This window comes from Dermacentor variabilis, unplaced genomic scaffold, assembly GCF_050947875.1.
Source record: "Dermacentor variabilis isolate Ectoservices unplaced genomic scaffold, ASM5094787v1 scaffold_15, whole genome shotgun sequence".
In the NCBI taxonomy this organism is placed as follows: Eukaryota; Metazoa; Arthropoda; class Arachnida; order Ixodida; family Ixodidae; genus Dermacentor; species Dermacentor variabilis.
Genome location: NW_027460313.1, coordinates 7,831,427 through 8,075,219, shown reverse-complemented (window position 1 = coordinate 8,075,219; position 243,793 = coordinate 7,831,427). Strand labels below are relative to the sequence as shown.

At 45.5% G+C, this 243,793-nt stretch overlaps 2 protein-coding genes and 1 long non-coding RNA gene across 7 annotated transcripts; 2 read left to right on the top strand and 1 right to left on the bottom strand.

The window, feature by feature from the left end:
- Positions 1–15,018: 15,018 nt before the first annotated feature.
- On the bottom strand, positions 15,019–55,326 carry LOC142568002 (ankyrin repeat and SOCS box protein 8-like). Of its 2 annotated transcripts, none has more exons than XM_075678094.1 (3): positions 54,266–55,319; positions 46,634–46,882; positions 15,019–18,023 (listed from the first exon to the last, which is right to left on the bottom strand). In XM_075678094.1, exons 1-3 carry the CDS (start codon positions 54,503–54,505, stop codon positions 17,637–17,639), a joined length of 876 nt encoding a protein of 291 aa, XP_075534209.1. In that variant the 5' UTR covers positions 54,506–55,319; the 3' UTR covers positions 15,019–17,636. The 2 variants fall into 2 exon arrangements, with proteins under 2 accessions (XP_075534209.1, XP_075534210.1); XM_075678095.1 differs by lacking the exon at positions 15,019–18,023 and adding an exon at positions 32,855–39,422 and having other exon boundaries at positions 54,266–55,326.
- A 53-nt stretch (positions 55,327–55,379) lies between these two features.
- Sply (Sphingosine-1-phosphate lyase) lies at positions 55,380–169,517 on the top strand. 4 transcript variants are annotated; one of them, XR_012825333.1, is made up of 14 exons: positions 55,380–55,949; positions 59,966–60,134; positions 80,763–80,938; positions 111,124–111,375; positions 113,835–113,926; positions 117,598–117,634; positions 121,724–121,831; positions 126,552–126,614; positions 130,991–131,137; positions 138,224–138,344; positions 141,261–141,378; positions 159,458–159,725; positions 164,659–167,141; positions 168,900–169,517. XR_012825333.1 is itself a non-coding variant. In XM_075678092.1 (14 exons), the coding sequence occupies exons 1-14, from the start codon at positions 55,932–55,934 to the stop codon at positions 164,767–164,769; spliced, it is 1,587 nt and encodes a 528-aa protein (XP_075534207.1). In that variant the 5' UTR covers positions 55,380–55,931; the 3' UTR covers positions 164,770–169,517. The 4 variants fall into 4 exon arrangements, 3 of the variants coding, with proteins under 3 accessions (XP_075534207.1, XP_075534208.1, XP_075534206.1); XM_075678092.1 differs by having other exon boundaries at positions 159,458–159,500; positions 159,594–159,725; positions 164,659–169,517; XM_075678093.1 differs by lacking the exon at positions 141,261–141,378 and having other exon boundaries at positions 159,458–159,500; positions 159,594–159,725; positions 164,659–169,517.
- A 50,961-nt stretch (positions 169,518–220,478) lies between these two features.
- LOC142567965 (uncharacterized) lies at positions 220,479–223,777 on the top strand. The gene is made up of 2 exons (XR_012825328.1): positions 220,479–221,403; positions 223,161–223,777. It is a non-coding gene; the product is annotated as an uncharacterized LOC142567965 (long non-coding RNA).
- The last annotated feature ends 20,016 nt before the right edge of the window (positions 223,778–243,793 follow it).

The following is a 243,793-nucleotide window of genomic DNA, read 5'->3' as shown; positions in this document are numbered from 1 at the left end:
CAATGTTCTGCACGCATAGATGAGCATCTTTACAGCAGAGGCTTATGTGTTACTCTCGGCTGTAAAACCTATAAAGACATAAAAACTATAAAAGGATGTTATATTTACAGACTTTCTATAGCGTAGTAAGAGCTCTAGTGTTTCTACACAGACATAACAATCCAGCAGGCAATGACCTCTGCTCATCTCTATGTACTATGCATGTGTCTAACTAACATATCTAACCAACATAGGCTTGGACAAAGGTTTTGTGCACCAACATATGTGAAACATACCGTAATATGTTGGGTGCCAGGGCACAGAGGCATAGTGGGCAATTTGCTTGCAGGCAAATTTGCTACATCCATAACAACAGGAGCCTGTAACTTTACCATAACTAGCGCTCCCGCAGACTTGAAGCCTTTCTTGCACAAAAAGCTGAGGAACTTTTGGCAATCTATCTTGGACACTGAAAGCTCGAATAAACTTCATTTAATGAAGCCATACCTACGAAATTGTCCTCCAGTATTAGAAGCGCAACAAACTGATGCCATGTTCTACCGAATGAGAATAGGCATACAGTACCTATTCTTACTTGCTGACTGGCGGTGACTGTAGTAGATGTGGCAAGAGGCTGACTGTTCTCCATGCCTTGGTGGAGTGTCGGCAACACACTCAATTCAAGGTATGTTGACAGCTGAGTGTGTTGAATTCAAGGCGACACACTCAGCTGTCTTCAGATCAATGGGCAATCACCGACACTGCTGCCAGCCAGACTGCACAAGCTCTCACATCTCTTCTCTGGAGGAGTAGGCCTGGCCAAAGGTTTTGTGCATCAAAACAAGATTGGTCCATTGAGCAAACCTGTCATTGCAAAACTACGTAGGCTGCTGTTTGCATTATGAAACAAGCTGTCGGAGGAGCTCAAGCACCTGGAACAGAGCAGCATCCTTGAACGCATGGACACTGCTGAGTAGATATCTCCCATCACGCTTGTGCAAAAAAAAAAAAAAAAAAGAAATGTTACAATATGTCTATATGTTGATTTATGAGAAGTCAACAAAGCAATTGTTGTAGATGGTTTTCCACTCCTGCACTCTAAACTTTTGCACCAGTTGGCAGGGGCAACAAGATTTTAGAAGCTGGATTTGAAAGCGGCATAACACCAGCTGGAGCTGACAATTGAAAGTCGTCAATTCACCACGTTCATCACACACGATGGTCTCATCAGATTCAAGCGCATTTGTTTTGGGCTCGCTTCAGTGCCAGCAGCCTTCCAGAAGATGATGTGTGCTATTCTGCAGGGATGCAGAGTTTTGTTACACTGATGATATCATCGTGTGGAGAAGAACGATCAGTGAGCATGACAAGAATTTAAAGAAGGTTCGGCGGCACATCTCTAATGCTGGGCTAAAGCTAAATGACAAGTGTGTGTGTTTGGCGTCGACCAGTTGACTTTCCTAGGGCATGTAGGGAGCAAGGAAGGCCTTACTCTTATTCATTCGAAGGTGAAAGCTATTGAATGCACACCCATGCCAAAGGACGTGATAGCACTTCGCTCATTCCTGGGACTTGCAGGGTATTACTCTCGTTTTGTGCCACATTATGCTGGGGTGGTGGAACCCATTGGGAGACCGCTACGTCAAGGGCAAGCATTCAACTGGAATGATGATGCACAAAGGAGCTTTGAGCAGGTCAAGCGCTCGTCGTTGTCGTGCGAAGTGATCCATCTGTTTGATCCACAGATTGCAGTGGTGGTAACAACAGGTGCTTCTGACGCAGGCCTAGGCACTGTCTTACAGCGGCCAGCTGGAGAACAGCTGCAGAAGATTGCTTTCGTGCCCAGATCACTTACAGCTGCAGAAAGGAAGTACTCTACCGGGGAGGAAGAGGCACTGGTGTGTTTCTTTGCCTGCAAACGCTAGCATGTGTACCTCTGGGAAAGACGATTTATTCTCAGGACTGACCACCAAGCACTTGTGACCCTGTTTTCATCAAGAGGCAGTGGGAGGAAGCCATTGTGTACCGCAAGATGGTCAGCCAGGTTGCTGTACTATAACTTCGACATTGTCTATCAAAGGGTGTGGCAATCAGAGTGTGGCAATGTCATGGCCAGACACATTGTTTAGGTTATCTACAATATCAGCCACATCACCTGATATAGAAGAGGATGTGATTTCATTTGTTTCATCTTGCATCACCAAAGAGCAGGTGCAAGTGGCAACAGTTGTAGATGAGACGCTACAGTTGATGGCCAAGTACATCAAAACAGGATGGCCACTCAAAAGGATGCCACCACAGAAGTTGATGCCATATTTCATCAGTTACAAGAACAACTTCACATTGTCGATGGCATGGTTTCGAGGGAGGACAGAGTAGTTGTGCCACGAGTGCTGATGGCTGATATATAGTTTCCTTGGCCCCTGAAGCGCGCACCCTGGCATCACAAGAATGAAACAAAGATTGCGAGACAAGTACTGGCGGCCAAATATGGACAGGTAGGTGGAAGACTCAGTATGAAGCTGCTATGTGCGTCCGTCTGCAGGTAAGTCAGCAAAGAGAGCCCTGGAAAAAGTTGGCTATGAACATTGTTGGACCACTGAACATGCCTGAAGAGAGTCCAAAGTTTATCATCACGTTGGTGGACTATTACACGAAATGGCCGGAAGTTTGCTTTTCAAACACACTTGCATCACAAGTCGTGGTTCTAGAAGAACAGTTTTTAGCCGAGAGGGCTACCCAGAAGAGCTTGTGGCTGAAAACGGACCACAGTTCAAGTCCAAGCTGTTTGAGAATGCTTTGGAAGAAAGGGGCATTAAGCACTGTGTTCCTTCAGTGTATTACCCCCAGGCTAATGGGTTAGTCAAACATTCTAACCGCAGCCTAAAAGATTTTATTCAGCGGTCAGTTTTGGAGCAACGACCTCTGAAGCTGGCTATCCTGGATTACTTGGCAGTTTATAGAGCTACACCACACACCACCACAAGTGTTTCCCCTGCAAAGCTCTTACATGGGCACCAGCCTAGAACCCGACTTGTTGGTATGCCATCAAGAGATGTCACGATGCAGCCTTCTGCAGAGATGCAACAGCTACATGAGCATGTACATGCGAAGCAGCGGTGCATGAAGGAGTACACAAACGTCAAGAGGAATGCGAAGGTGCCCAAAATTAAGGAGGGAGATGTTCGTGTTCGAAAACCAGGAGAGTGCACAGGGAGAATTGACATGTTCTCATCCACTGGAAGTCGTAAAGGTGAGCATTCAGGCTTCTAGATGGATGTTGCTGGAATATGTCTAAGCTGGCCATGGTACCAAAAGAGTGCCTTGTTAAAGACGGGCAGATATGCGAATCGCCAGCACGAGTTGGTCAAGTACCTTCTCTGGGGCGAACTCAAGTGGACGTACCTTCAGCCCAAGTGACACCCCAGCCCACTCCACGACTGCAGTGCATCAGAATCCGCAGCAGAAGCCGCCAGCCAAAGGGAATGTGATGCATCCTTACTGCCATCAGCTACCGATCCTGAGGATGCCCTTCGTGAAGGCCAAACTGGGGATGTTACAACTGGGCGAGAACTTAGCGTCACGAGCCTGAAGAAGGCCAGAACGTTTCTGAGACTATGACATATTGACCGTGTTGTGTACTAAGTGTAGATCAACTACCTTTGTTCTTTCTTTTAGAAGGGGATGATGTTGTGTTCTGTAAGCTGGAAGCAGCTCATTCTTGTGGCAACCTCTTTTAGTGCTCTTTTATGTTGGCAACTGTGTACTTATTCCATTGGATGATTAAAAAAGAGGGCAGTTCTATCATGCTCGTTGACAGGAGCAGTTCACCGTCCGTGTCTTCCTTTTCGCACCTTTTCCAGACGGCCCATTCTTCATGATACAACACACACAGACTTAATAAATGACTGGTCTTGAATATTCAGCAGACTTATACACCATTACAATTAAGTAACATAATATGCTTTTTAGTTGCCTCCAGCACCCTGCAATATTTATGGTAATGACCATGCTGACGGAGCCCCCCAACCTGTACATGAGAGGGCACAAAGTGTTGAATCCAAATTCGCAGGCTGCAGCTCTGCTCTACAGTAGATGTTCCTTGAATGTGTATTGCCTCTATGGGACTTTATGACATTTTTATCATGCCTGGTTTCAATTCGTTGTACCCAGATCTACAGCTACACCTACCACCTAGTTTACCCGCTCGCGAACATATCATGTGGCTCGGCATTGCATTCACTAAATCCTTCGAATAGAATCAATGACAGGCCAACCTGTGAATGCAGCTGAGACGAGATATCCACACGTTTATGCCGCCTTCTCACCCAGCAGTGCTGAGAGGCAAGTGATGTGCACTGGACAATTGTCCAGTATCCTACCACAAAGTTCTACGCCAGTGATTCTAAGGGAACTCCTCGCAAGACTATATTTGCGCTGCTCAAGTTCCTCTGTCTGCATTCAAGCTGTCGAGCAGGAGTGCAGGTAGACACATAAGCAAAGGGAAGTGCTCCGTATGGGTGCCGAGACAGCGTGGAAGGTAGCCTGTCAGTTTCCGTCTGTAAGCAAGATTTTGTCAAATATATTCAAACCTTAACTGAAGATTACCATGTCTGTAATTGGTGAGTTCACTGTTTTGCATTTACAATAAGGGAACTTTGAGACTTTTTATGGTGCATACACTTTCATGACACCACAGGCAAATACCAATGGGAAAAGGAGGGCACTCAGGAAGCTCAAGTTGACTACTAGCTAGCTTGATACAGCTTGAGCAGGCTAGAAGCAGCTTGAGCTACGTCAAGCTATAGTTTAGACATGTTCAAGATCCAGGGAAGCCTCAACGAAATGGGGGGGGGGGGGCAGGGGGGGCAACACGGTTAATTTTGTGAGCGGATGTTGCCAGCATGCTTCGGGAAAGGTGAAGGTATAGTGGCGTTGATAGGCTCTCTGGATAGTTGCGTTGATAATGCATATGAAACCTCTTGTAGCATAATCAGCACCACAAATGGAGCATGCTGAAACCGATTCTTCACAGATTTCCTACGCACGTTCTTAAGTGCACACCTTCGCCGGTTCAAATCTGGCACTACATTGATAGCATGCTGCGACTTGCAGCCCGCAAAGTGGGCGTGCAATTTTAAACGACCACACAGAGCAAATAAAAAATAACACGTATTTGGTTCAAAAAACATAGTTGTGCATTAAAGTTGTTTTAAAGTGAAAATATGTAAGCAATAGAAAAGATGAGACAACTTTACTTAAGTGCAGCCCCAGCAGTGAAGGTGGCGCCACATGCAACGGTGCCGCTTCGCGCTCTTTTTTGCAAATTTTGAAACTTTTGGCAGCGATGGCGGCGGTTCGTTCATTTTAAAGTGGAGCACTTCGGACCATGTTTGCAAGAGCGGCAGCAAGAACACCGCTTTATTTCTGTTCGGTAAGTGATTTTATTACATGATTAAAGGTTCCTACTTTGCTGGGAATCATGTTGCACGATTTGAACGGCATGAACGATGAACGGCATTAATGGCATAAACGTTCTGGATTGTCGCGTTCATGCAGTTATTGACGGAGGCTGTTTCAGATTGCAAGTTTTTTTAGGCTTGTTAGCAGCATTTTTTTTTCTTTTGCCTCTTTGCAACCTTGATATACTGGCTTTGAGGCTACGACGGGAGCTGTGTAATTCCGTTATCGACTCAATATGCGGTTGTGATTCTATATTCATCACAATGCATACACTGCATTAAAACATGATCGTATAAATAACACTCGCAGGCTGCTATTACAGACGAAAAATAAGCGAAAACACAAAAATATCGCATGAAATTTGCCTTAACCCCATTTACTGACCCCCCAAATCGGGAAAAAACTGCTAATGGCCCCAGATTTAGTTCATGGAAGTGTGTCCACTCCCCTATTGGGCACGAAGGCAATGCAAAAAATACCAACAGCAGGCAGTAAACAAGTGTGGTTGCCGAAGGCAATGGCTGCCTGCAGTTGAGGCCTCTTGTGCACAACGCTGACAGTAAAGAGCAGAAGTTTATGATACTGTTTCAAGGGATGCCACAATGGAGGAAAACAAAATTATCAGCAACTCGTAAACATACATATACAACATTTCATGAAAACTGAACTTTTAAAGTGGTTCAAAGATCTGACGGGCACTGCATGCCATTTTGAGTACAAAAGATATATCACCTTCACACATTAGCTAAATGAAACTTGCAATTTCAAGGTTAAGAAATTTAGTACTGAGTGGGTCATTTTAATGTTCCTCTGTAAAATGTGAAAAGCATATCCACAAATCATGGTGAACTTTAAATTACTTTTGCGTGTGATGTTTTTGTTGAATGAATATAACTTATTTAAAAAAAAATTTCTTTAAGTAAGATACCCTAACCGTCATTTGGCCTTTATTCTGTTTTTACTGAATGGTTTCTGTGCTAGGCTATCCCATGTGACTGTCAAGACAGCTACGGAAAACATGAGCAAGGTGGGAGATGGAAGTTCACGACGATGAGCAAAACGAGAACAAGGTGAAAGCCGGAGCCAACGTTTCAACAAGTGGACTTGAAAAAGACAAGTCAACTTGTCGGAATGTTGGCTCCGGCTTTTACCTTGCTTGCGTTGTGCTCATCATCAAGACAGCTGTGTTGTTTGCAGTGCTGTCACATGGTAGTGTGTAGTCAATATAGTCTGCACTTTTTTCCATTTTTGTCATTCTGAGCATATGAATCTTTTTTTCTTTCGGAGCACCTGTCATCACTCAGAGGTCGCACTTGAAATTCTGTGTAAGCTATCACTGTTCATATGACATTCTACCTTTCTGTCATATGACATTCTACCTTTCTAACTGCAAGAGGAAAACCTTGGATGAAGCGATTCATAGCTGTCATGGAATGTGAGCTTGAATTAAAGTGAAGTTAATTTGACTGCAGAGAGAAAGCAATGACAATAAATTTGAGACAAAAAACAAGGCTAAAGCATCCATTTTGTTTGTTAAATAGCGAGCTATTACATTTAAACTGTTTACTTTACATAAGCCAGTGCAGCTTAAGGCTATTTATAGCTAATGTGCTATTATTTTGCTATTCCAATTTAAGCAGTCGTTTGTGTTATCTGCATAAGCTGACCAATGTCTTCTAAATTTCAGAGGCGACTGGGAACGACCTAATGTGAGCTAATATACTGCCACACTCTCAAAACAATGACAGACTGGCTGACAACGGGGAACTCTGGAAATTTGGACCACTTGTGTTTAACATACACCTAAATCCAAGTACACGGGTGTTTTTGCATTTCGCCCCCATCAAAATGCGGCCACCGTGGCTGGGATGCTGTGATGCATTTTATAACCTTGACTACATCGAATTCTTAGTGTGTTTTGTGGCACACATGAAAGTGAGCTACGCTTGCATTTACTGGCGGGGAACCTCTAGCTTTGCAATTTAGTTATACATACAAGCCTGAACTCTAGCTTGCCAGATAGCAACGTTTAAATGCTGTCAGCATCAGGAAAGGGAATTTTAAGTTTTTTTTTTTCAGTAAGCAAATCGCCTTTCCCTTTTGAAATTTACCATATCCCATGTGAACTTGACATCAAAACAATAATGATAAGGTTGTTTGTCATTGTTTGTGCTGACGAGAGATTACTTAGTTATTTTTTAGAAGTATACTACAATATTTTTGTCTCGTTTTTGTACCAAGAATGGATAGCTATCAACTCAGTAATTATGCTATGGAGCCTGAATTACTTGTTTAATAATACAGAAATATTAGTTAATACATTACCTTTTAGTGTTACAGCTCAAAAGATGCGCAAAGTGTAGTGTGGCTTTGGATGTGAAACAGAAGTCTATTCATGTCACCTGTACTCGATGTGGTGGTCTCATGGTACCAGACACAACTGACGTATACACATACACTATGACTGCTGTGAAAATAGAGGTCATTCAACACTCGACAGGTTAACAGGTGGGAGAGTCCTTCTGCCTTAAAAAAAAAGTGTGCAGTTGGATGGGTCAATTTGACGGCTTTCAGTGACAAGGTCATTATATCACCCACAACTACTGCGTTGAGCCAACTGTCACGTGCTTGAGCTGCTTGTGACACCGCATGAATTCCAACTATGGTTTTGGTGATGTGAATAGTCTCTTGCTTAATGTATAAAATAGTGCTGCACTTGGAATACATCTTAAGCTAGCTGCATAAAATGAGATGTAATAATTATTTGTGCTACTCAAGGAATTGAGACTCCATGCCATAATCCGCCTTTTCCATGGCGCAACAGCGCATGCGCCCTGCCCTAACGGATTAGTCTCGAAACGCTTTGAGAGGGTCACTTGCGCGGCCGAGTGCTGGTAAGTCCCCCGGAAAAAAAAAAGTGCTGGGACGCGTGCTGCTGCAAACACTCGTGCCGTGTACCGCGTTGAAACTGTACTGGTAGCTTGACGTCGGTGCAGAAAACATGCATAGCGTAAGACTGCAACTCCACTTTAAAACAGAGAGCGGCCAGGGATTCTCCTGAGTTGTTCGGACTGCACTGTGAGCCAGGTAGTTGCCGCCTTTCGTTGATGGCTAGTAAATTTAACGAAAAACCCATGCATTAAACTTGGGCGACATTTAAATACATTGTGTTGCTGATGAAGCCTTCTTGCAGCATCAATCCTCACTTACAGGTGGTGGCAGCATGTGCCACCACCTGTACTTGTAACACTGGGCCGATACAGTCAAGGCGCCCATGCCAACCCGACTATTGTGAGTCACTGGAACAATTTTATCATACCAGGTTGACAACAACTGACGAGCACGAGTTGTACTGCGACGGGCTTTGTTGTTGACGGCACTGGCAAAATCAGTGTGCCGACCATCATTTGACCGAACCCCGTGCGATTAGCCGTCAAGCAGACAACACAATACAGACAGCGTCTTTGCCTGTATATATAATTAATCATGCTCAAAATGAGTCAGACATGCCTACCAAGTTGAAATGCACAAGGTTCAACCCTCTCAAGCCGTGCCCATGAAGGTTGAGCCAATGTTGATCCTGTTCAGCGAAGATTATGCCTGGTGCTGTCGAGTTCGTGCATCCGCTACCGGCGCACCTGAACTGGAATATAAGCAGTTAGGTCAAATGAAACTGCTTTTATAGTTCACTTCTGGCCTTCCCCACCACCCTCCCATCTTTTGTTCAAGACACGCTGCACTTCCTTCGAATTATTGACGGCATCAACGCCAACCAAATTCTTTCCGACCGCGCTATTCTAGTCACTTTGCATGTTTCTACCCTTTACACCAACATACCCATGAGTGAAGGAATTGAAGCCGTTTCTAAATCCCTCGTAATCAATCCCCAAGCTCACGCTCCTGAAGTTTATCTGTTGCTCCTTAAGTTAGTTCTCACGCTCAACTGTTTCGAATTCGAGTCTATTCACTACCTGCAAACTTTCAGCACTAGCATGGGTACACCATTCGCTTCCATGTATGTGAACATTTTCATGGGACAGCTTGAAGCAGACCTGTTGAAATTCTACCCTTTAAAACCCCACACCTATCTTCGTTACACTGACAACATATTTATAATATGGGAACATGGCACAAGCGTCCTAACCGACTTAATTAGCCATTTCAATCGCTTTCACCCGAGTATTAAATTTACTGCTCACCACTCTCCTAGTCAGATCAACTTCCTGGACACGACGGTCTACATAGAAAACGGAAAACTGAGAGCGACACTTTACTGGAAGCCTATGGATAGCCAGCAATATTTAGACTACAACAGTCATCACCCGCAACACTGCAAGCAAGGAATTTTTTTCGGACAAGCGAAACGAATAAGGAGAATCTGCAGTGAAGACCACGATTATATCCACCACCTAAATGACCTTAAAACAACGCTAGAAGAAAGAAACTATCCCCAAGTTGCTCTCAATGGAGCTTATAATGCCGTGTCAAGATTGGAGAGACAGTCAGAATTGGCAAAGAAACAGCCCACCCCAAAATCTGACAGACTACCAGCCTTCATAACAAAACATTCTAATGCACTCCCAAACATAAACAACGTCCTATGAAAATACCACACAATATTATCAAGTAACGTGTGTCTTAGAAAAGCGGTCCCAGATGTACCTAGGGTTACCTATCGCCGCAACAGGGACATTAAAGACATGTTAGTGCACGCAAAAGTCAGCCAACAGCATTCCCCCGTAATAAAAGCATGTTGTCGCCCCAGGTGCAAAACCTGCAGGCACCTCCAAAGTGACATCAAAATTAAAAGCACCGCAAATTGTTATACACATGAAGTCAAATCTAGCTTCACTTGTACAAATTCGGATGTGATTTATATGCTTGAGTGTTCCTTCTGTAAGAAACAATATATCGGTGAAACAGGACAATCAATGAATGTCAGATTAAACGGACATCGCGTGGACACAGCTAAAAAGCTTCCCAAAGCCGTTGCCGAGCATTTTAACCAACCAGGTCATAACTTTGATGAACTTAAAATCTACGTCTTACAGTCAAATTTCCATTCTGAATGAGAAAGAGAATACAGAGAACCATACCTTATCCATAAGTTCAAGACATTGCAACCAATAGGCATAAATCTTTCAAAGGGAGCTTTAGAATCTATTCGCTATGCTAAATTTCAAGCTCTAGACAACAACACTTAGTTTGGTTTCTTAGCATTGCTTTTTTAAAATTTTTTTCTTTCTTTTATTTTTTTCCAGCCGGCGTGTCAGATGCCGTTGACACGCCGGTTAACATGTGGGCGCTGACACGTGCTTTACAGACGGCCGGGTCACTGTCCTCGTGTACAATGCTCCTTTATTCTGAATTCGACACGCTGACACACCTTCGCTCATTGCCGCATCCACCCACCTTACACCCTCTCCCCTTTAGAAGAACCCCACCTAAATAGACTGTGGCGAGGAAAGCATGTCGCCTTGAAGAAGACAAGTCCACTTGTCGAAACGTTAGCTCCTGCTTTCACCTTGTTCTCGTTTTGCTCACTTCTGGCCTTAGCGATTTGAACTCAACTACACTTCAATTTGCACGTCGCATACACAATAAGCGGCACGCGGTGACACATCGCTGTGCCAACGTCTGCACGTCACCGTACCTGTAGGCTGTCGGTCGCATTCGCTACGTATATGGGTGGGTCTGCACGAGTTGCTTTGCCGACACATTTCTCAATTTCAGAGATGCACTCTTTGCCTCTGAGTCAAACGGAAAACAAGAGATGGTGCATTCGGTATACAGCAGCATAAATAACCGTCCTGTGAGCAATAGCATCCCTGCATTTTCGCGAGAAAACAACACGCCCTATAACTGAGCACTTATGCGAGCACAGTTTTCTCTAATAATCTTCTAAGGCACACATAAACTGTAAGCACGATGGAGTTAAAGAAAAGCAAAAATCAGTAATAAATTACTGGCCCTTAATATATGTATCTAGATCACAGTTGCCATTGTGTAAGTGGTTCGGTTGCTCATACTGACTCGTCTCAGGGTGGAACGACATGGCACATATGCGCAAATATGCTTTCCTACGTTTTCACAATATTTCTTATCAGCGATGCACCATTTCCACAATATTTGACGATAACAATGATCTGCGGCTGTAGATGTCAATGTAAACAAATGCACCGCTTTGATAAATCCGACGCAGAAGGCTGCGCTGGAAGACTTCTTGAATATACGAAATATATAAATACTGTGTAAAAGGAATACAAAAAGCGAGCTCCAAGTGCACAAATCAGCGACAAATTCCAAGGCAGCCATGAATTGGCATGCCTTTATCAGCCACACTGTTTGCAGAACAGCACCCTCAGGCCTGCTGACCCAGTAGTCGGTGAGTGCTACATGGCTTCCAGGAATGATTCGCTATCCACAAAATGCAAAATGCACGAAATGCAAAATGCACTTAACGTGGGCGCAGGTATACAAAAATCAACCAGCGAAAGCCCCGGGACCTTTCCAAAACGTTTTCAGCGGTGTGCGGCAGACAGCAGCACAGGAAAACGAAAAAGGTAGATTGTGGGGCCAGCAACTACTTAAGAAAGCACAAAAGTAGGAAACAAAGTTTTTATGTCAGTATTAATGAATTTCTCCTGGGTGCATTTATTGATTTTAAAAGAAAGTAATAATCTTGATACACACTTTGTTTTACACTATTTCTGTCTTGTTTTAACTCATGCAGAATACCAGAAACCTTTGTGCCCGCCAATCCCTGTGTAAGCAGCTGCATCTTTCCCTGAGGTAGCACAAAGAAGGAAGTTCCGTAGCTGTAATCTCATCGACTAACTTTCTGCATGGCAGTTCCAGTTGTCCATAGAAGATTGCAACAAATTATTCCAGGGTGAAAAGCAAGCCTTTCCGGTTTGCAGAACTGATGGGCTTCCTAATCAAGGCCTCTAATCTGGACTTCCGCCATTTTCTTGGAGGCGTGATGTAGGTACAACGCACACAAAATGGTGCTAATGACCCCATTTTGCTTTCATAACGTGATCAAAACTTGAAGTTTTGCCTAAGAAACTGAAATCAAGGTACTGAACCTAACATTCTTGCTAAAGCAAAACAGTTTTCCTCCTCAGTGAAAATAAAGCAGCTAGCTCAAAACGTACGATTATTCCATTTAAAACACTTCTTGCTTCTGTCGTCTGCTGCTTACAAGATGTTGTCTGCTTCACTATCTAGGATGCATGTCCCCGGGAAACGGAATGATGTTGTCATTTATTGGTGCCGAGATGCTTGTTTTCTACCTTGAGCCAACATACGCGACCTACAAGTGGTGATGAGCCCATGTTCTAGGCCGCGCTATCACTGTCTCGTGAAATGAAAGTTACTCAGCTGGACTTGGCTGGCTGAAAAATGGCCAAATATCACCGATAGCGTTGCGCGAGCCCGAGGTATCCACTTGCGCGATGCAAGAGCCGGCGCTGCCACCTCTTGTTCACTTCGCTGCTTACCCGCACTGCATGAGAAAACTTCAAGGCGCTGCCTTGCGTGAATTTTTTTTTATAAATTAAAAAGCCGCCTTTGTCACAACCTCTGATGTGAAGTCATTAATCTTGATTACAATACAAACACAGCAGTGAAAAGTGAAAAAAGTCGCAGAAGGTTTGTAATGTTGAGCCAATATTATTACAAATGAACGCGTTCTTTAAAAAAGTGATTGCCCAAAACACAAATGCCCCCCCCCCCCTCCCAAAAGCGATGCAGATACTATGAGCATGCATTATGAACAAAAGATTTTCATCGCCAGAAACTACGGGAAAAATGCGTCGATACTCATGCTTTGAACGCCATTGCATATGGATGCTCATTAGCATAATTGGCGCGGCTCGTTGCATCACAAATTATGGCAGAAAATATCTGCAATGGGGACCCAGTGCAACATCATGCAACGTCAAACTGACATTTACGAAACGGCCCTTACTGTGACGCTCCTCACGGGATATACCTTCAGCCAATCAGCAAGCTGACATGGCGGCTATCATGGACCACCACCACATTTTCGCAAAACTACAGATGCATTTCACGGGCTTCTACACGCTACCGCTCACTTTTTAAAGTGCTAAAGTAAGCAGCTGCCAAGGACCAGAAAAAAGTATTAGTCTGTAAGATTTGCAGATCCACATCATGTTTCATCATGTTGACGAAAACGAAAAATTGCATTTTGCAAAAGTTCCGTTTCCGGGTACAAACTTAAGACACATGACCTCTTCACAGCCAATCAGAGAGTCAAAAGTTCCGTTTCCGGGTACAAACTTAAGACACATGACCTCTTCACAGCCAATCAGAGAGTCAACATGTCGGATAAAGGTGGCCATGCAGCCGCCATGCGTGTTGAGAATAAATCCCCAGACTGCATAATTGAAGAGGCCCAGTGTTGCTGCCATTCATGCACAGTTTTAGGAAGCGACTATGCAGATAGAAAAATTATGCTTTAACAATTTCTACTCTCTTTTCAGGAAAACCACTGCACGTTTACACACTACGAATAGTAGGCTTTCTATTGCACTACAACATAGAAGGTCCTTGAAGAACGGTAGACTGCCCCTTTAAAAACTACTGCTGCCCTGTTTCCTAGAAGACCGAAAAGGGTGGGCATGCATGGTGGGCTTTCTTTTAGCAATTGATTCATGGTCATGATCAATTGCCCAATGGCTGGTGTATATATATGTTGCACATGATGCAACGTCTTTGCTGTTGTGGCAAAAGGTGGCAAAAAAATTGAGTCACTCAATTACCTGGTTACGTCCATGATACGTGATGTCATACATTGTCATGTGTCCTTTACAACCCTATCTTAATCCACCTTGCTCTTATTTGTACCAACCTTAAGCCACTTTAATTCACTTTACTTCTTTAATTGTCTTTACTCGACCTTAAGACACCTCACTCTAACTTGTTCTAACTTTAATTCTGTATTACTACTGACGGAATAGAAGATGCCGATGACATCAATGATGATGATGTTCTTTGTCACCACTCGTTGTGGACAATGCCGGCTTTTCTGCCTCATGGGACATATATTACTTTTGTATTAAGAGAGTGAGGGGCTTCGAAAGCCTCAGAACAGAGAGCAAGCAATCTACTGTGCAACACTGCAGGCTCCCTGATGCATGCAGCTGAATAATATTCGGCTCACATGTTCATGGCAGCATTGCCTTTGGATCGGGAATGTTTTCTTACGATGTCCAAAAATTGTTTCAGTGCCACCTAAACTGTTGATTATATAATCTCAACCTATCACCACAGGGACCAGAGAGAAAGGCCCATTCTGGCACAGGACATTAACCAGTAATGCTGGCTGGTTTCAACTGCACCTTGCACAATCTGGGAAATGCTGCAATGGGACTGGCCAGTATATCGGCAATCACTGGAGAAACGACATTTTGGCACAACCTGAACCAATACCATACTGTTGGCACTAAAAGTGCATAGGCTGAAGATTTTACAACAAAGCTGTACCTCTGCAAAGCCTAGACTTGTATAATAAGTCTGGAACCAGTCCACAGTACTAGTATGTGCAACCAATGCAGTGTTTTATTGATTTATTGATTTAGTTGAAATTCAGCTTTTTCCCACAGCCTCGTAGGAACTTTTGATGCAGATAATGCATGACATGCTCCATATTGCACGAGAGAGAAAGAGCCCTCAGAACAAACTGCACATGAAAACTGATTTGGTAAGTCTGTCGCCGAAGGAGAGTTAGAAAACAAGTTCTGTGCTCGGTGTTGCCATTACACCACAGTTTACAGTTACATACACAGACTTACTGCCACCACTAGCAAAAAAGGCAGTCCTTAAAAAAACATGGGTTAATGACCCTGCGCTCCATGCTAACAGGGGACTTTCAATGCCTTTAGTGAAAAATGACAAAGAGACACACATCCTTTCTTTGGACTGGGAGGCACAGCCCCCTCGCACAATTCAGTGACACCAGAATCAGACGAGGACTGCTATCACAGACATAATCTCGCAATTTGGTAAGAGCCTCAATACTTCTGTCGCCTTCAATGATGCCATAACTCTAGGAAAGCATGGCTAACATAAGAACTGGAACTGCTTCACTTTGCTAAAAAAGAAATACACCCATAAAAACGTTTCAGATGAACAGAAGTTAGAGCTGGTCACTGATTTATTTAAGTGGGATGTATGCTAGACTGAAACTTTTGGTGCACAACCAGCCACAGTGTATATCATAATCAGGTGAATAGTATGTCTTTTTGAATTGGCTACACTTAAAGCACTTGTTCAGGGACTGCACCACTATAACTGGAGTACCGTGAACAAGATAACAGCTGGAGAATAGTGTTTTGAATTACTGCCAAGGAAGTATAAATACAAGTAGCTCTTACGTGCCTGGGAGTTAAACAATGGTTATAAAAGAAGGCCTACTCAATTTTATTTAGGCGAGTTTTCTTCCAAATAAACTTATTGTGCATTGCCACATTCCTGAATAAACTGTATACCTAACGAACTTCATGCAGGGGCTTAATGCAATTGTTCAAGTTCCTTTTTAACATTTCTCAGTACAGCAAATGAAGGGGCAACTTTCATGAAACTACTTTCACTACAAAGAGTCTTTGTAGCTCTCTCTAAATGAAACATTACTGACACCAAACAAATATGCCTGATTAAAACTGCACTGCTGATGTCTAGTACAGGTAAAGCTAAAAGTAAGTGGAGCATGCGCTCAGTGGCCAAATTTTCATGCTGCACAACTCTGCAGAGCCCTAGCACAACTTGTCACAAAAAAATATGCCTGCGCTTGACTGTGATCACAGTTGGCACATCCTGTGCATTATTATATGCCCTTGTCACAGGCAACCTGAGTAATATCGTGCTACCTGTGCAACTTCACAGGTGCTCTGTCGATATTGACATGAAAGTCTCGGCAATTTAATGTGCTGTACACATGAAAAAGCCCTGGCTCTCCATAAGGCCATCAGACGATGGCAGACTACCGATTGTAGAAGCGAACTTCGCGGCTTCAGAATATAGTAGGCAACTGTGTACAACTCAGTGCTAGTCTTATGCCAGAGGTGTGACCAGCTGAGTCATTCTGAGCGTGGCACAACACTTTTGCCCCCTGTGCTGGTGATGTAGCTGCCAGTACGCAGTTGTAGATGCCATGCAGTGTCACTCAAGCCATCATTGATTACAAGATAGAAAACTTGCAACAAAGATAGCAGGGATCATGGCTGCCCAACACTGGCCATACATATCAGATACAGCTAACGCTGCAATGGTGTACAGAACATGCTGGCAATTTCCCATGCGTTCCAATAATTCCTTACTGCACACTTGCAGAGCTGTGACGGGTGATACCGTATAAAATGGTGTGAGGTTCACACTTTTTTTTTCATAATTCTGACAAGGTGCAGCCCTTATGTGGAACTGAACTTTTTAGCCAAAATTGTAACGGTCAAGGTGGGGGTGCAGCCTTTACATGGGTCTATACGGTATGTTTGATTTCTCATGTGAAGCACATTCACAATTTAAAACAAAACTTTACTGAATCAGCAATCCACTAGTGAAATCCCATTGGGTAAGAAACATAACACTGAGGATGCAACCTGTGCACAGGCTGATTCACCTAACCCTCACTCACCAGGAACAGTAAGAGGGAGCTGCAAGTGCATTCTTCAATCCTGTTGCAAGCACAAACAGCATGGGAATTGCAGTATGCGCTTGATATTGCTTACAGTGGTGTACACATTAGCCACTTCACTATAATTCAAGTACCATTCAACAAAGTGTCATTTGGTCCACCTCACCTGTGACAGAAAAGTCAGCGAGTTGGTTAGACTGACTAATTGGACAACCAGGTAGAAACTGAGTTCTGGACATGCAACTAATGCAAAAACACAAAATAGATTTCATTAAAACATGGTGGTGCAGTGTATCTCAAGACTGTTTCCTCTGGCCTAGGCTGTTGTGATGAGGTGATGCCAAGCTTTTGTGCTGGTTATGTCGGGCCAATTGCTTCCCTTGCCCAACAAAGTGCACATATACTTGGCGTTCTTACACCCTGCGTGAGAACTTTTGGCACCTGCTGCTACAAACCAAACTTCTGTGTGGGAGTTGCGGCTAAACACTTGTTCGTTGGCAGGCACAAGCACCCGACAGACACGCAACACGAGGGCTAATTAGAATTCCAGCAGAAGGAACCTTTGTAGTCGCACTGGTATTGGCAGCAGAGGCACGACGGTTGGCAAGTGCTGCGCGCCAAGGTAGCATCGCACAGCACGTCGCCCAAGCTGCATCAATGACCGTGGTGAGCAACAGACAGCGAGAAGCCGTGTCCGCAGCTTGTTGTCTCGTGCCAGCACGGCTGGCAGCTCCCCGTCACGGTCTCTCAACTCGACATGTCCCATTCCACGCAGCAGAAGTTCGAAAGCGCTCTCATCATCGGAAGACTCAAGCCCTGCAGCAAGGAGCACGGCGATACGGGCCAGCGGCACCATGCCGCTGTAGTTACGCAGATCTGGCGATGCATTGTGCTCGAGGAGGACACGCACCGATGGGTAGTTGCCCTGGACCCAAGTGAAAATTAACAGAGGCTGTTAGGTTTACAGATCTCAGCACGCTACCTCTAAAACATGTGCTTTGTGAGCACTTAAAGTGTGCCTTCTCTTTCACTCTCTTCAATTATGCTTCAAATATGTAGGTTTTGCTGCATTATATACCAGCGTGATGACAACTGTTAGGACCACTTCCTGGTTTCTCTTAATGCCAAATATGCCCTTGCATGCCTGAAAAATTTTAAAAATAATTCCTCATGGTTGATAGCACTGGCAATATTTTCACATCCCAAAGGTTCTGAACTTGCTATTAATAGTACTACATCTCTGGTTATTCAGAATGCTGAGAAACTAAGGGCAGTAATGTCACTGGAAACTGTCCCAATGATCTGACCCAGTGTAACTGATTTTCTCGCACGCAATCAGCGAAGGCTTACGTATGGGTCATCAAGAGAAGTGTCAGCAGCTAAGCTGATGCCACAATGAACTTGTACATTATCAGTGAGATGTGCAACAACTGTATGCTAAAAGTATGCCGTGATTATGCAACAACTCAAGTTAGTACACAGACAAAAATAATGGCAGCTCACAACAGAAGAAAATTGGCTTAAGCATAATTTTTCTTATTTTTTTCGTCAGCTGTAATCTACATATTTAACTTTTCCTTCTGCATCATGTCCACAGGCACATGGCAAATGTTGCAACACAGCTGTGGTTTTGTGGGAATCGCTGAGCGCACTATTTGAATGTGTCCCACAGGCTTCGGTTGCTTTCCAGATGGCAACAATGGCAGCTGCACGTGGGTCTCAGGTTGCAACTTAGAATCAACAACTCTCTGCCGTTTGAGCAAGCCTACAGCCTGATCATGAATGACAGCAGTGTTTACGTAATGCCCTATTCGTTTATTGTAAAGTTCCACAGCTCACTTGCTCCCATCAGTGCTGTCTTTCTTCTCAATGCAATATGCTTTTTTCCTGCCATCAATGCCCTTGTTTACGACTTATAGAAAGTTCACTTCCCCCTCCTTTGGCCACCCAAATTTTTAACCTTCTCTACACCCTAAATAAAAGAAATTCGAACCTTTTGAGGCTTGTATTGTCTCCCAACAATAATCGTTATCTATCTTGCATGCATCTTATTTGATGCTGAGCTCTCAGTACTTTGAGATCATGAACAGCAAATAGCAAATTTGTTTGGGAACAAGATAAACCCCAGAGGGTGCAAAATACTTTTAGTGTGTACACCTACAGAAATTGATAAGGAATTAATTGTAAGCTCGCAGTTTCACATACTACATTCTCTTTGTCATCAAGACACTTGTACAATTCAATCAATACCCTAATCTTTGAATCTCTAGTGATAATGGATGCATGGTAAATAGATTGTATCTAGGACTTGCGACATCATCCAGAAAGTGCAAACTCCTGTATCATGTGCTCCGTGTTCTGCTGACAACAAAAGATCCTCTGATTGCATGCTGTTGCTGATAAGCATAAAGCTCAGTTGGCAGAGTGCCCAAGTCAAGAAGTTAAAGGTGTTCACTTTCTTACTCAGCCAGTGTTCTTATGGATAACCAAAGGCAGTCTGTTTTAAGGTGAAGTTCTGCAAAAACTGCAATATTAAGTAATGCCCCAAGAAAATTTGCCTGGAACACGATTCATGCCACACATAAACATTTCATGCCTAATATGCTTGAAACAGACACTGTTGTAACTTCAGGGGCACCATTGGTGGCCATTCATTCGCATTATTACTGTGCCACCACAGTGCTTCACACAACCACTGAAAGTGACTGCCACAATCCACAAGCTCCGTTTGTTCCTTGAAAGGCCTATCTCAATGTGGCCACTGGAGCTTGCAGACAGGCAACAGTTCAGTTCTTGGTTTGAATGGCCACTGAGAGTTCACATTTTACACTGCCATTATGGGTACCTTCAGGATTCCAAGGCTGGCGCACACATGCACTCCGCCCGGTGTGAACGAGTGAAGATGAAAAGCATCCTCTGATAAAATCTTTACCCGTTTGCATTTACTTGTAATCACGATAGCATGAAGAAGCACATCAGTGACCATTTTTGGAATAATGATTTGGCATCCACGTGAAAATGTTGGGCACTTCAGTTTGTGCACTTCTTGCTATGAAAGTGAGCGTTCTGAGAACCAAGTGAAAGCAGAAGAACTAAGCAAAGGCAAAGGAGTTAATCACAAGAAATCCAGATGGCTACCTGGCACGAGAAGAAAGGCAGCTGCCACTTGTGTAGCCTCGCCCTCATGCAGGGTTGCCGACCGGAGTCAACATCATACGGGGTATAAGCCGGTTACCCTGCACAAGAGAAGTGGTTGCCAAGTGGCTACCCTCTCTCTTGTGCAGGGTATGTCACGTGCCCTTCACAACTAAAAATTGGATGATGGAGGAGCACAGAAAAAGAGGAAAGGTGGGGAGTGCAACAAATGGTGCAAAAGAGACGTGCAGCACGATCACAGTCTTTCAGACAACCTGTCCTTTAAGGGCAGGAAGAAGTTTTTTAGTAAAAACGTGCAGGCCAAGAGAAAATCCAAAGCTTGCACACTAAAGTAGTGATGCACCAACCCACTGATGATTTCACCATTAGAATCGAACAGTAGGTGACACTGCTGACCCCTCCATCACTCGGAGGACTTCACACTGGACAGAAGTACCGTCAAAATTTTCTTCTTGTAGTTTATTTATTTTTGCATTAAATGAAGGTGCAAACCCTTTAAACCAAAAGAAAAAAGCAAATTCTATTAAGTGCCAGATCAACCTAAATAGTTTACTGGAATACTTTATTTCTAAGAACCACTTTCAGTTTGGGTATCCAGAAAGTAGAAGCATCACGTATGCTCATTTTGGTATGTATTTTAATTAAATTCTGGGACTTTACGTGCCAAACCACAATATGATTATGAGGCACACCGTAGTGGGGGGCTCTAAATTAATTTTCACTAGCTGGTCTTCATTAACGTGCACCTAATGCAGGGTGCCCGAGTGTTTTTAGATTTTGTCCCTGTCGAAATGCAGCTGGGGCCTGGATTTGATGTCGTGTCCTCTGGCTTAGCAGCGCAGTGCCGCAGCCACTATGCCACCACGGCGGGTGTTGTGCAGCTTCCACTTGCTGGACTGCATGCGGATGAGAAGCCTCTGCCAGGCTCACAGTCACTGGCTTTTCTGTCACATTTTCTGTACTCAGACCTTGCCAGTAAGTGAACACAAAATAAAGTGAAAGGAAATGACGTCGTGATACGCTGGCTCTTTGCCACAAGTGATTGCTGTGGCTGCCAAATGCGAGTGCAGCCAGAAAAAAATGAACTCGGCACTCTTGTTTATTTATTTTTTGTTTTTGTTTTGGGCAATGCAATTGTATCTAGCCTGATTGCAACACACTGATGGCAAATTTTGTTCTATCCCAGGATGCCATTGTAATGTTGATGAAACCATGTCTTGTATTTTGAGACCATCTTTAGTATCAACTTACAATAATTTCCCAACTTTCATACCAGCTAAGTGCAATGCTTTCAGGTACAAGAAGAATGTCTCAGAGCACTGATATTTGGCCTTGTTGGTAAGGCATACTGAGGATTGTTTAAGCACGTTGACAAACAAGGACTAGCACGCGGATATGCACAAGCGTCACAAGTGGGCATGCACAAGTGTCGTAGAGTTTTTACAACTTAGAAATGTGTTAGTAATCCTTCAAATTGTGCCCCGTGCTGATTTGTAGTTTTTTCTGTTTCTAGCAAAAATTTCAAAACGGCAATTTCTTAAAATAAGATGAATTAATTGAAATTCGTGCATTAGTGACAAGTGCATCGTTAGATGTCTTATCGCCGACCATACTCCATGTAGCCCTACATTTAAGGTACAGGTTTGAGAGTTGGGCCAGTTGGTACATAACAGAAAGGTAAAAAGTGACAAAAAGAACAATGAACACAAGCAAAAAGACAATGGTACGAGGCTGCTGGTCAATCCAGCCTTGACTCGTCTTGTGAACATTGTGTTTCTGACTACTTTTGATGCGACGGCGTCAAACGGCCCAATGAGCGAAAAAGTCTGTTGTCTGTAGCAGCGAAATGGCACCTAGTGTCCCATTGGACGTGCTCGGCAAGGTGCGCTGCAGTAACCATAGGATGGTAAGAACTCGAATTAGCCTAGACTTGAGGAGGGAACGGAAGAAACTCGTACATAAGAAGCCGATCAATGAGTTAGCGGTAAGAGGGAAAATAGAGGAATTCCGGATCAAGCTACAAAACAGGTATTCAGCTTTAACTCAAGAAGAGGACCTTAGTGTTGAAGATATGAACGGTAATCTTATGGGCATCATTAAGGAGTGTGCAATAGAAGTCGGTGGTAACTCCGTTAGACAGGATGCCAGCAAGCTATCGCAGGAGACGAAAGATCTGATCAAGAAACGCCTATGTATGAAAGCATCTAACCCTACAGCTAGAATAGAACTGGTAGAACTTTTCAAGTTAATCAACAAGCGTAATACAGCTGACATAAGGAAGTATATTATGGATAAAAATGAACATGCTCTCAGGAACGGAGGAAGCCTAAAAGCAGTGTAGAAGAAACTAGGAATAGGCAAGAATCAGATGTATGCATTAAGAGACAAAGCCGGCAATATCGTTACTAATATGGATGAGATAGTTCAAGTGGCTGAAGATTTCTATAGAGATTTATACAGTACGAGTAGCACCCACGACGATAATGGAAGAGAGAAAAGTCTAGAGCAATTTGAAATCCCACAAGTAACGCCGGAAGAAGTAAAGAACGCCTTGGTAGCTATGTAAAAGGAGAAAGCAGCTGGGGAGGATCAGGTAACAGCAGATTTGTTGAAGGATGGTGGGCAGATTGTTCTAGAAAAACTGACCACCCTGTATATGCAATGCCTCATGACTTCGAGCATACCGGAATCTTGGAAGAATGCTAACATAATCCTAATACATAAGAAAGGGGAGGCCACAGACTTGAAAAATTATAGACTGATCAGCTTACTGTCCGTAGCCTAAAAAGTATTTACTAAGGCAATCGAAAATAGAATCAGGAACACCTTAGACTTCTGTCAACCAAAGGACCAGGCAGGATTCCGTAAAGGCTACTCAACAATAGACCATATTCACGCTATCAATCAGGTGATAGAGAAATGTGCAGAATATAACCAACCCTTATATATAGCTTTCACTGATTACGAGAAAGCGTTTGATTCAGTCAAAACCTCGGCAGTCATGGAGGCATTAAAGAATCAGGGTGTAGACGAGCCGTATGTAAAAATAATGAAAGAGATATATAGCAGCTCCACAACCACCGTAGTCCTCCATAAAGAAAGCAACAACATCCTAATAAAGAAAGGTGTCAGGCAGGGAGATACGATCTCTCCTATGCTATTCACAGCATCCTTACAGGAGGTATTGAAACCTGGATTGGGAAGAATTGGGGATAAGAGTTAATGGAGAATACCTCAGTAACCTGCGATTCGCTGATGATATTGCCTTGCTTAGTAACTCAAGGGACCAATTTCAATGCATGCTCACTGACCTGGATATGCAAAGCAGAAGGGTGGGCCTAAAAATTATTCTGCAGAAAACTTAAGTAATGTTTAACAGTTTCGGAAGAGAACAGCAGTTTACGATAGGTAGCGAGGCACTAGAAGTGGTAAGGAAATACATCTACTTAGAACAGGTAGTGTCTGCGGATCCGGATCATGAGACTGACATAATCAGAAGAATAAGAATGGGCTGGGGTGCGTTTGGCAGGCATTCCCAGCTCATGAACAGCAGGTTGCCATTATCCGTCAAGAGAAAAGTGTATAACAGCTGTGTTTTACCAGTACCCACGTACAGGGCGGAAACCTGGAGGCTTACGAAAAGGGTTCTACTCAAATTGAGGACGACGCAACAAGCTACGGAAAGAAGAATGATGGGTGTAACGTTAAGAGATAAGGAAAAAGCAGATTGGGTGAGGGAACAAATGCGAGTTAATGACATCTTAGTTGAAATCAAGAAAAAGAAATGGGCATGGGCAGGATATGTAATGAGGAGGGAAGATAACCGATGGTCATTAAGGGTTACGGACTGGATTCCAAGGGAAGGGAAGTGTAGCAGGGGGCGGCAGAAAGTTAGGTGGGCGGATGAGATTAAGAAGTTTGCAGGGACAACATGGCCCCAATTGGCACATGACCCGGGTAGTTGGAGAATTGTAGAAGAGGCCTTTGCCCTGCAGTGGGTGTAACCAGGCTGATGATGATGATGATGTCCCATTGTCTGTGACGCCACATCATAAGTGTGCCTCAACGGAGCAAAGCTGGCGAAAGGGAACACATGCTGCCGCAGTAGTGCGCGAGGTTTTGCGTGAGGGGATAAGGCATTGCCACAATGCCACATCAACCTCGCTCTCGGAAGTCTGTGTCATCCGTGTGTTCCTTGTCTGCACAAGCTCTCGCCTGTGTTTAAAGTGTGCCTTGATAAAAGCCAAATCAAAATGCACTAAACGTCTCAACGTACTTGCTTGCCCATGAGGAGTTCATAACTCGAAGAACTGCTCAGCGGCATTCAAATGGACATTAATGCTTTTGCATTCACAACTCATAAGAAGTGCTTAGGTATCCTCGAATTTTTTCCACCTTAAATTTCTACAATTAAGTGCACATGGTGGAATCACTTTGCGCAGATGCTCATTATAAATATTTCCTATGGCTAAAACTACTTATATCATCATTCATGTTGCATGGCTATGGCTATGAACTAAGGGTGGTGAAATGCAGGAAATCTTCCTGGCAGGCAGAGAGGAGGGCATGGCAGTGTGGTTGCATTTAAAAAAAAAAGAGTGCCAACATATTTTAGGAATAGTAGAAACTGTATTATGCACTTTTTGCACATAAACATATGATACTTAGCAGGTACGAAAGCCAGGAAACGCTTATAAATTATTTTAAGTTTGCATTAAGGGTAGACTCAATGTCGAATCTCATGGCATTTACATTAGCATGAGAGTGCTGCACGCATTCTTCTTTTGCCCATGCTCGTGTGTGGCAGCCGTAGCGATCACAGGAATAAAGTGAGCCAGTGTGTCATGACAGATTCACCTCCTGGGTACCAAAAGTGAAAATGGTTCATAGAAAAAAAGGCTATTACAGAAAACTATTTAGGGCCCCCTGATGCTAGCCATTACATTCTTTTTAGGGTTTAAAAAGTTTGGATCTTCTTTTAACACACACAGACACAGACACACACACACACGCACACACACACACACACACACACACACACACACACACACACACACACACACACACACAAAAAATTGGAGGACGCTTAAGCTTCGCCTTCAAGAGTGGAACGCGACAGCGTTCCCGTCGACCCGCCAAGGGGTGTAAGACAATGGGCTACGGCGCAGCGACTACGCGCCCCGCATCGGACGCGGTGAGCGTCGAGCAACGCAGCGTTCGGCGCGACAACAAAATGTGCGCCTGAGCAAGCGACGCATGCCTGAGCCTTAGAAACAGCTCGTTTCTAAGGCAACACCGCGTTCACTAGAGGCGCTTTTGTACCGCTTTGAAGCATCGAACTCGTGGCTCAGTGGTAACGTCTCCGTCTCACACTCCGGAGACCCTGGTTCGATTCCCACCCAGCCCATCTTGGAAGTTGCTTTTTATTTATGAAGTGCCTGCCATGATTTATCGCTCACGGCCAACGCCGCGGACGCCGACACCGACGCCGACGACACCGGCTTTTCTGCGACACGAGCTCCTTAACGCTATCGCGTTAAAAAAAAGAAAAGTCTAAAATGTCATGACAGTGCTCCTTTAAAGGGCCCTTGACCAGGCCCCATAGAAAATTTTGGTTATATGCTGGAAGTTGTTACGTGCCCTCAAAGAGCGTTCAGCTGCAATAATTTTTAAAATTGGTTCATTAATAGCCGAGATAGAAATATTTCAGTGCTGCAAACCCATGATTTCAGGTGGAGAGCGCCACTGCAAAGAGAGACACTCTCTCTACTTGTCCTCTCTAACCTTCGCAAGTGAAATTCCTTCCATGCGTTCTCCCATACCGGACTTTGAGGATCGCGTCACGCATACGTCACGAGCACTGCCTTCATTTTTTTTTTGTGCTCCTCGCTTTTGTGATGCACGGCGCACTTCCACTGACGGTGTTGCACATGAGCTGTTGTGATTGTGTCGTTTCACGCACCGCATGATTGTGTGCTGTGCACGAGGACACCTGACTAGCGGTACAAGTCAGTGCTACACAAACATTGAGGCAGACACAAACGGATCACAGAGCATGATTGTGCACTGGAACATGGTAGAAAATGGCATAGTTTCGGTGTCAGCGCATGCGACTGCACCACGTGGGAATATGCAACCAAAACGGAAGTACATCTCTCTTGCTGCGGTGTGAAGTAAAACAAAAACGTGCAGATGTTTGGTTTGTACATTCATTATTTCTGTAAGCTTTAATTCATCTGTTGAAGCAACACAGATAACAGATGTTGCCTTGAATAATTCTCGAAGTCACATGTCACCATGAGCAATGTCACAGTGTAAACACGTGTACGTAGGCGCACTAGCACGTGTACATCACCCCTCCGGCATGGAGCGCGGCGCCCGTGAGGAGAAGGGCGAACGGCATTCAGTTTGAAATTCCAGCTCTTCTTGTGGCGCGTGTAGCAATGTAATACTTGGCAGACATGATCATTAGTGCGCACTGCATGCACGACGCTTGTCAGCTCAAAATGGCCAGACCTGGTGAGGGGCCCTTTAAGTGTGGCAAGAAACTGGCTAGCATTAGAAGGAGAAGAAGAAGAAAAAAGAGAAAGTGGCTTGATCACAGTCAGAATTACTACTTCTAAAACTCATGATTCACATAATAGGTTTTTGACAAGTCGCATGAAGGTATGCATCCCTTTACTAAAAGAAAAGTGATGATGATTATATCGGGTTTTCTGGAGAAAGGGACAATAATGCAAAAAATGTCCATGATATACTGAAACAGGCTCTGAATTACAGATATTAGCTGGGAAGTTAAAAATAAACTCCGATAGCAACAAAATTGCTTTATAGCAATTTTGTTGCTATCGGAGTTTATTTTTAACTTGCTAAATGCTTGCTAAAACGCATCAAACATCACCAAAACGATACACTAAATTGCAGAATGGCAAATGTAATGCTTACAAGCTTCAATGGGAAACAATCCAAATATCAACATATCCATTTGTACTGTGATTTGGTGTTTGCCACAATTTCTACAGGATGCTCGGCACAATCAGAAGTGCACATTGGGCTAGCTGCTCTAAATGTAAAATCTGAGGTCATAGCAAGAAAAGATTTACTGATGTAAAACAAAGTAAATTACTGAGAAATATGTCCATTCAGGGAGCTTTATTGCCAAATGTAAGATGCTGAGTCTTGTGGACTGCAAAAGTTAACAGAACATGAGAGCCAAAAAAAAAAAAAAAACCCACACACATCTTAACCTAATGAGCAACATTAAATACTGTTTGCAGGTAGAACTTACATAAAGAGAATAATAACATGGATATGAACCACAAAAAGAAGTGCAAGTGTTTTATTGTCTTTGCATAAATCTTAGCAGTGTACCATTCATTTATGACACATTTTGTAACTGAAAGGTGAAGCCTGCAATTGTGTACAGTTTCAGTCCGCAAGAAGATCTAGTTCCTTACCATGCCAACCTTTGTGGCCACCGGCATGAGTGCAAGTGGCAGAAGGCAGCTGTCTGAAGGAGCTTTCCCAAAATTTAAAGGTGTCCTCCAACACCAGTTGACTTTATTACAACTAACTGGGAGAGGTGGTGTGAACATCACCTTGTGTGCCTGCAGTTATTGGTTAAGCATGCAGTGTGTTTACCATATTCCGAATCATTTTTAATACACCTTTTATGTTCCCTTCTTTACTTTTAGCATCTTGAAATTCTTGCATGTTCAATTTGTACTTATTACTAAAACATTTGTTTAACCACCCTGTGAATCTTACAAACAGCATGCGCTGTTCAATGTCAGCATGAGCATAACACGCTACAATCCACATGCACCATACTCGTGGACAACTTCCTGCGGCAATGAAGACAAAGCTACCGGGGGCAGAGCTTCTGCACGTGGGTTACGGCACCAAGCACTTTGACAGCATTTGACAGTGCTTTTGGTTTCTTGGAACACTGAATCAACATAGATTCCACGTGCGACAGTTATGCGTTTGCTCAGAGGCAGAAGGGAAAAGCCGCAAAATAAGTCAACTTTAACACTCTGTGGTTTGTTTTGCAACATTTAGCTGTTGAAGATAAGGTCGTTATGTTTTCTCTTCCCCAGCTTAAACTAACGTGTATAAAAATGAGGCACTTTCTTCAGAAGCGCTTTTGCTTATGCATGCTTTGCCCTTTATTGACACAAAAATTTGTCTGCGAGTACAAGGCAACAGGTATTCTTCAATCAAGAATGGTGTGGTATTGTGAACAAGAATTTATGAGTAAGCAGTAGGGTTGGCTGCCCAATCGCATACTAGCGAAAAAAGTCGCAGTTTTGCCCGAAGAGCCAAGCACTGACAGAGATAGCAAGGCAGGCATTACACGAAGTAAGACTGGTGGTTTCACAGGCAGTACAAATTAGAGTAGACACTTGCTTACTAACAAAATGAAACTAGGAAGAAGCACACTGTCATGCAGGCCCATTTTGCAGGCAAACATTCTGTGCTGCAGCTCCCTTTAACATTTCCCTGCGCTATGCCTCCAAAACTCGGAAGATCACATGACATCCGACACTTGGCATGAGGAGAGAAAATGCGCATCAAGGCATTAGCCTTCTCGCCCTAAGAGGAAGCTTTAACTTGGGACGATCTCCGATTTCCCTTGAAATTGAGTGAAATTTGTTGCATTTGGGAGAGACAATTGAATTTTAGTCACTCTAGCAAATAGAACCTTCACTTGGGGCTTGTAATATTCAATAACTCCCAAAAACTGGCAAAAAAAAAAGCAGTAAGTTTACAAATACGTAACTGTGCACAAAACATGATATCACAGTTCTGTAAACTGCATCTGTTATAGAGCAGCTAAAGTGGACAAATTTGATATATGAATTTACGGATTATGTGGAATTGTTGTGATGTTTACAAGGGCTTTGGAAGAGGCCTACTCATAAGCTAAACTACTAGTGGTGTATTATAGAGCAGTGCATAACGCATCAATTTTGTCCACTTTGGATGTATTATTACGCGCAGTTTACAGAAGTGGGATATAGTTCTTTATTACCGAGTTACAGAGTTGTAAATGTTATACTTGGGCTTTAAAAAATGTTTGAATTTTCAACAATTGTTGCAAATAAATCGACAGCCTGAATGGTAAATCTGCTTGCTACAGTCACTAGACTTCCTTTTTTTTTTTCAAATGCAACAAACCTCATCAAAATCGGTGCAGCGGTTGATGAGAAAAACAATTCCTTTGTTCCTATGTATATTTAGATAGGAGCCCCTGAACTAAAGCATCCTCTTAACTGCTTTCCCCTAAACAATTGGCCTGGCACGTGTCGCTCCCTGTTTCCTAGCCTTCCATTGCTTCAAATGACCTGTGGGAGGGGGGGGGGGGGGGTTGTTGTGCTAGAATCTATGTTCAAGGATGCCGTAACCTGAGACAGACTTTCGGTCGTGAGAAATGGGGGGGGTCTCATTGCATGGTGCAATCACTATTATCATAGTTCTCTTTCTCAAGCTGCCTGAAGCTGGCTGCAGGTAGCGAGGAGAACATAAACACATGGAACATGATGCCGACACTGCAGTTGTGGCTGGAGTGTCTATGCAATTGCTATCGTAATATAGGAAACCAAGACAAGCAGATGCAGGACACCTCACAGGACGAGGGTTGTGTTTACTTGTCCTGGCTTCCTTGCGCTACCACTTTTTTTCATAACGTATGAACCAACTTGCCCATATCAAGATGTTTGCCAAAGGGCATCTTTTTTTCTTCCTTTTTTCATTTTTTTTGGCCCGGTGCTTTCTGAATACAGGTGCTGAATATATTTTGTGTGTGCACTTTTGTGCTCATTCAAGCTGTTACAAATGGTCAGTGCTTTTAATACTCTTTCTCAGCATGTGCTACATGACATTGCTTTAACCGTGGCACTGACTATATCAACACTGGCTACACAGTCTGTCAACAAACAAATAGCTATGGGATGAAAATTTCCTCTGCATGTGCACACCAAATTTCTGGCATTGGCTGCAGAAGTCAAGTGCCATCAAATGGGCAAAAGTCAGCGGGCAGCATTTTATTTATGCTTTGAAATGTTTTGCTAGAATTTGGGTCGGCCTGGTTGAACATTATTCTCGCTTGAACGGTGTCACACAGGATGGGCACAGAAAGAACAAGACACACATATGTGTCTTCATCCCTGTTTGCTGCAGTTCGAATCGGAAATCTCTCAGGTGAAAAATATCCAACTTTTAATCAGCAATCTTTTTTTCTGCAAAAGTTTCCATGCGACATAAAATGTGTTTTCTCATATATGCGAGTCTACTGTACGTGTTTTGTGACGTTGTATATGACTGTAAATGTTCTGTTCACACTTGCCGCTGTCTACACAGCATTCGCAAACTATAGTAATATTTATAATAATAGTTCTTTGTGGCAGCCTCTGTACTTGTGTTTTTCAAAAAAAGTTATAGGCTGATTGGATTTGAATGTTTAAGGGTACATTGATAGAACATTTATCTGTTGTGTTTTTTTAACAAAATTTTTATGAAATTTTGTTGTCAGAATAACCAAGTAAACATATTCATAACATTTCCCTTCACATTTTCATACTGCCATTCTTCACCTCACCTTTTAATTGCCACGATTCCTAACTTTGCATGTTTCCTTCTCAAATTCCAAGTTTGGCCTGTTAATCAACATGTTCAAGGACTTCTTTGGGAGAAAGTTGTAGTGAAGAGTAAGAATACATTATATATATCAGAGTACTGCCACCTTCCTTGAACATGATAACATAAAACACTTCTGTGCTATAAAACAAAGTTGGCGAAGCAGTAAGGCAATGAGCAGAATGCCACACTGTAAAAAGAGGAAGACAACAAAAGAAAACATGGAGGCACACGGTAATTCTGTCCGACCATCTCAAAGGGCAACTTGTTCCCAAGGTCAAAAGAGAAAGTGTACCTGTAGCACTCCAGAGCTACAGTCAGTCAGAGTGGTAATCTTCATGCATGCAAGCACACCGAGAAGAAGATTCCCTTGAACCCTTGAACCACAGAGGGGGTGTCAAACAACTGTGGAAAAGACTTGTATAAACCTCAAGCCAACAGATGGCATGCTTCCAACATGGTACAGTCAAACTTTGATATAACAAAACTTGTTATACTGAAGATTTCATGATGTCGAGGTTTCTATGTTCCAGCAGGCAGAAAGATTTTACAGCCTGCGCAGCACTTGCGGTGGGCTATGGCACTGTTAGTGGGCACGTGCGAATAAGTCTTGCAGGAAACACCAGCATGATAACTTTGAGGCTAAGCCCAGAGGTTGTCATTCTGTATGTCATGAGTGTGACGCGCAACAGGGCACGAAGTGTGCAGCAGAGCTATGTTTTCAGGTAAATTAAAAATTAAATTTTAGGGTTCAACATTCTGAAACTGCATAGTGGGTTATAAGGCACGCCGTAGTGGAAGGCTTCGGATGGTTTTTGGCCACCTGGTGTTCTTTAATGTGCATGTAAACCGAAGTGCATGAGTGTTATTGCATTCTCTTGCTACGGGAACGCAGCTGCCATGATGGCCAGCAATTACACTCGTGACCTGGCACTCAGCATCAGCATGTCACAGCCACTGAGATGCTGCGGTGGACTCTGGCTCAAGTTACAATCTCAAATATTTAATGAAGAATAAACTGAAAAGAGAGAAACATTCACTGTAGTGAAAATTTCATCAAGGTGAGTTTTCACTGCAACCTAACAATTACTTTTGCAAGATTTGCTGCACATTTCTTACATTGCACTTTCCAAGCAATGGAATGTTTGAGTGCACAGAATCTCTGCAGGGCATCAACCTTGCCTTCCAATGCAATGTTAAGGCGACAAACATAGAATTGTATCTTATCGAAAGACAAATCAGTCTTCAAACCTGGCAGGGAAAACAACATGTAAACAAGCAGTTTCGATAAAATTAAGACATAAGTAATGCCCCTGCTTCCTACAACTACTAAGTGACAACCTTAAAAAGCATTATTCACACAAGCAAACAAGCATGTGCTAGCTTTGTACTCGCTATTGCGAAAAAGTATAGGCCAATTTCCCATTGCAGGCAATGGCTGGCTGGCCTTTACTGATTTGCGATAGGCTGTACATGTGACAAACACCGAGAAACAAAGACAGAACCAAAGCGGGTATACAAGCAGCACGCACATTTAGCCTCCATTTTTCTAAGGTTTGTAACAGACATTCTTTATGTGCTGAATGTTTGAACTACAATAATTCCTAGAAGCTCTTGTGCAGTAAACTGCCAACTGCCCAGCCCAACAATTTGCAAGACCTTGCAAAAGAGGTAGTCATCAGAGTGGTGCAGCAAGGTTATTTTTGCTTCAGATTAGTAACAGTGGATTTCACTACAGCTCTGCAGTGCTGTGCAGAGGCCGCAGATTTGAAAGTTCTGAGAAATTGAAATGAACAATTCACATCAATGGCAGCTCCACAACATTCCTCCTTCAAGGCACCAACAATGCACTCAGAAGCATTTTTCTTTTTTCTTCTTGCAGCAATCGCCATCAATTTAATGAAAGTGTTCTGATAACACAAGGGATGAAGACAAAAAGGCACACACAAAGCAGACAGATGCTTCACTCGAAAACTACCGTTTATTTGAAACGACCGGGTATTTTATACACACTGTGCATCAGACACATAAAACACAAAACAAAATAAGCACACAAAACATTGCATAATTCAATCACATTCACATGTACAAAGATACCTCGTTAAGTGGCATCTCTTTATTACACAGTACAAAAGATAGACAGCCGACACTTGCTTGGTTTCTCTTGGTTTTATCTCTTGCTTGGTTTATGTAACATGATTGTAGTATTTTGCATTGTTCCCTAGTTTTTTTTTTCTTTGGCCAGAAACATCGTCTTAGCAAACATAGGCATACATGCACACTTCTGGAATTGTTCAGCAAACACGTGAATGTGACTGAATTGTGCAATCCTTTGTGTGCTGATGTGTGCTTTGTATATCTGAAGCGCAGTGTGCATAAAATAACCGGTCATTTGAAATCTAGCTTAGTTGGAAGTTCAACGCCAGCATGTCGCATGTGTTCCTTTACATTTTCATCCTTTGCTCTTTCACAATGCTGTTAATAAGATGAACCAACTTGCTGAGGTCAAGGTATTGTTGCAGTTAATTTATTTTCAGCACAGTGAAAGCAATGTGTGACGTTCAGTATAGTCCATGCAGCAGGGAGGTCATGTGGTCTGAGATGGTTAATGGAAGAATAAGGTCTAGCATTGGATGATGTGACTGTCATAGTTTTCTGTGTGGAGAAAATCTTGTCTGCCATTTGTGCTTTTTTTGATGTAAAGTGGCTTGCGTGTTTATTCAAATAAACATGAACACAGCAATCCCTTTTCTTCGGTTATAACAAACACTTAAGTTACAGCTGCAAACTGTGCAAAGTGCTCACTTTTCCTTTATTTCACATTAAACCAAAGTTCTGATATGTACAGCATTAAAAACATTGGCTTGTAGTTTTTCTTTTTCTTTCGTCTCTTTGCTCTTGGCCACAAAAAAGTCTGTTGGAGTCAAAAGTTAACGGACTGCAAGATCTTAGAAAAAGCCGAATACTTCCGCCTGGTATTCAAATTTCTAGCCTGTATTGGTATAGCTTACAAAAAACATTGTGTAGTACATTATGGCTTTATGGGCTACTGTCCCAAAGTGCTTCAAAATTCAGTGTTTCCTCAGATCCTGTGGTCTATAAACTTTTGATGTCAACTGTACAAATACTAGACAATAAACATGAAACCTAAGCTGAGACTTAAGCCAGTGTTTCCTACCACAGGGGACAAAAAGTGTGAGTGTTACACCAAAGGCACAAAGCTAAGTTCAACTACACTGCCCTGTTCTTGAAGAAATGCTGACCCATTAGGCACAATTTTTTCTTAAACTGTGGGGATGCGAGACTCTTACGCGTCCCCTGATATGTTGTTTTCCTGCATAGCTCCAGTCTCCTGTAATCCGGCTTCGCCGTGTGGCTTGCTGCCAGCGGCAGTCTGACTGGTTGAAGCGCAGTACGAGAGATGGCGCGAGTCTTGCTCTGCTAACGCCATCTAACGGCGGGGTTACTTGGGTGCCAAAAGGAGAAGGCTCTTCCTCTTTGGCTCGGGATCAGCAAGCGGCGCGGACGTTCTGCGAATGCGCCGATCCATGCTTCTGCGAGACCGTCTCGTGAAGCCTACCCCGGAATGGACGAACACAATCGTTAGAATGCGCCACCGTTTGAGTGACCGTACGCGCGAATGACCAGGCGCTGGTGTCCAGCATGGGGCGAACATATTCGCTCATTATCCGGTCGCGGTGAGTCGGACTTCGGCGATTTATTGTGCATCGGCATGTTTTGTAGATAGCAACTCGGCTAGCAGGCATTAGTCTATGAAAGGTGCAATAAATGCCCTTGTGATTGTTTGCACTACTGTGTTGTCGTTGCTTTGGCCCAAGAGCATGGGTGAGAACCCCACAAAACAAAGCCTCAATTTCTTGAAAGCAGAACAAATGACAGCGTCACCTTTTAATGTGATAGTTAGTTCAAAACAACTGCCAAGGGCAGTGTGGCTTCGTACATAAAAAATAGGCAGTACACATCCCTGAAAGCTTGTATACCTACACTGCAATTATGTAACAGAAAGACAAGTCCATTCATTGAGTACTTGATGGGCTAACAGGGGAGAGCTGGTAAGAAGGACCCCTGCACTCTCAGAAAAGTGACAGCAAAGAATAAGGCTTACCCCAATTTGAATGCAGAAAATAGCCGAATAAACGGAGGAAAAGCCGGTATGGTGCCGTGCAGCCAGATTTTGGCAACGTATGGCACGGAATAGAGAGCAAATATGAGTGACTGTTCTCATAGTGGAGATTAGGAGAAATTAGTGCAGTTAGGCAGGCCAAGTAACGAGTTCGACAGATAACCAGCTGTCTATTCGAGTGACAGAATGGGTCTCAGGGGAAGGAAGAAGACTGTTGAGGTTGCCACAGTACAAGGTGGTTTGATGAAATTAAAAAATTCGAAGGCTTAGGGCAGAGGCAGCTGGCACGAGACAGCAGAGACTTGAGATAACTGGGAGAGGCCTATGTCCTCAGTGGACATGAAACGGGCCAATGATGATGATGCTCATGCAAGGCTTATGGATGAGGCTTAACATTCCAAAGCAATTCACAGGCTATGAGAGAGAGAGAGAGAGAGAGAGAATTTAATGACATATGGAGAGTCTGAGAACTATGAGAGATGCCACAGTGGAGGACCCTGGATTAATTCTTGCCAACTGGGGTACTTTGAAGTGTACCAAAAGCACGGTAAATGAGTGTTTTGCATTCCGCTTCCATCCTATTGGGATTCAAACCAGTGACCTCGTGCTCAGCAGCATTTGTGCAAGAAGCTTTCTAAATATTTTTGTCAAAAAATATTTGTGAAGTGATGTGCACTAATATGAGACTCATTCCAAATCATTTCTTCAAATTGCCACAGGGCTCCCTAAGTTGGCTGAATAGGTTTTACCTAGTACAATCTGTATTGCTCAGAACAGAACCACTGAGATATATGCTCCCTATGGTGACTGATCTAGCCCAAACATCACTACTCCTACAATATTTGAATGATTACTTTGGCATGCACTTTAACTTGCCTAAACATTACCTCAGGCCCATGGCACTGAAAATTTGATCAAGATTGTTATTAACACAATCAAGCTTCACTTCCTGACAATCTAATTATGTGGGACATGAGTCCCATACACTAACTAAAGGACAGATGTGCTGAAATGAATGAAAACACTTGATGGTAGTCGGTATCATAAAAAAGAAACTTGCACACATCCAACACTTGTGTTGGAACTGTGAAAGTGAAAAGCTTTCGAGGCATTTGCACAGATGTTTGCTGCATAACGCTGATGCTCTTCTTTCAGCTTTTCCACTTCTTCGCTTTTTTGGAGGTCTTCCTAGGCATCTCTGGTGGTCTCACTACCACTCAGATTTATATAATGAGATTGCCCATAAACATTTCTATGTGAGCATGTTGTTTGGAGTGATTGATGCATTGCTGCTCGAGTCTATTGTCTTTGACTAGCATTTTGAGCGATGTGCATGTTTGTGTGCACTGTGCTCAAGAGATGCCAGATTTCCATGCCTTGTGCTGTGCTCGAGAGATGCGACATAACTACCACCAAGCAAACCGAGTGGAGTGTCTAAGAGAAAGCTTCGCTTTAAAAACTGGCATCACTGGTACAAAAAGCCAGGAAGGGTTTTCAGCTTGTTTGCACATTCTAATTTCTGTTCATAGGGATTTTTGCTTAGGCTTGAGTCTGAAAAAAGGGCCTATGAAAAACAGTAAAGAGCAACCCACCCTAGTTAAATATAGTTAAACATCGACATAACGAACTTCAATAACGAAATTATTGATTAATGAAGTATTTACTTTTTTATATCTTCTTTTCCACAGAACATCCAGTATTTTGAACCTCAATATAATGAAGTATGTTTATACACATTTCGGTATAATGAAATTTCCCTGCCGCTGTGAAGGAATACCGAGGCAATGCATGGAAACTATTGCTTGCACAGATGGTCAAATGGTTGAATTACATGCGGCTGCTTATGAATGCACCTCTCAAATGAATGATAAGAAATGATAATGAATGCAGAGAATAAGTGTGTAAGGTTCTACTGAACACAGTTGAAGCCTCAAGTCTGGTTGAGCATCAACCCTACTAATGATTTTAATTTTATCTGAATCGATGCGAAGTAAGTGGCTTCAAAACATCACCTCACCAGACCATCTCATTCACCTTTTTTACAGATGAGGCTTGTCAATGGCCTGTCTCTAAAGCAGCTTGTTGTACCATATTTCATGAAACATTTTTCTAGACCGGCAAGTTTACGTGCTTGCAGGGTCACCCAGATTCAAAGGAATTCCTTTGACATGGCCCCACAGTAAGGGCAATGTATAATCCTTCCACGCAGAGTCTGTGTCTGCACACATATTGCCTTACTGTTCATCTCCTCCTTCGTTGCATTTTGTCTAGTGCCAAGACATCAATAAAAAGTTATACAAATCAATTAATTGAATTTGTGCATCTGTGCTAAAAAATCACAACTGGTGATTTATGTACATAAACTTGGAAAAAAAACTGCTTTTGAGAGTTTTTTGTATCATGCCTGTGACACTTTGCCTGAGTGGACATATCGTAAGTTCAACTGCAATGGCAAAGAAGCTTGTCAACATTGTCTGGCAGTCCTATCCCTGATCATGCAAACCTTCTTAATGCATCATTGGCCCTTTGTTCTATGTCCAGGCAAAAGCAGGTGCTGTGGAGACTGTTTTCCATTTGTCAGCTTGATGCGTAGTGTGCTTAGGTGTAGTGCAATCCTGATCTGTCTTTTAATGGCTGCTGAGCTGTTAAAGCGGCAACGTTGGTGACGAAACTTGCCAGATTTTGCGCATGTGACGACAACTGATTATCCACAAAATAAAATTATTAAAGCATTAACTGATTAATCAAAAGTTAAATCGGTCAATTACCCAGCCGTAGTTCTGTCTGCACTACCCACCGTGAATGTCAACCAAGTGGTCGAATTTTCTACCCAACACACTGCAACTAAAAGCTTCGTATCAAGAAGGCTACAGCACCTTTTAGAACCACGTGTGTAGCGTTACCTTTTGGTTACATTCTCTTGCTTTCCTTTCTCTTCTTATGCTGCAATTTATTGAGACCTAACAGCTCTGAATACAATTTTTGAAGGTGCCCATTGACATGTACTTTTGAAGTGGTAATACTACATCATGATGCCAACAAAATTACTTTGGAATCTTCATGTAATGGGAAAAAATAGTCAAACATATTGTGGCAGACCAGCGCACAACACAGGAATGGTGAAACTGACACAGATGAAGTGCTGCCAGTAAGCATTTATTTCAAACAATGATGCAAACATGTTGAAACAAGAATCACTGCTCGTGCAAGGGCACTAGTATGGGCACTTTACCGCCTGTCCTTGTGTTGTGAGCTGGTCTGCTACAATGAAATATTACTGTTACCACCATTGCCAAGGTAAAGAGCAGAAACAGGTCAGCATTCTATATATGTCAAAGCAGTTGTCCAAGATCCCTGTGGAACATGGGGTTGCCATAGTGACATTAATGTTAAAGGGATCCTAAAATTTTTGTTGAACATAATAAGAAAGTGTTGATAATCTGTAGACGAGACTTCTGTGATCACGTCAGCCAAATATTATTCTAGTGCATTCAGCAGATAATTTACAATCTCGTGTCACAAACAATCTAAAATCGCTTGCTCTGTCCTTTGCAATGTCGTGAGCAGCTAAGTCGCAAGTGGGCTCGACAGGTACTGGTAGATTTCATGACCACGAGAATCTTCTCAGAAATACTATTATTGCTAATTTTAAGTTAAATAAATGAAAAAATATACTTGTCTGTGATCTCAAAAAGACCAAAAAGGTATTTCATCTTTGCTCTTCCAGTGTCGATTGACGGTCATCTGCTTAAGCATCTTCTTTTCTCCACCAGTTATGTGAGGCGGCACTTGGCGTACGACATCTGTGCTCTTTCAAACATTACGTGCCTAAGTCAGTCACTTGCCTTGTATTGAGTCCACTGCGACAGTGCTACTCAGCAATGCATACCGTCACCTCCCAGACCACATGTATGCTTGCCTGTGCATGCTAGGTCGCTTCTACGCACCTTGCGCCTGCTGTGTCTCGCAAGTGGCAGCACGAACTCACTCCTGGTTAGACCCCTTGACAGACATTGCTTCATATTAGGCTAGTGATATCGCTAGGAAATACGCAATCTAGATTTGGCTACTATCCGTTGGTCAAGCTGGTGCAGGACAAAGCCAGTCCGCACCACGCAGCATGGCCAGACTGGAACATACGAGTGTGAGTACGCACTTCAACCCTGCCATGAACATAGCAATTGTTTTGCCATACGCATGACAGTTGCGCATAGTGCAGATACTGCGACTACTACGGGGTGCCATGACCAGCCCGCTCGCTGGCGAGACACTTTGACAACCGCATGCTCTGATTGGTTTTTGTGGGTGACGTAACTCCAGGCGCGCAGTGGTGCAAGGCAGTCCAAGCGCCCGTCTCGTGTCGAGAGAGGGCCGCGCACACCTGAACTGGAAGTAGCATTGTAAAAAAAAAAAAACATCAGGAATTGCCCAACTTTCGGGCGGGGCCTTGTTCCCTTGCCATCCCCCCTATGTGAAGCTTCCAGCACAGTAGTGGAGACTAAAGGAGGTAGAGATGGCATGCGCTAGTGTGATAGCTACCTTTCTTCATCATCATCCTATTTTATGTCCACTGCAGGATGAAGGCCTCTCTGTCCTGCGCCAACCAATTCCAACTTGTGCCTGCGAATTTCTTAACTTCATCACCCCATCTAGTCTTCTGCCGTCTTTGACTGTGCTTCCCTTCTCTTGGCGCCCATTCTGTAACCCTAATGGACCACCGGATATCTAACCTATGCATTACATGACCTGCCCAGCTCCATTTCTTTCTCTTAATGTCAATTAGAATATTGGCTATACCCGTTTGCTCACTGATCTAAACCACTCTCTTTCTGTCTCTTAACGTTATGCCTAGCAATCTTCATTCCAACACTCTTTGCGCAGTCCTTAACTTGTTCTCAAGCTTCTTTGTCAGTCTCCAAGTCTCTGCCACATATGTCAACACAGGTAAAATGCACTGATTGTACACCTTCCTTTTCAATGATAATGGTAAGCTTCCAGTCAGGATCTGATAATGTCTGCTGTATGCGCTCCAACCAATTTTTATTCCTCTGTAAATTTCCTTCTCATGATCACGGCTCCTGTGAGTAATTGACCTAGGTAAACATACTCCTTCACAGACTCTAGATGCTGACTGGCGATCCTGAATGCTTGTTCCCTTGCCAGGCTATTGATCATTATCTTTGTTTTCTGCATATTAATCTTCAACCCCACTCTTACACTCTCTGTGTTGAGGCCCTCAATCATTTGTTGTAATTCGTCCCCAGTGTTGCTGAACAGGACAATGTCATCTGAAAACCGAAGGTTGTTGAGATATTCAGCATTGATCCTCAGTCCTAAGCTTTCCCAGTTTAATAGCTTGAATGCTTCCAAGCACGCAGTGAATAGCATTGGAGAGATTGTGTCTCCTTGTCTGATCACTTTCTTTACAGGTATCATTCTACTTTTCTTGTGGAGAATTAAGAAAGCTGTGGAATCACTGCAGATATTTTCCAAGATATTTACGCAAGCCTCCTATACTACTTTGATTACGTATTGCCTCTATGACTGCTGGTATCTCTACTGAATCAAATGCCTTTTCGTAATCTATGAAAGCCATGTAGAGAGGCTGATCATACTCTACAGATTTCTTGATTAGCTGATTGATTACATGGATGTGATCCATTGTATACAGTATCCCTTCCTGAAGCCAGCCTGTTCTTTTGGTTGACTGAAGTGTTGCCCTTATTCTATTAGAAGTTATGTTGGTGAATATTTTATACAATAGTGGAAGTAAGCTAATGGGCCTATAGTTTTTCAATTCTTTAACATCTCCTTTATTGTGGATTAGTATAATGTTGGCATTCTTCCAGTCCCCTGGAACCCTTGAAGTTGTGTGACATTTTCTATAAAGGGCCACAAGCTTTTCAAGCATGACACCTACTTCATCTTTGATTAAATAGACTGTTATTCCATATTCTCATGCCACTTTTCCTTGTTTCATGTCTTGTAAGGCCCTTCTAACTTTATTGCTAGTTATACAAGGAGCCTCTGTAACCTATTCATTACTACTTCAAAAGGAGGTGTCGTGGCTGCTCTGGGTATTGTACAGGACAGTATAGGGTTCCTCTGCTGCTTTTACTATATCTTCGAAATTGCTGATCATATTACCTTGCTTATCTTTCAGTGCCTTTCATCTTGCCTTGTCCTATGCCAAGTTTTCTTCTCACTGATATCATGCTGCATCTATTTTCTACTACTTCCTCAGTCTTTCTTACGTTGTAATTTCGAATATCCTTTATTTTCTCCCTGTTGATCACTTTTGACAATTCTGTGATTTCTATCTGATCTTTTGAGTTGGACACTTTCATTCTTTGTCATTTCTTTATTAGGTCCTTCATTGCTTGGGAGTGCTTACCTACTGGTTGCCTTGGTGCCTTACCTCCCACTGCGACTGCTGCTTCTGAAGCCAGCCTAGTTACAGTTTCATTCAATACCTCCTATGTCATCTTCATCTCGCTATTCTAAGGCTGCATATTTGTTTGCAAGTACCAGCCTGAATTGGCCTGCTTTTAGGTTGGCCTGTTTCTTCTTGACCAATTTTGCTCTTTCTGTCCTCAAATTGAGGTGAATCTTAGACCTCACTAACCTGTGATCAATGCACCTTTAGCCTACCTAACACTTCTACATCCTGCACTATGCTGGGATCGGCAGAAAGTATGAAATCAATTTCTTTTCTTATTTCACCATTAGGGCTTTTCCAGGTCCACTTTTTGTTACTACGCTTTCTGAAGAAGGTTTTCATTATTTGCAGCTTGTTCCTTTGTGCAAATTCTAGCAACATCTCTCCTCTAGTGTTTCTAAAATTGACGCCGTAGTTGCCCATTGCTTGTTCACCAGCCTGCTTTTCCTCCACTTTTGCATTGAAGTTGCCCATTACTACAGTATACTGAGTTTGCACTTTTCTCATAGCTAACTTCACATCTTCATAAAACCGATCTACTTCATCATCATCATGACTGGAGGTTGGAGCATAGGCTTGTACTACCTTTACTCTATACCTCTTATTAGGTTTTATTATGACTACTGCTACCCTCTCATTAATGCTGTATAATCCGTCAATGTAGTCGGCTATGTCCTCATGGATTAGGAATCCTATTCCGCACTGCTTCTTATCTGGAAGTTCTCTATAGCAGAGGATGTGGCCATTAGTCAGCACTGTATAAGCCTCAACAGTTCTTCTAACATCACTAAGGCCAATGATATCCCAAACAATGCCTGATAGTTCCTCAAAGAGGCCTACTAAGCTAGCTTCCCTCGAAGGAGTTTGGGTGTTAAATGTTGCCAGGGTCAGTTTCCATTGGCGGCCTATCCGAGTTTAGAGATTCTTAGCATCCTCTGCTGCGTTACAGGTCTGACTGCTGCCTTTGTCAGGCGCTCTGCAACTGCTGGGGACTGAGGGCCATTGGCTGATCGAATGAGTCATGTGGGAGGGAGTGGCTGAATATTGCACCAGGGAGACCAATTCCTGTTAAATTCACTTGTAATAGAGGCTTTCAAAAAATTTTTGCAGCAGGAGATTTATGAAGTAATGTAGTCATATAGTGAGGTCATTCTATGATTACTTAGAAAGGTCTTTCAGAGCCCCTTTTACGAAGGCATTTTATTGAAGGCCTCAGTAGTGCAGAGGTGTCTTATTAATCTCCAGTTGTCCTTGTGAAATTATAGTTTATGTGCACATTATGTGCACTGTACAGGTTGTCTACTGAGCAGGATGTATCATGCACTGCTCAATTTATATAAGCACCTCTGTGATATGATAGCAGTTATTGTACGTGATAGCACCTGTATCTGATGCCATACTATTTACTGCATTCCTGATTACATTGCTAGGTATGATTCAATGCTGCAGTGTAGGCGTGATGAAAGGAAAAATTGCATCTATTCGACAGCAGCCACGAAGCTTGAAAGCAAATCCATATAGGTTTCTCGGAAAGAAAGCTTTGCAGTCGGAGAAAAATTTGTCATGATCTGGGGATCGAACTTGAGACTAACACTATTCTGGAGCGGTTGTTATACCATCTGAGCTAACCAAGAGGCAAGCAGATCGCAGAGCGAGCCTGAATTAACCAACAACCCAAAGCGCTGAAACACTGACGCTCTGCAGATTTCACATTCCACATCAAATGAGTTCTGCAAATTTCCACAGAACTGATTTGCCATATCTGGTGTTGGTATGTTTTGAGATGTTAATTCAGCCTCGCTCTACGATCTGCAAGGCTCCAGGTTAGCTAAGATGGTGGAGTGACCACTCCGGAAAGATGCTGCTCCCACGTTTGAACCCTGAACTTTTTCTTCATCTACGAAGCAACTGCTCCTGTGTATTTCCCTGCTTAGCCTCTTAATTTATTTTGTGCATGTCACAGGAGAGAGGTTTGTTACATTTACACTAGCTTTAGAGTGCACTGACACACAATGATGGTCATCGAGACAGTGAGCTTGATAAATGTATGCACATTTTAAAGAAAAGAAAGAACATGTTTAGAATAATGGTGCTTTGTCCTGTCAATGCAGAACTCGGAGGTCCAGAACGTGATGCAACATGTGGTGTCTTGCTGTTGTGAGGCAGAAAGAGAAGCTGTTTTCTTCCTAGTCCTTTCATACAGTACATACAATTCAAAATAAAGTTACGATCTTAATTTTTGTTTGTACTGCTGCTCAATTGATTTGTGCCAAATAATAATTTTGAAAATGTCATTGACAGTGAGCAAGCATGCTATATGAATTTTGAGATCAAATAAAAGAGAGCCTGCAACTTGTACCTATTAAGTATAGTACTACATATGACCAGTAGAAGTAGTACAAGAGGAATGAAATCTGTTGTCCAAAACTATCTACGTACTGCCACCCAAGTGGAGTATCCAAAGCAGACAGGGTGGTCACAGGAAGATGGAGGCTTGAAGTGACAAAATGGTGGTTGGACAAATGAAGCTTCTGACTGGTGCCAACATTTTGACAAGGGTCTTTGCCAGTCCCTCGTTGAAGCACTGGCTCCAGCCCGTGACTTCATTTGTTCAACCACTGCTAGTCACATGAGAATATTATGAAACACACACAGTGCACACTATTATGCAGGCTACTATCACATATATAATTGCAGTGCACTTGATGCATGCAGCTATAAGTAGCCGGTTTGCCAATTACCCCAATGCAGAATGTGTTTGTGCTACAAAGCAGATGAACAAAAGCAAATGCAATGATTAATCACATCTTTTTTTTTCTTTGGAACAAGTGACATACAAACACCTGCATGCAAGAATATTATGCTCACCTTGACTTGACAGGCATTGCCAGAAGTTCATTGCCCTGAGAGGACAGCGAACTTCTGTTGATGCCTGATGACTGCAGCTTGTATTCATGCTCAACATGTGCTCACATTTCAAGCATACTACCCTCATGTATCAGCAAGCAATGAAGCTCTATGCTGCTGCTGCTCACAGAACACATCAAACTGAAAAATTGCCATGCTGATTTCTGTAGCATAAGATGTGATGTGCCTGTGCAGCATGAACTAATGGGATGCATTGCACAAATTCATGAACTGCTTAAGTTGCTTTGGAGATAGCCCTTTGATATCACCAGTGCTCGTGACTTGGCCTAGGAGAGCCCTATTCTCACAACAATTTCAGAGGGACTACAAGTGACATACAAGAGGTCTTGCGAACATACATCTTCCACAGAGCATAAAACTGCCAAATGTTGAGGATACTATGCAAAGCATTGAAGAACAAGCTGCTTCTCAGAAGCGCCAGGTAAAAGTGCGCATAGCGACTTCAGGGTATGCTTGTACAGCATGCAAATATAAAAAAGGCAAAATATTAATTTTCTGATAATTATGTTTCTTCGATCAGTTTTTTAATGCGATAGAAATTATAGAGACACTATAGGCGAATCTACACTGTCGCCATGATGTTCCATACAAAGATCAAGTGCGATAAGATCCTATGACGCTCTGCGGCGCCGTTTGCCGTAGGCGCAAGGGAAAGCATGAGCCGAGAAGGATGGCGGCTCGATGGGCGCTGTCTTCCCACTCGCTCAGCGTTGTGTGCTCTAAGGGGGAGGAAGGTGAGCACGCTAGCCCAGCTGTGCTGCATACGGTGCATCTCAGCACGGCCGTGCAAGCCCTATCTTGGAGGTAACCTGTGGCAGGTACAAAGACTACAAGAGCCGAGATGGCTTATGGCTTCGTGTGCTCTGTGTTCTCGCGCACCTAGTGTTGGAGGTCACGTAATCTCAAGTTTCAAAGATGTATTGAAACTAAAGGTGGCATGAAGCGTTTAATTTGCGAACGTGACCGCTCTTTATCCCACCAGCATTCTGACAGCGAGTGTCCGCAACCACTGAGTGAGATCTGTTCATGTTTGCCTATGCGTGCATGACACCAAGCTTGTTAATGTAGTCAGTAAGCGAACAATTACTGCAATTTATACAACTGACAAAATTACTAACCTTACTTCGTACAGCTGTCTAATGATTTACTATCGCAATTGATACTTCGCCTTTTGGGTGAATCTGCAACTTCTTTAAATGCACAAAACAAAAATGTGATGGGCAATTATGTGAAGAATGCCACAGCCATTTAACTACACAATTTCATAGCTCGCATATTTTTTAAAACTTGCAGCGAAACATAAATAAGGTGACGGTATCATTTTGTAACAATGTGACCCAAAGGTACAACTGAGAAGTTGCTTTTCTTTGTCTGCCCTTATGAAGATTCCATATGAAGCAGTTTCTTAGCAAATTTAACATAGTGATTAAACACTGTGCCTTCAGGAGCAAAGTATTTGGTACTAGAATTACAAACCACTATGTGAGGTGAGAAACTGCTGCAGTTTCAAACAAGTAAACACAATTGCATTGATTTACACAATTTTTTTAGGATCCTGTGTACATATCCACCAGTACGACTCACATTTCATCACATGCTAGTGGATAGCTGGGTGATGTCTACTTTATACTTTCTCAAGGTATGAAAAGCACAACTGCTGCTGGTATCAGCATAAAATGTCAAATGTAGGTTACTATTCATCTACACTAAATACAAACATATATGTTAAAAAAAAAGTAGAGAAAAACTCCTCTACCAGTTCAATGTACCGAAATAAACTTGTCTTCCTATCCATCAGTGGCAATCACAGTGGCTTATTGGCTTATCACACCAGTCACCATCGTGAGTGGCAGGCACATAAACACTGGCCAATGTGGGAAAAGTTTGGGGAACTTCAACCCTGACATGTTTGCAGCTACACAAGGACCAAAATCCAGCATCACACCATGCCTTCTGACATCACTAAATCGAGCAATGAACGCCCTGCTTTTTTCGGCCCAATTGTGACTGACCATTCCACAGAAGCAATCACTCTAAACAACAGGCAGTAGTTCCGTTCTTCTTGAGAGTCACTTGGCATTTATCAATCCTCGCTGCACCTCCGCAAGCATGACATTGGGTGGTACTGTCTGGTTTGGTGCAGCAGTGATAGCAGATTCCATTAGAAGCAATGCAGCCTTTTCACCTCAACATTGTTAGGCCATCTTGGAGTCCCTTGCAGCTATCTCACCTTCATAGCAGCCCAGCTGAGTGGAGTGTCGTGATTGAAGTCGAGGCTGTCCACGTGTGCCTGGTGCTCCAGCAGCAGCCGGCAGCAGTCGGCCCGGTTGCGAAAGGCGGCCCAGTGTAGCGGGGTGTCCCTGTTCACATCGACAGACTCCGTGTCAGCACCCGCTGCTAGGAGCAGCGATGTGCACTGAGGACTGCGTTCCACTGCGTGGTGGAGAGCCGTGCGGTGGTAGCCATCATAACGGTTTACCTGCACCATACACATTCGCTTAGCTTGCTTACTAATACCTGCATGTCAAGTTGAGACAAGACAAAAGGCATGCTTCCATAAAGATTTTCACAGATGCTTGTAATCCGCACACGTGGCTTACGTTTCAATTCTTTCATAGCCCAGCTTTGCTTCACAGCTACCAGAGAACACATGGTACAAGTGTCACAGATGACGTCAAGGCTTATGTACAACACTTTGGCTGCTTGCAAGAAATAATGAAAGATTCCAAATGCCCATGCTATAAACCCATAACCATCTCTAGATCAAACTTTGCCCAAATTTAGGCATTATTGTTCCATATTTTGCAAAGTACCAGAAAAATGTTTACTGATGGTTGACAGATAGAATGTTAAGCAGCACTGACACAAAAAATTTGTCCCTTTATTTTTCTTTCTTTTTGCTTTTTAAGGTAGCTGCCAACTGCATAATTATGGCACAAAGCCTCAATTCCTTGAGGGCACCACAAATAATAAATTATAGCACCTTTTGTGCAATATATTCAAAATGTTCGCCAAGTGCAGCATGGCTTCAGACGCATAAGAGGAGGCTCATAATGGTACTGACAGCTGAGGTGGGGGTCACATAGTATCATAAACAACTTAAGAGCATGCTCATAGTGTGTGTGTAAACATCAGCGGTGTCTGGTATCTCAAGACCACATCAGGTTTCAGTGTCAGTGACATGAACAGTTTCCTTTTCACACCTGAAACCATGTTGCACTTGGCGCGCACATTGGACTGGTCGTATTAAAAGGCAACAATTTAGAAAATTTCGCTCCATTGCGGGGTCGACAGCGATCCAATAAAGAAACAAAAACATGATAAAATTTTTTTTGTCAGCAACCAACTTTAACGTGCCAAAGCAACACCTGGGATATAACAGACACCAAACATTGGAGGGCTCTGCATCAATTTGGACAACATAGGGATCTTTATATGCACCTAATTTACATTACACTTATGTTCCAATCTCACAGGAATGCAGCCATGGTGGCAGGGAATCTAATCCATGATCTTGTGTTCAGCAGCGAAATGCCATGGGTGCTCAGCCACTGCAGCAGGTGCCAGGCAAATGTTTCCACTATACAATGGTACAAGGCAAAACAGACTGTGAAATGCCTTCTTCACACAAGATGCATGAGCAAATGAAAATTAAATTTGACGAAGGCAATCACTATACCAGGGATGATGATGAGAATGATTGAATTTTATTGCGAGCATACGAAGTTGTTCGGTCTCCTTCCTTGTGGCTGGCCTCCTCAGTCCAGGAAGCCCCATGACCAGGCCAACTGCCTTTCCCTGTTCACCAGCTGACGCTGGTTATCAGGGTTGAGGCTGGTGAGGTGGGTCTCTCATTGCTCCAGTGTTGGGTATGGGGGATGTTGGTGTTTTGATTGCATTCCCATACCATGTGGTACAGGGTGTTTACAGTACAGTAGAATTTGCAGTCGTATTCCTAAAGTGTGGGGTAAATGAGATGATTCCTAAAGTGTGGGATAAATTATATGATATTTCGTACCATGTGGGAAAGTGTTGGTTTGTAGTTGTCTGCAAGTTATAGTGTCCTCTTCCGAGAGCTTCAGGTGTGGCCGGGTATAGATTATTCTCCCCCGTCTGTGGCATGCGAGTACGTCTGTGGCATGCGAGTACGTCTGTGTATCTGCGCAGTACGGGCTTGTCTGGAGGGACCGTTACTGTGTCTCCTAGCGAGGCTGCATGGAGAATATGTTTCCAAGCTGGAGCCTGGGCTGGCTCGCCACCACTATGTGCAGTTCGGGTAAGTGGTTGGTGCATTCAAGGATGCGTAAGGCGGCTGTCGATATTTTGCCTATTGTGTAATTGTGGCACACTGTTTGCAAGTCTGTCAGGATATTGACGTAGTCAGTTGAGTTAGTCTTGGTGGTTGCTAGGGCTATTGCTACCTCTTCTGCAGTGTCTATGTCTGTTGCGTGTACTGTGGCTGCTGCAAGTTCTTCCTTTTGGTTGTTTATCACACTAAGGGCGCATGCCTGCCCGACTCTGCACTCGGCTACGTCGGTGTGCCTGGCCATTTCTTCCCCAAAGGAGCACTGCAATGTGTGCACTCTTGCCTCCCATCTTGCTGCATGGTGTTACAGGTGCATATTTCGTGGGATAGGAGAAACTTCTATGCGGTTCCTGATTTGCAGCGGGATTCACTGCTTATGGCTTGGTTTGTCTTCTCCATCGTATGCCAGCCGCCGTAAGGTAGCCTGGCCTGTTGTTGTGAGTTGCAGGCAATCTAACTGGCTGGTGTGTTGCGCTTCGGCAAGTTTCTCCCACATGTTGTGTACACCCAATCGGAGGAGTTTCTCCATGGACACAGTGGGGAAAAGGTCTAAGGTAAGATGGTATGTTTTGCGTAAGAGTATGTTCAGCTTCCCTCTTTGGCTGTTATTTAAGCCGAGGAAAGGTGTGCCGTATTTGACACTGCAGACAATGAGTGCCTGCGTGAGGAGGAGCATGTCTTGTTCTTTGAGGCTGTGTTTTCGGTGGGCCACTCTCTTCACCAAGTGCATGAGTTGGGTGATGGTCTCTTGAAGTTTCTGGATTGTTGATAGGCTGGCTCCGACACTCTGTAGGAGGAGACCGAAAATGTGGGGAGTGGGCATGTTCTCGAATGTCACTCCGTTCAGCATGAATTTGGGATCGGGCGTTGCTTGAGGCAGTCTTCCCCGTGTTCATCGTCCTCTGATTAATACCAGCAACCTGAGGTTCCTTAACGTACACCCAAGCCTATGTAGACAAGCATTTTTGCATTACATGCCCATCAGAATATGGCTGTTATGTTGACTGGGAATCAAACCCACGACCTTGTGTTCAGCAGAACCGCATAGCCACTAGAAAGGACCAGTGGAATGTATATACAGGGTGCTTCAGTGAACACCTTAAAAAATGCTTGCAGGTTGCCTGTGGCAGATAGCACAATTCTAGTTCATGAGGTGGACAACTCAAAGTGGCAGACACTACTTGCACAAGAAATTGAAATGCATAATCAACTAATTAAAAAAATCCTAATTAAGTTTTTAAGTAATTACATTATGGCCTATATTGCAATTTAGAAACTCTAGCCATGGAGTTTGCAAGGCGGATCCACTCGGAACGAATTCTCAGGATGACACGAGTTTCGAGAAATTAATTCCCAAACTTTGCGGAGAAATGCAATGGCGCTCCAGTTACTTTTGTGCTTTAATGCATAAAACAATGTTTTGTTGAGAAATGATGGTTTGTTCAGCCAGGATGGGAATGATGGTTAGTACATGGATTTGCCTGAACTTCGTCCTGGTGTCTTCAAACGGCTTCGTGACTATGTAAACTCATCATTTTCCCCAAAGTCCTATGTTATAATTAAATAAACATTAAAATTGTCCGACAGCAGGATTCGAACAGAGGACCTCTTGCACAAAATCCCGATATTGAAACCATTAGGCCACGGACACATGCATTGACAAGCGGCATAGAAGGCACTTATGAATTTCTTGTGGGCAAGCTATGTATTGAGACGCTTGGCGCGTTTTCAATTTGGTCACCTCGACAGGCTGAACTGTTACAATTAGAAGCGATTGCGCGTGTTCGCAGAGTATTCTGCATTTGGAAATGTATAGCTCGCTTTGAAATTTAGGACAATGAAGACAGATAAAGTGTAATAAACAAATTCACACGAACGTCTGAATCCACAAGTATGAAGATCAGGCAAATCTATGTAAGAACCATCATTCTCATGGTGGCTGAACAATCACAGCACCAGAGTTTCCTCTAGTAATTATTGTACGGGGACTCTATGCAAAAGAGCAAACTATTATCATTTTCTTGAAGCGTGACCGGTGCACTTGATATCGGGGGACAAGACGCAGCGCTTACAGAGGCGCAGTTAGAACGCAAGCGAGGGCATGTGTAGAAAATGCAGGCAGTGAGACAATTGCGTCTGCAACAACAGAGAGAAGCTTCTCATGAGGACATGTTGGAATGCAATTGAGTGTGTCAGCAGGCCAATTATGCGAGAAATAAAACACTACAACAACCGGGATCCCTTACGAAGGGGAGGAGATCGTCATAGTATGTGGTATATTTTGGAGTTTCTTATCACTTCAAGCACAGTAGTCTTGGATTCAAGCATACACTATCAGTTTAATAAGTAATGATTCCACAGAATGTTATGCACTATATGACAATTCCCCAGTGGGGAATTTATGCCCCAATCTTTTTTTTTTGTGATGTGATGAGCTTCCTGCTTGGAGCTGCGGTGCACTTGGAGTGTGTTTTAGTGATGTTGCATTAAAGGATAATCACTTGCTGCTCTCCCAATGAATTGGGGCTCCACGCCATAATTATGGAGCTGGTAGCTGCATAATAAAACACACAAAACTAAGATAATATTTTTTAGGTCAGTGCTCCTTTAAATGATTCGTTCTTTGATGCACTGTAATCAAAAAGTACTCAAGTATTGTTGCATCCTGCCTCTCTTTAAAAATGTGATTACTGGAGGCAGAAATTGAACTTGCCTAAGTTGTAGTGTTCCACTGCTTCAGCAATAAAACAACAGCTATTGGCTGCTACCACAGGTGCATTGTTGAATAGATGGATGCGTCTTGTAAGCAATGGCTGGTTGCACTGTGGTCGGCACTGTGTGACATTTGCACTAGCTTTCCTGAAGATGAAAAGCATTGCACCTGGCAAGTTTCTTCTGTGCTACCAAGAAGGAAGGTGTTGGCATTAACAAGGCTGCTCCAAAGCCCAGCTGAGTCATGAGAAATGGCAGCTGAAGTACTTTCACAAGATTTATGTCAGTAATGATGATGATGATGAAAAACTTTATTTATCCCTCTTTAAAGGGAAGGGGGAAATGGAATAGAGGGTGGGAGGAGGAACTACTTGAAGTAGGCCTCCTTTATCCTCTCAGCCCACTCCAGGATGGCCTCCTGAAGGTCGGGCCTGGAGCTGCGCAAGGCAGCCTCCCACTGCTCCTCACTAGATATTAATTTCTTGAGGAAAGGGGGAAGGGGGTGCTTAGGGCACCCCCACATGATGTGGTTTAAGTCTGCTCTGGGAGAGATACAGAATTTACAAGAGGGAGAAAGGTAAATGGCGGGATGAATGCGGTGGAGGAGGTAAGGGGACGGAAAGGTGCGAGTCTGCAGCTGTCGCCACAGAACTTCACACCTACGCGGGGATTTGCCCATGAGTGGCGGAAAGGTTAAGCGGTCTAATCGGTAGTGTGTGCAGATGTCGTGGTAAGTAATAAGTCGATCCCGCGCTGTAAACGGCGCCTCCTCCGTGGCGAGGTCCGACACATCTGATGCCTGAGCCCGGACTGTAAATCCTCGGGCACTGGCATGAGCCGCCTCGTTTCTGGCAAGGCCCGCATGCGCGGGAGTCCAGATTAATGCCACAGTTTGTTGGAAAGGATGGGCCAAGAGGAGAGAAAGGGCTAGCTTAGAGACCCTACCCGCTCCGAAGTTATGTATGGCTGCTTTGGAGTCTCTAACGATAACTGATGAATTTGGAATTGTGAGGGCCAGGGCTATGGCCGCTTCCTCCGCCTCCTTCGAGGAAGAGCCAGGAATGGAGGCGGCCGCAGCGACCTGGCCGTGAGAGTTAATGACTGATATTGCGTAATGATTTCTGTTCCCATATTCGGCGGCATCAACATAGAGCACGTCTTTAGAGGTGGAGAATTGTTTTTGGAGAGCCTTTGCTCGCTGCCTCCTGCGCTGTTTGTGATGCACAGGGTGCATGTTTTTAGGAAGTGGGGGGATGCAGAGGTTCTCGTGTATGTGATGTGGAATGGTGTATTTAGTCTTGATGATGGGTGCCGGAGTGATAGAAAGAGTATGTAGAATGTGTCGACCTGTTGCAGTGTTAGACAGTCTGCTATATTGGGATGTGAGGTGGGCTTCTGTGAGTTCTGTAAGTGTGTTGAAAGTTCCAGTAAGCATTAGCCTTTCAGTGGAGGTACGTATGGGGACCCCCAGAGCGAATTTATATACTTTGCGTAAAAGAGTGTCAATCTTATCTGATTCTGATTTAAGGAAATGTAGATATGGTGTTGCGAATGTAATCTTACTGATAACGAAGGCCTGAATCAAGCGGAGAAGTTCGGCCTCCTTTAGTCCGCCATGTTTATTGGAGACTTGCCCTAGAAGACGCAGGGTGTGATCGACTGTGGTGTGGAGTGTATGTAGGGTATATGTGTTGAGCCGGTTGCTTTGAATGTGTAAACCGAGCACCCGGAGCCTGTCCACTCTAGTAACGGGGATGTGGTTTAGGATTACCTCTATACTAGACATGTGTTTTCCGGCCCCCCGGTGGGATGGCAGAAGTAGCAGCTCGGATTTTTGAGGGGAGCATATGAGATTCATAGCCCAGGCATGAGCTACGACGGCGTCTGCTGCGGCCTGTAGAGTGTCTTGAATCTCTCCATCGGAGCCGCCAGTCGTCCAAAGAGTGATGTCATCGGCGTAGAGTGAAAACTTGAGATCGGGGATAGACCGCAATGCTTGCGCCATCGGCATCATAGAAAGATTAAAAAGAAAAGGGGACAGCACTGAGCCTTGGGGCGTGCCGTAGCTACCTAAAGCGTATGAAATGGATTGCTCTGCGCCTATGTGTATCGTTGCGGTACGGTTGGATAAGAAGGTACATAAGAAGGTAAGAAGAAGAAGAAGAAGAAGAAGAAGAAGGTACTGACAGGCACATGGCTGCGTGTTTATGTCAGTAAACACGCAGCCATGTGCCTGTCAGTACAACCACAATACTTAGGCGATTGGCTAGTGCACACTCGTAGTTTGTAGGTTTAGCAGATGCACTCCCTCACAGCACTCATGTGTTGTCTACTAGTCTGCCGGCAGACCACAAGTCTATGCACATGAGATTGCGTGTTTTGTCACATCCAGATGACGTGCGATAGTGACAGTAGCAGACGACGTACAAGCGCAATTAGGGAGTGCACCAGCCACTCACCAGAGCACTCTGTCTGTATGAAGTGGCTTGTGCACCCGTGTTTAGCGTAAAAAAAGCTTGCCACTGCAATCACAGTTTTTGTTTAGATTGCCAGATGCGTGAAGCATACTTAGCGCACATGAGCCATGTCAGATGTTAGAGGTGCCACCAATGCAGGTCACTATAGGACTGGGCACAATTCATGCCGATGACATGTTTCGCTGGCCGGAACATTGTCAAACACATTATATTATGAAATAAGCACGTGCATTCTAACAATAAGCAAAATAATACGAGAAGAGCTAAACTTAGCCGGGCCAGACAGCATCTGGAGAGCACTACTACTCCTGGATGAGACTACAAGTCCGGTGCTCGCGCCGACGGTGAGAGAGGGGGCTGTGCTCACATCTGCGCCCCATTTGAGGAGCACGGCGACGCTCGTGGCGTCTCCCACCATGCAGGCACAGTGGAGCGGCAGGAAGGTGCCGTGCGACTGGTTCACGTCAGCGCCCTGACGTATTAACTCCTCGATGTCCTCCTGCTCGCTCCTCGTGCCGGGAGCCGTGTGGTGGCCCACGCCAATGGCGCGCAGCAGCCTCTCGGAAAGGGTGTACGACCGCTGAGCGTTCTCCATCAGGTACCACATGTCACCGCGCCCGCAGCGACTGAAGAAGCCACGGCGAAGACGACCTCCTGAGGGCAGTCGCTTCGGCGCGGCGGGCGGCCATGCAGTGGCAGCAAATGACGGTTACGCCAGAGGACAGCCGCCACCACCGTCGTCCTCGCTGCTTCGATGCCCGCTGGCACACCTCTGGCCGAGGTCCGGCAGCCGCTGCAAAGGTCGTCGCAAGGCGCAAACGGCGAAAGCCACGGAAACTACGTTGCTGCACACGAAGGCGATGGCGGACGCATCAAAACAGCAGTTGGGCGGCCGTAACACAGGCTTCAGAGCGCTATACAAAACGATGTCGTCTTCCGACGAGCAGTCACTTATAAATACGGCGCGGCGGAGTTTATCTTCGCAACGAAACATATCCGTCACACAGGCTTCCGCGGCGCGAAACCCGCTGCCTTCCTGTCGTCTTCACGAGATGACATATTGCTTATTTCGCTGTCTTCTGGAAACAAAACGCGCGTGAATTTGAGGCGTCTTCGTGAGCTGACGCATCCGCCTCGCGGCTCTTGGCAGAGGAACGATGAGTTCTGCAATGTGTCCGGCCTTCTTTCAACCCGCTGTCGAAAACGTAAGCGCCCTGTCTTCCGTGGACGGGCAGGTGCCCGTGCCGCTAAACGTCTTTCGCGTATCACCTACTGTCGCGGGCGTGATGGGTCCTTCGGGGTGTCATTGTCACTCGAGCTTGGGTTATTAGGGCTTTGCGATCCTAGTAATTTTGTTCACTCGCGCCTCGGACACGAGGCGCTCAGCTTGCTCAGTGCCCACAGCAGTCTACAGCAGAGCGCGCGCTTGGATTGGCTTGTCTTGGAGAGCTTTATTTTGACCCTATGAACAGCTGATCGCAAGTCATGAGGAATCTCAACCAAGCCAAGCGACCGGCGCCGACATGCTTGTTCGCTGGAGAGGATGCCGTGTTCGCTGTTGCTCCGCCCATCTCGGTCGTCGTAGGGTGCAACTGTGCATATACGTAACACACTGCCACTTGACGGGATCGGACGTTTCTAACCGGTGATGCAAAGCAATACAAAATTCTGAGTATTGTCATGCTGTAGACGACAGTTTAATATCCCGTGCACCTGAACGCAATGTCATCCACTTTCGCGACGGCTCAGGTGCACTCGTGTGGCTACCGAAAGCTCGTAACTGGAGATCGCTTCCTCCCTGCTATCGTGGTATCGGCGGCATGATAGTAGTGGGTTGGGACGCCGATAAACAGAGCGCGTACTACAGGAACAGGCGGTGTACGGTCACCTACGAACAGCGACGTGAGACTTTCCGTTGCTGGGTGCTCGACGCATTCTTCGACCGGTGCGCACTACGACTGGTCGCCCGTTGCATGTGAAGCGAAAGCGACGAGACTCGTTCTGCTTCATTTCCCCGACTGTGGGACGCCGAGATGCCGGACTCTTCGCTGGTAAGCGCGTTTGCCTTCAAACCGTTCTCTGCGGGAAGCATATGCTTCCAGCAATCGAACCCCGGGTATCGAACGCGCTAAAGACTCTGCACTGAACTCTTACTAGTAAAACGCAGGCGTATTAAGTAATGCATTTTCGAAAAAAAAAAAAAAGAAAATACATTTCGTGACATTGTGGAATTTACTCCAAGTGCCGCTTCCACCCTGTATCTTTTTTTAATAGAATGCGGGATAAAATTAGTAGAGCATTAATCTTTATAACGACCTCTAAAGCTGCTCCCGCTTGACATATTATGCACTAGAGCACAACGGGACGGCGTTACCCTATAACCACCGGGCGCTTAAAGAAAGACCGGCAGTTATTGCGTCAAAAATTACATATATATATATATATATAAAACGTGCTGCAAGCTGGGATCGGACAGCTATTCTAGTGATCAATTCTCGTCCGTATGTATTCTGATCATAGTTGCTTTATTTTTCTCAAAGTTTGTCTAAGCTAGGTATAACAGAAATCATAAAGATTTTTGTTATACAAATTTTGTCAAAGAGAATTAAAGCAACAGAATACGTATGGGTGAGAACTGACCACAGCAGCAGTTTTTTTTTTACACTTCCATTGTTATTTATGTTACACTACATCGCATTAGAGCACTGTTTGTTGGGTTTTCTTTCTTTATTAACATTAGTTTTTCTTGTATCTAATATACTGTTATGTCATCCACTGTTATGCGGCCCAAAATTGTACAATTCTGTTGCAGTTTGTAACCGAGGGTCCTGTTTTCAGTATTAATGCATTGGCAACCTCATCTGTATACTAGATTTATGTCTTGTGTATGAATCAACTCAAACTTTATGCATGTTAAAGAACTCCAGGTGGTTCAAATTTTCGGAGTCCCCCACTATGGCTTGCCTCATAATCAGATCATGGTTTTGGCACGTAAAACCCCATAATTAAAAACAAAACTCAAACTTTAGGAACTGCTTACTAAAAGAAATTTGAGACAGTAATCCAGCTTCTAGTTCTACATCCAGACTTGTATGTGTGTTCACTGCTATATATAGTATATGTGTGTGTGGGAGAGCATGGTATACTCAATGTCAAACATTGCTTCCTGCACTACAGCCAACCAATTGTACATTTAAACATCTCCAGTCTTAGTATGAAGCAGGTTTAGATCTACATATGGGGTATGAGAATCGAGAATAGCGAAAGTAAAGCTGTGCAGTTTCATGGGTCTGTGCAGTTTTCTTTGTCCCTCATAAGCTGTCAATCAAACTCTGCGTGCCCTCGGGCCTGGACAGAAGTAGAGCAGCAGCTGTGAGGAGCAAGAGCTCTGTCACATGTGCTCCTTTAGAGCTGTCGGAAAGTGAAACCACGGACACTCAATCAAATTGTTAGTGTACTATGGATGCTTTGAATGAGTAGCTGTGCTATTATTCTGCTCGATTGAGTGGCCATTGTTCGATGCCAAGCTGATGATGCAGCTTGGCATCGTGCAAAACCGATATTGTATCGTGCCACTTGAGATATGCTGTTGCACACGTACGTATTTGCAGTCAGTTGTCACTTTGCGAACTGCTTGCATGCTGCCTATAGGTATTTATGAGTACTTTCTTCATTCATGTGATTGTGAATGCTGGCATTTTAAAAGTAATGCAAGCATGCTTAAGTGCTACCATTTCTTATCCCTGTAGTTAAACACAGTTCCAGCAATGACTGTTCACATTTATAAAAAAAAATAGTTAGCTTTTGCTAGCTAAATTTTATGGCATTAACATATATATATGCAGCCTGGTTTTAGGACACCATAACGAATTATTTATTGTCAGTTGCTCAAGATACTGAAACTCTATAAATACAATGGTCCGTTCTGAGAATTCTTGCTGAAGAATGTCTACAAGACAGTGCCTTTGATTAGAAAATCCTTATGATCCAAGCGGCTTAGAGCATGCCTCTTTGGCCATGTGACATGATTTTATCTGCATGTACCTGTCTTGATGTTAAAAATGCAGTCAAGGTAGCACTGAAAATGAAGTGGTATTTGTGTTGTATGTGAGACTGATTTGTCATTTGACCAATAAATTGATGGCAAAGTTGCCAAGCGTGGACAAGCCTGTTGAGTAAGTCACAGAATGAGTAAAAGATTACAGAACAGAGTGGAACTGGCTTCTAAATTATTTTTAAAAGAACACTAAAGTTTAGACTGATGAAGTATTCTGTTAGAACTGTATGTTCGTTAATTTCAAGATAGGAGGTTGATTACGAGAAGAGATAATGGAGGCCAAACATTTTTTAAAATTTTGTGCAGAAGCCAGTATTCTTATTACTACTTACAGCGCGCACTAATAACAAGGACGAAGAGAGACGAAATACAAGCCTGCTGCGAGGGATAGAAAAATCCTCTTGAATCTTGCTATGATCATTCTCTGGCTCCTTTAGAATACGATGTAATTGGTTAAATTTTTGCCGATAAACAGCTAACTAGGCCCGAGCAAGGCACCGTTGAAATTCATCCCATCACTGTGAGTTGGTGTGGGAACTTCAAGGCAGTATTGCCATCTGTCTCTTGCTTTTGCATTTTTTCTGGTTTACCATGCTTTCTTTGACTTTTTTGGGTTATTGAAGGGTAATTTACTAGTATGTACTGCTCGATTTATTTTTCTCTTTTGATGTCTCTATATTGGTGCATGCAAAACAAAGGTACTGTTTATTAAATAACACAGTGCAAATGCCAACTTGGGGGCTGCCGGTTTACCAATATAATTGTCAGTTCATAGAGGAGAAACAAAGAACAAGCAGTACACACACATACTGTTTACTGTTTTTTTCTTGTTTTGACTTTATGTTTATTGCTGCATTAGTGCTATATGTATATGTGGTAGTGTTATACAGAAAGAGGTCTCATAGTTTAAAACTGCAATGGGATCTCTCATTATTGTTACATTAGACATCAATACAAAGGTTTCACTAGTGAATAGAAGGGTTAGAAAAATACACAAATTATGCAACAGATTTGCATAAAAAACTTTACGCAGTGAGTAACTACAGGACACAGATAAAATACACCATAGTATGAACTCTCTTTATGAAGTGTTAGTATATAATCTAAGTATGTGCATAAATGATGATAAAGTTTGTGCATTTTTTTATATGAGCTGGTATGCTATTCCACATTTTTAAAGTGGCAAAATCAACTGTTTGTTTATGTAATCCTGTGTGACTATGTTTCTTTGCGTAAAATGACTTTCTCTTTTTTTCTAATATACTGGCAGCTGTGTGTCAGTACTTGGCTTGTTTACTGAATTGTCTTTCTGTATTGCATTTGTGCTGTTACTCACAAATGAGTTCTAATGAGGAGCTCTAAAAGAGTGCATGTAATCATTAATCCTTGGTGCTTGTTTAGTTTAAAGGTACACTCAGTGGAAATATTAAGCCAGATAGGCAGATTGTACACCTGGCAGTACCAAGTACGTCACTCTTACCATGAATGGAGGCTTCATAAGCCATAGACATTGCTAGAAATGTAAGATGGGTGGCAAGGCCACCTTTACATTCCTGCACTAGTTCCTTGTGACATTATTAATTCTGAAAGTGGCTGCTTGAGACAAATGAATCATTTATTATTAAAGTGAAAAAATAATAGATAACCCTGCATTCTAAAGGAAGTAATGATTCTGCCAGAGAGACTGTAGAAGCTTTTTCAGTACGAGGAACAATATAAGTGAAATTACTGCTAAGTTGTTATTGTCACACTCATGTGAAATTAAAAAGAAAAGAAAGCTTGTCCTTACTTTTCGTGACTGATAATCCACCCTTTTCTGCCATGAAAATGCAGAAATAGCGGTGCAAGAATGCTCTGCCATTCCGAAGTGATTTAGTATCCCTATAATTCTTGCACGGTAGGCCACTGTAGAGAAGGGTATCACATATGGACAAGGGTACTGTTCGTGGAAATTGGGCCCAGAAGATCGCATGGTTAATTGCACATTGACTGCTCCTGTGCACTGTGCAGAAGGAGAGCCTGCTGTATGCCTTCTGGAGGGTGTGTGGGCTCGTCAACTTCCACCGAGACATGCTCAATGCCAAGTACCAAAACACGGAACCAGCCGTCCTCATTGTCACCACAGCCTTGGTAACTTATGTGGGGCACCGTGTACTGTGCCGGCTCATTTATGGGGAAGGTGAGTGCTGCTTTGTGCCACTCCTTGTATTTACTGAGTTTTAATAGCCACAATATTCATAACCCGCCACAGTAGGTATGGTGTTCAGCCGCTCAGCATGAAATTGTGGGTGCAGTATGCAGCTGTGGCAGCTTTATTCTGATATAGGTGCAAGACTCCTGTGCATAGTGCTCTGAGTAGTGGTGTAGCCAGGGGGTGGGGGACACTGGGCACGTGCCCACCCCCCCCAATTCTTATGTTAGTATATTCAACCTTCGCAGCCCCCTTTCTCCCCATCCCTGGTCAAGTGGGTGGCCCTCCCTCCACCACCCTCCAAAAAAATTTATGGCTGTGCCACTGGCTCTAAGTACACATTAAGGAACCCTGAGTGGTATAAATTAATCCACATCCCTCCGCCACAGTGTCTTACTTAGCGCTTGTGTTGCTCTGTAATGTTAAACCCCATCAGCACATCAAAATATTTGTACAAAAGGAGCTTCCTGCAGGGTAAAGGAGCATTACCATTTCAACAATGCTCCCATGCTCCACTTCTCGTGTGTTCACCAGCTCATGTTGCCTCCATACTGGCTATAATATGCAAAGTTGTCAAGAACCTCAAATGGAGCCATTTGAGAATGTTTGACCGGAAGTGCAGGAATAGAAGACTCACATTCATTTATCTCCGCCTTTAGCTTTACCAGTGTATATGACACCCTTCTGTATCTGCTGGCTTTCATAATCTATGAAGACCAGACACTAGAGACAAGTGTGTGCCTACTTCAGTGGGATCAAAAGGACCATTGAACGCTTGTCTGCCCCCTCGACAAAGCACACATCTATGATGAGCATGTTTCAGAGCAAGAATAAGCAACCACTCTAGCTCGCTTGACTCTTGAGGATAAGAGCAGTATGAATTTTTCAATTTCAGCATTTGGAGGAAACTCCTCTCTGACATGGGAATTAAACTTTTGCTGTGGTCAATTGGATTCAAAGTTTTGTGTCACTTGTGAATATACAGCAAATGAAAGGATTACTTGCATTCTAGACAAGGTGTGAGGCTAATGGATGTCCAGAAAGTAAGGTGCAGGCCGTTATGACTCTGGTTAATTTGGTTTCCTAGAAAATTATTCAAAAAATTGTCATTGTGGATGACAGCAGTGTGGATTAGCAATCAAATGGGTGTAGCTAAAATTCTTATTCTAATTAAGAAGCAGAAGTGGAGTTTGTCATGTCATATAATGCATAGAGCAGATAGCACCACTACTAGAGCAACAGAATGGATGCCAAGTGAAGGGAAAGTCAGTTGAGGATAGCATAGGATTCGGTAGTGCGATGAGATGAGTAAATATGTAGGTATAGAATGGAGTCAGCTGACAAAGGACAGGGCTACAGTTGATCCCGGATGTGTTGATCTCAAAGGGGATCACAAATAGTTGGATATGCAGCTAATTCGAAATGTAATATACGCCTGTCTGAAGCATAGCTGAAATATCTGCACATATCGGACAGTTTATCGAGATCGTGAAAAGCAGGAATTTACCGATTTGCTTCTCTAAGGCCATGTCGAATGCAGAAAAATTTACTTATTATTGCGATAGCAAGTTTATGTACACTCCAGGCGAATTTTCGCCGGCGTTGGCATCGTCGTCGCCGTGATGTTCTGTATAAAGTCGAAGTGCTATAGGACTGTCGCTGAGAGTCGTATGTGGTAGGCGCGAGGGTAGGCCAAGAAGGATGGTGGCTTGGTTTATGGCGTCTTCTCGTGCACGCAAAGGAGGAAGGTGCACTTGTGGCTGAGCGGGGCCGTGGGATCTTGGAGGTAATCTGCAGTAGGTTCAAAGGCTAGCCGACCAGAGATAGCTGCACGATGGCTTCGTGTGCGCTGTGTTCTCGCGAAAAAGAAGCCTATGAATGCATGCAAAATTGCCTTGTGACTGGCCACCTGAGGCACTTTGCATGTATTTGCTGGCTTCTTCCACGATCACAAAAACTTTTATGTAGCACGTGTTGAGCAATATAAAGCTGTATTGGGAGCTTTTCATTTTGCTCTACAATTTTCTCATTGACACTTTTTCACTAATTGTAATATTTGAGATGTTGATTAATAATTAACCATTTCAGCTAGATGCCACTTTATCCTGTTGATTGAAAACTTCCTTTCACCACATCTCTTGCATCTTCAGAATCATAGAAAGTGTACAGCTGCAGAAAAGATGAAGAATTTTCAATCGTTAAGCGAGTTTTGTCAAGTTTACAAGATTTCGACTCCATGCGAAAACTTGCTACAGGAACATCAAATATGAGACCATGCACTATTTTGTGTTTTGAAAAGCTTGAAAAGCACTTATCCAGCCACTTGAAAATTATGCCTGGTGCATGACATTGTAAAAAACAATAAAAGAAGTGAACCCACTAAATACAACATACTGATGCAGATTAAAACACTTAGCCATCTACCCTCCCACATTCTGCACATTATTCAAGATTGCAGCATAGTTCCAATAATAAGTGTTTCAAGATGTATGAAACACATTTTAAATACCATTACTTTCATCAGTGCTTTTGCTATTGATGCACTCTCCTGCTGTGCACAATTGTTTAAACAGCGTCTCAAAAGGTTAAGACTAATCATGCAGTTAGGCAGAATGCAAAAAATCATCTGAGCATCTCCAAGCGACGGCAAACAGCATTACCTTGGTTCTGTCCAGCTACGTGACATTTGCATATTTTTAAGTCTTGGAGCTTGATAGTTGGGACACCCTGTATATATGACCACTTAAAGCCAACAGACAATGCAGTAAAGGAAATCATCTAGGAAATTCGTTCTGGTTGAAATTGAAATGTAGAAAGTAAATTGAATCACTTTAGCATACACTAAAGAAGATGAAGGCAAAAGCCTGCTCGCTTACAAGACATTCATTACATAACTTGACATTTTCATTCAAATGTGTTGTTACCAGTTTGTCGGAATTAAATGTTTTTCGTTATTCTTTTAGTTTCGTTCAACTGAAAAAAGTTCCGTTTTGGTTCTGCTCCAGAAAAAAAAAAATAATAAAGAAGACTCTTAATGGTTCATAATGGTTTTGGTTCACATACTAAAATTTTCGCTTATCCCTGCCTGAGATACGTGCTTATGTGTGCCCCTGAGATATGTGCTAATTTTGACGTTGCCTCTTTCACCCGTCGCTACGCACACCTCATCGGCCAATTGAACAGCCCTGATTGTGAACATTGCCAGATGCCCGAAACACTGCAACATGTACTGTGCGACTGCCCAGCATATATGCTGGAGCGAAGGACATTAGACAGTTTCCTAGGCAGCGTTGGCAGGCGACCACTGTCGGAGGAAACTATCCTCGGCCCATGGCCTGACACTGCAATTTCAATGCGTGCAACAAAAGTATTGTTGAAGTTTCTGCAGGACACCAAGCTCGACGAGTGGCTCTAGCGAGACAACTGTCTCATGTACATAAGCACTCACCACTTCTCTTATCATCATCATCCATCCCAGTACTTTCACTCCCCTTCCCTCTTCCCCAGTGCAGAGTAGCAGACTAGAGCGCACTAGCTCAGGTCGACCTCTCTGTCTTTCCTATCAATAAATTCTATTCATTCATTATTGACGTTGCCTGATGTCAGTTGTTTTGGATTGCCGACTTTCCCCTTGAACTGAAAACCGATGATTTCGGTTTCACTCTGAAACAAAATAAAAAATGAAGTTTCAGTTATGTTTTCATTGCGGTCAAAAATATCTTTTTTTTTCGTTTGTTGTTTTTGTTTTCGTTCCATTCCATCACAGTGGTTGTTACTTCCTCTTACTTGTTTTCTCCAACCAAAGGTCATGGGTTTGAGTATTTTAATTAACTCTACCTTAATTAACTACACCTTAATTCACTTTGCCCTAATTAACACCAAAGGTCGTGGGTTCGACTCCTCCCGAAGGTCGTGGGTTTGAGTGCTATAATTAACTCTCTCTTAAGTAACTGCACCTTAACTAACATTAGTGGCCGAGGGTTTGACTCCCACCAAAAGTTGTGGGTTTGACTCTTGACCTTCATGATGTCAGCTGGAGTCCAACATGGAGGTATGGCTGGTTTGCTCATATCTGTAAGTGGGTTCGACTGCTACGAAAGGTTGTGGGTTCGAATGCCTTTACTTTATCTTAATTAACTGTCTTAACTTCGTCTTAACACGAAAGGTCACGCGTTCGACTCCCACCAAAGGTCGAGGGTTCGACCCTCAATGTCGGTGCCATAATGCCGGATGGTAAAATTTTCGACCCATGAGCCGTCAAGGCTTTCACCTTAATAAAGAAAAGGGAAACAAAAGGGGACGAGAAGATAAATTTTCGCCCGTGGGAGCTGAACCCACAACCTCTGCATTACGTGTGCGTTGCACTACCAATTGTGCTACGGCCATGGCCATCACTCCATCCACTAAATAAGGTACTATTTAGTAGATCTAGCCCTGGGAGTGTTAGCCAGAACCACTCAGAGCCATGGTGGGTAGATGTTTGACATCCTATTTTGCCCGATGGCATCACATAACATGTGAACTTAGGAGAGCAGGCATGTGGCTAAAGAGCCCTCCTATGCTACCCAATCAGTCAAGTCTGCCAGATTCGAGATCCTTACTATGAATGAACGAGAGAAACCTAGGGGCTAGATTTTGTTTTTTTTCTTCACCACCACCACCGCCGCCGCCGCTGCTGCTGCTGCTGCAGCAGCAGGACGAAGGCCATGCCCTGTGATCTCGAATTGTTATCTATAGATACATTGCACTATTACCTCATTTGTTGGATGAGGTTTCCACCCACGAATAATATAGTTTTGGTTGGTAATAACAGCATACCGTACAGTATGAATCCCACTTGTAGAGTGGGTGAGCAACTGTCTGCGGACTGTACCAGCGTCCGAAGCAGTGCTAGATGGTGGATTATAGAACTGTTTGTTCTATATAGAGCATGATCCAAGCATGTGGTATGACTATGCATGTCTTACTGTGGCATTAGCAGCTTTTTTTTGCCAAAGAAGAGGATGAGAACCAGTAGTTTTTTTTTTCAGTCTTATTTGTCCCGTTGTCAAAGACACTCACCTGTTTTACGGAAATTGTGTTCTCGCAAAGAACCATTGGGTTGTTCTTATGTGATCACCTTCGGGTATTACTTCTTTACAAGGCAAAAAGGCAATGACAAAGCATAAGGCTTATATGTATATTGCTTGTTTACCAACCTCTTTGATCAATGTGTTGAGCAATGCCATCGACCTCATAGAGGAGGCTAGTGTAGACATAGCATTGGTGTCAAGTTTACTAGACTTGAAATGCCTGAGAATGATGCTGGTACAGTGGTTGACGGAAATATTTGTTAACGATTGGCACTTAGATGTTTTGGGGTTGCATCGTGTTGGCTGTACGCGAACATGTACTCTTTTATGTTTTAGTTCCCCCACTAAAATCAAAGAAGATTTCCCAATTCAAGCTGGTGATTCACAGACGCCAGTTCTCTTCATCGAGTGAAAACTGATGCAGCCAAAGTATTTCACAAGCCATACATGCTCCGCAGCTGATGATGCGCAGCCAAGAGAAATTTCCGCAGACTAGCTACTGCTGGACCCAAACGCTATAGAGTGGTTTCCCAATGACCTTGTATGAGCTGACATCACGTAAATTTCATGGAGGACGAGCTAAAACATCTCAAAATCATCCTGCAGCACACAACGGCAACACATTCAAGCAGGGCCGCACCGACTTGCACAAGCCAGAGAGGCGGAATAGCTAGCCGTGCACCGTTTCCTACTCGTTCAATGACTAGGTCTGTTGGCGACTCCAACGAAATGCTCGCCTCCCTAGCGGCTGCGCCGAGAAACAGCTCATGCAGGTTCAAGCCTGAAGCGAAAGAGGGCCTCCTATCATGGCATGCGCTGAATGCATCATAGTTCTCAAATCATTGTGATGCTGCCGTGCACAAGCCTGAAAATTAAAAGAACTACAGATGTCTAAAGACTTGTGAACCATTATGCCTGCCATTGCGCTGGAAAGACAGCAATTTATGAGTTCATCTTTTCACAAAAGAAGCAGATGACGCGAATGAGAGATTGATTTGGATAAGAAATTTGGCATTGGGAAAAGGTGACGACTGATACTATACTGGTTTGTTCAAAACACTTCACTCACGACTTCTTTCTTCACGGTGGGCAGAACATTGCTTTCAATATCTTGCTGGCGTTTAAAATCACGGAGTGTGTTTAGGCAGGCACTTTGATAAATTATAGTGATGCGCAGCATTTGGTTTTGTTTGTTTATAATTTTCTGCCCCAGCATTAGTGTTACTAATGCTTTAAGCAGCAGGGCTATCCTCGCTAATGTGCTTTTGTCTGCCGGCACGGTAGCAGGAATGATAACTGCCTCGGAAGGTCTGAAGTTGATCTTCACACATGTTATGCTGCGAGGCGACATACTGTTTTCATAGCATGCTTTATAGTGTAGCGGTGAAAACAGAAAATACTGTTTTCTCATTCAATGCATTGAAATTTCAGTTTATTTGCTTGAAAGAAATATAGAAGCAACAGGAAACAATGCTAATTCCAGCTTTGGAGCATTCGACCTGCGCAAAGTGCCTGGTTTAGTTCATTTCCAAATCATGCATTTCCACTAATACAAGTGACTTTGTCCAAAAGAAAACCTTTGCTAAATTTTGGAAACCTGTTGGAAGAAACCCAACTTGGTCCGATTGGTTGTTCTTCACTTCTCGCATTTCACTTTGGTTTGAGAATTTCTATGGGTGGCAGGTGTCTGCTGTGGTTGCAAGCCTGAGTGGCTTTTAGGCAGCCATTAGTTAGATGAGGAATAAATATTCTTAATTGAATAAATTACACAATTATGTGCTAATTAATTTTAATTAGTTATTTGATGGCACATATCTACAAATTGCAGCTAGTGGGTTCTCAAGGCATATCCACTTAGAACAAATTGTCTGGACTTTGCCGGTTTCGAGATAACGATTTTCAAGGTGTCTGACGAACTGCATTGGCATTCCAGTTACTTTTTCTAAGAAAACGCAATTTTACTTATTGATGCACAAAAGTAACCGTAACGCCAATGCAACTCGTCAGGCACCTTGAACATTGTTATCTTGAAACCGGTGCAGCCCCGAGAATTCGTTCCAAGTGGATACGGCTTGCGAATTCACTAGCTACAATTTGTAGGTTAAAATATGTGCCATAAAACAATCAATCAAAAGTTAATTGGCATATAATTATGTTAACCATTCAATTAAGCATCTTGATTTTTCTCAGAAGTAATGGCCGCCTCATCGAGTAACTTAGATCAACGGTTAGAATTGTGCTATCTGCCACAGGCAAGCTTTAAAAATTTGGTGCAACATTAAAAAAAATCCTTTTATATCAGGCAAATGATATAAGGAAACGTTTGCTTTCCCTGCTAAGGAAGGGATTTTACTTACGACACTGCTTCGAAAGCTCTTGTTCTGCAGTGCTGCATGCATGGAACCCGAGGACGACTTTACAATTGCTAGTAAGTACAGTGGGGCATGGCATTTCCAGAGGCACTGGACGTTTGTGCACATGCGCGAGTAAGAGCGGTTGCGAGAGAGAAAATGTGGGGGCTTTTGCTCCTTGAATATCTGACTCTGCCTAGGCACTATAGAGAAGTTTCCTTGCACGTGTAGTATGCGTTTGTCCCTAGGCGTGCCGGCTTTGCGGAGTGGGGTCGAGTTTGTTTATGCTGGGGCGCTGGCTGGCGGCACGGTGAGACAGGTGAAGCAGCGGGCACTGACGCCCCATTTGGCGATCGCTGTGTCGGGCACTCTCTCTCGCACCTGCAGCGCTTGTGCTAAGTCAATCGTGCCGGATCATATCTTTCTCTTGCCTTACGCCGGTGCACCTTGAATGTAACATGGCAGATGTTTCCATGAAAGCAGTAGGGACCATGGAAGAGGCCGGTCGGTGTATATTGCAAATGGAGAAGGCAGGGCGCCTTAGCGACCGCGGTTGAACGCGAGTGGCTGAAAGGCTGCCGGTGACTCTCCACGCCCCTGCAACTGCTATGAGAATACGCCGCGCCCCCTAACGCCTTTCACGCTAACCTAACGTTAACCTAGCCTAACAAGGCTGAGGCGCAAAGCAATCCTCACGACATAACCATTGTGAGAATACGCCGCGCCACCATAAAGCCTTTTATAGTAACCTGGCTTAATCTAACGTTAACCTAACGTGGCCGAGATGCAAAGACAATGATTCGTACGGCATAACCACTGTGAGAATACGCCACGCCACCCATTTTATGCTAACCTAACCTAATGTGCACGAGCCGCAAAGCCTGGCAATAATCCTCACGGCGTGACATTAGGCGATCGCGTTCAATCATGGTTGCTAAGGCGCTGTGCATTTATTTCACTCAAAGGGGACCACTCAAAAATGCTCCTGAAAAGTCTTGGACACCAGCATACGAAAAGCCTGCCAAGAGCGAAGATACTTCTCCAGGAGAGCAGGCCTGGCCTTTACTATGGCCCCTATTGCTCCCCCTGGAAAATCAGTGATGTTATTATTATTTTGAAGGTAGAGTACCGTACAAGGCGCGACAAAGTTAGAATACGGCATAACTGACTCAGCACCAATGCCGCACATGAGAGAGTCTGTCCGACATACCTTTAGACACAGCGATCACCAAATGGAGCGCCATTGCCCGTTGCTTCTACCGCTCCGGCAGCCAGCGTCTGAGCGTAAACAAACTCAACCCCACTCCGCAATGCTGGCACGCCTAGGGACAAATGCGTACGACACGCGCTAAGAAACTTATCCCCTGTAGTGCCTAGGCAGAGTCACATATTCAAGGAGTGAAAGCCCCCAGATTTTCTCTCTCACATCCGCTCTTACTCGCGCTTGCGCAGAGACGTCGAGCGCCTTGATAAATGCCACGCCCCGCTATACTTACTAGCAATTGTAGAAATGCAACCCCGTGCCACGCTTATGACCACCTATCGCCGCGTGCAGCATATTCCGCTGCAAACTTCTGTTCCGTGGTGCTCGCTCGTGTTGATCCCCATTATTCTAGTACACTGTACCATTGTTGTGCATGCGTGTATGACGCCATCCATCGTCGCAGCAGGCGGTGCCCCGTCTCACTGTGTCAGGCCTTCCTTTATTTATAATGGAAGGCCTGACACAGTGAAGCTTTATAATGGTTTCTCCGGAGCAGCATGTCGTTCACCCATCGATTGTACTGGGTGCATTGGCCCGAGTGCGCTGCTGTGGTAACAGTGCGGCCTTTAAGGGCATGCTGAGTACCGTCTGCCGACGCGGCTGCCTTGGAGTTCGCTGTTGCTGATGTCTGTGCTTGCAAATCACTTTTTGTATACCTTTTAGACATTCACTAAACATTTTGCATATTCAAGACGCCTTCGAGCACAGCCTTCCACGTCAGATTAGCGAAAGCGGTGCATTTGTTTACATCTACATCTACAGCTTCAGATCGCTGTTAGCTTCGGATATTATAGAAACGACGCATCGTTGATGTGAAGTAATCTCAAAACGTAGTGAAACACAAATCTGCACACATGAGCCGCCAGGCACGTACCCAGGGGGGGGGCGGGGGGGCCGGGGGGAGCCGGGGGGGGGTGGACCCCCCGGGTACGTGCCTGGGCCTGGGTATGTGCCCGGGCCCCCCCCCCCCCCCTTCCCCGGAAGTTAGTGTATGACTACGGAAGTTAGTGTATGACTAACTTCCGTAGTCTTTTTCGGCGTCCGTTAACAGAAAAAGCATCATATGGGCCAATCCTGGTGATAGTGCAAAAAGGGTCCTAGATCAATGACACATACCCCTGTGGACTCGGGAACCTATAACATGCCATTCGGAATCTCCTGGATGAGCCCACGTATGGGGAGTGCTTAACGCGCCTGCTTCACCTCCACCGTGGGTCGGCATGACATTGCACTACCTTCGGGATGGACCCACGTATGGCAGCGCTTAATGTCTGCTTCACCACCACAGCGGGTCGGCCCGGCATTGCACTACCTTCGGGATGGACCCACATATGGGGAGCGCTTAACGCCTGCTTCACCTCCGCTGCGGGTGGGCCCGGTATTGCGATATCTTCGGGTTCAGCCTACGTATGGGGAGTCCTTAATGCCTGCTTCACCTCCACCGCGGGGCGGTCCGGCATTGCACTACCTTCGGGATGGACCCACATATGGGGAGCGCTTAACGCCTGCTTCACCTTTGCCGCGGATTGGCCCGGCGTTACAGTATCTTGAGGCCGACCCGTAGCGGAGGTGAAACACTTTGCTTTTCGTTTGAGAGCTTTGACTGTCGTCAGCTTTCGCTGCCATTCCATCTTCACAGTGGAATGGTTGTCAACTCGTTCACTCCTTTTGGATGGCGGTAGTTATCGGCATCTCCAGGGGTGTGGAGGTCAGTTTTCTCATCGATTCAGTGCCCACACGATTAACTCAAGATGAATTCAGTTGTCACCATCTATTGCAGCAGGCAGGGTGTAGGTTATTGTTTTAATTATAATATTTTATTCTATTTATCATGCTCAAATTTTTATGTCACCATCTATTCAACGATCACGCGCATCGCTGCTGCTTATTCGATCGCTAGTTCAACCTTCTTTGTTCAGACTGATGCAGGGATCAGGAAAGGGACTCAGTTCATAGTCAGCTGGTCTGTATGCTCGTGGAACGAGTTGTGGCGGGAGAAAATGCCAGTGGCATTTAACTTTTACTTTTGCTTCATTATTTCCTCGAGTGATGGCTTGCCGCGACGCTGGCAGATCCCCGGAACCATATATCCGCGATATCCATTTATTTATTTATTTATTTATTTATTTATTTACAGTACCCTCAGGGCCCGCAAGGGGGTGGTTACAATTATAAAAAAATACAACACGTTCAAACAATTATTAGTATTTAGGTGATAAACTCAAAACACAATCAGTTATTGCAACCTTGAAAGATGATGCCTCCTCGATGCAGGCGATGGAAGGGGAAGGCGGTGCCACTCGGCATTCGTTTTTGGCAGAAATGAACCAGAGAAAACATTTGTGCAACAGATAGGAATGAACACTTTAAACCGATGGCCAAGACGCGACTACGTGTATGAAGGCTCTGAAATGGAGTCTTGTTTAAGTGAGTTATTTTGGTAAAAGATTTTTTGAAAAAGGCTGAGACAGGAAATTTTTCTTCGAAGCTGCAAAATTAATAAGGCCAAGATTTGACTTCATTAAAGAAACGCTAGCTGTGCGGGAATAATTTGAAAGGATGAAACGTGCCGACCTATTCTCAACTGACCCAACGGTATCTGCTAATGTTTTTTAACCAGCACTCCAGACAGATGACGCATACTCTAGCTTCGGTCTAATTAGTGTTTTGTAGAGCAGTAACTTCATCTGGGATGGGGCTTTAGAAAAATTCCTGCGAATGTAGCCAAGAGATTGGTTTGCTTGTTTTCTGTTTGTTTAGATAAAATGGAAAATAAAATATTGTGAAACAGCGTCATCATCAGACCCTGCAATAACCGTTCAACCCATAAGCAATATGACTGTCGCCCCTTACCTCGTCTGGTTTTTCCCTAATTGTACAGCACTTTTCGTCCAAAATTGGCAACTGGAAACAAGAGTCGCAAGGGGATGAGAAATTAAGCGATCTGCCAAGGGAGAAAGCCAAGGCAACAGCCAAACAGGGAGGAAACGCGAGAATTGTTTGTAAAAATATTTGTAGATCAACATCTTTTGATTTAAAAAAGGAAGTAGAGAAAACGCCGCTGGAAGTGGACAATAATTCTGCGTGTTTTGAATGACTCTTCTACAGTTGTCGATCGAGCCGCCTGACGTAGCCACTTCCCTGCTGTGCTAATGGGGTGTTTTTCTAATGTTGCGCGGTGGGCGCAGTACATCTAGAACCGCAGCGTCCTGCGCTTTACGAGGTTGTACGGGACTGGTGAACACGCATCGTTACGCAACTTCCCAAATAACAACACGAGTCTGTTTTGGCACTTGGCAGAGCAGTAAAGAAGGGATCCAAAAGAACTGTGATTGTTCCGCAAATATGCATTTCTCTGTAATTCTTCCAGAGCTAATTAATAAAATGCTACTAGAAATCTTTATTATGCACTTTCACTGGTTAACTTGTTCTTGGCAAGGTTCTTCCTGCGAATCTTTCATGCGCAAGTCCATGTGATGTGGTTCTTAGATTGCCAAGCAAAGAAGAGGTGTATCTCACAGGCGTACCTGTGAGATACACATTATTTCAATTCTCTTTTGCAGGTTTACGCGTTTTTATGGCAAATGGTGGGCGTTATTCTCATTTGTACTAGTAAAAGTACCCTCCCCCTCATTTACATAAAGTTACCTTGGTTTGGGCCCCCCCGAAAAAAAAATCCTGCGTACGTGCCTGCGAGCCATGTTGTTCCTCCCTGAGACGAGTCAATATGAGCAGCCGAGCCACTTAAACAACTACAACTGTGATCCAGACACATATATATTACAGGCTGTTACTACTGATTCTCGCTTTTCTTTAACTTCATCATACTTACAGTTTGCGCGTGCCATAAAATATTATTAGAGAAAACTGTGCCGTGTAGTTCTCTCGCGAAAACGCGGATGCCATTGCTGACACCGTTGGTAATGAGCGAGTTTATGCTGCTGTACCGAATGATCATTCTCTTCTTTCCCATTTGACGCAGAGGTAAACAGTGCTTCTCTGGAATTAAGCAATGTGTCAGCATAACAACACACACAGACCCACTATCTACGGGAATGCGACCAGCAGCGTTCGGGAACGGTGACCAAAGTACGAGATGTTGGCACAGCGCTATGTCGCCGCTTGCCACTTGTTGTGTATGTGCCGTGTGAAGTGAATAGTAGTTATCAAATCGCTATATGGCCACAACTGAACTACAAGAGTGGTTTCCTTCGTCCTGATTGCTTATTCTTTAATGTTCAAGTCCATCGGTAGCGGGTGCATGAGCTCGATCGACGGGGTCAGGCCTAACCAAACCTTCGCTAAACAGGATCAACATTAGTTCACACTTCACGTGCACGGCTTGAAAGCACTGAAGCTTGTGCATTTCAACTTTGAAGGCACGTCGACTCATTTTGAGCGCGAATAATTATATTTACAAGTGAATAAGCTGCAGCCATCACATTGTCGGTTCAACGGCTGATCACGTAGGGTTCGGTCGAGCGATTAATTACAGTCGGCATGCTGATTTTGTCGGTGTCGTCGTTGACAAGAAAGCCCATCGCGCTATATGACAACTCGCACCCATCGGTTGCGTCATTGTCGCACTATTATGATCAAATGGTCTCAGTGGCACAGTGCTGAATAGTCGGCCAATCATCGGCGTCAGCGTCTTGTCGGTCTCATATCGACCCAGTGTTACATGCCGTAAACGAGTACGTGAAGTCAGGCACGTGCTGCCACCACCAGCAAGAGTGGGCCGACGCTGCAAGAAGACTGCGTCAGCAGCGTGTTTATGGTGTCGCCCAAGTGTAACGTAGGGGCTTATCGATAAATTTGACAGCCGTCAATGTAAGGCGGCAACTACGTGGTGCTGTCTGGACGAAGCCCTAGCCCTTTTCTATCTTGAAGTGGAGTTGCAGTCTTACGCTACGCACGTTTTCGGCACTGCACCGGCGTCGAGCTACCAGTAGAGCTTCAACGCGGTACACGGCACAAGTGTTCGCTGCAGTGAGCGTCCGTGTGCTTTTTTTTTTCGGGTACTTTCCCCCGATATCTGGCTGCGTGGACACGCGCACGTCCCTTCCAAAACGTTGTGCGACTAATTCGCTAGGGCAGGGCACATGCGCCGTCGCGCCGTGAGAAAGGCAGATTACCCCTGTCCTGCGCCAGTCGATTCCAACTAGCGCCTGCGAATTTACGAGCTAGCACCAATATGTTTAATAAGTGTACTGGCAGGGCAGGCCTTCAGAACTTTGTCGGACGTGCTGTGGCTATTTTAGCTCTTAAGGGCAGTAAAATACATGTATTTATTTTTTTTGAGCTGCCTGATTTTTCGGACGTTTTTGCGGCCCCTAAGGAGTCAGTAAAATCGGACGTTGACTGTACAGCTGACCAAGAAGATGCTTCAAACGGACCGTGGGGCGAACACGCGGCGGAACGAGGACGAGAACAGAAAGGACTGTCGCATTGAGGAATGTTCGGAAAAGTAACTGTGCCGCCTCTTCTTTGAAGGAGCTTAAGCTCAAAAATTGGAGGGCGCTTAAGCTTCGCCTTCAAGAATGGAACGCGATAGCGTTATCGCACCCCGTTCGCACCGCCCACTCAAAACGATCTACGCGAGCCAAACGTCGTGATCGGCATGGACAGCCGGGCCGCGACTCGCCACGAAGGCGGACGCGATCATGGGGCGAGTGGCGCGCCACTTCTCGGGGCAGCGCCGTGCATTGCGAGGAGGGGGTCTTCTTTGCCGCAAGATGGCTCTGCGTGTGCACAGAAGAAATGTAGTGGAAACGTACTTCGCTACTCGTGTAACTGCGACTTCTGTAATTTACATGCTCATAATTACCGATATACACCGCAGTATAACTTTCTACGGCGCGTTTCTAAGGCAACACCGCATTCACTAGAGGCGCCTTTGTCGCGCTTTGAACTATCGAACTCGCGACCGAGTGGTAGCATCTCTGTCTCACACTCCGGAGACCCTGGTTCGATTCTCACCCAGCCCATCTTGCAAGTTGTTTTTTATGTATGAATTGCCTACCGGGATTTTTCGCTCACGGCCAACGCCGCCGACGACACCGGCTTTTCTGCGTCACGAGCTCCTTAATGCTGTCGCGTTAAAAAGCACGGTTGGCTGATGCTAAGATGCAGGTGGCCCTTATCCAAACCAACAGAAACTCTTTAAGGCAGGGAAACGCAACATTCGGGTATTGTGGGCGTTTTGAGAGTGTCAGTACAGTTGAGGTTGACTTTCCAGCTGCTGTGGGAATCTCACTTGTGACAAAGTTCGGGCCTAATACCAATGTGTTTGCTATCGATTGATAGAAATAGTTCATTTTTGAAAATATTTTATTCTTTATGCATCTCTTTTTAGTCGTACTTGAAGATGTTGAACTTGATTTGCAATGGACTTTACTATTCTTTTCGAAGATATCTTATTCGCTGTGTATTTTACTAACCGCACCCTTGAGATTTCTATATTGAATAAAATAAACACTACTCCTTACTATTCATACTGGATTAAGTCTTCTTTTAACATGCTTACTAGAGAGTGACAACATTGGGTGACATGGTGTAAGCCCGTGTTGACATAAAACACATTTCTGTATCACTCAGGGAATTTTGCAGAGGCACTCAGGGAAAACCTGGAAAACGCAGGGAACTTGAAAATGTGAACTTGGTAGACACCCTGTCACAGCTCTCAAATGAAATGTGCTTCACCTCTGCCATGGGTCGGCCCAATATTGCACTATCTTTGGGACCACCCGCGGCGGAAAAGAAGCAGGCGTTAAGCTCTCCCCATACGTGAGCCGATCCCATAGATAGTGCAGTGCCGCGCCGACCCCGGCGGAAGTGAAGCACGCGTAAAGCACTCCCCATACATGGGCCCATCCCGTAGATAGTGCAGTGTGGCGCCGACCACGCCGTAGGTCAAGCAGGCGTTAAGCTCTCCCCATACGTGAGCCGATGCCGTAGATAGTGCAGTGCTGCGCCGACCCCGGCAGAAGTGAAGGAGGTGTAAAGCACTCCCCATACATGGGCCCATCCCGTAGATAGTGCAGTGCCGCGCCGACCCTGGCGGAAGTGAAGCAGGCGTTAAGCACTCCCCATACATGGGCCCATACCGTAGATAGTGTAGTGCCGCGCCGACCCCGGCGGAGGTCATGCAGGCGTTAAGCACTCCCCATACGTGGGCCGATCCCGTAGACAGTACAGTGCCGAGGCGACACCGGCGGAGGTGAAGCAGGTGTTAAGCACTCCCCATACATGGGCCTATCCCGTAGATAGTGCAGTGCCGCGCCGACCCTGGCGGAGGTGAAGCAGGCGTTAAGCTCTCCCCATACGTGGGCCGATCCCGAAGATAGTACAACACCGCGCCGACCCCCGGCGGAGGTGAAGCAGGCGTTAAGCTCTCCCCATACGTGGGCCGATCCCAAAAATAGTGCACTGCCGCGCTGACCCCCGGCAAAGGTGAAGCAGGTGTTAAGCTCTCCCCATACGTGGGTCGATCCCAAAGAAAGTTCAACACTGCGCCCACTCTCGGCAGAGGTCAACCAGGCATTAAGCTCTCCCCATACGTGGGCTGATCCCGAAGGTAGTGCAATGCTGGGCCGACTGCCGGCGGGGGCGAAGTAGGTGTTAAGCTCTCCCCATACATGGGCCGATCCCGAAGATAGTGCAACACCAGGGCCACCCACGGCGGAGGTGAAGCAGGCGTGAAGCTCTCCCCATATGTCGTCCGATCCCGAAGATAGTACAACACCGCACCAACCCCCGGCGGAGGTGAAGCAAGCGTTAAGCTCTCCCCATACATGGGCCGATCCCGAAAATAGTGCAGTGCCGCGCCGACCCCCGGTGAAGGTGAAGCAGTTGTTAAGCTCTCCCCATATGTGGGTCGATCCCGAAGAAAGTTCAACACCTGGCCCACCCGCGGCGGAGATGAAGCAGGCGTTAAGCTCTCCCCGTATGTGGGCCGATCCCGAAGATAGTACAACACCGCGGCGGAGGTGAAGCAGGCGTAAAGCACTCCCCATACATGGGCCCATCCCGTAGATAGTGCAGTGTGGCGCCGACCGCGCCGTAGGTCAAGCAGGCGTTAAGCTCTCCCCATACGTGAGCCGATGCCGTAGATAGTGCAGTGCTGCGCCGACCCCGGCAGAAGTGAAGGAGGTGTAAAGCACTCCCCATACATGGGCCCATCCCGTAGATAGTGCAGTGCCGTGCCGACCCTGGCGGAAGTGAAGCAGGCGTTAAGCACTCCCCATACATGGGCCTATCCCGTAGATAGTGCAGTGCCGCGCCGACCCTGGCGGAGGTGAAGCAGGCGTTAAGCTCTCCCCATACGTGGGCCGATCCCGAAGATAGTACAACACCGCGCCGACCCCCGGCGGAGGTGAAGCAGGCGTTAAGCTCTCCCCATACGTGGGCCGATCCCGAAAATAGTGCAGTGCCGCGCTGACCCCGGCGAAGGTGAAGCAGGTGTTAAGCTCTCCCCATACGTGGGTCGATCCCAAAGAAAGTTCAACACTGCGCCCACTCTCGGCAGAGGTCAACCAGGCATTAAGCTCTCCCCATACGTGGGCTGATCCCGAAGGTAGTGCAATGCTGGGCCGACTGCCGGCGGGGGCGAAGTAGGTGTTAAGCTCTCCCCATACATGGGCCGATCCCGAAGATAGTGCAACACCAGGGCCACCCACGGCGGAGTGAAGCAGGCGTGAAGCTCTCCCCATATGTCGTCCGATCCCGAAGATAGTACAACACCGCACCAACCCCCGGTGGAGGTGAAGCAAGCGTTAAGCTCTCCCCATACATGGGCCGATCCCGAAAATAGTGCAGTGCCGCGCCGACCCCCGGCGAAGGTGAAGCAGTTGTTAAGCTCTCCCCATATGTGGGTCGATCCCGAAGAAAGTTCAACACCTGGCCCACCCGCGGCGGAGATGAAGCAGGCGTTAAGCTCTCCCCGTATGTGGGCCGATCCCGAAGATAGTACAACACCGCGGCGGAGGTGAAGCAGGCGTTAAACTCTCTTCATACGTGGGCCGATCCCGAAGGTAGTGCAATGTCGGGCCAACTCCCGGCGGAGTTGAGGCAGGCGTTAAGCACTCCCCATACTTGGGCCGATCCGAAGATAGTGCAACACTGCGCCGACCCCTGGTGGAGGTGAAGCAGGTGTTAAGCTCTCCCCTTACATGGTCAGATCCCGAAGGTAGTCCAATGCCGCGCTGACTCCTGGCGGAGCTGAAGCAGGCGTTAAGTGCTCCCCGTACGTGTGCCGATCCTGAAGATAGTGCAATACCAGGCCCACCCGCGGCGGAGGTACTCGGCTCACCCGCGGCGGAGATGCGTAGTACTGAGTCCGCTTTATCACTTCTTCAATGGCTTTTTTGATGACTGACGCTTGAATTCTACAGCATACATCCGTTATCCTTGTCTTGAGGCAATCTGATGTTCGTCTCGATCATGTAAGCATGATCTTTCACATAACCCCAGAGAAAGAAATCGAATGGAGAGAGGTCAGGCCAATTTACAGGCCCATGCCTGCCAATCTATCACGCATGAAAAGTCGCAGCCAGCCAGTTTCGTGCTTGGCTGCTGCTATGTGTTGGTGCTTTATCTTGCTGATACCACAGAAGTGGAAGATGTGACAGCAGGACTTCGCTGAGAATTGCATCCACCAGTCCTTCAAAAAATTTTGTCCACGTAACGCTGTCCAGTCGGTGTGTGATCGAAGATGAGACTGATTGTAGCACCGGCATAAATTCCGCACCCCACATTGAACGACCACTGGTACTGGTGCCGATTGCACTTTATTACCCAGTGTACATTGTAGTCATTCCAATAGTGTGCATTATGCAAACTTACCTGGGCATTTCCATGAAAATTGGCTTCATCTGTGCACATGACATTGCTTAAAAAAGTCCGGTGACTCATCAGCTTTTGTGAGGACCCAATTCGAGAAATCTAGACGATTCTACAGGTCTCTATCTTCCAAGCATTTGTGCTGGTTAAGGTGGTACCGGTGAAAGGCCGTCATTTAGAATGCTCCAAACTGATGACTTGAAAATTGGTACCTGGGCGGCCACGTCCTCCACGCTAGCATGAGGGTTTTAGGCCATAAATGCTAGAGCAACCGTGCATGAACAACCATTCCAACTATACGATCCTACTCACGTCATGCCCTCGTCGGTGCGCCTTTTACCCCGACTCTGTATTCCTAGTTGTCTAATAGCAGGCAGTCGCTATTATCCATCCATCCATCCTCTTACGCTAGCCCAGTGACCTTTGTCTGCTTGTTTGGACCACTAGGTATGTGCTCCTGGTCGTGATGCCGTCATGGTCATTTCATTGTCATCATTTCAACTACACGATTTTTACTCACGTCGTGCCCTCGTCGTTGCGCCTTTTACCCTGACTTTGTGTTGCTAGTTGTCTAATAGCAGGCAGTCGCTACCATCCATCAATCCATCCATCCTCTTACGCCAGCCCAGTGACCCTCGTCTGCTTGTTTGGACCACTATGTATGTGCTCCTGGTTGTGATGCCATCATGGTCATTTCATTGTTGTCATTCCAACTACGTGGTCCTACTCATGTCGTGGGTTTGAGGCCATAAATGCTAGAACAACCGTGCATAGGCTAGGACTCAAAGATGGAGTTCTATGCCCCTGTTTCATGAAGCTGCCGGTTTGTCTCAGGCTTTCATCATTTCTGATGATAGTCCACACGTTTGGTCTACCGCCACACTTCCATGACTGATATATATTTGCAGCCTTCTTCTTGTCATTTGCAGCTCCCAAGGCAAGGATCATTTTTTACCTTCTGCTCATTAGAGAAAGACATGGTGACTGGGACGGAACAAAAATGCATCTTTAAACATTTGCACTGACGTCAATTCGCTTTTGTGGTGATAGGTTTTGAGGCAAAAAAAAACAGAGAACATCCATGTGTTTTATCTACGCTAAGACAACAGCTGTCACAGCTTGTTTCCAACTAACACCAAACACGACGTGTTACTTCGGCTGAGGCGAGGCACATAAGGCACTAGCTCGATCACGATGTTTTACAGTGAAGCTGTATATGGCTAGCCGATTCGTCTGTCCGTCCGTCTGTTGCCTGTACGCTGAAAACAGCTCCGGCGCAACCCCATGCGAATGCACGAAAAAAAAAAAAAAGCGACAGAGAGGTTCGCGATTGGCTGTGAGTGGGCCTCTCTGTAATAATTGAATTAACGAAATGATAAATTAATGGCAATGAAAGTGGATGAATAAACAACTTGCCGCAGCTGGCTAACACTCCCAAGGTTAGTTGTAGTAGTAAAACATAAATACCCCAAAATGTGGATGGGGAAACAGCGCCGCAGTATACCTCAATTGGTTAGAGCATCGCACGCGTAATGCGAAGACGTGGGATCTTCTCCCACCTGCGGCAAGTTGTTTTTTCATCCACTTTCATTGCCATTAATTTATAATTTATTTAATTCAATTAGTAAGTACAAGCACTTTCCCCTATGTTGTCCTTGATGTCTTTGTTTGTTGGCTTCTCACGATATAATAAATAAACATTGGGCCCGTTGGTTAACCCCCTTTCTTCTCGTTCATAACCTTATCTTTGTCTTTTTTTGAATGCTCATTAATATTTTCCTATGGATATGAACGCACTATACCAAAGCATGTAGCAGCATTACGTTAAATAAGATCTTGGTAGCTGGCAAGTGGTCACAATATTTCCGTTTCGTGCTTGTCATCTTGTTACAGTGACCTGATTTGTGCCATGCAGGCAGAAGCTGCATGCGCAGCAAGAAGCCTAGACAGGGTTTATACGGCACCTTGTATAAGCTGGCATGCTTGGATTTCCCTGTGGAGGTCCAACGTGACATTAGGACAGTCTCAACATGACGTCACCTTGGCAGGATTTGCGCTCTGAGCGGCGCGTCTCTCTGCATGTACGCAGGCTTTGTGCCGAATGTTCGGCGCGGGCTGCTGACCACCCTGCGGAACCTGCCTGTTGTTCGCGACTACGTTCAAGAGAAGATGGGCAAGATCGCGGTTGACGTGGAGCAGTCGCTGAACAAGTGCTATGCCGACTGCCAGTTCATCCTCGAGCTGCCCGAGAAAGGATGGACGCCGGTGAGTGGTGCACGAGGGGTAGCACGCGGCCCTTTTTTATATCTACACTCGGGGATGCAAGGGATTTGCATTGTTTGAGCAGTGCCCAAGCAGACTGGGTTTTTGGGAAAGCAAGCGCTTGCGTCCACCTAAAGCTGCCTATATTTACTCATGCAGCTCACAAATGTCTACCTATTTCGCCCGCTTGAGCAGTCCGCTAAATATAACGGGTAGGGATAGTGCAGTGTACTGAGCTGCAGTTGCCTGTAAACTTACCGGACTCGCGTGCAGCTGCAGATATTGCTTCGTAGTCAGATCGTAGCTACATACGGGCAAATTTTATTCTGAAATATGCAAGAAAGCTGCGTATATGCAGGAGCTCACGGTACGAGCTGTGCTTCTTATACGAGGGTCGTATCTTGAAGTAGTGACCAATTATATTTTGTATGCAAATCTGAAAGCACACAAGAATGGGCGCTTTAGTGGTACTTGCAATTGTGGATGGCCGGTACGTTGCATAATCTAGCCACCAGTGCACTAGCAACATGGTGTGGCACACAGTGTCTCGTTTCGTCAACATGGGGTGATAGAATACCTGGTGAAAGAGTCAATTTTAGTCGTAATTCGTAAGGGGCTTCCACTCACGTATGGCGCCGTGTGAATGAGCTCGAGCAGTGTGCAAGATCTGCCGGGCATTTCACAGGTGGCCAGACGGGCATCGAAGATCAGCCTCGGCGGGGTCACCCTCGAACAGTTGTGGTTCATGCCAACAAGGAGACCATCGATGCACTCATCAAATGATACAAGCGAGTAACAATAGACGAAATAGCGAGAATGCTTGAAATGGGGTACAATGCAGTTCAGGAGGTGGCAGTGAAAGCTATAATGTTACCAAAAATTGAATGTTGCTTGATACGTTGAAAGGCTACAGAAGCTCTTCATTGTGCGATAAGGGGCCTGCAAGAAAAGCGAACTTGCAGCAATGCAGTGAGCGCCCTCACACTTAGCATCGATGGAACGCGCACAGACATGCTTCTGCGCCCCTCTCAAATGCATTCGAATGTGAGGCAAACCATGCGGGACATCAGAGGCAATAGGTGAAACAGGGCATCATTAGAGAGCTTTAGAAAAGGGGGACGCAACCGTCACAGCTCCAAGCGCCAGGGGGCCCCAATGTTTGCATCCCCCTAATCTAAAAGTCTATATTTTTGCTACGAGCCTGGAACGGAGTTTTTCCCGATTGGCAGGAAATATGTATGTAGAGAAATGGAGACATTGCTTGAACTTGCACCGCTCAAAAGTGACAAAGTTCTGCTTTCAGTTATGCAGCAGAATCATTTTGCAAAAAGCCGTTGCTCATTACTATCAGTATGACCGTCATTTTTTAACCTTACGGAACGTAAACCCCATTGTCGACTGTAGGACAAAGCGCAGTGTCTTTTTCATGGCATACACGGATGCCAAACGCATATGCACCGCAAGTTTTCAAGGCGCACACCCAGAACATCATTTTTCGTGTTCTAGTTGTGTGTCTATTATACCACTGCAGGTGCTGTATCTCAACCATGCAGATCGGCTGGATGTACTGCCCAAATGGCGGCACTCTTCCTTAATAACGCGGCACTTTTGGCGCATTCACACCGATAAATGTTCTATTGTGCGAGGTGACAGTCGGCGACAAAATGAGTGCATTCAGACCGGAGCTCTCATTGCGCGAGACTTGTTGCCGCCCGCCAACTCTCACAAGATGCGCCGAAACTCTCCAGGCCACTTTTCGCAGGTTTGTTCCAAATTCACGGGTAGTGCAACACTCTCAGTGTAGTTACAGCGACGGCATGCTAGCCATCAACACGGCGTTGGCCGCGCTTGCAGCTACAGCGCCTGCATGCCTGCACTCAGCGTCGTGCAGGCAGTGCACGATGTCGTTCACATTCACGAGCAGCATCGCATCATACATAGATATACACAGCACAGGGTGAGCCGCGTTCTTGTTCACAGACCAATTAAATTTACAATGGACTGGAATGATTACGATAGTAACTGGTGTGAAATAGACGCGCAACAACCACGGAAGGAAGACGAGAAAGAAAAGGGCATCTTTCTCTCCAACACAACATTCAGAGAAAAAAAAAAAGAATGCTACTCATGGTGAAAGCCCGATTCGGCTCGCATCAACGTCAACCTAAGCACTTATTTTAATGCGCATAACTTCCATGTACTACCCGATGAACTTGTCCTGCAGGCTACTCTTCACACGAACCACAGCATGAATTTGCAATACAGTAAATGTGCTTGCAAACAGTAATGTGACTGGCCATGCCAGCACTATTTGCAAAATAGGTAACCGGTTGTTTATAACCGAGAGCAGCTTTTCCGCCCCTGTCCCCTCCTCTCTCTCATAATCCCGCATTCTAATTGGCTTGTGGTAAGCTATGCTTTTTTACCGGCGATGGAAACCAGTTTCGGGGACTGATCGCCGTGACGAGGACTTTTTTCTGTCATGCGATGTAGATTTTTCGGTTGCTGGTGCTTTCGCCAGAAATTTGTGAACGGGGCATCAGAGGTCGCGCATCTGCTGAACCTATCAGTCGCACACGTGTACAGGGCTGGTTGATTGCATTGATGACGTGGTAGCACTGTGCATTTCGTGAGCCACAGCGATATGGATGTTCATTTGAGTATACCCCTCTGGTGTAAAATGGGGTGTTGTCGACATGCTTGTACCTGCACTGTACTCAAACCTATAATTCGCTCGAAAGTGCATCGGGGTGCACTCATTGCGTCGGCCGAGAAGTTGCTATGGTGTAAATACCTGTCTGACATAAAGAAAGGACAGCTTCTCGGCTAACGTGAATTCGCGTGGCATGGGACGAGGGGCTCCTTCACCTGTGGTGGCCAACCATGCACATTTATCGTGTGGGGCACTGGAATGAAGGTGAGAGGGACACTTGGAATCTGGACATCTTGGTGGCTGGTCATGTCAGAGCCTTGAACTAATGCGACTGAAGGATAGGAAGAAATGGACAACTCGCGAGTCACATCTACCGCATCATTCTGCTTTGTCTTTGACCTTTTGTACGGCTGCTCCGATGGGCACATGTATGGCTTTCTGTTGCCTAGCACGATTTTGCAGGGTCAGTTTTCTGCCTTCGGCAAACGCATTCCGATGGGGTTGGAGCATATTAGAAAAAAAAGTCACAGTTTCGCTCGAAAGGCGAAGCATTGATTGTGATAGCAAGTTATTAGACCCTTATTAGAATCACTAAGAGTAGTAGTTTTATAGGCCGTATAAACTGCTGTAAACATTCGCTTACACTGGTTCCATGCGCACACATACAAACGTCAACACAGCTGACTCTTTGACCCCGGGCACTCATTGCCAGGATGTTGACGCGATGAAGAGTGGTGGCAGCAGTGAGAGAATCCCCCCTCCCTCTGCCCTCGCGCGAAGACTGTACTGCGCATACTCCACGCGCTCCTCCCTTGTGCATGCATGATCAAGATACCATCCTTGGCTCATCCTAGTGCCCTAGCATGCTTTTCCTTTCCTCTACAACACATGGCCTGCGGTCGCAACCTTATCGCACTTGTACTTTATAGGGAACATCATGGCGAAGGTGATGGAGGAAATTCACCTAGAGTGCCTATATGATTGCTATAGCAAAAAAAAAAAAAAAAAAGGAAGAAAGAAAGAAAACTCTGCTCGTGCACTTGATTTAGGTGTACATTAAAGAACTCCTGATGGATATGCTCTGGAGCCCTCCACTACAGCTTCCTTCATAGCTCCACAGTGGCATTATGACCTTAAACCTCATGAATCACAATATATTTTTTTCTATACCTGCTTTCAAACCTATCTCTTCGAGTTGACTAATGGCACAGTTTATTATTTTTTTTTATTTATCAATACTGTAAGCCTTGAGAGGCTCATACAGGAGTGGACATACAAACAGTACAGGTGCTTTGTTATACAGGGGGTTTGCAGCAAACTTAAACAAAAAAGCAATGGTTACAATCGACGCACCATGTCAGCAATAAGTAAATACAAGGAAACAAAAACAACTTATACAGTGCATACACCATGTAAAGTGTAAGAAGCACTTAATACAGGAAAAAATGCATTTGGGTGTGCCGTGTAATGTACAAACAGTATCAAGTGTAATGTATATTATCAGACGTGCACAAGCACCAAGTGCAGAGAAGTACGAAAGAACGTATGGACACCGGTGTGTGGAAGAAGTTGGGGCATGGCAATACGTCATTGATAACTTTTGAGGAACGCTCAGCCAAGACGACCACAATGCGGTCAACATTCCGATAATGACTCGAAGTGCAATTCGAGTGTCGACACGAATGAATGCACAGATCGTGAGCAAACAATGTCACTTGACAGGGAATTCCACAGATGTATTGTTGAAGGAAAAAATTAGTATTTTAGTGTGCCGCAACGCGAAAAGAATGGTCTGATACATTTATCATGGTTAGTTCGACTGAAGTGACATCCAGGGGTCACCAAGTAGTCAAATTTTGTTAAGCTTATCAGGTCATGGTAAAGAAGGTAAAGGAACTTCAAACAGGCCAACCTCCACCGACCAGCAAGTGTCAGTATGCCTGCTTGTGTGCGAAGCGCAGTTACGCTGTCGTAACTTGAATACTTTGTGTATATGAACCGGAGCGCCCTGCTTTGGATCTTTTCTAATGGCAAGTTTAAATACTTTTGATGAGGGTTCCATACTATGCTGCCGTATTCTAATATCGGCCTAACCAGAGTTTTTTAAGCAGTTAATTTCACCGAGGGGGGGGGGGGCTGTTGCTAGCTTTCTTCGTAAAAATCCGAGTTGTTTGAACGCGCGTGCGCAAACAGCATCGATATGTACGTCCCATTTCAGCGATCTTGTTATTGTGACACCTAGATATTTGACTGAGTCTACTCATTCCAATGAAGTATTACTTAGTTTATATGTGAAATTTAAGGGCTCTTTCTTACATGTTACAGTCATACACCTGGTTTTCTGTGTGGTAATTTGCATGACCAATTTTTCGCACCAGGCAACAATGTTTCGTAGAGACTTATTAAGTTTTGTCTGTTCATCGGCTGTTTTAACAGTTGTGTATATGACGCAGTCGTCCGCAAAAAGCCTTATTGTAACCCCTGGTTCCATACATGTATACAAGTCGTTAATATATAAAAGAAAAAGAGTTGGCCCCAGAACTGATCCCTGTGGCACACCAGAAAGAACATCAAGATAGTCCGATTCAGTATTTTTTACGCAAACAAATTGGGACCGATTCGAGAGGTAGGCTTCGATCCATGAAACAGTCTTGGGATTAATACCAATTGATTTGAGTTTGAAGATTAGTAAACTGTGTGGAACGCGGTTGAATGCCTTCGAAAAATCGACAAAAATTGCGTCAGCTTGCAGTCTTCAATCGATTGTTACAGCAAAGTCGTGTATAATTTCTAAAAGTTGAGTTACAGTTGAAAGCCCTTGCCTGAAGCCGTGTTGTCTGAAGTATAATAGGTTATTTTCTTCCAGATAAGTTACGATAGCTTTATTTATTATATGTTCCATTAGTTTGCAACATGTGCTGGTTAGGGATATTGGCCTGTATGTGTCAAGAAGCTGCTTGTTCCCACCTTTATGAATTGGCACGACCTTTGCGCACAGCCAGTGTGCGGGAAGCACTGCTGTTTCAAGTGATGCACTGAAAATTTTATGCAGGAAGGGGGACAACTGACCCGTGTATTGCTTGAGGAAAGTGCTTGATAAATTGTCAGGGCCAGGTGATTTTTAAACGTCTATCTGTAGTAGCAAATTCGAAATGCTGGACTCCGTTATCAGGATTTCAGGCATTGCAGAGTCATACTCTGACAAGGGCATATTAGGGCCGTGGGCACGGGAGAATACCGACATAAAATATGTATTAAATGGGTTAGTGATGGTACGCGCATCCTCAACCACTATACCGGCAATTTCCAATTTGATTGGAGGACTTTCCGCTTTTGACAGATACCGCCAGAATTTCCGAGGCTGATTTGTCATGAATTCAAGTAAAGTATTAGAAAAAAAGTTCTCTCGCGCTTCTTAACATTTCTTTCAGTTCTCGGGAAAGCTGACGAACCATAGTGGGATTATGTTTTTTCTTGCGCATCCTTTGAACTCTTCTTTTGAGGTGTATGATAGTTCTTGTAATCCACGGCGACCTCCGCTTTATCTTTTTAAGCTTGGTAGGAATAAAATTACTTTCACAGTGCGAAATCCCATTTTTTAGTTTTAACCATAGGTCGTTGGCGTCCAACGTACCATCGTCAAAATTATCTTCCATAATTCCTAAAAAATCAATGATGCTTTCATTATTAGCCCTTGTGTAATCTTTAACCAAAATTCTGGTGTCAGTACTAGAGGGCCTTGCACCCGTGCCAAGATCGTCAACCGTCAATAAAATCATTTTATGGTCGGATATACCTGGTTCTATGCTAACTTCAGGGGTTAAAGATGTGGACACAAAGACAAGGTCTAGCACTGAGCACACTTGCCCTTGAATGCGTGTTGGTTCATGCACAAGTTGAGCTAGCGAGAAAGTCTGCATGATATCAAAAAGACCACAACTTTTGACTTCTTTATTGCCGATTAACAAGGTATCCCAATCAATGCCCCCTAAGTTAAAGTCTCCAGCTAGAATTAATTTCGTTCTTTGGTTGGTGTGGTTATATAAGAAGTCGTACAGTTCTACAAGGTAACTGTCCGGAGCGCCTGGTCACCTGTAAACACCACCTATTAGTAAATTGACATCATTGACCTTTATTGTACACCAGACGCTCTCATGATCAGTAATGCCGGTTTCTCGGTGGACAAACAAATGCCGCTTAACAGCAATAGCAACGCCTCCACCACGACCGTCCCGATCTGTGCGCAGAAATGCATAGGAGGGAGGAACCACCTCAGAATCATGGATATCTGAGTTCAACCATGTCTCTGTAATTATGATTACATCTGGGCCATACAACTGCAGCATTTCCTCAAATTTTTCAAGTTTATTGACAATGCTTCTCGCATTAAAGCAAAGTAACGTCAGCCGGGCAGTACTTTCTGGTTGTCATTCATTGGAAGTGCTAGCGTTCGCTGTCACGTGGGGCTTCGAGCGGTGCAATGGCTCCATTTTTTTCTGATCATTATTCCAGACGTACGGGTCTTCATTAATCTTTAATTTGTCAAAATGTAGGCTGACTTTATCGCCGTTATCCCGACTACCTGCCGCGGCTTGCCATAGCTTTTTGCGTATTTCATGAATGTCAGCGGAAAAGTCTTCAGAAATTGAAATTTTCTTTCCTTTCAATTTAAAACAGTTGCGAAGAACTGTCATTTTTTCGGTAAAGTCATAAAAGCGTAGTATGATTGGTCGATCTCGACCAGGCTTTTTTAAGCCAATTCGGTGTACACGTTACACAGTTTTGACCTGAACGTCTAGAATATTATGTAGTATATCTTTTGTTACAAACGATTCCAAGGTTGCAGGATTTTCCTTATCGTGCTCTTTCACGCCATATATGACGAGGTTATTGCGGCGGCTCGTATTTTCCAGCTCATCAATTTTTCTAGTCATTTGGGCAACTTCACTGCGCATAGCATGCACAGTTGCCTCACACTTATCAACTTTCTCGTGATATTGCCAGAGTGACGAGAGGGTCGCTTCAATTTGTGAAAGCCTCTGCTGCACATTTGCTAGACCAGTTTCTAAGGCCGAGTGCGAAGTTCGGATTTCAGTTACAGCCCGCAATATTTCATCTAGTTTATTGGGGCCCGATAATTTCATTCCATCATTTGGCCCACATCTGTTAGTGTTCGAGGTGTTGGAATGAATGGCTTGTGTGTGTGTCTCGGCACGGGGGTAAGGGAATTTTTCAATCGCTACTGCTGTGCCATTATGCTATGCCGACCAAACCCCAGCTATGCGTGCGCTAATTAATAAGTGTTTTGCTTGTTCAAGTGGCATAGGCGTGCATGAGGTTACCCTCTAGAAGGTAGGGGGGAAGGGCCATTTCAGCTCACCCCATCACGACGCAGCGACTTTCGTCAAACTATAGTGTACTAGCACACTTCAGTCAAACAAACCCGCCCAATTCCCATGCAATCGCCGCTGCCTCGGAGAGCACAAAGTTGCTGCGCATTAAAAAAAAAATAGCGCAGTTTCACCCGAAAAGTGAAGCATTGATTGTGATAGCAAATTATTAGACAGCTATACGAAGTAAGGATAGTAGTTGTAGCAGCCGTGTAATGTTGCAAAGATTCAGCTGAGGAGTACTTCAATTTGGGCCAGTTGGTGGCGACAACCTGCTCAAATAAACAAGGATGCAGGAGACACAGACAGGATCAGCGCTTTACTAGCAACTGAAATTTTTTTCGGAAGGCCATGCTTTAAGGTTTCTTATCGCAATTTTCATGGCAGTCTTTATTTTGAAGGTAACAACACCCATGCTCCCGGGCAGAAGAAATCATTGCATGGCTCAGTCCAGAGTGAACATGCCAAAGCAGACAATGTCTTATCACTAGCAGGAAGCAGGCACTCGATCATAATTTGGTATGATGTGACAATGTATAAAACGTTTTAGTATCTTTAGTATAAAGATACTAAAATCACTAAAAGGAAAACGACCCTATCTTTGAAGGCACTGTAATAAGGGTGACTACGCATAAAAGATTTGACATGAAAAGTGGCGTCGTGCCAAGACTACATGCGGTGATGAGCAAACAAAACAAACAAATCAGCAAATTGGCAGACCTGCATTTGGACGCTCGAAGGAAATAAGTTCAAAAAGCAAACACAGGTACATTGGGAATCTCTTTTACGCCGAGAACCCACAAACCTGCCTGCCCTTTTTGAGCTATTGTTTCAGAACAACGTGCATGGCAAGACATTGTAAGGCGTTTCCTGTTTGATCTTTACCCTGCGATGACCCCTTCTGTGTTGGCAGTTCGCTGGAGGTAGTAGAAGTCCTGGAGGGCATGAGAGAATATCCTGGTCTTACGACCTTTTTGATCGGCATAGAACTTTATTGCTCAGTGCCCCATCCGGAACTTTTTCATGCTGTTAGAAACATGATCAAGGAGTTGGGGGAAGTAGACTTTCAAAATGGGTCCGTCATCAGCAGTGAAAACTTCATGACCTTAATGAAACTTTACCTTTGGTCCACTGTTCTCAACATGACATGCAAAAAGCTGTCATTTGGTTTTCCTGTCGCCCCAATTTTGTGTGATATGTTTCATCATGTGTAGATCAGGACATCCACGCTTGTCTGAAAGATTCCCGAGTGGTTGAACTTTTTAGATATGCTGACAATTTCTTAGCATTGATGAAAGGTGTTCCTGACTCTGGCCTTGAAAGCGTTATTGATTGTGTGATAAAGCACGTCTAACAAGTATGACAGTAGTCTGAGGCTTACGCTTGAGAAGCCTGCCGACAACTCTATCCAGTTTTTAGATTTATGCCTACGTTTTAGTGAGGAAAGTGTTTGCTGGATGTACAACCCTAGATCCGCAAAAGGCTAAGTACCTTTTGACTGCAGTGTACTTTCGACAGTCCGCACTCGAAAACTATCAAGAGAGGGATTGCCAGGACTTGCCTCAACGCCTCGTTATATAAATACTGCTGGTATCTACTACAATTAAGCTTCTCCTCCGAGGTTAACCGATTGACGTGCTCCGGCTACCCACCCTGTGAAGGAGAATGTTCTTCAGGAAGTAAAACACCCCAAACGGGAAAGGAATAGAATTGACAAGAAGTGAGTGCAGGTAATTCCTTACCTTCACAGAATATTGCATACATAAAAAAAGTAGCCACAAGGTATCGTGTTAACATAGTATTTTCTGCCCCAATGAAGCTGTCTAGATTTGTTCCATAAGCAACAGAAAGCTGAAAAAGAAAGAAAGCAGAAATAAACACACGTACAAAACTTTGTCGATTGTAAATGAAGGGTTGTATATGAAATCCCACTCAGTTGCAGACGGAAGTACATCGGCCAAACAGGCCAGTGTTTTAATGACTGGGCACACAAGCACAAGTTAAATATAAGCAACAAATCCGGCCACTTGGGTGATAATTTTCTAATACGTGGGCGCGCACCTGTGTTTCAGAGAAGTAGGTTTTTGAAAACAGCAATTGACAGATTGAAAAGAGCAATAATTGAGGCATTTTTAATCAGCAAAGCTGGAGGCACATGTGTAAGCGAGCCATCAATACTTCTCTCCAAAGACGAGCTGGCTTTTCTCGATGGTCACCCATGAGTTGATGTTCTTTATATAGTTATGTTTATGGGTGTTTTTTGTGGTTTGATTATTGTTTGAGTAATTCAACAAAAGATGGTTTTCACTCTCTGTTTGAGAACATTTCTTCTTTTTTGTCCACCTTTCCGAGTATGGAAATGATGAATTGTACTCCATTTTTTTTGTTCTTTGTTTTATTTTGCCACCCTTAAAGTGTGTAACTGCTTCAGCTAGGTGCTTGCTGCCGATATCCGTTTTCATCCCACTGAACACTTTGTTTTTCTTTTGTTTGCTCGTTGTCCCCACATGTAATCTTGTGAATGTTGTCACTTTTCATGTCGAATCCTTTCAGCATGGTCATCCTTGCAGTGCCTTCGTAGATCGTGCGGTTTTCCTTCTAGTGATTTTAGTATCTTTTCATTCCCATCTGGCAAGTGACTTTATACATTATCAAACCATACCAAATTGTGATGGAGTGCCTGCTTCCTGCTAGTGATAAGACTTTATCTGCTCTGGCATGTTTTCTCTGGACTGTGCCATGCGATTATTTCTTTTGCCCAGGAGTCATGTATGTTTTTACCTTCAAGATAAAGAGTGTGACATTTTAAAGGGGTGTTTTTAAAAAATAATATTTCATTTGCGAGTAAAGTGCTGGTCCAGTGTTTGTGTTTCTTGCAGCCTCCTTTATTTGCAGTTTTTAAACATTTGCTTACTAACTAAATTAACAAGTATGGTGTCATGCACGCACAAGCAAATATGAACACATCGTACGTGATGACTGGAGACACTCGTTCTCAAAACGCTGGCATGAGGAAGAGCGGCAGCAGGAGAAAGCGCATTGCCCTTAGTGTTGCCTCTCACTTTAATGCGAACTAAGTGGTGATAACACAGCACACACAAAACCGTCAGCCATCTGCGAGCCTAGACTAGAGTGTACTAGAATGGGGGAGTGGGTCCAGCGGATGCCGTAGCAAGTGCCGAGAGTGATGCAAAAAACGCTAAAATTGTGGTGGCGCTGCCATTGCCTTATCCTGTTGTTCCGGCTGTTTTGGCTGAGGCTATCTCGTGGGCCAGGTCACTGTCGTCTGCTTGATGCTCCACCGTTCTTGCATCGCTTTGGTTGTTTCCGTCACTGTTTCTCCATTTTCTTTATAACATGTCGGTGGGAAATACAATAACTGTTTTTGCCACTGAGTAGCAAAACTGCATACAGGGGCGCGATCAGAGATTGTTTAGACCAATCGTATGAGGTGAAACTGAATGAAAACTGAATGTTCGTTTCGAAGAACAATCTCCAGTCGCGCCCCAGGAGAGTGAAACTCCTGTCAAAGCTCCATGCAGCTGTGGTAGGGTATCCGACACGCAAGCATCCGGCTGGCGTGCAGGGCTGCTCATTCAGGTGAAGGTGATGATGGCTCCACAAAGTTTTCAATAAAAAACGTCTCAGCGGGGAGCCAGCGCTGGACCACTCCCCCTACACTCTGCTTAGGCTCTGCACCCACCACAGATTGCTTTCAAGATAGGGCCAGCAGCTGCTCTCAGCCACTCCATATGAATCCGCCACCAGAATAGACCCCCTCCCCTCCTGCCTTGCGCACTATGGACGATGGCACGCTTCCTGCCCGCCTTCCTCCGTTGCGCACGCGAGATCGAGCCGTCATCCTTCTTGGCGCACCCTTGCACGCTTTCATTCGTACCCACAGCACAGGGCGCGTGGCCGCGAGGCACTTATTGCACTTGGGCTGCTTGGACTTATACGGAATATCACTGTGATGATGATGGAAATGCGCCTGGAATGCCTGTATAATGGCTATTGCAATAAAACGAGACGTTGCGACAGTGACAAAAGTAATAATAATAATAATAATAATAATAATAATAATAATAATAATAATAATAATAATAATAATAATAATAATACAAAGGCGCATTAAAGTTGATTGAAGCTACATGCACATACTCTCGGCACTTTCTACCAGACGCAGTGCACCTGTAGCGGAAAGGTAGGCAGGTAGTTTCTCTTGCAGGGCAGTCTTTAACGAATTTTACCAGTGGTCCATTTGCGCCCTTCCTCACTGACCTATGGGAAGGGGTGCAATTTCTCTCCCACCTTGTGCGCACATATGGCAAGCGGAGCCCTGGCATGGGGGGGATGATGGTATGAAGGTGAAGTTTTCGTTCTGTGATGTCAGCTAGTAGTCTGACCTAAAGTGTTGGAATCACTGGACGAGGGCTGATGTGGGGCACTGTTGGTGTGGCGTGGTCTCAGCTTTTGCGTAACCGAACCAGGACGGGCAGGGAGGACACCAGATGAGCATTTAACAACAACCACAAGAACAGCGAGCTGCAATGGAACCATGGCTTCACTCTGTTGTGATTGATTCATGGGGTGTAATATCCTAAAGAAACACTGAGCCTATGAAATATGCCGCAGCTGATGTCTCAGTGTTCAATTCAACCATGCATCTTAGATTCCATATTGTGCTCTTAAATCTAAATACACGGGCGTTTTGGCAAGTTTATTGTAAATGACCTGCACTATTAATAACATTAGAATTTTCGAGAAGACTTTTTTTTCCTTTTTTGCGTTTGAGATAGAGCTGCATGTGTTTAATAGAGTGTGTGCACGGTCAGAAATTATCTGGAGTTCAGTAATCACTGCTCAGTGCGGCTGGAGTGTGTTCAACAGCAGCCATTTCAGGGAGCAGAGGGGCTAGCCGTACACCCCCTTCCTCCCTGAGCAGTTGCGTTGTCTGGTATATACTGTTGTGCTGAATGGTAATGTAGAAAGCCTATGCAACTAGCGTTCATTGTTTAGGGAGCGAATCGAACAGCATCTGCACTATATATGATGGTCCTTGGGCCTCATTAGGTGGCTGTTTTACCAAAAGCCGCCTCGTTTTTTGCCCGATATTGGTTCCTGTAAAGCACCACACCGATTGATATGAAACGAAATGCTTTGTGTATGTTTGTTTTCTAACACTTGTCTCGGCCACAACGGTCATCGCATCTCAACATACGCGTGTACAGTCTCAAGGAGCGGCTGTTCCATGCACCTGACCTGCAGTAGCAGTGTCTCCTGACCTTGTATGCGTGAGCTTTTGGTGTAGATCATTTGTTGAATTGTCTTTAGCTATACTGCGCATCATACCAAAAGTGCTTGAGTGCTGTTTCTCGGTAACGTAGGTATACTAGCTGTGTGTTGCATACATAAAAGCACCAGGTATATCCCTTACAAAAATCGTTACAGTTCTGTCACGTTTCCAATTACATTTTGTTGCATTTTACAGACTTTATATTGGAATGCAGTTGATTGCCATATATGCTTTTTGCCAGATGTGTGTGACCTAGCTATACCGCTGTTTGATTTCAGCTCAAATTTCGCATGGAGATAGCATTTTGCAGTCATCATCATGATCATCACAGTCAATTTTTAAAGCACGTTGGTGGGTTAGTTGGTTGGGATTCATGATAACATAGAGCAGCGCGACTGGATTGGACAGAGAAGCATTTTGACACACACACACAACGTCAAAATTATCTGTCCGTGTCCAGTTGCACTGCACTGTGTTGTCATCAATCTATGTCCACTGCAGGATGAAGGCCTCTACCAGAGATCTCCAATTATTTCTGTCTTGTGCCAGCAAAGCCCACCTTTTGTCAGCAAACTTCCTAATTTTCATAGTACCACCTAAAATTTTCGATTCTGCTACAACGGGACCGTCACAGATGGCTTGAAAAGTCTTGAAGGGACGTGCACCGTAACGTCCCATTATGGTGCTTGCATTTAACGTACACAAGGCGACAAACGCTATTCTAAAACTGTCTAGTGTCTCTATTGGCAGTTGCGCTTGCTTCCTGGCGGTATGGTAACAGGGCTTTCGATTTCCTCTATCTCCTCCAATAATAAAGCATTGGAAAGATTCTTTTGGTAAAACGACTCCTTGACGGCATTTTAGAACTTCCAGTGTATAACTAAAATTTCAGTGGGGCTTGGTGAGGGACCCTTTAATTACTCGTGGAGTCGTCTGCTAGCTTTCAGTGTGTGTATACATGCTTTTGGTGTACGTTTATACGGTGTGGGTGTATCTTACAAGTGAAGACTGTTTCATGTATTCAGCACATTCATAATAGCTTATAATGGCTGATCTGATAACTGCCACGCGTTATACGAGTGGCCGACTAGTCGATTGTGAATCAGCAGCTATGCTGTAGTTGATAAACATGCAGAGGCTCAGTCGTGCTTCGAGAAAGCGGACGCAGAATCTCGAAAAAGCGGCCTGCACCTCCCCCACCCCCCTTCGAATGTTCAAAAACGCTATATCAAAATTATTCCATACACTCAACTATGGCATTCCCCATTGCCCCCTGTTGAGATTCTGGTTGTTAAAATTAGTCGGCAAAAACTACTGATATTTTATGCTGAGCAATATAAGTAAACCAATTGTTTCTTGTGGTGTCTGTGTTTTTAGCCGTCTCACAGCCTATAGGAAATCCACAGCAAGATTGGGTACTTGATAGGGGTGTGGCTAATGTCATTTGCCATGTTGCACCGGGGCTAAAATGTTCAACCAGCTTAAATGGAAATATTGAGTTTTAATTTTTTTTTCAATAAAGTGCATAATAAACCATTTGAATACGAGCTGCATGCATTCACAATTACTCAATAAACTGTTGAAGTGGTGTGGCAAATTTCACCTGAGCTTACGGCCTGACAGTCTTGGCTACGTCACATCCAAATAAAGGGTTATTCATTCAGCTAAGACATGCCATTCATCCCTTTGTACTTCGCCCTATTTCCAGGAGTCGAAGAGATGCCTCTGTTAACGTCAGAAATAACGTCAGAAAACAGCCTAGCGCAGCTCAGCTAAAACTTCAGATACAAAAGCCAGATGACTTTCTTTCTCACCGTCATTGTGTTTTGTTTTGTTTATGTAAAGTTATCAGACACATTCTTTTTGTTTGCTGTGAGCTACCTATCCGCAATAGTACATAATTTCTAGAGATGCTCAGCAGTGCCATATATCCACTAGCATTTCACGGTGATTTGCAGCATATCGACATATCTGTGGCATTCTTCATCTTTGTTAAAATGTCTGTGGAAGTTCTATGACCAAGGCAACAGCTCCTTGCATTTTCGGAAACATGATAGATACGAATAAATTCACTAATCTGCGTGCTAAACGTGATGGTGAATTTACTTTTCTAGTTTATAAAATGCATTTGATAATCTTAACGTAGGGAGTAAGCGGTTGTTGGCACGCTTGTTGAGCGTAATGTCTATGTGACTTCTACAGCCTGCGCTGCGCCTCCCTCTGATTTCGTGTTTCATCTACTGAAAATGGGGGCAGCATAAAAATTTGTAATGCCAAAACGTTGCACTCCCAGAACTTCATTACTTTTGTGCCAGTCATCTGTAACAGAAGCTATGGGAGCCCCTAAAATAATGAAGAGTGAAATTATCTTCATTGATTTAGAAGCTCCAGTGTCTGCATCTCAAAGTAGCATCCGTTTTGTTTGTGCTAGTTCATGTCAACTCTGGTCTGTCGTTTTTGCTGACCAATAACCATTGACTGTTTCCACGACCGTGTAAAAATGAAGGTAACAACGATACTACTACTACCACTACTAATTATGATGATGGTGATGATGATGATTATTATTATATAGGAAGAAGAACAATAACGGAAACTTTACGCCGGATCCAACATACTGTTTGAGTCTATGCGAATGTTGCTTTGTGTTTATAGAGAAGTTTTCATAACCCGCTGCAGTGGCTTAGCAGCTATTGTGTTGCGCTGCTAAGCACAAGGTTGCAGGATCAAATCTCGGCCGTGGTGGTTGCATATCAATGGGGTCAAAATGCAAAAACACCCATGTCCCGTGCATGGGGGTCATGTTAAAGACCCCTTGTGGCCAAAATTAATCTGGCGCCCCCACTATGGTGTGCCTCATAATCAAATCGTGGTTTTGGCATGCAAAGCCCCAGAATTCAATTCAAATTCAACAGTTTTCATACTTTAAATATGTGGCATGGCTGTCGATTTTATGCAGATTGATGGTGGAATCCACATTCTGTGGCTTACTGATCGTAATTAAAAAAAATTTTACCATAAATGAAATCTCCAACCTCCTAGGCGAACTTGAGTGGACTCTGGGCTCGGGCTTAAGTATACTGAGGTGTAGTGCCCCATATATGCTATTGCAGGGTCTTTCTTTTCCTTGTGCCACCTGCATTGCCGTTGACTGAGCGTCATCACGTTGTCACAAGTGATAAGTCATTCTACTCGATACAGAGAAGCCAACATGGTGAAAACAATGCCGCCATATCACTTGCTTGAGCTGTTGTGCCATCGCTATTGGCAAAGGCGCATTGCCATTATACATATGACAGCAGTAGCGCATGCTTGTTCACATTAGGCTGACCTGATGCCGACAAGAGAATGACAAGGCGACGACACCAGTGATCGGCTGATTAGTCAGCACAGACTGTGTCGCTGGCTGTTTGCTGAGAGGCATTCTACCACATTGAATGCTGGGGTTTTACGTGCCAAAACCACGATTATACCAGTTCATTTCATTTCCTTAAATACCCTGTAGTAGGTGTATGACATAAGGGGTGGGCATACAACATATATAAACAAGTGTTATAATGCATTCAATTCTCTAAATAAAGAAGTTGTTACATCTTGAACAATTTGTGAAGAGCAGGTGATGGCAAAGATTTGAAGAGGAAGGATTATGGAGGCACGTGGGGTCTCCGGATTAATTTTGACCACCAGGCAATCTTTAACGTGCCCCCAATGCACGGGACACGGGCATTTTCGTGTATCGCCCCCCCATCGAAATGTGCCAACCAGGCCGGGATTTCATCCCACGACTGCATGCTTAGCAGTGCAACACCATAACCGCTAAGCCACAGCGGCGGGTCATTCTGCCATATTAAGCCGACAACGCTGCCAACATGATCTACAACGAGTCGTCGCAGTGTTTGCAGTGTGACAGCAATTCGTGATGCTGAGGCCGACAAAACCAGTCTGCAGGCTGTCGTTTGGCCAGTCTTCATAAAATCGGCTGCAGAACGAAAACATTGCACTGACAATCAGATTCTCGCAGCAGCTGCGCTTCTATATATAGTTAATTGTGCTCAAAATTAATGAAAACATACTTCCGAAGTTGAAATGCATGATTGCCAGCAGTGTGGTGTCGAGCTAGAGCCGGTGCTGATTTTGTTCAGCAGAAGACCTACCTGCAGCTGAGGCATTCATGCATGTATAACCATAACTGCGGGCCTGAACTAATGGCCCGGTCATGCTAGGCCGATACGATGTTGATTTTGGTCGCTCGAGTTCAGCGTAGTTCACTTCTGCCCATAGCAACATGAAATGGACAGCTCTTCATACAATCTGCATACAAGAAGTGGGAAGTGACTGACACGGCACGAAAAGTGACAACTGCTAACAAAATCGGCATTAAGAGCTGTTTGTGAAGCCTAGCCGTTCACATCAGCTCGTCTATGGGTGATGCGACACTGATTGTAAGCACAAATCTGTATGTTTTGCAGCATTTCATCAGTATTTCAGGTCGGTGCTGCATGGTTTCCAATGGTTTCCAACGCTTACAGAAAACTTGTTGGGTGGTACCGACTGCATCGCCTCGATACCGCTATTTTGTATACTTCATAGATGGGTCGTGACGTGAATAAATGCCGCTATGCTGATTGGTTAAAAATGTAATGTGCAATTTACGTTCGCACGATATAGTGGGTACTGCGAAAAAAAGAAAGGCTATGGCATTTCATTTTACAACGATTTTAAGTATTTCAGAGCCACGGACGATGTGTTGCAGCTGTGGGAACGATGCATCGCATGTCAAACACTTTGGTGTGCCAATGGCCGCCTCGCGGAAGCTGTTGTAACCATAAAAGTGACTCTATGGCCTCCTAGATGAGGCCATGGAGTCATAGTGGCCGTTCGCCGCCCGAACGCAGAGGCCACGGGAACACCATCAACAGGCTGAGCAGGCTTCGCAACCATGGTGCACCGACTTCCGCTAATGCCCTGCTGCTATTGGGTAGCACCATTTGACGCCATGGGAGAGTGAAATTTGCACCTTAAAGCCTCGAAAATTGGAGTTGAGGGTAGCTCTAGTTTTGCTTGTATTTTGAATTTTCTTTGACTGATAACAGGTTTGTGTAGGTCAAGTTTCATAATACAAATTCTTTTGCTCTATGTTCTATGACTTGCTGAGAATAGATCTAGAGCAAATATGGTCACCCAAAAAGGGCGTTGAAGAAGCCTAAATGCGAAATAAAGTCGGTCTCTGACTTCACATGTGCAGCAGGGTTTGGGTACGGGCTAGTTGGTATTCTATTGCAAACATCACTTACAATGTGTACATAGACAGGGAGCAAATGAACGATGAAGACAAGCGCTGACTTCCAACTGATTTTTATTTAGAGTAACACACGTATATACCCATGACAAACCCCCCCCCCCCCCCCCCAAACACAATCTTAAAACACAGCCTTCATCTTAAGGAGGCGGTCATGATTCCTTTGAATTTTGAGTGCACACTCATGTCAGTTTTGTGATTTGGGGGGAGGGGGGGAGCTTTTGTCTTGGTGTCTTGGTATACATGTGTGTTACTCAAAATAAAAATCAGTTGGAAGTTGGCGCTTGTCTTCATCGTTCTTTTGGTCCCTGTCTTTGTACGCGCTGTAAGTTATGTTTTCATATGTGTAGTTGAATAATAACATGTGGGCATGTAACTGTCTCTCACCTGGAAAATGGCACCCTGCAGTTGGATATTGCAATGAGTAAGTGCATTTAAAATTTTTTTTTTTGCGATAGCAATTATATGTATGCTCTAGGTGAATTTTCGCTGTCGACGTTGGTGCGATGTTCCATACAAACTCCAAGTGTGATAACATCGCGGCCGTGTGCCATGTCTGTAGGTCGAGTCGAGGTTGATGGCTTGATGCGGCGGTGTCTTCTTGCACTCGTAAGATAGGGAGGCCGGGAGGGTGTGTGCCATCGTCTTACGTGCGCAAAGGTGGGGAGGGGGGAAGAGGGAGCAGGCTCTCCTTTTCTACTCCAGCTGCGGTGGCTGAGCGCGGCCTTACGCATACTATATTGAAGGGAACCTGCGCTGGGTTCGAAGTCTAGCCAACCTGAGATAGCTGATGGCTTCGTGTGCGCTTTGTTCTCGTGTGTATAGTTCGCAGGAAAATGAGAGGCTGCACAAAGGAGAATTTTCTGGCCACTGCTGCCGCTCTTCATTACGCCAGTGTACTGACAGAGAGTATCCGCGGTCGTCGAGCGAGATGTGTTGATATTTGCCTGTGTGTGCGTGACACCAGACCTTTTAATCCAGTTAGTGAGCGAATGTTTATAGCAGTTTATGCAGCTAATAAAACGACTAACCTTACTTTGTATAGCTGTCTAATAATTTGCTATCGCAATCAATGCTTCGCTTTTTGGGCGAAACTGAGACTTTATTTCTTTGGGCATGGAAAACTTAGTCAATAAGAGGCTGAGTAACTGTATTTTATTAAGTACTAAACAGATAAGTATTAGGAATAAGAAATAAGAATTAAAGAAATCTCAGTTGCCTCCCAATCTGTGAAGAAGGATGACCAGCGAAGCTGTGTATGTGGGCCTCTTAATGGCAAACTGCACCTCCTCCACAGGTTGGCCCGGTGTTGCACTATCTTCGAGATCAGCCCCCGTATGGGGAGCGCTTAACACTTGCGTCACCTCTGCCGCTGGTCGGGCCGGTATTGCACTATCTTCAGGATCGGCCCACGTATGGGGAGTGCTTAACGCCTGCTTCACCTCTGTTGTGGGTTGGGCCGCTATTGCACTATCTTTGTGATCGGCCCACATATGGGGAGTGCTTAACGCCTGCTTTACCTCTGTTGCGGGTAGGCCCGGCATTGCACTATCTCCGGAATCTGCCCATGTGTCAGGAGTGCTTAACGCCTGCTTCACCTCCGCCATGGGTCGGCCCAGCATTGCACTGTCTCCGGAATCGGCCCATGTATGGGGAGTGCTTAACGCCTGCTTCGCCTCTGTTGTGGGTAGGCCCGGTATTGCACCATCTCCGGGTTCGGCCCACGTATGAGGAGTTTTTTGCTGACGACACGAAAATTTCCTTGGATGGTAGAGGTATCCAGCTTCGCTGTAAAAAAGAAAATTGGAGCATCATAGTTTCGGTGAAGTCTTGGTGTTCAGCAGCGACTGGCCGTGCGGGTCCTATCTTGAAAGTGATCTGTGATGGGAACAGAGTGCATGCTGATAGCTTCGTGTGCGCTATGTTTTCGTTGCTTAGTTCGAATTGAAGCAAGAGGCAGGTTGAAAGTCAATTCGCTCGCTGCTGCTGCTGCGCTTCCTCACTCCAGCGTTTTGACAGCGAGTTTCCGCGGTCATCAAGTGAGATGTGTTCATGTTCGCTTGTGTATGCATGACACCATGCTTGTTAATTTAGTTAGAATCTGCTGTCACAGTGGAGGCTGCGCCTTTCGTGCAAGACTGCAACATTTTCTTAAAGAAATGCGAATCGCAAGATTTACTGCATTGTGTCATAGTTAAAGGGGGAAATGTAATAAAATTGTATAAACTTAATAACCTAAAGCTAGAATTAAAAAGAAAGGTTTATAATATTTAAAAGCTAAATATAATTATGTGACAGTACAGAAAGAATAGTGTGGATTATAAGTAAATGAGTTCTGGCAGTTGTTTCTTCATGATGTGCACAAGTTCCTTTTTGTATGACATAATAATGCATGTTGTGTAATTTTAACTACGTACACGGACAGACTTTAGTACTCTCAGAATCCGCCTGTATAATCAGGCTAGAGTTGTATATTTGAAATGCGCAGCTTTATGGAACACTTTATTTGCAGCTGTTCGGCCTTATTATGCTAATAGTTTTTTACCCATTGTACATTTTACTATTTGAATATATTTTATTCAAATCTTGACACATCATATTTTTTTTGTGTGTGTAAAACAGCCACTTTTTTTTTGTTTTCATCATCCACTAGGACGACGTCCAAGCACTTACCTTCTTAACATAATTGTAGCATGGCATTTGAGATTACCTTCAAATTTGGAGTTTTCGTAACCATTTGTTAAGTTCACTTTTTGTATAAACTGAAATTTAGGCTGCAGTTGAGGAGGTAGTTGCTGTGTCAGTAGCTTCATGCCTTTCATGCTCGATGAAGGTCCCGCCTGAGAATTAATCATTTCTGATGCCAAAACTTCTACTACAAGCGATGTCATGAGCGAAATGATGCAGTGCCACCTGTGAGATTTGGGTGATCTCATTTCCTTTGTATATTTGCAGTCTATTAGGGCACTTGGCGGCTGTGAATCCCGTGAGCTCCTGTGTGAACTAAGTGACGTCGTTGCTGCGGCGTTGCTGTTGGCGGTTACATTGTCTGTGATTTTGACATTGTTTTCCACTAACTGCCTTATCAATGCATCTCCTCTTGTGGGTATGTGCCATGCTTAAGGCTTGTCATCACTATCCTCCTCTGTGCTGCGGATGCTGTTGATGAAGAATTGCGCGCAAATACACCGCAATCATGTCAAGAGCAACTTCTATAATTTCTATGCATTGCATATAATGTGAGCACATTATGGTCAACTGCAGTGTTGCTCGTCCTGGCCTTTGAAATACATGCAGACTCCACTGGTCTCTGGGTCTGTGTGGAGCGTAAGGCCTTCCCCTAATTGGCCAGCACTGTTGCGTGATAGCTCAAGGGTTAGCACACTCTGCTCCCAAATGCACATTGCTTCACTGCCATGGATTCCAATCCCAGTGGAGTGGAGGTGGTTGGGGAGAAGTTTTATTTTTCATCATGTCGTGACAAAGCTGGGAAAGATAAGGTCACCTGATGATGAAAAAACAGTATCGTTGTATGTCATCAGTGATGAAAATGGTTGCCATCAGTGTAGCAGAATGGATGGATGGATAAACGGACGGGACGAATGGACTAGGCAAACCCAAGTTTGAGGACTTGACTGCTTGTCAGGAGTGACAAGCGTAAACGAAGAAAGAGGACGAGGAAGAAGGAGTGGAGCGGGCGCGTGGAGCTGCCATCTTGGAGAAGGGGCGCGCGCAGGGAAGGACGTGGTGGCCAGGGCGCAGCGTTCCAGGAGAAGACGGCCGGAGATCGCCTCTCTGGGTCCTGCTCCAGTTCCTAGGCGACACATCGACGTCCCGCCCGAGTACCAGGCTCGGCGAGCAGATGTCCGACATCCCTGGAACTACCGCTGGCCCGGACCTACCTGCCAGGACACGTCAGCGTTTGTGCCGCTGAACGTAGGCGCGCGGAGGCTGGCTACAGCTAGTCACCGTCCCGTCCGGAGAACTACGCTGGGCCGGCGCGCACCGGGAGCGCCAGCCCCTCAACGACCATGCCTTCGTCGGCCGGGGCATCGGTGACACCGGACACTAACAACGACTGACGACGACCAGATCGCATCGACGGACCACAGACCGGGGGACGCCGATACCCGCGTCGAACAGAACCGGTACTGTAAGCGCCACTGCTACAGCGAATAGACGATCGCCGCACAGACGTTTGTAAACGCGGTAGTGTGAGCGGAAAGCTTAGCAAGGGAGGACGCATTCCGTGTGTAATAAGTGTTGAATCTTACCGTGTGTTCCTGTTACTAAAATAGCCTATTGAATGAATGTTACGTGTGTGCTGCATCTTGCGTTCGTGTGTTCCTTCCGCCTGCTGAAGCAAGCGTACCAGGCATTAACTTATGCGTGACACTGCTGTTGCAGTAAAATTGGACCTTGTCTGAGGACTGAGCCCACAGGACCAATGCCTTTCCAGGATGGTTGCTCCACCATCTGAGCAAACCAGGCAGCTAGCAGATCACACAGCAATTCGGTTCAATTCCCGGGTGCGGATTAATTATATTTAAGTTGTTAAGCTTTCTGAGATACCCACACGGGTTTCCTTTCTAGCTTCATGCTACTCTCAGGTGAATGTCAATTTTCACCTTAAATTTCGTGAGACTTCCTCTAACTTGCAGATTCCCACAGAACTGATTTGTATAGCGTCGTTGCATTGTCATATTGTATAGCGTCATTTTTTCTATAGATTACCTAGAGGAATGCAGGTGCTATCGAGCCTGGGGCCCACCACCTCCTTCTCTTTTGTCACAACCCTCACCCTCTTTTTTTCTTTTTTGTTTGCCTTCTTGCTGCATGGCAAATTTCAATATGCAGTTCTGCGCGCTGTGCATTCTACAGGAATCCCAGAGTTGTTTGTGCTGCAGTTGGCTGTTTGTGCGCTGTAGGCACCACGCATGTGACACTCTCCTTGGCGGGGCATCTGGAATCCTCCATGATAAAGAGCACGCAAAGTTTTATTTGAGTTCTCAGGCGTTTTCGTGGCTTACAAGCAGGGCCGAACGTCTACGGGATGTGGGATCTGAGAAAAAGTAGAATATTTTCTAAGCCAGGGCATGCTGCCTCGATTCCAAATATGGTACATGTACTAAAATTAGTGCATGAAAATTTGCAGGCATGAGGTGAAATCAGCTGTCGCAAGACAGGGGTAGTTGTAGATTGCTGGTAGAGGTTTTGTCCTGTAGTGGACATAAATGGGTTGGTGATGACGACGATGGCAAGTGTATTCGACCAACACATTCTTGTACTGTTTTAATGGCAAGCTGCAAGCTAAAACTGGGCTAGTACATGACTTTTTTGTGCAACATGCATCGTGGGAACCTTTCAGTTTGTTTCTAAATCAGTGCATTGCTTTACAGACACGATTGTCACCACGCAACTGTTTGCAATCCCTGAATCTGGTGAGGGAAACAATTGAGCTTACAGCACTCGCAAAAAAAAAATCACTGTGAATGTTGCTTTAAAGGAATATGGTTGATAAGGATGTGAAAATACATAGAATATTGTGGCGATTATTTCAATAACAGTTTTTACTTATCAAGTTGGCCTTAGTTTTCTTTGTTTTGCATTTAAAAACATTCATAGTACATCTCTCGCATGTTGTCTTGCATATATTAAAGGGTATCGCCTCATGAATCTCTTCCAGCAAATAATTCTTGAACGTGTCTTGTATGGGCATGGTTGTCGGCAGTCAAGTCTTGCTCCTTCCCCACCCTTCACTATCTCCATTCCATCATAATTCCGTTATAACTACTGCATTTGAGGTGATGTGTCTGCCCTCCCTCCCGATCTTATTGCGTGTGTGCGCGGCCATGTGTGCAGGCATCGTGTCATTGGACTGGGCTTTTGTGCCGCTCCTGTGCCGTTATAGCCTCCCTATGCTATTCCTGTCTTGCCTTTTGGCAGACACGGCTGTAGATACATGCGCGGCTATAGTATTTTCCATATGATATGAAAAGGCTGGCTTTGCCATGTGGCTTGGTCTGATGGTTGAGCTCGCTGCGTATTGAAAGATGGAGGAGGAGAAAATTTTCTTGGTTTATTCAGAGTGTTGTTTAGAATGTAATGAGAGGTGCATTCTTGAGCTCGCAATTCCGTTGCAAATAAGATCTCGCGATATATTCATGCAAATGCGGTAAGTTGATACATAAGATTAGTAATAGAAAAATAAAGAGGTCATTTGAGGATATAACAACTTTAAGTGAGTTAGAAATCAGCTTCTGTCCTGTCTTAACAGAGTGTGCCCTAATTGCTCTCACACACTGTGACCATAATTACTGTCGCAAGGCTGGCCTTGGAGCTGAATGAGTCGGGGTCTATGTCATAAGGAGGGCCCTGTGAAGCAACCTCAAGATATTCACGTAGAACTTCCAGAAAGGATATGGACTGACAGAGGTGCAGAGAAAGGGAAGATAAGAAAAATGCCAGCTTCTGTTGGAGTGGGCCGCGAAGGAGGAGCACTTGGCAACTGTCTTCACCTGTGAGAAAATTTTCATGGTAGAGGCTGTTCACAACATTCAAGAATTTTCAGTGCTTGCTCTGATCTCTGCAGAGCTTGCTGATGCAGCCAGTTGGGCAGATTTCTATAGCTGCCACCAGGCATCTGGCATGGTTTGAGCTGAGGTAACTACCACGGGCAGCATTCCTCTTGTTTTTGTGTGACTAGGCGCAAAGATTGACACTGATAAATACTTCAAAAGTATTGTAGAGCCTCATTCACTGCCCTGCTCCAATTCTCACTTCGGCAAGCAGTCTTGGGCTTTGCTGAAGGACAGCGACCCAGCACACAAATCAATGAGTAAATCGCCATCACAGCACTCTCACGCCTGACTCCATTCCACGTGAAGAGTGGCCAGGAAACTCTTCAACCTAATGGACTTTTGTGTGTGTGGGCCATTCTTGAAGAGGAGGCCTGCACCTATCAGCACATTACCATGGTGGCCCTGATCGAGGCCACGAGCAGGCAAATTGGATAACATGATTCATGTTGTATTCCTAATATATTGGGTAAATGCTCTACAAAAGATTTCCTGAGATTTTTTGATGAGGCATAAAACCAACCAGAATAATAAGCATAAACCTTGTGACAGTTTTTATGGCACACCCTGCATAAGGTAGCTTCATGTTGCTTTAATTTACTTCGTTGTGTTAAGAACTGTTGCAGCATGTGTTGGCTTAAAATATTCTCAATTCTTTGTGCATGCATATATTGCCATGGGTCATTGTTCGTTTTGTGGCAGTGACAGCATTCAGGGGTCCAAATTGTTGCTGGTATCATATAATATCACTCAGCGCATGATGCACTTGCTCTAACCTAAATTTGTCGAATGGTGTAATTCGGTGGTGAGGCAGGCATTCCTAATCAGATGTAACGCATGATGCAAAAAGTATTGCACAATCATGAATATACGCAGGCACCAGCGATTTATCTGGAATGTCTGGCACATGCATAAATTGCCAAGAAACTTGAATAATGGATTTAGATTCGATGACCGTGAACTGTTATTGCTGCTGTCGATACCATGCCACTGTTGTGCGTATCCTTATCCAATAAAATGTGCAATCCTTTATTTCTTTCCGTTTGTGTTCCTGCTTAGTAGCTGTCACTAACTGAGACAATATGGATATGTGACTCGCTGCAGTCCAGTGGCTATGGCGTTGTGCTGCCGAGTTCGAGGTCGCGGCAGTCGCATTTCGTTGGAGGTGAAGTGCAAAAATGCCAGTGTCCCGTGCATTGGGGGCACCTTAAAGATCCCCTGCTAGTCAAAATTCATCCGAAGTCCCCCGCTGGCGTGCCTCATAATCATATTGTGGTTCTGGCATGTAAAATCCCACAATTTAATCAATTTAATATGGATATGTTGTCAGCTTTAAAATTTTGACCAACAGACACGTGGTTGTTGCGAGATCCTGGCCTGGCCACATGGAAAATGATGTATAAAGCCAAAAAAATAGCAAAGTATTCGGCATGTTTTTAATAACATCCAGTGCACTTTCGTGATTTATTTTTCTTATTTAGTTTGTTATAATAGTTTAAATAAATAAATTAATGAAATACAGGAAGAGCTGATTCTAATACCATGTTGGAACTGTCGTCAGGATTTCCCAGCAATTTTCTTTTGCAAAGCATTCATATACTGTAGAGCTTAATGAACTTAAGCTTTACAAAATATAGCAGGGAGGTGGATGGCTGGTAAATTGAAGCCCCATATTCCACAATGGACTGGCAGTAAACAGACACTGTTTTAAAAGACGAAAGCATTAGTCATCCTCCTTCCCCACTTTTTCAATATACCCTCTATTGCATGCCGTCCCATATTTGGCACATACCGGTTACCATTGTTTTTTTCGCGTGTGTGAGATTCCCAGTTGAGAATGTGATACCGTCACAGTAATTCTCATAGTTATGTGCACTTATTATAGGCAAGAGCTGCCACCTCGTGAGTGATACGCAAAACAGAGGTGAAGTAGATTTTGGGAAACAACGTGAAACACGGAGGGGGCAAACACGAGTCAATTGGTATTTTCTTTTCTCTAAAAATTTCCACCGCAGAAACATAGAAAAATTATTTTGGCATATTTTTTGGTCTCACCAATTCAAGCCAGTTATTAGTTTTCTTAATTTCGTCTGCAACTACAGCAGAGAACCCACAGTATGAACCTGAAAGACAAAATATGGTAACGTGCTGCCATATGTTCAACAGCCCGAAGCTGCAGGTCACTCTATCACAAGATGGAATTTTGCCGATCGGTACGGTGAGGGCGAATTGTCTACCAAACTGCCACCTGAAAAGCGAAAAGGAACTGAAATGTAAAGGATGTGGTGCTTCAGAGGCACTCACAAGTGCGATAAATGACGTGGAGTTATCGTGTGTGCGGTGGTACGATAGCCGCGCCGTGGCATTTCTGTCGAGCTTTGTTGGGAGAGATCCAGTCGAAAAGACTAAGCGCTGGTTTACTTCCACCAAGGAGTTTCGCGAAATTGATTGCCCCAGCGTAGCAAAGGTCCACAACAGGCACATGGGCGGGTCGACCTGCTGGACTCACTGCTTGGACTTTACCGCATTCATATTTGGTTGAAGAAATGGCACTTTCGAATTTTTATGCACATGCTAGACTTATCGGTAGTAGCAGCATGGCTGTTGTACAGGAGGGTGCAGGAGCAGCTTGGGAAGAAACAAGTACTACCGCTGGCTCAATTCAAAGCAGGAATTGCAGAATGCCTTACCTCGCATAACAAGTGCCTACCCAACAAGCGACCAGGAAGGCCTTCTAGTCAAGAGATCGAATTCCAGGTTCAAGTCAAAAAGGCACAGGGACAAGAGGCCGCAATGCCACCCAAAGATGACCGATCTGACCAAGTCGGCCACTGGCCAGAATTTGATGAGAAGAAACAAAGATGTAAGCGGCCATCATGCACAAACAAGTCGTCGATAAGATAGAGGAAGTGCAACATTCATCTGTGCCTGAACGCAGCAAACAACTGTTTCATTTCATTCCACACATCGCGCTAAAAAGACTGCCGTTCCTGAAGCTTTGTTTTCCACCCATGGCAGCAAGAACGCTCGGCCATCATCATGGTGTGCCATATTTGGCACAAAGCTGTATCATAACTCTGAAACTTTTTGTATATGTGTTTGTTCATTCAATCAATAATAAAAGCTGAAAAATAATTTTTAATATGACTTTTTCGTAATTCATGCAATAGAGGGTTAATTGGTGTAGTAACATACACCAGTGTATTCCTCATTCTCACATCTTTTCATTGTGGCAGCAATCATTTGAGGTGAATCTTTGCCATTGGTGTTGCCATGAGGTTCTGTATAAAGTCCAAGTGGGAAAAGATTGCATGCCGTATGCTCTGGGTGTGAGCAAAAGTGTGCGAGGGTGAGCCGAGAAAGATGCGCACCTAATTTTGGAGGTCACGTGATCAAGTGCACACACAGGAGAGAGGAAGAGGAGTTCAGCGCGCAGTAATGTGCTGACGGCAGGCAAGCATGCGTCTCCGCATCTCCTCGTTTACCCCAACCGTGGCTGTGCATGACTGTCCGTGTGACTGAGTGTGTGCGCAGCCCACGTGCCATGCCTTGGAGGTAATCTGCAACGAAATAGCAACACCAAACTTAAGTGTCCCGGCAGAGTAGGTATTCTTTATTCTTTATTTGGCAGACAAAGGCTGATTACTAAAGGTGAAAATGAAGACTAAACTTTTCCTTAATTCCATGCTGAAACCTTATTCCTGTCCCTCAATATGATGTCACAGATTTCAAAGTATTTTCTCATGCTTGGGCTGTTTGAGCACAGGAAAAGTTCTCGAATCTAAGTAGCTTGAGCGTCTGACTTTATTTTAGAATTCAGTTGAGTCCTACACCCATGAACAATTAACTAGACCTGAGTCGATTATGTTAAAGTCAACGTGAGGGAACTTTAAGGCAACATCATCACCTGTCTTTAGTTTTTCTATCTTTTTTGGTTTACAAGCCATAGTAATGTTGAACAATTAACTAGATCTGAGTCGACGCTGTTAAAATGAATGTGCGGGAACTTTAATGCAGCGTCATCACCTGTACTTAGTTTTATCTTTTCTGGTTTACCAAGCCATAGTAATGTTGGCCATTTTATATTGCAGAAGCTTGATTTATGAATAGAACTTAACATAATTTCTGCTTTAGGCTTCCTATAACAGATCGGTTCATAATGCCTGGATATGATGAAGGGTCTCGTCAGGTAGCCTACCCTATGCACAATTTTGGTGGTAGCTGCATTTGCAGTTGCTCATGAAATCTAGAATAGAGAGACAATCTCAGCATATCCTAATACTACAGCTACCTGTTAAGCAATGATTTGTCTTTCAGGAGCTGGCACTGAAGACCTCCTGGTCTTTCCACACGTTATGTCAACATTTCTATTTAATATTTAGCAGACCATTTCTGTAACTAATGATAAAATGAAATACTTAGGTGTAACATTAAGGGACAGGAAGACAGTGGTGTGGATTAGAGAGCAAACGGGATTAATAACTAGTATTCTAGTTTACATTAAGAGAAAGAAATAGAGCTGGGCTAGCCATGCAATGCATAGGACTGCGATAACCGGCGGTCTATTGGAATTACAAACTGAGTACCAAAAGGAGGGAAGCACACTCGAGGATGATAGAAAATTGGGTGATGTGGTGAATGAGAAAATTTCCAGGCAATAAGATGGCATCAGCTGGTGCAAGATAGGGGTAATTGGAAGATAGCTGGTAGAGGCCTTTCTTCTGCAGTCAACATAAATAGGGTGGTAATGGTCATTATATCATTTGTTAACTGGCATACAATGCACTGTTGTCATCAAGTTTTTTATTGTCCTGAATATTCATTTTTTTCCTTCTGCCTTCTGTGAAAACTTCGGTCTATTTTTCCTAAAAACTAACTTATGGAATGTTGCTTATCTGTCTTGACTTTCAATTCAGTGAATGAGGTTCTGGCTCAAGGTAACTGGCCTTAATTGCTTTTATCACATGTGCAGGATGCCATACTTGAAGGGATGGCGCAGAATGACTCACTCGGTCATGTCGAATGGAAGAAAGGGGTGGTGTCTGGTGCCATCTACACAGAGCATGACCCCAAGTTGGAGGGCCTGATGGTATCAGTCTTTGAGCGGCACCTTCGCTCAAACCCATTGCATTCGGATGTCTTCATTGGTGTGCGCAAGATGGAGTCCGAGGTAATCCGGTGGTGTTGCAAGCTTTTCCACGGAGGGCCCGACAGCTGTGGATCGGTGAGTGGCATTTTTATCGTTTCTTTCCTGCTTCTTATACACCTGTTTTAGCCCATGGTGCATGCTCATTACTGGAGGTGAGCGTCCAAGAATGATGGTTACCAAGATTAGGTAATGTTAAACCTTCTTTGTTTTTTATATGTATAATGTAATTATGGGATTTGTAAAGATACTTGTGCACGAGAGTGAACAAAGAGATACATTATCCATTTCCTGCGAAATATTGATTACCTGTGCTTAAAAACCTATCACTTTCTCCTTTCTTAGTATTCTCTTACAGGATGCACACAGAGGGTGACAATGATGGATTTGTTTATTGTTGCTGCTATAGGTACACTCTCCACTTTATTTCACTGTTGCCTACATTCTCAAGTTCATGTGCTTGTGCTTTTCAAGTGTGTTTGCACGTTGGGCTTGTTGGTATGTCATACTAAAGGAAATAGGCATAGTGTACCTGGCACAGGATAAAGAGAGCAATACAGATACAAGTATGTGTGAGCATGTGTCAGTGTTTTGCTTTCTGTTCAGTGTCGGGTGTGCTATGCCTATGGCCTTTAGTATTTCATGTGTGTGTGTGTTTGTGTGTGCATTTATTTATTGCACCTGGAGTAGCATGACAGTAGCATTCAGTATGTTTGTAGAAAATCGTCAGAATTGTTTCAGGGTCCCTTTAAAGGAGAGAAACTAGTTAAAAAAAAAAAAAACGTGCCTCTTAAAAACAAGGAATAAACTAAAAAATAATGTGGATATGGTTTCCTCCATTCTGGCCAGATGTAAGACTGCCAAAAAGCTAAGTTCTGCTGTTTATGTGCAAGTTTTGTAGACACTGAATTAGCTTCATGTTGCAAATAATGTGACAGTGAGTGTTCACAAGGCTCTTGTCCCGAGTCTAGCAGTCTAGATGATACAGCATCAGTTTCTTTTTTTTTTTTGCTGTTTCAGTTAGGAAGACCAAAAATGTAATGTATTTTGTCCACCACTTTATTCTTATTCATGAGGATTATTTGTTATCCAGGCTGTATGAATTGCTGTTCCTCTGTTTATTTTTTTGACCACTGACTTTTTTTGAGATTGGGTGAAGGAACAAGTGCGAGTTAATGACATCTTAGTTGAAATCAAGAAAAACAAATGGGCATGGGCAGGACATGTAATGAGAAGGGAAGATAACCGATGGTCATTAAGGGTTACGGACAGGATTCCAAGGGAAGGGAAGCGTAGCAGGGGGCGGCAGAAAGTTAGGGGGGGGGATGAGATTAAGAAGTTTGCAGGGAGAACATGGCCACAATTAGTACATGACCAGGATAGTTGGAGAAGTATGGGAGAGGCCTTTGCCCTGCAGTGGGCGTAACCAGGCTGATGATGATGATTTATAAAACAGTACTTTTTTTGAAATGATGGGTTTGCAATGTCACGAAGCTGTTTGAATCAAGAAGTTTAGGCAAATTTATGTATTAACCATAACTCCCATGCTGGCTGACAAAATATTGTGTAGGAGGTTTGTGCGTCCCACAAGTAGGTTTTTGTATTCACCTATTCATGCCCAGATGGAATTACAGGATTTTTTGGGACACGGACCAGAAGGACAAACAGAACAGAGCAGAAAATGACCTCGGGCGCCTAGCCAAAGAATGCTACACATTAATAAAGAACAGTGCCAGTTGTGGTTATGGACAGATGAGGACCAGGTAGTCTTGATGAATTGGTGTGTGGAAAAGCAACATGGCTTTTGTGAATATATTTGCATGTTGTTTCAAAGTTTAAATTTTCGGTTTAGAAGCAAAGTAAACACTTCCATAAACATTCAGTTCAAAATAAGGAACTGCTTTAGCAAGGGCTGATTGAGAAGTATTTCTTTCTGGCATTATATTGTCAAATTCACGATGTCTAGTCAGTGTTCTGAAGAAGCATTCTTTACTGTAGCTTCTGCAGCAGAGTTATGTACACTATTAATACTGTTAGCATTACCTAACTTGCTGCCACGGTGACTGGCTGCTGAGCACAAGGTGTCATGAGTTCAATTCCTAGCCATGGTGGCGGCATTCCTATTGGAATGGGATGCAAAAGTGCTCGTGTACCAATTTTTTGTGCGCACTTTGCAGCATGCCAGGCTTTGAAAATTAATGCACAGCCCTTTACTGCAATTTTTCTCAAAGTCCCTGCATTGCTTTAGGACAGTGAACCCACCAATCAATCGGTCTAGTGCTGTTTGGTGAACCAGTCGGTTGGTGGGATGAGCAGACTGACAGATGTTTTAGGACAGCTCAGTGTAGGCTATGATGGGGACACCTGTTTTGATCGCTTTGTATTAGGGCAGCGCTCGCCTCAGTGGGGCCCTTTGTCTTGTAATTGGCATAGAAAATTAAAGGTAATTGGTTTTGGGCACTGATGCAAGGCTGCACTGTACTTAAGACAGTGAGCTTGCATTGTAGTGTGTAACATGCTATGTCTATTCTGTGCAGATGACCTCGGGGGGCACGGAGAGCCTGATTTTGGCCTGCAAGGCTCACAGAGACTACGGTTTCTTCGAAAAAGGCATTGTTTACCCTGAGATGTGAGTGCCTGCTCTAAAGATTTTCAGCTCCTTATCAAGACTGACTGTTTGCATCATTTTATTCACTGTTACAGGAACTGGGCAATGTGCAGTTAGATATTGATGCATTGAACTCATTTACGAGGGCGATTCAGAAAGTAATGCCTTCAAGCCCACTACTTTGCCACATTCGGAACTCTTTATCATTAATGCACTGATGTCTAAGCTATAGAATGTCACTTGCCTCACCTTCCTATCTCTTCTCATTCCAGAGTAATTGAGCAATCCATGGCATGTAGTGGTGATGTCAGGTTGAAAGAGCGGGCTGTAATTGAATTTGTGACTGCAGAAGGCTGTGCACCCATCAAAATTCATCGCCGTCTGACTGCAGTTTACGGGTAAGCCTGTGTTGACATCAGCACAGTGAGGAGGTGGGCAAGGTCTGTGAAAAACCAAAATCCAGCCGCATCAAATCTCCAGGATCAGCACCAGAATGGACGGCCCGCAACGGCCTCTGATGAGGATCATCAACATCAGGTGGGCGAGTTGATTTGGGGCAATTGCAGGATCAAGCAACATGAGATCACAACAACACTCGCTATTTCCATTGGTTCAGTGAACCACATCATTAAGGACCTTCTGCGTTGCAAGAAGATTTGCGCTCGTTGGGTACGCTTCGTCAACTTTCATGTCAGTTGTCATGGTTAGATGTGGCTGGATTTTGGTCTTTCATAGAGCTTGCCCACCTCCGCACAGTGCTGATGTCAACACAGGCATCCCCGCAAACTGCAGTCAGACGGCGATGAATGTTGATGAGAGCACAGCCTTCCGCGGTCAGAAATTCAACTAGAGGTAGCTCTTTCAACTGGACGTCACCACTGGATGCCATGGATTGCTTGATTACTCTAGGATGAGAAGAGATAGGAAGGTGAGGCAAGTGACATTCTATAGCTTAAACTTCAGTGGATCAATAATAAAGAGTTCAAAATGTTTGAAGTCCTATTGGCAAAGTAGTGGGCTTGGAGGCATTACTGTCTGAATCGCCCTTGTATTTACAATCTTGCCATATATCAAACACATTTAGAATGGAATGATGATGCAGCAAATAATAATGATAAATTTAGGTCTATTGAAGAAAAAAAATTATGCAGACCCAATGCACATCTTGCAATCTATGTGAAGTGAAGCTTTAATGAAGCGGTTAGTAAAATGCTATAATTTGGCCATTTCGTTCCTGCATCTTTGGTGTAAAGGAAACTGATGTATGCGCATGTGCTCTCACACACCCGTGCTGCTCAATGTGACACGCGACGATCATATTGAAAAGCTAGTTCGCTTTTGCATGATCAGAAGTAGTCGTGTGATTATGGCCTATAGGTTAGATCATCGGGCTGCTATGCTGCGAGGCCGAGGTTTGAGCTCACCATCGGGCATGTAATTCAGTCTTTTTATGTTTAAGTATGAGCTTTCAGCAAGATAGCGGCAACACCCAGAAAGCATGGCCAGGAAAGGCTGGCAGGGTTCGCAAAGGAAAGTTCCCTTCAAAAATGCATTCATAATATATATCAAACTTGCGATACTACCAACCTGCCCTGAAAGGTGACTCTTTGTAAAAGCAGTGTCTGCAGTGGTCAGTGAACACATCCATTTCTTGCATGATAGCAACGACGCTGCCCCAAATATTTCCATTCGATGTGTGGGAAGAAATTTTGCTCTGTGCAGAGACACTGAACTGGAGATGCAGTATTTCTGGAAATTTTGAGAAAAATTGCAACTCCAGTAACAGTAGTTGATATTTATTATTCCAGCGATACAAAATAATTATTCTTAAATACATGCGATAATTATGCAGAGAACACAAAGACAATAGAATGAACACCTTGTTCTCTTCTAAAAAAGATTGCTAATCTGATAACAGAAAAAAGGTCACTCAGTGTCTGAGTTTTTCTTGATTGACAAGCTCGCATTAGAATCAATCGTGGCTGCTTTCACATTCATATTTAATTGTACATAGGCGAGTTTTTGAACACGTTTACTTTTGAGCCTGTCGCGAAGCTTGTTACGAACATTTCCAAAGAAAGACCAGTTTCGTTCACAACTGGCAGACGTCAAAGGTATCTACATCAGCCTAGAAGCCATAGGTGTCAGCAGCTAATTAGTTCAAAGACCTTGCCACTAGGTTGATGGTTCCACATGCTTCATGGAGTCCCAGACGCCAGTCCTGGACCAAAACCCAGAGGGCGTCCTGTAATCTGCTATGTTTGAAAGCTGTGCTACATTTTCAACACGAAACTGAGAGCATATAACGAAGACACTTGAAAACTGTACTGCCATTTTCTTGTCATCGTCACTTCTAAAATTGTATGCTGCACAGCAGAGAATGGCAAATATAACTGTATGTGGAAATTGTAGTGTTATTTTTCCACTTTCTCTGTGCTGCAAAAAGGGAGAGAAAAAAAAAAAACTAAAATTATCCAGTTACATTGTTTGTCCACCTTTTAACAAAGATTTGCCACCTGTGTTTTGTAAATTATAAGTACAATTGACGTCACAAATATAGAGACCACTGTATGTGAGAGGACATTGAATTTCCAAATGAAATATTGTTGCTTGCCACGTCTTCGTTGGCAAGGTGGCTGCTTTCTGTAATGGATCTGTCAATGCTAATCCACCTTTGCGTGCGTGCAAAAGTAGGGACACAACAAATCTTATTGGCATTTCATGAGCTTGCCAGCAGAACACTGCGAGCCTCTGATATCATACAACGCTGTACATTTGTGGAAACTCATAAACAGCAAAAAAGAAGCATTTCTTTACACTTGCCTTCAGTAACAAACATTGTGTGAAATAATAGGCTTGCAGTGCTCCATTGGCAAGTTTATGAAACACCGAAAAGCCAAGCAACTGCTGAAAACATAGGAGCACAGGTCATATTATTGCGATAGCAGTTATGTGGCAATCAACTGAGCTATTTGGTGCTCATTCATTTGAAACTGTGCTGAGTGACACTAATCACAATAGGTGACACAGAGACACACCACATGGACAAGACTGCGCTTTCTCGTCCTGTGTGATGTGTCTGTGTATGTTGCTTACTGTGATTTGTGTCACTAAGCGCAGTTTCAAATTAGCAGTTATATGGAAACTCCAGGCGAATTTCTACCCCCGGCATTGCCATAACATTCTTTATAAAGTCCAAGTGGGACCTCCTCCTCCGCTTTCTTCCTTGTGCTCTTTGCTATCTCCATCTTTCATCTCCCGCTGCGCTCCACATTTGCTTTCATCCTTTGCTGTGCTCGTTCACCCGGTTACGAGAGACAAAGCCGACGCTCGCCGCACGAACGCGCATCTAAGACCTGCACTTAAAAAAATTCAGCTGCCTATTATATCTGCAGTCATGTTTTGTACTTGCAAGTACAGTAATCCCAGTCAATGGTCTTCCAGGACCAGCAGCAAGTAATTTGAATGAATAAATGAATAAGTGAATGCAGTAGGAAAAGTATGTAACCAGTTATAAAAACAGTGGAGTAAACAATGCTTTGGAAAATATTAGGTGATGCTGTAACGCTTAGTCAGGTGATAGGATAATTACAGACTATTATATCAGCTTTTACACAATGCCTTTCCCAGTAATTGCAGTTGCATACCATGTATCAGTAAGGCTTTTTCTCATATGCTTACTTATGTTTCAGGGTTGTTCCTGCAACAGCACATGCTGGCTTTGACAAGGTAAGTGAAAAAAAAAGTGTATTGGAAGACCTAATGCGTGTCAGAGAAAAAGTGTTTTGAATATTTTTGCGAAATTTATATGTGCATTAACATAAAAAAAATTATGGGATTTCACATTGCTAGAACCGCGATCTAATTATGAGACACCCCATAGTGGGGAACTCCAGAATAATTTTGACCAGCTGGGGTTCTTTAACGTGTGCCTAAATCTAAGTACACGGGTGTTGTGGCATTTTGCCCCATCGAAATGCGGCTGCCATGGCCGGGATTCGATCCCACGACCTCGTGCTCAGCAGCGCAACAGCAAAACCACTGAGCAATCACAGTGGGTACATGAACATTACTCTTGCAAAATGTAACCTAAGATTTTGAGATGACCATCCAGGACACTGACTTGAGCTAAGACAGCCTTAACTTTTACGGAGATCTCTCTGGCTAGACAAGTTGCAAGCTGATGGAACATGAATATCGTGTCCAGAGTGTGTCACCTTTTTACGTTGGGAAGACCGAGCATGCATTTGGTCTGTGTGCAGCATTGATCATTTGTTAGCATGCTTGAGGGCACTAATGTTACTATGCCCAAGTGCAGCGACAGTTTGTGTCAACAGGTTGTAGTTTGTCCTGTGAATAGATTCTGTGTTGTCTGTGCACTTGGGTGTCAATTGCATTTGTTGGCGAGTGGTCCTGGGCTGAAACCCCTCTTATTCCATCACAGTGTTCCTCCTCATGTAGCAGCGTAACTATGGTGATCTTCAGTTTGTCGGAGTAAAGCTGTGTTCAGTAAACCCATTTCTCATTGTTAGAAGCACATCTTTCAAAACATCAACATTACGTTGGATTTCTTGAACATGTATATCATCAAAGCCAGGGGATTTCTTGTTATTGAAACTAAGTCAAATAGATGGCAGGTCCTTGGACAGAAGGTAATGATTAAGGAATCCTGAATCACGTGGAATCACCGGGTACTTTTTCAGATCCAGCGTGCACTATCTTTGCAGCCTGGAAAATTAAAACCACAATGGCTATCTTCACGGAAATAAATTATTTGGACATTTGTCAGTAGGCTCATCAACTTACGTTAACATGGCTCCGTAGTTTTCTAACAGCTGGCAGCAATGTACTGTAGTACTAAACAATAATTCTTCATCACTTTGTTTCCTCTGGGGTACTGCAAAGCAATGTTCTAGGCCCTTTATTATTTCTCCTCTATGTTAATGACTTGCCTGACAACATATAATCTTGTATGCACATAATTACTGATAATAGTATTATTTACCATCCAATTTACAACAATAGTGACCACGTTACCCTTCAACAGAACCTTGAACGTATTGGTGAATGGTGTAAGACCTGGTTAATGACTTTAAACGTTTTCCAATGTAAAATAATCACACTTAGCCATAAACTTCATAACTCTAGCTGCCTATATAAAATTGGTAACAACATTGTGGAGAACACTAAGCAGTACAAGTACCTAGGCACAAACCTAACCCCTAGGCAGCGTTGGCAGGCGACCACTGTCGGAGGAAACTATCCTCGGCCCATGGCCTGACACTGCAATTTCAATGCGTGCAACAAAAGTATTGTTGAAGTTTCTGCAGGACACCAAGCTCGACGAGTGGCTCTAGCGAGACAACTGTCTCATGTACATAAGCACTCACCACTTCTCTTATCATCATCATCCATCCCAGTACTTTCACTCCCCTTCCCTCTTCCCCAGTGCAGAGTAGCAGACTAGAGCGCACTAGCTCAGGTCGACCTCTCTGTCTTTCCTATCAATAAATTCTATTCATTCATTCATTAACCCCGAAGCTTTCTTGGTCCGCACATATCACTTCCATTTGTGATAATGCATCAAGGCCGTTAGGTTATCTACGCTGTAACCTGAATAATTCTCCCTCCAGTGTACGTAAACCGGCTTCTCTCTCTTTAATTCATCCTCAACTTGAGTTAGCCTCCTCAGTTTGATCCCCGTACCAACAATACCTGATCAGCATGTCAGAAGCTATTCAAAACAGAGCAAGTCAGTTCATTACTTGTAATTATATATACGCATACAGCATAACACAAATTAAACAAGACCTTTCACTTGAACCATTAATTACTCGTCGTGACATTCCTCTCTTATCACTATTCCTCAAATGCATTCACACCGACATGACGTCCTCTGTACACCTTAATCTTGCTCATCGAACTTATGCAGGCTGCATAACAACTTTGGCTTAGCGCGCATATACGGTGATACTGACACATTTAATTTACCGCCTCTTCCTCGAGCTATCTGTTTGTGGAATGACCTTCTGAATAACCTTGCAACAGAACGAAATCACGCAAAGTTTTGCGATAATCTTAAAAAATATTGGTGCTCCAAAATCTTGTGTATTGAATTTCCTACTTTCACCATTGCTCTTGCCTCTAATACTATTACCAACATTTTCTTTTTCATTTCTTTTCTTCCTTTTGTGAAAACAGTCTTTTGTCGGTTGTATTTATTCTCCATCGCACTGTTGCCATTGAGTTAAAATTGCTTTTTTGTTAGTTGTAGCATTTTCATTTTTGTTTTTTTCAACTTTGTATGCTATTCTTACTCCCTTGCTTCTATAGCGTATCTTATTAAGTTCTTCGGTTCATTCACATCTTTCTGCACTAGTCGATGTTTTACTTTGTTAGGGTGTTATTGTATTTTACTTTTTATGCATATATATATTTACTGTACTTGCCCCCCTTACACAATGCCCCACATACTCATACATACATACATACAGGTACTCATACATACATACAGAAACAAACGAACAAATTTCTTAATTAAAGATGTTTCATTTAAACCAATGCTTTAAAAGTTCATAAATAATAATTGTTAATTAATGACCTGAGATCTAGCAAAAAATACTCGAGTTGCTCAAGAAGACGGTAGTTGGTTGCATTCTCGTAGTGCACGCGTGAATTTTTTATGGCTTGACACAAGTTAGCTGAAACACCCTGTATAAATGTATGAACACTGGCCAGGACTTTTGGTCAGGAACGAATTAATTGTAATATCAAATTAGCCAGATTCTAATTAATGAAAGTCTACTGTACTGTAATAGTGTTTGCACTCTTTTCAGTGCATATTGCAAAGCAAAAAATAATGAGCCATTCCACTCTGTGAAGGTGGATGACCAGCGAAGCTGTGTAGCAAACGACAAAGAGGTGACAGAATTTTTAACAACAGTACGAACGCATTTATTGTCTTGATCACTGGTCATTGTGACAAAAGGTATGCACACACATTTTTTTATGCATTCACGTTCATTCATGTTATGCATTCATTATACACATTTGTTATATACATTCGCATTATATACACCGAAATCACCGCATTGACTGGCAGGGGGCCAGTGTCGTCAGTGCCTTCGCAGAGGGAGGGGCAGTATGGGTATACGCTGGCATGATGAGCAGCATCGGAACCAGCTGTGGAAGACGACGACGATGAAGGCACGAGCAGTGGCACGAGCGGGGTCGCGCGGTTGTGCCAAGGGCCACCAATGAGCCAGTCGTAGAACAAGACAATGACGAATGCGGGAGCAGTGACACGAGCCATTGCTGATGATGATAATTTTTTCTCGCACATGAAAATTTCACGGAACCCTAGCCATAAACAGCTGTGCTGTAAAAAGTTCATGCTGGAAGGTCTCTTGTTCTATAACTAGGTTTCAATCGCAGCTACTGGAGAAACTGTAAGATGCAGTGCCATTTTCAAGCTGCAATTAAGCAATATAGTGACACCTATCTCGCAACTTTAGGAAATATGCACGGAATGGCACAATAAAAAATGGTGTAATGGTATGGTAAAGATAGCTGTCATCATCAACATCATCAGCCTGGTTATGACCACTGCAGAGCAAAGGCCTCTCCCATACTACTCCAACTACCCCGATCATGTACTAATTGTGGCCATGTTGTCCCTGCAAACTTCTTAATCTCATCCGCCCACCTAACTTTCTGCCGCTCCCTGCTACGCTTCCCTTCCCTTGGAATCCAGTCTGTAACCCTTAATGACCAAAAATAGCTATAGAGTGACCTTATGCATCACATATATCATTGCAGGCTGGTGAATATCTGAGAATCAAGGTCATCCACGTGCCAGTCGACCCGCAGACGATGAAGGTTGACGTGAGGAAAATGAAGGCTGCTATCACTGGAAACACCATCTTGGCAAGTGCAATCTCCGTTTGTATGTCACTGAGTAAACTGCTTGTGCTTTGAACTGTGCAGCTTTCAAACTGTAGTCAGGTTATAGAGCTAATAAACTGTAGAGTAGAATAAGAAAGAAAATTATGCATGGTGATAGATTTCCGATGGTATAGCTCTAAACAGAGGTAATAAGTGCTACATTGATGTTTGTTTACTTTGAACTTGCATATCACTATTAAAGGACAACAGGGGAGTGGGAATAGCTGTATATTGAGGAGGCCTTCAGAAGTGCCCAAGTGTTATCAATTTAGGTGGAGGTAATGATAACTTTTGCTGACAAAAAAGTTACTGTACAGTCAAATTTTGGAGGCTTTCTTGTTTAACTTTTCCCACGACATTCATGGATAGCACTTATTCAGCCGCACATGCATCTGCATAGAGGAAGGCAGAAGCAGTAAATTATATTTTTTGTCTCTGCGATAGTTGATGACAAACAGGAGCCTGCATTATAGGTACATTATTTTATGGTCCTGGAATAATATGTACTGAACATATATGTATATACTGTGTAGGGCCTATTTTTTTTGGTACACATTCTAGCCAACAAGAGTTGAAATACAAATGTATTGTTTATAATGGCAATGTTGGAACAACTACAAGAGTATAAGCCAGACTTCATGTCCTCATCTTAGTTGATAAGAACTCGGGGAGGTTTCAGTGGGCCAAAATGTTGTGTTATTGTCAAAAACATGTCACTTGTAGTTATTTTAGTGCCTGAAATATTATGCCTGTTCATTTAACATGCATTTAAAGAGTAGTATGTTTACCTTGGCCAATAAGTTACGGGGAACCTGGACAGTGAGAAGAAAATTTTCAGAAGAACAAAAATGGGTTGGAGTGCACATGGTTGGCATTGCCAAGTCCTGACTGGCAGCCTACTGCTATCCTTGAAAAGAAAAGTGTGCGATCATTGCATTCTACCGCTGCTAACATATGGGGCAGAAACTTGGAGGTTAACAAAGAAGCTTGAAGAAAAGTTAAGGACCACGAATGGAGCGATGGAACGAAAAATATCAGGTGCAACATTAAGAAACAGGAAGACACCAGTGTGGATTAGCGAGCTAACAGGAGTAGTCGATAGTACAGTGAAATCTCGTTGATACGATTCGGCTAAATACGTTTTTCGGCATAATAAGTTTTTTTTTTTCGTTCCCGGCCGATGCCCTATAGAGGTAAATGCATTTTTGTACGGCTAATACGATCGTATTTCCACGTCAGTTTGGATAATACGATCCCGGAAACGTCTTCTGTATGATGATAACATCAGAGCCAGTCCTTTGAAGCAGGTGGGCAGAGCTACTGAAATTAACATCGAGCGAAACGACAGGCACGGCGGACTAAAGACGTGGCGACGCGCGCTTTGTATGCTCGAGGCTTGGCCTGGCTCGGCTCGGCTAGAGTCCGGCCGTGCTTCTGCACAGCGCCTGCAGCAGTGTGGCGGCCTCTGGGAGCAATTTTCGCAAGCTCGCACACCTAACGCACCGAAGGTTTTTAGCGCCATCTATCCTAAGACATAGTACTCACGGTAAAATCACGTGACCAAGAAGCAGTGATTGGCGCATGCATTGACGATGCTGTAGGCTTTGTTGGCTTTGTGCTTGCCATTTCTCGTTGCCATTTTGGTGTTTCGAGCGTTCAGCTTGCACTTCGCCCTTATCGTTTCTTCTGTTTTGGTGCCGCGTTTCACCCGTGCGCTTCACCATGTCTAGAAAGCGTAAAGCGTTATCGCTGAAAGAAAAACTCGACGTCCTAGCAAAAGTCGACGAAAATCCGCAGAAGAAACGTATAAAACGAAATTAAATACTGACGGTGCTCTCGAAGCTTTGGACGGGCTTCGTGGCTTTGTCGCGTCTGCGGAGCTCAGCGAGGAAACTGCTACTCGTTTTTACGAGTTCCAGAAAAGCTTGCTGCAGGACCTCGAAAAGCAAAAAGTGCAGCGCAAAGTGACGGATTATTTTAAAGTGCTTTAATAAAAGCAAGTTCTGTGCCACGTATGTATTATTCGCGATCTTTTGGAGTCCGTTTTGGATAATACGATTTTTGGATAATACGTTTTTATTTTCGGTGCCCGTGAGAATCGTATCAACGAGATTCCACTGTATTCTAGTTATTAGATGAAGGGCACTAATAAAGACATGCACAGACGAAGTAGACAGGACGAGCACTAATCCTGTCTACTCTGTCTGTGTAATATGTCGTTATTTGTGTCCATCATATAATATTTATGTTTCACAAAATGGGCCAACAAGAAGTGCTCCTATGATATTCTAGCTGACATTAGAGGGGTCCTGAATCACCCCTTGGGCTTGGCGAAAAAACGTAGTCTGCAGATAGCATACGCTGCTCTGAACATGTCAGCCAAATTTTGCAGTTGTACAGGATGCGTGGAGCTCACAAGCGGAGCACGAAGTCACATACTATTTCTCAAACACTCCCTTTTCAAACACGGCCTTCTCCTCGCCCGCTAAAAGCTACTGGCAGCTTGCATGTCATCATATGCAAGATTCTCACAGACGGCTGCTGTTGACTGATAGCTGACATCAATGTATCAGTCCGCTTCTTCCTACTGTTACTGTGTATATTTGTTGACGAAGTTTAATAAACAGGCTGCAGTAAGTGAAAATATTCTTTCGAATTGCGATAAGAATTACATGCTTCCGGAATAAGCTGACTATCATCTGTGCATGTTCTGCTGCGGCCGCCCACGTAGGAATTAAACTTTGGCCACCCTGCTTATCGGTGTCATGGACATTGAGTCTCACTAATTTTTATCAGTTTTGAACAATCAACTAGCCTCAAACCACGCTATACTTAAGGTTAGACCATACATGTGCTTGCCAATGTGTACTTACTCCTGGCCACTCCTGGCTAGATGCCTTGGCAGACATTGCTTTATATGGAGCTATTGACAGTGCTTCGAAATGCGCAAGTTGGATGTGGATCTGTCGGTCAAGCTGGTGCTGGACAAAGCCGATACGCACCACGTAGCATAGCCAAGCTGGAGCACATCAGGATGATTGTGCACTCCAGCCCTGTCTTATTCTGTGGCCTTGCTGTGCACAAAGCAAACACTGTGCATACACACCATAGTTGCATGTAGCTGCGGGGTCTGCTACGTAGTGTAGATATTGCAGACACCGCCGAGATGGGCCCGCTCACTGAGCGCACTGTTGCTTGCTGAGGACAACCATGTTTGGCACGTTGTAGGCACCGAAATTGGAAATAGTGGTGTCTATGTGAACATCCAAAATTAAATATAAACTCCATACCGGGATGACATAGGCGGAGTGTTGTGGCCATGCACTGCGATGGGGATTAAAGGTGATCTTTAATGGCCAATAACATTGCTTCTGCTGAATGCATTGAACTACTTCTTGCTTCAAAGTATTGTGAAATAGTCTAGTTTAACTTCAAATACATTTCTTGACTTTGATAAAAAAGTGTTTCAGGACCCCTTTAGGAGAAAAAAAGTAGGGCTGGGCAGGCCATGTAATGCGTAGGAAAGGTAACCGGTGGTCTGTTAGAGTTATGAGATGGGTGCCAGGGAAGGGAGGTGCAGTCGAGGATGGCAGAGAAATAGGTGGTGTGATCAAATGAGGAAATTTACATGCATGGGGATGGGGTCAGCTGATGCAAGACATGGGTAATATAGATTACCGGGAGAGGCCTCCGTCCTGCAGTGGGCATAAATTAGGCGGCTGCTGATGGTGATTTTCCATTTACTCAGTGAAATATTGTGGCAGTACATGAACTAGAAGACAAAATAAAGAGCTCTGAATCAATTCAGGGTGGCTTGAGAAACTGCATAATAAGTCCTCTTTAAGTGCTTGCTACCTGACACAAAGGCACAGCAAATCAACTCAATCTGCAAGCGCCTGTTTTATATTCTTGTGTTCTGCCCTTCGTCCCTCTTGCGCTATCCAAAGTTATAGACTTGTACCAACTAGCTCGATCACATTGCTTGCAAGATAGAGAAACCTTCCAACTATTTGATGTAGCTTCCCTTGACCATAGGTTAAAAAAAAATTAGAGGCTACAGGAAAAGGAAAATGTATGTATATATAAGTATGTATCACTGAAATTTCCAGAGACAACACTCAGGCTGCTTTTTTCTCACGTTGCAGTACGGGTTGGTTTTCATACTTAGTGCACAGTTTTAAATAAATAAATAAATAAATAAATAAATAAATAAATAAATAAAACTTCAGTAAAGAGGTAAATATGTAGAAGCGGCCTGTTGCACAATAGTCAGTGCAAGAAATTAGCATCTGGAAAAGGAGTCTGCACTTGTCAGTGATCAGAGATCAGTGTGTCTCTTTTGTTTGCTTTTGCAAACCACATAAAACATATCCAATGGTAGCCTGTATGTATCGAGAGATTCTGATTGCCACCTTTGTCAGGTGCTCTGCAGCCTTTGAGGACTGAGGGCCTAGTGTTAATTGCAAGATTCATGAATGAGGTAGGCAATGGCGAAGCCAGGGAGGGTGGTGGTGGTGGTGGGGGGGTACTTCGGTTTACGCCATTGGGCTATGCCCCAGACAGGCCAATGTGCTATCTTTCCTCAAATTAACATTAATTCATTCACAAGAAAAATGGGTTCATGAGACATACGTCCACGCAACCCTTTTTCATTTTTTGCTCTATTGAAGAGCGAGGCCTCATGTGTTTTTCATTTTTTCAGCTTGTGGGATCTTCACCTCAGTTCCCGCATGGTTCCATTGATCCAATCAAGGAAATAGCAGAGGTGATTATGCTTTGAAGGTCATTTAAGTAGAGCAGATATTCTCTGGTGACGTGGGTCTTTCAAACGAACCTCTGGTATTTTGGGGTTCAGTATTTATTGAAAAACACATGAAACAGCTAAAAGGTTGACCAGCTTGGCATTGAAGACGCAACATGGATTTATGTTACATCTGCTTTTTGTTTTTTACGGATTGTAAATCAGTGAACAAAAGGAGGTGTTTTCATCACAGGAGATATGCTCAAACCTCGTGGTCAGAGCAAATATTTGACATAAAAATTGTAACAGCGCAAACACATGCAACCACAGAGTACCAAGGACGAGACACAAGCGCTGACTGTCAACTAAATTTTATTGACGGAATACGGATACCTTATATAAGGGGAAAGGCAGAAGTGAAGGGGGGAGGGAGTGATACAATCGGGGAAAATGACATTGCGCATCGATGAACGAACCGCTTACTGATTGATTGTATCTTAGTATCCATCGCTTTTTTTCTACTCTTTTAATTTTTTTTCTAGTTTTTCTAGTTTTCTTGTTTTCCTGCACCTGATTCCGTGGTCTGCCGGCACGTTCGTTCATCGATGCGCAATGTCATTTTCCCCGATTGTATCACTCCCTCCCCCCTTCACTTCTGCCTTTCCCCTTATATAAGGTATCCGTATTCCGTCAATAAAATTTAGTTGACAGTCAGCGCTTGTGTCTCGTCCTTGGTACTTTGTGGTTGCATGTGTTTGCGCTGTTACAATTTTTATGTCAAGCATGCACCAACTCGCCCAGAAAGAAGTTTTAATAAAAAGCAAATAAGCTCATTGATTTAAAAGTGCATTTATTTATCCATCTAGTAGTAGTACCAAATGGAGATGAAAACTGGCAAAAGCATGCAACCTTCAATTGCTGCTGCCAACTTGAGTTATTCAACTGTTGGCATACTATTGATTTCTGGTGTTAAGGTGACTGCTTTTGACAGCTCTGCATTGTGGGCTATTAGGGTGACTTATTACTGGCTACTGTCTGCAAGGTACTAGTATATCTTTAGCTTAACTTTTCACCAGAACATTAGATTGCTGGGATTCTGCATAATAGGTCATGGACATTGGAGACTATTTGCTCTGTTTGGTTACAGCATATGCGAGTTAACTTTGATTGATACAGCATATTGCCATGTGTGCATTGTTTTACTTATTGCCGCTCGCGCCTTTTGCCAGGTTGTCACTATTATTATGTTATTGCTGTCAAGCAAGACTTGCTAGCAGTATCATAACCCTGCAAGCGTTATAATCTCTTCGCTAGGCAACTGTGTTCATCATTATCAGATTGTAAGCATGTCACAAGCCCTGTAGTACATTCTTTCAATGACAATAGTGCTGCACTATGACTGCTCTTAATGTACTATTGCATCTAATATGAGTTGCAATGTATGAGCTGTGGCTAGGGTACTCTCTCGGACGAGCCGGTGGTGCCACTTGCGACACTTTCGAGAAGAAAAGGGAGAGGGTTTCACCATTCCAGCAACGCTGTTACCCCCGTGCTTTCCATTGTCTGCTTTCTTTGCAGAGCGATAATAGAAATGGCCTGCTAAGCAGCATGACTTCCTTAGTGCAGTGTGCTTTGTCATGGATCACTGGTGTCCTAGCTTTGCAGTTTATTCTCGCTTTTTTTTCTTCAATGATTTGAGTACAGCATTTGAGACAGACAACCGGTGAGAGATCACGATGGGCAGTTGCCACCAAATATGCGTCTGGCAAGTTATTATGGCTCTGCAAAGCAAGCAAATGGCAGAAAGCAGGGGGGTATGTGCATTGCTAGAATGGCAAAACCCTCTCCACTTCTTCTTGAGAGCATCACACATTAGCACCACCAGCTCTACGGGTAGGTTGCTCTAGGCCAGTATTTTGTAGCGATGCCTTTTCCGATTCTATGCTTTTTCACGCTTTTCGCGCTTGGCCAGTGGTCAGAGCGACGGTCTGCCCACATTATCAATGGGATTGGACGGCCGTGTGTGGTGGATGATAAGAATAGCATAGAATAAGGCATAAAGCATCGCTACAAGATAGCGGCCCTGGCCTCCCATTCAAAGCCTACAAGGCTTCCAACTTGAGAAACTTAAAAGCAGCTATGCTGCCTTGAATTTCCTGGACCAGCTTGCTTTGACAACCTGGTGTTACACTGTCTGTAGGGCTTGGTTAAATTTTTACCAGTAAAGATGGATGACATTGTATTCTAAAGGAGTGAAAAAATGAACTTAGGGACATTTAAGAACTATTACTGTGCCACAATGGTCCAAATATGGGAAAATGTTTTCAAATCTATGACATCAAACTGACTTACCAGTGCTGGGGTTTCAATGAGAAATAAAAAAAAAATAGAAGTTTGTTTTTACTGCGATCTTACCACAAAATTAGCGAAAATATTGTTTGTTTTGAGAGAATATCAGTCTAAAGTGATTTGGTGTGTCTGTTTAGTGTCCCTTTAAATGATAAATGGGAGACATATTCGTACGTGTTTTCCATTTATAACATATTGTATTGTTTTATTTTCATGTCATTATCAGGAGCATTCTCCTTGGTTATGCCAGCTCTCTCCCTTCTGTGCCAACTTTTATTTTTTCAGAAAACCACCAAAATTTCCAGTATAGTATTGTTATTTTTCATTATGAAACGTTTTCATCATTGCAGTATCAGCTGTTCAGTTATTTTTGTTGTCTTGTACTGTTAATTACTTTTTCATGTTTTTGAGTTGTAGCTGGGCAAGGCCACAGACATAGTCTATATGAAGTATGATATTTCTTATCACAGGACTCAAGCGTAGTTTTGTTATCCTCCATGCGACGTGTTATTGCTGGTGCAGTGTGGAAAGAAAATGATAGTGGTGCTGGCAGCAAAGGGTTCTTATTGAGCTGCGGCCAGGTGACAAAGGTTGTTTTAGGTTCTGTAACTTCCTCCCAATTGTTAGCACTAAGTTCAAGCTCCGAATACAACTCGCCAGAGCTTTCCAGGTGTGCTTGTTCACTTGAGGTGAATGAACATTCAAAGACACCATGATTCTGGCATTGAGGAGGTGGCTGTCATTGCTGCCATTCCCTCTCTGGGGGTGAGCCAGACTTCCGCATCGTTTCTGCCAAGTGTGCCTTCGAAAAAAATTAGTTTTCTGTAGTGCAGCATTCACACCAAAAATAATAATATGACAGCCACTTGTCCAAGGCAATCGGTAGATGAAACGAAATCTCTGGATGGGTGAGACTTCTTGGCGCATAAAGGCTTTACTGTGAGTACAGTTGAGCTCACCTATAACAATATTCAAGTGCCAAGAAACTTCCATTGTTATAACCGATGTTCACTATAACCGGGTTGCACGAAAAAATCGGAGGGGACAAACATAGAAACATTTTAACTAGACAGACAAAAGTATAGTCAAACGCACTTATAGCATTACCAGTTTTAACTCGGATGTAATGATGAGCAGTTGTGGCACTGTGAACTTTTTTTCGTGTTCCATGGCCAAATAAACCCACTGTGGTTGCTCAGTGGTTATGGTGTTAGGCTGCTGAGCACGAGGTCGCGGGATCGAATCCCGGCCACGGCGGCCGCATTACGATGGGGGCGAAATGCGAAAACACCCGTGTACTTGGATTTAGGTGCACGTTAAAGAACCCCAGGCGGTCGAAATTTCCGGAGTCCTCCACTACGGCATGCCTCGTAATCAGGAAGTGGTTTTGGCACCTAAAACCCCATAATTTTTTTTAATGGCAAAATAAACTGCTTACTACAATCTTCCCATGCTGTGTTAACAGTTATAACAAATAAATCTGGCTACTGGGTGTCTGCACTGAAAGGAACAGGAAGGTGAAATCCTTGAAAAAGAAAGAAAGAAAAAAAATGTGAGCCGTCATGCCCATCTACGTACCACGCCCGCCTGTGTTCCACTCACACCACATGGCACGCCTTCACCACATTGCCAGCCTCGCGCCTCTCTCTCTTGTCTCCCTTACACGCCTCTGATATCGGTGCTGCCGATGCAGCCGATTCTTGTTTTGGAGGGCTGGAAGGGAAAAATTCTAGAAAAGGAATGTTTGGCCTTTATTTTCTCCACTATAATCAAACTTTCGCTGCCAAATAAATGAACATAGTTATGAAATTTTTCTTTACCAGTATAAACTGATTTAGTGTAGCTGTGTATTGTCCCTTTTAAGCAACCTCATGGGCCATTCAAGGTATGTGAAAGTACTAAGAAATTAGTTTTACAACTTATTCACCTCTTAGTTAACAACGTGGGTGGTTTCTGCTCAAGTGATAGTGACATTAGCAAGCAGCTATGCCTTGGTGGACTTGAATGCTAAGCCGATTTAATCCTCTGTCGATTTGTTTATTTTTGACCAGCTGGGAGCAAAGTATGGCATTTCTGTTCATGTGGATGCCTGCCTTGGAGGCTTCCTGGTGCCTTTCATGGAAGAAGCTGGGTTCCCGCTGCCTCCTTTTGACTTCCGCCTTGAGGGTGTCACGAGCATATCGGCAGACACGCACAAGGTGTGATGTAGTTTTTTTTTTCCATGACAAACTCTTGTCTGATCATTGAAGAACTTTGTCTGCTACAGCATTTTCTTTTAAAGTGGTGCAGCTGAACTGAGAACACAGCTGAACCAAATAACAAAGGTTTGAGGTTTGCTGTAGTCACTAATGGATTCAGGGATGTAAAATTTTGGGCACTTGTTTGGGAGCCAGAAGTGTGGCAATATAGTTAATCCATGTGACTACATTGTCACTTCCCCTCTCACAATCACTTTGTGTCACTTTAGGGCATGATGATTTGAGTGTTGTTGCCACAGCTACATTATTCAGTCATTGTGGCACTTGAAAATGCACAGTCGTAGATGAGTTTACTTAAAAGGTGCTGTTCTGCTACCTTCAGACTAAGTATATGACCGATCTGCAGCAACTTGTAAATTCAGTTGCAGATGACTTCCACAACTATCTTTGCAGTCAATTTCAAAGCACTATCTACTAAGAGCTTCTTTATCCCACATTGCACTTCTTTCACGTGCCACCCTGTGAGGTGTGAAGTATGTGTGCATACTAGTTCATCAAATGGCCAGGAGCAATAGAAAATAACGACGACGACATGCTGTGTGAGTTTGGCATGAGCACACCAAGCATCGCAATGGAAAAAGAACGACAAAAACAAGCATCAATTAGTGAGGCACACAAGTGCAGAAGGAGGTAGAAAAGTAGAGTGGAAAGAGCAGTGAAAGTGGGGAAGATACGTCGGTGGTTGGAACGAGTGAAGGAGGCTAGGGTGCAGTAGGGCAACATCGACAGGCACTTGGACCTGGGCTCACGAGGCCTCTACCTAGCCAGTTCTGGACTTTCCAGCGACCCAATGTCTCTTTGTAGCTGGCTGGCATCAGCATGACCTGGGATGCTCTCTGGAAGCAAAGCGATGAGGTGCTGAAGAATTCCTGTGGAGCCTGGGACGTCCTGCTATGACATACTTTCCAACCGCAAGGTGACAGTCGAGTGCATTGTCATGTTGGCCTCCGTAACCAGTTAATTTCCTCCGACTCCTGCCTCATTCTGTTAGTGCCATCCCGAACTGGACTGCTCAAAGACCATCATCACATTGAACTAGTGAACCCGTTTTTTGCTTGTGACTTCCTTTCCTTCTGTTATCTCTTGGTAACTTAGTGAACTTTCTGTTGACTTCGTAGCTTCTTAGTCTGCCTTGTAACATAACAATAATTGTGACTTTTCCATGGGCTGTTGTAACTCTTAGTGTGGGTTTATAAGTGTGCATGTTATCTTGCATTGATAAACTTGTTGTTGCATGTGGGCTGCTGCCAGCCTTGTCTTTTATTGGAGCACCGAGACACTGCATCTTGGTTGCGGTTGAAGAATCTCTTAAAGGAACCTTATCACACACCTGCAGCAGAAGCTACTGTGCCAGCAAGTATGTTGCTCTTCAACTTTGTGAGTGTAGAGGCATCTAGAGGCAACTAGTGCCCTTGCAGTACTTCTACATGATTATACATCTGCTCTGGCTGGAAGCACATTGTCTTGGGAGTGTTTCCTACATGAAAAGCATGCAGTTTTAAAGAAACATTCAGGAGAGCAAGATGAAACATACATGGCACTGCATTTGCAATGCCACTTGATATAACTTCTTCTTGTAAAACAGAGGGACATGAGGTTTAAGGCTTTATTTTGAGTCCTCAGATAGCAGTTGAGGGGTGAAAGCTGTCTTGCTCAACCCTGTGATGTGCAAGGATGAGCGCAACTTGTGCTGGTGTGATGAGGACATCTTTCCTGCACCTGTAGTAGTTGGATTTATTGATTCTCTATCATCATCGTCGTCGTCGTCGTCGTAGCCGTCGTCGTCGTCATCATCATTATCATCATCATAATTATCATAATCAGCCTAGTTACGCCCACTGCAGGGCAAAGGCCTCTCCCATACTTCTCCAACTACCCCGGTCATGTACTAATTGTGGCCATGTTGCCCCTGCAAACGTCTTAATGTCATCCGCCCACCTAACTTTCTGCCGCCCCCTGCTACGCTTCCCTTCCCTTGGAATCCAGTCCGTAACCCTTAATGACCATCGGTTATCTTCCCTCCTCATTAGATGTCCGGCCCATGCCCATTTCTTTTTCTTGATTTCAACTAAGATGTCATTTACCCGCGTTTGTTCCCTCACCCAATCTGCTCTTTTCTTATCCCTTAATGTTACACCTATCATTCTTCTTTCCATAGCTCGTTGCGTCGTCCTCAATTTCAGCAGAACCCTTTTCGTAAGCCTCCAGGTTTCTGCCCCATACGTGAGTACTGGTAACACACAGCTGTTATACACTTTCCTCTTGAGGGATAGTGGCAACCTGCTGTTCATGATTTGAGAATGGCTGCCAAACGCACCCCAGCCCATTCTTATTCTTCTGGTTATTTCAGTCTCATGATCCGTATCCGTGGTCACTACCTGCCCTAAGTAAATGTATTCCCTTACCACTTCGAGTGCTTCGCTACCTATTGTAAACTGCTGTTCTCTTCTGAGACTGTTAAACATTACTTTAGTTTTCTGCAGATTAATTTTTAGACCCACCCTTCTGCTTTGCCTCTCCAGGTCAGTGAGCATGCATTGCAATGGGTGCCCTGAGTTACTAAGCAAGGCAATATCATCAGCGAATCGCAAGTTACTAAGGTATTCTCCATCAACTTTTATCCCCGATTCTTCCCACTCCAGGTCTCTGAATACCTTCTGTAAACATGCTGTGAATAGCATTGGAGAGATCGTGTCTCCCTGTCTGATGCCTTTCTTTATTGGGATTTTTTTGCTTTCTTTGTGGAGGACTGCGGTGGCTGTGGAACCGCTATAGATATCTTCCAGTATCTTTACATATGGCTCATCTACACCCTGATTCCGTAGTGCCTTCATGACTGCTGAGGTTTCGACTGAATCAAATGCTTTTTCGTAATCAATGAAGGCTATATATAAGGGTTGGTTATATTCCGCACATTTCTCTATCACCTGATTGATAGTGTGAATATGGTCTATTGTTGAGTAGCCTTTACGGAATCCTGCCTGGTCCTTTGGTTGACAGAAGTCTAAGGTATTCCTGATTCTATTTGCGATTACCTTAGTAAATACTTTGTAGGCAACGGACAGTAAGCTGATCGGTCTATAATTTTTCAAGTCTTTGGCGTCCCCTTTCTTATGGATTAGGATTATGTTAGCGTTCTTCCAAGATTCCGGTACGTTCGAGGTCATGAGGCATTGTGTATATAGGGCGGCCAATCTTTCTAGGACAGTGTTCCCACCATCCTTCAACAAATCTGCTGTTACCTGATCCTCCCCAGTTGCCTTCCCCCTTTGCATAGCTCCCAAGGCGTTCTTTACCTCTCCCGGCGTTACTTGTGGGATTTCAAGTTCCTCTAGACTATTCTCTCTCACCTTATCGTCGTGGGTGTTACTGGTACTGCATAAATCTCTATAGAACTCCTCAGCCACTTGAACTATCTCATCCATATTAGTAACGATATTGCCGGCTTTGTCTCTTAACGCACACATCTGATTCTTGCCTATTCCTAGTCTCTTCTTCACTGCTTTTAGGCTTCCTCCGTTCCTGAGAGCCTGTTCAATTCTATCCATATTATTCTTCCTTATGTCCGCTGTCTTACGCTTGTTGATTAACTTAGAAAGTTCTGCCAGTTCTATTCTAGCTGTAGGGTTAGAGGCTTTCATACATTGGCGTTTCTTGATCAGATCTTTCGTCTCCTGCGATAGCTTACTGGTTTCCTGTTTAACGGCGTTACCACCGACTTCTATTGCGCACTCCTTAATGATGCCCATAAGATTGCCGTTCATTGATTCAACACTATGGTCCTCTTCCTGGGTTAAAACCGAATACCTGTTCTGTAGCTTGATCCGGAATTCCTCTAGTTTCCCTCTTACCGCTAACTCATTGATTGGCTTCTTATGTACCAGTTTCTTCCGTTCCCTCCTCAAGTCAAGGCTAATTCGAGTTCTTACCATCCTATGGTCACTGCAGCGCACCTTGCCGAGCACGTCTATGCCAGGGTTCGCGCAGAGTATGAAGTCGATTTCATTTCTAGTCTCGCCATTCGGGCTCTTCCACGTCCACTTTCGACTAACCCGCGTGTGGAAAAAGGTATTCATTATCCGCATATTATTCTGTTCTGCAAACTATACTAATAACTCTCCTCTGCTATTCCTAGAGCCTATGCCATATTCCCCCACTGACTTGTCTCCAGCCTGCTTCTTGCCTACCCTGGCATTGAAGTCGCTCATCAGTATAGTGTATTTTGTTTTGACTTTACCCATCGTTGATTCCACGTCTTCATAAAAGCTTTAGACTTCCTGGTCATCATGACTGGATGTAGGGGCGTAGACTTGTACTACCTTCAATTTGTACCTCTTATTAAGTTTCACAGCAAGACCTGCCACCCTCTTGTTAATGCTATAGAATTCCTGTATGTTACCAGCTATTTCCTTATTAATCAGGAATCGGACTCCTAGTTCTCGTCTCTCCGCTAAGCCCCGGTAGCACAGTACGTGCCCGCTTTTTAGCACTGTATATGCTTCTTTTGTCCTCCTAACCTCACTGAGCCCTATTATATCCCATTTACTGCCCTCTAATTCCTCCAATAACACTGTTAGACTCGCCTCACTAGGTAACGTTCTAACGTTAAACGTTGCCAGGTTCAGATTCCTATGGCGGCCTGTCCGGAGCCAGGTATTCTTAGCACCCTCTGCTGTGTCACAGATCTGACCGCCGCCGTGGTCAGTTGCTTCGCAGCTGCTGGAGACTGAGGGCCGGGGTTTGATTGTTGTATTCATATAGGAGGTTGTGGCCAAGTACTGCACCAGGGTGGCCAATCCTGCTCTGGTGAGAGAGTGCGTTACCGGTTCTGGTCACCGGGATCAGGCTGCACTCCAGGCCTGTTTGTGCAATTTTCTCAACACAAGGTTTTCTTTTGGTATTTTCCAGTGGAGAATTGTGCGGCACCGGGATTTGAATCACGGTCCTCTTGCACGGGAGGCGGATACTCTACCGTCCCCGCAGGAGTTAAATTAAAAATGAAATTATGGGGTTTTACATGACAAAACCACTTTCTGATTATGAGGCACACCGTAGTGGAGGACTCCGGAAATTTTGACCACCTGGGGTTCTTTAACGTGCACCTAAATCTAAGTACACGAGTGTTTTCGCATTTCGCCCCCATCGAAATGCGGTGGCCGTAGCTGGGATCCGATCCCGCGACCTCGTGCTCAGCAGTCTAACACCATAGCCACTGAGTAACCACGGCGGGTCCCGCAGGAGTTGTACGCCTCATTTAACCTACAGTGGTGCCTTATTTGATCAGTCAAGGTGGACCAATCTGAGCTCGGTTATACCGCACGGATGGCACTCGGCTAGAGAACCTGGTATTTATGACCTGCACATGTGTGGACATACATAATTGAGGATATATATCTTTCTTTCTTTTTTTAGGAGGGTTCCCGTACAGTGATAAAATAAAAGAAAAGACATAAAAAAAAAGGGGGAAAAAAAGGAACATAACAGGTAATTTGAACTCGTGACCCTTGGATGTTGCACGAAAAGATAGCTCAGTCGATTGGTTCGTCAGGCCCCAGGTTACTTTCAAGTGCCATAGCTCCTGCTCCGAGCCTCCTACTTAGGTGGAAAGGGACTGATGTTGTCTGCGATAGTCGATTTTGGTCGGTTGGAAGGCATACTTTCTTGGAAAAATGGCCGCCCGAGGGGAAGAGCGAACTCTAGCGGTTTTAGAGACTAGGAAAAGCTTGATCACGTGCACGGCGAGCGCGTGATCGAATGCGCGCGCTGTTGCTTTGTCTCTGCGTGTAGTAGTTAAGAGAGCCAGTTTAAGGGAGGATAAGGAAGGAAAGGAAAGTCTCTGAAGCAAAATTGCAGCGCCGTGGTTTTAAAGCGCATTCGGGGTAGAGAAACGGAAGGCGATATAAGCGTTCGTGGCCATGATACGCACACGACAAACTGCCTTAAAATGTTTAGACTTGAGGGAAAGCGTTGTTAACAAACTATAACACGGCAATCAGCACTCGAATACGACGAGAGAAATTATTGAGACGTGGAAAATTCCCTTGAAATAAATATGGTTTGCGAGGCAAATGCTTGTAAGTATTGAACCTCTTAAAAGATGAGGGGGAATATGCGCTCACCGAGAGGGCATGGTCCGCATGAGACCACCACCAGGCACCTTACTGAGACGTGGAGGGCTCTGCGGCCGGAACAAAGCCTCCCTTCTCCGCCGGCCAAGAGGAGAAAACGCGCTTTCCGATCGCTCAAGGTGGCGCGGACATAGTATAACTCTAGCGTCTAGGAAAAGCTTAAACAGGTGCGAGGGCGGCTCGCATAGCATGGGACGCTAGCCGCCAGAATAACTATCTTAAGGACTGCTGCTGACGAGGGCGAAATACCTTCGTGTAATTATAATAACCCTAATAGGACTACTTTCGAAAGAAAAAAAAAAAGGAAACGGCCCAGAGGGCTATACTACGAGAGCTATGACTGATAATTTTCTCTCTCTCTCTATATATATATATATATATATATATATATATATATATATCTTCATCTAATCTATAGGATCGCATGCGCGCGCTGTTGCTTTGTCTCTGCGTGTAGTAGTTAAGAGAGCCAGTTTAAGGGCGGAGAAGAAGGAAGGAAAGTCTCTGAAGCAAAATTGCAGCGCCGTGGTTTTAAAGCGCATTCGTGGTAGAGAAACGGAAGGCGATATAAGCGTTCGTGGCCATGATACGCACACGACAAACTGCCTTAAAATGTTTAGACTTGAGGGAAAGCGTTGTTAACAAACTATAACACGGCAATCAGCACTCGAATACGACGAGAGAAATTATTGAGACGTGGAAAATTCCCTTGAAATAAATATGGTTTGCGAGGCAAATGCTTGTAAGTATTGAACCTCTTAAAAGATGAGGGAGAATATGCGCTCACCGAGAGGGCATCGTCCGCACGAGACCACCACCAGGCACCTTACTCATGAGCTTTCTTGGCTGGAAGTTTCTCAATATATCTAAACAAATGCGTTCTGTGCTTCTCATGCAGTACGGTTACACTCCTAAAGGCTCATCTATGGTCTTGTACCGGAGCCGCAAGTACCACCACTACCAGTTTTCGGTAGCCACTGACTGGCCTGGGGGTGTCTATGCAACGCCAACAATGTCTGGTAAGCACTTCCCTGTGTCTTGTGGTATGTGCAGTCCTGCCTGGACATTATTGAGTTTATAAAGAAAAAAAAAACGTACAAGTTCAGCATGACCAGAAAATGACAAAATATTTGCATGTTGCAATATCGAATGGACAAAGAAGAAACATTTACAAATGTTTACTGCATCAACTGGCATTTGCTTAGTTGTGAAGTGAGCTACCCTACTTTATACTTTGCAGAAAATTGGTATGACAAGGGCACATTCAACAATTCATGCTGCAGATGTGGTGCTCACAGCCCTGCAAGAAAAAAACATGTAGAAGGGTGAAAATTTGATCCAGTTAAATAATGGGTAGTCTTTCTGTGTGATATTTCATCATGCATGTTGTAAGAACGCGAATGAAACTGCTCCAGAAAAGTGAGGGCATCGTGGTCTTCACAGTGCATTGATGGCAGCCATGTGGCACCAAACTTACAAGGTGGGGCTGGGAGACAAAAAGGGTTCCTGTTGTTTCTCTCCATGGTGGAAGGACTCCATGTTCCTTTCCAAGTGATGATGCTAGCAATGCGTTCTGTACTGCTGAATTTCGATTAGAATGCTTCGGTCCACTCCTGGGGCTCACTAGTATTGGTTGCACCCTAGAATTCGATGCACTTAATCACTATTCAATTCAGTCTAAAAAATTGTAGTATTTGCACACCCCTGCTTATTTCCACTATGAGCTGTGAGGTTCCCTGTCCTAATTCATAGTGCCAATTGAGATGCATGGGAAATTCCACTTGTGGAATATAAAATAAAGACTATTTATTTTTGGCATCCATGAACTTGAAATTGGTGTATTGTAGCTTAAAGGGGCCCTGAAACACTTTTTGAACATGGTGAGGAAACGTTGCTGGTCTGTTAACGAGACCCCTTTGAGTATATGAGCCAAATATTATTGCACTACATGCAGCACAGAATTTAGTTTTGTGCAGTGTCATCATGCAGTGCCATTGCAAGCAGTGCCATTGCAAGCAGCTGGACCCACCAACAGCTATTGGCTGATTTCGTGATTGTGAGAAAATTCGCAGTAATGCAGTTATTGTTCATTTGAGCTAAATAAATGAAAAAAGTATAAGCCTGCAATCTCAAAATGATAGAGAGACCATTCCATCTTTCAACTGCCAGTCTACACACGACAGTTGTGGGTTGCTGCATCTGCTTGTGTGGCCTCTGAAATCGAAAGTGTAGCGCAAATACCACCGCTGCCACAGGGCGCTGCCGAGACATGCAACCTTTTGGCGGGGCATTGCCGTCTCCTCCACATAGCTTCCAGCATGCTCGCTGAAATGAAAGGAGAAAGAAAGCCACTCATCAGTTCGATAACTATGTCTAACTTTGCTTGTGCTTGAAGGATTCGAAAAAAATTTGGGGAGAACAGGGGGAAGGTGGGAGATAGAAATTCAAGACGATGAGCAAAACAAGAACAAGGTGAAAGTGGGAGCCAATGCTTCGATAAGTGGACTTGTCTTTTTCAAGGAGACATATGCTTTCCTTGCCACAGTATATATAGGTAGGCTAAAGGGGAGAGGGGTAAGACGAGTGGGTGTGGCAACGAGCGAAGGTGTGTTAGCGGTAAGGGTGTAGAATTGAGAATAAAGTAGTGCTGTGCACAAGGCCGGTGACACGGCCGCCTGTCAGCCATGTGTCAACGGCCGTGTGTCAGCGGCGTGCACAGCACCCCTCTATTATCTGCTTCGCTGGTGGGCGTGGTCTATCATGCCTCTGAAAGAGATAATTGAAGGGGTGGCAGAAACCGGTGCTCGTGAAATATATATATACTGAAATGGAATAAATAAATAAATAGAAGGAAAGAAAAAATGGAAATAAAAAACTAAACAGAAAACGCTCAGTAACCAAACGAAGTGTTGTTACCTATAGCTTGAAATTTAGCATAGCAAATAGATTCTAAAGCTCCCTTTGAAACGTTTATGCCTATTGGTTGCAATGTCCTTAACTTATGGATAAGGTATGATTCTCTGCATTTTCTTTCTCATTCAGAACGGAAATTTGACTGTAATATGTAGAGTTTAAATTCATCGAAGTTATGACCTGGTTGGTTAAAAAGCTCTGTGACGGCTTTGGGAAGCTTTTTAGCTGTGTCCGCGCGATGTCCGTTTAATCTGACGCTCATTGATTAATCAATGATAAGTTCAACTTATGATTAATCAATCATAAGTTCAAGTCATTGCAACCAATAGGCATAAACATTTCAAAGGGAGCTTTAGAATCTATTCGCTATGCTAAATTTCAAGTTATGGGCAACAACATTTAGTTTGGTTGCTTAGTGTTTTTTGTTTCCTTTCCTGCATTTTATTTATTTATTCCATTTCAGTATATATATATATATATATATATATATATATATATATATATATCATGAGCACTGGTTTCTGCCGCTCCTTCTATTATCTCTTTCAGAGACATGATAGCCCACGACAACCAGCGATACAGACAATAGAGGGGTGCTGTGCACACAGTTGACACGCCGGCGGAAACATGGCCATGTCACCGGCCTTGTGCACAGCACTCCTTTATTCTCAATTCTATACCCTCACCGCTAACACACCTTCTCTCATCGCACCCACCCCCTCGCACCTTTAGAAGAACCCTACCTATATATACTGGGGTGAGGAAAGCATATGTCGCCTTGATAAAGACAAGTCCACTTGTCAAAACGTTGGCTCTCGCTTTCACCTTGTTCTCGTTTTGCTCATTGTCTCGAAAACATTTTGCGGCAGGAGATTCGTGAGGAAACATAATTTAATAGTGATGTCATTCTGTGATTAGTTGAAAAAGTGTTTCAGGGCCTCTTTATATGGATGCCTTTGTGCAATAAGTTGACATTGCAAATAAATGTTTATAATTTCTGTCTCTGTCCTTTGGCACCCCAGGTAGTCGGGCGGGCTCAGTGGCGGCCTGCACTTGGGCTTCCCTGCTCTACTATGGGCGAGAAGGTTACATTGAGGCCACTCGCAAGATCATCATTACCACCCGCAAAATTGTCGATGGGTGAGTATTGGGTGAGGCCCTGCACGGCTGCTGCGTCACTTGCCTGGGCTGATCCTGGAACCATGCCCATCTGCATTATTTTTGCCTAGGGCTGTATCCTTGAGGGATCACCTTTAGAGGCATCACTTTAAATGCATGTTGATTGGGTAGTGACAGGTCTGCTCAGCATGCTGACTGCTAAGTGCACATGCACTAGCTTTTATCCATGACCTGTTTCATTGTGATGCATTGCTGCACTAGTTTAGAAAAGACAGAGCTTCACAGAAAGATGTTGACTACAAGTGATAAAATATGGTTGAAGAAGGGATATCTCTGGCCGACGTTTCAACAGTGGCTCTTGTCTTCATCAGGGATACGTGGGCTTCAGCACGAGGCATCCCCTATTTGATCACTGTTGATCACTGCTGCTTTAGATGAAACTGTCCTGAGATGCACGCTTGTACATTGCACTATGTGTGAGGTTGTGCAGTGAAAAATGTCATGATCTGCCTGGGTTCATCAACGAGGGGGGGCTTGAGGCACCCTCCATTAGAGAGATGCTCCGCAGCTTGGTGATGGTGAACAATGACTCACTGTCGAGCAGCTGTGCTTGTCGGTGTTTATTTGGTGTGGTGACCAATGTTACCCACTGAGCCTGGCAGGCCACCGAGCCTGGGGGGCTAATGAAAATTATGCCTGAGGGGGCATCACATGCTCGTTACACTCCTTACCCACAGTTTGTTCGATACAAAGAAAATACACCCAGGCTCAACGTAAAATAAGATCACATCTGGTTGAGGCTCTGCCACCGTTGTGGCTGGGTCGACGGCGCCTGTTATCCAGGTGAGTAACAATCCAGGGGCCTCCACGGTCGAGTACTTTTCCTGGGCACCAGTGTTGACGGGCCGGGTGTGGCAACGCCGGGTGCTGCCTGAGCCAGCCTCGCTCTGTACACAGTGGCCGGCTTTGAGAGCGGCGCCGGGCTTGGCACCGGCCCAATGGGCCGCACAACTGGCAACGCTTGCCACCTCCGAGGTGGGCGGTGCTTTGCTGGCAGCGACGAGTGTTGCCATTGGTCCCTCTGCGGGCTGGACTTCTGAAGTGACAGTTTAGGGTGCTAGCCAGGTCCCAAGATGAGGCCTAACATGGTCGCCGTGCCGGTGCCAGGTGGTCCCATCCTGCATGCCGATGAGCAGCGATGAGGCACTGGCAGGAGACACCACCTGCTTGGTGGACCAGGGTGGGCCAGGACGAAAGTTCCTGGCTAAGACTGGAGCTCCTGGCTCTGGCAAAGGCACAGGACGGCACCCTCGGTCAGCAGCCAGCTTCTGCTTCAGCTGCTTCAGGAGCGCTGTCGATCGGAGATCCGCATGCAAGACGTCCAAGGGTGTCTTGACCATCCGGCCCAGCAGGAGCTCACAGGGGGCATGGCCATTGACATCGTGGGGCATGATCCAGTACTGGAACAATCCCCGGGTAACCTGCATCCAGAAATTGCCAGCCTGGCTCTTCTTGAGCTTGTTCTTGATGGTCTGCACCACCCGCTCAGCTGCAATATTTGAAGCAGGGTGGTGCGGTGGAACCATCATCCGGCGGATTCCATTCTTCATCAGCTAGGTCAGGTACTCTGTGCTGGCGAAAGCAAGACCATTGTCGGACATGATGACGTCTGGCAACTCCAGGGTGGCGAAGATCTGTTGCAACGACACAATGGTTGCGCTTGCTGATGGAGTGGTGACAGGCAGAACCTCCAGTGGGGGGGACCCACTTCGAAAAGGCATCCACCACCACCAGGAAGTAATGGCCCTTGAAGGGCTCCCCAATATCCACATGCAGGCAGGACCATGGTCTCTGTGGGAATGGCCAGGGGGTGATCTCCACATGACGTGAGGCCCGCTGATTCCCCTGGCAGACTTGGCAGCTCTGCACCATGTGAGTGATGTCCTGGTCCAGGCCAGGCGACCAAACGTGGGACCGTGCCACCATCTTGGTCGTTTCCATGCCAGGATGACCCGCATGCAGCAACTGCAGGATCCTGGACCGGAGACTTTGTGGGATCACTACCTTGGAACCCCACAGTAGGCAGCCCTGCTGCAGGCTCAGCTTGGTGGCCTTGTGGCTGTAGGCCCGATGAACCAGCTCCTCTCTACGGGACACCACCTTGATTACCTGGGACAGGACTGGGTCCCTGCTGGTTGTCTGCGATACTGCAAATCCGGAGAGTACCTCCAGGTACGCATGCTCCAGCATGAACACTTCAGCATGCTCTGGAACAGCAGCAGGCACCTCTGGCAGGGGCAAGCAGCTCAGGGCATCAGCAGGTCCCAGGTTGTTTCCTGGATGGTAGACCAGTTGGTAGCTGGTCTACCATCCAGGAAATGCGCCACCGTACGGCGCCACCGTACGCCACCGTAGATGCACCGTACGGTGGCGCATCTACGGACAGGACAACACGCTTGGCCGGATCGAAGTGTACCAGCACTGGAGCCTTGGTGATTAGCTCCTTGCTGCGCTTGAAGGCCACGACCTGCTCCTTCTTCTAGACCCACTGCTGACCATCTCAAAGCAGAAGATGGAGCTGCTGTAGATGCACCGACAGGTTCGGTAGGAAACTCCTGTAGAAGTTGATGAGGCAGTGGTAGCTCTGAAGCTCCTTCTTGTTTTGGGGCTTAGGTGCCTTGAGCACAGCATCAATTTGTGGGGGGCTGGGGCTAAGCCAGCCTGGTAAATGACGTGTCCCAGGTACTCAACACTGGGGGCCAGGAAAACACACTTTTCCAGCTTCAGCTTGAGACCGGCATCCAGCAGTCGTGCCAGGACATTGTGCAGGTTCTGCAGGTGGTCCCCGTCATCAGTGCCGGTAACCAGGATGTCGTCCAAGTACACCGTCACGTGGCTCATGCCCCTGAAGAGGTTGTCCATCTCCCTCTGAAAAATGGCTGGGGCTGAGGCCATGCCAAAAGGTAAGTGCGTGTACTGGAAGAGCCCCAAAATTGTCGATATTGTGACATACTTCCGGGAGGCATCCTGAAGCACCAGCTGCTGGTAAGCGTCTCTGAGGTCGAGCTTCGTGAACTTTTGTCCACCGGACAATGCTCACCAGAGATCTTCTATCTGGGGCAGCGGGTACTTCTCGATGGTAGCAACGAGGTTGATGGTAACCTTGAAATCCCTGCAGATCCTGACAGTGCCATCTCACTTGAGGACTGGTACGATGGGAGCAGCCCATTCAGACGTCTTGACGTACACCAGGATGCCCTCTCGCTGTAACCAGTGCAGCTCATGGGTGACCCTGTTCTTCAGGGCGAACAGCAGAAGGTGAGGCTTGAAAAAACGTGGCCGGGCTCTCTCAGGTACATGGATGCCAGCCATTGTGCCGGCTAATGTGCCCACCCCTGGCTGGAACAGGGGCTTGAACTTGGTCGGGAGGCTGGGGACGTCTTTCACCACATGTAGGCTGGCTTCCTGGTACTCCGGCAGACGAACACCCAGTGCGTGAATCCAGTTTTGGCCCAGCAGCATCGGCGATGACCCCTTGGTTAGGTAAAGGCGAAGGACTGCCTCCCTGTCGCCAAAGCGAATGCTGACCTGAGCCTGACCCTGACCCTGGACCTGGGAGAGCTGCCCGGAGTAGCTGCGCAGCATCACGCCCGAAGCCTTAACAGACACGCCGGGGAAGGTACGATTGAACAGTTTCCCGGCCATTACCGACATGCTGGCCCCTGTGTCCAGCTCCATGGAAATGCGGTGCCTGCAGACTTCGACGGTCAGCATGTATGTTGGCACAGACGACAGAACAAGGCCTGTGTGCCACATGTCAAAAATTGGCAGGTCCTCAGCCATGACGCGGAGCCTGGCCGTGGATGAACTCGTCTGCTGCCGCACGTCTCTGCTGCATACCTTTGCGACGGCTACTCTATCTGCGTGCTTGTGTGGAACCTGGGCTTGAACCAGGCTGCTGCTGTCTGCTGTATGTCCTCCCCCCTCGACGTACTCGTGCCAGGTGCCCAGTTTTCCTGCACGTGGAACATTGTGCTTGAGAGAACTGGCACTGTGAGGGGGAGTAGGCACCACCACAACGACTGCAGGTACTGCCCTTTGTCGCCAACTTGTTAACCGCCGCTTTCGCCGATGGTGAGTTGGTCGCACATGCAATCTCAACAGCATGCTTGGCCGCAGCTTCCATCACCAGCATTGCCTTCACAGCATCGTCCAGCAAGGGGTCAGGTAGCTCGAGGAGTCGCGTCTGCATGGTGGGGTTGTTTATGCCACAGACAAAACGGTCCCGGAGCAGTGAGTCCAGCTGGTTCCCGAAGGCGCAGGCACTCGTTGACCCTTGAAGCGCAGCGACGAGCTGCCCAAGAGTCTCTCCTTCCCTGCGGCTCCGGTTCTCGAAGTGTAACCGCTCCATCAGTGTGGATGGCGCTGGGTTGAAAAGCGAGCGCAGTAGGTGAGCAGCTCACTCAGCATCTTAACATGCGGTGTGGCTGGCCTGAGAAGGTCGAACAAGAGACTGAAGATGCAGGCCCCCTCAGCTGGCCAGGCAAACGTCTCACTGTTTCGCCTCGGGTGTGTTGTTTGCCCGGAAGAACACGTGGACATGCTCCTCGCAGACTGGCCAGGCGGACCCATCTCCTTCGAGCGGCTCGAGCCTTCTGTACAGCAGCATGGCGGCAGGAACAGGGGGCGGTGTTTTGCCACTCGCGGTGGCGTGGGTCGATACCTGGGTACTTGTCGCCAGTGTCACGATCTGCCCGGGTTCGGGAACGAGGGGGGGGGGGGGAGGTCTGGAGGCACCCTCCGTTAGAGAGACGCTCCGCAGCGTGGTGGTGGTGAATGACGACTGACCGCCGAGTAGCTGCGCTCATCGGTGTTTATTTGGTGCGGTGACCAATGTTGCCCTCTGAACCTGGCGGGCTAATGAAGATTATGCCCAGTCATTATGTCACATGCTTGTAAAAAAAAAAGAAACGTGCCAGGATTTTCACGCAAAACATCTGCAGAATGTTACACTTTGTATAGCCTGTGTACGTTTAAGGTGGTGCAGGAGTGATTGAAACCCTCTGCACAAACATGTCAACAGTACTCATGGAATGAGCCGCAAAGAACACTTCATATTTTCAATAACTTGAGGATACCATGTCATGTTGCTACAAATCTGGTCACTGAAGGTGATGCGGACTGTAATCCAAGTGTGCGAGCCAAATTAGACCGATGTCACATGACCTGTAGACAGTGGAAATGAAGGTATGTGCGTTGGTTAGCCATAAATTGATGTATTTAGCTTCGTGAGCTCTGTATACGTACACTCGCAAGCAAACGTCTGGAGACCAGGTCATCAGTGAAAAATCGAAATTTCTATCAAGGCAATACAGTATACACTTGCTTTAATACATTGCATTGGTGAACAAGTGCTTGTACGCTGTATCGCTTGATTTCAACCAGCACACTCTTGTTAACGTGAACTATGATATCTCGAAATATTGGCTAAGTTGAAACTTTTTTCTGGCTGTGGTTTTGACCCATTTTTTTTTCACCCATCATCTTAAACTTTTTTACGTCATGCTCCGGATTTTTCAACTTCGAGAATACCAGGGAAAAGACAATAGGGCAGTGTTGGCAGCATCACTTGCACTCGCTTTTCACCCGTCAGCAGCTTGCTAGCTGAGGCAGACACCAAGCTGGGCCGCGCTCCCCGTAATTAGCATGTTTGTCTCCGAATTGCACATTGCCACAGTGGCATGAGTTTTGATCACCAGCAGCAGCAGTGGGCAAAGCCTTGTCTTTCTTTGCCATATGGCAAGATGCTTCTGCACAATGACTACATGAACGTCTATTGTACCACAGACACTCGGCTGATGCCTCTGAGCACTCTTGCTGAATTCCCTGTAACTATACATTGCCAGTAAACATGTGCATACTTTGGTAATAGCAGTTTTCTGAGTACATATTTTTGTACTTGTTAAGTTACCAGCAACACAGCTGGAGTTTTCCCAAGAAAACCACTCAAACGTCTTGCCTGCCCTATTTTTAATGAACGTGAAGAAAGGGAACCGAGGGGCCTGACATTTAATAATCATGCTATAAGAAGCCAACAAACAGACACCAAGGGCAACATATGGGAAATTACTTGTACTTACTAATTGAATTAAAGAATTGATAAGTTAATGTAAATGAAAGTGGATGAAGAAACAACTGGCCGCAGGTGGGACACGCACCCACGTCTTTGCATTAAGTGTACGGTGCTCTTACAAATTGAGCTACGGAGGCATTTGTGTTTCGAGCAGGGTGTCGAACCGAATTGGAACTGAACCAAAAAGTGGAGCTGAACCGTTATTTACAGCTAAACCAGAACCGAACCGAACCATTATTTTTCTGCTATCTTGGAACCAAATCCGAACCTGAACTCATTGGAGGAAGCCTTCTGAACCAGTTCGACAAACGGCTCAGACGTCCCAGTGGACCCTCTCCTAGGGCAGGTAAGAGGGAAAACGTTGGAATAAAGCTTGAAGCCTTCCATAGTCTACAAACGATTCCCACACTACTAGCAAGACTCAAACAACTTGAAATAACTCTGACACTCATTATGTTGTTAGCTCTTGTGGAATTTTAGGCGGTGAACAAATGCGGGCACCTTACACATGTTTGCACATCTTGCTGCAACAAAGGGTCCGGGACAATTTTGTTCGACTTCGTTTTCTGTTTTGATGCTGTACTGATGCTGTGCGCAGTCACTGGAGCTGCAGTTGTAATGCAGCAACTTGTGAGAAATCTATAGTGTTGAAAGCTCTGACGTTTTTTCCTGTTCCACTTGTCGTCACGTGTGGCATGCCAATGCCTCATGTCGCAGTGCTGGTGAAAGAAAGAGGGAGGGAAACCCTGTTCAATCTACAGACAAGATATGTGGATGATTAAGAAACCAGATATGTAGATGATTTAAGAACTAAAAACACAAGGTTGAGTTGTCCTCTATTGTACGTGAGCAGTAACTCCCAAGAAAATGTTGAGCAAGTTTTGGCAGAACCCATCTCGCAATGGTAGCGATTAACGTAATGTAGCGGCAAATTGCATTGCTGAAGACACTTTTATTTAGAATCTGTAGGGATCATTGCTTCGACTACATGCGGCGTACAACATATTTGGGATCGGCCTACTATGCTATAACACTCGCTACCAGGATCAGCTATGACCATGACAGCATGACAATGACTGTATGATGACGACGTCATAGCAACAATGGAATAACGATTCCGAAATGATAATGATGGTACTACAACCACGTCAGCATGACGATGGTGGCGTGAGCACAATGGGATGACGGTGATTGTATGAGGATGATGGCAGGATGACGACTGTCTGACTACGACTGTATGACATCTATGGCATGACAACAATGTTATGACGAGAATCGGATGACGACGATGAAATGACCACATGGCTTCATGACAGCAGTATGACAATGATTGCATGACTCTATGGCGACGAAGGCATGGCAGTGGTGTCATAATCACAATTCAATGATGACGGCATTATTACGATGGAGTGACGTAGAAGGATGATGTCGATCGAAAGACGAAGGCGGTGTGGCGACGATGGCAAGATGACAATGAGATGGCATTTATAAAATGATGACAGTGGTACTACAACGGCATGACGAGAGTCTGATGATGAAGCTGGTATGCCAACAATGAAATGACCACGACGGCACCACTACCATGAGCACATACCTAGCAGCCCGGTTAGTCAACAACTTCGGTCACTGGGCAGGAAGATGGTTAGAGACCTGTACACATAATACTCGAAAGTGGGCAAAGTATCCTAAAAATGCTAATCGCATTAATATCTTTATTTAGATCTCCAAGGAGTTTTCAGTGTAGTGTAGGTTGATGTGACTTTACGAAATAAAACAACTAAACCAGGAGAAACGCAAACTTAGTACAGTGGAATCTCATTGATACAATTCTGATGTATATATGTTTTTCAGGATAATATGTTTTCCGGCCAACGTCCTATAGGAGCAACATATTTTCATATCATTATTGCGATCGTGTTTTCACCTGACATTTGATAATACAACTGCAGAAGTGGGCTTTTATTGGTATTTCTAAAACTTGTAGCTTTATATTCCAGTCTACTAACTTAAGTAATATTCCAATGACCCACGAACAACGTCTTAAGCCCCAGCAACACTGGAGGAGAAACGCATGCGGCGCATTGTCAGTGGTAAAACGCTGCTGTGGTAGTGCAGCCACACCGACTTGCAGTGCGCCAGTGTTCAGTTGAGTGAGGAAACGTCGTGCGGATTTTTTTTTAACTTCCAGAAGAACTTCTTTACGGACATTAAAAACAAGAAAGTTCAGCGCAAACTGACGAGCTATTCCAATGTTGCTGAATAAAAGTGCATTGGCTGCATTTTGCACGGATTCGAGCGACGCTGCTCTGTATAATGCATTATGCGGAGCAGTATCACTTGACGTCACACGAAGCTTTGCTTTTGATTTTGTCGCCGAGTACACCTATTTTTCATGCATTCTGGCGCTTGCTTTGGAAAATGTGATTTTCGGGTGATGCGTTTCGGGTGAACGATTCTCATACGATTTTCGGATGAACTACAAATTGGCACAAAAGTACATAACATGACAGGTGTGTTAATTAAAACATTTTCGCAAACCAACACGTGACAGAGTCTAAATTTCAGCCCTTTGAAATGGAACATGCATGAGTATGTCATAAGAACTTGATTGCAGGCTGTACACAACTGAAAACCCTTTGTAAGGGCAACACCTGTCACACAGGTCTGTGTCGTTGCTAAATGTTAATATGTACATTAGTCCCTCACTGGTCCTTCAACTTCAATGAATGTGCATGCATGTGTAAGGCAGCTTACAGGTGCAACATAATGGAATCAAATGTGTTTTCAACGCATTGGGTGCTGTGAGCTTTTGCAAAACAAATTACAGTATGCTTGCATGCCTTGTGTTACAGTCAGGGGCATAGCCAGGGGGAAGGGGGGAGCTTATGGGGCTTCAGCCCCCCCCCCCCCCCCCCCTGAAATTTTTTCGTGCTGTCATGCACAGTCGACCAAAACCGGTGCCGGAAATCATTCTGGATTTTTTCTAGAATGTCTTTTTCACACTCGAAAATACATTTTGGCGTGAACATCGCGAACTCTGGCTGGATTTCGTGGCAACGCCCATGCAGCTAGAGTCTCATAACGCAAGGAGACCCATCTCTGCAGAAAGTTTCAAAGGTGTTTTGATGGCGAGCAGGCTCGGCGCGGAATCTCACGTAGGCCACGAGATGCCGGAGCACATGGATTTCAATTCCGAGACATTATGGGTATAAAGTTCTCAAACTTTTGATGGGAAAGGTGCATTGACGTTTCCAAAGTCGTGCTTTAGATTTTCAATTCCAGAACTTTGTGGGTTTAGGACGAAGAGGAGGAGGAAATAAAGAGAGAAGGCAGAGATGCTAACCAGGAATGTGTCTGGTTGGCTACCCTACTCTGGGGGATGGGAAAAAAGGAATAGAAAGATAAGAGAGAGAGGGAGGGAAATAGGAGGAAGGCCGCGGTGAGCTCTCGCATGCATGCGGAGGGCCTGAGTGAGTCAAAGGCGTTCACATAGGCCAGTCGCCCCCAAGAAAGACTAAAGTGCCTTCATGGCTTTGTGGGCCGACGAGCGATGGGGACGGTCTTAAGTATCACCTGCGCAGACAACGGCCGATCGTCCATTTGTTGCGCAATACGATAGATAATGCTTGTCTTCCCGACTGAAATCGATGACAATGGCACAATAAATGTTTGATGTTCTCTTCCATGCTGCAGACGTCGCATGCAGCACTGTTGGTCATTTCAATCAAAATAGTGTACGCCTTTGTTAAAGCCACTCCCAACCACAGCCGGTATTGAAGTGATGCTCACGTCAGTGAAACCCGGGTGGAGGGCGGAGTTGGAGTGAAGGGTTCAGTTCGTACAACCTTGTGCGCCTTATGTTTGGGGTGTACTACTCTGTTAAAGAGAGCTTGCGTGTCAGGTGACAAAGCTGCCTCGCAGTGTCTGTCCTGGAAAGAAGAATGGGAACTCTGTGTTGTTCCTGATGTGACTCTCGGGTAGCTTTGTCTGCCTTATCATTTCTGCTGATCCCGCAATGGCCAGGTAGCTACTGGAAAATAATTTTGTGGCCTTTCTATTTGACATCGTGAAGTTTGACGATTTCGTATGTTAGCTGTTTGGGAGCTCCACGTGTGAGAATTGGCTGCATGCTGTGTAAAGCCGGTCTCGAGTCGGAAAACACGGCCCATGTACCAGGACTTTCTGTGTCAATAAATTGAAGTACACTGCACAGAGCCGCGAGTTCTTCAGCCGTGGACGTCGTGACATGTGACGTCTTAAATTGCAGTGTTATTCCTCTTGTCGGTATAAACACAGTACCCCAGAATTTGTCGATGTGGTCGATCCGTCAGTATAGATGTGTACGTGGCTACTGTATTTCTCTTACAACAGGAGTAAGCTCAATTGTTTTAGTTGAAGCGGTGGTAGATCTGCCTTTTTGTGAAGTCCTGGAATTCTGAGGTACACTTCAGGATGGCACAAACACCATAGAGGAGACACCGACTTGGCCGCAGGTGTGTACCCCGATGTAAGTGAGGGACGATATGCACTGACAGTTGTGCTAAATGACGTGCGGGGTCTTTCCACGGTGAGTGCGGCAAGGTGGTGGCAAGGGGTCCAGGCAATGTGCCTGACATGTGCACGCATTGTCTTGATGGCCATATGCGTCGTGATTGAATAATCTTGAGCTATGGCAATAGTTTCAGCCGTTAATGCACTGCGTGGTAATCCAAGGCATATCCTCAGAGCTTGGGCTTGAATGCTCTGAACTGTACGCAAATTGATTTTGCAGGTGTTGGATATAACAGGTAGGCTGTACCGGAGGAACCCAACAAACAACAGCCTGTACAGTTGTAACATGGATTGTGTGCACACCCCCCAGTTCTTTCCTGCAAGGAACCTGAACAGATGACATATAGCAATAAATTGCTTTTTCACATGATTCACATGAGCAATTCAGGACCAGTCTCTATCAATCACAACACACAAGAACCTGTGGCTTCTCCTGAATGATATCACTTGTCCGTTGATTGATATGGCATATGCAGACATTGGCTTCCGGGTAAACGCCACCACTGCGCACTTTTCCCGCGTCACCTCCAGACCTTGTTTACGAAGGTAGCATGAGGTTGATGAGGCTGCTTTCTGAAGCCGAATGCGAAGCTGAAGCTGTGTCACCCCCGACGTCCAGATACAGATGTCGTCGGTGAAGATAGAGAGTCGTACGGTGCTTCACAGGTCCTCGACTAGCCCAATAAGGGCTAGAACAAAAAGCGTTGGGTTTAGTACTCCGCCCTGAGGGACTCCGCGGCTACCATAATACCGGAGTGTCGGTCCATCCCTGGTGAGCACGAAAAATGATCGAATCTGTAGGTAGCTACGAACCCAGAGATGTATCTTGCCACCAAGTCCTATTGCTTCCAACGCTGTAAGGATGGCTTCATGGTTAACATTATCATAAGCCCCTTTAATGTCTAGAACCAAGGCAGCAGACAAGCGTTTACAGGTCTTCTGGAATTCAAAGTACATTCCAGGTACCACTCCAGGTGCATTAGAACCATCCATTCCATTACTTTTCCTACAGAAATAGCAAGCGCCATCAGACGGTATGACGCAATGTCCAAAGGCGACTTTCCAGCTTTGAGAAGTGGAATCAGGCGACTTGTCTTCCATTCCTGGGGAACCATGCCAGTCTGCCACGTACAGGAGCAGGAGTGCCTCTCGAGCCCGATCACCAGGGTTACACAGAGTGCGGTATGTAATGCCATCTGGTCTTGGTGCTGAGGAACGCCTGCATAAAGCAAACACAGCCTCTAGTTCGTCCAGAGAAAAAGGGCACTCCATACGGGGATCACATAAAAAGGGTGAATGGCCGGGAGCCTGCGTTCTAGTGGAACTCGCTTCACCGGCAATCCTTCTACAGAAGGATTCTGCGACTTCAATCTCTTTGCATTTTAGGCATAGGTCGGTGCACTCACTCATGAGTGCACTCATTCACACTCACTGCACTCATTTCAAAGGCGTGAGTGCGGGTGCGAGTGAGTGCCAGTGAGTGTGAGTGGAGGTGAGTTTGAGTGCGAGTGAGCGTGAGCGGAGGTGAGTGCGAGTGTGAGTGAGTGCCAGTGAGTGTGTGCGGAGGTGAGTGCGAGTGTAAGTGTGAGTGAGTGTGAGTGCAGGTGAGTGTGAGTGCAGGTGAGTGTGAGTGCAAGTTAATGCCAGTGAATGTGAGCGGTGGTAAGTGCCAGTGAGTGTGAGCGGAGGTGAGTGCTAGTGCGAGTGAGTGCCAGTGAGTGTGAGTGGAGGTGAGTGCGAGCGTGAGTGGACGCCTGTGTCAGTGGAGGTGAGCATGAGTGTGAGTGAGTGTGGGGCCTCGAAAAATTATGGTGAGTGAGTGTGAGTGAGTATTCTCCCACACTGCCAACCTACGATTGTAGGTAAAGAGCCAGGGAATTAAATGGGTGGCGCTGTCCAAGGGTTGCACGGAGGCCATGAACAGTTCTTCATATAAGAAACAAAGGCTTTTGGGGATCCAGAGACTCGCAGAAATACATCCATCGTGGTGAAGCCAGCTTGTTCCTACGACGCTGTATTTTTTTCTGTGTGTGCTTGGCCAATCTCAAATCACGAATGGACTTTGTGCACCTATATCTTCGTTCCGCATGGCGGCGAATTGCCCGAAGTTTCTCTAACTCGATGTTGAATTCAGTGTGTGCGGAGCTTTTCAAAATCGAATGTGTGGCAACCTGTAAGGCACCTTTTATTGTGTACCCTAGGCTAGATGGTGTGTCGTCTCAACAGCAGTCTTTCATGATTGATTTAAATTTCGGCCAGTCGATGCATTAGACAGCTCCGGCGAACTTGGAGCTAGTCAGCCCCTCAATCATGAGATAAGTGGGGATGTGGTCACTTCCCCGTGTTTCCAAGTCCGAGAACCATTGAACCCTTCTGTTAAAGGAGCTCGAAACAAAGCTAAGGCCGAGGCAGCTACTATATGCTGTTCCTTGCAGACAGGTGGGGCTTCCATCATTTAACAAACAAAGTTCTCGTTCAGAGGCAATGGAGACCTATCTTCTGCCCCTTGAGTTAATCTTGGAGCTTCCCCAGAGATAGTGGTAGGCATTTAAATCTGCTGTGATCACCCACGGTGGTAGAGTCATCAAAATGTTCTGATAAACATTTGATTTCAAAGGTGCATTGATTTTTCTAAAGTCGTACGTCAGACCATACAACAAGACAAGCCAAATCAACACACTATCACACAAGTTGACAAAGCATGCAGTGAGCTCCGATGAGACGAAGCATTGTGGTGGTTTATTTGTGCCGTCATGTCGCAGAAAAGAATATCAAAATTCTTTTCACCTGCACCAAAGCATCCATGTCAAGACAATAAAGCCAGCAAAGGTAACTGGGTTATTATTTATTTTTTCTACTTTGACTTTTATTTGCGAGAACACATTGAGGGTGCTTCAATTTTCTTGTTCTCGCTACCCACGGGCTGCCAGAGCCAGCCAGAGTGCTTGTGTTTTTCTCGTGTTGTCCTGACCACCGCGGCGCACTTCGGTGCACATTTGTTTTTCTTGGCCGAGTAGATTTTGGCCTGGCAGAGTTTTGGACACTTTCTGTCTAGCAGACGACAAAATGAAGCAATGGCCGCTCACCACCATCACTGTGGGGACTCTACGGATTGCTATGTGTTTGCTTGAGGGCACCATCTTCACTTGGATGTGGTTGCAACCTCTCCAGAAAGTCTTTTGTCTTGCCGGTGTAGGATGCTGAGCAGTATGTGTATGTTTCTCTGTGGACCAAGTGTCTCAAGTTTTCTTCGATATTCCTTTGGTAGCCTCATTAAGTGCCCAAAGTAAGCATTCGGTTGTGGCCAATATGATTTCCTTTGCGTTTTATCGTTTTTGTGCCCCCACCCCACGAAAGAAAAAAAAAAGTCATTGTTGCAGCGCAGCGAATTGTTGCATGGTGAAAGTTCGATTTTGTTACTTTGTGATCTGTGATATCACAACATGTTTATTTGCCTTGTTTGATGCATTATACGCAGTAACTGTTGCTTATATACATAGATTTATTAGAGACTTATACGTGTATTTAAACATCTTGTTGTGTGGTTTGCAGTGCAGTGAACTTTGTTTCCAGTGTCAATTTTTGCCCTTTATAAAGCTGTATCTTCGCATTTGTATATTCCATTGTATCTTCGCATTTCAAATGTATATTTAGCAGAAGTCCTGATTCTTATATGTGCTCTCTGTTGCGACTATAATTTCGGTGCAATTACAATACACAACCAGTGACAGCTTCTCCTGCGCCATACATTGGAACGAAGGACAGCTCCATTGAGATTTTCCCCTGGCCGTTGCATATGTACAAAAGTCTAAATAACGTTCTTGAATGACAAAGTTTAATTGGAATATTTATCCTCAACTTGTTCATTTCCTGGTCTTTACGTTTTTCATATCAGTGGCATGCACTACATTGCTGGTTTCGAACTGATATAGTTCTAAAGATTGTGTGATATTTTCTTTTCTTATTAAATATGCCAAAAGAAAAACGTGGAAGCATTGATGTCAGTTATTTTTGGCACAATTTTTGGGACATACAAATATATTATTTTATGAAAAAATACATATTTTACTTATCTTGCAAGTGCATAGTGTTCAAGGATTCGTTTGCAGCATTTTTGGCAATGGTAAAACAGTTATTATTCATGTATTTGATTCCTCGGCAAATTCTATAAGGATGAGGCTGAGCTGCAATGTGAGCCCCCCCCCCCCCCCGAACGAAATTTCTGGCCACGTCACTGGTCACCATGTATTCAATTTCTTACATAATATTGAACCCACCAAATATACGTTGGCCCATGTCACGTAAGTGTAGAAATAAACTCTTTCGCTCAAACAAACTTGCAGGTGAGGCTGCAAAACATTGTTTTCTAAAGCTTTTCATTTTCAGTAATTCCTAACTGTTATGAACCTGTGTGAACCGGTTCAAGACGGTTCTAACCTTTATATTTTTGCTTTGGAGCTGAACTTGAAGCAAACCGAGCTCAAACACTTTTCGGTTGAACACCCTGGTTTTGAGCTCTCAAAGTGGTAGAATGAATGCCACTTCAGGCAGTGTGCTACTTTTCTGTTCCATGTATTCAAATTATATAACCTTTTCCTCTTTGTATTAATGTGAGAGTGTTAAGGGCCCCTTGTCTCAGAAAATCTGGCGGCAGCATCCCACGTCCATTGTGGACTGTAGTTTTGACAAAAATCATTTCGAACCATGCATACCCAACCATGCAGGCCCTCCATGTAGTGCAAGGAAGTTACTGAACTAATTGAACTTCTCAAGGTAAACTGCATCAGAAAAATCGTAAAGTACGACTTGCACACAACCTACCAACATGATAGCGTCGGATTGTAATTTGAATATATGAGAAAACAGTTCTGTTACGTGGAAACTCAAAACACAAACCCATTTTCTAGCGTTTCTACCATTCATAGAGTGGCCATGGCCTCCGAGATTTGTGTGTGCCGGCGTGCGCAAGTCTCAAAGGCCATAAAGCAGTGTGCCTGGTTCTTTGCACCACCTCCAGATGACGCTCGCCTCTGTTGCATCGCAGCCTATGCAAGAGGCTGCATTTCTACCAAAAAGCTTGCCTTCGTGCGTAGCGTTCGCTGCCAGTGTTTCCCGGTAAACATTGTGGTTACATAAGCTGCAGTTGCCAGGAAGCGTGAGAAGCAGTCATGGATCTTTGAATGCTATCGCATTCCTCTCTTAAAGGTGAAGCTTAAGCGTCCTCCAAATTTTTGTTCCTCTTTGTATCCCTCGTCATATGTGCTCTGTTATGTGCGCATATGTGCATGCTGATCCTCAAAGTGGCCACGCCAGCACCTGCAAAACCTACACAAGGCCTTGTCCATGGTATTACTAGCATGGAATGTACCGGTTGGTCCAGCACTACGTTCAATCTTGCACTGCCTATCAACAAAGCACAGCCCCTTCTCAGCACCCTACTGGTGCACTACAGCCGCTACCATGCCTGCATCAACCTATATGGCGGTGGAAACCGCTGGATTGTTATAGGCGTCGATCACCTGACTCAGTAAGTCGTGACCGTAGCCCTTCCTGCAGCGACAGCGCGCGACATTGCTAAGTTCATTCTCCATAACTTCCTTCTTCACTACGGTGCTCCTCGAGAACTACTCAGCACTAGGAGTTGTGTCTTCTTGTCAGAAGTAATACATCCTTCCTTCACGTGTGCAACATCATTCATCGGAAATCAACCGTGTACCATCTACAAATGAATGGTCTTATGGAGCGGTTCAACTGTACACTCAGTGACATGTTGAGGATGTACATCTCGTCCGACCACACCAATTCGGACACCGTACTCCCATTTGTTATGTTCACATACAATACCGCAATGCAAGCGACCACCAGTTTTTCACCTTTTTCGTCTCTTGTGCAGATGTGAGCCTTCGTGTCTACTGGATACTAACCTGCCCTACCGACCTGACACCTCTGAGTGCACTACAATTTCAGAAGTAACCTGCTAAGCTGAGGATCAGTGCCAGCTGGCTTGTTCACTGACCAGCACTGATCCGGGGCATCAGAAGACACGGCATGAGAGTCATTAGGCCATGCCTGCCTTTCTTGTCGGTTTTTGTTTGGCTTTGGATACCGTCTCGCACCCCTGGGCTTGTAAACTACTTGTGCAGTATGCCAGTGCGTACCATATCATCGACAGCACCTCGCCTGTGCACTATATCGTTAAGCCCGTCACACCATAACCGATCTCCTTTGTCGGGGTCGCAAGACAGTTCATGTCAGTCACCTGAAGCCATATTACGACCCCCTCATCTTGTCTGCTTCATGAGTCACGGGGATGGCTCTGTTTCACACCCAGGTCCAATGTAATGAAGCATATGTGCCTAGTGTTTGCAGTGATAACTCGAAGACGACGACCTATGCTGTGATTGCGAGAGAGCTCGTGCTGTTCACTGTTGGTAGGCTGATCGGCAATGTTTATTGCCTTTGTAATTGAATCTCATTACACATTCAAAAGTTCATGCATAAGCAAGAGAGGGAGGAAGTAATAGATGTATTCTCCATTGATATTTCAGTTCCTGCTTAGGGACCTGGGCTTGTAGTTTGAGCATTTTCTCGTTGACAAATGTTTGGCTGCATGCCACTCAGGATACGATGAGTGTGATGGCGTATAACCATTGTCATGTCTCAATTCCAAACCTTACTTAAGAGAAGTTTCGTCAGTACAGGCCCCATTCTCTGAGCAGATGAACAAATTCAATAAATGTGAAGCCTTTGGTTGACAGTATAGTTAATGACTTCTCGCTTGCCTTGCATACCTTTACCTTATTTCTCAGTCTACATGCACATGTCAGTTAACCAACCAGGCTTTTACTGCAACAGCAGCTGAAGGCCTGAAACTGGGTTTGCTGTGTCCTTCAGTTCTTTCCGCTATGCCATTGTCATGTCTCCACTGTTATCATTGCCATCTTGTCATCCTCCACTTCACCTTCACTATATGGCAAAGAAAAACTAAACTTTGCCCACTGCCACCACTGATGGTTAAACTAATTCCTTGTGGCAATATGCCATTGGGAGCTGAACAACCTAAACAGTGAGCTATCATGCATTATTTCAATATTTGCGCTTCACAATTTTTGCAGGGTTTTGTACTCCATGCAGACTGAGAGCTTTGGTGTTTGTACATGTATTTGACTGTAATGGATGAAGGTGATGTGTGCCACAGAAAAACGTTCTTCAACATCAACATCAGTGTCCATTGTGAGAGCCTGGAGATGGTGTAGTAAATTAGTTCGGAGTGAGAGGAATCAATGAAATCTGCAGATATTTTTTTCCATGCTGGTGCACATACCTAGCTGCTTACTGGATACATTGTTCCTTTGTATTATGCCTGATTGAGGCAGCCATGAATACTGATTGATTGATTGGTTTGCCTTTGTACAGGCTGCGTGCAGTACCCGGCATCCAGGTGCTCGGCTCACCCGACGTAAGTGTGGTGGCCGTTGGCTCGGAGAAGTTTGACATTTTCCAGTTGATGGACAAGCTGACACAGCGTGGTTGGAACTTGAACCCACTGCAGTACCCATCAGGCTTCCACCTGTGCGTCACGCTGCTGCACGTGGCAGAGAAGGTGGCCGACCGGTTCGTTCGTGATGTCCGCGAGTGCACAGCTGATATCATGCGTGCCCCTCACTTGCCAAGCACTGGAAAGGTGAGATAATGAGTCTGGTGGAGCTTTCTTTTTGTTGTTGGTGGTGATGAAAGATCTGGCTCAAAAGAAAAGACATGTGGGACTGTATTAACAGGACAAGAGCCTCCTGGGGATGTATTCTCGGACAATCACTTACTGCGGTACTATCACCTTTATCTGATGTAGTGCTCAACCAGCCGATCAGCTCATACGGTTTTGTCCAGTCAGCCAATCAGCGTGCACCTGATGGTTGAGGAGATAGTATCGCTGAAAGTGATCTTCCCAGAATATGTCCCTTGTTTGTCTCATCTTGTGTGTCCGTCTTTTTTTGTACCAAATCTTTCAAGACGAACATAGACTAGGCCAACAGGAAGGTCCTGCTGTGAAACTTTTTCTATTGCATACAAACACATTTTCAAAATTTCTCCACAAGCCCACGATGAGGGTATAGGTGAACGTGGGTTGGAAAAATTAGGGGACACACGGTGCGTGCACATGTGCAATGTGCACATGGCGTGCATCCGAAAGATTGAGCGGCGCGTAAGCTCCGCCCACATCCAGCTCCACAGCTTGAGTTCATATCCACGTCAAGAAACGCAATATAAACAGCTCTGCACAACACTGCTTCGCTTTACGCGAACACTGTCGATAAAATTATCCCCCTGCGAGTGACAGAACACTTCACGACGGCGCGTTGTCCACTGACGGCTCCACTAAAGCCAGCGATAGGGCCGGTAGGCAAAGACATTCTATAAATTGTGTTCAATGGATAAACAGCATCAGCATTGTGAACTGTACAGTAGAACCTTGTTCGTACGTTTTTGAAAAAGATGCGAGAGAAAACGTACTAATTGGGAAAATGTGCAATCTAAAGTCACTGCGCAATTTTGCTGACTTGACTGCACATGACATCTGCGCAGTGCAAAGTGTTGCAGCACGAAACGTTGACCTGCGTTGAGCTGGTGGGGACCGAGCTGCCCGAGCCTTGTGGTGTAGTTTTTCGATTGTGTAATGTTTTAAGACTGCAACGAGAAAGCTAAAGGAAATCGAGCTGGTGGGTGACGCCTGAACACTAGGCCACCAGAGCGAAGCATGACGCTCACTTCGCGCTGCCTGCAGCAGGGAATAACAGCATGTTTGGGTTATTGCCTATTAAAAGCTTGCAGTACATTTGCAAGTTCCAGCAGTATGCCACACATGCACGGGCGCTGCTTATCACCATAGGGCGGCAATAGCTGTGAATGGCGACGTGCGATGACCCGTGAGGTTTGCTGGCACCGGAAGAGGAACGTAGGGTACAAGTCTGCCAAGGAAAAGTTCTTGCTGTTTTTTTTTATGCCAAAAAACGATCGTCTGAACAGTGCGTGCAATCCTGAGGAAGGCTAGATTCCTTCAGCGGACAGACTATGATTGCGAAAAAAACTTTGAGCACCAAGTTTTGTGCAATGAATGGACAGTGCTGCAACATCTAGTATACTGTTATGTGTTAAGATATTTTTTTTGTTTTACCGCTCCAATAAAATGTTCTGTTGTACATGTTCTACAGCTCTCCTAGTAGTGTGCGCATGCTGGGTGCATCTGCAGGCACTCATGTGATCTCTGTTCAGTAAACACCTGTACACTGAAGGTGCCCCCAAAACAATCACATGAATGAGTTTTTAGGTCAATGCATCAAATTACATAAGTTCATTTGTTAATTTCCAAGACTATTGATACTACTTCCATTATCACTAATAAACTCTCTGGCAGGTATAAGAAAAATGTCTGAGTGGGCTAATTTCTTTGCTATGTGGGCACAACTTCGTAACGACAGGCTCACCCCCCTAGAAACTGCGTGAGTAACCTGCATGCATTATTTTAAAAGTTGGATGAGAAGGTGGCTAGCAAAATTGAAAATTCACAACTTGGTTGATGAAGGCACTTAATTATTCATAGCTAAAGGAGACATTTGAGCCAATGCCTCATACAACAACGAGTGTGGGTTTCCCAGCATGATGGTATTCAGAACTACGCAACAATGCAGGATAGGCTATGGGTGTAATACTCAGGGTGTCTACCGACCGGGAAAACCGGGAATTCTCAGGGCTTTTGAATAATCTAGAAATACTCAGGGAAAACTCAGGGAATTTTTGCTTATATCAGGGAAAATTTGCTGTACTTTTATCGAAAGGGAACAAAGGTCGCGATAACGCTAGCTGGCTCGAGTAAAACAGAGAGGAATCGCAACGAATCGTCGTTGACGCCGTGCCGACGGCTGGAGGAGTTGCCATTGTACAGTCAACGACCGACTTCCGGACGTCCGACGGCTTCACGGCACCACCACGTATACCATAGGGTCAACGTATAAGAACGTCTGAAATTTCGGACTCAAGAACCTTTCGCTGTCCGACTGTCCGGACCTTTTGCCGTGACCGCAGGTCCGAAACGGCATTAGTCAAAGCCGCCACCTTCGATTTGGAGTATGTCGCCGCCTCGAACCGGCGCTGTCACGCAGATCCGCGGGCAGCCGTAGCCATCACCGCAGAAACGTCAGTCGTAGCTGCTTCGACGTTCGCTATTAAGTTTCTTGCCGTTTGGAGCCGTGTTTTCTATTGAAAGGATTCGCCGCTGTCAGCAATGGCACCGACTCCGCCTTTCTGCTACTGGCGATTGGCCTCGGAGCTCGGAAAGCACGGCACGTTGCATGCTGCCGAATCCCGAAGGTCAGCTTTTCCTCACTACAGAACAGTTACGCGGTGAAGCATAACAAGCGTGGGATGGGGCAATTGTCACGGGATACAGTACGTATTCCTTAATTATACACGCGTGCAGCCGCCATCTCCTGTCACAGTACGTTTACCAATATGCCTAATAAGTGTACTGGCAGTCCTTCAGAACTTTTTCGAATGTGTCCGTGGCAATTTTGAGCCCTCAAGATCAGTAAAAAAACATGAATTCAATTTTTTGTCTTCCTCCCTTTTTCGAAATGCCCTGTTTTTCGCATGTTTTCGCGGCCCCTAGGGAGTGCGAAAAATTTGACATTGAATGTACAACGAACCAAGAGTATGCTTCAAATGGTCCGTGGGGCAAACGCGCGGTGGGAGGAGAACGAGAACAGAAAGGACCTACACATTGAGGAATGAACGGGAAAGGAAGCGTGCCACCTATTCTTTGAAGGAGCTTTGTCTTGCAGCAGCACAATATCACCCTACAGACTGAGCTCATGTGGCATCTGCATGATGCACTATATGAAAGAAACTAAGGATGTGTCTTTCTGCAATTCCCCAGCACTGTTTGTGACTAAGGGTCTAACATACACTTATCGACTGATAAATCAGACACCGATAATCTGGGCATGCTCAGTAATTCGGACAGCTTCGTGGCACCGCCAATGGCCCTCATAGACTTAATGTGTAAAGACGACTGATATTTCCGGCAGCCTCAAGCTCTACATTCGGTTATCCGGACTATCTCTCTGTGGCTGTAGCACACACCAACTCTGCCGTCATTATCTCCTCAGGCAACCTTGCTGAGATACATCAAGTATGGCCTCAGAGATTACACTTTTGACAGTAATCCCTGAGGCCTTGCCTTGGTCACAGCATTACCCCTCAGAGATTTAACTGCAAATGCCAATCTTGGAGGCATTGCCTGAATTAGAGGTTGCATCAACATCGCCATCATCATATCCTATTCCGGCAACACCGCGCATAGCATGCTCTCCCCATTCTGTTTGTCAAGTTCGCCTTTCGGACAGCGTTCCATTATTCTGTGCTTGTTTGTTTAGTTCACATTCCAGACAGTGCTCTGCTGGCTCGAAGAAGTCTTTCTCATGAACTTATCGAAAGTCCGCGCCAAATGGCACCAATGGTGCCCTCGCAGATGGACTCGGAATGAGTATTGAGTCACAGTCCGAATGACTCCACAACTAAAGAGCCTGAACATGCCACCTACCACAACGTGCTCAAATCCGGACATCATTGATGACCTGCTAGGCTGCGGTGTGCTGATTTCTGCCGCCGTTACAGTTGAAGACTTTGCAGGGGTCGACAGCGCGGTGTAGTCGTGTGCCGAACAGAATGATGATGAAATAATTGAGAAAGTTCTCCCACTGTCAAACAGTGACTCTAACTCGGATGATGATGTGCCATGTGCTCCGGAGCCTTCACATGCGGACTCGAGCTTTTGCAGTCCTTGCATAGGCATACAGCGACAGCACAAAACTGGTAGAAATACAGGCGTACTTGGTTGCACATAAGCGGAAGTGCAAGCAGCAATGAATTGTCCACTTATTCCTTGCACAGGGGCTATAAAATGTAAATAAAATGATCTTTTTTTGGATACATTCGTTTTTTCCGGACATTCGATAGTTCGGACTTATTTACGTTCCCTGTGGAGTCTGAATTGTCATTTGTTGACTGTAAATGTCTGGCTTCTCTGAATTTATGTTTCTAGTTTCATTTCGCAGTTGTCGTTATTACACCAGGAAGTAATTTAACTGATTACAAACCGCCGAGTAGAGCAGCAGCCTGGATGCCTATATGTTCTTTTGATGCCCCTTTATACACATCATCATTTGATTCGATGTTTTTCTCAGCATGAACAGTTCATAACCGGTGCTCGGAAAGAGAGAAAATGCACGAAATAAAGCTTCGGAACATCTTTTATTACTTATTGTACTTCCGCAAACTTTCCTAAAGCACATATAGTACACCAAGCCAGTGGGACCCCTTCGGACGGCCCCCACTCTCCCGCACTATCTGTTGCAGAAAGCACACAACATTAATGAGTATTCTCTCTCGCTTAGAGGTCAGTTCATACACCTCTAATATTCTTCCACCATAGCATAAATATTAGAAACAAAATTCCCATTTTATGCTAGATGAAAATTAGGAGCACATTCATATATATATGAGAAATGTTTATTTTACATGTTCGTTCTTGACCTGATGATTTGCTTTTTATCTCATTGCAGGCTGCAATCTACGGCATGGCTCAAAGCATTCCTGATCGTTCTGTGATCGAAGAGCTGGCGCATGCTTACATTGACGCCTGCTATAGCACGCGTTACATCCCACCGAGTTAACCTTGCGCCATGTTAGTTTTTGCCTAACATCACTTGTTGCCATTAGCTGCGTTGGAACTTATATGAATGAAACAGTATTTAGTAAGCAGGCCTTACAATCACAACAGGGTTAAGGGGAGATGCGCCTTCAAAATTTAGTTGTATTATTACATGTAGGTTTGCGACACTTGAGGCCATGAAATAGTTATGTTTGACCTTTCCGAAACTGTCACGTGTTTTTACGTAACTTTTATATATTTTGTTTAGCGCATGAAAATAAAATTTGCTTTTTGTGTTGACTAATTGACAAGCCTTCTGCACATATTGTCGTGCTATGACCTACAAACTGTACTTCACTCCTATGGTAATTTTTTGTGTGTGTATATGTAGAATACCTGGACATAGTTTTGTTGCCAGATAATTAAACTTGTTATTTTTCTGGAGGAAGGTGCTGCCTTTCGACCCACGTCTCCCCCGTGCAACAGTGGCTGTCTTTGTGTGCATGATCACTCATGGGCTCATGAAAGCATACACTGTTTTGCATTTTGGTTGTAACTGTAGAAAGAACGGTGCTTTTTAACTCTGCACATTAAGAGGTCATGGCCTTCTCAGGTAAATTATTGTGGCTTGCTGTGCTCATAAAACAGATATACATGACAAATATTGAGAACTCTGCCTTGTTTATGCTGTCATTGATGTGCACTTACTATTGGCATTCATCTATATTGTGAGGCTGAGATATGCAGCCTTTTCCTGAAACATTTTACCAGCTGTAAAAGGATTGCAAAAGGTGCTTGTGTTGTGCATTGGCAAGTTGCAGGTGCTTTGGATTCTTGCTTTAGTGCAGGACAAAGAATGCTTTCTTTTTGTAATGTTTTCCATCATTTGTGATTTTTTAGCTGAAATATCCTGTAATTTGTTTTTGACATCGCTTTCAGATGGCCCTTGTATGCTAATTTATCTTTGGCTCTGAACAACTCATGGCTGCTAAACTGGTGTCAGTGAAGGTATCGTATTTTAGGAATACAGTGGAACGCACTTATGACAATGTAGTCAAGAGTTCGACGGAATACCGTCTGGTCAGGTAAAAGCATTGTTAAAAAAGCAGGTCAGTGACCAAGGTCAATATAGAAATAAAATAACGTTTCGGGATCCCTACGGATCCCTTGTTCACCTTGTATTACAATATTGAAGTGCCAAGAAAGTTCCATTGTTATAATCTATAATTGCTATGGCCGGGTTGCACAAAAAAAAAAAAAAAACGAAAAGAGTGCAGACATCAAAACATTTTAGTTATACAAAATGACGTAGTTGAACCCACTTATAACAATTACCAATACTTGAATGTAACAGTGAGCAGCTGTGGCACCTTGAATATTCCCCTGTTCCATTGATGGTTATAACAATTAAGCAAATCTGGTGTCCATGCTGAGAGGAAAAAAAAAAACGAAATTGGGGAAAAGAAAAGAAAAATGCGACAGCCATCTCCACCTCCATGCTGTGCATGAGTCAGCCATCGGTGTTGTCAGCGCAGTCGACCCGTGCTTTGAAAGCATGGAAGGGAGACAGGAGAGAGGCTCATGGGGCTGACGATGCAGCAAAAATGCGTGGGCACGCATGGCACACAAAGCGGGAGCGGTGCCTCACATTTTTTCCCTGTATTTCCCATTCATTTCCCTCACGACAGAGGTACCCAGTTGCCAGATTTAATTGTTATAATCATTAATGCAGCATGTGAACATTGCAGTGAGTGGTTTATTTTAGCATAGAACACACACGAAAGTTAACAATGCCACGGCTGCTCATTGTTATTTTCTATATGTTGTTTAAAACCACTATTGGCATAAGTGGGTTCGACTGTACACTGACGATTTCGGTGTCGCAATAAATTTCGCTACAAATACATTACAGTGTATGTTCTGGCATAGTCGTTGTGCTGTGCTTCGATTATAACGGTAACGAGCTGCTTAGCAGCATTGTGCTGTACACATCATATTTGACCACTCAACTTTTATTTTCCACTTGTACTCTTGTGTGTAAAAACCTGATGTTTAAAAGAATATGACTGTTATTGATCCTTTGGATCCTTTGGGTATTGTGTATAGTATTGTGTTTGAATCAAATTGATGCACCAAGCATGTCATTCACCCCTGTGAATTTAGCCCCACAAGCCCAAACACCATTCTATGTCAAGAAAATTGAGAATTTTTTCACCTTTATTTCTGGGCATAGATAGTACATTCATACAAAAACAAAACGAGAGAGAGAGAAAAAAAAGAAAAAAGAAATCAATGCAGTGTTATTTGAGTTAAGCTGTAATTAACTAATAATTATTTAGTACTAATTTTCGGAGCTATCCACAACTGAAGCTTCATTCCAGTATATCAGAAATGGTGCTATGAGCTTTGCGTTAAGTCTCGCACACTTAAGGCCTCGAAGAATACAAGTCCACTTGTTGAAACTTCAGCTCCTGCTTTCACCTTGTTCTCGTTTTGCTCATTGTCTTGAATTTCCATCTCCCACCTTCCCCGTGTTTTCCCTACACTTAAATCAGTGTTTTGATGTATAGAACTTTGTGTATCAAACATGATAGTGTAGTGAAGTCTTGTTAAGACAAACTCCGTTAAGCCGAATTGTCGCACATGACAAACAACAGGGGATCGTTTGTTTGGTTTTCCACAGAGTCAGTGCGAAAAAAAAATCCGCTTAAGACGAACCGCCTCAAATGTGCACATTGGTTAAGAGGAACATTCAAAGTGACCGCCACTGCTAGCGATCCTGGAGGCTACCGTGCCTTGATGTGCCATGCCCGGGTGCGCATGCATCGGAGGCCTGCGACGCACGTTGCTCACGGACAGAGAAGAAAACAAAGGAGGAAACAAAAAGAGACAGTGCCGATTCACTTCTTGAACACGGGTGACGTGCAATAGTACGGCTGCTATAATGCATACGAAGCTATCGGCCCGCGGTGCACCTAGACTGTCAGCATTGCAGATCGTATTCAACACAAGGCTCGCGCGACCGCACCATACGCAACAGCCGCTGGAGTGGAACGCCCCATTGTAAACATTCGCTTACTAATTAACAAGCGTGGTGTCAGCGTGCACAGACAAACATGAACACATCACATTCGATTACTGCAGACGCTCGCTGTCGAAATGCTGGCAAGAGCAATCGTGGCAGCAGCAGCGAGTGAAATGACCTTCGCGCTGTCTATTGCTTCAGCGCAAACTGAGCGGTGAGAACACAGTGCATGCAAAGCTATGAGCCATCGGCCCACCTAGACTGTGCCCCCAAAGCAGATCGCGTTCAAGATAAAGCCGGCGCGACCGCGCGCGGTCGAAGTACGGCGCCTCCCCTCCCTCCCCTCCCCGGTGCCATGCGCGCGATGGAAGGTGGTGCGCTTCCCCGTTTCCCCCTTTGCGCATGTGAGATTGAGCCGCCATCTTCGGCTCACTGTCGCACGCTATCACGCGCACACACAGCGTACGGCGCACGAGGACGATATTATCACGAGACGAACTCAGTACATCCGTATCGCAAACGAAACCTGTAGCAACTGTGAAAGGAATTCAGCCCAGGGCGCCTCCGCATACCTTCCTCCTCCGCGACGCTTCGGCTCGTTTCTCCTTCCCCACTTCGCTCAACGTCACCTAGACTTTCCTCTAGGTTGCGTTGCTTTGCCGCGCGTTCAGCGCACTCCTTCATAATTCTGTGAGCTGGAAGCCTGTACCGATGACCTTTGAGGCCGCAGATGCCCGCTTTAACTCCCTAGTGAACTCTTTCGAGCAGCACGAAGGCATAAAAGGATTTTTAAGGTCATTAGGGGAGATGACATTGTTTGTGGCTGCTCGCTGATTTGCACAGTAGCACCAAACATCCATCACAGACTGCATGAAACCTAGCAAGAGTACCACTTGCAGTTTTCTATTAAGTTCAGCTAAATAAATGTTTCTTGTGTTATTTTTTTCTCTGTTTTAAGTCTACTTCATTTACCGTTTTGAAGTAAGATATTTGGATGCACCTGGTCTTCTTGCCAATTATTATTATGATAAGACGAACTTCTGATAAGACAAATTTTCACGGTCCCTTTCAGTTTGTCTTCAAGGAAGTCTACTGTGTGTTGGCCTTTGAGGGGTTAGTGTTGCCAGGTTTAATTGTACTTCACCTTATATGCAAATTTAGCTCTGCAGGGTGAACATTCTACCACAAGGCTTAAGATTACCAGGAGGGTTTCAATCTTCTGTGCTAGTCACATTGGAAATGCTGTGTTTGAATACATCGCTATGAAAAACACTGTGTATCTTGGTTGGTGAGTACGTGTGTGTGTTGATGTTCTGGGTCTGTTTTTGCTTTGCTCACCTTTAATAGTACTTACGAGGGAACGTTTGCACTGAAATGTGCACTTGTTGAATGTGGAATCTTCTAGTAAGTCTGGCTGCAGGATTTCCTTGCGGGCAGCACTGGGCTAGCAGAGACCACAGGCAATGCTATGATCAATTTTTGGCCTATTGCCCCCTGATATGTTGTTATATCTTCAGAATAACTTTATCACTGAGTGGTAGCTGTCAGACAGCACACCTAATGTATCCTTTCGAGCTAGTGTTACGTTAGCAGGCTTTCTTAACAGACTCCTTGTCATAATAGAGGCAGGGCAGTGCTTACATAGTATGTTATTTTTGTGCTGTTGACATTCAGAAGCAGCCATGTTCTATATTATGAGAGCACTGGTGGGAACAACTGTTGAATAAACTATCATTATCGGTGCATGTACGTCTCTTGAGTCTTTCCACAAGTTCTACTATAATGTATTAGGAATTTTGATCTTTAAGGAACAGTGAATTTTTTTTTGCATTATTGCCGCCTCCCTCACTTTATATCATGCACTGTTTTCTGTCTCTTGCACTGTGACGGGCTGATATAGTGGTACACGATGGCGATTGTCCCATTCTAGAACCCTTCTCATGAAAATGACCAGCAATGGTGGGTGATGGGGGGACAAAGGAACAAGCAGGAAAGGTAAATTGCACTACCTTCTACATAGAGTAGTATATACAGATTATCAGAATTAAGTTTAATTTGGAAGCAGGCAGTGACTCAACCTGGCAGCCTAAATGCATGGCAGTACCTTAAAATGAATGTTGTTGGATTAGGGCAACGAGTTACGGTCATTGTTGCTGCGGTGGGGGCATGAAATTAAAAAAAAAAATGGCCTTTCTTTGCTAACAGACAACTCTTTTCCACCAAAAAGCTGCTATTAGAACACTGAAAAAGTAAAATCTTCCAGGTTAAACTCATTTAGAGTCCCTCTGTACTGTTGTTAAAGTGAATTGGCTTCTGGAAGGATCTGCGTCTAGCCCTTGCCAGGAGGCTGCATTAGCTTGGAAAGGTTGAACAAGATTGGTGTAGGGGTGGCGTGCGTTGACAGGTGACCCTAGGCATTGGCAGGGCGCAGTGCATATGCACTCTTTGTATACTGGTCTGCAGCAATCTCATTGTTGATCAATGCCATTGATTGCTTGTAATGCCCTAATTGGGACCATATTTAAGTATTCCATATGTCATGGGACAAGTCTTTCACAACTCTAGCCACTGGACAGAGCATGTGTGTAATGGTAGCATAACCATGGTTATCTGTTTGTCACTGACTTCATAGCAGCCGACATGATGTGGCAGTCCTGACAAATGAGAACATGCCCACGTAACCTTTGCCTCTGTGAGCTAAAGAAATTGTCTTTGCCAGTGAAGGCAGCATGTCAGATGGTGACAGTGCAAGGCTTCCGTATTGACGGCTGTCATGTTTGAGCTGTGGGCACAGCACTGCCAAAGTGCCAACTGTCCCATGGCTAAATGAAACATGAGCACTGCGTAGGAGTCGTGTACATGACCAGCAAAAAGAGATGAGTCCCAAAGGCACATAAAAGGCACATATGAAAGAAAGAGACTAGGAAGGAGCATTACGTCAAGCAGCCAGCCTTTGTGAGCCAACACTCTGTGAAGCCATCCCATTTGATTTTTCTGTCTCAACAAGTCTGCCCAATATGTAACCCTGCAAATGCTTGGTTCCTGGTAGGTTTTAACTGATGCACACTTGTTCTAGAATGCATCGCCAACTGCTATGCGCAACATTTTCTCCCGATATGCTTATGCAACTTCAGAAGTTTGTTGGAATCTATAGATTTATAACTTATCACCGTCGTTGCAACCAAAGTATAAGAATAGTTGGGTAGTATTGAAAGTTGGGTGAGTTGGTGTGGTTCATTCTTAAACAGCACAAGAAGTTGAGGCATAAGAACCTGGAAAAACAAGACAGCACTGAGTATTAACAGAATTTTTTATTGAAAAGAAGCAAATCTATATAGGGTGATACACAACATTGGTGGCAATAAACACGCAATGCATCAACAAAACTATGGGGGTACTGAAGCAATTCCGAGGATGTGTTAATGTGAGAGCATTACTTGTCACTGAGTTGATCAAGTGTTCGACGAAAACTCGTCTGGCGAGGAAACATAATGGTGCCAAAAAACGTGCACTCGCCAAGAATGAAATAAAAAATAAAGAAACGACGTTTCGGGCCCCATACGGGTCCCTTCATCACAATGAAGATGTAAGCATGGGCGCGCGGCTATTTATGGGTGAGGTGGCGCAGTGTTCGGGTGTATATCTCTGGAAGATTACCCCGCGTCCTGTTTATCGTATGTCTAGTTGATTGGATGTGAAATGATTCTAAAAGCAAACGGGCAGATATGTGTTTTTCTTTTGCGATGATGGCTGCCGAGTCCCAGTCAATGATGTATCCGGTTAGTTCGTGATGCTCCGCCAGGGCGTTTGCGGCTGTGTGGCCCTTGGCAACGTCATTCATGTGTTGTCTCAAGCGCCGTTTAAAATTTCCGCTCTCGCCGATGTATGACACGTCACACTCCTTGCAGGGTATTTTGTATATCACTCCCGGGTAGTCCGCGTGTTGCAAAGGGTCTTTTGCGCGTACCAGCTGTTGGCCAAGTTTTCGGGAAGGCACGTGGGCGATCTGAACACCGTAGCGCTTAAAAAGTCGTGCCAGGGCTTCGCTTGTTCCCACTGTGTAGGGTACCGCCGCGCGCTTCACTGTTTCTTTTGCCGTTTCATTTATTTCATTCTTGGCGAGTGCACGTTTTTTGGCACCTTGTCACTGAGTTATGTTGCTGAATTTGGTGTTGTGGCAAAATGTTGCATTGCTTCTGAGTGTAATGTTGCTGCTTATGAGGTCGCAACAACACTAGATGACAAACTGGCCATATTGCGATCTCTCGGCTGAGTTTTATTTGCAGAGTTCTCATTAAAGTAGTGTTTCACGCCGCACATTGCGTTGAGTGTTCTTTCTCGATGACACCACTTTGCCGAGCAGCACCATGGTGTTGACACTACATTTCTTCATCAAGTTCATAGGCGAACTCCGCCTCATACTCTGGGGAGAGATGTTGTAGTCATCGTCTGACGGATGCCTGCGTCACATTGCACCTTATTTGTCGTCGTCATTCATGAGCTCCGGCGGTGGTTTCTGTGGGTACCCGACAATGCGAAATGCAGAGTGAGCGGCTGCAGCTCGCTGGGCTCGCTGCGCAGTAGAGACCGCGTATGTTGGCTCCCTACTCCACAGCCACTCGCCCTGCCATCTAGTGAATAGCCCACCAGGCAGAGTCCAACAACGTGCACAGACTTGAAGATATTCACCAATGTTGCACAATGTAATGGTGGTGCAGTCGGCGCTCGACACTGAGTGGTACAGTGTCGACACAGTGGTGGTGGGGCAGAGGATCAAATCCTCACCGTGGTCCATGGACACTTTTTATTGTGATAGCGATTACATGGACACTTCAGGCGTATTTGCCGTCGCCGTCGCCGTGATGTTCTGTGTAAAGCCTAAGGGCGATAACGCCATGGTCGCGCGTCGTATGCTGTATGTGGGAGTGAAAGCACGCGAGGCAAACCAACGATCGCGGCTCAATCTAGCGCGCGCGAAGGAAAAACGCGGAGAGCCAACGCGCCGTCTTCCGTCGCGCGAAATGCGTGGGGGGATGGGAGGGGCGGTGGCGTTGTGCTCCGGCAGCAACTGCGCATTTCGCGACCGAGCACAAGGGGAACTGACGACGATCGCGGGTCAATCTCGCGCGCCATATATGGAGGCAAGCGGGGAGGCAGCGCGGGAGGGGGCGGCTTCGACTCCGCCAACAAGTGCGTACTTTGTACGACCGCGCGCGACGTATCTTGAAAGTGATCTGCAGACGCCTCATACCTTTGTGCGCGCTGTGTTCTCGCCGCTCTTGCGTTGAAGCGATATATACCGCACGAAGGCCACTTCGCTCGCTGCTGCTGCCGCGCTTGCTCACACCAACGTTTTGACAGCGAGTGTCCACGCTCATCGAGTGTGGTGTGTTCATGTTTGCTCGTAAGCGCTGACACCATGCTTGTTTATTCACTTAGTAAGCGAATGTTTTCAAGTTTATACGACCGACAAAGCTACTATCCTTACTTCGGTTCGATCGTATATATCTGTGCACTAATTTGCTCTCGTAATCGATAGCAAGGACACAGATGTTGCACAGATCCTCTCCAAGGACAGATGTGAATGGAGCTAGATGTTCCTAAATTGAATTGCACGAAAGTATTCGTGTAGCGTGTGGCTCAAATGTCGCTCTGGCTGCTCAGGGCGAACGTACAGCGCCACCATTTCTGCTCAAAAGAATCGGTCCTATATTGTGAGGTGCTGCAATATTACGTACGGTTTAATATCGCTCTTTTGTGTTCTCCCATTGCAATGACCGCAATGAATTCACTGAATGCATGAACGCGACGAGTTCGATAGCGACCACATTGGTTTAACGAATCAATGCTTGATCGCCAACGAGAACTAACAGTTGCGGATTATATAGACGTGGAATGACTGGAAGCGATATGTTGATAATGAACAAAAGAGAGCTGAGCGTGATCGCAATCACACTCTGTAAGATAAATTTCTGTTATGAGTTGTGCGGCACTAACATTGTGTTGTTCGTCATTCGCGAATATAGGCATATAGAAACGCACTGAATCAGAAACAAGCTTTGTAGGCCTCGGCAGAAAAATATTGCTGTCTGGTATCTCATGTTTTTGTACATCCACACTCTTCGATTACTTCATTAGAATCGTGCACCTACTCAAGACGTCGCTGCTCCGTTTATCTTCATATATTTTTTAAATAGCGCACTTCATTGTCTCGTATCGTATTGGGATGAGACAATCTGGCCCTGTTTTTAAACATAGGTATATATCCCATACCTATGCGTGTGAGCTAAACCAACGAGCAGAGGCCCTAAGGTAAGCACATTGACCTCCATACAAAGTAGAGACCCTCTCATACTACAGTACCTCAGAAGCTCCCTGACCTAGCTTGCATCCGCGTCCAGCATCCTCGCTCGTGGGTGCATTGTCGTTCTAAATGAACTGAATCCTTTCTAGATGGGTAGGTGTGCTTCTATTAAAGAAACATAAAATGCACGTCCTGGTAAACCAGCATGCCTTAGTATAGTTATGAACACGCCCGCTTTGGACGATGCAAGGAGTACTCGATTAGCAAGGAGTTCACGGTAAAAAAAAATAACAAAGAAAAAACAAAAGAGCACGGGCACCAGGCTCGTCAATGAACGTCGCCTAGACCGAACAAAATTTTATATGTAGAAAACCTAATGCAGAGCTCAGGCATTATCGGAATCGATATAATGCGAAACATTTTCCAAGTAGGAGCACGGTTTCGAGTTCAAAGCGTTAGAAGGTGGAAAAACGTGTTTTTGTGAGGAAAGCGACTGTTCGTGTGACGCGATCGTGCATGTGACGACCACATCAACAGGACCATGACGATGGTATGACGGCGACGGCAGGAAGACAGTCTGAGGTGAAGAAACGTTACGGCTTGTTCCGTTACGAAAGGTAGCTATTCCAAACGTATACAGTACCATGGCGCACAGCGTCTTCGTAGCGTCAACTCTACGAGGAGAGTACTGGGGAATGTGATACGACCCGGAAGGCAGTGCAATCTAACGCGTCTTTGACTGCTAGCCACAAGAAGGCAAGAGTGGAAGAAACTGGCACGCTACCGCTCGTACGCCTGCGAGAGACACGGTAAAAGTTTGGCCGAATGGAAACATGCTTGCGCGCGTACGTCTGCTTGCTCGTACTCTGTGACGTCACAGACGGGCCAGTCGTCCTAATTATAGTTGGCATGTGCACGACACAAGTGTCTGGCACAAGAGAAGGCACCGCCAAAGGTGTCTGAAGTGAGGCAAAGATTTCACATTAAAAATTGGCTTATTGATAGAAAGAACAGTAGCTACATTATAAACAAAACGAACAATTAATTGCAGTCAATCCTATAATGTAAAAGCATCTGCTGTGCCATCTTTAAAATAACATATCCAGAAAATTTATATTAACGATTAGTATTCATTTAATACCCCCTGTTTGAATCCCACCGATGGCAACGGTTGTTGTGGTCGCACCGATGGTACGACCTGTTGGGAACTCGGCGCTGACGCCCGTGGTTGCACCTGGGTCGCAAGCCCCAAGGGTAGCGTTGGCCTGGCGGCCTGGGGTACAACTGGAAGCATCCGAAGGTCCCGGCAAAGCATGAGTCGACTGGTAACAACAAAACAACTTGTTTATTTTAACATCGCAAAGAGTTGGCGGTCAGGTTGACCGAAGTAGAGAGACGGGAGAGCACTTTACTCAACAGAAGAAATCGGAGCCCTCCTTTTGGCGTCCGGGGGCAGCTGTTTTTATACTCTCGCAGTTGAGGGCAAGAAGGAACCCCTCAATAGACGAGCACGTGATTGTACAATGGGATAAGGTGACGCATACTGTCGTAGCGCCGCCGGTCGGGCACAAAGACCGGGAGGAGAAGGTAACTTCTGCTGTCGTATCGCCTCCGGTCGGGCACAATGGCTGGGAGGAGAAGGTGACTTCTACTCTCGTAGCGCCTCCGGTCGGGCACAATGGCTGGGAGGAGAAGGTGACTTCTACTCTCGTAGCGCCTCCGGTCGGGCACAATGGCACATACACTCACACACGCACATGAAGACACGTGGCATCGGAACATGCCTGGACGCGCTTGGCGGGGAGCGTAGCGGCGACGCCGAACGGGCCAAAATGTCTGTCGCTTTGTTGCAGTCGCGCCGGCTAAACCGCGCGTCGTAGGCGAAACGTAACAGACCGCCCCGCCGGGGGAAGGAGATCCCGATGGACAGGGGACTGCATCCGCTGTCCGGAGGGAGGTCGCTCGATGATGCTCATAACCGAAGTCGGGCGTCCCTCGACGTTTCTTGAGCGCAGCGCACAGAGAAGGCCTCGTTCTCTCGTTCAGGTTCGCACGGGACACTGCAAAGTGACTTCGGGAGAGTTCACATTTTTGTTCTCGTTCCCGGCAAGCGTTAGAACTACGCTGAAACTCAACCGCTCAGTCAGCAAGCACGGCACAACCCTCACTAAGCCCTGCCAGGCTCTTTCCCCTTTTTATACCACTGCCTAGTTCCTTACAGTAGTCTAGCATCACTCAGAACGCGTCCACAAATTGGAAAATTGCACTAGAAAGCATATCATCACTTTGAAACACTAAACAAAAGCAATATGTTAAAAAATCCTGCCTCAGGAAGAAAACATCAGTAACAAACAATTTTGAGGCTGATTCCTACGTTAGGGGCTTCGACTTAAGCCATCGGCGTTACCGTTGAGACTCCCCTTTTTGTAACGCACCTCAAAGGAATATTGTTGCAAAGCGAGGCTCCAGCGCAGGAGGCGGCCATTTTTGGGAGAGATGGTCTGCAGCCATTGGAGAGGGCAGTGATCCGTCTCAATGATAAACCTCGAGCCGGCTAGATAGCATGACAATTTCTGAACGGCCCACACGAGACATGCACACTCTTTCTCGGTGGCGCTATACGCCTGCTCACGACTGGTCAGCTTACGACTAGCATACAGGACGGGGTGTTCTACTTCTCCATTTTCCCGTTGGCACAGTACAACGCCCATGCCTCGCTCACTAGCATCGCACTGAACAACGAACCCTTTTGTATAGTCTGGCGATCGTAGCACAGGCTGGCTTGTTAGGGCACTCTTTAGGGCGCTAAAAGCTCTTTCCTTTGTCTCGTCCCAGACGACTGTTTGAGGCTCTGTTTTTCTTAGAGCATCCGTCAGGGGAGCCGCGATATCAGAGTACCTGGGGATGTACCTCTGATAGTAGCCGGCGACACCTAAGAACGACCGAATATCGGTCTTCGTGCGCGGTTGCGGGAAGTCTCGCACAGCGGCCACCTTTATTTCAGAGGGGCGGCGACGACCCTGACCAATCACGTGACCGAGGTAGACAACCTCGGCCTGTGCTAACTGGCACTTAGGAGCCTTTACTGTCAAGCCCGCTTCGCGCAGGCGGGTTAGCACTGCCCGCAAGTGTGCCATATGCTCAGACCAGGATGCGGAGAATATCGCTACGTCGTCTAGATACGGTAAAGCGAATTCTTGCTGTCCCCGCAACACTTTATCCATGAGGCTTGAAAAACAGTATGGCGCGTTATTCAAACCAAAACTCAACAATTTAGGACGGAATGTTCCCATTGGTGAAATGAACGCCGCATACCTACTAGCCTCTTCTGTAAGTGGAACCTGCCAATAACCCCTGACAAGATCTAGGGTAGAAATAAACTGAGCGCTACTAACTTTCTCAAGGCGCTCCTCGATGTTAGGGATCGGATAAATTTGATCCTTAGTGATGGAATTAAGCCTGCGGTAGTCGACGCAAGGACGAGGTTCCTTGCCCGGTACCTCAACTAAAATCAAAGGGGAGGTATAATCACTCTCACCTGCCTCAATAACACCGAGCTGTAGCATTTTCTTTACCTCAGCCTCCATAATATCGCTCTGGCGGGGTGACACCCGGTACGCCTTGGATCGTACTGGCTCTGGGGAGGTAAGTTCTATATCATGAGTAAGTACAGAAGTCCTACCAGGCCTCTCAGAGAACAGACCTTGAAACTCTTGTAAGAGCTGGTGTAGTTCGGTTTTCTGCTCAGGCGACAGCGGTGCTTTACTGAGAAGGTCACTAATGACTTGACCGGTGTCTTCCCTGTTCGTTACTGAGCCTAGTCCCGGAAGCTCGACCGGAAGCTCTTCAGGAACGTTTACCATCATGCACACTACTGCTTCCCTTTGTCTATAAGGTTTGAGCAGATTACAGTGGTAAACTTGCTGTGCTTTCCGCTTTCCTGGCAGACTCACCACGTAGTTAACGTCCGACAGTTTCTGAACAATTCGTGCTGGGCCCTCCCACTGCACGTCTAGTTTGTTGTTTAGCGATGTGCACAATATCATGACCTCATCGCCCACCTCAAAACGACGGGCCCTGGCGGTCCGATCATAATAAACCTTGGCCCTCTGCTGGGCCTTTGCCATTGCTTCACCTGACAACTCCTGTGCCCTTCTTAAGCGTTCGAGGAGCTTAAGCACGTACTCCACCACGACTGGGTCGTCGCCCCTGCCTTCCCACGATTCTCGAAGCATGCGAAGCGGAGACCGAAGCGAGCGACCGTACACCAGCTCAGCTGGCGAAAACCCCGTAGCTGCATGCGGCGCGGTCCTTAATGCAAACATCACCCCAGGCAGACACAGCTCCCAGTCAGTTCGATGTTCAAAACACAATGCTCTCAACACGCGCTTCATGACGGAGTGGAGCTTCTCAACGGAATTCGACTGTGGGTGGTACACTGAGCTGTGTAGCAGCTTTACCCCACACCTTTCGAGAAAAGTTGTCGTCAAAGCGCTAGTAAACACTGTGCCCTGATCTGATTGGATTTCCGCAGGAAAACCAACTCGCGCAAATATGGACAGTAGTGCATTGACTATCTCAACTGAGCTGAGTTCTTTAAGCGGCACTGCTTCAGGGAACTTTGTCGCTGGGCAGATCACAGTCAAAATGTGTCTGTACCCCGTGGCTGTTACCGGCAGAGGTCCCACTGTATCAATAACGAGCCGTCTAAAAGGCTCCGTAATGATAGGTACCAATTTCAACGGCGCCCTTGATTTGTCCCCTGGTTTGCCCGCCCGCTGACAAGTGTCACATGTCCTCACGAAATGGTCTGCGTCCCGAAAACACCCTGGCCAATAGTACTCTTGCAAGAGACGGTCCTTAGTTTTCTTAACTCCTAGGTGTCCGGACCACGAACCCCCGTGCGACAAGCGCAACAAATCCTCACGATAGCATTGAGGAACGATCAGCTGATCGAACTCCACTCCTCTGCGGTCTAGATACTTCCGGTACAGGACTCCACCTCTTTCCACAAAACGCGCATTTTTCCTGGCGATACCTTCCTTGACATTGCAGCGTATGTTTTCCAGGCTACCATCCTTCTTTTGCTCGGCTATCAAAGCCGACCGGCTGACTTTTAGCAACCTATTAAGTCCGTCTGACGTAGGCGCGATGAGCAAATCAGTAGATAGCTCTTCTAACTTTCCCGTATCGGGCATTTCCTCTCCAGTATCTGGCGCCTTCAACGTTACAGACTCAATTTTATTCAGTTCGGGCGTGCTCTGAATATCGGCTTGCTGCGCCTCTGACCCTTTTTCATTGTTCGATAACGTCGGCCCCGCAACTACCGCCTTTGCAGCGAGCTCCCGAACCTTCGATCTGGTTAAGGCCTGAACACTAGCTTCACCAAACAAAAGCCCCTTCTCGCGCAGGAGGTGATCGGACCTGTTCGAAAATAGGTACGGGTACTGGGGGGGCAGCATAGATGACACTGCCGCCTCCGTCTCAAGCGCTCCGAAAGCTCCTTCAATAAGCACTTTTGCTACTGGCAGACACACGCTATGAGCTTCCACGGCTTGCTTGATCCATGCGCACTCGCCCGTGAACATATGGGGTTCTACGTAAGACGGGTGAACTACATCCATCGTAGCTGCATGCGGAATCGCGAAGCACTCGGCACTCTTTCCCGTTCACGAGGAGGTCTCGCATGTAAGGCTCGAGAAGCTTCATGTTCTCGTCAGTGCTGCATAATGAAAAAAACACAACTTTTGGTGTTGTTTCCGGACACTGCGCCGAAAAGTGACCCGGCTTCTGGCACGTATAACACACGCGCGCTCGCCTCATCTCGAACCGCTTTCTGCGTTTGGCTGCCGCCGTCTCCTTACGTTCTGTCGGACTGCTTTCACTCGCATCCGCACTACGCGTGTCCCCCTTTAATCTCATGGGTGTGAACTTCGGCCTCTCAAACTTCGAGCCAAATTCACCCTTTTGACCGTCCTTAGCTCCGCGAGCCCGACGCGTCACAAACTCCTCGGCTAGCTCAGCGGCTTTAGCCACCGTACAAACGTCTGGCCTATCCAAGACCCAGTACCGCACGTTCTCAGGTAACCGACTATAAAACTGTTCTAGCCCGAAACACTGCAGAACTTTATCGTGGTCACCAAACGCTTTCTCTTCTTTGAGCCACTCCTGCATGTTTGACATAAGCTTGTACGCAAACTCCGTATATGACTCACTTCTACCTTTCTCACTTTCCCGAAACTTCCGACGGAACGCCTCCGCTGACAGCCTGTACTTCTTTAGCAGACTCGATTTCACTTTGTCGAAATCCTCTGCCTCCTCTCTATCCAAGCGAGCGACTACGTCGGCCGCCTCGCCGGGTAACAAAGTGAGCAAGCGCTGTGGCCACGTTTCCCGAGAGAACCCCTGCTTCTCGCACGTTCGCTCAAAGTTAACCAGGAACAAACCAATGTCCTCTCCAAGCTTAAACGGCCGCATCAGGTCAGTCATTTTGAACAATACGCGTTCTCCTGCACCGTGTGCCTGACTTCCATTACGAGCGCGTTCCATCTCAATCTCGAGACGCTTCATTTCCAACGCGTGTTGACGGTCGCGCTCTTCTTTTTTCTCTTGTTGCTCTCGCTCTTTTTGTTCTTTACGTTCACGCTCTTCTTTTTCTTTCTGTTCTTTAAGTTCGCGCTCTTCTTTTTCTTTTTGTTCTTTAATTTCGCGCTCCTGTCTTTTTGCGTCTCCCTTTCCTCAATGGTCTCAAGGCATTCCGACAGCTCGTCATCCTCAGCTTCTAACTCAAGAATAGCCTTTAGCAGTTCTGGTTTTCTGAGTTTGTCCGAGACATCCAGACCCAACTCTCTTGCAAGCTCCAGCAATTTCGGTTTGCGCAACGACTTCAAGTCCATGGCTGCTCTGAATGCTGCTTTCTCTACTGCCTAATATTGTCTTGCCGCAATCTAACCCGGCAGCAACGACAACCACAATTACCAGCTCTGTTTCTGACACTAACAAAAGCCTGGCAAAGCTCAGAAGAAGAAAGTCCCGCACTCACCAAACCTCGCAGTCAAGAGTTCAGCGCAGTCGTTCCGCTGCAGGCAACCAGTCATCACACAGGGCTCGTTGCACTGCTCCCGGATCGTTGTTGAGCTGCTCAGCATACAGTCAACTGCATCTCTTCGCTGCTGGCCTCCGTTGTCGCGATCTCACCGCTGGCAGGCAGTTGTTTGAATCCCACCGATGGCAACGGTTGTTGTGGTCGCACCGATGGTACGACCTGTTGGGAACTCGGCGCTGACGCCCGTGGTTGCACCTGGGTCGCAAGCCCCAAGGGTAGCGTTGGCCTGGCGGCCTGGGGTACAACTGGAAGCATCCGAAGGTCCCGGCAAAGCATGAGTCGACTGGTAACAACAAAACAACTTGTTTATTTTAACATCGCAAAGAGTTGGCGGTCAGGTTGACCGAAGTAGAGAGACGGGAGAGCACTTTACTCAACAGAAGAAATCGGAGCCCTCCTTTTGGCGTCCGGGGGCAGCTGTTTTTATACTCTCGCAGTTGAGGGCAAGAAGGAACCCCTCAATAGACGAGCACGTGATTGTACAATGGGATAAGGTGACGCATACTGTCGTAGCGCCGCCGGTCGGGCACAAAGACCGGGAGGAGAAGGTAACTTCTGCTGTCGTATCGCCTCCGGTCGGGCACAATGGCTGGGAGGAGAAGGTGACTTCTACTCTCGTAGCGCCTCCGGTCGGGCACAATGGCTGGGAGGAGAAGGTGACTTCTACTCTCGTAGCGCCTCCGGTCGGGCACAATGGCACATACACTCACACACGCACATGAAGACACGTGGCATCGGAACATGCCTGGACGCGCTTGGCGGGGAGCGTAGCGGCGACGCCGAACGGGCCAAAATGTCTGTCGCTTTGTTGCAGTCGCGCCGGCTAAACCGCGCGTCGTAGGCGAAACGTAACACCCCCCCCCCGTTCTCATATGACAAAAAATTAAGTGTTCTTCCCTTTTTGCCTACTTCCGGACGATCCTGGGCCGATCACCCATAGTGGGTCGAGCCGCATGCGCAGGCACCACACCAAACCAATTGAACCATTAATGATCAGGGTAGTTATGAAAAATCGCGCATTCACATTACATTAGCTACCTACACAGTGTTGCCCGGTATTTTTCAATATATTCTGGTCGCCACTCTATAATTTGAACTTTCAAAGCGCACATGCGCGGTTTGAAATATATGCGCGCTGATGCGCAGAAGAATTATACCACACAGCTGACATTCAAATAGGTTCTTTTTAGACGTACAATACAGAAGATCACTGAATTATTGAATAGAACTAATATGACAGATAACAATGTCAGTCAACTGGAAATTCGCTAGAAAGTGCGGGCGGTCCTTTCTTCTCTATGGCAGCACTACCTCCCCGTGCTTCCACCCGCCGCTGCAACGCACCGAAAACACAGCCAGCAGCTTGTGCTATAGGAGTGCGCAGGGCCGCTCCGGTGGTCAGGTCGAGAACTCGAGAGGCAAGACGTGGCTTGCCAACCGTGCTGCCAACTGCGGGCGTTTGCAGGCGGCTTGTTGGCGGCACAAGCATCGCTGTGCCGTTGCGGCCACTAAATGCACGGCCAGCACCACAAGAAAGTAGGGACTCAAGCTAAAGTTCTCGGCCTCAGTCGGAGCAGTGTTGTGGATCTGCTCACACCACCAGCCGCGGCTGACGTCGTTGCCCAGCTCGCTCAGGTGGACCGCCAGCACGAGGTCGTTGCACGACGTCACTGCAGCCTGGTCAGCGCCGCCCTTCTCCTGATGCCCCGTGCACCTGTGGCAACTTCCATTGGCCTCGTGGGCGGTGCCGAGCTGTCCCGGACAAGTGATGGTCTCGCAGTCGGGTGGCTGCTGGCAGCAGGGGACGACTTCGCGCGGTGATGGCAGGCCGAGGGGGATCCTGGCGTCGCACGCCGGGAAGAGGAACTCGGGCATCGCAAGGGCGACGGGGACACCGAGCAGGGGGGACATTACGTTCTACTCTCAGAGATGTGCCTGCCGGCATGCAGTGCGTCTACGGTGACCGCTATCTGCGACGAGACGATATCACAACGCAATAGAACACGCAGGGAGACGTCGACGCTGATGATGATGTTCCTCTCTTTTGGCGCGCGTCAACGTGTTCTTTCCGTTGTCGTCTTTGTCGTCTCCTTTACAAAGGCGCGCGACGACAGCAACGCTTAGTCTAATTCATAAATTGGAAAAATTAAAAAAAAAAGAATCGCAGTACTACATACGAAAATAGTTATGCCTTCTGTGGCATTAATGTTCGTGTTGTGCGTCTGGTTTTTCAGGTAATTGCAAATTCGTTTGTCCCCCACAAAATACTACCTACATAAAGGAAAAGATATGTCTAAGAAATTCACTTTTTTGAGACATGTCATTATAACGCGCACACTATCGTTGGTAAATTATTGGAGTGACGTTGGGTGGAATTTCGGCGAGCTGATTTCTTGGTGAATGGGTAGAATGATTCATTCTTTAATTGAGTAGAAGAAGATGTGCCGCTTGGGTTGATCATGATGGGAGGAACATACGGAAAACCGCCTGCTTCTTGGCCAATCCCCCGCTGTGGGTATGCGCCTGCGCTTGGGAGACAAGACAAGATGCCGGTATTTCAATTATTGCGTTGTATATTTTGTTAATTTTCATTGTATTTTTTCTTGTGTTTAGTAAATTTGCTTGCCGCGTGCTATGACGCTTCTCACGTGGCCAAGAAAGCTTCTCTGCAATAACTACATGTTGAATCTGTGCTAGAATCTTTGCTGATTTTAGTAATGTCATTGGTTCAGTACTGCAAGGCCTGTAACCATAAGCCCGCCGAATAAGTGGATAGCCACTCATGCTCACTTAGTAATATTATTCTGACTAGCGTTCTTAGGATTCTCCGTGCACTTTGCAGGCGAGAAAGAAAGAGAGAGAGAAGTGGGGCGGGAAATGCAGAAACGATAACCGGAAGACCTGGTTTTCTTCCTTGCACTGGGGGAAGGTGGAGAAAAATTTTAAAACGGGAAGAATAACGGAGACATTAACTAAAGGTGCGAAAAAAAGGAGGTTGTGTACGTCTTTGAGAACTATCATCTCTCTACTAGGCAACTCGAACGCAAAAATTTCAAGAGCGCCTCCACCGACTTGTGGTGTGACGGCCGGCATTCCAGGAGAACCTCTTCCGATACTGGTCGGTCGTGAAGACGGCACAGCGCCGTTCCGAGTGACTGCCTGTGTGTGCTATATGAAGGAGTATGGCAGGGGATGCACTCAATAGTTTCCTAGCTGCCACAGTGGTCACACGCAGCAGTAAATTTCGTTTTGATGTGGAAAGCGACACCAGGTCGCTTTCCAAGATGTTTCTGTCTCAAGGCGTTTCCCCACCAACTTGGGACTTTGAGTAACCATCGAGCTGGGCTGGTGTGCTGAGGAATCTGTGCTTGAGACAAAGCTTCACACAAACTTGGATCACTGGGTATGCGCCGCTCTTCGATGACAAAAAAAAAAAAAAAAGCTTTAGAATTTCTCCGGTGCAGGGCGTTATCGAACCAGCATGACATGTATTCAGGCACTCTTGTCTGAATAAATATGGAGTCACGTGCCATGCACGGACTTCGTGGAGGTGTCGCTAGACGGCGAAGATTGTCCAGAAGCAGGCGCTGGAGAGGATTCGACTGCGTGCACACAATTATACATTAGGCTTTCCGGTGGGAGGAATCCGATTTGTCGATGTACTGCTTCAATGCTAATGACATTAATATGTATTGCGTGATGGGATTCTCCTGGAATTTTTTTCTCATGCTACGTATTTACTCGCACTCGTGTGCGCTCACACTGGTCGGCACTCACTGAAGCCCCAACTCACGCTCACTCATACTCACCAGCTCGCACTAGTGTTCGTAGTGACTTCCACTGAGACTTACGGCAATCCACTTACGGTCACACTCGGCTCCGGGTCCCATTCACCAACTCTCAGTTATATTCACTGAACATATGGAAGTATAGCGCCACGAAATTGCCCGCAAGCACGAAGAATGGATCTACCCCGAAGCGCTGCATTTCCAACTGAGCTGTATTAATAAATATACGAAGCGTAAGCATCAAACGGAACGCGTAAAATGAACCACAGGGGGATAAAAACGTTAACATGAGACATGAATGAAATCAATGACTTCTTTGAGGAAAGATACAGACATCTGCCTGACGCACGAGTCTGTACAGCAATGTACCAATTACGCTTCGGCTATCTCCCTAGTGGACGAGTCATGACATCGATCAAGCACGGTGGTTCTTTGAAACGGTGGTTGGCATCTGGACGTGCACGATGCAGGCCTCGACCAAATAACAAGGAGGACATCGTAACGAATAAATATCGTTCCCGCACGCGCACGCTTACACAAGGTCCTGTTTGGCCGATCACATGTCACTGGTAAGGCACCCGGCGGCGCTCGTAAGCGAACGGCAGAAGTAAGAGCGCTGGCATGTGAAGCCGACCACGGGACGAATGCGCTCGCGGTGCTTCCAGTGATTTGGCACTGCGGGTTTTAACGCACCGGAAAACGCCTTTTTCCTGTCGCTGCTTTTGAGATAGGTCGCGACTTGCACGAGGCACACAGCATTCATGGAACGACGGTAATATGTAAACTACAAAGTGGTGCAAATTGTGATGCAAATGCACACCGCGAACAGAGCTATAATACGTGGAACTCCAGCAGTTGTATTCGTGATTCTGCGGTGCACGTTAACATTGGTGTGTATTTATTCATGTAAATCGAGGAAGATCACAACAATTATGGTCAAAGAAGGAAGTATATACGCTTCCCTTTTTTGTTTCTTGAGCTGCTTCGCCGATCGCGCATGTGTCGGTAATTTGCCATTCTGTGTCCGTTGTTGTTCCATTTATTTTTGCAATGCTTCACCATCCTTAATGTCTTAGAAACTAGCCCAATCTTCAGTAATAGTTCATTTCGCACAGGTTAGCGCGTTGAGATACATCGGTAACGGCGAGTGTGAATGCGCCGGTGCGGTTGCGTTCGCCGTCGATGCACAGCAGAGTCACGGGCCATACGGAACCAGAGTTGGGAAGCACGAGGAAGGAAAATATGCCCTAAAAGGAAGTCTGATACACTGATAAGAGGATAAAATGACTACAAATCTGAGTGTTAGCCATCGGTGCATATGCTCAGGAGCCATTACACCTGCGGAAGCGAAGACAGGCAATTCACATGGGACACGAAGCTCTTGGGTATGGAAAGCTCCTTTATATAGATAAACTACACCATAGAAAAGAAGCATCGGAAATGTACAGTACCGAGAGATTGAAACACAATTCTCAAAGCGCGCTGCTGCTACCGTTTTTATTTGTTTGCCCCAGAGGTGAGCGCTAGGTGATGTGCCTATCATCGAGGCAACACCGCCCCCCCCCCCCCCTCACGAGTCCATGCAGCGTCGACATCTTTTTTTGTTCAGTTTACGGATGGTAGCCAGCACAGAACCCGCCCCCCCTCCCCCACGAGACCACTCATACGGCTCAATCATACAAGTCCGTGAGGTAAACAGCTTCGCTGTGCAGCGATTGAAGTGAATGGCCTGACCAGCTTCAGTCATGACTCATGTTCTGTCTGCGAGTCTGCGACGCTGTGTCGGTTGGTTGGGTCGGTTGGCAACAAGGACACTCCGGAACTTTACGACGGTGTGTGCTGACACTGGCTCGCCTCTGTGCGCGGGTTCAGTGGTGTTGTATTGCCATGAAACACAGTGTGCTGCGAAGCAATTAAGCTGCTTCGCTAATAAGGTAAAAAGATTCCAGTAACTGTTCGTGCATATAAAAATGCAACATGTTTGATGAGATTTGCTTTCACGTGGTATTTCGGCAACGCAAAACAGAAAATACGTCGAAACGTATTAAGTCAACGTAGCTGGCGGAAGCACCCTGGTGCGCCCGATGTGGCCGTCGCACGCCTGTATATTCGCGTGGCCTCCGCACGAAGGCGCCACCGGCCCAAACTCATCCCAAGGCCCGTGCCCTAGTCGGCATGCCACGCTTACAAACTGCGCATTTCTCATGGTGAACTTTTTAACAGGATGGTGATTTGACCCGCTAGACCTCCCTTGTGCCCACCGGATCCAAGAAACATCCTCGGATAGCGTTCCCCTGACCAAGGACACAACAGAAGAAAGCGCCGCATCCTGGACTACCTTCGTGTATCTTGTGCTTACTGCCTCGGGAACTTCCACTCCAGGAGGCATTTTGAAGAATGGACGACGACAGCTGACCAACTGAACAAGTTCCTTTTGAACATGGTGCTTCCGACACCACCCAATCAGCAGAAGCTCAGAGAGAAGAAAGGGCAATTGCTCCTCTTGGGGGCTGTCGAGGTTGCCTCTGCGCCGCGGATGCATCTGTTTGCAAAAATTGTCGCTTTGCTAGTTCACTTCGCGCCTCCTGCAGGAAGCGGACGGGATGATATTGGCCGCCGACGGCCTGCAAACTCTGGTACATGGAAATGGCGCGTCTCCCAGGACTATCACACACAGTCGCTTTCCTCGTTTATGGGACTTATAGTAAAAATGAGTTTAAGACCTGTGGTCTCGGTCAAGGAAGTTTTCGTTGTGCTTATGCCGAGAAGTAGGTTTTCCGACAAAGCCTCCTATACCATCAGGAAGAAATCTAGATCTATCGATGTCTCGGTTAAAAGAGACCACTTGTGCTTTGCTCGGTCTGTTCAACCTAAACGAGTGTTCAAAAAGTGAAGAGAGCTTGTAAAAGTGGAGTATATCCAAATGTTCTTTAAAATTAGGTCCAAGCAGTGCAAGCTAGTGAACCAGGTCAGGGAAGCAGCAAAAGCCAATGTAATCCCAGCAAACCAGCAGTGCAAGACGAGCTAATACCGGCACTATTACAATTTATCCTGCTGCCGCCAAAGAAGAGTACTCATGGGGCTGTGAATTGAACAAACATTCCACATTCATGCTAAACGCCTCTAGATGCTGAATATTATCACCTAGGAAACGGAGCCACATTTGCTGAGTTAAGAAATAATTACGTGTAGTTCACATTCCCACATGACATTTGCATTTGCATATAAGAAGACGCCGCACGCTGCCAAGTACCACAATCCCATACAAAGCTACTGAAAGGCATATCAAGTTTATATATTTATTCTTGCAGCTTGTAACAGTTGTTTTTTCCTTACAAAAATGTTGCACACTTATTCACCTGTAATAGGGGAGTTTAAAGATTGTGCTTGTTTTGTTAAGAACTGAGACGGGTTTACTACAGATATGCTTTTCTTCCCCTTCTCACCCTTTCAGTAGTTTTTCAATAACAGTTGCTTAATTTGTTGCTATACGATTCGTAAGTTCAAACGATCACAATTTCTTTATTACTCTCTTGCGCAATGTCCTTCAGACACGGTAAAATATTTTGAAGTAAATGAACAAATAAATAAGTAAATAAATTGCATCAATTCTGCCCCAACCCGTATGCACCCTATGCACCAAGCTCATCTGAGGTCATTCACGGGTATCCTGAATAAGAAATAATTAAAAATACAGGAGCGACAGCACTGGTGAATGTGATGGAAGAGCATCTGTTACGCCACATTCATCGATTAGGCTGGTCATTGGCTGTGTTCTTCCGGTTCTACCATACACGCTGAAAACACCGCAGTAACGTGGCATCTGGAGCCTACACTATTTTGCCCAGCAAGTTTGCAGACCGGCCACTCTTTCTTGAACTATGTACTTAAAGAAGGAAGCGCAAGCATGCATGTGCGCCGCGGCGCGGAAGACAATTATGAGACACAGCTGACATAGAATTGTGTTCTTTTCAAACGTCAGTTATACAATATGGCACAGGTAATAGACACAACTTATGTGCAAATCGATGACGCCAATGAACTGGAAGTTCGCTAGAATATTCGGGCGGCCCTTGCTTCTGTAAGGCAGCACAAACGTCCCATGCTTTCATCATCGGTTGCTGCACACCGATGACACAGCGCGCAAACAGCGTCGTTGGAATGAGCGAAGCGCCGTTTTGGTCATCAGGTCAACGCGCCTGCCCCGGACATTGCATGACGTCACTGGAGCCTGGTCAGCGACGCCCAGCTCCTGATGTCCGGTGCACCTGAGGTAGCTTCCATTGGCGTCGCTTGTTGTGCCGAGCTGCCCTCCACGAGAGACGGTGTCGGAGTCGGTCGACTGCTGGCACCAGTGGTCCACCTCGCGTAGTGATGACAGCCCTACGGGAATCCTGGCGAGGCCCGCCCAGGGGAGGAACACGGACATCGCAAGGACGCAGTGGACAGCGCGCGTGGTAGTCATGACGCCCTTTTGCCAATCTGACACGCAGCTCACTGATCTGGAGCGCTTCTGCGATGACCCTTTAGGAGACGGTGCTACGACGCACCAGAACACAATGCCAGACCTCGATGTAGATGTAGGTGATGATGATGATGATGATGAAGCCTCAATTAATGACGCAAACCCACTATGGGGGTTAGGCTACGAATCGGGTGGTAATATGATTGAATAAATAAAATAAATTAGTTAATAAATTTCTTTTATTTATTCAACCGTATTACCACCCGATTCATGGCCTATCGGGTGGTAATCCTTAGAAATACTGTCCACGTGGTCCTTTGTTTATCGCCTTCGTCGTCTCCTACAGAATGTTTGACGCGTAGTGTTTGATATCCTAACTGAAAAAAAAAAACGATTTATCCTACCCATTTGATATAATTCATTTCCTGAAATTGTTCCTTCAAATTCTTTACTAACATTGTCTTTATTGCCTCCTTGATTATCAGCTTTTTAAACAAGTTTCATAAAGTCAGTCTGATTGCTCGCTCGTGTACTATTCTGTTTATTGTGGCATTTCCTTATCTTTGTTAAAAAAATTTGCATTTGTGATCTTCAAGTAAGAATTCGCCTAAGCTACCTGATCCCGCCCTATTCCTGGCCTTAGTGGGCATGCGTCATAAGTGAGGAACATCGTCATCATCATTATCATCATCCGGCGCTTGGCAGCAGTCGCGTTCGTGTATGACTTGGTAACGCTCGGTGTATATCACTGGACAAAAATGAGAATATTTCAAGGAATTACTTGCAGAAAGAAGCACGAAGACAATGGTTACGCTTTTGTGACATCATCATTTATGTAATGGATTGGGCATGGCAGGTCTTTCCAAGCTCGCATTTCCCGCACGCAATACATGGTAAGCAATAAATCCGGGAAATTATTACAATCACACAATGTTTGATCGTGGTCACATTGCTTGGAAAGCACGTATTAACTGGTGGCTCCTAAAGTAAGTCTTTTTCGTTCATGTCGTTGTTGACGCTTTGAAATATCGAGATCTGCTGCTGCTGACGATCATGAGGCTCAGCCCTTTCGAATCAGCGTATTACATGTGTTGTTGTTGATCCGTTTTTTGTGCTTTCGTGACGTGTTTTGTCAGACGTGCGACTTGTTCCTAGGATGCATGTCATGTGGCCATAATACCTATATTGTAATGCAATTGGCAATACCATTATTCGGCCTAATAACTGGCATCATTAACATCGCCTGTAAACAAACTCTGACGCATTCGTCCATCGTTCACCAGTGGCTGATCTTGGTGATAACTCAGAGTCAAAGGGGCGGCTCGGACCATTGACGGAACACGATAATCAAAAGAATGAACAAAATAGCTGCATTATCAGGATGCATGAAGAGATACAAAAATTGTAGTGAAGCCAGTTACGCCGATTCCACAAGGTTCAAAGCGCATGCGCAGTGGGCCTACCGGTGCCGGAATGAGCGCAGAATTATCTAGTTTGCCGCTATACTTGGTTTCAGCGCAATTAAGTTCGAGAGAAGCGTGCTTGAATTGTAGATGCATTTTATTCCCACCTCCCTGTCTTTTGATTTCGAAGGCTAAGCTGGTTTTTCATACTATGAACGTGTTTCATAGCATATTTAGCATACAGCCTACTAGGGACAATCGCTACCGACACGCTTTGCAGCAGGAATGGTGTAGAGACAATTGTCATAATATCAGAATTTTTAGAATAATACAAAACGCTAACACGAACCAGTATATTTAAACAGGCAGAACGTCAACAAAAAAAATGTTATGGTCGCCTCTTTGGAGGGAAGCGCTTCAGGAACGTTGGTTGACGCCAAGTTAAGAAATAAGTCAAGCTGAACTAATCAACGTTCTTTTTTCAATCAGATTATTACACTATAATCCTGTTACGACTCGCTGAATCATGTGTGTGCTCAACCAGCTTGGACCGACCCTGCGCGCAAGTTGAAAACTATACACGCATATATAACGAGTCGGTTGCAGTTGCGAACTGAGTCGAGCAGCATGGCTCCTTGCATGGCTCCGTGGCAAAAATGGTTTTCGAAGCTGTTCGAGGTGTCTATATTTGTGCGACAGCTTTAGAGTCAGTTAACTTCATAGACCAGAGAGCAAACAGGGATAGTCGATGTTACAATCGAAAGAAAAATGGAGCTGGGCAGGTAATGTAGTGCGTAGGTTCCATAACCGGTGTACCATTAGGGTTACAGAATGAGTGTGAAGAAAAGGGAAGCGCAGTCGAGGACGGCAGAAGACTAGGTGGGGTGATAAAATTAAGAAATTTGCACGCGCTAGTTGGAATCGGTTGGCGCAGGAAAAGGTTAATTGGGGATCGTATGGAGAGGGCTTCGTCCTGCAGTGGACATAAAATAAGCTGATGATGATGATGGGCTTCATGGAGAAGTGTTGCAATAGGAAAAAAAAATAACTGAAAAGACATCTTTTTTATTCCTGGGTTTTAGTTTCGAACACACAGTTTCCTGGTAAATGACTTCGGTCAACACTGAGTGATAGGCCGCAGACGTCATTTGTTGAATTAGTTCAGGAACAAAGGACCAGGAAAAAGATTAGCAACCGTCTCGCTTTCTTTTGAAAGCGCAGTCGGAAAAGCAAGACCGATGCAAGATCCCCGGTAGCACTGGAGTCACGCAGGTGACATTAAGTGAACGCAATGTACACCTGTGTTTAACGTGCGACCAACATTGTCTGCGCAAGTTTCGCAAGAAGGCATAGGTGTCTTGGGGTGAAGCTCACTTCCGCTGTTCACCTTGGTGGTGCCCACAGGTGATAAAGGTATAGCTGAAAAAAAGTTTCTTCTCGATTATTTGCCTTATTTGTCGACGTATTCTGCAAATTTCGCTTAAGTATGAGCACCTTTTTCGGGCATTTTTATGTCTCTTCCTTAAAGGTTTAACTGAGGGACAACGTTAAAATATAATACGTAACGACTTTTACTGCAAAGTGTTCGCGCTTTTTAAATATTCCTAAAACCCTCACGGCAAAAGAAATAATGAGCAATAAAAATTATGCGCTGGCTGAAGAGGCTGAAGGAAGCCGGTGCTTGAATAACATGTATGTTCCATTGGTAGCCTAGGCAATTGAATTTCGCGCACAGCTTATATGGTCTTACGTCTCAATACCTTGAAAGCGCCTAGGAAGCGCTTTTAGAGACTATAGCTAATTGGATGGCCAGTTGAATGACGAATAGGCGCCATATCCGACCAGCAAATTTTCCTGCTCGGTGTGCTTTCTTGAGACGAAAAGAATACTGGTTATGGATAATGTTACGATTCCAATGGTTTTTCTTTTCGCGTATCGCCAGTGATGAGAACAGCGAAATTTCCGCAACATTATCGCCCGTATCGAGCGACCTAATCGTGAACGCTGGATTGTAGGAAGACGTTGTACTGTGTCCGTTCGGCGCTTAAAACAAATAATACAATAACAGTGTTTAGATAGCGTGTTCTTTTCAGCTAAAACGCGTGTATCAGCCTGATCAAAATTAAGCCTTGATTGTTGCACGGTCACCGACTTCGTTCCTGATGACACACAAGTTAATGTAGCTGGCTGTTCCTGAATTGAATTGCACGAAGTATTCGTGTAGCGTGTGGCTCAAATGTCGCTCTGGCTGCTCAGGGCGAACGTACAGCGCCACCATTTCTGCTCAAAAGAATCGGTCCTATATTGTGAGGTGATGCAATATTACGTAGGGCTTAATATCGCTCTTTTGTGTTCTCCCATTGCAATGACCGCAATGAATTCACTGAATGCATGAACGCGACGAGTTCGATAGCGACCACATTGGTTTAACGAATCAATGCTTGATTGCCAACGAGAACTAACAGTTGCGGATTATATAGACGTGGAATCACTGGAAGCGATATTTTGATAATGAACAAAAGAGAGCTGAGCGTGATTGCAATCACACTCTGTAAGACAAATTTCTGCTATGAGTTCTGCGGCACTAACATTGTGCTGTTCGTCATTCGCCAATACAGGCATATAGAAACGCACTGAATCAGAAACAAGCTTTGTAGGCCTCGGCAGAAAAATATTGCTGTCTGGTATCTCATGTTTTTGTACATCCACACTCTACGATTACTTCATTAGAATCGTGCACCTACTCAAGACGTCGCTGCTCGGGTTACCTTCATATATTTTTTAAATAGCGCACTTCATTGTCTCATCGTATCGGGATGAGACAATCTGGCCCTGTTCTTAAACATAGGTATATATACCATACCTATGCGTGTGAGCTAAACCAACGAGCAGAGGCCCTAAGGTAAGCACATTAAGCTCCATACAAAGTAGAGACCCTATCATACTACAGTACCGCAGAAGCTCCCTGACCTTGCATCCGCGTCCAGCATCCTCGCTCGTGGGTGCATTGTCGTTCTAAATGAACTGAATCCTTTCTAGATGAGTAGGTGTGCTTCTATTAAAGAAACATAAAATGCAGGTCCTGGTAAACCAGCATGCCTTAGTATAGTTGTGAACACGCCCGCTTTGAACGATGCAAGGAGTACTCGATTAGCAAGGAGTTCACGGTAAAAAAAATATAAGAAAGAAAAAAACAAAAGAGCACGGGCACCAGGCTCGTCAATGAATGTCGCCTAGACCGAACAAAATTTAATATGTAGAAAACTTAATGTAGAGCTCACGCATTATCGGAATCGATATAATGCGAAACATTTTCCAAGTAGGAGCACGGTTTCGAGTTCAAAGCGTTAGAAGGTGGAAAAACGTGTTTTTGTGAGGAAATTGCGACTGTTCGTGTGACGCGATCGTGCATGTGACGACCACATCAACAGGACCATGACGATCTGGTATGACGGCGACGGCAGGAAGACAGTCTGAGGTGAAGAAACGTTACGGCTTGTTCCGTTACGAAAGGTAACGATTCCGAACGTATATAGTACCATGTCGCACAGCGTCTTCGTAGCGTCAACTCTACGAGGAGAGTACTGGGGAATGTGATACGACCCGGAAGGCAGTGCAATCTAACGCGTCTTTCACTGCTAGCCACAAGAAGGCAAGAGTGGAAGAAACTGGCACGCTACCGCTCGTACGCCTGCGAGAGACACGGTAAATGTTTGGCCGAATAGAAACATGCTTGCGCGCGTACGCCTGCTTGCTCGTACTCTGTGACGTCACAGACGGGCCAGTCGTCCTAATTATAGTTGGCATGTGCACGACACAAGTGTCTGGCGCAAGAGACGGCACCGCCAAAGGTGTCTGAAACGAGGCAAAGATTTCACATTAAAAAATTGGCTTATTGATCGAACGAACAGTAGCTACATTATAAACAAAACGAACAATTAAGTGCAGTCAATCCTACAATGTAAAAGCATCTGCTGTGCCATCTTTAAAATAATATATCCAGAAAGTTTATATTAACGATTAGTATTCATTTAATACCCCCCCCCCCATTCTCATATGACAAAAAATAAATTTAAGTGTTCTTCCCTTTTTGCCTACTGCCGACCGATCCAGGGCCTATCACCCATAGTGCGTCGAGCCGCAAGCGTAGGCACCACACCAAACCAAGTGAACCATTAATGATCAGGGTAGTTATGAAAAATCGCGCATTCACATTACATTAGCTACCTACACAGTGTTGCCCGGTATTTTTCAATATATTCTGGTCGCCACTCTATTTTTTGAACTTTCAAAGCGCATGCGCGGTTTGAAATATATACGCGCTGATGCGCTGAAGAATTATGCCACACAGCTGACATTCAAATAGGTTCTTTTTAGACGTACAATACAGAAGATCACTGAATTATTGAATAGAACTAATATGACAGATAACAATGTCAGTCAACTGGAAATTCGCTAGAAAATGCGGGCGGTCCTTTCTTCTCTATGGCAGCACTACCTCCCCGTGCTTCCACCCGCCGCTGCAACGCACCGAAAACACAGCCAGCAGCTTGTGCTGTAGGAGTGCGCAGGGCCGCTCCGGTGGTCAGGTCGAGAACTCGAGAGGCAAGACGTGGCTTGCCAACCGTGCTGGCAACCGCGGGCGTTTGCAGGCGGCTTGTTGGCGGCACGCGCATCGCTGTGCCGTTGCGGCCACTAAATGCACGGCCAGCACCACAGGCCAGTGGGGACCCAAGCGAAAGTTCTCGGCCTCAGTCGGAGCAGTGTTGTGGATCTGCTCACACCACCAGCCGCGGCTGACGTCGTTGCCCAGCTCGCTCAGGTGGACCGCCGGCACGAGGTCGTTGCACGACGTCACTGCAGCCTGGTCAGCACCGCCCTTCTCCTGACGCCCCGTGCACCTGTGGCAACTTCCATTGGCGTCATGGGCGGTGCCGAGCTGTCCCGGACAAGTGATGGTCTCGCAGTCGGGTGGCTGCTGGCAGCAGGGGACGACTTCGCGCGGTGATGGCAGGTCGAGGGGGATCCTGGCGTCGCACGCCGGGAAGAGGAACTCGGGCATCGCAAGGGCGACGGGGACACCGAGCAGGGGGGACATGACGTTCTACTCTCAAAGATGTGCCTGCCGCCATGCAGTGCGTCTACGGTGACCGCTATCTGCGACGAGACGATATCACAACGCAATAGAACACGCAGGGAGACGTCGACGCTGATGATGATGTTCCTCTCTTTTGGCGCGCGTCAACGTGTTCTTTCCGTTGTCGTCTTTGTCGTCTCCTTTACAAAGGCGCGCGACGACAGCAACGCTTAGTGTAATTCATAAATTGGAAAAATCTTAAAGAAACAATCGCAGTACTACATACGATAATAGTTATGGCTTCTGTGGCATTAATGTTCGTGTTGTGCGTCTGGTTTTTCAGGTAATTGCGAATTAGTTTGTTCCCCACAAAATACTACCTACATAATGAAGAAAATATGTCTAAGAAATTCACTTTTTTGAGACTTGTCATTATAGCGCGCACACTATCGTTGGTGAATTATTGGAGTGACGTTGGGTGGAATTTCGGCGAGCTGATTTCTTGGTGAACGGGTAGAATGATTCTTTCTTTAATTGAGTGGAAGAAGATGTGCCGCTTGGCTTGATCATGATGTGAGGAACATACGGAAAACCGCCTGCTTCTTGGCCAATCCCCTGCAGTGGGTATGCGCCTGCGTTTGGGAGACAAGACAAGATGCCGGTATTTCAATTATTGCGTTGTATATTTTGTTAATTTTTAATGTCTTTTTTCTTGTGTTTAGTAAATTTGCTTGCCGCGTGCCTATGAAGCTTCTCACGTGGCCAAGAAAGCTTCTCTGCAATAACTACATGTTGACTCTGTGCTAGAATCTTTGCTGATTTTAGTAGTGTTATTGGTTCAGTACTGGAATGCCTGTAACCATAGGCCCGCCGAATAAGTGGATAGCCACTCATGCTCACTTAGTAATATTATTCTGACTAGCGTTCTTAGGATACTTTGTGCACTTTGCAGGCGCGAAAGAAAGAGAGAGAGAAGTGGGGCGGGAAATGCAGAAACGATAACCGGAAGACCTGGTTTTCTTCCTTGTACTGGGGGAAGGTGGAGAAAAATTTTAAAACGGGAAGAATAACGGAGACATTCACTAAAGCTGCGAAAAAAAAGGAGGTTGTGCACGTCTGTGAGAACTATTATCTCTCTACTAGGCAACTCGAACGCGACAACTTCAAGAGCGCCTCCACCGACTTGTGGTGTGACGGCCGGCGTTCCAGGAGAGTCTCTTCCGATACTGGTCGGTCGTGAAGACGGAACAGCGCCGTTCCGAGTGACTGCCTGTTTGTGCTATATGAAGGAGTGTGGCAGGGGATGCACTCAATAGTTTTCTAGCTGCCACAGTGGTCACACGCAGCAGTAAATTTCGTTTTGATGTGGAAAGCGACACCAGGTCACTTTCCAAGATGTTTCTGTCTCAAAGGGTTTCCCCACCAACTTGGGACTTTGAGTAACCATCGAGCTGGGCTGGTGTGCTGAGGAATCTGTGCTTGAGACAAAGCTTCACACAAACTTGGTTCACTGGGTATGCGCAGCTCTTCGATGACAAAAAAAAGGCTTTAGAATTTCTCCGGTGCAGGGCTTTACCGAACCAGCATGACATGTATTCAGGCACTCTTGTCTGAATAAATATTGAGTCACGTGCCATGCACGGACTTCGTGGCGGTGTCGCTAGACGGCGAAGATTGTCCAGAAGCAGGCGCTGGAGACGATTCGACTGCGTGCACACAATTATACATTAGGCTTTCCGGTGGGAGCAATCCGATTTGTCGATGTACTGCTTCACTGCTAATGACATTAATATGTATCGCGTGATGGGATTCTGCTGGAATTTTTTCTCATGCTACGTATTTACTCGCACTCGTGTGCGCTCACACTGGTCGGCACTCACTCAAGCTCCAACTCACGCTCACTCGTACTCACCAGCTCGCACTAGTGTTCGTAGTGACTTCCACTGAGACTAGCGGCAATCCACTTACGGTCACACTCGGCTCCGGGTCCCATTCACCAACTCTCAGTTATATTCACTGAACATATGGAAGTAGCGCCACGAAATTGCCCGCAAGCACGAAGAATCGATCTACCCCTAAGCGCTGCATTTCCACGGTGGTTCTTTGAAACGGTGGTTGGCATCTGCACGTGCACGATGCAGGCCTCGACCAAATAACAAGGAGGACATCGTAACGAATAAATATCGTTCCCGCACGTACACGCTTAACACAATGTCCTGTTTGGCCGATCACATGTCACTGGTAAGGCACCCGGCGGCGCTCGTAAGCGAACGGCAGAAGTCAGAGCACTGGCATGTGAAGCCGACCACGGGACGAATGCGCTCGCGGTGCTTCCAGTGATTTGGCACTGCGGGCTTTAACGCACCGGAAAACGCCTTTTTCGTGTCGCTGCTTTTGAGATAGGTCGCGACTTGCACGAGGCACACAACATTCATGGAATCACGGTAATATGTAAACTACAAAGTGGTGCAAATTGTGATGCAAATACACACCGCGAACAGAGCTATAAGACGTGGAACTCCAGCAGTTGCATTCCTGATTCTGCGGTGCACGTTAACATTGGTGTTTATTTAATCATGTAAATCGAGGAAGAGCACCACAATTATGGTCAACGAAAGAAGTATATAGGCTTCCCTTTTTTGTTTCTTGAGCTGCTTCGCCGATCGCGCATGTGTCGGTAATTTGCCATTCTGTGTCCGTTTTTGTTCCATTTATTTTTGCAATGCTTCACCATCCTTAATGTCTTAGAAACTAGCCCAATCTTCAGTAATGGTTCATTGCGCACAGGTTAGCGCGTTGAGATACGTCGGTAACGGCGAGTGTGCATGCGCCGGTGCGGTTGCGTTCGCCGTCGATGCACAGCAGAGTCACGGGCCATACGGAACCAGAGTTGGGAAGCGCGAGGAAGGAAAATATGCCCTAAAAGGAAGTCTGATACACTGGTAAGAGGATAAAATGACTACAAATCTGAGCGTTAGCCATCGGTGCATATGCTCAGGAGCCATTACACCTGCGGAAGCGAAGACAGGCAATTCACATGGGACACGACGCTCTTGGGTATGGAAAGCTCCTTTATTTAGATGAACTATACCATAGAAAAGAGGCATCGGAAATGTACAGTACCGAGAGATTGAAACACAATTCTCGAAGCGCGCTGCTGCTACCGTTTTTATTTGTTTGCCCCACAGGTGAGCGCTAGGTGATGTGGCTATCATCGAGGCAACCCCCCACCCCCACCCCCTCACGAGACCATGCAGCGTCGACATCTTTTTTTGTTCAGTTTACGGATGGTAGCCAGCTCAGAACATCCCCCCCCCCCCCCCGAGACCACTCATACGGCTCAATCATACAAGTCCGTGAGGTAAACAGCTTCGCTGTGCAGCGATTGAAGTGAATGGCCTGACCAGCTTCAGTCATGACTCATGTTCTGTCTGCGAGTCTGCGACGCTGTGTCGGTTGGTTGGGTCGGTTGGCAACAAGGACACTATGGAACTTTACGACGGTGTGTGCTGACACTGGCTCGCCTCTGTGCGCGGGTTCAGTGGTGTTGTATTGCCATGTAACACAGTGTGCTGCGAAGCAATTAAGCTGCTTCGCTAATAAGGTTAAAAGATTCCAGTAACTGTTCGTGCATATAAAAATGCAACATGTTTGATGAGATTTGCTTTCATGTGGTATGTCGGCAACGCAAAACAGAAAATACGTCGAAACGTATTAAGTCAACGTAGCTGGCGGCAGCACCATGGTGCGCCCGATGTGGCCGTCACACGCCTTTATATTCGCGTTGCCGCCCCACGAAGGCGCCACCAGCACAAACTCTTCCCACGGTCCGTGCCCTAGTCAACATGCCACGCTTACAAACTGCGCATTTCTCATGGTGAACTTTTTAACAGGATGGTGATTTGACCCGCTAGACCTTCCTTGTGCCCACCGGATCCAAGAAACATCCTCGGATGGCGTTCCCCTGGCCAAGGACACAACAGATGAAAGCGCCGCATCCTGGACTGCCTTCGTGTATCTTGTGCTTACGGCTTCGGGAACTTCCACTCCAGGAGGCATTTTGAAGAATGGACGACGACAGCTGACCAACTGAACAAGTTCCTTTTGAACATCGTGCTTCCGGCACCACCCAATCAGCAGAAGCTCAGAGAGAAGAAAGGGCAATTGCTCCTCTTGGGGGCTGTTGAGGTTGCCGAGTGCAACAAAAAGCCGCTGCGCCGCGGATGCGTCGGTTTGCAAAAAATTGTCGCTTTGCTAGTTGACTTCGCGCCTCCTGCAGGAAGAGGGACTGGATGATATTTGCCGCCGACGGCCTGCAAACTCTGGTACATGGAAATGGGGCGTCTCCCAGGACTATCCCACACAGTCGCTTTCCTCGTTAATGGGACTTATGGTAAAAATGAGTTTAAGACCTGTGGTCTCGGTCAAGGAAGTTTTCGTTGTGGTTACGCCGAGAAGTAGGTTTTCCGACAAAGCCTCCTATACCATCAGCAAGAAATCTAGATCTATCGATGTCTCGATTAAAAGAGACCACTTGTGCTTTGCTCGGTCTGTTCAACCTAAACGAGTGTTAAAAAAAGTGAAGAGAGCTAGGAAAAGTGGACTATCCAAATGTTCTTTAAAATTAGGTCCAATAAACTTGATATGCCTTTCAGGAGCTTCGTATGTGAGTGTGGTACTTGGCAGCGTGCGGCGTCTTCTTATACGCAAAGGCAAATGTAATGTGGAAATGTGAACTACACATAATTACTTCTTAACTCAGCAAATGTGGCTCCGTTTCCTAGGTGATAATATTCATCATCTAGAGGCGTTTAGCATGCATGTGGAATGTTTGTTCAATTCACAGCTCCATCAGTACTATTCTTTGGCGGCAGCAGGATAAATTGTACTAGTGCCGGTATTAGCTAGTCTTGCACTGCTTGTGCGCAGGGAGTAAACTGCAGCGATTACATTGGATTTTGCTGCTTCCCTGGCCTGGTTCACTAGCTTGCACTGGTCCTCCAAGTCCGGGGCCGCGAGCATGGCATCCCACGAATCTTGGCTGTCTTCTTCTGCTCTTTTGTTTTCGGTTCTACTCGATTGAGCTTCTTGAGTGTCGGGTTCAGCAAGATTGGGACACCCCATCACGATGTGACAAAGGATGTACGGTGCCCCGCACGACAGGCAAAGGTATGAGAATCGGGTCGGGTGCATTCTATGCATTATAATGCCGTGTACATAGGAGTTTGTTTGGAGACGCTGCAGAGCAACTGTCTCTTCTCTGGTCACACTGGGGTGCGGTTCGGAACCACTCTAGCAGGAAAGCCTGGTTTGTATGACCTCGTGCTGCGCCGTGTGCCGCTTCGTTTGCCGCCAGTGACTCGTAGCCAGGGGTCTAGACGACGTAGGTCTTGGGAACCTGCGTGCGTGGTGAATACCACGCTCTTTTGGAAATTACGCCACGCGGATTGAGAGTCGCTCAGTATTACGGCATTTTCGATGCATGTGGAGTTGGCCAGTGTTATTGCCACCTCTTCCGCCATGTCCGCAATCTCTTGCAAGTATCGTGGCAGCGGTTTTTTCTTCGCCCTGGGTATTAATTGGGTTATTGCGAAAGCTGGATCCGTGTATCTTGTGTTAGCGTCTGCAGATAATTTCTTGTGGAGTGCTCTCTTCTCTCCACATGAAAGTTTGGATGCATTTTGCGGGGTACAGATGATACTGACATTGAGTGTCGTATGTACCGTGGGTGTCTCGATTTATCATGCGATCTCGCAGTTGCCTCCACATCGTAACCGAGCCGAAGGAGCACGCTTCTTCCGGTGGGAGTCGATTTAATTCTTTCAATATGGATTTGTTGCGCTTCTGCGAGTTCCTCCCACATATTGTGCAGGCCGAGGTTGAGTAATCGTGCCGTTGATGCTTTTTCGAGAATTTCCAATACAGTCTCGGTAGCTGTTCTAATCATGATGTTTAGTTTTTTTTCAGTTTCTGGATTCTGCAGGGCCAGATAGTGGTACCACACGCGATCCTGCTCGTGATGAGCGCCAGTACGATATGCAGCGTGTCTCGTTCTGTGATGCCGTGTCTTTTGCTTGCAACTTTCTTAATAAGGTGCGACAGTTCGCTCACGAATGTTTAAAGGTTGAGGAGGGTCGCGGCTCCCGGTCCATCTTCATGTGTGACAAGGACAAGAATTCGCAACGACTCCACTCGTGGCATTTCTTCTTGGTTAAGTGTTATGCCCGGGTCGGGCTGCACACGGGCTGGTGGTGTGCCTCGAGTTCTCGCTTTGAGCACTAGCGATTCTGATTTTTTCGCCGCAGATAACAGTCCACATTCAAGTAAAGTTCGATACAATTTAGCGTTTAGCGATACAATACAGGTGTTCTGTTGTTGGCCCGTAGATCGTGCTTTGGTGCATATTGTTGCATCGTCTGCGTAAACGGCATCACTGATCCATTCTCTTTCGTTTAGTTCTTTAGGCACTTGCATGTTGAAAAGCACAGGCGAGGCTACCGACCCTTGAGGCGTTCCCTCGTTCGGCATCTCGAAGTTTTCGTTTCTTAGGTTGCCAACCCGAATGGTCTGACAAGAAGATGAGCGATTGTTTCGATAAAGCGTGTCAAAACCTCCGCCATAAAGCCGCCATTTTTGAGTTATGCTTTGGTGCAGTGGTACCGTCTCCACCTCCCAGAATGTACGGGTTCGACGTTGATGCATCTTTTTTCTCGTATTTTCGCTTTTAGTTCTACAGTAAAGGAAAGCTAAATATTATTCGACTTCGCCGCATTCAATAATGTGCGGCAGCGCTTATTTTTTTTCTGGTGACTGCTACAAAGAAAGCTTATACGAGCGTAATGTAGATACCGTCTTAAACGTACGTATTATTAGATATTTACATGTTATCGGGCGATTATCAAAACAGAAATAATACCCAAGCACCTTCTTAGTAGTGTGTACATTGCATATACGCTCGCAGCAATGCGGTGAATGTCCGCGGTGGCATTCGTATCCTTTCGGTTCGCGTGCAGCACAAACCAGCTATCATTGCGCGGAGTGCCGCCGCGTCTCCATCGGCCGCGCGAATTTCGTCCTTTTCTTTCACTCCGCGTTTTGTTGAAAAAAGTTCTCATACCAAACCCATTAGCACAGGAGTCCCACTGGAGTCAGTATTAGGTCCTTTCTTGTTCATTGTATTAATAAATGATCTGCCATCGTACATACTAGAAAAAAAAATTAAATTATGGTGTTTTACGTGCCAAAACCACTTTCTGATTATGAGGCACGCCGTAGTGGAGGACCCCGGAGATTTCGACCACCTGGGGTTATTTAACGCGCACCTAAATCTAAGTACACGGGTGTTTTCGCATTTTCGAATCCCGGCACGGGTGACTGCCGTGGCCGGGATTCGATCCTGCGACGTCGTCCTCAGCAGACCAACACCATATCCACCGATCAATCATGGCGGGTCGTACATATTAGGAGAATGCGTCCTATACGCAGACGACAGAAATGTGTTCATAGCGGCTGAGAATGAGAAAGGTTTATGCAACGAAAGCTAATCACACTCTCAACCTCTTCTCTATCTTACCGGTTACACAGAAGTGAATTGATTCGAAATCTTACTAAAAGCAATTTTATAATTTTTTTTTTCAAAATACACCCCGCTTTGTGAGGATAGCGAGTTGCTCTTTAATGTAGTTGCTCTCCAAAAAGTTAGTGACACAAAATTCTTAGGAATAGTGATAGACGGACATCTGAGGTGACACAATCATTACATTAGATAACTAGCAAGATTTACAAAAATATACTAATATTTTATAAGCTACCGTATCTATTTTCATTACGATCCCGTTTAGTCCTTTACTGTAGCTTTGTCGAATCGTATGTGTCATATTGTACTTTAGTTTATGGAATTACATTTACGACAACATGCCATCCCATAGAAGTAGCTAAAAACAGCTCTTCGAATAAGCAAGTTCGCCCAACGTACCGAGTCTATATCATTTGCTTATCCTCTATTAAATATTTTAACGTTGCATAATCACATGCGTTAGAGCATTGCAGTTCTTGCGAACAAATGTCTAAAAAAAATATACGAAGTCCGTCGGTTCAGTTTCATCAACACGTAACACAGTACACAGTAACACAGCACGATCCTCATTATTAACGTTGTTAACAGTTTCGCGTGTATGCAAAAATTGTGGAACATTTTCCTGTACAAATGCTACAGCCAGTCTTGGGAATAGCCTTCCTAGGAGGAGGAGGAATAAACTTTTATTGTAGAGCCAGCACTTTATGATGGCCGGGCCTAAGCCTCCCACGAAGGGACGTCGAGGGCTTGCCTCGCCGCCGCCTCGCGGGCGTGCTGGGTCGCCCAGGTTTGGTCGTCGAGGGCGGAGCTCCGCAGAGCCCCATGCATCCTCGACGAGAGAGTCGTGGTGTTAGTCTGTGTGTACTGTGCTGGGCACTCCCATAGCATATGCGGAAGCGTAGCCGGGTGAATTCCACAGCACCGGCAGTTGGGGGTAGTGTAGACGTCCGGAAATATAAGGTGGAGGCGGGCGGGTGAAGGGTACGTGTTTGTTTGTAGTAGACGCAGGGTGGTAGCCTGCGCCCGGCTGAACTTTGGGTGAGGCGGGGGGAAGATTCGGCGACTGAGGTAAAAGGCCTTAACGAGATCGTTATAAGTTATCAGACTGTCCCTGGTGTCCAACTGATCTCCAGTGACTCCGGCGCGGTTGACTAGGCCTCGAGCATTGGAGTGGGTGACCTCGTTGAGATTGGGGAGGTGTGGGTGGACAGGGTCCGCATGGGCCGGGATCCATGTTAGGGAGATTATGCTGTCTTTAGAGTGTGGTGCCTGGCAGAGGATCCGAAGAGCCTGGGGAGAAATACGGCCTTTGCTGAAGTTAGTAACGGCTGAGCGAGAGTCACACACTATGGTGTGACAGGTGGGATCTAAAGTGGCCAGGGCGATGGCCACTTCTTCAGCCGTCTCGGCAGTGGGGGTAGTGACGCTGCAGGCGTGGTGTAGGACTCCATCGCGTGTGGCGACGGCCACAAATCGTGTGCCATGGGAGTATTGGGCTGCATCAACAAATGTGACGCCAGGTACGTGGGCAAGGGCTTTTATGATAGCTCCAGCCCGAGCTTGGCGCCGGGCCCTGTTATATTCAGGGTGCATATTTCTAGGGATAGGATCTATGTAGATCCAGCTACGGATGTCGGTTGGGATCGGTTGTTTGGGGCCCTGTTGCTGATGGTAGGTGAAGCCAAGCGTGGACAGAATAAAGCGCCCCGTTTCAGTAAGGGTGAGCCGTTCAAGCTGACAGCGTTGTTGGGCTTCAATGAGTTCGGAAAGGTTGTTGTGAACTCCCAGTTGGTTGAAGAGTTCAGTGCTGGTGCAATGCGGGAGCCCAAGTGCTTGCTTTTAGACCCCTCGTATGAGGGTGTCGAGCTTGTTTTGCTCAGTCCGGTACCAGTTGAGGTACTCAGCAACGTAGGTAATGTGGCATATGACAAAGGATTGGACGAGTCGGAGAAGGCTTTCTTCTTTGAGTCCTCCTCGTCGGTTAGATATACGTTTAAGAAGTCGTAGGGTGTTTTGAGATTGGGTACAGATCTTGTTGAGAGCCAAGGTGTTGGAGCCGTTGGTATCCATTCAGTATTTTTCAAACTCACTGCGTCAGTACTTCCTGTACAGTTATTGAATTCGCAAAAAGTTAGTTTCTTTTTGCGTGTTGTATAACGTTTTGCCTTTTTATGTATATACCCGTATATGCATTACACGGATATAAATAACACTATCTATCATAGGGACCCCTTCCACAACTAACTGAGTTGTGGGGTACCAAATGAATAGTTATGACGCAGTGTATTCTATTTTGTTATGAATAATAAACTGATTGAAACTGATTGATGGAAACTGTAGCCGACACTTAATGAGAAAAACTGCGCAGGAAAGAGACTCGGGGATACACTCCGTTCAAATCAACCGGAAGTCGACAACTCTTGCATCATCGCTTCAAGGAGGCCGGACATAGCTATGGTTTCACGATGGATGCAGCACCTCCGGGACGCCCACATCCAAACCACTAAAACCATCCAGCGCACGGTCGAGACGCCCGAAGTCGACCGCCGGCTCTTACAGCTGTGGGAAGCCCGTAAGGGCCTCCTCAAACGGTGGAAGCGACAGCGGTTAAACCGGAAACTACGTCTACGAATCGAGAAAATAACAGACGAAGCCAGAAATTACGCGAACTAGTTGACGCAGCAAAATTGGGCACAGTTTTGCACCTCGCTCAAGGGTACCCTGAGTACGGCACAGACGTGGGCCATCCTGGGTTGCCTGATCGAGCCCGACAAGGCGAAATCGACAACCAGTCGGACGCTTCTAGAAATCGCTCACAAGTTCCCCGGAAACGACCAGGATCTGATTGACACCCTAAAAACCAGATACCTGGGTAACGACCCCATACAACCCTGCCTCCCAAAATATGAAGGAGAACCAAGACCAGAACTGGACGCTCCCATAACGGAGGAAGAGGTGTATGCCGCGGCACGAGCCTCACAGCGCAACACTGCTCCCGGAGTTGACAAAATCACCAATGCCATGATTAGAAACCTGAGCCCGATGCGCATCCAGGACTTGACCGAATACCTAAACGAGGAACTCTGGAGCAAGGGCCACGTACCGAACGAGTGGAAACACGCGGAAATCGTGACCATTCCCAAACCCGGCAAGAAGCCCGCGATCGACGCCCTGCGTCCCATCTCGCTGACTTCGTGCTTCGGCAAGCTGTGCGAGAGGGTCATCGAAACCCGCCTCCAACATTACAAAGAGGACGATGACCTCTTCCCGCACACCATGCTTGGCTACAGGCCGGGACTTTCTGCGCAAGATGCGTTCCTAATCCTAAGGGAAGAAGTTCTCAACGGCATCCCGAAGGGAGGAGAACACCTCCTGCTCGCACTCGAACCTAAAAGGGGCCTTCGATAACATCTCCTACAAGGCCATTCTCAAGGGACTGAACAACATCAGCTGCAGGGAGCGCATCTTTAATTACGTTAAATCGTTCCTGACGGGCCTGACGGCAACCATCGGAATAGGCAAGACTCGATCGGATACGATCAACGTGCCAAACAAAGGAACACCGCAAGGGGCGATAATCTCTCCGATTCTCTTCAATATCGCGATGCTAGCGCTGACCAAAGAGCTGCGGAAGATCCCCGACCTAGGTTACGCCCTGTACGCAGACGACATCACGCTCTGGGCCACCAAGGACTCCCTAGCGCGAAAAGAGGCGACCCTTCAAGAGGCCGCGACGGCTGTGGAGAGATTTGCGGCAGCGAGCGGGATGCGTTGTGCGCCCGAAAAGTCCGAGGTGATCCGGGTGCACGGAGGAGGAATCTACAAGTCCCCCGGCCCTATCGACCTCTATCTTGAGGGCCAGAAGATAACGGAAGGCAATAAGACTAGGATTCTGGGTTTTTGGACCCAGAGAAACCTGAAAGCCTCCCACACCATCCAAACCCTAAGGTCTGCCACCAACCAGATCTCGCGGATTATAAAACGAATTACAAGAAGCCCATGGGCATGCGAGAAGAGGACACGATTCGCCTCGTCCAGGCTCTGGTGATCAGCAGAATAACGTATAGCATGCCGTATCACTATCACTCGCTAAACAAACGCGGCCAAGAACAAGTCGATGCCATCATCAGAGGCGCGCACAAAACGGCCCTGGGTCTCCCTGTCACCACCTCAAACGAGAAGTTAGCGGCCCTCGGGATCCACAACACCTTCGCTGAGCGGTCGGACGCGGTTATGGCTTCGCAAAAGGCCAGACTACAGAACACGGCGGCGGGCAGAGCCATCCTCCACCGGACCGGAACGGCAACGAAGCTCCGTGCCCTCGATGGGCAATGATCACTCCCGCCTGAGGTCAGAGGCGAGATCAAGGCTAACCCAATACCGAAGCACATGAGTCATGAACCTCATGAGGGACGACGCAAGGCTCGCGTCGACAGACAGCGCCGACAATTCAAGGGTGACCCGTACGTAACATACGTGGACGTGGCGGCGTACCCTGTTGGGGGCCTCTTCGCGGTAGCCGCCGTGGACGGGAGAGACAACTACTTGACCCTCGCGGCCTCCGTAAGGGCAGAGACCCCAGCTGCGGCTGAGACCATAGCCGCGGCGCTGGTAATAAAGCAAGAAGACAGGGTAGGCAGGGAAGTCGATGTCGTTACCGACTCGGAACAGGCCTGCCGTAACTTTACAAACGGACGAATACCGCTGCTGGCGGCTCACATTCTAGGCCCGAGGCTGAAAGAATACCAGCAAATCACGTTGACGCCGTGCCACGCTGGTCTGGAGGGGAACGAAAGGGCGAACACCCTAGCTCGAGCGCTAATCAACCGAGCGGGGCAAGACCAATCGTCTCATCAATCGGCACCCTTTACCTTTATGCCCCTGCCATCCAATTACTGCGACCGACTCGAGATCCAGCGACTCAACCGCAGGATTTATCCTCCACCTCACAAAAAGTTCAGCACTGAAGATGCCGTAGCTCTCCGACTTATTCAGACCAACACATTTCCAAACCTACACAGATACAGTAAAATGTTCCTACATACATATCGCGGCATCTGCCCCTGGTGCGGCGACACACGCGCTACACTCTTTCACATCTCGTGGGGGTGCGAGGGCAAACCTCAACACTTAAAGACTCCTAGCACGTCATTTGAGAGGTGGGAGGTACAGCTGACCGGCGATACCCTGGCGGGACAAGAAGCTCTCGTCCAGCAAGTACGTCGAGCAGCCATGGCCAGTAGAGTCCTGGAATGAGGACACCACCCACTCGACCTCAAGAGCAACCACCTGGATGGTCCGAATAAATGTTTTTTCTCTCTCTCTCTCTTCACGGTGTAATAATTGAGGGGAGAGTACTGTTTAATCACTCGCACCTGTGTTATTACTGCGACAAATAATGCAGGGATTTCTCGGGACAAATAATGCAGGGATTTCTCTCCTTCGATTCTATTGGTTTCGTATCACCCACCATGCATTCACGAAGGATCCGATGCTCGAAATAACATAAGCAGAGCGCCGCTCGGACAGCTGACGAAGCGAGGAAAGGTTTGCAGCAGGATGGTTTCTTTACAACTTTGTGATGTACCATACTCGATGGAAAGTTCGGAAGAAGAAATCGTGCTAAACGCGAATGAATCTTGAATCGATAAATAATAATTCCGGCAGAACTCGTCTGTAATGAGCATCCAAGTTAGAGAATATCCGAAACGCGTCATGCAACAGGTGTGGACTGCAACCGGGCTCCTCTCTCGTGTTTAACAATGGATGAGCTGCGCCATCTAGCGACGCCGCCTTAAGGCCAGGCGAGGTCCTTTGCGCAGTTTCCGAAATCACGTGACCACCAATATTGCGCCGGTGGCGCCCCGGTGCAATATCCGGGTGCCTCTCTCGCACCTTGCTCTTCGACACACTTGTGCAACTATGCCGCCTGTGGCTCGGCGTAAGCATTCCCGAAAGCCTGTCCTCTCCGCATTGGAATGACCAAGAGCCCTGCTTGTGATAACTGTGAGTGTGAGGAGACGATCAAGAACCTCCTCTGTGACTGTCCTCGTCACAATGCGGCAAAAAAAGTGCTCGCGACCGCACTCGAAAAACTGCACGATCGCATCTTCACGATCGCTCTGTCCACGCCCTACCTCCTATGAAATGTTCTGATGAACACCGCACCCTTAAGGGTGACCAACAGGGTGCGAGTTCTTGTCGTAAGACTTGCCTCAAGCAACTTGACGGTTGAAAGTGCAAAGTAACCTCTTTGAGTCGCAAGCTCAGCAACTCGACATTTCGTGCCAGCTAAACGAGAGCATGATTTCCCATGTTTCCGAGTACAAGTATCTTGGCATCAAACTCACCTCACATCTTTCTTGGTCTTCGCATGTTAAATACATCTGGGATAATTCACCTAGGTGAATGGGATCTTACGCTGTAATATCCACAGCTCGACTTATAATATACGCAAGTTAGCTTAGATAAGCTTCGTCCGAACTCAACTCGACTTTACTTCATCCGATCGGTCTCACCACTTCAAATACTTAATCGATATGTTGGAAACAATTCAAAACAAGCCCGCACTATTTATCTCTCCTTCATACAAATACAACTCAAGAATAATACAAATCGAACATGACGTGTCACTACAAGCATTGTGTACGCGTAGCGAAATCGCTGTCTTAACCCTATTACATAAATATGTCCAAAATATGAAGCCTGCACCTTTGCGCCTTGATGTTCCTATTTCTGCGTTTAGAAGGCTGTGTAGCAACCATCTCAATTTCATTCGTTTCAATTGCGGGACACTTTCATTAACTCCTCGACCATTCGCGGAGCCATACGGAAGTGAGATGGCCTTCCTGACACGACTGTCTCGGTGACCGACCATGATACTCTTCGGCATCTTCCGGGCACGCGTATCTTTCCTGGTAGCAATATTTCATGTTGCTTAATAATGTCGCGCCTGGATGTCGCGAAACAGTCGCGTAACAGCACCTAAAGTCGCTCTTTATTGGTTTTTCATAATTTCTGCATACAATTTTGTTTATTGGAACTACTTTCCTGACTTCTATTATTGGCTTTTATAGTATTTATATGTTTGCAGTATAACATGTGACGCTAGTTATTCTTGCAGCTTGTAACAGTTGTTTTTTTCCTTACAAAAATGTTGCACACTTATTCACCTGTAATAGGGGAGTTTAAAGATTGTGCTTGTTTTGTTAAGAACTGAGACGGGTTTACAACAGATATGCTTTTCTTCCCCTTCTCACCCTTTCTGTAGTTTTTTAATAACAGTTGCTTAATTTGTTGCTATACGATGCGTAAGTTCAAACGATCACAATTTCTTTATTACTCTCTTGCGCAATGTCCTTCAGGCCCGGTAAAATATTTTGAAGTAAATGAACAAATAAATAAGTAAATAAATTGCATCAATTCTGCCCCAGCCCATATGCACCCTATGTACCAAGCTCATCTGAGGTCATTCACGGGTATCCTGAATAAGAAATAATTAAAAATACAGGAGCGACAGCAGTGGCGAATGTGATGGAAGAGCATCTGTTACGCCACATTCATCAATTAGGCTGGTCATTGGCTGTGTTCTTCCGGTTCTACCATGCACGCTGAAAACACCGCAGTAACGTGGCATCTGGAGCCTACACTATTTTGCCCAGCAAGTTTGCAGACCGGCCACTCATTCTAAGAACTATGTACTTAAAGAAGGAAGCGCAAGCATGCATGTGCGCCGCGGCGCGGAAGACGGTTATGAGACACAGCTGACATGGTATTGTGTTCTTTTCAAACGCCAGTTATACAATATGGCACAGGTAATAGACACAACTTATATGCAAAGCAATGATGCCAATGAACTGGAAGTTCGCTAGAATATTCGGGCGGCCCTTGCTTCTGTAAGGCAGCACAAACGTCCCATGCTTGCATCATCGGTTGCTGCACACCGATGACACAGCGCGCAGACGGCGTCGTTGGAATGAGCGAAGCGCCGTTTTGGTCATCAGGTCAACGCGCCTGCCCCGGACATTGCATGACGTCACTGGAGCCTGGTCAGCGACGCCCAGCTCCTGATGTCCGGTGCACCTGAGGTAGCTTCCATTGGCGTCGCTTGTTGTGCCGAGCTGCCCTCCACGAGTGTCGGAGTCGGTCGACTGCTGGCACCAGTGGTCCACCTCGCGTAGTGATGACAACCCTACGGGAATCCTGGCGCGGCCCCCCCAGGGGAGGAACACGGACATCGCAAGGACGCAGTGCACAGCGCGCGTGGTAGTCATGACGCCCTTTTGCCAATCTGACACGCAGCTCACTGGTCTTGAGCGCTTCTGCGATGACCCTTTAAGACGGTGCCACGACGCACCAGAACATGATGCCAGACATCGGTGTAGATGCAGGTGATGATGATGATGATGATGATGAAGCCTCAATTAATGACGCAAACCCACTATGGGGGTGAGGCCACGAATCGGGTGGTAATATGATTGAATAAATAAAATAAATTAGTTAATAAATTTGTTTTATTTATTCAATCGTATTACCATCCGATTCGCGGCCTATCGGGTGGTAATCCTTAGAAATACTGCCTACGTGGTCCTTTGTTTATCGCCTTCGTCGTCTCCTACAGAATGTTTGACGCGTAGTGTTTGATATCCTAACTGAAAAAAAAACGATTTATCCTACCGATTTGATATAATTTATTTCCTGAAATTGTTTCTTCAAATTCTTTACTAACATTGTCTTTATTGCCTCCTTGATTATCAGCTTTTTAAACAAGTTTCATTCAGTCAGTCTGATTGCTCGCTCGTGTACTATTCTGTTTATTGCGGCATTTCCTTATCTTTGCTAAAAAAAGTTGCATTTGTGATCTTCAAGTAAGAATTCGCTTAAGCTACCTGATCCCGTCCTATTCCTGGCCTTAGTGGGCATGCGTCATAAGTGAGGAACATCGTCATCATCATTATCATCATCAGGCGCTTGGCAGCAGTCGTTTCGTGTATGACTTGGTAACGCTCGGTGTATATCACTGGACAAAAATGAGAATATTTCAAGGAATTAGTTCCAGAAAGAAGTACGAAGACAATGGTTACGCTTTTGTGACATCATCATTTATGTAATGGATTGGGCATGTCAGGTCTTTCCAAGCTCGCGTTTCCCGCACGCGATATATGGTAAGCAATAAATCCGGGAAATTATTACAATCACACAATGTTTGATCGTGGTCACATTGCCTGGAAAGCACGTATTAACTGGTGGCTCCTAAAGTAAGTCGTTTTCGTTCATGTCGTTGTTGACGCTTTAAAATATCGAGTTCTGCTGCTGCTGATGATGACGAGGCTCAGCCCTTTCGGATCAGCGTATTGCATGTGTTGTTGTTAATCCCTTTTTTGTGCTTTCGTGACGTGTTTTGTCAGATGTGTGACTTGTTCCTAGGATGCATGTCACGTGGCCATAATATCTATATTGTAATGCAATTGGCAATACCATTATTCGGCCTAATAACTGGCATCATTAACATCGCCTGTAAACAAATTCTGACGCATTCGTCCATCGTTCAGCTTAGAACCAGTATATAGTAAAGATTCGGCATCCCTCGATTCTATTCCTATTTTTTCCTCCAGCGTTCACCAGTGGATGATCCTGGTGATAACTCAGAGTCAAAGGGGCGGCTCCGACCATTGACGAAACACGATAATCAAAAGAATGAACAAAATAGCTGCATTATCAGGATGCATGAAGAGATACAATAATTGTAGTGAAGCCAGTTACGCCGATTCCACAAGGTTCAAAGCGCATGCGCAGTGGGTCCACCGGAGCCGGAACGAGCGCAGAATTATCTAGTTTGCCGCTATACTTGGTTTCAGCGCAATTAAGTTCGAGAGAAGCGTGCTTGAATTGTAGATGCATTTTATTCCCACCTCCCTGCCTTTTGATTCGAAGGCTAAGCTGGTTTTTCATACTATGAACGTGTTTCATAGCATATGTAGCCTACAGGCCGCTAGGGACTATCGCTACCGACACGCTTTGCAGCAGGAATGGTCTAGAGACAATTGCCGTATCATCAGAATTTTTAGAATAATAGAAAACGCTAACACGAACCAGTATATTTAAACAGGCTGAACGTCAACAAAAAATATTATGGTCGCCTCTTTGGAGGGAAGCGCTTCGGGAACGTTGGCTGACGCCAAGTCAAGAAATAAGTCAAGCTGAACTAATCAACGTTCTTTCTTCAATCAGATTATCACACTAGAATCCTGTTACGACTCACTAAATCATGTGTGTGCTCAACCAGCTTAGACCGACCCTGCGCGCAAGTTGAAAACTATACACTCATATATAACGAGTCAGTTGCAGTTGCGAACTGAGTCGAGCAGCTTGGCTCCTTGCAGGGCTCCGTGGCAAAAATGGTTTTCGAAGCTGTTCGAGGTGTCTATATTTGTGCGACAACTTTAGTGTCAGTTAACTTCATGGACCAGAGGGCAAACAGGGATAGTCGATGTTCCAATCGCAAGAAAAATGGAGCTGGGCAGGTATTGTAGTGCGTAGGTTCCATAACCGGTGTACCATTAGGGTTACAGAATGAGTGTGAAGAAAAGGGAAGCGCAGTCGAGGTCGGCAGAAGACTAGGTGGGGTGATAAAATTAAGAAATTCGCACGCGCTAGTTGGAATCGGTTGGCGCAGGAAAAGGTTGATTGGGGATCGTATTGAGAGGGCTTCGTCCTGCAGTGGACATAAAATACGCTGATGATGATGATGATGATGATGGGCATCATGGAGAAGTGTTGCAATAGGAAAAAATAATTGAAAAGACATCTTTTTTATTCCTGGGTTTTAGTTTCGAACACACAGTTTCCTGGTAAATGACTTCGGCCAACACTGAGTGATAGGCCGCAGGTGTCATTTGTTGAATTACATCAGGAACAAAGAACCAGGAAAAAAGATTAGCAAGCGTCTCGCTTTCTTTTGAAAGCGCAGTCGGAAAAGCAAGACCGACGCAAGATCCCCGGTAGCACTGGAGTCACAAAGGTGACATTAAGTGAACGCAATGTACACCTGTGTTTAACGCGCGACCAACATTGTCTGAGCAAGCTTCGCAAGTAGGCATAGGTGTCTTGGGGTGAAGCTCGCTTCCGCTGTTCACCTTGGTGGTGCCCACAGGTGATAAAGGTATAGCTGAAAAAAAAGTTTCTTCTCGGTTATTTGCCTTATTTGTCGACGTATTCTGCAAATTTCGCTTAAGTATGAGCACCTTTTTCGGGCATTTTTATGTCTCTTCCTTAAAGGTTTAACTGAGGGACAACGTTAAAATATATTTCGTAACGACTTTTACTGCAAAGTGTTCGCGCTTTTTAAATATTCCTAAAACCCTCACGGCAAAAGAAATAATGAGCAATAAAAATTATGCGCTGGCTGAAGGGGCTGAAGGAAGCCGGTGCTTGAATAACATGTATGTTCCATTGGTAGCCTAGGCAATTGAATTTCGCGCACAGCTTATATGGTCTTACGTCTCAATACCTTGAAAGCGCCTAGGAAGCGCTTTTAGAGAATATAGCTAATTGGATGGCCAGTTGAATGACGAATAGGCGCCATATCCGACCAGCAAATTTTCCTGCTCGGTGTGCTTTCTTGAGACGAAAAGAACACTGGTTAGGGATAGTATTACCATTCCAATGGTTTTTCTTTTCGCGTATCGCCTGTGATGAGAACAGCGAAATTTCCGCAACATTATCGCCCGTATCGAGGGACCTAATCGTGAACGCTGGATTGTAGGAAGACGTACTGCTCCGTTCGGAGCTCAAAAATAAATAATACAAAAACAGTGTTTAGATAGCGTGTTCTTTTCAGCCAAAACGCGTGTGCAGCCTGATCAAAATTAAGCCTTGATTGTTGCACGGTCACCGACTTCGTTCCTGATGACACACAAGTTAATGTAGCTGGCTGTTCCTGAATTGAATTGCACGAAGTATTCGTGTAGCGTGTGGCTCAAATGTCGCTCTCGCTGCTCAAGAAGAACAGCGCCACCATTTCTGCGCAAAATAATCAGTCCTATGCGGGCTGGCGCAATATTACGTAGGGTTTAATATCGCTCTTGTGTGCTCCCATTGCAATGACTGGAATGATTCCATTGAATGCATGAAGGCGATGAGTTCGATAGGGAACACATTGGCACGACGAGTCAATGCTTGATTTCCCAGGAGAACTAACAGTTGCGGATTATATAGACGTGGAATTACTGGAAGCGATATGTTGATAATGAACAAAAGAGAGCTGATCGTGATTGCAATTATACTCTGTAAGACAAATTTCTGTTATGAGTTGTGCGGCACTAACATTGTGTTGTTCGTCATTCGCGAATACAGGCATATAGAAACGCACTAAATCAGAAACAAGCTTTGTAGGCTTCGGCAGAAAAATATTGCTGTCTGGTAGGTCATGTTTTTGTACATCCACCCTCTTCGATTACTTCATCAGAATCGTGCAACTAGTCCCTTAACGCGTCGCGGCTCGGGTTACCTTCATATATTTTTTTAATAGCGCACTTCAATGTCCCATCGTATCGGGATGATCACCCTGTTTTTAAACATAGGTATATATCCCATATATGTATATGAGTGTCAGTTACCCACGAGCAGAGGCCCTAAAGTATGCATAATAGTGTCTAAACCATGGAGAGACCTGTGGTGCATGGTTTAGGCATGCTACATATTTACTGTATTGTCGTTCTAAATGAACTGAATACTTCTTCGATGAGTAGGTGTGCTTGTATTTAAAAAAAGCAAAAAACAAAATTCAGGTCCTGGCAAACGAGCATGACCTTAGTATAGTTATGAACACGTTTATTCTTGGCATTTGAACTTCGAGAGCGCCAAGCACAGTTTAAAAGATATCCACGCTGGCGCGCAGAAGAATTATGACCGACAGCTGGCATTAAATTAGTTTATTTTCAGACATACAAGATATCGCATGACTGAGTCATTGAATACAACTAATATGACAGATAACGATGTCGATCAACTGGAAGTTCACGAAAAAATGCGGGTAGTCCGTGCTTCCCTATGGTAGCACCAATTCCCCACGCTTCCACCCGCCGCTGCAACGCGCCGAAAACACAGCCAGCAAGCTGTGCTGTAGGAGTTCGCAGGGCAGCCCCGGTGGTCAGGTCGAGAACTCGAGAGGCAAGACGTGGCCTGCCAACGGTGCTGGCAACCGCGGGCGTTTGCAGGCGGCTTGTTGGCGGCACGCGCATCGCTGTGCCGTTGCGGCCACTAAATGCACGGCCAGCACCACAGGCCAGTGGGGACCCAAGCTAAAGCTCTCGGCCTCAGTCGGAGCAGTGTTGTGGATCTGCTCACACCACCAGCCGCGGATGACGTCGTAGCCCAGCTCGCTCAGGTGGACCGGAGGCACGAGGTCGTTGCACGACGTCACTGCAGCCTGGTCAGCGCCGCCCTTCTCCTGACGCCCCGTGCACCTGTGGCAACTTCCATTGGCGTCGCGTGCTGCTTCGAGCTGTCCGGGACAAGTGATGGTCTCGCAGTCGGGTGGCTGCTGGCAGCTGTGGTCCATCTCGCGCGGTGATGACAGCGCGAGGCGGATCCTGGCGTCATACGACGGGATGGGGAACTGGGGCATCGCAAGGGCGACGGGGACACCAAACACGGGGCTCGTGACGCTCTTCTCTCAATGAGAGATCTGCCTCCCCACCTGCAGTGCTTCTGCGACGACCGCTACCTGCGACGAGACGCTATCACGACGGACCAAACACGCAGGGAGACGTTGACGATGATGATGATGTTCCTCGCGTTTGGCGCGTGTCAACGTGTTCTTTTCTTTACCGTCTTTGTCGTCTCCTTTACAAAGGCGCGTTACAACAGCAACGCTTAGCGTAATTAACAAATTGGAAACATTTCCAAGAAACAATTGCGGTACTATATACGATAATAGTTGTTATGCCTTTTGTGGCATTAATGTTCGCGTTGTGCGTCTGGTTTCACAGGTGATTGCAAGTTCATCTGACCCGCACGACAAAGTACCTAAATAAAAAAAAGTGTCATATAGTGCATGATGCACTATATGAAAGAAACTAAGGATGTGTCTTTCTGCAATTCCCCAGCACTGTTTTCTGACTAAGGGTCTAACATACACTTATCGACTGATAAACCAGACACCGATAATCTGGGCATGCTCAGTAATTCGGACAGCTTCGCGGCACCGCCAATGGCCCTCATAGACTTTATGTGTAAAGACGACTGATATTTCCGACAGCTTCAAGCTGTACATTCGGTTATCCGGACTCTCTCTGTGGCTGTAGCACACACCAACTCTGCCATCATTATCTCCTCAGGCAACCTTGCTGAGATACATCAAGTATGGCCTCAGAGATTACACCTTTGACAGTAATCCCTGAGGCCTTGCCTTGGTCGCAGCATTACCCCTCAGAGGTTTAACTGCAAATGCCAATCTTGGAGGCATTGCCTGAATTATAGGTTGCATCAACATCGCCATCATCATATCCTATTCCGGCAAAACCGCGCATAGCATGCTCTCCCCATTCTGTTTGTCAAGTTCGCCCTTCGGACAGCGTTCCATTATTCTGTGCTTGTTTGTTTAGTTTGCATTCCAGACAGTGCTCTGCTGGCTCCAAGAAGTCTTTCTTGTGAACTTATCGAAAGTCCTCGCCAAATGGCACCAATGGTGCCCTCGCAGACGGACTCGGAATGAGTATTGAGTCGCAGTCCGAATGACTCCACAACTAAAGAGCCTGAACATGCCACCTACCACAACATGCTCAAATCCGGGCATCATTGATGACCTGCTAGGCTGCGGTGTGCTGATTTCTGCCGCCGTTACAGTTGAAGACTTTGCAGGGGTCGACAGCGCGGTGTAGTCATGTGCCGAACAGAATGATGATGAAATAATTGAGAAAGTTCTCCCACTGTCAAACAGTGACTCTAACTCGGATGATGATGTGCCATGCGCTCCGGAGCCTTCACATGCGGACTCGAGCTTTTGCAGTCCTTGCATAGGCGTACAGCGACAGCACAAAACTGGTAGAAATACAGGCGTACTTGGTTGCACATAAGCGGAAGTGCAAGTAGCAATGAATTGTCCACTTATTCCTTGCACAGGGGCTATAAAATGTAAATAAAATGATCTTTTTTTTGGATACATTCGTTTTTTCCCCACTTTCCGGCCCCCACTCTCCCGCATTATCTGTTGCAGAAAGCACACAACATTAATGTGTATTCTCTCTCGCTTAGAGGCCAGTTCATACACCTCTAATATTCTTCCACCATAGCATAAATATTAGAAACAAAATTCCCATTTTATGCTAGATGAAAATTAGGAGCACATTCATATTTATATGAGAAATGTTTATTTTACATGTATGATCTTGACCTGATGATTTCCTTTTTATCTCATTGCAGGCTGCAATCTACGGCATGGCTCAAAGCATTCCTGATCGTTGTGTGATCGAAGAGCTGGCGCATGCTTACATTGACGCCTGCTATAGCACGCGTTACATCCCACCGAGTTAACCTTGCGTCATGTTAGTTTTTGCCTAACATCACTTGTTGCCATTAGCTGCATTGGAACTGATATGAATGAAAGGGTATTTAGTAAGCAGGCCTTACAATCACAACAGGGTTAAGGGGAGATGCGCCTTCAAATTCAGTTGTATTATTGCATGTAGGATTGCGACACTTGAGGCCATGAAATAGTTATGTTTGACCTCTCCGAAACTGTCACGTGTTTTTACGTAACCTTTATATATATTGTTTAGCGCATGAAAATAAAATTTGCTTTTTGTGTTTACTAATTGACAAGCCTTCTGCACATATTGTCGTGCTATGACCTACAAACTATATTTCACTCCTATGGTAATTTTTTTTGTGTGTATATGTAGAATACCTCGACATAATTTTGTTGCCAGATAATTAAACTTGTTATTTTTCTGGAGGAAGGTGCTGCCTTTCGACCCACGTCTCCCCCGTGCAACAGTGGCTGTCTTTGTGTGCATGATCACTCATGGGCTCATGAAAGCGTACACTATTTTGCATTTTAGTTGTAACTGTAGAAAGAACGGTGCTTTTTCACTCTGCACATTACGAGGTCATGGCCTTCTCAGGTAAATTATTGTGGTTTGCTGTGCTCATAAAACAGATATACATGACAAATATTGAGAACTCTGCCTTGTTTGGTGATGTCATTGATGTGCACTTACTATTGGCATTCATCTACATTGTGAGGCTGAGATATGCAGCCTTTTCCTGAAACATTTTACCAGCTGTAAAAGGATTGCAAAAGGTGCTTGTGTTGTGCATTGGCAAGTTGCAGGTGCTTTGGATTCTTGCTTTAGTGCAGGACAAAGAATGCTTTCTTTTTGTAATGTTTTCCATCATTTGTGATTTTTTAGCTGAAATATCCAGTAATATGTTTTTGACATCGCTTTCACATTGCCCTTGCATGCTAATTTATCTTTGGCTCTGAACAACTCATGGCTGCTAAACTGGTGTCAGTGAAGGTATCGTATTTTAGAAATACAGTGGAACGCACTTATGAAAATGTAGTCAAGAGTTCGACGGAATACCGTCAGGTCAGGTAAAAGCATCGTTAAAAAAGCAGGTCAGTGACCAAGGTCAATATAGAAATAAAATGACGTTTTGGGATCCCTACGGATCCCTTGTTCACCTTGTATAACAATATTGAAGTGCCAAGAAAATTCCAGTGTTATAATCTATAATTGCTATGGCCGGGTTGCACACACACACACACAAAAAAAACGAAAAGAGTGCAGACATCAAAACATTCTAGTTATACAAAATGACGTAGTTGAACCCACTTATAAAAATTACCAAAACTTGAATGTAACAGTGAGCAGCTGTGGCACCTTGAATATTTCCCTGTTCCATTGATGGTTATAACAATTAAGCAAATCTGGCTGCTGGGTGTCCATGCTGAGAGGAAAAAAAAAAGCGAAATTGGGGAAAAAAAAATGCGATCGCCATCTCCACCTCCATGCTGTGCATGAGTCAGCCATCGGTGTTGTCAGCGCAGTCGACCCGTGTTTTGAAAGCGTGGAAGGGAGACAGGAGAGAGGCACATGGGGCTGACGATGCTGCAAAAATGCGTGGGCACGCATGGCACACAAAGCGGGAGCGGCGCCTCACATTTTTTTCCTGTATTTCCCATTCATTTCCCTCACGACAGAGGTACCCAGTTGCCAGATTTAATTGTTATAATCATTAATGCAACATGTGAACATTGCAGTGAGTGGTTTATTTTAGCATAGAACACACACGAAAGTTAACAATGCCACGGCTGCTCATTGTTATTTTCTATATGTTGTTTAAAACCACTATTTGCATAAGTGGGTTCGACTGTACACTGACGATTTTGGTGTCGCAATAAATTTCGCTACAAATACATTACAGTGTATGTTCTGGCATAGTCGTTGTGCTGTGCTTCGATTATAACGGTAAGGAGCTGCTTAGCAGCATCGTGCTGTACGCATCATATTTGACCACTCAACTTTTATTTTCCACTTGTACTCTTGTGTGTAAAAACCTGATGTTTAAAAGAATATGACTGTTATTGATCCATTGGATCCTTTGGGTATTGTGTATAGTATTGTGTTTGAATCAAATTGATGCACCAAGCATGTCATTCACCCCTGTGAATTTAGCCCCACAAGCCCAAACACCATTCTATGTCAAGAAAATTTAGAATTTTTTCACCTTTATTTCTGGGCATAGATAGTACATTCATACAAAAACAAAACGAGAGAGAGAGAAAAAAAAGAAAAAAAGAAATCAATGCAGTGTTATTTGAGTTAAGTTGTAATTAACTAATAATTATTTAGCACTAATTTTCGGAGCTATCCACAACTGAAGCTTCATTCCAGCATATCAGAAATGGTGCTATGAGCTTTGCTTTAAGTCTCGCACACTTAAGGCCTTGAAGAATACAAGTCCACTTGTTGAAACTTCAGCTCCTGCTTTCACCTTGTTCTCATTTTGCTCATTGTCTTGAATTTCCATCTCCCACCTTCCCCGTGTTTTCCCTACACTTAAATCAGTGTTTTGATGTATAGAACTTTGTGTACCAAACATGATAGTGCAGTGAAGTCTTTTAAGACAAACTCCGTTAAGCCGTATTGTCGCATATGACAAACAACATGGGATCGTTTGTTTGGTTTTACACAGAGTCAGTGCGAAAAAAAAAATCCGCTTAAGACGAACCGCCTCAAATGTGCACATTGGTTAAGAGGAACATTCAAAGTGACCGCCACCGCTAGCGATCCTGGAGGCTAGCGTGCCTTGATGTGCCATGCCCGGGTGCGCATGCATCGGAGGCCTGCGACGCACGTTGCTCACGGACAGAGAAGAAAACAAAGGAGGAAACAAAAAGAGACAGTGCCGATTCACTTCTTGAACACGGGTGACGTGCAATAGTACGGCTGCTATAATGCATACGAAGCTATCGGACCGCGGTGCACCTAGACTGTCAGCATTGCAGATCGTATTCAACACAAGGCTCGCGCGACCGCGCCATACGCAACAGCCGCCGGAGTGGAACGCCCCATTGTAAACATTCGCTTACTAATTAACAAGCGTGGTGTCAGCGTGCACAGACAAACATGAACACATCACATTCGATTACTGCAGACGCTCGCTGTCGAAATGCTGGCAAGAGCAATCGCGGCAGCAGCAGCGAGTGAAGTGACCTTCGCGCTGTCTATTGCTTCAGCGCAAACTGAGCGGTGAGAACACAGTGCATGCAAAGCTATGAGCCATCGGCCCACCTAGACTGTGCCCCCAAAGCAGATCGCGTTCAAGATAAAGCCGGCGCCACCGCGCGCGGTCGAAGTACGGCGCCTCCCCTCCCTCCCCTCCCCGGTGCCATGCGCGCGATGGAAGGTGGTGCGCTTCCCCGTTTCCCCCTTTGCGCATGTGAGATTGAGCCGCCATCTTCGGCTCACTGTCGCACGCTATCACGCGCACACACAGCGTACGGCGCACGAGGACGATATTATCACGAGACGAACTCAGTACATCCGTATCGCAAACGAAACCTGTAGCAACTGTGAGAGGAATTCAACCCAGGCCGCCTCCGCATACCTTCCTCCTCCGCGACGCTTCGGCTCGTTTCTCCTTCCCCACTTCGCTCAACGTCACCTAGACTTTCCTCTAGGTTGCGTTGCTTTGCCGCGCGTTCAGCGCACTCCTTCATAGTTCTGTGAGCTGGAAGCCTGTACTGATGACCTTTGAGGCCGCAGATGCCCGCTTTAACTCCCTAGTGAACTCTTTCCAGCAGCACGAAGGCATAAAAGGATTTTTAAGGTCATTAGGGGAGATGACATCGTTTGTGGCTGCTCGCTGATTTGCACAGTAGCACCAAACATCCTTCACAGACTGCGTGAAACCTAGCAAGAGTACCGCTTGCAGTTTTCTATTAAGTTCAGCTAAATAAATGTTTCTTGTGTCATTTTTTCTCCGTTTTAAGTCTACTTCATTTACCGTTTTGAAGTAAGATATTTGGATGCACCTGGTCTTCATACCAATTATTATTATGATAAGACGAACTTCTAATAAGACAAATTTTCATGGTCCCTTTGAGTTTGTCTTCAAGGAAGTCTACTGTGTGTTGGCCTTTGAGGGGTTAGTGTTGCCAGGTTTAATTGTACTTGACCTTATATGCAAATTTAGCTCTGCAGGGTGAACATTCTACCACAAGGCTCAAGATTACCAGGAGGGTTTCAATCTTCTGTGCTAGTCACATTGGAAATGCTGTGTTTGAATACATCGCTATGAAAAACACTGTGTATCTTGGTTTGTGAGTACGTGTGTGTGTTGATGTTCTGGGTCTGTTTTTGCTTTGCTCACCTTTAATAGTACTTACGAGGGAACGTTTGCACTGAAATGTGCACTTGTTGAATGTGGAATCTTCTAGTAAGTCTGGCTGCAGGATTTCCTTGCGGCAGCACTGGGCTAGCAGAGACCACAGGCAATGCTATGATCAATTTTTGGCCTATTGCCCCCTGATATGTTGTTATATCTTCAGAATAACTTTATCACTGAGTGGTAGCTGTCAGACAGCACACCTAATGTATCCTTTCGAGCTAGTGTTACGTTAGCAGGCTTTCTTAACAGACTCCTTGTCATAACAGAGGCAGGGCAGTGCTTACACAGTTTGTTATTTTTGTGCTGTTGTCATTCACAAGCAGCCATGTTCTATATTATGAGAGCACTGGTGGGAACAACTGTTGAATAAACAATCATTATCGGTGCATGTACGTCTCTTGATTCTTTCCACAAGTTCTACTATAATGTATTAGGAATTTTGATCTTTAAGGAACAGTGAATTTTTTTTTGCATTATTGCCGCCTCCCTCACTTTATACCATGCACTGTTTTCTGTCTCTTGCACTGTGACGGGCTGATATAATGGTACACGATGGCGATTGTCCCATTCTAGAACCCTTCTCATGGAAATAAACCAGCAATGGTGGCTGATGGGGGGACAAAGGAACAAGCAGGAAAGGTAAATTGCACTACCTTCTAAATAGAGTAGTATATACAGATTATCAGAATAAAGTTTAAATTGGAAGCAGGCAGTGACTCAACCTGGCAGCCTAAATGCATGGCAGTACCTTAAAATGAATGTTGTTGGATTAGGGCAACGAGTTACGGTTTTTGTTGCTGCGGTGGGGGCATGAAATTAAAAAAAAGGATGGCCTTTCTTTGCTAACAGACAACTCTTTTCCACCAAAAAGCTGCTATTAGAACACTGAAAAAGTAAAATCTTCCAGGTTAAACTCATTTAGAGTCCCTCTGTACTCTTGTTAAAGTGAATTGGCTTCTGGAAGGATCTGCGACTAGCCCTTGCCAGGAGGCTGCGTTAGCTTGGAAAGGTTGAACAAGAATGGTGTATGGGTGGTGTGCGTTGACAGGCGACCCTAGGCATTGGCAGGGCGCAGTGCATATGCACTCTTTGTATACTGGTCTGCAGCAGTCTCATTGTTCAGCAATGCCATTGATTGCTTGTAATGCCCTAATCAGGACCATTTTTAAGTATTCAATATGTCATGGAACAAGTCTTTCACAACTCTAGCCACTGGACAGAGCATGTGTGTAATGGTAGCATAACCGTGGTTATCTGTTTGTCACTGACTTCATAGCAGCCGACATGATGTGGCAGTCCTGACAAAGGAGAACATTCCCACGTAACCTTTGCCTCTGTGAGCTAAAGAAATTGTCTTTGCCAGTGAAGGCAGCATGTCAGATGGTGACAGTGCACGGCTTCCGTGTTGACGGCTGTCATGTTTGAGCTGTGGGTACAGCACTGCCAAAGTGCCAACTGTCCCATGGCTAAATGAAACATGAGCACTGCGTATGAGTCGTGTACATGACCAGCAAAAAGAGATGAGTCCCAAAGGTACATAAAAGGCACATATGAAAGAAAGAAACTAGGAAGGAGCATTACGTCAAGCAGCCAGCCTTTGTGAGCCAACACTCCGTGAAGCCATCCCATTTGATTTTTCTGTCTCAACAAGTCTGCCCAATACGTAACCCTGCAAATGCTTGGTTCCTGGTAGGTTTTAACTAATGCACACTTGTTCTACAATGCATCGCCAACTGCTATGCGCAACATTTTCTCCCGATATGCTTATGCAACTTCAGAAGTTTGTTGGAATCCATACATTTATAACTTATCACCGTCGTTGCAACCAAAGTATAAGAATAGTTGGGTAGTATTCAAAGTTGGGTGAGTTGGTGTGGTTCATTCTTAAACAGCACAAGAAGTTGAGGCATAAGAACCTGGAAAAACAAGACAGCACTGAGTATTAACAGAATTTTTTATTGAAAAGAAGAAAATCTATACAGGGTGATACACAACATTGGTGGCAATAAACACGCAATGCATCAACAAAACTATGGGGGCACTGAAGCAATTCCGAGGATGTGTTAATGTGAGAGCATTACTTGTTACTGAGTTTTGTTGCTGAATTTGATGTTGCGGCAAAATGTTGCATTGCTTCCGAGTGTAATGTTGCTGCTTATGAGGTCGCAACAACACTAGATGACAAACTGGCTATATTGCGATCTCTCGGCTGAGTTTTATTTGCAGAGGTCTCATTAGTGTTTCACGCCTCACATTGCGTTGAGTGTTCTTTCTCGATGACACCACTTTGCCGAGCAGCACCATGGTGTTGACACTACATTTCTTCATCAAGTTCATAGGCGAACTCCGCCTCGTACTCCGGGAGAGATGTTGTAGTCATCGTCTGACGGAAGCCTGCGTCACATTGCACCTTATTTGTCGTCGTCATTCATGAGCTCCGGCGGTGGTTTCTCTGGGTACCCGACAATGCGAAATGCAGAGTGAGCGGCTGCAGCTCGCTGGGCTCGCTACGCAGTAGAAACCGTGTATGTTGGCTCCCTACTCCACAGCCACTTGCCCTGCCATCTAGTGAATAGCCCACCAGGCAGAGTCCAGCAATGTGCACAGACTTGAAGATATTCACCAATGTTGCACAATGTAATGGTGGTGCAGTTGGCGCTCGACACTGAGTGGTACAGTGTCGACACAGTGGTGGTGGGGCAGAGGATCAAATCCTCTCCGTGGTCCATGGACACTTTTTATTGTGATAGCGATTACATGGACACTTCAGGCGTATTTGCCGTCGTCGTCGCCGTGATGTTCTGTGTAAAGCCTAAGGGCGATAACGCCATGGTCGCGCGTCGTATGCTGTATGTGGGAGTGAAAGCACGCGAGGCAAACCAACGATCGCGGCTCAATCTAGCGCGCGCGAAGGAAAAACGCGGAGAGCCAACGCGCCGTCTTCCGTCGCGCGAAATGCGTGGGGGGATGGGAGGGGCGGTGGCATTGTGCTCCGGCAGCAACTGCGAATTTCGCGACCGAGCACAAGGGGAACTGACGACGATCGCGGGTCAGTCTCGCGCGCCATATATGGAGGCAAGCGGGGAGGCAGCGCGGGATGGGGCGGCTTCGACTCCGCCAACAAGTGCGTACTTTGTACGACCGCGCGCGACGCATCTTGAAAGTGATCTGCAGAAGCCTCATACCTTTGTGCGCGCTGTGTTCTCGCCGCTCTTGCGTTGAAGCGATATATACCGCACGAAGGCCACTTCGCTCGCTGCTGCTGCCGCGCTTGCTCACACCAACGTTTTGACAGCGAGTGTCCACGCTCATCGAGTGTGGTGTGTTCATGTTTGCTCGTAAGCGCTTACACCATGCTTGTTTATTCACTTAGTAAGCGAATGTTTTCAAGTTGATACGACCGACAAAGCTACTATCCTTACTTCGGTTCGATCGTATACATCTGTGCACTAATTTGCTCTGGTAATCGATAGCAAGGACACAGATGTTACACAGATCCTCTCCAAGGACAGATGTGAATGTAGCTAGATGTTCCTAAATTGAATTGCACGAAAGGATTCGTGTAGCGTGTGGCCAAATATCGCTCTGGCTGCTCAGGACGAACGTACAGCGCCACCATTTCTGCGCAAAAGAATCGGTCCTATATTGTGAGGTAATGCAATATTACGTAGGGTTTAATATCGCTCTTTCGTGTTCTCCCATTGCAATGAGCGCAATGAATTCGCTGAATGCATGAACGCGACGACGAGTCAATGACGAGTCAATGCTTGATCGCCAACGAGAACTAACAGTGGCGGATTATATAGACGTGGAACCACTGGAAGCGATATGTTGATAATGAACAAAAGAGAGCTGAGCGTGATTGCAATCACACTCTGTAAGACAAATTTCTGTTATGAGTTGTGCGGCACTAACATTGTGTTGTTCGTCATTCGCGAATACAGGCATATAGAAACGCACTGAATCAGAAACAAGCTTTGTAGGCCTCGGCAGAAAAATATTGCTGTCTGGTATCTCATGTTTTTGTACATCCACACTCTTCGATTACTTCATTAGAATCGTGCAGCTACTCAAGACGTCGCTGCTCGAGTTATCTTCATACATTTTTTAAATAGCGCACTTCATTGTCTCATATCGTATCGGGATGAGACAATCTGGCCCTGTTTTTAAACATAGGTATATATCCCATACCTATGCGTGTGAGCTAAACCAACGAGCAGAGGCCCTAAGGTAAGCACATTAACCTCCATACAAAGTAGAGACCCTATCATACTACAGTACCGCAGAAGCTCCCTGACCTTGCATCCGCGTCCAGCATCCTCGCTCGTGGGTGCATTGTCGTTTTAATGAACTGAATCCTTTCTAGATGAGTAGGTGTGCTTCTATTAAAGAAACATAAAATGCAGGTCCTGGTAAACCAGCATGCCTTAGTATAGTTATGAACATGCCCGCTTTGAACGATGCAAGGAGTACTCGATTAGCAAGGAGTTCACGGTAAAAAAAATATAACAAAGAAAAAAACAATAGAGCACGGGCACCAGGGTCGTCAAAGAACGTCGCCTAGACCGAACAAAATTTAATATGTAGAAAACTTAATGTAGAGCTCACGCATTATCGGAATCGATATAATGCGAAACATTTTCCAAGTAGGAGTACAGTTTCGAGTTCAAAGCGTTAGAAGGTGGAAAAACGTGTTTTTGTGAGGAAAGTGACTGTTCGTGTGACGCGATCGTGCATGTGACGACCACATCAATAGGACCATGAAGATCTGGTGTGACGGCGACGGCAGGAAGACAGTCTGAGGTGAAGAAACGTTACGGCTTGTTCCGTTACGAAAGGTAACGATTCCAAACGTATACAGTACCATGTCGCACAGCGTCTTCGTAGCGTCAACTCTACGAGGAGAGTACTGGGGAATGTGATACGACCCTGAAGGCAGTGCAATCTAACGCGTCTTTGACTGCTAGCCAGAAGAAGGCAAGAGTGGAAGAAACTGGCACGCTACCGCTCGTACGCCTGCGACAGACACGGTAAAAGTTTGGCCGAATGGAAACATGCTTGCGCGCGTACGCCTGCTTGTTCGTACTCTGTGACGTCACAGACGGGCCAGTCGTCCTAATTATAGTTGGCATGTGCAAGACACAAGTGTCTGGCACAAGAGACGGCACCGCCAAAGGAGTCTGAAATGAGGCAAAGATTTCACATTAAAAATGGGCTTATTGATCGAACGAACAGTAGCTACATTATAAACAAACCGAAAAATTAAGTGCAGTCAATCCTATAATGTAAAAGCATCTGCTGTGCCATCTTTAAAATAACATATCCAGAAAATTTATATTAACGATTAGTATTCATTTAATACCCCCCCCCCCCCATTCTCATGTGACAAAAAGTAAATTTAAGTGTTCTTCCCTTTTTGCCTACTGCCGGCCGATCCAGGGCCGATCACACATAGTGGGTCGAGCCGCATGCGTAGGCGCCACACCAAACCAATCGAACCATTAATGATAAGGGTAGTTATGAAAAATCGCGCATTCACATTACATTAGCTACCTACACAGTGTTGCCCGGTATTTTTCAATATATTCTGGTCGCCACTCTATAATTTGAACTTTCAAAGCCCATGCGCGGTTTGAAATATATACGCGCTGATGCGCTGAAGAATTATACCACACAGCTGAAATTCAAATAGGTTCTTTTTAGACGTACAATACAGAAGATCACTGAATTATTGAATAGAACTGATATGACAGATAACAATGTCAGTCAACTGGAAATTCGGTAGAAAATGCGGGCGGTCCTTTCTGCTCTATGGCAGCACTACTTCCCCGTGCTTCCACCCGCCGCTGCAACGCACCGAAAACACAGCCAGCAGCTTGTGCTGTAGGAGTGCGCAGGGCCGCTCCGGTGGACAGGTCGAAAACTCGAGAGGCAAGACGTGGCCTGCCAACGGTGCTGGCAACCGCGGGCGTTTCCAGACGGCTTGTTGGCGGCGCGCGCATCGCTGTGTCGTTGCGGCCACTAAATGCAGGGTCAGCACCGCAGGCCAGTGGGGACCCAAGCTAAAGTTCTCGGCCTCAGTCGGAGCAGTGTTGTGGATCTGCTCACACCACCAGCCGCGGCTGACGTCGTTGCCCAGCTCGCTCAGGTGGACCGCCGGCACGAGGTCGTTGCACGACGTCACTGCAGCCTGGTCAGCGCCGCCCTTCTCCTGACGCCCCGTGCACCTGTGGCAACTTCCATTGGCGTCGTGGGCGGTGCCGAGCTGTCCCGGACAAGTGATGGTCTCGCAGTCGGGTGGCTGCTGGCAGCAGTGGACCACTTCGCGCGGTGATGACAGGCCGAGGGGGATCCTGGCGTCGCACCCCGGGAAGAGGAACTCTGGCATCGGAAGGACGACGGGGACACCGAGCACGGGGGACATAACGTTCTACTCTCAGAGATGTGCCTGCCGGCATGCAGTGCTTCTACGGTGACCGCTAACTGCGACGAGACGATATCACAACGCAATAGAACACGCAGGGAGACGTCGACGCTGATGATGATGTTCCTCTCCTTTGGCGCGCGTCAACGTGTTCTTTCCGTTATCGTCTTTGTCGTCTCCTTTACAAAGGCGCGCGACGACAGCAACGCTTAGTGTAATTGATAAATTGGAAAAATTGTAAAGAAACAATCGCAGTACTACATGCGAAAATAGTTATGCCTTCTGTGGCATTAATGTTCGTGTTGTGCGTCTGGTTTTTGAGGTAATTTCAAATTCGTTTGTCCCCCACAAAATACTACCTACATAAAGAAAAAAATATGTCTAAGAAATTCACTTTTTTGAGACGTCATTATAGCGCGCACACTATCGTTGGTAAATTATTGGAGTGACGTTGGGTGGAATTTTGGGCGAGCTGATTTCTTGGTGAACGGGTAGAATGATTCATTCTTTAATTGAGTAGAAGAAGATGTGCCGCTTGGGTTGATCATGATATGAGGAACATACGGAAAACCGCCTGCTTCTTGGCCAATCCCCCGCAGTGGGTATGCGCCTGCGTTTGGGAGACAAGACAAGATGCCGGTATTTCAATTATTGCGTTGTATATTTTGTTAATTTTCATTGTCTTTTTTCTTGTGTTTAGTAAATTTGCTTGCCGCGTGCCTATGAAGCTTCTCACGTGGCCAAGAAAGCTTCTCTGCAATAACTACATGTTGACTTTGTGCTAGAATCTTTGCTGATTTTAGTAATGTTATTGGTTCGGTATTGGAATGCCTGTAACCATAAGCCCGCCTAATAAGTGGATAGCCACTCATGCTCACTTAGTAATATTATTCTGACTAGCGTTCTTAGGATACTTCGTGCACTTTGCAGGCGAGAAACAAAGAGAGAGAGAAGTGGGGCGGGAAATGCAGAAACGATAAACGGAAGACCTGGTTTTCTTCCTTGCACTGGGGGAAGGTGGAGGAAAATTTTAAAACGGGAAGAATAACGGAGACATTAACTAAAGGTACGAAAAAAAGGAGGTTGTGCACGTCTGTGAGAACTATCATCTCTCTACTAGGCAACTCGAACGCAAAAATTTCAAGAGCGCCTCCAGCGACTTGTGGTGTGACGGCCGGCGTTCCAGGAGAGTCTCTTCCGATACTGGTCGGTCGTGAAGACGGAACAGCGCCGTTCCGAGTGACTGCCTGTGTGTGATATATGAAGGAGTATGGCAGGGGATGCACTCAATAGTTTCCTAGCTGCCACAGTGGTCACACGCAGCAGTAAATTTCGTTTTGATGTGGAAAGCGACACCAGGTCACTTTCCAAGATGTTTCTGTCTCAAAGCGTTTGCCCACCAACTTGGGACTTTGAGTAACCATCGAGCTGGGCTGGTGCGCTGAGGAATCTGTGCTTGAGACAAAGCTTCACACAAACTTGGATTACTGGGTATGCGCCGCTCTTCGATGACAAAAAAAAAGGCTTTAGAATTTCTCCGGTGCAGGGCGTTATCGAACCAGCATGACATGTATTCAGTCACTCTTGTCTGAATAAATATTGAGTCACGTGCCATGCACGGACTTCGGGGAGGTGTCGCTAGACCGCGAAGACTGTCCAGAAGCAGGCGCTGGAGAGGATTCGACTGCGTGCACACAATTATACATTAGGCTTTTCGGTGGGAGCAATCCGATTTGTCGATGTACTGCTTCAATGCTAATGACATTAATATGTATCGCGTGATGGGATTCTGCTGTAATTTTTTTCTCCTGCTACGTATTTACTCGCACTCGTGTGCGCTCACACTGGTCGCCACTCACTGAAGCCCCAACTCACGCTCACTCATACTCACCAGCTCGCACTAGTGTTCGTAGTGACTTCCACGGAGACTTACGGCAATCCACTTACGGTCACACTCGGCTCCGGGTCCCATTCACCAACTCTCAGTTATATTCACTGAACATATGGAAGTAGCGCCACGAAATTGCCCGCAAGCACGAAGAATGGATCTACCCCGAAGCGCTGCATTTCCAACTGAGCTGTATTAATAAATATACGAAGCGTAAGCATCAAACGGAACGCGTAAAATGAACCACAGGGAAAAAAAACGTTACCATGGGACATGAATGAAATCAATGACTTCTTTGAGGAAAGATACAGACATCTGCCTGACGCACGAGTCTGCACAGCAATGTACCAATTACGCTTCGGCTATCTCCCTAGTGGACGAGTCATGACATCGATAAAGCACGGTGGTTCTTTGAAACGGTGGTTGGCATCTGCACGTGCACGATGCAGGCCTCGACCAAATAACAAGGAGGACATCGTAACGAATAAATATCGTTCCCGCACGCGCACGCTTAACACAATGTCCTGTTTGGCCGATCACATGTCACTGGTAAGGAGCCCGGCGGCGGTCGTAAGCGAACGGCAGAAGTCAGAGCACTGGCATGTGAAGCCGACCACGGGACGAATGCGCTCGCGGTGCTTCCAGTGATTTGGCACTGCGGGTTTTAACGCACCGGAAAACGCCTTTTTCGTGTCGCTGCTTTTGAGATAGTTCGCGACTTGCACGAGGCACACAACATTCATAGAATCACGGTAGTATGTGAACTACAAAGGGGTGCAAATTGTGATGCAAATACACACCGCGAACAGAGCTATAAGACGTGGAAATCCAGCAGTTGTATTCCTGATTCGGCGGTGCACGTTAACATTGGTGTGTATTCAATCATGTAAATCGAGGAAGAGCACAACAATTATGGTCAAAGAAAGAAGTATATACGCTTCCCTTTTTTGTTTCTTGAGCTGCTTCGTCGATCGCGCATGCGTCGGTAATTTGCCATTCTGTGTCCGTTTTTGTTCCATTTATTTTTGCAATGCTTCGCCATTCTTAATGGTTTAGAAACTAGCCCAATCTTCAGTAATGGTTAATTTCGCACAGGTTAGCGCGTTGAGATACGTCGGTAACGGCGAGTGTGAATGCGCCGGTGCGGTTGCGTTCGCCGTCGATGCACAGCAGAGTCACGGGCCATACGGAACCAGAGTTGGGAAGCGCGAGGAAAGAAAATATGCCCTAAAAGGAAGTCTGATACACTGATAAGAGGATAAAATGACTTCAAATCTGAGCGTTAGCCATCGGTGCATATGCTCAGGAGCCATTACACCTGCGGAAGCGAAGACAGGCAATTCACATGGGACACAACGTTCTTGGGTATGGAAAGCTCCTTTATTTAGATGAACTATACCATAGAAAAGAAGCATCGGAAATGTACAGTACCGAGAGATTGAAACACAATTCTCGAAGCGCGCTGCTGCTACCATTTTTATGCTACCATTTACCATTTTATTTGTTTGCCCCACAGGTGAGCGCTAGGTGATGTGCCTATCATCGAGGCAAACCCCCACCCCAACCCCCTCACGAGACCATGCAGCGTCGACATCTTTTTTTGTTCAGTTTACGGATGGTAGCCAGCTCAGAACACCCCCCCCCCCCCCGAGACCTCTCATACGGCTCAATCATACAAGTCCGTGAGGTAAACAGCTTCGCTCTGCAGCGATTGAAGTGAATGGCCTGACCAGCTTCAGTCATGACTCATGTTCTGTCTGCGAGTCTGCGACGCTGTGTCGGTTGGTTGGGTCGGTTGGCAACAAGGACACTACGTACCTGTACGACGGTGTGTGCTGACACTGGCTCGCCTCTGTGCGCGGGTTCAGTGGTGTTGTATTGCCATGTAACACAGTGTGCTGCGAAGCAATTAAGCTGCTTCGCTAATAAGGTAAAAAGATTCCAGTAACTGTTGGTGCACATAAAAATGCAACATGTTTGATGAGATTTGCTTTCACGTGGTATTTCGGCAACTCAAAACAGAAAATACGTCGAAACGTATTAAGTCAACGTAGCTGGCGGCAGCACCCTGGTGCGCCCGATGTGGCCATCGCACGCCTTTATATTCGCGTTGCCGCCGCACGAAGGCGCCACCGGCCCAAACTCATCCCACGGCCCGTGCCTTAGTCAACACGCCACGCTTACAAACTGCGCATTTCTCATGGTGAACTTTTTAACAGGATGGTGATTTGACCCGCTACACCTCCCTTGTGCCCACCGGATCCAAGAAACATCCTCGGATGGCGTTCCCCTGGCCAAGGACACAACAGAAGAAAGCGCCGCATCCTGGACTGCCTTCGTGTATCTTGTGCTTACTGCCTCGGGAACTTCCACTCCAGGAGGCATTTTGAAGAATGGTCGACGACAGTTGACCAACTGAACAAGTTCCTTTTGAACATCGTGCTTCCGGCACCACCCAATCAGCAGAAGCTCAGAGAGAAGAAAGGGCAATTGCTCCTCTTGGGGGCTGTTGAGGTTGCCGAGTGCAACAAAAAGCCGCTGCGCCGCGGATGCGTCGGTTTGCAAAAAATTGTCGCTTTGCTAGTTGACTTCGCACCTCCTGCAGGAAGAGGACTGGATGATATTGGCCGCCGACGGCCTGCAAACTCTGGTACATGGAAATGGCGCGTTTCCCAGGACTATCACACACAGTCGCTTTCCTCGTTAATGGGACTTATGGTAAAAATGAGTAAGACCTGTGGTCTTGGTCAAGGAAGGTTTCGTTGTGGTTATGCCGAGAAGAAGGTTTTCCGACAAAGCCTCCTATACCGTCAGCAAGAAATCTAGATCTATCGATGTCTCGGTTAAAAGAGACCACTTGTGCTTTGCTCGGTCTGTTCAACCTAAACGAGTGTTAAAAAAAGTGAAGAGAGCTTGGAAAAGTGGACTATCCAAATGTTCTTTAAAATTAGGTCCAATAAACTTGATATGCCTTTCAGGAGCTTCGTATGGGAGTGTGGTACTTGGCAGCGTGCGGCGCCTTCTTATATGCAAATGCAAATGTAATGTGGAAATGTGAACTACACATAATTACTTCTTAACTCAGCAAATGTGGCTCCGTTTCCTAGGTGATAATATTCAGCATCTAGAGGCGTTTAGCATGCATGTGGAATGTTTGTTCAATTCACAGCTCCATCAGTACTATTCTTTGGCGGCAGCAGGATAAATTGTACTAGTACCGGTATTAGCTCGTCTTGGACTGCTTGTGCGCAGGGAGTAAACTGCAGCGATTACATTGGCTTTTGCTGCTTTCCTGGCCTGGTTCACTAGCTTGCACTGGTCCTCCAAGTCCGGGGCCGCGAGCATGGCATCCCACGAATCTTGGCTGTCTTCTTCTGCTCTTTTGTTTTCGGTTCTACTCGATTGAGCTTCTTGAGTGTTGGGTTCAGCAAGATTGGGGCACCCCATCACGATGTGACAAGGGATGTACGGTGCCCCGCACGACAGGCAAAGGTATGAGAATCGGGTCGGGTGCATTCTATGCATTTTAATGCCGTGTACATAGGAGTTTGTGTGGAGAAGCTGCAGAGCAACTGTCTCTTCTCTGGTCACACTGGGGTGCGGTTCGGAACCACTCTGGCAGGAAAGCCCGGTTTGTATGACCTCGTGCTGCGGCGTGTGCCGCTTCGTTTGCCGCCAGTGACTCGTAGCCAGGGGTCCAGACGACGTAGGTCTCGGGAACCTGCGTGCGTGGTGGATACCACGCTCTTTTCGAAATTACGCCACGCGGATTGAGAGTCGCTCAGTATTACGACATTTTCGATGCATGTGGAGTGGGCCAGTGTTATTGCCACCTCTTCTGCCATGTCCGAAATTTCTTCCAAGTATCGTGGTAGCGGTCTTTTCTTCGCCCTGGGTATTAATTGAGTTATTGCGAAAGCTGGATCCGTGTATCTTGTGTTAGCGTCTGCAGATAATTTCTTGTGGAGTGCTCTCTTCTCTCCACATGAAAGTTTGGATGCATTTTGCGGGGTACAGATGCCACTGACATTGAGTGTCGTATGTACCGTGGCTGTCTAGATTTATCATGCGATCTCGCAGTTGCCTCCACATCGTAACCGAGCCGAAGGAGCGCGCTTCTTCCGGTGGGAGTCGATTTAATTCTTTCAATATGGATTTTTTGCGCTTCTGCGGGTTCCTCCCACATACTGTGCAGGCCGATCGAGGTTGAGTAATCGTGCCGTTGATGCTTTTTCGAGAATTTCCAATACAGTCTCGGTAGCTGTTCTAATCATGATGTTTAGTTTTTTTCAGTTTCTGGATTCTTCAGCGCCAGATAGTGGTACCACACGCGATCCTGCTCGTGATGAGCGCCTGTACGATATGCAGCGTGTCTCGTTCTGTGATGCCGTGTCTTTTGCTTGCAACATTCTTAATAAGGTGCGACAGTTTGGCCACGAATGTTTGAAGTTTGAGGAGGATCGCGGCTCCCGGCCCATCTTCATGTGTGACAAGGACAAGTGTTCGCAACGACTCCACTCGTGGCATTTCTTCTTGGTTAAGTGTTATGCCCGGGTCGGGCTGCACACGGGCTGTTGGTCTGCCTCGAGTTCTCGCTTTGAGCACTAGCGATTCTGATTTTTCCGCCGCAGATTACAGTCCACATTCAAGTAAAGTTCGATACAATTTAGCGTTTAGCGATACAATACAGGTGTTCTGTTGTTGGCCCGTAGACCGTGCTTTGGTCCATATTGTTGCATCGTCTGCGTAAACGGCATCACTGATCCATTTTTTTTCGTTTAGTTCTTTAGGCACTTGCATGTTGAAAAACTCAGGCGAGGCTACCGACCCTTGAGGCGTTCCCTCGTTCGGCATCTCGAAGTTTTCGTTTCTTAGGTTGCCAACCCCAATGGTCACCGTTCTGTCTGACAAGAAGATGAGCGATTGTTTCGATAAAGTGTGTCAAAACCTCCGCCATAAAGCCGCCATTTTTTACTTATGCTTTGGTGTAGTGGTACCGTGTCCGCCTCCCAGAAAGTATGGGTTCGACGTTGATGCATCTTTTCTCCCGTATTTTTGCTTTTAGTTCTACAGTAGAGGAAAGCTAAATAATATTCCACTTCGCCGCATTCAATAATTTGCGGCAGCGCTTATTTTTTTTCTGGTGACTGCTACAAAGAAAGCTAATACGAGCCTAACATAGATACCATCTTAAACGTACGCATTATTAGATATTTACATGTTATCGGGCGATTATCAAAACAGAAATAATACCCAAGCACCTTCTTAGTAGTGTGTACATTGCATATACGCTCGCAGCAATGCGGTGAATGTCCGCGGTGGCATTCGTATCCTTTCGGTTCGCGTACAGCACAAACCAGCTATCATTGCGCGTAGTGCGCCGCGTCTCCATCGGCCGCGCGAATTTCGTCCTTTTCTTTCACTCCGCGTGTTGTTGAAAAAAGTTCTCATAGGAAACCCATTAGCACAGGTGTCCCACTGGAGTCAGTATTAGGTCCTTTCTTGTTCATTGTATTAATAAATGATCTACCATCGTACCTACTAGAAAAAAAATTAAATTATGGTGTTTTACGTGCCAAAACCACTTTCTGATTATGAGGCACGCCGTAGTGGAGGACTCCGGAGATTTCGACCACCTGGGGTTACTTAACGCGCACATAAATCTAAGTACGCGGGTGTTTTCGCATTTTCGAATCCCGGCACGGGTGACTGCCGTGGCCGGGATTCGATCCTGCGACGTCGTCCTCAGCAGCCCAACACCATAGCCACCGATCAATCATGGCGGGTCGTACATATTAGAAGAATGTGTCCTATACGCAGATGACAGAAATATGTTCATAGCGGGTGAGAATGAGAAAGGTTTATGCAAAGAAAGCTAATCACACTCTCAACCTCTTCTCTCTCTTACCGGTTACACAGAAGTGAATTGATTCGAAATCTTACTAAAAGCAATTTTATAATTTTTTTTATTACAATACACCCCGCTTAGTGAGGATAGCGAGTTGCTCTTTAATGTAGTTGCTCTCCAAAAAGTTAGTGACACAAAATTCTTAGGAATTGTGATAGACGGACATCTGAGGTGACACAATCATTACATTAGATAACTAGCAAGATATACAAAAATATACTAATATTTTATAAGCTACCGTATCTATTTTCATTACGATCCCTTTTAGTCCTTTACTGTAGCTTTGTCGAATCGTGTGTGTCATATTGTACTTTAGTTTATGGATTTACATTTCCGACAACATTCCATCCCATAGAAGTAGCTCAAAATACAGTTCTTCGAATAAGCAAGTTCGCCCAACGTACCGAGTCTATATCATTTGCTTATCCTGTATTAAATATTTTAACGTTGCATAATCACATGCGTTAGAGCATTGCAGTTCTTGCGAACAAATGTCTAAAGAAAATATACGAAGTCCGTCGGTTCAGTTTCATCAACACGTAACACAGTACACAGTAACACAGCACGATCCTCATTATTAACGTTGTTAACAGTTTCGCGTGTATGCAAAAATTGTGGAACATTTTCCTGTACAAATGCTACAGCCAGTCTTGGGAATAGCCTTCCTAGGAGGAGGAGGAATAAACTTTTATTGTAGAACCAGCACTTTATGATGGCCGGGCCTAAGCCTCCCACTAAGGGACGTCGAGGGCTTGCCTCGCCGCCGCCTCGCGGGCGTGCTGGGTCTCCCAGGTTTGGTCGTCGAGGGCGGAGCTCCGCAGAGCCCCGTGCATCCTCGACGAGAGAGTCGTGGTGTTAGTCTGGGTGTACTGTGCTGGGCACTCCCATAGCATATGCGGAAGCGTAGCCGGGTGAATTCCACAGCACCGGCAGTTGGGGGTAGTGTAGACGTCCGGAAATATAAGGTGGAGGTGGGCGGGTGAAGGGTACGTGTTTGTTTGTAGTAGACGCAGGGTGGTAGCCTGCGCCCGGCTGAACTTTGGGTGAGGCGGGGGGAAGATTCGGCGACTGAGGTAAAAGGCCTTAACGAGATCGTTATAAGTTGTCAGACTGTCCCTGGTGTCCAACTCATCTCCAGTGACTCCGGCGCGGTTGACTAGGCCTCGCGCAATGGAGTGGGTGACCTCGTTGAGATTGGGGAGGTGTGGGTGGACAGGGCCCGCATGGGCCGGGATCCATGTTAGGGAGATTATGCTGTCTTTAGAGTGTGGTGCCTGGCAGAGGATCCGAAGAGATTGGGGAGAAATACGGCCTTTGCTGAAGTTAGTAACGGCTGAGCGAGAGTCACACACTATGGTGTGATAGGTGGGATCTAAAGTGGCCAGGGCTATGCCACTTCTTCAGCCGTCTCGGCAGTGAGGGTAGTGGCGCTGCAGGCGTGGTGTAGGACTCCATCGCGTGTGGCGACGGCCACAAATCGCGTGCCATGGGAGTATTGGGCTGCATCAACAAATGTGACGCCAGGTACGTGGGCAAGGGCTTTTATGAAAGCTCCGGCCCGAGCTTGGCGCCGGGCCCTGTTATATTCAGGGTGCGTATTTCTAGGGATAGAGTCTATGTAGATCCAGCTACGGATGTCGGTCGGGATCGGTTGTTTGGGGCCCTGTTGCTGATGGTAGGTGAAGCCAAGCGTGGACAGAATAAAGCGCCCCGTTTCAGTAAGGGTGAGCCGTTCAGGCTGAGAGCGTTGTTGGGCTTCAATGAGTTCGGAAAGGTTGTTGTGAACTCCCAGTTGGTTGAAGAGTTCAGTGCTGGTGCAATGCGGGAGCCCAAGTGCTTGCTTGTAGACCCCTCGTATGAGGGTGTCGAGCTTGTTTTGCTCAGCCCGGTACCAGTTGAGGTACTCAGCAACGTAGGTAATGTGGCATATGACAAAGGATTCGACGAGTCGGAGAAGGCTTTGTTCTTTGAGTCCTCCTCGTCGGTTAGATATACGTTTAAGAAGTCGTAGGGTGTTTTGAGATTGGGTAGAGATCTTGTTGAGAGCCAAGGCGTTGGGGCCGTTGGTATCCATTTAGTATTTTTCAAACTCACTGCGTGAGTACTTCCTGTACAGTTATTGAATTCGCAAAAAGTTAGTTTCTTTTTGCGTGTTGTATAACGTTTTGCCTTTTTTTATGTATATACCCGTATATACATAAAATACCCAAAAAGCTGTGTGAAACACAGCTTTTTGAACTTATAACTGATCTTCATCAAGCTGTTCACGATTCCATAAAAATCGATGCCATATTTATTGACTTCAAGAAAGCACTCGATAAAGTTCCCCATTCTCGCTTAATGTTGAAACTTAGCCGGCTTAACATACAGGGTAAAATTATAAATTGGATCTCAAGTTTTTTTACCAATCGCTACCAATTTGTTTCCGTAAATGATCACTTTTCCGCTTTAGGACAAGTTAAATCTGGCGTTCCTCAAGGATCCGTACTTGGCCCAATCTTATTCTTAATTTACATTAATGACATCAGTAACAACCTGACCTCAACAGTTGGATTGTTTGCAGATGACTGCGTTCTTTACAGACAAATTATCACCTCTGAAGACACTAATATTTTACAGGCCGACCTAAACAAAATTTCACTTTGGTGCGAGCAATGGCAAATGGAAATTAATGTTTCTAAAACTAAAACAATGACATTTAGCAGAGCCAGTAACGTTCACTTAAGTTCATATTTTATGAACAGCATATGCATAGAGAATGTGTCTACATTAAAATATTTGCGAGTCCATTTAACTTCTAACCTTACATGGAATGATCACATTGATGAAACAATTTCGAAAGCAAATAAAACACTTGGATTCATTAGGCGAAATTTGTATTTAGCAAATGAGTCAACTAAATTATTAGCTTACACAGCTCTAGTTCGCTCAAAGATTGAATACGCTTCCATAATATGGAATCCAAATCAGACTTACCTAATAAACAAGCTGGAATCTTTACAAAATAAAGCAGCACGCTTCATCACTAAAACATACTCTAGAACATCCAGCATCACGGCTATCAAAGAGTCCCTCCAATTACCGTCTCTAGAAACACGACGACTGTTAGCACTGCTTTCCCACTTCCACAGATTGTATCATACCCCGTCATCCTTTACAGCATCCCATATCAAACCCCCACAAAAAATTTTTCCCCGCCTCGACCATCCCTTCAAAGTGCGTCCCATGTTTGCACGTACGAATCTCCTGCGACAATCACCGCTCTTTCTAGCTATTCATCACTGCAATAAGCTGCCAAAAGAAATTGCTTCTATACGTGATCATGACTCATTTGTTAGTAATTTGAAGCGCAGTTTTACGCATGTTGGGTAAAAGCAGAATTTTATGCCTTTGACGCATTGTAAGTGTATCTACATGCTTTGTACAGAGTGTTGTTGTTGCTTTCATCATGTATGCAATTCTCTTTCCTTTTTTTCTTTTTATATTTTCTTGTTGTATTCGGTGATCTTTACCACGGTGTTCTATATTGCCTTCCCCCCCTAATAGTGTTTGACATATCCTGTTGTTAACCCCCCTCCCCCCCCTATGTAATGCCCATAAGGGCCTTTAGGGTATCTGAATAAAAAAAAATATGCCATCTTGTTACACGGATATAAATAACACTATCTATCATAGGGACCCCTTCCACAACTAACTGAGTTGTGGGGTACCAACTGAATAATTATGACGCAGTGTATTCTATTTTGTTATGAATAATAAACTGATTGAAACTGTAGCCCACACTTAATGAGAAAAACTGCGCAGGAAAGAGACGCGGGGATACACTCCGTTCAAATCAACCGAAAGTCGACAACTCTTGCATCATCGCATCAAGGAGGCGGGACATAGCGATGGTTTCACGGTGCAATAATTGAGGGGAGAGTACTGTTTAATCACTAGCACCTGTGTTATTACAGCGAGCCTATACGAAATTTTTGTGAGAAAGCATTCCTTCAGGAATCTAGAATGTGTGTCTATGCCTTCGAGAAAAACCGTTTAAGCATCCCTTTAACGCGCCCCAGTGACCACTTAAAGTGACGAGACCTTAGATTTATATAAAAAAAAAGAATGGACAGAGCAGGTCGACCAACCGCGCCACCCATGCGTCAGATAGAGAGCGCAAGGCGTGCCTGCACGGAGTCCACTAGCTGACGCCACACTCAAAAGGGCACCAGCCTTGCTTCTCGGGACAAATAATGCAGGGCTTTCTCTCCTTCGATTCTATTCGTTTCGTATCACCCACCATGCATTCACGAAGGATCCGATGCTCGAAATAACATAAGCAGAGCGCCGCTCGGACAGCTTACGAAGCGAGGAAAGGTTTGCAGCAGGATGGTTTCTTTACAACTTTATAATGTACCATACTCGATCGAAAGTTCGGAAGAAGAAATCGTGCTAAACGCGAATGAATCTTGAATCGATAAATAATAATTCCGGCAGAACTCGTCTGCAATGAGCATCGAAGTTAGATAATATCCGAAACGCGTCATGCAAGAGGTGTGGACTGCAACCGGGCTCCTCTCTTGTGTTTAACAATGAATGAGCTGCGCCATCTAGCGACGCCGCCTTAAGGCCAGGCGAGGTCCTTTGTGCAGTTTCCGAAATCACGTGACCACCAATATTGCACCGGTGGCGCCCCTGTGCAATATCCGGGTGCCTCTCTCGCACCTTGCACTTCGACACACTTGCGCAACTATGCCGCCTGTGGCTCGGCGTAAGCATTCCGAACGCCTGTCCTCTCCGCATTGGAATGGCCAACAGCCCTGCTTGTGATAACTGTGAGTGTGAGGAGACGATCAAGCACCTCCTCTGTGACTGTCCTCGTCACAATGCGGCAAAAAAAGTGCTCGCGACCGCACTCGAAAAACTACACGATCGCATCTTGACGATCGCTCCGTCGACGGACTACCCCCTATGAAATGTTCTGATGAACACCGCACCCTTAAGGGTGACCAACAGGGTGCGAGTTCTTGTCGTAAGACTTGCCTCAAGCAACTTGACGTTTGAAAGTGCAAAGTAACCTCTTTGAGTCGCAAGCTCAGCAACTCGACATTTCGTGCCAGTTAAACGAGAGCATGATTTCCCATGTTTCCGAGTACAAGTATCTTGGCATCAAACTCACCTCACACCTTTCTTGGTCTTCGCATATTAAATACATCTGGGATAATTCACCTAGGTGAATGGGATATTTACGCCGTAATGTCCACAGCTCGACTTATAGTATACGCAAGTTAGCTTAGATAAGCTTCGTCCGAACTCAAATCGACTTTACTTCATCCGATCGGTCTCACCACTTCAAATACTTAATCGATATGTTGGAAACAATTCAAATCAAGCCCGCACTATTTATCTCTCCTTCATACAAATACAACTCAAGAATAATACAAATCGAACATGACGTGTCACTACAAGCATTGTGTACGCGTCGCGAAATCGCTGTCTTAACCCTATTATATAAATATGTCCAAAATACGAAGCCTGCACCTTTGCACTTGATGTTCCTATTTCTGCGTTTAGAAGGCTGTGTAGCAACCATCTCAATTTCATTCGTTTCAATGGCGGGACACTTTCATTAACTCCTCGGCCATTCGCGGAGCCATACGGAAGTGAAATTACCTTCCTGACACGACTGTCTCGGTGACCGACCATGATACTTTTCGGCATCTTCCGGGCACGCGTTTCTTTCCTGGTAGCAATATTTGATGTTGCTTAATAATGTCGCGCCTGGATGTCGCGAAACAGTCGCGTAACAGCACCTAAAGTCGCTCTTTATTGGTTTTTCATAATTTCTGCATACAATTTTGTTTATTGGAACTACTTTCCTGACTTCTATTATTGGCTTTTATAGTATTTATATGTTTGCAGTATAACATGTGACGCTAGTTATTCTTGCAGCTTGTAACAGTTGTTTTTTTCCTTACAAAAATGTTGCACACTTATTCACCTGTAATAGGGGAGTTTAAAGATTGTGCTTGTTTTGATAAGAACTGAGACGGGTTTACTACAGATATGCTTTTCTTCCCCTTCCACCCTTTCTGTAGTTTTTCAATAAAGTTGCTTAATTTGTTGCTATACGATTCGTAAGTTCAAACGATCACAATTTCTTTATTACTCTCTTGCGCAATGTCCTTCAGGCCCGGTAAAA

Excerpts from the sequence above, each read along its gene's own strand:
- LOC142568002 (XM_075678094.1), bottom strand. The coding sequence starts at position 54,505 with ATGTGGTACCTGATGGAGAACGCTCAGCGGTCGTACACCCTTTCCGAG. Across the intron at positions 46,883-54,265 it reads TCCTCAAATGGGGCGCAGAT|GTAAACCGTTATGATGGCTA; the intron begins GTGAGCACAGCC and ends TGTATGGTGCAG. Across the intron at positions 18,024-46,633 it reads TCAGCTGGGCTGCTATGAAG|GGCAACTACCCATCGGTGCG; the intron begins GTGAGATAGCTG and ends ACTTGGGTCCAG.
- Sply (XM_075678091.1), top strand. Across the intron at positions 60,135-80,762 it reads CCGGCTCATTTATGGGGAAG|GCTTTGTGCCGAATGTTCGG; the intron begins GTGAGTGCTGCT and ends GCATGTACGCAG. Across the intron at positions 121,832-126,551 it reads TCACTGGAAACACCATCTTG|CTTGTGGGATCTTCACCTCA; the intron begins GCAAGTGCAATC and ends TCATTTTTTCAG.